Source organism: Salarias fasciatus (genome assembly GCF_902148845.1).
Source record: "Salarias fasciatus chromosome 23 unlocalized genomic scaffold, fSalaFa1.1 super_scaffold_20, whole genome shotgun sequence".
In the NCBI taxonomy this organism is placed as follows: Eukaryota; Metazoa; Chordata; class Actinopteri; order Blenniiformes; family Blenniidae; genus Salarias; species Salarias fasciatus.
In genome coordinates this window covers 8,976,126-9,258,412 of record NW_021941230.1, presented here as the reverse complement: position 1 = coordinate 9,258,412, position 282,287 = coordinate 8,976,126, and the positions used below count along the sequence as shown (strand labels likewise).

At 47.7% G+C, this 282,287-nt stretch overlaps 11 protein-coding genes, 2 long non-coding RNA genes and 3 other non-coding genes across 22 annotated transcripts; 8 read left to right on the top strand and 8 right to left on the bottom strand.

Moving 5' to 3' along the window:
• Positions 1-108,972: 108,972 nt before the first annotated feature.
• LOC115384121 (uncharacterized) lies at positions 108,973-133,487 on the bottom strand. The gene is made up of 3 exons (XR_003930801.1): positions 133,477-133,487; positions 131,481-131,487; positions 108,973-109,871 (listed from the first exon to the last, which is right to left on the bottom strand). It is a non-coding gene; the product is annotated as an uncharacterized LOC115384121 (long non-coding RNA).
• On the bottom strand, positions 111,197-125,943 carry LOC115384120 (transmembrane protein 47-like). The gene is made up of 3 exons (XM_030086451.1): positions 125,674-125,943; positions 114,041-114,181; positions 111,197-111,405 (listed from the first exon to the last, which is right to left on the bottom strand). Exons 1-3 carry the CDS (start codon positions 125,900-125,902, stop codon positions 111,227-111,229), a joined length of 549 nt encoding a protein of 182 aa, XP_029942311.1. The 5' UTR covers positions 125,903-125,943; the 3' UTR covers positions 111,197-111,226.
• Positions 133,488-135,097: 1,610 nt separating the features above from the next.
• Positions 135,098-171,917, bottom strand: LOC115383627 (cilia- and flagella-associated protein 47). The gene is given in 68 exon segments (XM_030085759.1): positions 135,098-135,259; positions 135,808-135,979; positions 136,409-136,570; positions 140,249-140,411; positions 140,923-141,119; positions 141,400-141,526; positions 141,914-141,994; positions 142,065-142,221; positions 142,974-143,078; positions 143,560-143,671; positions 145,583-145,690; positions 145,851-145,909; positions 145,911-146,001; positions 146,003-146,025; positions 146,325-146,422; positions 146,553-146,606; positions 146,826-146,937; positions 147,261-147,434; positions 149,284-149,427; positions 150,095-150,222; positions 151,261-151,394; positions 151,476-151,677; positions 151,783-151,888; positions 152,332-152,465; positions 152,565-152,608; positions 152,988-153,074; positions 153,172-153,260; positions 154,063-154,213; positions 155,302-155,396; positions 155,911-156,045; positions 156,220-156,328; positions 156,656-156,761; positions 157,083-157,260; positions 157,351-157,446; positions 157,560-157,641; positions 157,998-158,135; positions 158,351-158,422; positions 158,512-158,725; positions 158,817-158,948; positions 159,019-159,119; positions 159,205-159,305; positions 159,449-159,566; positions 160,070-160,295; positions 160,709-160,925; positions 161,119-161,195; positions 161,289-161,481; positions 161,845-161,924; positions 162,048-162,195; positions 163,960-164,037; positions 164,118-164,249; positions 164,331-164,453; positions 166,080-166,210; positions 166,301-166,545; positions 166,613-166,829; positions 166,950-167,046; positions 167,132-167,309; positions 167,491-167,643; positions 167,782-167,934; positions 168,165-168,283; positions 168,375-168,604; positions 168,677-168,766; positions 169,666-169,840; positions 169,941-170,081; positions 170,166-170,250; positions 170,609-170,624; positions 170,722-170,837; positions 170,946-171,103; positions 171,771-171,917. Coding segments are annotated over 68 exon segments (8,778 nt in total).
• On the top strand, positions 169,392-169,463 carry trnad-guc (transfer RNA aspartic acid (anticodon GUC)). The gene has a single exon. It is a non-coding gene; the product is annotated as a tRNA-Asp (tRNA).
• Positions 171,918-172,189: 272 nt separating the features above from the next.
• On the bottom strand, positions 172,190-175,332 carry nufip1 (nuclear FMR1 interacting protein 1). 2 transcript variants are annotated; one of them, XM_030086279.1, is made up of 10 exons: positions 174,889-175,332; positions 174,725-174,807; positions 174,538-174,639; positions 174,394-174,456; positions 174,228-174,304; positions 174,027-174,119; positions 173,731-173,912; positions 173,446-173,586; positions 173,108-173,340; positions 172,190-173,017 (listed from the first exon to the last, which is right to left on the bottom strand). In XM_030086279.1, exons 1-10 carry the CDS (start codon positions 175,112-175,114, stop codon positions 172,586-172,588), a joined length of 1,632 nt encoding a protein of 543 aa, XP_029942139.1. In that variant the 5' UTR covers positions 175,115-175,332; the 3' UTR covers positions 172,190-172,585. The 2 variants fall into 2 exon arrangements, with proteins under 2 accessions (XP_029942139.1, XP_029942138.1); XM_030086278.1 differs by having other exon boundaries at positions 174,538-174,642; positions 174,889-175,331.
• A 726-nt stretch (positions 175,333-176,058) lies between these two features.
• nop58 (NOP58 ribonucleoprotein homolog (yeast)) lies at positions 176,059-180,454 on the top strand. Its single transcript, XM_030086389.1, has 14 exons — positions 176,059-176,208; positions 177,127-177,203; positions 177,294-177,346; positions 177,504-177,628; positions 177,706-177,842; positions 178,047-178,111; positions 178,196-178,330; positions 178,444-178,589; positions 178,776-178,902; positions 179,098-179,261; positions 179,354-179,488; positions 179,601-179,662; positions 179,745-180,054; positions 180,139-180,454. The coding sequence occupies exons 1-14, from the start codon at positions 176,164-176,166 to the stop codon at positions 180,199-180,201; spliced, it is 1,644 nt and encodes a 547-aa protein (XP_029942249.1). The 5' UTR covers positions 176,059-176,163; the 3' UTR covers positions 180,202-180,454.
• LOC115384275 (small nucleolar RNA SNORD11B) lies at positions 178,629-178,713 on the top strand. Its single transcript, XR_003930869.1, has one exon. It is a non-coding gene; the product is annotated as a small nucleolar RNA SNORD11B (small nucleolar RNA).
• On the top strand, positions 178,943-179,027 carry LOC115384276 (small nucleolar RNA SNORD11B). The gene has a single exon (XR_003930870.1). It is a non-coding gene; the product is annotated as a small nucleolar RNA SNORD11B (small nucleolar RNA).
• Positions 180,455-181,758: 1,304 nt separating the features above from the next.
• On the top strand, positions 181,759-185,196 carry wdr12 (WD repeat domain 12). The gene is made up of 13 exons (XM_030086395.1): positions 181,759-181,925; positions 182,046-182,140; positions 182,566-182,660; positions 182,740-182,846; positions 182,997-183,112; positions 183,294-183,448; positions 183,525-183,570; positions 183,669-183,754; positions 183,839-183,979; positions 184,121-184,226; positions 184,309-184,441; positions 184,535-184,607; positions 184,710-185,196. Exons 1-13 carry the CDS (start codon positions 181,765-181,767, stop codon positions 184,785-184,787), a joined length of 1,392 nt encoding a protein of 463 aa, XP_029942255.1. The 5' UTR covers positions 181,759-181,764; the 3' UTR covers positions 184,788-185,196.
• Positions 185,197-185,575: 379 nt separating this feature from the next.
• Positions 185,576-195,369, top strand: ical1 (islet cell autoantigen 1-like). Of its 4 annotated transcripts, XM_030086392.1 has the most exons (16): positions 185,576-185,705; positions 186,151-186,178; positions 186,482-186,656; positions 188,059-188,131; positions 188,212-188,335; positions 188,415-188,613; positions 188,716-188,841; positions 189,025-189,123; positions 189,232-189,305; positions 189,677-189,720; positions 189,818-189,865; positions 190,404-190,562; positions 190,802-191,092; positions 191,183-191,278; positions 191,367-191,489; positions 195,330-195,369. In XM_030086392.1, exons 2-15 carry the CDS (start codon positions 186,171-186,173, stop codon positions 191,480-191,482), a joined length of 1,632 nt encoding a protein of 543 aa, XP_029942252.1. In that variant the 5' UTR covers positions 185,576-185,705; positions 186,151-186,170; the 3' UTR covers positions 191,483-191,489; positions 195,330-195,369. The 4 variants fall into 4 exon arrangements, with proteins under 4 accessions (XP_029942252.1, XP_029942253.1, XP_029942251.1 ...); XM_030086393.1 differs by lacking the exon at positions 195,330-195,369 and having other exon boundaries at positions 191,370-191,764; XM_030086391.1 differs by lacking the exon at positions 195,330-195,369 and having other exon boundaries at positions 191,367-191,764.
• fam117ba (family with sequence similarity 117 member Ba) lies at positions 194,164-198,550 on the bottom strand. Its single transcript, XM_030085758.1, has 8 exons — positions 197,954-198,550; positions 196,297-196,542; positions 196,117-196,200; positions 195,909-196,019; positions 195,678-195,821; positions 195,378-195,585; positions 195,141-195,261; positions 194,164-194,950 (listed from the first exon to the last, which is right to left on the bottom strand). Exons 1-8 carry the CDS (start codon positions 198,548-198,550, stop codon positions 194,725-194,727), a joined length of 1,737 nt encoding a protein of 578 aa, XP_029941618.1. The 3' UTR covers positions 194,164-194,724.
• A 1,627-nt stretch (positions 198,551-200,177) lies between these two features.
• bmpr2b (bone morphogenetic protein receptor, type II b (serine/threonine kinase)) lies at positions 200,178-229,718 on the bottom strand. The gene is made up of 13 exons (XM_030086388.1): positions 228,660-229,718; positions 216,388-216,573; positions 216,116-216,292; positions 212,051-212,158; positions 211,752-211,843; positions 208,469-208,699; positions 206,780-206,894; positions 205,805-205,965; positions 205,145-205,292; positions 204,882-205,018; positions 203,481-203,653; positions 202,034-203,382; positions 200,178-201,956 (listed from the first exon to the last, which is right to left on the bottom strand). Exons 1-13 carry the CDS (start codon positions 228,736-228,738, stop codon positions 201,715-201,717), a joined length of 3,198 nt encoding a protein of 1,065 aa, XP_029942248.1. The 5' UTR covers positions 228,739-229,718; the 3' UTR covers positions 200,178-201,714.
• Positions 212,173-216,107, bottom strand: LOC115384095 (uncharacterized). The gene is made up of 3 exons (XR_003930797.1): positions 212,734-216,107; positions 212,656-212,658; positions 212,173-212,380 (listed from the first exon to the last, which is right to left on the bottom strand). It is a non-coding gene; the product is annotated as an uncharacterized LOC115384095 (long non-coding RNA).
• Positions 229,719-242,468: 12,750 nt separating the features above from the next.
• Positions 242,469-266,738, top strand: LOC115383976 (dedicator of cytokinesis protein 9-like). The gene is given in 54 exon segments (XM_030086217.1): positions 242,469-242,670; positions 245,120-245,236; positions 247,455-247,544; positions 248,332-248,414; positions 249,075-249,144; positions 250,545-250,640; positions 250,811-250,945; positions 251,027-251,201; positions 251,381-251,436; positions 252,102-252,176; positions 252,266-252,406; positions 252,601-252,829; positions 252,832-252,950; positions 253,034-253,116; positions 253,618-253,740; positions 253,857-253,936; positions 254,025-254,212; positions 254,365-254,430; positions 254,565-254,657; positions 254,858-254,969; positions 255,061-255,179; positions 255,266-255,352; positions 255,433-255,522; positions 255,697-255,812; positions 256,459-256,528; positions 256,608-256,733; positions 257,384-257,455; positions 257,532-257,678; positions 257,771-257,854; positions 257,922-258,033; positions 258,109-258,287; positions 258,406-258,513; positions 258,632-258,743; positions 258,911-259,041; positions 259,640-259,748; positions 259,889-259,955; positions 260,379-260,426; positions 260,967-261,034; positions 261,752-261,867; positions 261,952-262,089; positions 262,217-262,399; positions 262,479-262,592; positions 262,726-262,941; positions 263,020-263,077; positions 263,766-263,872; positions 264,002-264,124; positions 264,221-264,334; positions 264,470-264,475; positions 264,605-264,751; positions 264,829-265,039; positions 265,130-265,320; positions 265,414-265,514; positions 265,687-265,825; positions 266,187-266,738. Coding segments are annotated over 54 exon segments (6,159 nt in total). The 5' UTR covers positions 242,469-242,553; the 3' UTR covers positions 266,289-266,738.
• stk24b (serine/threonine kinase 24b (STE20 homolog, yeast)) lies at positions 258,739-281,222 on the bottom strand. 3 transcript variants are annotated; one of them, XR_003930776.1, is made up of 13 exons: positions 280,536-281,222; positions 278,713-278,943; positions 278,559-278,615; positions 277,951-278,059; positions 277,577-277,734; positions 277,301-277,486; positions 277,068-277,216; positions 276,860-276,983; positions 276,686-276,754; positions 276,454-276,590; positions 275,906-276,369; positions 261,888-261,919; positions 258,739-258,754 (listed from the first exon to the last, which is right to left on the bottom strand). XR_003930776.1 is itself a non-coding variant. In XM_030086213.1 (11 exons), exons 1-11 carry the CDS (start codon positions 280,575-280,577, stop codon positions 276,327-276,329), a joined length of 1,305 nt encoding a protein of 434 aa, XP_029942073.1. In that variant the 5' UTR covers positions 280,578-281,222; the 3' UTR covers positions 274,668-276,326. The 3 variants fall into 3 exon arrangements, 2 of the variants coding, with proteins under 2 accessions (XP_029942073.1, XP_029942074.1); XM_030086213.1 differs by lacking the exons at positions 258,739-258,754; positions 261,888-261,919 and having other exon boundaries at positions 274,668-276,369; XM_030086214.1 differs by lacking the exons at positions 258,739-258,754; positions 261,888-261,919; positions 275,906-276,369 and having other exon boundaries at positions 276,450-276,590.
• LOC115383973 (solute carrier family 15 member 1-like) lies at positions 267,763-272,873 on the top strand. Its single transcript, XM_030086212.1, has 22 exons — positions 267,763-267,893; positions 267,970-268,054; positions 268,297-268,438; positions 268,546-268,665; positions 268,764-268,863; positions 269,150-269,240; positions 269,351-269,434; positions 269,632-269,714; positions 269,805-269,891; positions 269,983-270,072; positions 270,184-270,228; positions 270,310-270,342; positions 270,428-270,516; positions 270,615-270,696; positions 270,770-270,889; positions 270,975-271,115; positions 271,274-271,320; positions 271,671-271,778; positions 271,875-271,989; positions 272,068-272,205; positions 272,314-272,421; positions 272,506-272,873. Exons 2-22 carry the CDS (start codon positions 268,048-268,050, stop codon positions 272,749-272,751), a joined length of 2,076 nt encoding a protein of 691 aa, XP_029942072.1. The 5' UTR covers positions 267,763-267,893; positions 267,970-268,047; the 3' UTR covers positions 272,752-272,873.
• Positions 281,223-282,287: the final 1,065 nt, after the last annotated feature.

The window sequence follows — 282,287 nt, the reverse complement described above, 5'->3', positions numbered from 1 at the left end:
GAGGAAGGTCAAACGGCTCCTTCCATACCAAAATAAGACACCTTCTGATTTCATCTGGCGCCCCTTGGGATTCAAAACAACCCCCTGAAAGGCCCAAGGTGAAAAGATAGCTCATCTTTTTCCCTCTCTTCTCAATCCCAATGCAACCCAACTATTCCGATTCTGATAGATAGGAGAAAATGACAATGACATGAGGAAGGCACCCTCTAGTATGTGCCGGAGGCTGAGCTGTATGCTGACGACGTGATGGTTTTCAGCTCCGTTCAAACACCCGGCTGGTAGAGAGAGCACTCTCCCTCCACTCTCGGCTCTCGTGAGCGAGCTGCGGAATGTTCTCCTGCATTCCGAGTGGTTGAAGGTCAGAGTGGAAGAAAAGGGAAAGTGAGAGGTGTAAATGAAGCGTTGCCTGCGCTTTCAGAAACCCCAACAATCGCGCAAGGACAGAGGAGAGAGGAGAGGACGGACAAGAAGAAACATCCTTCTCTCTCTCTCTATCAGGGTTTCTATGGAGACAGGGAGAGAGGGTGGGACAGGTGGAGGCGTTGTCATGGGGACAGACGGGGCGTGCGTGCATGCGTGTGTTTGTGTGTGTGAGAGCGCGCACGTTACCTTGCTCGACCAGGGTCTGCGCCGTGCGAGTTGCCTCCTGGAGCTTCCGGTACTTCTCCGGCCGCTCTCGCTCTATCGCCTGGCGGGGGGGGGGGGGGGGGGGTTGGAGGCGAAACAACGGAGGCAGTTATTATTTATTTTGGAAGAAAGATTAACACTCTCTGAGAATCAATGTCCAATTCGCAGTGTGAGTGAGCAGCAGCGGGAGGTGGTGGTAGTGTGGCTTCATCAGCGTTCTGCTGACATTTACAGCTGTCGGCGCGCCGGAGCTCACTTTCTGCACCAGACAGATGATCAGGACGGAAACTCCTGCAGCTGTGGAGGAACTTCTGATTTCTTACGTGATGTTGGATCCACGCTGTCGGGGTTTTTTTTTTTTTTTTTTGCATTTGTGTTGAATCTTGCATGTTTGATTTGTGGGATTCATGTGGTTTTACATCTTTGTATCCACGTTGCTTTGCAGCATTTCAATTTGTCTTTTTGGGCGAAAACAGGGAAAAAAGTTTTAAATTGCATTGCTGTCTCTTATCTTGAGGAATCTACGTCACCTTTAGCGTTTGTATCGTGAATAACGCAGAGACCTTTAGTTTCTCAGCCCGGCGCCGTGGGACTCTGTGATGTGTGGCGTCTATAAGCAGTGGCAGAAAGCAGAAGTCATCACTTTTTATCATCCACTAAAGCGTATGGATCATTTGTATGAGTTGGCAGTTAATTTCGCCGCAAGCGGAGTTTAAAAGCTTCGCGCGCCGCTCATTGTTTATGAGGCTGAGCGGCCGATTTGTGCGTAATTCATTCATTAGGAATGATTGGTTGGCACATTTAGAAAATGCTGACTCACATTCACACCCGTTGGTGTTCATCTGATGAGAAGCTCGGCGCATGAGCTTCCAGAGAGCCACTCTGATCAATCTCTTCATCAGTGGGTCTAATTTCTTCTGAATGTTTTTCTCTGGGTGGATTTATCGCACTTATTTTAGGCCTTCTAATTGAAAGCTGGAGCATGAGGCACTCGTGCAAATCAAGAGCTAATGAAGAAGAGCAGAGCCATCCCACTGTTAGACTGTGATCATATGGATTCACAATAAAGCTTTAAGTCGTGTGACACAAATTGTGCCAATTAAAATCTTCCGTTTTTGACAGTTCGTGGTTGTTTTCTTTCCAAATTTTGAGTTTTCAGCGGAAAAGACGGGTGGTTTAAGCAATTATCAGTTGTTTTTCCCGCCCTGATCTAAGCGGCGCTGCTCTTTTTTCATACGGAGGTACGAAAAGCCTCCAGAGCGTGGAACATGAAGACGTCTAATCGCATTAGTCTGGTTTAGAAAAGGTCAAACATCTTTCTTCAGGGTGAGTTTTGCTCCTTCGCATTTAACATTTAGACGCTGAAGTGGTTTCAAAGTTCTCGTCTCCCTCTTGACAGGGATGTGAATCAGTGTTTTTTCCATGTAAAAGCAGTTATTTATCACAGGTTGCTTTTATGTCTCGGTTGTTTTTTTTTTTGTTTTTTTTTTTTGTTTCTTCACCTTTGGAGCAGTAACGTGCACCAGAAGTTTGAGAAGTCATGACGGAGACTTTTGCTGCGCCTCGTCCGGCACTGTGTGCATAATCACAGCTCAGACGGCGCCCCCAGGTGGGAAGCGCCGAGCGGAGGGGGCAAATTTATTTCTGATCCGACTGCGCGATGGAACCTTGTTATTTCTCCATGACGGGTTTCAGCAGATTAAGCTCTGCGGGGCGTCTCTGCTTCTTCCCCACCGTTTTCTAAAGTAATTTTTTTTTTTTCTTCGTACCTGGACTTTGTCGTGCAGCTCCTGGATGCTGCCGTCTTTGCGCGACACGGAGAACTCGGGGCTCTGCAGGATGGCCTCCCCCCGGGTCATGTAGCTGTGGACCTCGGTGAAGTCCACGTCGAACCTGACAACACACGGACATGCAGCATGAGCAAGCATGAGTCCGGTCGAAGGGAAATATTCGTCCCTTCATATCCGGACTGCCATTAAACATTTAATTTGCTAAACTAGCTTATCATGTTTTTTATTGGTCTTTTTTTTGAATAAACGTGAATAAATGAGGACAGTACCAGTTATTATCAATAGAGGGTAAAGGAAACACACACAATTCACTCTAATGAGATGTTGTTTCTCTCTTTTTCTTTCTGCTGGTATCTGTAGAACAGCTGTGAACACAATATGAAGGGGCTCCTTCCCATTTTGAACCTCGGCGTCTAATTAGTTTCACTTATAGATTGGCCTTATTATCGCATTCGGATAGGAAAGAAAAGCAGTCGGCGAATAAAGGACTGCCGGTACGAGGAGTGGATTTCCACGCCGCCTTTGTACGTCCAACCTCATAACTTGATTTGCAGAACATTAGGAGGGAACATTATTATTATTATTCTATTAAACGGCACAGATAATGGTGCACTGTGGGTAATCAAGTCAGTCTGAATGGACAGAACCCTCCTGTTAGTACCTGATCTGCACGGTTCTGAACGCCGCTCTTTGTATTTGCTGAATTTCATGTGTTTTTATGTCTTCAGTATTAATATTGACATGTTCCGGTCTGAGAAGATCCATTAACTTGTGCGCATCTGATCATAGTGTCAGTAAAAATAATTACATGAGTACTACCACTTCTAGAGACTCACTACAAGGACCGGGGATCTTCTGAATTCTCGACTTCACTACAGCTGTAGAAAACGGCATCGTCTCACAAACGTTTCACATTCAGGAGGTCAAATCGACACACGCGCAGAAAGGTTTTTTCTGAGATGGAGAGCGGTGAGAGACTTTGCCGTTTTCTCTTGGAAATGTCGTGTAGACGGGGAATCTGAGTGTCTGTAAGAGACGAGGAGCAGCGTTTCATCACCTACCTGCTGAGGAAGGACAGCAGAAAGGGGTGCATGAAACTGGACATTTCACACAAGTTAGAAAACACTTCAAACCTGTGAAAGAAGCTCGAAAACGGACCAATAAGTGTCGCCGTCTCACACACACACACCTTTTCCTCAGCTCTGAATCCACAACCACTTGTCTCTTCTTCTGCGGCGGCGGCGACTCTCGGGTCTGGCGGACGGCCGACACCTTCTCCCTGCTCATCGCCACCTTGGAGATGGTGGTGGTGGTGACGGAGTGGGTGAGCTCGGACTGCGGCGGCGGCGGCGGCGTCGAGCTGACGGACGACGACAGCTGAGGGCGCAGCAGGAGCAACAAAGTCAGGACGGAGGAAAGTGGACTTTTAATGGACCGACAGCACTTCCTTAATGTCTATTGATGACGCCCATCCCAGAATAGAGCATCCCAATTTCCCCCGATAACAGCTAAACTGCGAGCACAGCTCCTGGGGTTTCCTGGCTGCCATGGAAACCGGCGCTCGCAGCTGAAGAGCGTGCCTGCAGAGGTCAAGCTTCTAATTATGTGGCCGATGATAATGGACAAGTAATTGAGAGCGGGGAAGAAACAATGTGCACCAAGATGAAGATGTGCGAGCAACCAGTGGGTCTTCAGCACGACTCCCGGATCCGGCGGCAGAGATCCCTCAAGCGTCTGCTTATATTTATGGAGAAACTACGTGACAATCCGTGCCGTGAAACTTAACAGGTTCTTTTTTTTTCCCTGGTGAATAATTAACACCTGCCTCAATAAAACACTGGTTTTTACGATAAACCCCCATCGAGAATAAACACATCAAGCCCACTTTATGAAGCTGTAAAGATGGCGGCTGCCAGCAGATCCCAGGAGGTCCTGCTCCCATAGTGTCAGTTTGGGCGAGGCTGTGTCACTTTTCGTGGAGTTCCTGCGGCAAGCTGATGAGATTTTGTATATAAACTGCCAATACTTTTTACCACAATACTGCAGAAGTCCTTCATGTCTAAGTGGAATTCCTTTCAAACCCTTCGAGAACACAAGCAGCATGAATATTTTTATCAGCGCATTTGAACCCGCTCGGGTCCTTTGTCTTTATCTTAGCGGCTCTCGCCGAGCGTGTCATTTTGGAAAGCTTGGAGTGTGACAACAGAAAGGTGCAGATAAAGACGGTGAGGCGCTAGATGGGTCTGTGCAGAGGAGATACGGGCGGAGAGAACAGCGATTACTGTTACGCTGACAATGTGGAGATCGCCACGTCAAAAAGTCTCATGAAGAGGACTTTAAGACCTTATTTTTACATTTTGAATATTGAAATTCGACTCAGTGGACAAAAGACATGGTAAATGACGAGTGAAGATGGACTTAAAGGTACATTAACAAGAAGAAAGTGAGAGGGTTGTGAGAGGACTGCTCTCCAGATGTGATACTGAGTTGAATAGAAGATGGTATCATCGGCATACAGATGGATTTGGAAACTGCCAACAGCTTTGGCACATCATTAATGAAGATGGAGAACAATGATGGGCCCGAGGGGAATCCCGGATAGTTCTGCTCTGCATGTTTTAACATTTAGCAAGTTGCAAAACAAGGGCGATGCAAGAAAAAAAAATAAATAAAAGAGAGAGACCGCTCTGGCTCATTAGTTTCATCTGTCAGCCAGATGTGGAAGCGTCAGCAGACAGTGTGTGTGTGTGTGTGTGTGTGTGTGTGTGTGTGTGTGTGTGTCGTTTACCTGGGAGCTGCTGGTCTCCAGGCTCTGGATGAGGCGGTCCCAGCGCTGGGCGAAGCTGTCCAGGCGAGCCTCCAGCTTGTTGGCTACTTCTTTGTTCTTGACACTGGACAGGAGGTCCTGGCTCATGGAGCACAGCTTGTCCATGGTGGGACGCTTCACCTCCAGGTCCGCCTTGACCGTCTGAACACACACACACACACACACATTTCTGCTCGCAGTAGTCACAATAATCTTAACTTTCACTAGTAATGGCTTTTCCAATTGTTAAGTTACACTTTTTAGAGTTGTATCGACATAATGCAGTTTATACACCAGTGCTGCTTCAAAAGTCTTCTTCAGAAAACTTTTTTCATAATTCTGCATTTTGATCCAGACAAATAACTGAAATACATCATTGATCGTCAACCTGTAGCTTGAAAGACACTGCATTCTAACCACAGTGAAAAATAATCCATTTCTATTATTTGAAAAATGGAAAATAAATGTGAAATGCATGATGGCCTTATGATAAATTCATAAAGTTTTAATGGATTGACAGGAAGGAAAAAAAAAGGTTTGTCTGTTGAACTTGTTCTGACATTTTGTTCATTTAAAACTTATTAAATTATTGAATTCCATATACCAATGTCATGGCACTGTTTTATTTGAAATGGCCCAAATCATTATGTTAATTGCCACAGCTGCATTACTGGTGGCTGAACTGTTGTTACCGATAAACATTCTTTTGGAATCCAAAGAAAATAAAAAAACAACATTAGATTGTTTTAATTTAGAAAGTCTCCAAGTGTTGATCTAATATATATTGTATGTGCTTTCGCACTAAATACATTTTATAATTTGTATAAATTCAAGTTTCATTCAATTCATTTATTAAAAAAAAAAAAAAACGTGTTTAGAGATTAGAGAGCATGAAGCTAATTATATGTTTACAGAGCCAGGTAATTCTGATGTTGGGAAAATCAGATGTGACTGCGGGAGCCTGAAGCGTTGCCGTCGCTCGGCATGCTGGGAACTCACGGCCAGGCGGCGCACGCAGGCCGCTGTCTCCCCCGGATCCTTCAGGCTGGAGGTCCTGATGGAACGAACCAGCTCCTCCTTCTGAGTGAGCCAGGAGTCGAACAAACACTGAAGGGAACGAAAACACCTGGATTTACTCCCGACTGTCTTTATCTCCCACCTGTTCATACCCAATAAACTCCACATATTCTATCGACATCTTCGACTTTTTCCCTGCGTATTTTACCTATTCCCTCTATATCAACTCAACTCTATAATCTCTTTCTTCGACTTTCTGTCTGCTCCATCCATTTCCACTGTTTCTTTCTCTCTATATCTGCGCCCCCGCCGTCTCTCTGGCCATCCATCTATGACTCAAACCATTCATCGGAACAATGAAGGAGAAGCGAGAAAAGAAATGAGCGGCAGAGGCGAAAGAGGAGAAGAAAAGGGCGGGACGGCAGATGTGAAAGAGATGTGAATGAGGGGCAGATTGAGAAAAATGATTTGATTTAAATGAATCATCTCATTAATGTGATCCTTCTGGAGCAGCTTGGGGTTTTTACACGTCATCTCGTATTCCTGTCTATTTTCTCTGAGCAGTTTGCTCTGAGAAAACAGCGCAGCGCACAACTGTGGCCAACAGGGCGGCGATGTAACGCCAGGGTTTGGAGTCGAGGCTGTGCCTGTTAATCGTGTGTTAAATCCTGTGTTGTTATTTTAGCTGCCTGGGTTATTAATCAGAGGACACGAGTGAGTCGGATGTCGCGACACGTTTAATTTCCTTCCTCCGAGTCTGCTGTCGATGAAAATAGCAGCTCTGATGGAGCGCAGAAGACAAAATAAGAGAAGATCTAATTAATATTTCTCATCAGTGAAGTGTATATACTTAAAAAAAGAAAGAAAGAAAGAAAAAAAATCACCAGCAAGGCTTTGGAAGACATCGATTCATTGTGTGAGTTACGTTTAACTTTGTGCTTAAAGTCCAAAGAGTGGCTCGAAACTGAAGTCTGGAGTCCATAATTTCCCACATGTAGAAATATTTTGTGGGTTTTGTTGGGCTTTATCCAGATTGTGGTATACATCCACTAAATATTTCAATATGTTTAGATGTAAACAGAGGGAAAACACATTCAAGAAACTGAATTAAGAATGAATATTGTCTCCATGTAAATGACAGAAAAGGTTGGAAAAGAATTGAATAAAGCAGAAGAAAAAGTTAAACTAACATAACTTCTTTTATTAGTTAAACCCTTTTGCTTTGAGCAATTTGACCCTTGAATGGAACATATTCAAAAGTATGATGGAAAATAGCTTCACACACACACACACACACACACACACACACACACACACACACACACACACACGTACCTGTTCATTAGTAAAGTGCTGCCATTTCAGAAGAATCTCCTGCAGGAGGATCCAGCGCTCCTCTGTCCATCGACAAATGGCTGCCCAGCGGTCACCCAACACCTACACACACACACACACACACACACACACACACACACACACACACACACACACACACACACACACACACACATACACATTAACATCTACATTGGCACAGTTTTCTTTCAGCTCCTGGCCTCAGAAGCTAAACAGTCACAGAGGAGAGGATGTTCTTTAGAAAGTGTTTAAAAAAAAGCAGTCTGATTGTCGCTCCTTCCTCTCCCAGAGGGGTGGAGACAGGGGAGGAGTGGATGCAGTATTTATTGATAAGGTTGATCATTTCCGCTGCCCCAGCTGGACCGTTTTCTAAGCGGTGCTGCTGTAGGTTTGGACGCACAGCGTCCCTCCCTGCAGCGGTCTGTCTTCACTTCCTGGACACTGCGTCTCTCTTCTCTCCTCCGATTTTCACAAGGCAACATTTCAGACTCCTGCAGAGCGAAGCAGGCGGCGGCGGCGGCGGCGGCGGCGGCGGCGGCGGCGGCGGTGGCGGCGGCGGCGGCGGCGTCGAGGCCGGGTGTTCAAAGGAGCATCGACTTGAAGCAGAGGGAACCGTGTCGGAGTCGCAAGGGGCACGAACTTCATGAAAGAGCTGAAAGGCGTACAGCTGGCCGGCCTGGACGAGATGAGGGTCCTTCAGCATCTCGCAAAAAAGAGTCCAGAACAGTGTGAATGAGCACCACCTTCAACCTCTCAGACTGTATTCATCATGTTCCCTTCAGGGTCGAATGAACATTACTGTACAGGGACGCATACAGCTGGAAGAATTTAGAAGAGAAAACATAAAAAAAAAAATTCCTCTGCAACAATCAAGTGTATGTCACAGACAAATCAGTTTGAAATTCTTACTTTTAGCAAAAATTTGAGAATAATCCAACCTGACAAGACTTTCTATCTCGTGTGAAAAAGCCACTAGAGTTCCTCCACCTGGACGAGATACCAGAATCTGTCACTGGCAGACTGGAAACAGTCAATGGTGCAGATTTATGTCTCTGTTCGTGGAAGTGGGACATTGACAGTCAGGAGGAGGCCCGTCCGGGAAAGGCTCAAAGCAAAGCGGCTCATCAGGATTCAGCGGAAGTGGTTTGAGGCCCCATCCACACGAAGCCAAAACGCTCATAGTTCCAAAAGCGTTTGCCCGTGAAGACGGGAGTTGATTCAGTATTTATGACGATCAAAATGGCCGAAACATTGCAATAACATGCCAGGCCATTAGGTGGCGCTTCATTGACAACCGCTGGAAATACATGGCAATACCAGAGCGCCTCCATCTTTTTTGTTTCTTCAGAAAACAGGAAAAGAAGGACAGATTTTTTTTTTTATCATCAATTTACTAATCCTAAAATCAAAATTCTTTATTCATAAGCGCAAATACAGCAGGCAGAAGCCGTCATTTACCCACTTCAGAAATGTTGCACTCTCTGATATAAAAATGTTAAAAGACTCTGAAAACAAAAAGGCTGGGAAAACTTTCAGTATCTGTGAGAAATTTGAAGTGTTTGAAAGAAACTGCTCGCTTATTGTGTAACCCCTGGCATAATGTTTGCCATGTACATGTATATTTACAATTAAAAAAAAAAAAATTTTGATGAAGTATCGCGTTCTCCATGTTGATTTGTTGTATCCGGTGGTACTGAAGGAGTGAAATATTTTGCTGTAGAAGCGGCAAAAGGCTGGCAGTCTTCAGCAGGACGTCTGCTGCACTGCACAGTGCCATTGTTATTGTTGTTCACAGTGTTCTTGCGCATTTGTTACGACGTAGCGCGATGACGCAAGCCTATCAGGAAACGCTCCAAAACAGGAGTGAATACGGAGCCAATGGATTCAACAGTTTCCGGATCTGTTCACCCTGGGACCTGGTTTCAAAAATGTTCGGTTTCAGATCCACGGAATGCTGAATTTGTGTGGATGACAGGGTGAATTTGATCAAATATTTTTGCGTTTTGGCCTGGATTCGTCTTTGAGTGGATGGGACCTGAGTCCAGATCATCCTGTGAAGAGACACTGAGGGAATTATTCATCTCTGGCACTGACGAAGAGGCGGAAAAGTCCACAAGGTGAGCGGTGATCGACACCGAAACGTGGCGGAAGTTCACTCAGTCGCGTCAACGTTTCTGACGATCCTTCAAGATCTGAGCTCTAAACGGGGGGGTACTTTCCAGATCATCACGACAGGCGTCTGTCAACGCACGCGCTGAAGACGTCAGCGCTGGCGATCGATTATCCTTCACGCCACCGTCTGTGGGTATTGACAGAAAACACGGCGTTCGGCGAACAGGGTCGTCCTCGGAGGAAATGAAAAGACGGCGAGACGCGAGAGGGAAGCGAGAGACGAGCGGGGCGGCCACATCCAGACGTGGAGAGAGGCCCAGCGGGTTAATCTTAAGATGAATGGCCTGTAATTAATCAAGTGACAGTGCAACAGCGGGGAGGCACCTCCGATTTGCATTTTTTCTACATTCCAGCGCACGCCGCTCTTCCTCCTCTATTTATCTCTCTTATCTGGGATTCGGTAATAAACTGCACCGCGGGAAACGGCTCCAGTTGTTAAAGAGAAAGTCAAATAAGAAGTTGCGCCGGGGTTTCTAATGACATTAGGTGTGATTAGACTTTACGTTCAGCGCGGCCAATGTGCCCACCCTATTGTCGTGGTTTAATATGACACAGTGAGTAATCCGGGGACTGGCGGCGGCGTTCCGCCATCAATATATTTGCGCAAATGACCTTTTTTTTTTTTTTTTTTTTTTTTTTTTAAACAAAAACAAAGATTCTCATTTTCAGCTAATTTGCTTTCGGTGCAGAGGAGCTCACTTTTGTCCCAACCTTGTTCTCCCCGAGGAAGTTTCAGTCTCATCCAATTATCTCCCTTTTCTTCATTTCCTGTTTGTGGATGTCGCCGGCTCTCGCCGACAATCTGCCACGCTTAACTCGCCCGTGTTTTTCCCCGACGCGATAACGCAGTGGCTCCCAGCCTTTTTTTCTTTGTTCAGACTCCTGAGGTTGCTTGGGAAAAAAGGCCGCTACTAGGAGGTCCCAGCTAGAACTTGCAATCCAGGAAGCCTTTGTTGAAGCAGTACTTCCAGACTGCAGACTTCCTCCGATGATTGCCAGTGTCGTTTGGTGGTAGTCTTTCAAGTTTCAGTCACATTTTAGTCCAATTTTAATTGAAGAAAACAACAGGTTCGGACAGAAAACCACACAGAGCTTTGAAGCTCAACAGAAAACGCCGCGCGTCGTTCACAGTAAATGTCAGGGTCAGTCGGAGGAGCCGGTCTTCTTGTTCACCGGGTCTCCTTGGATACGTCCTGGAGACGGATGCCTTTCTTGGATAAAGACGGTAATTAGTGCGGCAGTGGGCTGCGGTTGATGTGGGAATCGGCTGTTTTAATAGATTCTGCTTTACTCTCCGCAGCGTTTAAAAACATCAACGCTAACAAGACCATCAGAGGCCAGGACGGGCCAGGAGAATGAACCGCACGGAAAGGCCTGGAGTCTGGCTGTCCGATGATGACTTACACACATACACACACACACACAAACATGCACACACACACACACACACACACACACACACACACAGCTCTGGTGGATCTTGCTTGCAGGGTCTAATTACTGCACAACACCAAAGACAAAACTATCTCCTGTTCAATCTTCTTTGTCTGCTGAGCTCGTGTGTGTGTGTGTGTGTGTGTGTGTGTGTGTGTGTGTGTGTGTGTGTGTGTGTGTGTGTGTGTGTGTGTGTGTGAGCGCACGTGTGTGTGTGTGTGTGTGTGTGCGTGTGTGTGTGTGTGTTTGCTTGCCTGCAGTTTGCTCTCCAGGGCCGCGGTGGCGCTGTCTCCGCTGTTTTCGTCCACGACCACCACCATGTGAGTGAGAGAGTTCACTCTCACCTGCTCCAGCTCCAGGTCCTCCTGCAGGAGCTGCATACCACACACACACACACACACAAACACACACACACACACACAATTGGGAATACATCTGAACACATGAATAAAACTGAAAGACACGAACTGAATGGCAGGATGCTGAAAGAGGCTCATAAACATGCATCATCTTTAGTTTTCAGTTCATTCAGTCATCTCCTAACCAGCATGTCTTGGGTTGTAATACTACTTTTCACCACAAGATGGTGCTGCAAGCCTTTTTCGATCCAACAGTTAATATAAACTCTGGAGTTTTCCCAGAGGAAAACAACGAATTGAAGGTTTTCTAACGACAGCTGAGATGAAAGCACTCGGTACTTTCAACTGCACCAGTTTCTACAATCCTGTACTTCCTCAAATTGGCCTAAATCCAAAAAGAGTTCTCTCCTTTGTGCAGAAGAAAGCTCAGTGTGTATTTGTGCGGCGGCGCTGTGACTTCCCAGCATGCTGTTTGGCGCGACTGTTCAGCAGTGTGATTGGTGCTAATTTATCCTCAGTCTGAACCCGCTTTTGTCTTCTCGTCACTCCGAACGAGCAGGAAAACACAACAGAGGCGAGAGAGAGAAGGTTCTGTCAGCGTTTGCGATTGTAGTGGTTTCTAATTGTCGGGAGCGTCTGCAGGTCTGCAGATCTGACGGAGTCTCTCACTGGACTGGTTTGTAATACGGCTAATTTGATGCTTTTTATTCCCACCCAGGAGGCGTGGGGGAAAAGAAAAGAAAAGAAAAGAAAACGTGCAGACTGAGCGTCGCTCTGCTGAACAAGCCACAATTAAAGCGACTCTGGACGGACGCTCGACCTTGGAGAGCAGAAACAAACCCATTCAGGAGCCGCGCTGCCGATACTGTCGCCCTCGCGAAGTGGCCAAGTTGTCATGGAAATGATGTTACGATTCCACCGCTAACATGAGACGATATTTGAAGGGCTCTTCGTGGAGTTTTTTTTTTTTTTCTAAACTTAATAAAAGAATTTCATTCTTCGTCCTTAAAGGACGGAACATAAATACGAGGAGTCTGACTGACACCGGTCTGCTTTCTGAGGCAAATGGAAACCTAAAGACAACCTTCTTTCTGTGCAGTGACTGAGTGATACGACGGGCGAGACGTCGGCTTCACCTTGTGCTCCTCCACTTGGTGCTTGACGTCCTCCAGGTCGGGCCCCAGCGGCTGGGCGCCCATCCTCTTGATGCGCGCCTCCGTCACGTCCAGCCAGTCGGTGAGCTGCTGCAGCTGCTGGTGCTGCAGCTCCATCAGGACCTCGTGGAGTCTGGGGGGGGGGGGGGCGACACGCCGTGCACAGAGCTGTCAGCTACGCACGCATCAAAGCGGCGCCGGAGGACCCATCTGGGTTCCGCGGGGTTCAGGAGGGCAGCAGACGGGCTGCTTAGACCCTCACAGACGCCACTTTAATTGGCAGAAACGGTGGGGAAAAAAAAAAAAAAAAAAGCAGCTTCTTTCTCTCTGACACTCACCACCGCTCTACAACAGATCCCCACTGTACCCTGCCAGCGCGGGAGTTGCTCGTCCGGGCCTCGTCTGTACGGCTCCGTGCTCGAATCCACGAGATTATCAAAGGAGATAGCTGAGCAGTTAATTAAATTTGGCTGGGTGTCAGCTATCATGGCGTTGGCTGTAATTAGAAAGGCCGCGCTGCTTTGTAGCCATGAATGCTGGCGGCCGAGGGGCTCGTCCCTCATTGTTCGGGAGGAGATGGAGTTTATTCGCTGGTCTAAATGAAGACAGGAATGTGGAGCCGGAGCCGGGTGACCGGTAGAGAACTTTTTTATTTCCCCTCTGTCTGTCTTCGCGGCCCTGATATCCCATCATACATCTGAAACTGTGACCGTCATTTGCACAGACTCAACTACCTGATCTGCAATTCTCACCGGACCCTTTAGAGATTTGATTCAGACTCACTTAGCAATTTAATTTTCTGCATTTCTGAAGATGTTTATTCGATGTAGAAGCATATTCTAACAGTAACAGTGCAGAAAATGTCCAAAAATATGACAGCAGAAAGCTCTTCATTTCTATTCGGTCGTAGTTAAAGAGTGTCCTGTGCTGGTTGTACCTGCTCTGTCTCTCCATGCTGGCCACTCTCAGGTGTTCCCACCGAGAGTTCAAGAGGTTCATCTGCTCCCGGATCTCCGAGTCCTCCTCGTCGCTCAGGTTCCCCTCCCCCAGCAGGGCGGCGCCGGCCCGGAGGACGCGGCCCACGCTGCCCTGGTGGGTGGTCAGCTCCACCATGTAGCCCTGGTGGCGGAAACAACAACAAGTTCACTGGCTTTGCTTCATCCACCCTCCCGAAGCTTCTGCTCTCATTCCAGGAAAACATTCCCACCTCCAAACTCAATGCTTATTCTATTCTCTCCAAGCACTTTGCTCCAGTACGATCCGTCCGCCCAGCAAAATGTCGGGCGTTAATTTCATTTTAAGAGCATGGAGGTCGATAGCGAGCCAGAGTTCCTGGAAGTCCTCATCCATCAGAGTTACACTTGAAGCTAAAGTTTGAAACAGATGCTTTAATAGCTCTTTAAAAGCCACACAACAACTCCCAATGATAAATCTTAGAAAAGATAATTGACCTGTGCTCTGTTGATACATGAAATATTAAAGGAGCAGCAGGAGATGTGGAAAAGAAAACAGCAACCATGACGCTATTTCATTGATCAATAAGGTAGACAGTTTAGTGTCTAGCACGTGGAGTCCCAGAGCACCAGACTAACACCAAAACTGAAAAATTCGGCTGGATTAAAGATAAACTTGTTATTTCAATGACTCACTGCAGCCTCTTAATGAATAAAAGTTACATTACATGGAAATTCCATCATGTACTAGAGTGACATTAGCTGAGGCTAACATGGACAATGATTTAAGCCTTCTGCAAGTAAAAAAAAAAGTAAAAATACTTGTAATGAATAAACACTACAGTGTCATCTGCATACACTATGAATGAAACCTACCATTCATTTGGGTTAAAAGCAAACAAGCCCTTCTTGTAATTTCTTCCCAGTGAAATATGTTTTTCCTGATACATTAAGGGTTAAAAAAAAGCATATACTGGTGTGGAAACAGTTCTCAAACTGTCTTTATGCTGAATTGCAGGAGTCTTTGGAACTGCTGGATCCTTCAAATCAGAAATTCTTGCAACGAATCGTGAAAAATGTTTTAGTGGTGTCCTGCTGCTATTTTCATGTTCTCCCTTCACACTCAACACTAAAGTCCTTTCAGAGAGGAGAGGAGCATCTCAGTCTTTCTCCAACAATGCAGTTTTTTGCAGTGGTGTACTTAGGGACTGATGGCGGCGATTACTTCAAACTGTTTGTCTAGTTTTTGTTGAGTGTTGCAGATGGAGGCTGCAGTTTGGTCCCCGATGCAGGACCCCGAGGATTTCCCATTTACCAGGATTGACCATTTAGGCAAGAAACAACATCCGTAAAAAGTGGCTTAATAAACGGTCAACTGACACAGATTGTGCTAAAAACAAAGTGAAAAACCCAGGAAGGATTGTGATACAGAAAACACTTTGAATTAAAGCGAGAAAATGAAAGTTGTGGCGGGCCAGCTGAGGAAACGTCTCTCCGTTGATGGTTGAGTTAATTTATTTTACTTTAGTTAGCATAGATTTATTCCAGTTTTTTGCTCGAATCTATTAAACACACCAAACAAGTCATATTCTTGAAAATAAAAGTGCTAAACCGTGCTAATTAGCGGATCGCATTTCTAATTGAATAAAAAACTAAATATAGGAATAAAAGTAACAACAGCTTTTTATGTTGAAAAATGGTTAAAGCAACCCAGTTCTACTTCTTGAAAGCTAAAAGAGTTAGCTTTATGGCGAGGAAGAAAACGGGATGAAGGTGTTTGCAGATTTTCAACAGATATCTGGAGCAGAAACGAGGATTAATGGAAACTTGTGAGCATAACATTCTGACAGTGGTTTCAATGTGTGGCGCTAATTCTACTTTTTCTACGAGTTGAAAACTTTCCTACCTCGTGAGTGTGGAACTGCTCCTTCACCTCCTCCACGTTGCTGGAGATGGGCGGCTGGGCCTGGAGGCCGTCTTCGGCGGACAGCAGCCACGTCAGCACCTTCGGGGCAGACGCACAATGTCAACATTCACTCTCTCACCTCCAGATCTCCACTGCCTCCCTCTCCGACCACGGCTTGGTCAAACAGCAGAAAATAGGCACATTCTACCGGGAAGATTAATGCACATTTACAGCTTTAGCTCAGTGGCTCCGAAGCCAAATTTAAAATGGATAAATTGCTGTAAAGTCCAACCTCGGAGACTTATAGTAATCCACGCTGCTTTTTCAATTGTAATAAAACACTGCTGAAGTAATTACACGCTTGGATATCATGTGTGAAATAGCATCCAATTAAAAATCCACTGATATTGTCAATGAAGGGGTACTTGAGTTCAGAGAGGTTTCTTTTTGGTTTTTTGGGGAGTTTTAGCTGCCGTCACTGCAAAATACACACTGCTGCAAACCAAATGTCAGGATTACTGCTTAAATTCGACTATCTATAGCAAAAGCAACAAAACAACCTTATTGGTTTGTTTTCTCTGCAGAGATTGATTTCAAGAATTTGTATGTAACTTTTTAATACATTTTATAATTGATAATTTAACAAAAGATAAATAACTTCAACTGTTTTTTCAACCTTTAGGACATATTTTAATTTTCCCAAAGCATGAATTTAATAGCTGATAAAAATATTTATTTGGATTCTTCGATTCTTTTTAGTCTTTTGAGGTCTAAAATCTGTCTAACACATAGAGAAGTGTGGTCAAACAACACAAAATTTCCATATCACAATGCTTTCGTTTGATAACTAAATCACCAAAATGACCTTTTTGGACTAATAAACAAAATAATTTCAAACAAAAATAATTTAAATTCAATGAGTCTATGAATCTGATCCAAATTTCAGAGTATTTTGAGATGATACCATTAGAATTATGTACATATGAAGTAAAACACATGATGTGAGTAGATTCTAGTATAACTAACGGAAGATGGTATAATTTCAATGCTTGAAAAAGAGGCGCTCATCCGGTCTCACCTCCTCCAGAGCAGCCTGGTAGCTCTCCAGACTGGTGGAGCCTGGAGGAAGAGGACTGAGGCCGCGCTGCAGCGCCTCCTGGCCGGGACTCAGGAACTGCAGCAGAAAGAGATGGAGGAAAGAAAGAAAGAGAAAGAAGCAGTGAGGGGAGAGGTTCATCCGTTCATTCTCCTCGGTGGTAAAAACCTCCAGGAATCATCGAGTTGGGTGTTCAGTTCCTGGGAGTTATGGGTAATCGTCACATTACAGTGGCTCAGGGGAAAAGAACCAAGAGTTTCCTCTAATCACGGGAACGGTGTGCATGATCAATCATTCGGTTTAAACCTGTCACGTTTCATTAGACGGACGGAGACTTCAGGTTGATAATACGACCAAAACGTCAGTTTTCCGTTTTGACGACCTTCACTTTGCCTAAGTTGCGACTTTGAAGTGACAGAAAGCGATTGAATCACAGAACAAGTCAAATTTAAAGTATCGCACAGAAACACCCCTGATCTCCAGCTGTCACTTTCACTACTGCTTACATTCTGGATGCGGAGAGTCGTTTAGACTTCAGTCTTTTTTTAAATGTGACTCGAACTCAAAGTGGAATTTTCCTCTTAAGTCATTTGAACAGTGTTAAGCCGTACTTTACACCTCTTGCCTGAAGTGTTCAGGCCTTTTTCACTGTTTTATCTTTGTTTGCATTTTTTTTAGCTGTTTTATCCCCCCTTTAGTCTTTTGTTTTTCTTAAAGAATGACCTTGTAATGACAGGAGAACTTCTGCGCCGTGTTGCTGTGTTCGCTCCACACGAAAGATCCCTGACAAGAGTTAATCTGACAAATTATCTCCCCTTCCTGTTGGGCTACGTCGAGCGAAGCTCCCCCGCTGCTGCCGCAGAGATCTGACGCCGTCTCTGAATGTAATTAGAGGCCACATTGGGTGCGACAGCTTTGAAAACCGATTTTAAGATGTCATGTTTTTTGGGAGAAAGAGAGAAGATTTTCGAAACGATATAATGATACCGGAGAATGTCTCAAGACTTTTAAACCGTCGTCAGCGTCACTTGAGATCCAGTTTGTTCGAAAATCCTTTTTAAGGGTGTCAGTGATTCATTATTATTTTCGCAGTGACGCAGACAAACGCAGACGGACGAAAAGACAGAAACGCACACACTTGTACACACAGTTCCTTCGTCCATCCAGGAGGACAGTCAGCGTGGAGCGTTAAGCACTGCGAGACACGGACCTGCTCAGTAAAACGCCTCCTCTTTTGCTCGGGCGACTTGACATACGCAGCCTGGGTGTAGGCACAGCTTTTATAGCGAGGCTGAGGGGACGGGCTCCGGACTCGCCCCTGAGCCACGCTCACTGTGATCTGAGAGAGAGACAGAGGGAGGGACAGGCCGGAGAATGCCAGGCAGACGGGGACAGATCCAGGAGACAAATTACAAAGCCGTGATGGGAGGATGAGGAGAAAAGAAGAAGAACAGAAAGAAGAAGAAGGAAGAAAAAAAAACATGAAAAGACACATGAATAATGTCACATTCGCTCTGTTTCCATCCAGAAAAAAAATTCTGAAATAAATAACCTGATTTTTGAAGTGTTGAGAAACACAAGAAATCCTGAAAACTAACATGTGCCATAGCTTTTAATGCTTTAACATGCTTCTGGGAGGAAAAACAGAAAGTGTGTAGCTGGGATTCTGTAGCTGTAACGAGTAAATTAAAATTAACCGGAACTATTTATAAGCTACATAAAAGAACATAAAAGTTGGATGTTTCAGTAGACTTTAAAAAAAACCATCTAAAGCTAGTTTCCTTAAATGACAACATTTTTTAATAAAAGGCACTCATCTGCTGTTAAAATAATAAAACTTTATTATTAACACAACTTTAAAATAAAATGACTAAAAGGTGCCAAAGAAGTGTTGGATGGGGATTTTCTGTCAGTGCCTGCAGTTTCCTAAAGTGAGGCTTTCGAGTTGACAGAGTAAAAGATTGGATGGAAACGCAGCTTCACATGCAAACACGAGACAGAGACGGGACACAGAGGCGCAGAGGAAGGTGGACAGAACTACGGCCACCAAAGCCGGAGCGGGCCCAGAACCACACCCTGATGCACTCCGCCAGGAGGATGGACTGCTTCAAACACAAACCACCGGCCGGAAAACAGCCTGCAGTGACTTTCAAGTTGTTTTTAAAAAAAAATCATTCAGCACACAGAAAACCACACACGCATTCACAATTAAGTATTTATATCCGAGCAATGAGCCGCGCGTGTGCACGCACGACGGAGAATCTCCTGATTGAAATCCGCGCGCTAACGAGTGAGTTACGCACAGTTTTGCCTCTCGGTCGGCGGGACGAGCGCATCGGAGCTTCCTGGTGTGTTTGTGTTTGTGTTTGTGTTTGTTGAGCTACGACATAACATGCTCCATCAAAGACGGAGGCCCATTAACATGAACACTTCATTAGCGGGCGGATGACTCACCCGCAACCAGCCAGATCTTAACGGTTTCCTCCAAATATTTGGAGTTTAATCTGCACTAACGTGCCTCTGCAGCAGCCTGCAGGCTTCCAACGTCACTTCGCGGAGTGAAATTAAAAAAAACACACAAAAAACCTTCTCATTTAGCGTGATTTCTGCGCTCGCTTCAGATCATTTCATCGTGGGGGTTTTTTCCCCGCCTCCTTCTCACCGAGTCTCAGGTGGCGGCAGGTTGATGGACGGAGGTGATGACAGGTGAGGGAGGCGGCGGATAATAACCGCTGTCACTAACTTTCCTCCTCCACCCCCACCGTCTCTGGCTCTACCGTCCTCGCATTTGTTCCTCGTTGTCTTTACACCTCTCCAGTTCCTCTATCTATATTACACATCTCTTGGTTGCTGTTTTTTTTTTGTGTCTTTTCAGGTTTACTCTACTCTGACTTCTGTGCTGCACAATTTTGAGTTCAAAATGACTCATTTTTCTTGTGGAATTGAGCATCCAAACCTCTATAAATGCACTGTTGTACCGTGTGTGTGTGTGTGTGTGTTTGTGTGTGTCCAACCTGCTGGGAGAAGCGCTGCTGGGTCTGGATCTGGTAGTGCTCCTCCGTGGTCACCCTGCTGATGCTGGGCGCTGCCGCCGCCGCCGCCGCCACCGCCCGCGGCAGCGTCTCCACCTCCTGGATGGCCTCCATGGAGACGCTCTGGGGAAGCACCTGGAAGAGCGACGTCACGTACATGATGATGCTCTTCTTGTCCGGGTGGGGGACGGCCACGTCTGAGGAGCAGGTGCACAAGAAAAAAAATAAATAAATATAAAAATCTTCTGCTAACGGTGCAGCAGGTGGATGAATCTTTTTGAATCTTTGTCATTTTCTAAACATCTGCTGCAAATTCCTTCCATACGAGACTGGAAAAAAAAGCCCAAATTAACTAAACATTTCGCATTGTTTTCTGCAAGAAATGTTTTAGCGATAGAGAGGGGCTTTAAAAGCAACCGCTTTTAAACCGCTCAGCGAAGATGATTGCAATTTTCAGCCATTATTCTACACGCTTAAACGTCTAAAAGTGGGAACACACTGTGTCATTTCAGGCCATTGAGGATAAAAGATTAGAAAATGCTACTTTTTTTCGATTTTCAAAGCCTGTTTTGACAAATTGTGACTCGTGGCAGGAAAAAAAAAAAAAAAATGTTACAAAATATATAATTTTCAGTTGGAATCAGACTGAATGGGTACTTTTACTATACCGCAAGGCCAGCTTACTTCTGCAGCACCATTCAGACACAAAGAAATCCACAGTGCTTTATGAGGACGGAACAGAAAGATATGAAAACAGGGCCAATAAAAAAAAAAAATGCTTTCAACAAGAAGAATGAATCAAGCTGAAGTTCCAATAAGATGAAGGTAAAAAAAAAACAAATTGAATCTGTTATTTAACGTTTTAAAGACATCAGAGTCAGCAGTCCTCAGATGACTTGAATAGGGTTAAGGTGAGAAAAAAAATGGCAAATTTTGCTAAGTTTACCTCAATATTCACTTAATAAAACTACACATTTCTTGCAGTTGCTTCTGGCCAGAATCTCTGCAGCAGATTTCACTTGAATCTTTACATCTTTCTTTTCCTAAAAGTGTATAAAAGGCTTTCAGAGTTCCACTCATTTGTGAGAGACAACGAAAACAGTGAAAAGGTTGGAAGATACATGTCAGAAGGGCGAAGCGCGGCCCCCCTCAGAGGAATCCATTACGTTTTGGACGGGCTCCCACTCACGAGACAAATCCACAAATTATTAACAGTCCTCATTAACATTGCCAGGTCGGTGGAACATCGTGCATCTTAAAATTTAGTGCCGGATCGTAAACCTTGACTGTGACAAAGCTGGAGGTTTTTAGAAATACGAGCCCATCGGTGGACACTTTAATTCATTCTGGGAGTTTTAGGAATTCACCCAGAGATTTATCACGGGTATAGATTTGGATATTGGCAGAGCGCGGACCACTGGCCTTCGTGGAAGGTTACGCTTCTCTTTCTTTGTTTCTCCAGGAGCCGTTCTGGCCCGTGTTCAACCCTTCCAGCCGAGAATCGAAGCCGTGAAAGGAACTCTGGTTATAGAGGCCTGTGGAGCTTAAACTTTAACGAGCAAAACTTTATATATACCAGAGTGTGTGGAAATTATACATTTCTCACACATTATGAAGCAATGAGAGTGAATTTCAGAGGGATTGATCCACTTCTGTTCCATTCAGTCGAGTTACTGCAGTGTCAAACTGTTGTGCACCAGTTATCTCTAGAAAAGCTGCGAACACGTGAATCCCTGGTTGATGGTTCCACCATGGACAGCCATGAGGGGGCGCTTGTCTCTCATCTTCTTCACATTCGGCTGATGTGTTGATTTCGAGCGGCGCCCTCTGGTGGACTGTAAACAAGCCGCTTGCAGTGAAGAGAGTTTCCCTGTTCTGCGGCGCTCCTGTTTCTGCTCGTTGTTATTTATGGTGTTGTTTGCTTCCCGCAGACAAACAATAACCCGTTCAGATTTCCCCGTGATAAATCAGCCGGTGCAGTGTGTGACCGGCGCCGGAGCTTTATCCATCTCTCTCACACACACACAGGCCTGACGAACACACACATCACTCCTGACACTCCGCCTCACTGTTTCACTTCCTCTCTCTTCTATATTCCCTTTCTAATAAAACTCATGACCGTTGTTTCATTAGCACACCGTCCCCGTCCTCCTCCTCCTCCTCATCTTGATCTTCGGCTCCGCCCTTCCCCCAGATCTCCTTCCGCTCGGCGCCTTGGAGCCCCTCGGTGATCCGTCTCTATTAGTTTTGCCCCGGGCTGACCGGACGGGCCGCAGGCTCCTCGGCCACCCTTCCTCAGACCGCTGCTCTTTTCTCCACCTGGTTCCTCAGACTTAATTTAGCTGCAGACAGGCTGACTGACGCGCAGTGATGCTGTGGGGAAATAAAAAAGCGGAGGAAACACTGGCCTCCAGTTATTCATGAGCAGGCAGAAGAATGGCTTCATCCGCTCTGGCAGGAGAAAGACGATCCGGCGCGTCGCCCTGCAGCTCTGACGAGGTCTTATTAGCTAACATCACAGATCATCACTCTCACTTTGCACATTCTGAACTCATTTCCATTCATTTCCAAAGCTCCACTTGAGATTCCTCGAAGATCTGTTGCCCGCTTTGTCCTTATTAAGATTTTATTTCCCCAAAACTGCTGGGATGCAGTGATGCATGAACTCCACAAGTACCACACCACCGTGTGAGCAGCAAATCCACGAGGTGCGACTTCCAGCCTCCGTGCATTATTCATCCGGCGCTTTCTCAGAGATGCACAAACGGCTCGAGAGCTGGACGATTTAAACCACCGGACGATCTGCGACCAGGACCAGGTATTATAGATTTTGGAACGGCAGTGTGGCTCATGTGACCGCGAGCTTCGCCGTGAAGGATGGAAGTGGATGCGCTGGTCTTCCTGGGTAATCTGACCCATCTGCAGCGCCGAGCAGGGATCGACTGAAGGCTTTCTGAAACCTGAGCCGGTAAAGCTCTTCTGCTGCAGACTCTGTGGGAGCCGGTCCGTCCGCAGCAGGATCCCCGCCTCGTTTTGAGGCGGAAAAGAGGTTTTCGCGTCTCCGACTGGACATGTGGGCTCACCGCTGCGCCGCTGAATGAATCTGACGGAATTACACCGCGGCTAAACGTCTGAGCCTGCACGCCGCCCCGGGCTAAACACCGACTTTCATTACGCATTCAGCAGTCGCGTCTGTCAGCAAGAAAAGAAAAGAAAAAAAAAAAAAGAAGAAGTTGAATGTGGTTTGAAGAATTGACAAAGCCAATTTGTTTACAGTTTTTCCCTGATAATCCCTCCTCTGAATATTCATGCCAACAAGCAGCGGAGCTGAACGAGGCTGGAGTTTGTACGAAGGCTCCGTCGCGTCCAACTTCCCAAGTTCACAACAGCTCGCCTCCGTGGAGGCGTGAGTCACAGAGAACCCTGAGCGAGATGTATTCTAACAGCTCCTACCCTCCCAGGTGGGAGGTTAGCGGCGTTTTCAAGACGTAGTGACAGAAGTTCACCTCGCTCGCTTCCAAAACGCTGATTGTTTATTGCGAGATCAATGGGAATTCATCTAGCGTGGCGTGTTGTTTCAAGGCTTAAGTGAGCGGCGAGGGATTACAGCGCTCCCCGTCGGGCTGGCTCTGAGCCCGAAGGCGGCGTGGGTACGTGTGAGTGTGTGTGTGTGTATGTGTGTGTTTGTGCTCAGTCACCCTCAGGATCCAGCAGCCTCTCGATGCCCAGGTGTTGCTCCGCCGTGGTGAAGGCGTGTTCCAGTCTGTCGGTGGCCGACGCCTTCTTCTCCACCGAGCTCCAGTCGAACAGCTCGGGCCTGCAGACAGGAAACGGCAGGCGGCTGGAGACGCGCAGCTTTATTCAAAAAAAAAAAAAACAAAACCTGACGCTGTACGCTCCCATCGCGTTCCTGCAGTGTCAACTCTACGTGAGGCAGAACACGCGGGAGGGATGTGTTCGCGGAGGAACCTGTGGCTGTGGATGAGGGCGTTGAAGGCCAGACCATCGTTCCAGCTGCTGGAGAAGTTCACCACATTCACCTGAGAACACAAAACACACATTTTAAAGGGTTTTCCTCCAATTTGAGCAATTTTCAGCTGTTCAGAGTATCTTGTTTTCGCCGAACTCACCTCGGGGTACTGACGCGTGTTCTGACGAACCCAACTCAGCAGAATCTTCTCGCTGTTGGTCTGCTGTAGGCCCGCCATCACATCCTTCATCACATCCTTTACCTGCACACCCAAACGTCACACCGGTCACGGCTCTGTCAATCCAGTCCTCTCTTTTTTTTATTCATATGCTGCAAAGGTTTCCCGCTGTGTCTGTAAAATCCAGCTCTGTTTGTTTGCAACAGAGCATTTTTAGCTTGTTAAAATGACATAATTAGCTTGGAAAATAGCCTAAAAGGTTGTGTTGTAATATTTCCATGGAGGGAACACACAGGCAGCTGCACTCCGCCACACACACACACACACACACACAAACATTTTTCATTGAGAAGAAATATTGAAATCCATGCTAATATGGTGCCAGTCGATGTGACATTAGCATAAAGAGACTTTTTTTTTTTTTTAAATGGCTGCTGCTTTCCAGCAAAACTTTCCAGGCGGTCTCTTTGCATATTCACATGCCTGCGCTGGATAAAGCGCGCACAGTCAAAGGGCGCTTTGTGTGCATGTGGTTTGCCCCCTCGCGGGGCTTCTGGCAGGTGTGAGTGACAGTTTTGGAGCGCTCGTTCAGGAGGAGGGAGACGTTCCACTTCTCGCTGCCCGCTTGTGCTTCGCGGCTGCATATCTTAAACTCGCCTTTCTTCCTTTTAACGTGTGCACAAACACACACGAAGGCGCTCCAACTTCACTCCTTTTCTTACACCACTCCACCAGTCGCCCTCCGACACACACACACACGCACACGCTCGTGCTCGGCTGGGTAAAAAGATTCCCGTCACTGTCCCAGCGTCAGATGGAATATTTATCAGGGTTTATTTTGAAGGAAGTTCAAGGCAACTCAAGACTGCAGAGTGACATTTTTCACAACCGCGTACAAACAAAAACCGGGACTGATCTGATCAGGTCGATATCTCGCCCGGCTCGTGCCGGGAGGAGGCGAGAGCAGCGGGAGGAGGGGGCGGAGCTTCCAGCAGACACACTCAAAACAGAGCGCGGAGAAACTTGGTGTGGCAGTTAAATCCCAGCAAGGGGACTCAAGAATATCTCTGATGCACGCGCACACACACACACACACACACACACACACACACACACACACACACACACACACACACACACACACACACACAGGTTTGTTAGTGGTTTCAAATGTGGCCTGCTGGGTAAAAAAAAAGAGACTCATTTGGGAGTAGGTCACTGCATGCATTTCCACTTTAATTGGAGGGATGTTTTGACAAAAGAGTGCACACACACGCACACGCTCACACGCGCGCGCGCGCACACACACACACACACACACACACACACACACACACACACTCACACACACACACACACACGCTCCCTGACTGGCACATGTGCCCACACGAGCAAACCTTAACCTCCTGGGTGCAGCAGCTTCTCTCTCAAACACACATCATGCTACACACACACACACACACACACACACACACACACACAACTCATTATACAGTTGTGTTTTGCTATTAATCGCGCCATTAAGCCTATGCTAAAAGCGCCTGGATTGAGACATTAGCTTCCATTCAGCTTAATGAGGAATGAAACACAATTAAAATGCATTGTGATGTCGGCTATTAAAAATAGAGACTTTACATGAAGTTGCTTTTAATCACTCCGTCCATCATAAAGCACGTTTGTAACTTTAAATACAGCTAAAAGGGGGGGGGCACAAAACAAAAAAAACATCAGGCATTGATGGAGGGTTCGCTGTGGTTCTGAGAACTGCAGCCAGATGAAAGGCAGCATAAGAAATGATGGAAAACAGAACATTAAAGGAGCCTTTGGAGCGCCGCACTGTGTCTGTACTCGCCGTAATGCGGCCGGCTGATACCAGCTAGCGTATTCGGGTCTGGGGAGAAACAGGAAGCTTGAATAAAACAACTGAAACGACCTGGCCAATAACAGAATTTAGGCCAAATTCTTTCAAACCACTTAAAAAAATTCAACAACGCTGATTTAATTCAATAGTTCCTAACCTAATCTGAATTTTGAAAGGTAAAACAATGTGTTTGTGGGGTTCCTCAAGGCTCTATTTAAAGACAACTGCAATTTCACTGATATCAGGGACTACTGTTTGCAGATGACACTAAATTCACGTTGTCAGATTACATCACGAGCAGAGCCGGACGCAGAGGCACCGTGTGTGTGCAGCTTTTCTTTCTGTGCTGTGGAACTAAAGCGCTGTAGTTTTCTAATCCGCAGACCAAAGCCTGTGTGATGATTGAGTTTGTGCTGCGAGAGGAAATGGCTCTTTCTTAAGTGCGGTAATTTCACTCACTGTAGCTTGTTTATATCGACTGCACGATGCAGTTCGGCTTTCTTAGCATGCCGCGCGGAACACCGCGTAATTACACAGTGGAAAGTCTATACATCCAATTAAAGCGTTGAGGAAAACTACTTTACTTCTGTTTTACGAGGACTCGGTCGGTCCTGAGCGTTCGCACCAACCTGCCAGTGGAGAATGATGCTCCAGATGAGCCCGAGAATCAGTTTGTGATTCCCATCAACGATGTCCGCTGCTCCGATATTCACCAGCTCAACCTGGAGGGGAGACACCAGCTCATGACGGTGGGAGGTGGGGGACTTTACAGAGCATGAAAACATTAATCGGTTGTAGAGATTACTTCCTGGACTCAAGAAGAGAAAACTTCCATTACGAGCAGGCAGCTGCGATGTGGAACTGTTGGGAAGCTAAATGTGTATAATAGCAAAACACATATTAAAGATGAAAAAGAGAAGTGGAAAGTGACTAATGTATTGTGAAGGGGAGAAAGCGAAAAGGGAGATTCATATTGAGTCTCACCACATTTTTATTTAATCTATACTGACGAATGTAACCCAGAAATACAAGTACAATCACTAAAGGAAACAGACTATGCGATTTTTTTGCAATGTGTTTTGACCTTAACACGATTTGCAGTTTGTTGGTTGTAGCCTGCAGTGGTGTTGAGTTAGAATGCATCGAATAGAGACATGTTTCTAATATTTTGACCCTCTTTAGATCTTTAGAAAAGGGTTAAAAACCACCTAATATTTCAAACAAGTTGTAAATACAGTTAAAGCTTCTCTGATGACTCTGAGTCAAATTTGAACAAAGTAAAAGGTGAATTAAGGATAAAGTTGTTGCACTGCTTTAGAAGAAAATGATGAATAAGATGAATACGATGATGAATAAATCATGTAGTTCACTAAACATTTAATCTAGCAGTGTCTGTGAAATATGTCATTGGCTTGATAAACTGCGACTATCTGAGTCATTTATGGACGAAAATTCACATATTTTGCATCATGCAGCATGCACCCATAAACAGCTTTAAAAACACATGTGATGGACAAAGTTTTGACTCTTAAAGGAATACTCCGAAGATTTTTGACCCACGCCCTTTCCCTATCATTGACAAAGTGAAATAAGCTCATAAATACCTTTTTTGTGTCTGCGGATCCAGTGGCCAGATCTCAGCTGTTAGCATCGTAGTTAGCTTAGCTCAATTGCTGGAGGTGAATAGGAGACAGAGCCGGACTGATGAAAGTGGACAAAATACTCCTTCCAGTGGTCCAGGGGGCGGCGTATTAGCATGTGAAGTAAATCCGAATGGTTATAAAACATTTTAAAAGACGTGTTTTCTTTTCGATCCGTTAAACTAACGTTTTTATCCGCACAGATCTGCACAAGCATAGTGCTCCACGGAAGGATATACCGGCGCACAGCGGCTGAGTCTATGGCTTCTACTGCTGCGCTCCGGTATATCCTTCCGCGGAGCACTGCGCATGCGCAGGTCTGTGTGGATCAAAACGTTATTTTAATGGATGGAAAAGAAAACACGTCTTTTAAAATGTTTTATAACCATTCGGATTTACTTCACGTGCTAATACGCCGTCCCCTGGACCACTGGAAGGAGTATTTTGTCCACTTTCGTCAGTCCGGCTCTGTCTCCTATTCACCTCCAGCAATTGAGCTAAGATAACTACGATGCTAACAGCTGGGATCCAGCCACTGGACAGAGAGACACAAAAAAGGTATTTATGAGCTTTTCTCACTTTGTCAATGATAGGGAAAGGGCATGGGTCCAAAATCTTCAGACTATTCCTTTTTAAGCAATGAGAGATTGTTTGTTACAGAATGGTGTGACTGAGTTTCATACTGACCCCTGCTGTTTGAACCCTGCTACTGCATGCAGTTTACTCCTTATGGACAAGTACATTGATATGAATTGAACTTCTGCGGAACAACAACATTACAACTCAGTGATCATACAGCTCATTAAATTAATATTTTAGCTCTGTAAAGACCTTTTTCATTAGAAGTGAAAGAGTCTAGTGATTTGAGGCGTTGGGCATGATAGATTGCAAAAGTATCAACGTGGAAAGGCTGCAACCATTGCATGATCATTTATATTGCTAAAACGCGCAGCACGATCGATGGATCTCTGGTGACACAGCGGAATCCATTAGCTGTAAAAATGCACAGGAGAGGATCCAGGTCCTCATCCAATATGGCGGCCAAAAGGACACTGTAAATCCAATACTGAAGTTCTAGAAACAAACACATGGAGTGTGTGTTTCAGCAGCTGAGCGGAGGAGATCTAATACTAGCTACTCAGTATCAGATGAGATAATAAATACTCTTTTTTTTTTAAATGACAAGAACACACGTTTACAGTTTGACCTGTGAAAGCGAACATCATCCAAAATAAACTCAGTTTAACCGTCTGAATAATTTTGAAGTTGTTTCATCAAACATACATTGTCAACATGGTTTATTTACCTCACCATAGTCGTAATCAAAAAGTATCCTAAGTTTTATAAACGATCAGCTCAGAAAGCTTCAGCCATGCTCAACATAAAGTAAAGCTGTTCTGTGTAGTCTGGCATGTGACTGGAGGCTGTCAGACGGTGCGTTCAACGATGCTTGTAATTCTTAAAATCATTGAAGAAAAATAGTGATAATAATAACAACAATTTCAAACAGAAAAAAAATATTCGGACACAAATTCTTAAAGATCAAGTTCTAACATTTTTGGACTAGTGGTGTTCAGGTCAAGGCAAGTCTCGAATCTGTGCTTGTAAAATCCAACTTGAGCTCAAGTCCTTCCAGATTTTTCCAAGTTGGGTCTGAAATCGTTAAATGTCTCCTGTTCCAAAACTGGGTTAACTAAGGTCCAGATTAGTGTGAGGGTGGAATTAGCTAAAGCTGAGAGCATTCAAGGATGAGTTTAAGTTAAAACTAGAATAAGATCAGAATTACTTTGGTTCACAATAAACCAAGATTTGAATCAAGCCTAGAACTAGAATTACAGAATTAGAATTAGTTCAAGATAAGACAAAGACAGGTTCAAATTAGGTAAGGTGAACGTTGAACAAAGGTTAATATGAGATCAAAGTCAAGGTTAGGTTGAAGTAATAGACTGAAGTTAGACTTAACTGAGGTTTAGATCAAGGTTACAGTTAATTTCTAATAAGACTAATGTTCAAGCTAGAATATAGAAGTCTAAATTTAATGTTAAATTGCAGTTAGAATTAGCTTAAGTGCAGTGTGAAGGTTAGACCAAGCTTCAAACATACAGTATACTCACATTGTTCTTCTGCAAGATCTGCAGAGCTCGGTTGACATTGTTGAGCGAGTGAACGCGCGTGAATCCCCTTTCCAACTTCACCTGCACAGTTTCAGTCAAAACAGACAGAAGTGATGATGGAGGAAGAGGGCAGGAGTCTGATTAACACGGCAGGCATCGTCTTCCTCTGTGTGTGTGTCTGTGTGTGTGTGTGTGTGTGTGTGTGTGTGTGTCTGTGTGTGTGTGTGTATGTGTGTGTGTGGCTTCCCGCTTCTTGTCTAACAACCTGTTTTGATAGTTAATCACTATGTCGCTTCCTCGGGTTTCACATCTTCGCGGTAAATGGCGCTGTGGGCTGGACCGAGGAAGAAAAGCCGGCTGCAGCCTGACTGAGTGACTCAGCTCAACAACTGAGAGCCAGCGCTACTAATAAGGAGTGAAATTAGTGCAGTGAGGAAAGTGGAGAGGCAACAGAACATGTGTTTACCGAGAGCACAGAAACTCCAGGAAGAAATTTGGACAGTCACACTCCTCTGCGAACCGCCCCAGTGCATGCTGCAGGTCCGGGTTTGACGGAGCCAACAGGACAACATCATCTGCAAAAAGCTAAGATGAAATCCTGTGGTCCCCAAACCGGACCCCCTCCGGTTGACTGTTGACTGTTGTCAACTGGGCCAATGTCGCTGACCATGTGGGCGTTAAAGTCCCCCAGTAGAACAATGGAGTCCCCAGTTGGAGCACCCCTCCCAGGGACTCCAAGAAGGCCGGGTACTCTGCACCGCTGCTCGGCCCACAAGCCACGACAACAGTGAGGCACCTGTTCCCGACCCGAAGGCGCAGGGATGCGACCCTCTCGATCACTGGGGAGAACAGCTCCTCAGATTGTCTGTACTGCCTCCCCGTGGACTGTATTTACAAACCTTTTTTAAAGAACTTTTGGACTGTCAAAAAGAGTCAAATGGCTCAGTTTCATTTTTTAAAAGAACACTTTCACTCTTGTCTTTGTGTTTTAAATTAATTCTACATTTTAGCATCTTTTTTGCATTTTAATTTTAAACCTGAATGTTGTCGTTTGTCTTCTAAATACAGTCTATCATGTTTTCTTCATTTCGATGCTTGTGTTTTTATTGATTATAACTGGCTGTGTGTGTGTGTGTGTGTGTGTGTGTGTGTGTGTGTGTGTGTGTGTGTGTGTGTGTGTTCTCGTATTTCTATCCTTGTTGGGGCCAAATGTCCCCACAAGGATAGCAAAACGTGAAACGACGTGCCTTGTGGGGACCTTTTTCTGGTCCTAAGTAGGAGAAACAGTGTTTTCTTGACCATGTTGTTGTTACTGAAAAAAGTAAAAGTGCAAAAACATTTCTTTAGGGTTAGGCTTTATTGTGGTGTGGGTTAGGGTTAGGGTAAGGGTCAGGGTTAGGGGCTAGACATGAATGGGAGTCAATGGACGGTCCCCACAAGGATAGAAATACAAGACTGAGCGTGTGTGTGTGTGTGTGTGTGTGTGTTCCCACCAGCTCATGTCCAGACAGTCCCTCCAGCAGCTCCAGCAGGCGTCGCCCATCACACAGGTCTGAGAACAAATCCTCCACAGGTGGTTTCCCTGTCTAACACACACACACACACACACACACACACACACACACACACACACACACACACACACACACACACACACACACACACACACACACACACACACAAAACATCCATTTTAACAACGGCGTGTGAGCGTTGCTCCTTCATTTTCCTGAAACAGCTCAACCTGTGCAGCAGAGGCCACACAGGGTCAGCACGCCAGCTCCGTCTAAAGGTCAGCGGTTCAATCCCCACACTGGAGACTCCGCTCTCCATAGAAACACATCAGTGGAGTCATCGCAGCCCGGCGCTGCGTCGAGACCCCGGGGCTTGTTCTTTATCAGTGAGGCAGGAGGAGGATTACGAGCCGGGGGTTTCTTCACGCTGAGCGCCGCCTCTGAGGCGCCAGAACGTTGATAACCGCTACGAGCACACAGTGGAGGTGAAACCCGTTTATATGCACGACACAAACCCGATCATTATCTCATTTCCGGAGCTGCCTGCGGATGAATCTGAAAACATTTAATGAAGAGGTGAACGGCGAGATCAAAGATAAAGAACATCGTGGATCCATTCATCCCTCAGAAATCCCGAACATGAAGATGGATGCAGACGTTGCTCCCTGAGATGAAAGACAAAGGTTGACAAGTGGCGCCCGGGATCCAAGAACTGTTTACTGAACAAATTAGCATAAAGAGAATAAAATGAAAAATTAAAACGGACACAAATAAACTGTGACAAACTGCATAACACACTTTTTGAATGCTTGTTCTAAAATGCTATTGTCTCTATGTGTTAATTACAGTCAGTGACACTTAGGCATCTTTACAAGAAGCTATGTAGCCCAACTACACTAACTGTTAGTGACTAAGTTTACATGCAGCTAATATCTGGGTTCAGGTCAATATCTGGGTTTCTGAAACATTAGGAACCTATGTACAAATTCACAACAAATGCAAAACAGTGTTGTCAACGCACCACACGCAACCAAGAACCATCCCAAACCCCAATCTAGACAACACCAAAACAGAGCCGACAACCAACACAAAAACTGACAGAACCATACATTTATATAATTTCTTTTTTTTTTTTTTTTTTTTTCCCCTGATGAACCATAGTAGTGAACAGACTAGTAACGAGTAGTAAACTCAGGGCGTGCATCAAGAGAGGGCTACTACAGATCACCATTATTCTAACCACCACAAGAAGACAAGGTAACCGAGTATGTGAAGAGTGATTAAAGATCAGCGTGATCGTGCAAATATGATGGTGATAGTGATCATGCATATATGACCTCTGACCCCTGAGAAGGCCAGAAGCAGGCCAGAGAGGCCCTCACACTGTAAAAAAAATTCTGCAGAATTTACGGTAAAATACTGGCAGCTGTGGTTGCCAGAAATTCCCCGTAAAAATTACGGCACCCATGTATATGACTTTACGGTATAGTGACTGTAAATTTTGCATTATAAAACTGTTATTTGTTTACATTAATCTCCTGTCAAAATTACAGTCTATCTCAGTAATAAACACAACACTTCAAAAGTTAATTGAATTTGTTCATTTCCCAAGCCACTTTGTCCTTTTCAGGGTCACAGGGGGCTAGAGCCAATCCCAGCTACTTCAGGCAAGGACAGGGTCACTGGACAGTTCACCAGTTTGGCACAGGGCTGACACACATTCCCTGGGGGTAATTAACCTGGGACTGCGGGAGGAAGCCAGAATACCCAGAGGGAACCCACACACACTGGGAGAACATGCAAACTCCACAAAGACCTCAAGCCCCTACTGGTATTTGAACCTGGGACCTTCTGGCTGTGAGGCAAGAGCGCTAACCACTGCGCCACCGTGCAGTTTATACCTGCAATCTGTTGGATGTAGGATATCCTCATGAATTGTATGCGCTCAACTTGCGCTCCAAACAGTCAATCGATAACATTAAACAACAACAGCTGATATTATGTCATTGTGGAATTTTGTTTTTCTTCAACTCAGCAATATATGGACCACATGTTGAACATGTTTTTTCTGTAGAAATGACAGTGTACATCAGTGGTCGAGATTTGGCTTCGGGCCACTGTTTTTTGGGCACTTGGAACACGGGCTGGGGGGGGTACGACTGGACTGGGTGCGTGTACGGTCGCGGGCCCGGGGGGTGCGTGCCTGCTTGCGTGTGCCCGTTGCAAACCAGTCGTGGGCCGGATTGGGCGGTTCGGCCCGCAGGCTGCCATTTGACTATCACTGGTGCCTAACAAGCTGAATGAACGGTTTTCTCCTGTAAATTTCAACGCACACATCTGTGGAATCTGTGATTTATCCTGAATAATACTGCAGATTATAGACTTATTATCCACTTTTGTCTTCATGATATTTCCTTATAAATTTTACAATTCTTTGAAAAGATCACAGTAAAATTGTCTGTCTTTTATATATTGGAAAATTACAGTTATGCACCGTATCTTGATTTACAGAAATTCAGTGTATTTACCACGGTGAAACACAATTTTGGAATTGACGGTGCTTTGCTGTTGCTGTTTGGCAGTTTTTTACCGTATTTTTTACAAACTTTTTTTACAGTGCAGAGCCCAGACAGCCGGCGGTCATCACAGAGCCCGGATCCAAGCCGCTCCCGCAGGCAGACGCCCACGCTCAGGTTCAGAAATGGGGCAGAGGAAAGGTCCCGGCGGTCCCGGGGCCCGGGCCCCGCTGCGCCACGACCGGCAGGAGCCGGTCCACCCCGGGCGCCGGACGCCCGGGGCGGGCAGAGCCAAGAGCCCAAGGCCCAAGAGCCCAAGAGCCGACCCCCCACACAGGCGGAGGGCCTGAAAAGGGTTATTGGCTGCATGTAAACGTACTGAGTGATAAACTTGTGAGATTAGATCATTTTGGATCACTTCAACTATTTTAACCACATCCTGAACACTCTGAATCAGAGATATGTGACACACTCCTCAAATGTTTATTATTAGCAGCACTTTAAAATCAGCTAGTTGTTTTGGCGATTAACTTTCTGGAAGAATGTGTTATTCTTTGTTTTTCACACACAAAATGCAGAGAAGCTGAAAATTCTGCTGCAAAATATGAGCTAAAATCAACCCATTACATTCATTTATTCTCATTTTTAGTTCGCTAAGCTGCAGTTAGAAAACACGCAGCACATTGCGTTTAAAAAAAAAAAAAAAAAAACATTTTGCAGCTGTATAATTCAGATTTTTGCAGACGTCCTTCAGGTAAAGAGGATCTGCTGCAGACGACCTCGACGGGCGCGTCGTGCTTCGGGGCCGCTACAGCAGATTTAAAATCGGCTAATCTGGACTAATTTTTCAGGTGACGCTTGATTTAGCGCGGCGAGCGTCGCAATTATATCACCGGGAGATTGAGAGACGGCCCGCCGAGGTAAGTAATTACCGAGGAACGGGCGGGAACGGCGGGACGGTGTTGGGGGGGGGGGGACGAAAAGCTTTTCTTGCTGCATGTTCAGACGGCAGCTACGTGTCCGGACGACGTCGTCAATCTTTCCCCCGCGTTATCAGCAAGCCTGGAATCGATCAGGTCTGTATTACCACCTCGTCTGCCGTGAGAGATGCATTATCGCCGGCGCGGAGACGGCTGGAAATGATCCACAACTTTGTAAAGGGAGAATAAACACAATCGAGGTCCTCGTGGAAAAAAAAAGAAAAGAGAAAAAGAAAATTCAGTTATCAATCTGATCAGTGTCTCGTTTCGCCTCGTTCCCCGCTTTTTCTGGGATCACAATTCATTCTCCTTCCAGTTCCAGTCTCATTTTCTCCTCCTTCCACTCTCCTCTTTTCCATCTCAAGCCTCTGAGACCCGTCCTTATTGACTCATAATGCGTGTGTGTGTGTGTGTTTTGTTCGACTGGAATATTGCGTGGGTAGATACAACAGACGATGGAAAACACGAGACGCTGCCGGTTCTCAATCTGGGGTTTGGGACCCTCTCGGAGGGTCGTCAGGGACTTCACCCCCCCTTTCTGAGGTTTTCAGGATCAGACAAAGAAAAGCAGAATTCAACACTTTTTAGGTCGTAGAATTGATGCAGCAGCGTCACTGCGATGTTTTGAGATTTACTAACCAGCATCATCACATTTCCTAAAAAATAGGCTGCAAACTGTTGGTATTTTTTTTTTATTTGCTCGCTTGCGTTCGACATGGATTGATAGGATGGGGCATTAAAACACAAAATACAATCAAACATATCTGGGTGTTACAACGAAAACATCTCCATTTATCTTGGAAGATAACACATAATCTGTCAGATGATCAGCTGTGAGAAAAACACAAACAAAACAAAAAAAAAAAGATTGCAAGAGCGAAGAAGAGGCGGGAGAGAAATGATCTTTAAAATTTCAGTACATCAGGCCTCTTATTTCCCAAATCGCGCAGTTTACCGGTTCACATTGTTAGCAACAGCACCGCCGCTGCTTTAAGCAGCTAAAAAAAAAAAAAACTGAAAAATACACACAATTTTCAGAATTTCCCTCGTTTCCCACGTGGCTTGGAGGCATTTCTCGCCAGCGAACCACCAATTTCAGAGCGAATCCGAGCGGCTCGGAGGGAAGAAAGGTTCCGTCCTGCCCACGCGCCCGCCCCCCCCACCCCCCGTTCAAAGTGCCTCTGCGGCCCGATTAGCGACGACCTCTTAATATTTCCGCCCTCTGATCATGAGAACAGTCCAGGATTGATGTTCTCGTAACGACGCCTCTCCATCCCCGCGTCCCGGTCTGTGCTTAAAACCAAAGAGTCATCAAAAGCACACACACACACACACACACACACACACACACACACACACACACACACACACACACACACACACACACACACACACACTTCCTCCTCTTCCCCAGCAGGTAGTTTTATAGATTCTCCAGAACGGTTCTTCGGGGTGCCGTGCAGTCAAAAGATTCAGCCGCTGCTCTCAGACGCGTCCAATTCTTCACTTAAAAAACATCAAAGCCCAGAGGGATTCCTCGTCCACAGCAGGTTATGCGCACCGTGAGAGGTTAAAAAAAAACTGTGAATGTACTTAAATGTTGGCAGGATTTTTAACAAAAAGAGCCAGAATTCAGTCCGCGCTGAAACATTTTCGACCCTCTGCTTATTTAAAGACAGTTATGAAGCAATTTCAAGCCATTAATATCCGACGAAGCCAGCTTTAAAGTGGAAAAACTGACAGATTTGACACTTTTTTTTCAACAATGAAATGTGTGAGAACCTGATCGCTGGTTAGCTCACAGAGCATCTGATTACATATACACATGAGATAATAGATATTTTTCTTAAAAGCCATTTCTATCGAATAAAAAAAAAAAAAAATGCCGATTTGCGGCTCAGGATCCACCGTCGAAGAGAGAAATAAAGCATTTGACATCCATTCAGACACAGACGGTGGCAGAAAGGCACAGCCGGGCCCCGCCGTGCCTATTTTCCTCTTAACTAAGCCGTATTTGTGATCATGAATCATGACAAACACTCAGGTGTGTTTTCATCTTCTGCAAACACCGATGGCAATGAGAACAATGACCTCCACCAGCAGTGTGAGCAGAATGCCAAGCGCCGCTGACTCATTTCTCCTGCTTTCCTTCGTGTGTGTGTGTGTGTGTGTGTGTGTGTGTGTGTATATGTGTGTGTGTGTGTGTCTGAGTGTTGGAACGGGTTACTGTCTGAATCGGACCGAGCTGAAGGCCACGACGAAGGCTGGCGACAAATCTGAACCAGTAATCTGCACCAGCGCTGAATCACGGCCAGAATCTGGAGCCGAGCATCCCGGATTGTGTCCTCCAGACTGGATTAGACCTCCAGCTTTCTTTACGAATGATCCTCAGCAGCAGCCTTTAATGCGCAAACCAGAAATATAGAAAATACAAAGGAAGTTAACCTTGTCATACCAAGGTCCGCCTCTAGGTGGAGGTAAATGTTCCTTAAAAATCAGGCCTAATCTGGACGATTTGTGCCGCCAAACAGGTGCTCCAGGTGTGCGTCCCTAACACATCCGTGAGGAAAAACAATCAAAGGAAGTTTTAAGTCGCTCCCACTAGCGGGGGAAGCGAAGGATGAATCCCAAAAGATGGAAGACGACACAAAAGATGCGACGTAGAGTCGCGCAACCATTACAGACCCTCACTGTCATGGCAAGAGAGCAAACCGACACCATCAGAATGGCTGCTTTGAGCCACTACTTTATTTTTTATACGCGACACGGGACATTAACTGCTGTCCAGAGGAAGTCGTTGACTTATTTTGTGCGCGGAAGTGAAGCGAGTCGCGTCAGGAATCACCCCCGGGATCCCCGAAGTCCCAGGTCCACATTTAATTCAATTAATTCAACATTAAATGAAATTGTCATAAGTTAATTGACACGACAGCCGGCGCAGGAGAGCCGCTCCGTCTCTGAGGCAAAATGCAATTAAGAGACCTGATGTGTTCTGTTTGGTGCTGCGTGCTTGATGGATACTTGGTAACAGAGCAGGGGTCACGACCCTGACGAAGAGCAAGCATCAAACCTGAGGTTTCCTGGTGAGTTATCGATTTATTAGTTTCTACCGACCAGACGATACAAAGGAAACATTCAATCAACATGTATCCAGGAACAAGCTGTGGGAGAATTGTGTACATCTCTGTACATCAGAAAAAGTTTTGCGCCTTGACACAAAGACGTTTCAGCATCAGGCTGCCGGATAATTTATCTTTACGAGCTGAATGCGAGACGATGGAGGGAGAGGGAAACAACGCTTAATTTATCAGCCTAAATCTGAAAAGCCTTCATAAAAAAACAGGTGCTGGAAGGTTGTTTTCTCCCATTTGTCTTGTGAAGGGATTCCGTCAGCAGCTGTTTCCCCCTCAAATTACTTTCAGATCTCCTCTTCTCCACACTTCTTTGACATCCACAACTATTTGAAGGTCTTTGGCAGCAGCGCATTCGCCACGTTTGGCTCTCGTGATTGACCAAACCGAGTGGACTGAAGAAAGGTCACCATGGCGCATCGCAGGACTTTCAGGAATTTAATATCAGTCGTTGCCCCAAACGTCCTTGATTGAGACAAAAACGTTTTGTTTGCTGACCTTTTTGTAGCAGTTCAATCATATATATATATATAAGTTCGTAAATAAAAGAATACCAAGCCTCGTGGACTTTCCAAACACTTGTGAAACTTGAGGCGTTGTCTTACTGAGACGTTTTCAGCAATTCTCTGCCTCCAACACTGTGGAAACGCTTTGAGAACGTCTCCTCCAATCCGATGTGTCCATAAAGCCTCCTGAATGTCTTCCTCACAAAACAACGCTGCGTTAAAAACAAGCAGGCCGTTAAACAATGTTCAGAAGAGCAGTTTTTATCCCTCGTGTTACCGAGCAGCTTTTTTTAATCGGCCGAACATATTCCCTCTGTCGAGATGTAAACGGAGATGATCTACAAAGGTGAGCAGAAACGCTATCAGCGAGTTTTGCGAGCTGGAAAAAAAAAAAAGCAGCGAAACGCCTCCACTTAATTCATATCTCCCAGCATTTTTCTGTGTCTTTCTCTCTGTGAGATACAAGGGCATGAGGATTAGCCAGGGAAACAAACATAAACACAGCCGTTCTCCAGACGGGGATATTAGTAATTGTCATCTCCAGACAGATTTTTCTCTCACTTTAAGCTGCAGCATATAGAACCGTGTCCAGTGTGTCCTTCAGACAAACACACTCTGATGCTCTTGTCACCTTCCAACAAGTGTTTTTTGCGGCAGATTAGGTGACGTGGAGGCTAACTCTCAAGATTTCACACAGATTTCACGCTTCTGTTGGAAGGAAAAAAAATCATGAAAATTTCCAACAATAGCGGCTTTTGTGCCAAAAAAAAGGAGGCTTGGCATCCAATTGCTCAACAAGCTCAGGGGGAATGTGCAAACGAACCACTGCTTCAATGTTCCAAAATGAAGGAAAAGCGGTGGTGGCACCAATCGGGAGTTGTTCATTTCCACCTCCCTGCTGCAGGACGTGACACCGCCGTGCACAGATCTGTTCACAGGTGAAGCCCGGAGAGTCCCTCCACCAAACTGGACTATAAATAGAAAGACGGATCCACCGCCGCCGCTGGTCCTGAATAAAGAAACAGCCGTGGCTGGTAAACACGGCCCAGATCAGCTTCCCGGCGACAGAGCCTCGTATATTCCAGGGACGCTTCTTTTCATGGTTTTTCTGGGAAGCGAATCACAGTAAAAAAAAAAAAAAAATCAGAGCGGCTCATTTTCAGCCCACAGATCATTCTGCTGCCATCCCTCGCCCGGCCTCCCCGCCCTCGCCCAGCTTCTTCTTCTTCTCTGCCTCCTTTTATTTCCTGGCCGGTGGTCCCATCTGCCGTCTCGCTGCCTCGCGCTCTCCGGAGACCCGGGGAAGACGTGCGCCCGGCTCGTCCATCCACTGTGGGCTACTCATTATTGTTCTGCTCGGTGCAGATGGTTGACGGCGTCTCTTTTCCTCTCCTGCCTGAATCCCTCCGTCTCTCAATCAGTCTCCTCGCCTCCCACTTTTAACTCTTTTCTTCTGTCCTCACTTCAGCCATGCTGGAAAGTAGCGACGAAGGGGAAAACGATAAACAGAAGGACTGGAAACTGTTGGAGGATATCACATAATATTGGAAGAGAGGAGAGTCAGGTGGGAAAAGAGACAGAAGAGGAAAGGGAAAAGAAGTTAAAGAAGAATAAAGACGTGAAAATAAAAGTAAAAGAAAAAGACAGGAACAATAGGGAATTGTGTAGAAAAATAAATGAAAAAGAGAGGAAAGAATTAACACAAAAAGGAGAAACAACAGAAAGAGATGAAAGAGAAGTGAAAAAGATTGAAAAGAGGAATGTGAAAGAATAAAATAATAACTGAGAAATAAAAGAAAGAACAGAAAAAGGACGACAGAAGTACAAAAAAAATAACAGAATTAGTCAAGAGAGAAAGAAGAGACAATAAAAAAGCAAAGAGACAGAGATACAAACAGAAAAATGAGGAAGAAGAAGAGAAAGGACAAAAAATGAGATGGAATAAAAGAATTTGGTACAAATAAGGAGAAGAGCAGAGATTAGAGAGAAAACAAAGAAAACTAACTGAAATGAAGCAAAGACGGAGAAGAACACACAAACACTTACAAATGAGCTACCACACACACACACACACACACACACACACACACACACACACACACACTGTATCCACACACCGTTACTTAAGTCTCTGTCACCATGGTAACGGCACACCTCTGGCACCCTTGTAATCAAGTTTGGAAAAAAAAAGGAGGAGTGTTGTGTTGGCACGCATATAATAAACACACACACACACACACACACACACACACACACACACACACACACACACACACACACACAAACACACACACAAGATTGCCATCAGAATCTCAATGGAAATCGGCATCTCAAACTCTGTGAGGGCAACGGGGCCACTGAACGTATGGGGCAACCGATCAAAAAGAAAAAGGGTGGAAATAAAAGGTGAAAAGTGCATTTTAGCAAGAGATGGCGCCACATACAGTGAGTAAATTATCCCGCCCTCAGGATCTGCTTCATCCCACCGTCACTCTTCCAGAAAGTGGAACCTTTCTGTGTTTGTTTGCCCGGAGCAGTCCAAGAAAATGACTCAGAAATCACCCGACTTGAATGGGACAGAAAACAGCGGAAGATGAAAGGAGGAAGACAAGAACAATGACAGCAACAAATCCTTTCTTCCCGCTCCTTGTTTCTTCTTTTCAAAGGAGGAGTAGGAGGAAATAATTGAAACACAACAGGGGAGGAGAGAGATGGAATTAAAGTGGCGAGAGTACAAACAGCCTGACACTGTGCCCTCCCTCAGAATAACTCTGCCCCTCGCATCACCGTTTAAACTCCGCTGAAGTGGCTCATATCAGTCACGCCAAGTGCCAAAGTTCTAAAAGTGAAGAGACAGCTTTACTTTGTTTGCGGAGAGAAGGTGAAACTCTCTTCATTTACTCTTTTCGAAGACAAAAAGAAAACAGCTGAAACAATCTGGGAAATACTGAAGTGTGTCGTCGGCATATTGTGATATGAGGTTTAGAAAAGTGGCTGTAAACTTTTTAACTCTGAAAGTCTGCAGACCCCACTTTTGATGTCAAATCCACCAAAACCCAAACACTCCAGGAAACACACACACGACAAACAAACAGACGCAGGAGCCTTCAAAGCAAAAGCAACTGGGACTTTTTCAAGTCTGCTCTCGGTTCAATAAAATGTCTTTATTTAATCTGCAAATGAAATGTTGGCAGCCTGAGAGCAAACGATGCTTCAGCGCCAAGGTTGGGAAACAGCGACCTGAAAGAAGTCTGACTCATGTTAGTTAACGTGAGTGTGTCCGAGTGAATCACAAGGGTGCCTGTTTTGTGTAGCGAGGAACTTGAGCCGTGGGGCGGCCATCTTGACCCACTCAGACGCAATGACGTGTCAGCGCATTCAATCAATTATACGGTAACTCCATAGATACTAAATTGATTTCCATGTGAGTTTTTATGTATTTCAGTATTCATAGTGGAATAAAGAGGAGTACAATATTGTGTTCAGTGATTATTTGATCTGTTTCAATACAAGCTATTTAGTGTTTTGGTATTGGTATTCAAACTAAAGTATGTTACTAAAAGTTCTTTGTGCTACATTATCATTTGTTTTCTTAATGTTGGGAAATGGTTTGGTTGCACTGAAGGAAAAGGAAAATTCACCTTTTTTTAATTACCGAATATCCATATTATCATGACAGACATCTTAGCTGAAACTAACCACAAACACTAAAGGAAAACAGCAAGGAAGATCAGTGCATGAAGCTGAAGCCCCAGCCTGCAGAGACCCAAGGTAACCCTGGCAGGAAGCCGTCTTACCTTAGCCAACTGTGAGTTTACCCATTTTGTGAAAGTCTTCTTCTGAACGTCTTCTCTTTCATCTGCGGAGAGAGAAAACACACACTCGGTGAGAAAGGAGAGCCGCCGTGTGATGTGAGTGTGTTTGCACTTCAATGGGGGAACAGGTCGCACATAAACAACACGGTGGCGCGACGTGACGCGGCGGATTAATGGCAGGCGGTGTGAATCCACCGCCGGTCGCTCTCCCTCTCAAATGCTGACACACAGCAGTGAAGTGGTGCTCGGCGTGATAAGAGCCTCTTTTAATCCGGCTCGGGGCTAATTGCATCCTCATCATATCAATCAGCGCGCCACTTCCCGGCCTCCGTCGCCTCCGCCGTCGCACGACAGACCCGACCGCCGTCGTTCCGACTTGTTGCTCTCGCGGAACGACTTAAAAATCATTAGCGTGATCACATCCGTCGCGGGGCTGTTTGCATATCGGTAGAGCTGAAAAAAAAAAAAAACCTGTCAGGAGCGTAAGAATTCCTGACGCGCTTTAATTCCGTGCTGCCAATCACTTAACGGCGAGTCGTCGTTATCCCAGCACTGTTTATTGCTCTGCGAAAAGAGCTAATAAGATATTTAAAAGTTCATAAATTGAAGCAGAAAGCCGAGAAAAAGGAAATAAAACTGCAGAATTTAGAGATAAGTCAGGCATCAATAAAACAAAGGGCGGCAATTAGAGGAAAGAAGAGCCAGGCGTTAGTATGGAGCAGCTTACCGAGCTCGTCAGTAACCTCGCAAGCATTATTCATCAGTCTGGAAAGTTTGTGGATGACCTTCTATTGTTTCTGCTCCATTTTTAATCAGATCCGCAGCACATTAAGAGAACGTCTACGTCTACTGGCTGCGCAGCCGGACTGTCGTCAGCTTTGACCTTGTCAGTCCGGAAAAAGAGGCGCTCAACTCAGCGGTGAGCGCCGAGCGAAGCCCCCCCCCCCCCCGACGGGTGAGCTCGGGGTCAAGGTCACTCTTTCGTAATGCCGGTGCTCAGACGTGCACTCCGCCAAGAAAAGATGCTCAAATACGAGGTTCCACACGTACGGCGATGTGCTTCTGGAAGAAGACCCGGAGTTGTTTCAAGCTACTGGGATTAGAACTACAGAAGTCCGTGAGGAGAAGGAGAACACAATACGGGGCAAATCTAAATTCAAAGGAAGCAAAAGCCTTAAAATGACCACAGAAGCTCATCAGAAGCAGCTGGCAGGCCATCAGAGATATGTCACTGGATCGCAGACCGATGCTCATCTGAGGAATCGGCAAACGAGGGTTCACTCCGCTCGACCCCCGGAAACAAAACGCAAAGGGGAATTCTGCAGGAAACGCTGAAAACTCACGCTCTTCTATCCCAAATGTCAACTTTCTCAGAAAAAAAGAAAGGAACAAAGAGAAACAGCCCCGCTTTTCACGGCCCGACAGCCGAGCATTCTCCACTTTAATTGCTTTTCAAAAGGCCCAAGGTTGCAGATGTGTTTTCTGCAGACTAACCCGAAAGCTTTTTTTTCTAACAAAAACAACAACAGCAAATAAATAAATAAATAACAGAGCAGTATTTCAATATAAGCAGAGGAACGTTTCATTTTTCACTTCATATTTTTTTTTTTTTTTTAATGCTGACTGAGCAGAAACGAGGGCGAAAGACGGCGTGATGGCTGGAAATGAGGCCACTTTCCATTAACACCAATAATAAATTACAGCCTCATCCTGAAACGGAACATCAGGTTAAATATTAGCACTAACACCGCTCCTGTGGGCGTGTGTGTGTGTGTGTGTGTGTGTGTGTGTGTGTGTGTGTGTGTGTGTGTGTGTGTGTGTGTGGGCGTGTGTTGACACTGGCCAGGCATTGACTAATGGAGCTGATAATGAAACTTCTCCTTTAATTAAAAGGTCCCACGTTGAGCACTGTACTGTAGTGAGACACTGGGTCACACACACACACACACACACATATATAGATAATGGCGCTGAAAGCAGTGGAGCGTGAATGAAACAATCCCATTGAGAGCAGGTAATCAATTCATCCTGATCCCCTCCTCCCCGCCGAGGCTCGGCGTCGCTCTGATTGCGCACGCATGTCGTACCAATGCATTGTCAGAGGTGCGCCCGGGTTCTGCGTGGCCGGGCGATTTAATGATTGATGATCTCCTCTCAGGATTATCGGAGGAGGAGGAGGAGGGGGAGGAGGAGGGGGAATATTAGAGAGCCGTGCATTCAGATCTCGCTGCGACTGTAACATTATCAGGATCGGGGAATGTGCAGAAGCGATTCCTTGGTATCGCCTCCTGCGTTACTTCTGCAGATATCACCCGTATCAGACCGTCACTGACTCTCACGCAGCGGAGGATGGAGACTCGCTGCCTTCTGGAACGACCTTTTCTCACCTGTTTCTTGCAGCAAACAAGTCCTATTTCTCCATTCTTATCCTACTCTGTGAAAAACGACGAGTCGCGTCACTTCCCCGACTTCCCTCCCCCAGTTCTCAGTTTTCTCCATTCTGCTGATTCACCCACAAAAAAAAAACAGCCGGCGCGCTGTTGCAGGTGCAGCCGCAACCCAGCAATCGCCTCTGCTCCTCTCGGCTGATGAGAGCTTTAATTCAGCCGACGCCGACGGCGGTATGAAAGGGCCGAACTGACGGACTGAAGCCGCACCAATATTGACGGGAAGTGTCACAACACATCAGTATGTTCACCGTCTCAACGCCGCGGCGACGGACCAACTATTTTTAGCCAGAAGTTATTCTGAGGAAAGAGCGGCTCGCCCGTCGATCAGAGACGTGTAAGTGACGGCGTCTCTTTGTGTTAGAGTGAATGTGTGGTTTGAACAACGGATAAATCCTTCATTTAATGAACGCTGTAACGCCTTAATTTATGAGTCCTGAATTACAACAAGAAGTTTAAATTTCCAAAACAAATCGCCGATGGACTTTCCTCGCGCGTTACCGTTCTCTGGGCTCCGACTTCAAGGACCATTACCCGAGGTCACATTTTCCCTATAAACAACCCAGAGTGTGTAAATGTTCACACCATTAACACGACATTAACATGCTCATTTTTTATTATATTTTCTTACTTTAAAAACCATTACAGCAGGCAGCTAGTTAGGCGGCCATATTTATCCCGCAGCATATTTATACATCTGTAGGCTCGTGACTGTAACAAAATGTCATTCTGTGTGTGTGTGTGTGTGTGTGTGTGTGTGTGTGTGTGTGTGTGTGTGTGTGTGTGCTGTCAGGCTGGTTGAGTAAATGTGGGAGAATTAGGGGAAGGGCAGGAAACAGGCACAATCAATAGTCCATTTAAGCCGCTGTTCTGCTACTGAAGCCTGCGACTGTTTCTCTCTCTCACACACACACACACACAAACACACACACAGTAAGACTTATGCATGGACACACACGGACGGACGCGCGGCGCATGTTTGCAGCCGCATGCATCTCATTAGAGCGACACCGGCGTTAATAGCTTCATCCTGGAGATGGAAAATGAGGAGGAGGAGGAGCGGCGGACACGAGGATGAAAGGAGGGGAAGAAGGAAAAGAAATCCTCAGAAGAAAGAAAGAAAGCCAAAGGAGTGGACAAGGTGCCAAACGGGAATGACAGGGAGAGGAAATGTAATGCAGAAATGACAGGAAGTGGGATGTCCAGCAGCTAACAGAGCGTTTCCACGCCGCCAGGCTGAAAACACAACGGCAAACACGCAATTAGGACTTGTTCGGCGGCGATCAAAGTGTTTTCTGTTTGCGCTGACCGGATTCGGGGGGTCGGCGTGTAAAAACAAAACGCACCGAGAATCGGCGCCGCTCTGGAAAGTGCGCGAGCCGGGGTTCAGGCAGAGCGACGCGTCGCCTCCTTTCATCTCTCCGTCGCGCCGTCACTTCAAAAGCCGGCGGGGAAACTGAGTCGCTCTTCAAAGTCTGAGATGGAAAACTTGATCAGAAGACAGAGGACAGCTTCTGACCAACTCCTTCTCTCTTTTTTTCAGTTTCATCACGTCAAACCAGATAAAACTTAACATTTTTAAGAGAGGAAAGAAAAAAAAACTTTATTTAATGGAAACTGATTTTCAGTCGGATCCAACTTGTAGGAAGAAGAAGTTGAGTCTTAACACTGGAGGTGGGGGGAGTGTCTCACTTCGGACGGTGTCAAAAGAATGGCCCGTGGCCCAAAACTGGTCCATGATTTTGACGTGAAAGTGAAAGTGAGCATTCTTATTGCTTCAGAAATGGAAAAAAAAATGGAGCCAAGATGTAGAATTTTGACTAAAATAAACGACTATTTCTGAGGGAAGTGTGCAATAAACGTATTGTCATCTTCAGAAAAACCGTCAGTCCTTGTTTCAAGTGAGAGTCGTGCCATTTTTTATGAGGCGAAAAAAAAAACTGTAAAAATAAGCAGTAAATCTTTGGCCTGAATGCTCTTGGGGCTCAAAAGTAATCGGCTGCATTAACTTGTGATGATCCGGCACTCTGCAGGAAGGAACAAAGGAAGATCTTTGGGAGTGTAAATGTCAAAAACGCCTCTGAGTAAAAGGCGCCACGAGCAAAAAAAAAAAAAGAAACACATTAGCGGGCATCACCTTGGAGGAGGAACCTATAAAATCCCGTTTCAGGAAAAACAAACTTCTTAAATAAACCGAAAGATTAAAGTTTTAAGCACTCGAGCAGCTTTAACTTCTCTTAATGGATTTTGCTGTGAAAGTGGGAAAAGGACAAAGGCAGCACTCTCCTGAGGAAGGAGACACAAATCCAGCTCCGCTCATTATGTCCCATTTACATTTCAGGCACTTAGCGGGAGCTCGTTTAAAGGGGAGCTCGCTGAAAGTGCAACAGGAAAGGAGGAGGCGAGTTTGGCCGCATCAGACGCAGGAAAAGAGAGACAAAGAAGAGAAAGTCCAATGTCTCTGAAATAATCCGGTATTATCAACAACGCTGGTCCCAGATAAGGACTGGAGCCGGACTGGGGAAGAGGAAACCCAAGAATCCCGGCGTCTGCGGGGCGGCGTTTGTCGCCCGAGCCCCGAAACCATCAAAGCGTGGCCTGGTTTGACAGTTTGTCAACTGGAATATAAATCACCTGCCCACTGACTTTTACTGCTGCTGATAAATGCTGAGTTTTTCGGAGAGCTAACTCTGGATAAATAACACCTCGTAAAAGAAAACACAGCTTCCTTCAACTTGGAAATGCTGATTTGTTTTCACTGCCGGCGATGCAGAGAGACCTGTTACTGTTAAGTAGAACGTGAAAAAAAAATGCTATAAAACTGCAAAAACAAGTAAAAGTGTTCAAAAATGCTAAATTTGTCAAAATGAACAACTGAAATGGTAAAAACTGCTAAAAATGTTAAAACAGATCTTAAATCGATTCAAGTTAAAATGATAAATATGAGATTTATCTTCAATTTTAAAGTTTCGCGGCTCCGTTTTCAACATTTTTTCGTCATAAAAGATCAGACCCTCCTGACTGACGACCACTCACACTTGATAAAAGTGCAGAAGAAGAAGAAGGTATCAATCTACGGTTGATTCCCAGTGACTTAAACACTTGCAATAAGCGGATTTTCAGGTCAGAGTTACTGCGGATCTCTACAACTCCACGACTCCACGACCCCGATCCCTTCAGTCGACTGTCATGAGAAAAACCACCAAACTCTCGGTTTTTCCATAAAAAAAAAAAATGCTCAAACAAAGGCCGACTCCAGCGCAGCTGGAAGCCGCGGAGAGTTTTTCTTCTGTTACACCTGATGATAACGCAGCCGAGTGGGAATTAAAGCAGCGATAGGGTGGAAATTAAAGGCCAGATCTTCATATGTACACTGCAGCAGATAGTGTAATCCTCCTCTGCCGTGCAAATGAATCTGACGCCACACAGGCGTCTTTATCTCCGACGGCTGCCGTGCGCTCCGGTTTTTTAATCTCCCGGCTATAAAATTCGCTGGAGCGTGGCGCTCGGCTCGCGGTGTTTCGCACTCAGGAGATTCGGCGGGCTTCCTCCCGACGCCCCGCACCCCCCCCGTTCGCACCCGAACGAAATGAGAATTAAGTGTCTCGGACGCCAAATGTCACTGATAAGTCAAACGGCTGCCTCTCCATTACACTTAGGGGCCTGAAAACGGCGTTCCTGACGGACTGGCACTTGAATGGAAGTCAGAACATCTATCCGATCAATCACCGGGGGCTTTGGCTGTCACCGAGGCCGACGGCGGCGGCGGCGGCGGCGGCGGCGGCGGCGGCGGCGGTGGCGGCCCGGTGGCGTGACTGCCATGTTTGTGGCTGTTTTGGCGCCTGCTGCCAGGCAACGATCGCGGCCATCAGCCACGGAAGGAACGCGAGACCAAATCCAATCAGATGGGGTCATTACCGAAAGATGAGGTGGGGGGGAGGGAGGAAGATAAAGGTGCAAACATCTGACGAGGGGCGAGCGAGGAAGAGCAGAGCGATTAGAGAGTGGGGAGACAAGTCACTGTCAATTAGCATCGCACACACACACACACACACACACACACACACACACACCCTCCAGTCTGTCGTTACATCAGTTTCCGTCTTATTATTTGCATTATTAGCACAACACGTCTCAAATATCGGCAATAATAACATAAAACACAGCGTAACGTCACCTAATGAAGCAGACCTCAGACATTCAGACACACTTCTTGCAGCTTCCGCCCTCCTATATTGGATTTTTTTCCATCGTCTGCCAATCACTGCAATTTACGCTGATTGTACTCCAAAAAGAAAAAAAAAAACTTTGCCAAGATATTCCCATTAAAAAATGTTGAAAACACTCGTCAAGAATTGCTTAAATTGGCCTCCTGTTCGTTCTTGTCAGAGCTGTCAATTAAAAGTCGGCAGAATTACTGAGCGGCGGAGAGTTCGGGCAAACTTTTATCTCATAAATTGAGGTATTTCTGGACACAGGTGAGTCAAAGACAAGAAACTGGAGCAGAGCTGATTGTCTGGCTTGTGCAGAGCAGGAAAAAGGAAAGGGGAAAAAAAAAATGAAGACACTGATGGAAATCCAGCGAGCAGGAGGCCATCAGCGGGAGGAAAGGGACGGACAGATCGGAGGAAATGATAGGAAACACTCAGGAGAGGAAATGACAGAAAAATCCAGGGGGAGAGACTACAATTACAGCCTCTCCACCCACCAATGAGCTCGCAGCACACATTAAACTCTCTCCACACTCACGCTGCTTCCGCAGATGGAAAACTTTGAAGAAATGCAATAAAAAAATTTAAAAAAAAAAACGGCTGCACGATGCATCACAACGCGCACAAAGAGGCAGAGACTGGCGGAGCTGCGATGAATCATGTTTTCATTTGCACGCTCTGCTGAGAAACAGGGAGAAAAGTAGATTTCATTCACAAAAAAAAATCGGGTTAATTAGTCCTAACACAATAAAATAAGCGTCTGACAACAGAGGAAAACAAGAAGTGGGAAGAAAAGCTGTCATTTGCACAAGGTTGTTTTTTTGTGTGTGTGTTTTTCACACGGCGGCAGCTCGTTCCGGATGGTTCCTCTAGAAATCTGCGTCAGATTTCAATAAGTGTTCAAAACGTGATCAGCTGGTGAGGCCGGGTTCCACGCGAGCGCCGAGCCAAGATCTGGAGACGACGATCGGCTCGTCCTCCCGGCTGCTAAAGCTCCGAGACGTTCATAAAACACATTAGCCGGAGTGTGAGAGAAGGTGTGTGTGTGTGTGTGTGTGTGTGTGTGTGTGTGTGTGTGTGTGTGAGCGAGTGTGTGACAGTGAATCATCTGCAGCCAAACGCTGTTAGCAGAGGAGATGTGACTTGAGAGCAGCAATATTTGATTTTGCAGCTATTTCTGTAAAAACATTTAAGTCAACAGACGCACACACACACACACACACACACACACACACACACAGCACCTGCTTAAGAAGCACAAGCACCTCCTCTCTCACTCAGAATCCAAATGAACTGCTGGTTTAACGGCACAGCGGTCACACTGAGAGGCCAACAAAGGGCTTTTTCAGTCTTCCGGTGAACAAAGCAGAACCAATAGCTTCCAAATCTCTTTTTTGAGAGATTAAACTGCGCTTACATACGATGTGACCCACACAGTTTCACGTGTCTTGAAGCTGAAAATCACTTTGCTGCAGAGAAAGTTCACGTTGGGGCATTAACGACTTCAGTTTTTTCTCAAGTCGACTTATCTGTCAATAAAGTCGAAGTCGAGTCGACAAGTCGCGATGACGCCATAAATGATAATATATTGACAATGTATGTGCTTCAATTTTTATAAACAGTCTGTCATAAAGAAGAAGACAAACAGTCTGGCGTGCCGAAAAAGCTTCTGGAGGATGCGTGGATCAGTGCGCCTGCACGGAACGCGCACAGCTGAGCTGAGAAATGTAGTATGGGAGAAACGGCGTGCAGCACGGCGGTGCGCCAACGCGAACAAGACACAAGCGTCAACAGTCCTCCTGACATTTTAACCCGAACAAAACAGAGGCTAACACCTGGAGTTTCTTTTAAATTTAACGGCACAACATAAAGTGCAATTAAGCGGCGGATGCGCGTCCGCATCACGTTTGGGAAAAAAAAAAAGAGGTCGTTGTCTTAAAGCTAGGGTCGACGATCTTGGAAAACTAGCATGTAGCACGAATGTAGCATCTCTCAAGGCTCCGCCCAGCTCCCACCCCATTGGAGGAGCTCCCGTTGGCAGCGAACGCACTGGACACGGAAGCGCTGCGCGCGCACACGCGGGAGCGCCACTCGCACAGAGTTTGTGATCGCCTCCAATGTTGTGAACCTTTCTGACTGCCCGCACACAACGCGCATAGGAGCGCAGCGCGCCCGCTCCGCTTCCTTCTATTTTTCACGCGAGCCGCGAGCGGCGAGAGCGCCTTGGTTGGCAACGCGCGCGCGCTCTGAACCAGGGCCAGTGCACGCCATTGAAATGTACGCGCAGGGGGCTGGTAGAACGGCGAAGGGATTTGATTGGTTCCTGAAGAGCGGTCCGCGCCTTCCGATTGGTCGGAGTTTTTACTGTCCTTTGGCCGCTACAGTGGTCAGATTTTTTCCGCACCCTTTTCCGTCCACATAATGTATTGACCTCTCCCAGAGGGCAAGGAGCATTTCACTCAGTATGACAACATCGTCTACCCTACCTTTAATGAAATAAAAAACAAAATAATCAAAACCCAATGCTGTCGAAATTGTAGTTCCTTACTGGTTTTGCTTGTATGGTTCACAGAACATTACTTAGACAACAGTTTTCAGCGTGAAAAAAAATGGAAATTTAAAAGCAGAACCGCAAATAGGCACCAATCAGTTTGAGTTTATTTATTGAGCACACATAAGGGGAAAAAAAAAAAAAAAAGACGCAAGGAGGGAACGAAGCCCAAAGGGCTCGTACAGAGGTTTCACCCTTTGAGCAAAGGGAATAATAGCCTGGTTTGAACCATTTATTTGTGTAATCCATTTTAGTTTCATTAAAACATGACTCAGGTTCAGTTTACCCTCTTTATTTGCAATGACTTATTCACTCAGATTCATCAGGCAGTAGAGAAAGCGACAGCCGGAGGTCAAACAAATAGTTTCTGTGTGACAGCTCATTCAAAACTCACATGTCGGCCTTCAGATCTTCAGCAGTTGGTTTTAGTTGGCCACTAATGTGAAGCGTATTTAAGAATATCTGATCCAGGGTGAAGTAAGGCGTCAAGCCTAAGGAGACAAAATGTTTCTGCACCTCCGGTTCTGCTCAGAATCCGTTGACTGTGCGAAGTTACTTTGCTGTGTCAAAGATTGAGATCTTTTCACTTGCAAAAAAAAAAAAAAAAAGAAAAGAAAAAGAAATCCACAGTAACAGCTTCGGGGCAAACGCACAGTCAGATTATGAGAACACGTGTCAAAATACAGTCAGAAGAACTTTCAGGTTAAATCCAAGAAAGGAAAAAAAAAAGATTTTTAAGCACATTTTGTTTAGAGGATTTTTTTAAAAAAATGTTATTTTCTACAGAGTTGATGAACGTTATTAAACACCTGCCCATGAAGAAAGCCACGAAAGCCCCTTTCTGTGTTTGTGTGTGTGTGTGTGTGTGTGTGTGTGTGCGTTCTTGTATTTCTATCCTTGTTGGGGCCAAATGTCCCCACAAGGATAGCAAAACGTGGAACGACGTGCCTTGTGGGGACCTTTTTTCGGTCCTAAGTAGGAGAAACAGTGTTTTCTTGACCATGTTGTTGTTACTGAAAAAAGTAAAAGTGCAAAAACATTTCTTTAGGGTTCGGCTTTGTTGTGGTGTGGGTTAGGGTTAGGGTAAGGGTCAGGGTTAGGGGCTAGACATGAATGGGAGTCAATGGACGGTCCCCACAAGGATAGAAATACAAGACTGTGCGTGTGTGTGTGTGTGTGTGTGTGTGTGTGTGTGTGTGTGTGTGTTCCACCTGTTCCAGATTAACCCACTACGCTCCTTTGCCAGGTAAGGATTAACCTCGCTACAAACGCAGATTAAGCACACGGGAAGCACTCGGGTTGAAACACACACACACACACACACACACACACACACACACACACACACACACACAGGAACTGGAAAATGTGCAGTACAAAGATACACACAGAAAGAAGAAGCAGAACAAATGAAGAGATAAACCCACACAAGCCGTTTCATGATAATTCCTATTGACAGATTATAGAGATTATCTCTCTCTCTGCTAATTAGTGCTGTGTAATGTAACCCGCACGGCTATCGCAATATCGCCACAGACTCGACGGAGCGGTCACAGCTAAAAATACAAAATGACAGAATGTTTAATAAGAAAAAAAAGTGTGATTAATCACAGTTCCTCAAAAAAAATGTGCAATGGCCTGAAATATAAATGGTAACTGTTGATACATATCAGCTTTAAACGCCACTGGATTTTGTTCTTTAGCCTTCAAAAAAAAACATTTTAACTCCCAGTTTTTGACTGATTTAAAAAATGTGACAACATATGAAGAGTTGTGATTCTTTCTGTGATCACAGTGACAACAAACCCACTGGCCGCCTGTTCTCATCATACTGTATACTGAACAGAACAGTGAAGCTTATCCCATTTAAATGTATTTCTTTAAACTCTAAATCATAAAATATGTGCATCTTTTACTGGCTTAATGTGTTTCCCGCAGAATTAATTCGCAAATAAATGGTGCATACAGTTAATTGGTGTACTTTTGTGTGTCGTGTAGAATTTGATAAAGGAAAGAGAATCAATCTAAGAAGCACAAACACATTAACATCATCAGCGTAAGTGTTTGTAATTCATCTGAAAACAGATTGCGATTTTCCAAAAGGATCACGATATGGAGCCGCCCTACTCCTCATGTATTTTCTCTTTCTCCAGTGCTTCCCTTCTCTGTCTCCCGTTTCTTTCATTGCAATTTGTCTCCATAAAAGCAGACTTTCTTGTAATTACCTCTGCTATAAAGAAAAGCCATCTCTTCCCCCCCCCCCTGCTGTGTTTTATTAGACAGGAAGCCTTGGAGGGCTTATTTCATTCCCAACACTTAATGCGGGGCTCTGTTGGCTCTCATTCCGAGGGGAAGTTTTTCCTTTGCGGATGAGTGAATGTCACCGTTTCCAAACTCGAGTGCGTCTTGACGGCACCTCGGGGGTCACGTGCGGAGCCCCGCCCCCTTTCCCAAGCACGTCCAGCCCGTCCTCGCGATCTGGAAAGTCAAGTTTGGAATCTGGCGAATTACGTTGCGCCTCCAGGTTATTCCATTCCTCCATCAGCGGACTCGCTTCGATTCCTCTCCCGTCGAATCTTTTTTTTTTTTTTTATCATGACGCGCGTGAGTTTCTCCTCCTTGTAATTGGAAAATTGATCAAATCTGCATTGAGGGGGGGATTACAGCACTGCCACCAGCTTTCAAGCCAATATCAGAGCAATGGAAAAAAGAAAAGAAGAAAAAAAAAAAAGGTATAATATGAGAAAACTGTCACAGTCCAAAAACTGACACCAGCTGCAATATCTGTATTATAATCAAACAAAATGACATGCAGAGTGTTTCCTGTGTGAGGCGTGGAGACCCATAACATGATCCGCAGAGCTCACACACACACACACACACACACACACACACACACACACACACACACACACCTGTTCACACAGCGCAATATGCAGAGGCAGAACCTCCAGCTTAATGGAGAGAGCCGGCCTAATTGAGTTTTCTCCTGTAGCCGACAATAACTTTCCATTGACCTTCACAGCTGCTCCGGCTTTATCTGCCGTCCAGCATGAAATTTTTAATGGGCTTTAAAAAAAAACACCTCCCGAAATAAGCGAAGAGTGCAAAGAGACGCGCGTGGACGCAGATGAGACACGCTTAAATCTGGGTGACGGTAATACTGAATCATTAACAAAACTAATTAATGATTAATGAAAAAAAAGGCGTATTTTAGGATCAGGCAGACACAGGGAGAACATGCAAATTCCACATCGGAATATTCTTCCAGTGTGGCAGCGGGGAAAAACCCCCGCTCTTTGTACCATCCTTAATCAAACAGCGATGAAATGAGCATCAATCTCGATATTCACCTCTTGATGAGAAAAGCCAAGAAGCGAAGAACCCAAAGTTTCCCATTAAACTTGGAGTGAGACGACATTTCACAGCTATTACAGCCAGAAGTGTCAATTACAGCACGACGGCCCATTAAATCTTTCTGCCCTCTTCCAGGAGCCTTCTTGAGTCAGTCGCTCCGGAGACATTATCATTACGGAGGTCTGATGAGAGCGACTCTAATGGGACCACAAGCAAACAACCCCAGTGCCCCGATGGAGAAGAACGCAGAGTTCAGCTGGAGCGGGTCGGTCCCCGTCCAAAGGGAGACTTACAGGAGTCAGGGGAAGGCCTTTTCCCACCAGAAAACTCAATAATCCTCGGAAAATTGACAGACTTTTCACAGAGTCGGACAATATATCACGATATTTATCGTTATCGCGATATCAACACTGGCGATACACCGATTCAAAATGAAAAAAAAAAGTACGAAATTAAACAACATCGATATCTTGCAGCCACCGTGATCGACCAATCGGCCAATCAAACCTTGCTGATTAGTCAAAAAACAATGACGTTTGCGTCCTTTGTTTTTCAGCAAAGTTTTGAGCTCAAGTTTTGAGAACAGCCAAATTGCAGGGTAGTGAAAGCCAGTTATAGTCTGTCAGGCTGTATTAACAGCGGCTGCATAAACGCGCCTCCCCCTCACCTTGACTCGCCTATAAATGCCTCCCGCTATTTGTTTTGGAGGAGTGAGGGGAAAATTGTAATGCAGTGCGATCGCCGTGTCTTCTGATGGTGTTTAGAAAGACTTGGGTGGGTGGGTGGGGGTGGATGGGGGGGGGGGGGGGGTGACAGGTGCAATTTGATTTGTGCGGACACTTGAGGCACAATTTATTCTTAAGTGTAAGAGCACAGCTGCTAAATCACAAGCCGACAGGTTGATATGAGGAGATACCTCATCCGATCTGCATGCATATATATATATATGACATATTATGAGCAGACAGGGGTGGCTGTCCCCTGCAGACGGAATCAGCCTTTCTTTATCACCAATAAAAGGAAAGACCGTCTCCCGCTTACAAATGGATCCCTGCTCCTTCCTAAAACACCCTGATTGCATTATTTGCATAGTCAGAGTGAACGAAAGCGGCCGTTTGGTTCCGCCATTCGGCCAGAAGTCAACAAGTGGCGGAGCCGTCTGTTGCTGCGGAACATGCGAGCCGGGGCTGATCTTAAATCGGGCTTAACTCCTGATTGCTCTGCTGGCGTTGTAAACAAGCCTAAGCCGCCGCGTTTTACACTTATCAGCTGCCCGAGCCCCGCGCAGTGCACACAAACACACACGCGGATCCAAGAGAGACGCTGCAGACGGAAACGGCGCGGCAGGAGATAATATATGTCTGGAATAAAGAGGGAAGTGTTCGCCGGTGAGGACCGAGCTGCTGCAGATACGGGGGGGGGGGGGGTCTTTCTCAGAGCCGCCAGCAGCTGCTAAAAATCCCCACAGACGCGTCTGCAAGCCAGCACAAAGCAGAAATATCAACCGACTCCATCAAATGTGTTTCTAAACCTCAGGCATCTTCCCCGGCGTCCCGGTGTCCACTCCCTGAAAAATGTATCAAACTTCACCGCTGCTGCACAAAACCGCCGGTTTGATTGCTGTAAAAACCGTGAATACACTGCAGTGTGCGCTATTTGCACCTCTTTTTCAATAATTTGACATACTTTCTCAGCCGTGTCGACCTGCGTCAAAGTCAAAATGCCAAGATTGTGTCGTCAAAGCGGCTTTTCCCCGGCCTGCAGACGAGGCTCCGCCCAGCCGGCTTCATCCTCTGAAGCTTCAACGGGCACCGATACCATTAATCATCTTTAATTTCCGATATGGTGCCTCGACTGCGCAAGCGGGTCGGGCATGAGGGGGACTCGAGTGTTTGAGAAGAAATGATTCTCGAACTGCATCAGTGTCCCCAGGACTCTCATTGGGAATGAAACCACTTCTTCTATAAGTGGCATTTAAAGAACGAGTGGGATTATTTGCATATATACTCTGTGTGTGTGAGTGTGTGTGTATGCGTTTCCATCTGACTGCTCTCCTGCGGTGGCTGTAGTACAACTCTGAAATCTGTTCTTGTTTTCTTTTCCGCTCCTCTTGCCTGCGTTGTGGTGCGAGGCGGGCGGCAGACGAGCCGAACGCAGACGATACGGCGGCGGCGCGTCGCCCGACATATGGGAGGAGGGGGGGCGAACACGCTCGCACACGGCGCGCTTGTCGAGTGTGGAAGCGAACGTGTGCGCATCTCGCTCGCGCGAAGACACAGCGCCGATCGATCCCCCCCCCCCAGCATCCTCCTCACCCCGCCCGACCATCCCTAAACTTTGCTTCTCCTCTTCCCCCCCCCCCAAGCTCTTCCTCCTCTGGAGAGATTAGCCAAAAGACCACTCTGCCTCCTGATTTTCACTTCTCTGCTCCCTAATTGGCTTGAGGGGATCTGAGGGGATTTTCAAAAGGGGCGGAGCTCCTTTGGAGACCAACTTGCGCCTCCGTCTTCTCTTCCAGGGCTGAAATCACAGCAGAGAACTGACTTAATAAAGTCTCCGATCTGTAAATGTAACCCCGTCACCCCATTACCGGCTTTGTTTACACTCCGCCTTATTGGATGGACGACTTTTGACCTCGGGGGAAGCGAGGAATCCAAACGAGTGATATTTTGGACACTTTTCTTTCATGCAGGCTCTTGGCCCGAGGTGCAGCTGATTCCATTTAGGCGACAGACTCAAATCCAAAACGCGTTTCCCTTCCTTCCACCGTGGATTCTCCTTCTTTTCCCTGTCATTTTCATCATACACAGCCGGAATTATCTTAAAAATGACTCCGACCGTCACCTAAACACATACGGAGCACTTCATGCAGAGACACTTCGGACCCAAACAGCATTTTTCTGAAACACTCCGACGCCGTTGGAGCTGATCGCAACCCAACATTATTAAATTCCCATCAACCACTGTTGCAGTCACAAGCCAGGAGAGAGCAGCTCGAGCAGAAAAAATAAATAATTTAGCTCTTGGTTAGCGAGCTTGACCACAAAAGCTGATTAATTTTAGTGTTTTAATAGAGCGGGGGGGGGGAGGCTGCAGCTTGATGGGAGCCAAGAAGACAAAGCTCCTTTCAAGTGGAAGTAAAACGGCAAAGAAAAACACAATATAACACACACGGCGAAAAAAGACCAGGCTCCCTGTGGGGGTCTTTCAAAACGTGAACGCATGTGCACTCAGAGGAAATAATACCGCTTAGAAGGTAAAATAGTGGTTTGCCACGGATTTTCCTTTAGTGTACTCGCGTTTTGAATTTTGTTCATTCATAAAGTAATGAAGAAGTTTAAAGGGTCGCCGTTTTCGTAACTGGCGAATAAAATCGCAGAGTTTTGTTTTCAGCCTGGAGTTGAGAGAAGACGCTGAGTGCGACACGACCGTTTCCCACCCAGCTTTTTTTTTGTGCGCATTTACAGAATTGCATATCAGACAAAACCGTGTGCTCTTCCTCGGCTCTCAATCCTCTGAACCCCGTGTCGTTGACGACTGGCTCCAACTCCGGGAAAACCAGCGAGCGAGACCAAGATCTGCCGTTCGCTTAATCCTATTTGTCACTATATACTTTACTGGGCCGGGTATTATTCAGAGGAAGGTCTTCCATACTGCGCCGTGGCTTCACGCTGCCAGAATACAAAAGACCGAGCTCCCTCTGGATAATAGATAATAGAAGGTCTTAATAATATTGTAGAGAAGGGATCTTATTCCAGTTTCATTACCATATCATACAATAGCGAACGGAGCCCCACTTGCAGGAGTAAATTGTTTTAATGCACAGTGTGTGATATGTGTCAGATTGATTAGCGGCTCCTTCTTACAGACGGATTGATAAATTGAGTTGTGAGGCAGAAACCAATCCTTCGGGTGTAAATAAAGGGTGAAATAAAAACCACAGCGGCGAAAACTAGAGCGCACTTTTGAACTGAAATTTAAATTCAAATCGCGAGAAAACTTTTAATCGATACAAAGTGGCGAAATCGTCCTTTTTTTTTTTTTTTTTGGTCGTGCGGAAGAAGAAAAAAAAAAACAGCCAGACGGAGCGAGTGCAGCGGGTCAGACCGTTACCCGAGCGGGAACAGTCTCTGCTCGGAGCGCCGTGTAGCGCCCCACTCTCTCCGTGCTCTGTTTGTCTGCCCGTACTCCTTCCTGCAGATGTATTTCACTCCGTGTTTCTGTGTCAGCGGTCGAGCCGAGAGGCCGGCCTGACATTTTGTTACTCTCCTAATCACATCATGTCGCTCTGAAGGAGCCCGTTTCAGTCGGCGGCGGCGGTGGCGGCGGCGGCGGCAGCGGCTGACGGATAGGCCGGCAGGAAATTACGCCCGTGCGATGCCATTTAACTCAGTGCGCCGCGATGTGCTTAGGTAGAACCGCAAATTAATCTTGCTTCCTACCTCCCCTTTCTCCAAAATGCCAGCGTGCACTTCCCCCCCCCCCCCCCCCCCTCTTTTGGCTAATGGCTAACAGAGCGAGCGGCCCGCGGGGCAGCGCGCCGCACTAAGAGGCCCGCTGATTGACGACCCGGTGAAGAGATCCGGGTCGCTGCGATCTGTCTTTTGTGTGCGCGCGGGAGCACTATTTCACAGCCGGCTCCGCAAAAAACCTGCAGACGTTCCGACACGGCTTGAAAGGTATTACCGCGAGGAACGGAGAGGGAAGCTGCATTTGAATCCTGGAGGAACCTCAAGCCCTTCACGTTGCGTCTCCGCCATGTCCAAAAACCTTCCCACGCCACAAGCAACCTGTGGCGTCCAGAAACGTCCAGAAAACACCGCTTAACTCTACATTTAAATCTTATTTTTAACTCCAAATGAATCCTTTTCAAAGAAAAATAACCGTTATGAGAGGCACCTGCTTCACGTCCAAACGCCGGGATAAAAATCAGCTTTTAAGGTAAAAGTCTGTGTAATTTGTGCTCGATTGAGGTGAAAATTGAGAGCTGTGATTTTCCTCTGTTCTGAGTGCCTCACATATCTTATTTCGCTCGGCGGGCTCATCTTAAAAAGTACACTCATTTCAGCACTTAAAGTACAACGCGAGGCTGAGAGACGAACAGCTTTTCTCATCTCTCTTCCAGCTGCCCGGCAGCTCACTTTGCTCTCTCTTTCTCTTTTTTATTTTTTTTTTTTTCCCAACCCTTCCTTTTGGATTTTCCGCGCACGCCCTCCGAGCCTCGCCGGCTTTCAGCCCCTCGCTGCGTCCCTCCATCTCGCCACTGTAACGGGCGCCTAAAAATACCAGCTCTCCTGCCAAGAGGGGAGAAAGACAAACAGCTACGAGTAACTTCAATGTGAAATATCTTCCCCACTTCAGCTGTCTGCACTCGCTCTGTCAAGCTCTTTATGAAGCCCATCTCTCTCTCTCTCTCTCTCTCTCTCTGGCTGCCCCACCCTCCTCAATACATCTTCTTATTCCCCTTTAGTTCCCTCACTACGTCTTTATCTCCCTCACAGTTGGTTTCACAATTTCTCTTCTTCCCTCCGGCCCGTCTATACGGAGGAACACCGAGGAGGAGGAGGAGGGAACAGTAAATATTGTTTCTCGTAGATAAGATGCACCTTCCCCGACCGAGGTAACAAATCCTCCTCCACTCTGTCGCTTTCCCGACTGTCATTAATCTAACCGGCTGTTGACGTGCCGTTTGAGGAATCCTTTGTGACAGTGCCAAATATATATATATATATATATATATATATATATATATATATATATATATATATATATATATAAAAAACATTTTCAGATGTCCCCTGCTTCGTTAAAGTTCTCCGTCATCAGATTTAGACGTGAGAATCTAAAGAATGACAGATGAGCTTTATTCTGAAATGTCGCTAAAAATGATTCCAATGTTTGTTTTGTTTTTGTTTTGTTGCCTCCCGACACAAACTTAACAAATTTGGTTGTCAAAAAAATGATGCATCACGACATTTTCTTCAAAAAAACAGCAAATAAGGACTGGAAGTATAGATGTAGGTGACTGTGTGAAGCATGAAAAAGATCTGCAGTCTGTAATCAGATCCGTCTGGAAAACAAACACAAGCGACGGGAAATATCCAGTCAACCAAATCAGGTTCCAGAAAGGAGGCTGTCACACTTTATTTCAGGGCAACGCGAAGTACGATCTTCACAGCTCGTCACATCGCAGCCCGCCTCCAAAACAGCGGCGTGAATCACGCTGTGTGAACGTGACGCCTTAAAATAAGTGATCAGACTGTAAATAGAGGCTTGTGCGAGCGCCGCTGCTACGCCTCAGCGACACTCCGCTTCACACGCTCACGCTGAGTCGAACTCGGGATTCTCCTGTGGGTAAACACTTGACAGGAGCCGCGAAGGCAGTGGAAACGCCGCCGGCCCCAGAGCGTCAGACGCCAGACGGCCGATCAGACGTCTGAACTCAGGCAGGACGCCCGGCTCGCACCTGACCACAATTAATACTGTAATTCAGATAAATGCAAACGCATGGAAGCATAATTCATTACACTGCACTCAGCAAAAAAATCTACAGCCTAATGAGCAGCAGCTCCTCCTCAGATCCTCGGGAATTAAGTGTAAAGTTTACTTTGAAAGTGGTTTTCTTGGCGATTTAGGATTTAGCAACATACAAGAGCAACCTTAAGATGTCATGCAAGGATATAAATCGCAGATATGTCACAATATCAACATGCACAATGCATGTATTGTGAAAATGTCAAAATGACCAAAATAAATAAAATAATTCACAAAAGATTGTCTGACTGACTCATGAAAAGTTTCCCTGGTGGCCACAGGGAAGACGCTGAAAGCCCACAAATCAAGAATGAAAGAAAGTTGACAACATGTGACATGTTTGCATTCGCAAATCATGAGGGGTGGGTTCTGAATTCGGTGCTTTTATAGATATATAGAAATCCGTTAGTACCACCGAGTACCGATTCACGCAAAACCAAACGGTACCATGTTTCAGTTCCTAAACGCATCTTTGTGACTGTGAGGGAGCGGAAGAGTAGGGAATTTTCCATGCCGGACCCGAATGCAGCATTTGCACACACAAGAGCGGAACGATGTCAGTGGCTCGCGCGTCAGCTAGCATGTTAGCACGCTAGCGTCCATCGGCGACTCGTCGTCTGCAGCCAGCAACAAATTAACACCTATTACCAAAGAAACACACACAAAACACCAAAAACGGGTATACTGCTGAGAACCAGTATTGATTCAGGTACTGGGGTGTCGGTTGAAATTTGAACGGTATCATCCATCCATAAAAATCACAACATCAACAATATCATCGCACAGGTTCAGCTGTTAACAACTTCAGCGTTGTCGTTTCGGCTGCACAGAGAGGTGCAAAACTTTAGTGATTTTTATACAGGAAAAAGGTCAATTTAATTCACATTCTCACACTGAATCGAAGTAAGACTCTTTAATCTCTTGACGTCTTTAAAGTTCATCCGAGCTCCGTCAGCCTCTCGAAACGGGCTGCTGGGATATTTCGCAGCTTTCTCCTGCTTCCTCAATCCCCCTCTCGCTTCCCCCCCCCCCCCCCCCCCCTTGTTGCTGTCGCTGCCAGCACAAATCACCTATACTGATGACAGCAGCTGATCAATAGCCTGCTAGTCCTGGTCACGCTTGTCAAGTCAATTTCCCACTAATGAATCCACTTCGACCGCAATCCGCTTTGATGAACTATCTGGAGTTGTTTATTGTGCACTTGCTGCATCATTGCCGTACCGCTGGAAATCGGTTATGCCGAGAAAACAGAGGAGGGGTTCGACAACTTCAACCAACAGACATAAAAACTCATGATGATGCATCTTTAACAATGTTTATGTGGCCATTTTTCTTCATTTCTGTGCTCATCCGATAGAACGCGCCGCAGCCCTACCTATCCAGATATTTACAGAAACCCGTTGATGCGGCTTGATAGCGCTTTTCTCAGCTTTTCAGCAGGCCGGAAAATCGCCGGTAAATGTCAGGGCTTCGCTGTCAAACCTCATGGAATCAAAGAGCAGGCACCACTTTGTGGAGTAATCATTTTGAGCTGATATTCAACACACACACACACACACACACACACACACACACACACACACACACACACACACACACACACACACACACACAAACAGGGAGAAATCCATCATTTAAAAAAGCAGAGGTAGTAACTTCTCCGCAGCACCTTGTCTCCAAGGACACCACCGTGCAGCCAAGGGCCAGGCGGAATGAAAAGGAGGAAGACTGTTGCTAAGTGAAGAACAGGGTAATTTTACCTCTTTGGCTTTTCTATTGCCATGTACTGATGATTTATTACCCAGCAGCGTATTGTTGAGGAGACAGGGTCATCTCTGCTAATGCTGATCAATCTGTTTAGGCCAAGACATTTCAGCGCTGATCAAAAAATAATCAGAATTGGGATTGAAACCAGCTGATTCCAAAGTGCGCTTGGCTAATACTGAATAATATAGCACCTCCTGAAAGAAACTATTGTATTATTTATTGCTTTATAATCATCATTTTCAACAACTCTGTGAGAGTGGTTGGAAATGTTCAATAAAGATCTCTGAAATGCAGTGAATTGAGCATTTCATATCTTGTCTTTAAGATATTTGTAATTGAATGAAAGGTTTAATTTATTTTCTCATCCTTATTTTTTTTCCTCTTAAATCCAAGGACTCCACTCTTATGGCTTCAGGGGTACAAGTCTCCATCTTAAATTTTGAAATAGTTTCAGTTTTACTTTTCCTGTGATTTTGACCATTTCTTTCTTTCTAATCCATTTCTTGACGCCTTATTCTGAAAATCTAGTGTGGATGGATGGATGGATGGATTCAAAGTGATTAGGTGAATTGGGGCCGGTCGATTAGTTGGTGGGTGTAATTGGAGTGCTTGGTTGGATGTTTGGCGGATGGGCGGGCGGGCGGTTGGTTGGTTAAATGCTTGGTTGGTTGGTGAGCTGGTTGTTTGGTTGGTTGGTCGGTTGGTTGGTTAGCTGGTTGGTGGATGGATGGTTGATTGGTTAGTGGATGGGCGGTTGGTTGGTTGGTTGGTTGGTCGGTTGGTCGGTTGGCTGGTGGGTCGGTGGGTCAGTTGGTTAGCTGGATGGTGGATGGGCGGTTGGTTGGATGGTTGGTTGGTTGGTTGGTTGGTTGGTTGGTCGGTTGACTGGTGGGTTGGTGGGTCAGTTGGTTAGCTGGATGGTGGATGGGCGGTTGGTTGGATGGTTGGTTAATGGGTGGGGATAGGTTAGTTGTGCTGCTATCAAACTCATATTAACCCTGATGGATGAGTGTATCGCTAATAGTTTCATAGAGCAGCGCTGGAATACAAGAACACACCAACGAAAAACAACTTTTGGGTCGTGTGAGTTTCTACTGAGGAAGAATAAACCGAGTTCTGTTATTTTTTTTTTAGTTTTTAGCTTCAGCTTTGTTTTCGTGAGCAAACTGTACACAGAGTATTACATCCAGATATCAGCAACAACTTGCAAACAGGAAGCTCTCTCCAGGGATAAAGAGCGAGATGACAGAGATGAAGCAGCCAGTTGGCGAGTCTGGACGGAGACCAAAGAGCATGAGAAGCATCGCCGGCTGCAGGAGGGGAAATCTGAGAGGATGTATCCAGGGAGGTGTTGATGAAGTGAAGATGTACGGAACAGTGGCGTCACCGTCACTCTCTCCCCTTCTCCGTGCTTCCACTTGTTCTGCCTTACAAACCAAGACAAACACTGCAGAGGTGTTTCCCAGTGGGAGAGTGACTATTGAGCACTCTTTTTATTTTTTTTTTTCCCTTTCCCCATCTCTCTCTCTCTCTCACACACACACACACAGGGGCAATCTCCATTGGCTAACCTATGATTGAACTCTCCTCTGGACCTCTTCCTCGCTCTCACACTCCTGCCGCAACCTTATAATGATCTTCCTCACTGTGCCACACAAACACGAACACGCACGTGCCCACAAAGGACACACACACACACACACACACACACACACACACACACACACACACACACATACACGGGCACACACACACACACACACTGAGGCTCCGTAAATTCCCACTCCGGCTCTGTAATGATCTGCCAGGCACTCCATGCTCTGAATCTTTTAACAGTCCACTCCTCCACTTGGTCTCAATGGAGCGAACCGTGTGTGTGTTTGTGTGTGTGTGTGTGTGTGTGTGTGTGTGTGAGGCTTGTAGATGTTTTTGAGTATTTCATTCTACTCCGAAAACTTCTACACATTGAGGAAGAAAGAGAGCTGAATTTTCACGGGAGTGTGTGTCTGTTACCCGTGCTTCAACACATATCTGGCTTGCGGAGTGTGTGGACAGCCCCCATTTTTTTTTTCCAAATGACGGTTGAATGAATGGATACTTCCGTGCACGCTTTCGCACGCACGCGCGCACACACGCGCGCACACACTGGCATGCATGCGCAAACACATACAAAGGAGACTTGACAGTGACCGAGCACAATTCCCCCAAGATTGACTCCAAACTCCGCCATAACCCGGAGCTCTGCAACCTTTAAACTGTGGGTTTTGCCACTTCACACTAATAAAATCTAACCTTTAAAATAAAAGTAACACAGCCTATAAAGATTAGCATATATTATGAAACAATTATTTCCTAAGAATTAGGACAAATCTTAATCTTCGGTTTTAGCACTTTTTTGTTTTTTGCTTTTTTTCCACTCTTCCTGACATTTTGTCTGCTTTGATTCTTTTCAGATCTGATCTGATCTGTTCTGGCCTCAGAAAGCAGCTGTGCACCTCTCACCTGACCTCACGTGTTCATTTTCAGTGAGCACAGGACAAACACTCGCCGGGGTAATGGGGAAAGCGTCACAGCTCTCCGTTCTCTCAAGGTCCTCTCCAGTTATTCATCAACACGTCTGAGCGGCTCTGATTGTGTCTGATAGCATCTGTTTCAATCTGTGTGTGTCTTATAAAATACTCGTGCATCATTTTTGGGAAAGAGGCCTTCAGAGTGATGCTGGGTGCAGGTTGAGGCGCTTGAGAAGGGATGTTTACAACAGGCCAACAGGTGAGCTGAACCCAAATGCACCTTTTAGCCTTTAAAAGGTCGACACGTATGAACCCATTTGTTTATGAAAGGGCCACGTGATTGTTGGGCGTCGTTATGCTTGGTGTGTGTGTGTGTGTGTGTGTGTGTGTGTGTGTGTGTGTGTGTGTGTGTGTGGAGAGAGAGATGCTTCAGAACGGTGCTGAGGCAGCCCCGCCGAGAGTCCCAGGCATTCCCTGGACATCTCTAAGTGGTTTTCTTTGAGAGCCACAGCCAGGCAGCCAGACCCCTATTACTGATACAGACACAATGTAATAAAGCAGATATGCCCACACGCTAGCAGACACTGGCACACATACACACACACACACACACTCAGACAAAGGGAGTGTATCTTTGCCATCGGGAAGACATAACAAGCAATCTGCACGGAAGGAAACAACCTTTGTGTGGGCTGAGGCACCGCACATGGGATCAGGTGTAGACAAATGTAGGACACAACGCAAGCGTTCAGAGGGGCGTTCGCACTACGGAGTCTGGAAAATGTCATCTCTTCCTCTCTGGTCCTCGAAGGTGAACGGCTGCGATGGCGAACTTCTGACTCGTTCGGTGATGGATACACACGGGTAATCCAGAGAGAACACACACACACACAGATCGCTATCTCACTGCAGATTGGGCCCGTTACAGGAAATGAAGATGTGACTCAGGCTATCGTGAAACGCGGAGGCACGTGGGAGTGGGGGAGGAGGCGTGCTCGGCCGTATCGGCGTCTCCCGGGATCGTCACGTGACCGAGCAGGCAGGAAGCGGGGTTTGCCCGCGTAAATGTCAGGTCAAAGGTCACTGAGGAGGAGTGTGGACAATCAAGCGAACGATGGATATCTGCAAGATGGACCGCGATGGCCATGAAAGAGAAAAAAAAAATATCCTAAAATACCTCCACAACCTCCATGATAGCGATCCAACATGAGATTTATTGACACCCTTTGTCATTCAGACGTAATTTTGAAGGTGAAACGTGTCCATCATTTCGTATTTGGAGCGGATAAACTGTAAGACAGGAAGTAGGAGCGGCAGGAAGCCATGATGTCTGATTACTGAAGATCAACTGCTCGCGGTGCGGAACGCCGCCGCCGTAAATCTCCAGCTTAAAAATGGAGACTCGACAGCTGCGTCGTGTCGGATGAGAGGTGCCTCGACGCTTTGACCAGGGAGGGTGCGTATCTGTTTCCCAGCGTTGAGAGAATCTGCCAGATGTCTGCTGGAGCTGAAGGAGAATTTCTCCTCAGGCGTGTCGTTCTGTTTTTTTTTTTGGTTTGTTTGTTTGCTTCCACTCTAGAATCTGTCCAAGAGATGTCTCACAGGTGCCCAAAGAGGAAGCTCTGCCAGCAGATGGAACCAATTGCCATTTTCTTTTTTCTGTCATTAATTAATTTGTCGAGGGCCACTGTGCCTTCCGATAAAAATTTATAACGACGGCGAGAATCTGTCGCCGCCCGAGGCAATATAACCTCCCCTTAAATCGCCTCAAACGGGCAGCCGTCGAACCGAATCAATAAGCGGAGGGAAAGATGTGGAGCTCACTGGAGCTCGCGTGTGAAATTTGACTCGGGCATCTGGACGCCCGTCACCGGAACTGGTCAAAAAGGTACCGAGAGGAGACGAAGGGCAGGCCGTCTGGGTTAGCAGGAAGGGGGGAAGTGGGGGTGGAGGTGACGACTTCATAAAATAAAATGATGCGCGCATAAACGAGACGTACACATTGATTTCCCCAGACAGCGGCGGAGGCAGGACCACCCAGACACGGCTCAATGAGGCCGTTAGGGCGACGATAAACCTTCCGCGGCGGGAGACGGGCCAGCCAAAAAGCACGTCCCGCGCACACACACACACACTCCTTCATCGTTCGCCAGTCCTGGGGTTGTCGGTTCAATGGCCCATCTTGAAATTAACCATCTGTCACGGTACCTACGGGAACGAGCCGGCACTCACATGAAAGGAAAAAAAAAAAAAGAATAACTCCCTTCAAGGGATCATTCCCTACTCTGAAAGTATGAACACACACACACAACAACCAAAATCACAACAAAATGACAATGGAGCTCTCCTGTCGATCGACCGGTCAAGGCAGAAATCAATAAGCAATCACATTGAATCATGAGGATTGCGTGTAACGTGGAAATTCTGTTCAGGGCCGAGAGGCAATCACACCCAAATAATCTTCAACAGCTCACCCCCCTCGCGACGGCCCCGCCCCCTCCCTCGCCTCCATCTTTTATTTACCGCCGACTCGTCTCGTCTCAAAAAAAAAAAATTCCACCCGAAAGCGGACGAGGCGGGTCCGGGCTAATCTCTGGAGAGCATCTGCTCGCAATGAGGTTTTCGTTCCGCGCCATCGGGTCTGCGGCGAGCCCCCGGTCCAGCTCAGGAATGGAGAAAAAAAAAAAAAAAGCCATGAGAGACGGACTGAGGTGTAATCTCTACATCTGTTTGTGCCGAACGCCGGCTGAAGGGCATCACATTTACAGTGTATCGCCGTCGTCGTCGTCGTTCACGTCGTGTCGCCGACGCTCGGAGAAGCGGCTCGCAAAAAGATCTGAATGCAACTCACAAAAAAAAAAAAAAAAAAAAAAAAAGACTTTGAAAGTCTTGCCATTTACATTTCACCTTTTTTCTTTGATTGCGTGTGTAAGACAGAGATGTGAAAACAAATGGGAGTCATGCTACAAGCTGGAACAGAAGGCGCTCCATCCATCAGTCCTCTCGAGATGAATCCAGCGTTATCGGGCACTTCACTTCCACCAAATCAAACACATTTCAAAGAAGGCGCACGCTGGAAGGGTTCTCTTTGTAGTCGGGTTGTGATCATGCTAACGACACCTATTACAGCCGTAATGGATGCTCCTCGTTCCATATTCAGGCTGATGGGGAAACAATCTGATCGGAGCGGCGAGCGCCAATCTCAAGACGTCAGGCGATTTCTCAAGAGATGCTTGTCAGTTTTCAGGGTTGTATTCACCACGTGTGTGTGTGTGTGTGTGTGTGTGTGTGTGTGTGTGTGTATGTGTGTGTGTGTATTTGTATGTGTGTCCTATCTTAGAGTCTTCAGGGAACACAAGGCAATTTGGGCAGCCTGTGACAGCCCAGATTTTGAAGTTTTCTCCCCATTCATCCCACGTCGGCTCTTTTGTGCGCTCTCCTCTTCTTCTTCCCGTTCCTCCTGCTTCTCATCTGCTTCTGTCGCCTCCGCCGCCGCTCTGGACACGCTTTGATAAACTTTGCTTTCAGAGCACTTTGTTTAACACAAGAGTTCGTGACACACAGCCCCAACACTCCCTCTCTCTCTCCCTGTCTCCACCCTCTGTTTTGCTCCGAGCCTGTCCCTCTAAGGGTCCATCTCTATCACTCACTCCGCCACGCTCACACACACACGGACTTAAAAATTCCGTCCACGGTCCACCACTTACGGACACAAAGGAGCATTGCTAGCGCTGGCCCGGGGGGCTAAAAGCGTCCTCTTTGATAGGAAAAAGCAATATGGATGGTGCTGAATGACGCACATGGGGCTACTTCTGTACTCCGCACACAGCATCAAACACACACACATACACACATACACAAGCGGCCGGACACAAAACCATTCACACACAAACCTAGGCAAATATTAACCAAGAAGTGGTCTGGCATCGCTAATGGCCGACCCTCAAGCTGGCAGAATTTACACTGAGATACGATACATAAGTAAATGCTGTTATTCGGCCACACACTACCTGCTCGCGCTCTAAAAGCCTCCAGCACATGATGAGACACTCCAGTTTTCTTCAGTCACAGCAGCTGGAAGAGCCACAGGGGATTAAAAAGGTGTCGTCTAGCCCGAGGCAGTCCGTTTCAGACTTATTACTTCGTGTGTTACGGTGACAAACACCCAGCTGTTGGTGGGAGATTTGCTTAGTTGCTTATTTGTTTCGCTCTCGATGCAACACATCCCGTCTCCATCGGCGTTATCCTTCCTTTAGCGCTGAGCTCTTAACAGAAAGTCACGGCACGCCACTCAAAATCCAATTTCCCCCATCAGGAGGCTGGAGTGAGAAATCCCACGCACGCACGGACCTTCTTCTGATTTGTGTAATATTGGGAAGATTTATCTTCTTTCGCCTCTTTCAGTTCCCTCCATCCATCTTTCTTGTATATCTATTTGATCCTCTCGGAGATCACCGATGGCCGCCATGCCCTCGACAAGTCGCCAATTTATCCACTTTATCGCAGCTGATGGACTCATTATCCATCCATTCATCTTGTGTATCTATGAAATCAGCGCAGCAATAGCAGCCGTCTGAACAATATTCCAGCTAGCATGCCATCGTTAGGCAAGACGGCAGAGAGCGACGATGGACACATTGCTGGGCTGTATACACTTCAGCATGATTGATTACTGCATTGCTCAAAGCTGATTATGTCCATCCGTCCATCCACATACCCCATTAAATCAACGCTAAGGTAGCATGCGCCGGGCAACGCACTAATCCATCCATGTTAAATTGGCTGAACTTTAAATACGCTGAATGATCCACTTCCTTAAGTCCTCATAGCCGATACGGTCGTTTATTTCCCGGGATTCCCTGCTGCCTTTACACTCCTCCACTCCTTCCTGGGGGGACTTTTGGGGAAATCCCAAATCGACCGGGAGATAATCTCTCCAGTAATTCCCGAGCCGACCTCGAACCCACGACAAAAATCAAAGTGAAGTCAACTGGCTCCTCACAATAGAAATGCAACGTGGCTCTTTTCTGGGTTTCTTGCATGTATCGGAACTGTCCAGCGCTAATTTTGGCTGTTTATAACTGAAATCTTGTTTTTTTTTGTTATAAAATTCCTAGATAGTAGAGGGACTACTGCATTTTCCTCTAAACAACTGGGGAACCAACATGTTTATTAAAAAGTAATAAAAATATGTGCTGTTGATTTAAAAGTTTAATTTTTTTTTTAGAGCAGAACTTTAGAAAGCCTGAGTCCGCGGGCTTCTCTTGTCTCAGACAAAACTCTGGAAAAAAACAAAAAAAAACAATCCATCACTCTCAGACTTCCCGAGAACCCGAGGCAGTTTTCACTTTCTGATTCAGACAAAAGTTTGGGGGAAAAAAAAAAGTACAAATCAACCACAAAACCAGTGTGCCTCTGAACTCTCTAACTTATTTACACACATTTAGGCAATTCATTGCGGTTTCCTGTTGATAACCTGATAAATAACAAAGTTTTTCATTCCTGTCGACTGAGCCTTGAAACTGTCTGAGAGAATGTGGCCCGCCCTCCAAGTTCAAATCCTTTTCTTTAAATAACTCAACAGATTCATAAAAGTGTTCATTGTAGGTCGGATCACATCGTATGGGTTGGTGGTTTACAAGCTGTGGTTCGGGACACTGTTGGGTGGCCGAGAAATCTCAGAGAACAGAAAAGTAATAGAAAAGAAGAATCATTTCTCCTTTATTTGTGGCATTATAGTCAAAATGATGCAGTAGCCAAGAAGTAAATCTATTCCTTGCGTAATCGAACTATGTTGTCCGTTTTTGACCCTAAGCTAACTGGAGCTTCTCACGATGCGTGAAAACTGAAAAAAGACTGAATAAAACCGTATTTATCTGTCGTCGAGCACCAATTTTTGATCTATTTTCACTCTTTCGAATGGTCTTGACGCGTATGGCGGGGATTGGAAATTGCAGCTGAAGCAGGTGTACAAGTGTACGAGCGTGTGCGTGTTTGTGTTTGTGTGTGTGTGTGTGTGTGTGTGTGTTGTGCAAACAGTGGACAGAGGTTACCGTGTCAGGCGAGGCAGATGGATTTGACTCGCTGCGTAATGGAGGAAAGCTGCTGAAGTGTCCGCGGCCACATGAGGAAAGTGTCTGGCGGCTCGGGTCGAGTGGAAGGTTCGCTGAAAGGCAGCGTCCGGGGGTCAGGAAAGTTTAAGTCAGTGAGCATGCAGAGCGGAGCAGGAGAGCTGGAGGCAGTTGAAGCGCCGCGGACTGCTGTGCTTATCTGCGCCCGGCTTTAATGTGCCACTTGTGTCCACGTTTTGTACGGAGGAAATGGTTCATTCCGTCAAAGAAATCCTACTTCGGACAACACATCTGAAGCCAATTATAGTAAAAAAAAAAAAAGAAAAAAAAAAGGAATTATTGCAAGGACTTTATCTCAGTATGAAGTTTACAAAAATCCTGAAGTGTGTTTAACTGCATGCTCACCCAAATGGATTACAATAGTAATAGATTACAGTATTGAATGTTGGTGGAGGAAGTGCGGTGCACCTGTCAAACGGTAACGCAGGAGTCCTAAGACGAGCTCAGGGAGGACAGAAACCTCCCGTAGAGCAGAAGGGCAAAAGCTCGCTTGATCTTGATTTTCAGTATGAGTACAGACCGTGAAAGCGGGGGCCACACGATCCTTCTGACTTTTTGGGTTTTAAGCAGGAGGTGTCAGAAAAGTTACCACAGGAGTAACTGGCTTGTGGCGGCCAAGCGTTCATAGCGACGTCGCTTTTTGATCCATTGTGAAGCAGAATTCACCAAGCGTTGGATTGTTCACCCACTAATATTGAACGAGTGCTGGGATTAGACCGTCGTGAGACAGGTCAGTTTTACCCTACTGATGATGTGTGGTTGCAATAGTCATCCTGCGCTTGCAAATAATTAAGAATTTGAGTAAAGAAAAATATAGAACGGAGGGTGATTGTGGGGCCAGTCCGATTGACATCTGATAATAAAGTCCACAAATGAAAGTCGAGGTGGGCCAGCTGTGGAAATGTCTCTCTCTAAGATAACAACAGATACAATCAAATTCTCAATTTTACCACAAGGCAGATCACCTAATTGTAATCAATCACTCTGTTGTCTGGTCTGCCCTCAATAAAACAGGAAACAGAAAAGCAAAATGAACCAGCATCAGTTTCAACAACTTCCACCATAGATCGAGTGTGAATTTACTAGTGCTGTCAGTTTTAATCGCATTGATCGCAATTTAATCGCATTGATCGCAATTAATCGTGATTAATTCATGGAGAACTGTCAACAATTAACTTTTTTAAAGTTGAGATTAATTGCAATGAAGAATCTAATCCTCATAAATCAGTCCCAATGTCAGGAAAAAACACTATTATCCTCTAGTTCTTTTCTTTGACCCAATTGGCAGACCTCAATGGATTAATCGCGATTAAAATTGACAGCACTAGAATTTACAAATGAACATGTTGAAAACTTGCTCGCAGTGCAGTCGTCACACAGCTGTTCTCTCGCGTTCTGCTAATTTAGGTTGTTTTGAAGCCACGAGACCAAAAAAAGGAGCTACAGCTCCGTTGACTGCATGCAGCCATGTTGCCATGTTTACCCAGCTCTCAAAGGATTCATTCAACAGCAACAAGCAATTAAAAGGCTTTTTTTTTTTTTTTTTTTCTTTGCAAGATACCAGGCAAACTGAATGAAAACAAGACTTGTGCAGCCAAAGCAAAAAGCACCTGCCTGCATTCATCATCACAGGCCTGAATTCAACCCTGACTCCAACTCCTGAGAGCAAAAAAGCTCCGCACAAAACCGCAGAGAGGAATGGGGGGGGGAAGAAAAAAACGTTTCAGCAGAGCCTTGGCTTTGATCTGGAAGGGAAAACCTATTTAAAAAATAACCACAAACAGGCAGGAAGCCTTTCAACTCGCCTTCGCCTGGCCGTCTGTCCTCCAAACTGTCCCCACTAACCGGGGCGGGCTGGGAGACGCTTCAGGCGGCGCTCAGGTCTGCTGATCCCAGCAGGACACGGGAACGCCGTGTCTTAACTCAACCGACCTGTTTTTGCAGGACAATCACTCTGATCTCTTCACGTCTTGCGTTTCCTCATTTTCAAAACCCGATCTACTGGCAAATAAAAACCACACTGAATGATTTTAGGCTTTCCGAATCTGGAATGTCTTTCAGCAAACGGAGAATTTCGCCTGACAGCGAGTCTGCAGCCGTTCAAAATGAAGCGACTTTGAGCATCGCGGCGACACATCGGGTCTCGCCAAGCTGCGACACGGCGAAGAAAATGAGACGAACACAGCAAGAATCCCAAAATGAGGCAACTCTTTGCAACTGATTAGCCGGCGGCTAACGTTTCTGCAAATCCGTCACTCCTCGGGCAGCAGAAACGGCGATGCAGTGGAGAATGTTTCATCCAGCAGCCCGGGAGAGCTGCGAATCCCTGGTAAGGAACGATGACACACCTTTGATGCACGGGCTTTCTAGGAAGGCTGCGCAATACATACAACGCCAAAGAAGTGTGTGTGTCTATTCAGGATGCTTCCTGTCTTTGCACATTGTTATCTGTGACCCTAACCTGGACAAAGCCGTACAAAAGCAGGACGGACTCGAGGATGGATGCTCTGTTATCCACATGAGCGGCTCTTTTAAAGCCGGATCTCTTTCCCTATAAGTGCCGCCTGGTGATAAATTACATCTGGATTCGGCGGCTACGGAGATGACGCGCGCTGCTTCTCGGCTGCGGAGGTTTGTCAAGTCACCCCCCCCCCTTTGTTTCTGTATCGCCATCAATTCTGTGAAGACAGACAAATAAGTTTGGCCCTCCGAGGTGGAGAGAACATCACAGGTCATTTGAAACCGTCGGCCTGAAACTAGTTTTTTTTTCCCCCGAATCAAAGCAGCCGGAGGGAAGCCAAACGAAGACGGGACGACGGGGTGCGGGATCACAGAAAACGCCGGCGAGGTCGACTTGTTAAAACTCCGGGCGCATTTTGAAGTCGTCTCTTCTTGACGGACGACGACTGTAGTGCCTTTTCTTTTGTGCCGAGTGATTTGTCTGCAGCCCGGATCTCATTTATATAAGACGGCAAGTTCCAAAGACTTCTCTCCGCTGTTTAGTGGCCCCAGTCTCTATTCACACCGACCTTGATGAGAAGAAAACTGAAGAAAAGAGACGAAGACAGAGCGTTGGGGGTATTGTTAAGTCAAGGTTTTTTAATTTATGCTCCTTGCCTGATGAACACACACACTGCGGGAGCTTTTGAACCCTGTCCTCTCTCGTCTTATAGACTAAAGCATTATGAACTCATACGCTGTAAAATCGATCCGGGTCCCCCCAAAGAGTGCGAAGTACAATAGGCCGTATAAATGCAGAGCGCAGCAAAGGCCGTCCGGGCTCTGCCTCCGTCGTCTCAATAATGAATGAATCACTTCAGCCATCGCGCCGTCAGGACTGCAGAGAGAGGAGCAGGAGAAATGTGGCCACCGCGGTCCAGAAGTCATGTACGCCATCATTTTGGTGTAAATGCCGACAGTTTAAGGGGAGGAAGCTGCCAAAAGTGTCCGGTATTAGCATTTACAGTTTATTGAAGGCAGTTAAGTGGAAAGAATGGAGACCTTGCGGCTTCCGTTTTCGACAGACTTTCACTCTGAGCGGTGCGTTTCTTGGTGCCATAGGCATCAATCGGCCGTAACAAAATAACCAACGGCCAGCTCTTCTGTGAGTTTAATTCCAAAGAAATCGACGACACATCAAGGAACTTACTTCCAACAGACGTGTGGAAGCGTACAGGTGCCACATACATTCCATTATAAATAGATGATTCTGTATCATTGTCAATAAGTCCTTGAAACTTTAGTGTTAGGATGACGCCAAAACTATGAAAACAATTTTACATTTTCCAGTGGTGTCCAATCCTCTCTCCTTGGAGGCCCGGTAGATTGCCTCCATAAAAGGCTCCAGACCGCCTCCCATTGCCAAAACATCCGAGTGAAGCCAAACTTTCTCCTGAATGTGCCAAACAAGAAACCTCCAATTTAAAAAAAAAAAAAACCTCAGGTCTGATCTATATTCTAGTAAGTGCCTCGTTGTGGCTCTTCTTTGTCAACATGTGGAAATCTAATTTTGACAGCCTCAGAGGATGAAAAGCCTCGACCTCTGACGTTATCTCCGGTTTCCTCCCAGAGTCCAGAACAAGAAAAAAAAAAAGGTAGGTAGGAAATCAACGGAGCAATCTCAGAGGGCAGGAACTCAATATCTGATCACACTGCCGTCATTTCATCATGTTTATCTCATCAAGAGGGAGGACAACAATTTAGTTTCATTACAGGCTGTTAAAATAAACATTTTCCTCATCTAATTTGGTATTTATATTTATCACAGGACAAACATGACGGTATGTTCAGCCGATACCGGGCAGACCCGTCTCTTCTAATTTATTCCAGAGACGTCCAGTATTCTCTCCGTGCTGCAGTTGGAGGTGTGCACACTCATTTATCTGATCAAATGGGATTTTCTGTGACAGGCCAACTTTTGCCTTCTGTTGCTGGTGTTGAATTATGGGGCATTTCTCGCCATCATTCTCCCCTCACGGCTTTTATTCCTCTATTTATCCATCTTTTTCAACCCTCGCCTTGCCTCCATCTGTCCATTACACACACACACACGGGGATAGAAGGGGTGTCTGTGGGCAGGTAACGTGTGTGTGTGTGTGTGTGTGTGTGTGTGCGTGTCACGTGAGTACGGCTGGGCTGATTTATCGAGGACCGCGGAGACGTGACAATAAGCTAGTTGTCAATACAATCATCCCCTCTGCCAGCAAATCACACACATTTACGGGCAACTGCTAAGCTATTCATGGCTCTATCTCTTTCCACTGCTGGCGAGACACACACACACACACACACACACACACCCATCTGCTTTTCATGGCTCCATTCAGCCGGTCAGGCCCGGTCAGCCGTCCAGCAACTCCAAAACAACTTCTTCTCCTCCACCCTATTTTTTTCCACGCATTTCATTCACACACTGCGACCAGTTGTCATATTTTTTTTCACACTTAGCTCGGAGTGGAGGGTCGTCCCGTCTCTCTCAGATACGGCTGCTGAGCTTTAACGCGGACGACTCCCCCTGCCGGCACACTCTAATGCGATCAGGACAAAACGCCGGCTCTTCCGTTCGGAGTTCACGTCACTCCAGCGAGGAGCAAGACTCTCATATAAATCACATTTTCACGCGAAACACACGGCAGCCGCGCCGCCGCTCCGGCTCTCGTTCCTTCCCGTAAGTTTTCCATCCAGCTGCTGCTGTGACAAACTGCGAGTTTGTGATTTGACAGAGGCTGAAGAGAAAATGCACACGGCAGCGCCCGCGCGCAGCCGAGTCTAATTGCAGCGTGGCTGCCTTGAACATTTCCGCGGCAGGCGATATTTTAAAAACGCGACGATCGCATTCAGCTTCACGCCGAATGTTTCTCTGCGCCTGAGAAAGTTCTTTTATAGCTAAGAGTGTGGCGAAAGAAAACAATTCAGTTTCAGGAAAAAAAACAAAACATCAACCGTGTTTTTTTTTTTTTGGGGGGGGTGTAGGTCAAAGTTTTGCTGATCCCTCATCCACCCCGCCCTCCTCCTGCTGATTCTGCTGCTCTTCTGAGTCAGGCAACCTACGACAAGGAAACAACTTTGTTGGGTTTTTGTTGTTGTTTTTTTTCCATTTGTTGGGATTGACACCGTTTGATGCGGAAGCCTGCTGGGGGCAAAGACATGAAGGGAAACTAAAAAAGGTTTGACATACAAACGTGTTTTCACTGTGCGAACGCAGATCTGAAACCTCCCAAACACTGATGACTGTTGGCTTTAATCCGCTTTTGTCTGCACGTCGAATGAATTTCCTGGAAGGTTTACTGTTTTCTTTTGCGCAATAAGGAAACTCATTCATCCGCCAGAGGAAACACCTCATGTGCATTTCTGACTTAATATATTGCTCTTTACTGCTCATATTCATCTGCTGGGATATTATGTGAAAGGATGGATGGCTTTTTCTCTTTTGTCTTTGCGCCACAGAACAAGGAGACACACACTGATTGGCCCTCGGGGAAGCCTGCATCAGTTCTGGTGGTATGACAGCTTTATAGCGACATTTATTTTTTTTTTCCTTTTCTTTTCCTTTTTCCCCCTCCCGACGACACCCCAAAAGCTGTGATTCACATCTTTCTGTAAAGTCAATTTTATTTCAAATTTATTCGATCTGTTTCGTCACTCCCTCGGCGACAACATCCCAGATCAGAGGTCTGAAACCTTTCAGACTGAAAGACTTTCCATCAAGGAAAACTCATCTGGAGCCACAAACACATTTAAAACGAAGATAATTCCACTCAGAGTTTTATATATATATATTTTTTGCTGTAAAAACAAAATGAGTATCTTACACTGCAGTTGCTCTTTCAAGTAGTTTTCACCATTTTTTTCCTGTTGTCAGCCGTTCTTGCCGTTTTAGCGCTTCATTTTTCACACAGTTTCTCTGCACATCTGAAAGCTCCAGGTAAAGCAGCACACTGTCTGTGGATGTAAATGTTTGTGTCAATCACTGACACTGAATGAAACTCTACCTCTCCTCTGAGACTCTTCTTTCTTTTGGATCTAACCACGTTTCGCGTGTGAAACAATTTGACAACCTATTGAAGTTTCCGACTGTTTAAGCATCACTTTGAACTGAAATGAACATTTTTTTTTGTTCCTGTGTGAATTTCGAGAAAGTTTCAGAAAGCCGCTCTGGAGCTGCTGCGGAGCCACTTGTGGCCGTTCTGGCTTCGTCCAGGCCCTCATAAGACGCGACGCGGGCGGATTAGGAGGTGAGAGGCGGGCCGCCGAGGGCGACGCAAGAAGAATCACGCGCCGCAGTTTAACGGACGGCGACGCTTCCCCGCCATGACAACCCCCCGCCGCCTCCACCTGCGTCACCGAGAGCCACCCTCGCCCGGGCGACCGAGTGTGACGAGCGCGCCAATGAATTCACCGGCGGCGGGGAGAGGTGAGAGGAGGACGAAAAGGCGGCAGAGAGAGGAAAAACTGAAACCTGCGAGGGGACGCAAAATAAACGAAGGAGAGGGGAGTAAAGGAAAGAGATGATGCAAGGGTGAGACAGAGGATGGAGAGAGGGGGGGGGGGGGGGCGAAGGGGAAGAAACAGAGAAGGAGATTATGTCCGTCCTTGTCCAAAGAGGATAATGAGGTGAGAGGAGCTGAGCCGACCCGCTTGAGGCAAATCCCAGCGTGCACCTGGTGCCTGGGAAGCGACGCACAGGACAAATACACACACACACACACACACACACACACACACACACACACACTGACACACATTTCGCTGAGGATTGAGGATTGTCCACTCCAGCTGTCCGTGCAACGCACAAGCCAGAGGAGCTCTGGGCGAACAACGGCAGGGCTGCACAACGTTACATATTCAGTGATGCTGCTGAGAAAACAAACACTTATGCAGATGATGTTCACGTCTCTGCGCTCGGAAATTCCTTCCTCTCTTTTTCTCTGTGTGAATGAATCTGTCAGCTTTGAATTAGTCGCAAGTAGTTTCGATTCTCTGTCATATTTATTGAAAGCATTGGGGGAAAAAAAACGAATTATAAAACACTCAAACTTCAAATGCTGGTGAAACCGAGCACGTGTCAATCACAGGAAGTCAGTAAAAAGTCAGATCTATACTGGCTCTCACCAACACACCAATCAACTGAGTTCTGAAATACATGAGGCACCCAGCGTCCAGTACGCCTTCAAAGGGGTCCTGGACCCTCGGATGGGAACTGCTGTCACTGGGCTTTTCATGTGATTTCACCAATCTTTTTCAATCTCTTTTAGATAAACAGATTTTTCTCTCGAAAGCTTCGAATCTTGCTAAGAAAACAGTCGGAACGTGTTATTCGGGGAACTCCGCGGCGTCCCGGTGGTTTTGGAAATGAGGCTGCACAAACTGAGTGAAGAGAATTCGAAGTGGCTGCTGGGGTAATCAGGTCAGTGTGCCACCTGCTCCCCTGAGTTTCTGCAACACCAACTCATCGGATAAGAAAAAAAAAAAAAAAAAAAAATCGCCTTTCGGCGCCTGATTGGCGCTCAGTGTGCCAGATACCTTTATGGTTTCATGCTAGAGAGGCCGTGGTCCCAATAGCTAATTTTTACCTGCACGATAAACGCTGAGCTGAAATGTCACATTTATCTAATGGGGAAAGTGCAGGATGGTCCAACTGCTGCTCCCGGAACAAACAAACGCACAGGGTTAATCAGCTAATGGCTTCAACGAGCTCCCATTCACACAACTCTTTATGCCAGGAAAAAAAAAAAAAATCACACACACACACACGCACGCACGCAAGCACGCATGCACGCATGCACGCATGCACGCAATTGTGTTTTCAAGGTATCTGGGTACACCGTCGCCCCCAACACTTCATTTACGCCTCAAGATTTATGGCTGCTCCATTTATGCAAAGAGCGCTGATTTCCTGAGCTTTGACCCGTTACAACCACTCAAACAATTAGAGGCCAAACACAGGAGGCTGTATTTCTGTGCTCTGAACAGCATTGAACTGAATAACATTATGAGCCTGCAGACTGACTGAACTTAATCACCATTTGCATAAAATCGACGTTCGGCCAACTTTAAACTGCGTTTTCAACTCAAGATTCAATGTTTGTCCTTCTGGGACTTGATTTGTTATTTGCTAGCTTTATTATGACAGCAAAAATAACTGGATCCACGGAGAAACAATGTTTACAGACATTTTATTACATTTTTTTGTTGTGTTTATTGGGTTTGACTGTTGCAGGGAAACTTTGTCTTTTTCTTTTTTTCCATGTTTCTAGCTAACTTAGCTGCTTTGCTTGGCTAATCATGTTGGTTCTTTTACCTTTTTAAGAATGTTCTAGGCATTTCTAGCAACTTTAATGAGTTTTATGTAGTTTAGCTGTTTAAACTGGGTAGTTTTACCATTTTAAGCCTTCTGAACTTTTTGAAGCATCTTTAAAATTGAACTTATGTACAAATAAAATAAAAACAAGATCAAACTGTTGCAATATTCAATTCTTTTAAGACTTGAGGTACTAAGGTGTGTGATTTTATTCCAATCTGAAGCTTTGCATTTGACAGTAAATCATGTTTGGATGTCTGCTGGGGAAATTATGATGCAGACTCGCTCCATTTACCTCTTTCCTCTGCCCGCCGAACTGCAATCTTGATCTGAATCTGACCTTTAAACATGTCAGCCGTGCAGAGGAACCCATGAGGATGAAAGACAAGAAGCACGCACTCTTCTGATTCGCCTCCAGACGGTTCTGATTTGGGTTTGCGGAGGAACTCAAGGCGTTTGGCTTCGTGACGCGACTCCCGGCCGCTCCCTTCCCATCGCAGCTCGCTCGATCCGTCGCTCCGGGATGTTGTCGTCACCAGGAGCGTGAAAGAGATCTCGCATCTCTGCGCCCGGCCCGGACGACCCGCACGCTAATAGGCCTCACCTGCAAAGGACTGTGGAGCCTCCGCTGATCTGTCGGCTCGGGGGAGGAGGGGGGGGAGGTTGGGGAGGAGGCTCCAAACAGAGAGGAAGCGAGGGCTGTTTGTTTACCGGTCACGTCTGGCTCGCGGCCACGGGGGCTCCCGAGGAGGAGGACTGCCTCGGCTGCCCGGGCTGCCAAGCGAACAAGGCCTCTCAGTCAGCCGACGAGCGGCCGCCTCCAAACGGACGGCGAGGCAGCTCCTCCGCTACCGCGAGGGAAAGAGAGCGAGTCCGCCGACGACCGTCTTCTGCGAACACCGGACCGCTCCGAAGTGCACCGACAAGCTCAAACAGACTCACCCAGCTGGGTTTCTGAGCTTCGTCGGACGAGAAACACTGATTTTCACATCTTTCTGCCTCTTAAAAAAAAAAAGGTTTTTCCAACCTTGAGGCGCTCTACAAGGTCTAATGCTCGAGCATTTAAGGTGACGCGGCGCAATTTATCAAAAATACAATGAAAAACAAATCACAGGATCAACAGCGTTTGACTGAACTGTGATGAATTAGTTCTCCATTGCATTCATGTTCTGAAAGTTCCAAAACGACTGAATTTCAGAGTGACGAATTCACAAAAACTCCGCAACGGACTGGTTTTTAAAACGACGAAATCAAACTGTTCAGCTTGTGAAACGCTGCTGCTTTCAGGTGCAAAAACACATCCGGCCACAGCGGGTGGGAATTTAAGGGTCGAGATAAAGAGCACCGCTATCTAGAAAGAACTGATCTCGAAGCATAAATTATGATTGTATCGTAACTCCGAACAAGATGACTGCATGTTCACCTGTAACGGGCCTAATTTAAAACAAGGTGCAGTGTCAATACACTTCAATATTTCACATTTTTTCTCTTTTTTTAGAATTTCTGTCATTTTGAATTTGCAGAGCAATAATCCACCACGCATGGAAACTCGGTTCATCACAGTTCAGTCAGTCTTGTGCGATTTATTGTGCAGGAATAAAGTTTTTTTTTTTTTTACTGGCATTAGCATCACTTCAGCTTACAAATGCATGTTGCATTAGTTTCGGAGGAAGAGCACGAGCCAGGCTCCCTGATCTTTAACACTACGTCTGATTTATCAGCCAGACTTTATGGCTTCGCAGCCAATCTTTGAGTCTGAGGAGTGCGCAGTACAAATCTAAAGCCTCCTGGCCGCGATAAAATATACTGCAGGAATAATTCTGAGTTATCTTCTTCAGCCTACAGACACTTAACAGTCTCACGGTCACCTCAGAGTTGACATTTCTTGCTCTGATTATGAGAAGAGTGTTCTTATAGGGACTCCAGGCTGTGATGATAACTCCCTTTCCTGTTTATCTAATGGTGCCACACACCGAGAGCTTCCCGGTCTTTCTACTTTCTGTCATTTAGTCTATTTGATGTACACTATAAGCATATTTTCAGCGACATCTAAAAAAAATAAATAAATAAAAAATCTGCTCTGGTCTTGAGAGAATTTACGTGATCAAGCATCATTTGTGCTATTTTTCATCTCCCTGAGGGATCTCCAGAACAATCCCTCTGATATAGCTGCTGCATTTTTATCAGGAACGGTGACAAGATTTGGTTTTAATTGGCTGTCAGTGTGAGGATTAAAGAAACCAGCTTTCGTTGGAGATTTAATTTAAAGAAAGATCCAGCTACTCCTTGTGTTTTCAGGGTGTTGGAGGAAAAGACAGTTTTTTGTTGTTGTTGTTGGGAAGTTTATTTTTATTAAATCCTGTTCATTGTGTATTTATGAAGGCTTTACTTTGTGTCAAGGATAAACAAAACACAAGACTCAAAATGAAAGGTGGGGGTGCTTATGCTATGACTGAAAGTACCCCCCCCCCCCCCCCCCCCACACACACACACACACACACACACACACTACATCAGCCTTTAAATTCAATTACTGTTTATGTGGAATCCCGCAGATCCTCTCGTGCACAATCAATGTACGTCCCATCACTGCATTAACACACGACTTGCAGTCGCCCCTTTGCGATCGCGCACGCTCGCGCCTGCACGCACGCACGCACTTCGCACGCCCGCTGAGGAATGTCACATCTCCCGCACGCCTCGCGTGCGTGCGTGCGTGCCGCCGCGGTGCCAGCCTGTTGTCACACGGAGTTTTATTCCACAACAATGCGGAGAAGACTGACAGCCGCGTGACACGCAGGACTTTTTTTTTTTTTTTTTTTTTTTTTCCCCAGGTTGAGCGCAAAACCTGCACGAGATGCCACTTTCAAAAGCACCGCTGTGCGCAGTTCACCAGCGTGATAGCGGACTCTCTCTCACCTGTGCGCGTGCCATCCTACCCCCGCAGCGTGCACTTAATCCGATCCGAGCCGAACAGGTGAAAGCCGCAGGTGCTCTCCAAAAAAATAAATAATAAAAAAAAATATATATATATATCCCCCTCCACACGCGCGCGCGCCCGCACGGACGAGCCGTGCGTAAACGCGGGCTTTTGATTATCCGGGTGAGGTAAGCTGCGCGGTCTGCTCCGGTGCGTGCGAGCACGCGGGCGCTCCGGGCAGGTTCTCCAGTGCAGCCCCCGGTGATGTCCCCGGTGTTCGAGAGCCTCCCGGTGCCGCTGATCGAGCGGCCGAGACTCCTCCTCCTCCTCCTCCTCCACCTCCACCTCCTCCTCCTCCGGCGGCGGCGCTCTCACCGTCTGGCGAGGTCCGGAACACCACAAGCAAAGTCTCTCTCTCTCTCCTCCTCCCTCCCTCTCTCTCTCCCTCTCTCTCTCTCGGTGAGGCGCTTCTCTCCGGCAGATGTGCCAAAAGTCCTCTTTATTCAACTAGAATTACAAATATATCTGCGTAAAAATGCAACAAATGTACCGATTCAGCTCAATTCTCTCCAGTGAAGTAAAAAAAAAAAAAAAAAAAAAAAAAGCAGCTGCGCAATTAAACCAATGCAAATGAGCAGACAATGCTAATCTGTGACATTTAGTCAATATTGAATAAAAGCTATAACCCTGATCAGCGATCCATTATTTGCGCAACACGTGCAGTACATTGTTATTTGCATTTGTCAGCACTGATAAACCAACTTGATCATTTATAGTGAAATTTTGGTTCCCTGATACTTTAGGAAATCTAATTTAAGTGACTCTTTGACAATTTGCCAATAGACAGTTGTATTGTGTGGACAATCTTTTTGGAAATCCAGTGATTTTCTTTTTTTTTTTTTGGTTGAATTTTTAAGGGAGAAAGGGTTCAATAATATAAATATGGGTAATTTTGCTGAATCAGCTTTTTTTTAAGTTATTATCATTACAGTGAAATATGTGTCTCATTGTGTCAGAAGCCAATTTATTGCCTTGTTAAAAAAGCAGGTTTCACCTGACCTCTTGTAAGGCACCATAAACTAAAACTTGAAACGGGAAGTCTTGGAAGCATTATTAATACATCTTAGATCCATCACCTTTTTTAGTGTTGGTCTTTTTACGATAGCTCTGAAACTTCATATTTAAAGAAGGAAGAAAACAACTTTAGGAAACTAACTACAGATATTTGCAATTAATAAAGTAATATTCGATTAAAATAATTACACCTTTAGAATCGACTAAAGTAGAAATAGGCAACTTTACTTCCCATGTCGAGGGATATGGATGAAACGGAGAAAAAGTTTTAATATTTCATCAAATTTGGCCAGTTCTATCAAGTATTTAGCCACTTGGCAGTCTGGTGATTCCTCGCGGTCGTGAGCTGATATAAACCAAACTGACAAAAAGAGAGCAGCTTCTTTGTTCTCCACTTCTCAACAAATGAAATCCAAAACATGTTGAAAATGAGGAAAAAAACAGCTTTAAAATCTTATATACGCTTCGCTACATATACAGAATCTGTATCTTGGGGGTGGGTTCCATCAAACAGAAATAAAGAGCTTTCGTAGCTTCTTTAGCCATTTCAAGTCGCTTTAGTCATTTATGGTGCGTTTAACCATTTATATTAGTTATTTGAGCTTCATGAGCTGTTTTGCTGTTTTACAGTTTTCGAGATTTTGGGTTTTTTTTCTTTCAGTTTTTGACTTTTTCTCTGGTTTTTAGCCATTTTAGAGAACACGTCAGTATCGACTATAATCTGGGAACAGATATTCTCCGTGTCGGCGAAAGTGATCGGCGTTAGCGGCAGGGAACGGGAGAGCGACTCCGCCGCGCAGGCTTCCATTCATCACTCAGCCTCCGGACGGAATCGCTTCTGAATAAAAAAACATTCCAAATGTTGACCATCAGCTTGACTGGCGGCCATTAACTTTAATGAAAAATGTAATTCTTTGCGCGCCCTCCCTCTCCATTCCGGCCCGCTTACTCGGTGGCCTCATGTCGTGATGGATGGCGCTCACTTCTCTGCATTACCGTAAGTGTTGTATTTAGTAAAGAATGGCCTGAGCGCCGCTGATGGCTTTCATCAGCTCCTCAGTGGACGCCCTATCGACACGACCGGCCCCCATTTGGAAATCAAGTTGACAAGCCGCTGATTTATTCCCCCCGCCGTGGACTTTTAACCGTGTCCGACTGCTTCCAGCCCGCTGAAACATTCATCAAAAACCCCAACAGTCGGAGAGAATATTATTCCACGCAAGCGAGTTTGATTTTAGAAATATCCCGACGAGATGAAACTTAAATGAGGGACAATTATTGAGCATGAGGACGGGAGCCGGGGCGACTCCATCTCCGCGCCGATCCGCCGAGTGTGTTTTACTCCTCATGAATAGAACATCAGCTCATTTCCTGGGTCATCTGACGCCCGGGTAATTGGCTGGAGGGCCGAGGGCAACGTCGAACACATCCAGGGAGGAGGGCGGCGAGAAAGACGGCGTGGAAGGCTTCGCCGCGCGACGGGAATAAAGCGATCACTCACATGAAACTAGTTCTGTCAAGTGCAGCCTATATCTATCAGGGATTAAAGCCAGCTGATGGGAGACGGCTTGAGCGTGGCGTCCGGCGTCCCCCCAGGTGAGTCCCGCAGTGGGGGAAAGTCCCACGCCTCGGACACGCTCTCACACCTGGGATTTTCCCACTGTTCTGCTCAAGGTTATGGTTATTCTGACCTATTAGAACAGTAAACGGTCCGGTTATTAAAGTGTTTTCTACTTCCAGTGAACAAAAGCAACAGTGGTGGGCACAGCTAACCAGAAAGTTAGCTTCGATAACCGTTCTTCCGCGAACTGAAAAGTTAGCTTCGATAACGCTAAACCGATAAACTGCTAAAAGATTTAGCTGAAGCTAACAATAACCGCTAACCGCAAACTTTTATGATATGAGTGACTTGTAGACTCCGTCTATGGACTCAGTGAACTGACGAGTTAGCGCTCAGGACTCCATTGACGAGCCTCAGCGTCAAATGCACACGTGCGACATTTGTTGACGTCGCGCCATGACGCAAGCAAGTACGCTAGTCGTTCAAATAGTCCCAGAATTTTGAGTTCCAGGGCTTTCTAACAGTTTTTGAATCATTTCAATCAGACAAACGGATCGGGAGTTATATGCATTACAAAATCCATGTTTTTTCGAAACAATTTTCGGCGTTTTTTTAACCACAGAAAAGAGACTTTTTATTACTTTGCATAGGGAAGCACGTACGAGAGGCGTTCAAGTACCCTCGGAAAATAGAGTCGGCCTACATTGGTTCCAAGAGCTACCACTACGCTAATGTGTAAATTTAGCGGAAGCTAATTAGTCCGATAATGTTTTTCAAAGTTAGCCGAACAGCTAATCCGCTAATGAAAATGTTAGCTCCGCTAATTAGCGGTTAGCTGATTAGCGGACTGCGCCCACCACTGAAAAAGAACTAGAAAAAACTCCTAAACACAGATTTATTGATAATCTGGAGCTTTCTGGACGTTTTCTTCCTGTCATTTCTTTAAATAAACCAACAAAATGAGGATTTTTTTTCCACACGGTTGGTCCTCTTCATGGAAGAGGAACCCTCTTTGTGGGTTCGTTTGACTAAATATGAACTAAAATATATATATTATTTTACTAGGAAGTCTTTTAAAATTAAATCAATCAAAGTCCTTGTAAATATAGACTTCTGTGTATTTCTTGTTCATTATTGTGATTTTTCTCAAGGGTCTGATGAACAATATTACAATAGATATGGAAATTGATCGTCGGAGCAGCTCCACGCTGCACAAAGACAACAAAGAAATACACGCTTCCAGAAAATTAAAGCTTGCAGACAATAGGAATCTGCAATATCAATACGCACAGCAGATTTACAACGTAATGAACAAACTCCTCGAAGGGGAATACAAATGTTGACAATGGTATTGGAAAGGATACAAAATTAGAATTAGCAGCATCTATTTCCTGTTTTGCTTTCTTTGACCTCAGTTGAAACTGTATGTGAAGTCTGTGCTTAAAAATCAATCGAAATGAGCTAAAAAGGATCAAATTAACAAGAAAAACTGACAGAAAATGATGATATTTATCTGTGGACTCATTATTTAACGCTATTTCTGCCTTTCATGAGCCTGAAGACTAATGAACTATCCTTATACGGCGACTTTTCTTGGCCAGAAATGGTTCTTTTTAGCATCCGTGACTCTGAAAACCCTGAAAACCATCCGTCTTTAAATGAAGTGGAGACAGAGAGGAAGAGACAGAGGAGGGAGGATGAACTTTAATAACACCCACAGGGACACAAAAGTTCACAAGTGGTGGAATTAGTTCCCGGAAAAGTGGAAGTGTGATTTCACTGCCTGATTAACTGAGTGAATGTGAAGGATTGGAGGCGACTGTGCTTCCTCAGCAACCATTAAAACCACCAGCACTCCTACTACAACTGGAATTAACCACCCAAAGAGCCCCGAGGGGAAAATATTACTTGTTAAGACCCCGTTGAACCCTTGGGAAGATACTTCTTCCAATATAAAGCAGTCTCTTGAATCTATAATCATCAATTATTGAACTGCGAATCAATTAAAGTGCAAAATTTCAACCGTTTTGTATCTTTTCTGGGGACTTCTTAAAAAAAAAAAAAAAACATTTCGTGAAATATATTTAATCAAGAAAACGATCTCTCCATGATGTACACATATCCATTCAATGGCATTTGGAGTTTGCTATCTGTTGGGAGGTTCCTGTGATTTCCTGCCAACACTGTAAACACTGAAGCTGACTCGAGGGCTGCTGGGAGTCTCAGGCCGCTGGGAATTTGCCCAGCTTTTTCCCCAACTGCAGTTGATAATAGAAATGCCAAGTTTGGTCACACGCAGTATAGCTCCATTTTAAAGCTAACCAGCTGAGCTCGTCTGACCTTGAGACGGAGCTCCAACGCTTCCCGCAGTTTCCAAATTTCTGAAAGTCGCTCGACACGGTGAAGGATTGAGACTGATCTTACGCCTCCATCCTCTCTTTCACTTTCTCCGTATGATACATTTCATCCCATTCCATTCAGTTACGGAGAAAAACACCATGAAAGAAACTGAAATGACCCAGAGATGGAAGAAAGGACGAGCCAGCACTGATCAATAATGCTCAAGTGAGGCATAAAACACACACAACAGCTAAAAGAGCTCACAAAGAACACGCAGCGTTCATGAAATCTTCAGAATTTACAAATCACCGATGGCTTTAACGCAGTTTTACTGAATAGGAGTGGTTTTAAGCATAGATCTCTTGGTTGCGCAGCTCAAAAACGAAAAATGTATTGCAGTACCTTGGTTTGAACATGAATGCTGTTGGGCGAGTCCAGCAAAAGAGATCTCGCCACATGTGAATTATGCATTAGTTTCACCGCTTCCGTCAGGAAACAGCTGTATGACCAAAAGTCAAGTTTTACGCAGATGATGTGGTTCAAACAGTGACGGCGCCTTCATGAATTATTCAAATGAAAATCCTTTCTATATGCAACTCTCCTGTCACTGAGAGCCCACACCGTGTGACCAGGACGGCATGTGTGTGTGTATGTGTGTGGACACGGTTTTGCTGTGACAGAACAGCATATGGTCGGTTGTGATTTGTGGAAAACAAAAACCCAAGGGACGATGTGCTTTTGGGATATTGACAGCATCCAGCAGCGAATGCACTCAGTCTGCAGCCTGCTCAGGCAGTTTTCCAGCTTTGAACACACACTTCATGTCAGCGTGTCTCAATCCGTCCTCCTCCTCATGGTCTCACCTGCTGAAATGAGAAAGGATCGCTGTCTGTGTCCATCGATCCCCGCCAATACCGTTTGGGCTGTAATTTCCAACCTGAAAACATGTTTCGGGTATTTACAGATGTTGCAGAGGAGCAGACGTTTGCTCGTCCATTAAATCCTTTTTCCTGCGACTTTTGACCTGCGGAGAAAACTAAAGCCTTTCCCGTCTGAGACGGTATGAAACAGAAAGAAAACAACCTCCAAAGACTTTCCTGCTTCTTCTATCTGTAGAAAAGCTTTGAACACTTTCATGACTGATGTTGATGCAGTCTGGCAAAAAATGTGTGAAAATACTCCAAAAAAAAAAAAAAAATCCCCCAAAAAGCTAATTCAGAGTAAATCTTGAGTCTGATAAGACCTCTTAATCTCTTTACAAACCCTGCGGGTCTGCTTTGCAATTATCACTGGAATCAAGAGGATGAAGACAAAGAAAAGACACATAAAAGAAATAAAGTTGTCACAGATTGTGCACGGCGCTCGTTCGTATTCAAGGCGTCTGTCCTTTAAAAGCATCTGGCTGTTGGATGCAGACTTCCAGACTCTTGGACTTCGATGGTTGAGTCTGTTTACTCGGAGGCTGCCGTCGATCAGCCCTGTTATCCTCCTGCGGAGCTTCCTGGACTTCATGTTTGGCTCAGCTGTGAACCTGAATCAAACTTTTAGAAGTTGTTCTGGGAACTTTGTGCAATTCGTTCAAATTTGGAATTTGATCCACAGAATCCACAAAATGTTCAACTTTTAAACACGAGCGGACTGAGGAAGACGGTCTTGCAGGAGCGTTTCTGTCCAGCTTGGCCTAATCTTCCCAGATCTGCTCGGCGTTCATTAAAAGTAAGCTTTGAGCTTAATCCTTAACACTGTTCAGAAAAGCCTCCAACGGGTGTGAATCAAGGGTTATTCAACTGCTGGCATCGCCAGGGGAAAACAGTTTCCCTCTCCGACGGCCAGCACGCGACAGCTAACAGCTAATCAGTCCAAACCCAAACACAAACAGACTTCAGACTCAAACACGGAGAAGGAAGGCAGGCCAGGAGTCGTAACAGTGACAGGATGGGCCGAGGAACCAGCCAGGCTCAGGTTTCATCCGTCACACTTCAACCCCTGATGCCGTTTCTTTTTTTTTCCTGGACCTCGACGTGAAGCGGTACAGTTGCCGCTGGAATCAAACACGTTTCCCCGAGCTGTTCTCATTTTGTGCCTCTGCAGAGCTGGGAGTATCGTCCTTCTATTCTGGGCAGGCTCTGCTTCTGCCAGCTCCACGGCTGCCAAACCTGTACGAGCAAAAACAAAATCCTACAACGCGGCGCCCCGTCCCCGGCAGCTGAGCAAGCCCGCCGACACGACACACAGACCGCCGAGCTGGCGCGTCGTCGCCCCGCGAACATATGCCTTTATTTACAGCAATCACGAGCGCCATTAGGCGCCGCCGTTAGCCAGCCAGCGCAGGAAATGGCACGGATCCCGCTTGCTCATTGGCTGAGGGACCTCCTTAAGGGGTACTGATTGGTTTGACGATGACCTCCCTGTGTGCGTGTGTCTGTGTGTGTGTGTGTGTGTGTGTGTGTGTGTGTGTGTGTGTGTGTGTGTGTGTGTGTGTGTGTTGGCGGGGGTGACAGATAGGAACACAGCCGGACCAGCTGGCTGAAAATCACCACAATCTGCTGCCTACTTCAGTTGGCACGAGTAGACACACACACACACACACACACACACACACACACACGCACACACACATACGTTTGCTAAAGACTTAAATACGCTTCATTATTTACGGCATGTTGTACGTTCAGAGTGCCGAGTGTGTTCCTGGGTTGAGGGGGTGAGAAGAATCATTATAAAACTATAATATTAAGCGATAATATTTGCATAATGAATATAAAGCGGCAGGATCATAAACGGCTGTGAAACGCCAGTTATCAGGCAGGAAACGGACTGATTTGTGGATTCTGGTTGGTTCTGAGAGGACAGGTCTCCTGCTCTGTCCCCCGATGAGACCGCCAGTGTAGGTGTGTTTGTGTGTGTGTGTGTGTGTGTCCTCTCGCTTTCTGGCTCCGTCGGCGGAGGAGCGCAGACATTTGCAGCTCATTAAAATAATTTATTACAATTCTCAATATTCTCTTAATTAAAATTCACTTATCTCAGCTGGGGACCTGAGAGGAGCGCCATTATGGAGACGGTTCTGTCCAATGTATGTATAGGATGGCTCTCTGTGTGTGTGTGCGTGTGTGCGCCTGTGGAGCAGCGTGTGTGTGTGTGTGTGTGTGTCCACACACACACACACTAACCAGAATCTGTGCTGTTAATCACAGATTTTCTTGATTAAACGTACCGCGATGCAGTTTTCTTGCAGCGTACTGCGGCTTGAATTCGTGGTCTTTTAACTCTTCTGTCACCAAACAAGTGGAAAACATTTTATCTTCATTAAAGAAAATAAAAAAATGAAAAATTTAAATCCTCCAGGCCTTAAAGAAGAGGAGCTATAGAGGCGGTTTATCCATCAATGAGAGATCTGATCAATTACAGTTACTTCCAATTAGCCAGAATGCTCTCTTGGGCATTGATATTTCCATTTCTATAGACTCATCATATTTGTTGAAATTAGCTGGATGTTGGGACAGTTGAACGGATTCCTCTGATGCGTTTGTGTGTGTGTGTGTGTGTGTGCGTGTGTGTGTGTGTGTATCCTCTGCTCGTTCAGCATTTGTTTGAAGGCGCTGATCTGAAATGATCCTCTGGCTTTGTATCGGTTGTACTGCAGCCACACGGGAATGTTCGTTTCATTCACAAGATCAGATTCGATGCGTAAAGCGGAGCATCAAAGGAGACGCATCGATAAACCTGATCAGGGTAAAAAAAAAAATCCTACATTCTTTATATGTTCTCATTTAAGAGAGAAAGGCCGTTTTAAGGTAAATCGTTTCTAAAATAACCTCAAGATGTCCAACTGTCGCCTTTCCAACAGTAGCAGCTTTTATTCACTTCTAGTCTCAGCAGCGCCCCCTTGTGGCTCAGTCAGTCAGTGCAGGTTCAGGAAAACTGTCCATATCCATATGTAGCATGATGCAGAAAGTACTTTAACTCATGGTTTGTTGTCAAATTTTCTTTCAGAACAAAAAAAGTCTTGTTTTTGTTGTTTTTGCCGGATGCCACCTTGAGGAGACAGAAATGTTTTTTTCCACAGACTCCGATGAGGATGAAGAGTCCACCGCAGCACGGCGTGGCTCGCAGGGCGTGTACCGCCGCCGCCGCCGCCGCCGTGTGTCCGCTCCAGCTGCCTGCAGGCTCCCCGGGACTCTTCTGGGGAGATGCCCGGGTTGCCAAGGACCCCCCCCCCCCCCCCCCCCCGCCGACTTTGCCCCGCTGTACGGCTTCCCGGCTGCGGTTGCCATGGCATCTGCATTGTTGCGCTGCCAGCGGCGATAAATGTATGCATGTTTCCCGCCGAGAGCGTTCCCGCCGAGGGCGGAGTCATTAGCTTAACGAGCGCCGCTCGAACCGAAGTACAGAACCGCAGATGGAGACACACGTGTCGGGGTGAATGGAAATACTCAGACACGTATTTGCACACCGCTATGCTGTAATTACCGGCTCTTTCCTCCTGACAGCGCGATAAAAAGTCAGCCAGAGCGGTTTTTTTTTTTTTTTTTTTTTTGTCTATTTATTCCCTGATGATTCGCCTCAGCTTGTCCCATCGTGTCCCTGACAAACACGGCGTCAGGCGTGCAGCATTGACCCCCGAGCAGCCAAAAAGAAACAAATAAAACAAGATCCTAGCGATAGCTTGGAAAAGATGATTCTGTTTCTTTGAGCACTTTATCCTGGAAGATCATGATCCAGGAAGCGTTTCTCTGCTTAGCTCTGAAATGCCACGGAGCGCGGGGGTCCGGGGTGCCGGAGGAGACGCAACCTCTGGAATCGGAGGATGGCGGCCGAGTTCAAGGTCAGAGACCCCGGCCGAGTGTTGCCGAAGCGCGCGCCGGCGCGCTCGGCCTGACCTGAGCCCGCTCCGTGATCGGAGCAATCCGAGGCGAAGCACGTCTGCGATTAAATAAAGCGCAGAACAGCCGCTTTGAGCTGCACGCTGAAACCGCCATGGAGCGTTTCGTCTCAGCAGCGAAGACATCTGGTCATTTTTTTTTAAGGTTTCCAGCTTCATCAGTGCATTTCAAGCTTTTCCTTTTATCTTTATTGGACAAAAACAAACTAATGCTAATGCTAATATAGCGTTTGGCTTCACTGTAATCAATCAGAGATGAAGACAGGTATGAAACCTTTCTTCTGTGTGTTTGTGTGTGCGTACTTCTGCTGCAAATAAAGTGTAAGACCAGCGCAGATGAAATCCAATCCCTGGCTCCGTTAACTTAGCAAAGTTTCAACGCCCTGCCCTAAGTGGAAATAATTCAATTGTGTGTTTTGTTTATTTATTAAGAGCGTTTTTCGGTCCTGGAATGGCGGCGTCCTGTCGTCTGGCGAGCAAAGTAATTAACCTGTCTGATGCTCATGTGACAGCCTCGAGTCTGGATCATTTCCACCATCTTGCATGTCCGCGAGACCATTTGGAAAACATTAACCGACGCCTTCTGCTTCCGCGCGATACGTGGAATTATCCTTATTAGTGTTCGCGTTATTATGATGAGAGGAAACAGAGCGCCGATCGTCCCTCTGTGATTTAATTAGTTTGATTAGAATGCACCTCGACGGAGTCCGATCGGCGGAAACGGAGGATTTCTCTCCAAAGGACACCTGAAAATGAAGAGGGGATAAAATGCCTGTTTAGACAGCTGGGCCTGCTTCCCCTCGCTTAGAGATACGGTATCGTTATAAAGTCTATTCCATTCAGGCAAAGCTTTTCATTTAAAGCGAGTGGAAATGAGCAATTTAAAAAAAAAAAGAAAAAAAAAACAGAGAGAGACCATTTCCCAGAGTCTCTCTGCGGCTTGCACGAACAAAAAAAAAAAAAAAAGTCCTGGGATAGCTTTGTATCAGCAACAGTGCGAGAGATGTAACAGTAAATCAACTGCGTTTTTAACCTGCACGGCAACAAAAAGGACTGAATTAGAGCTGAGCGATAAAAACAAGAGTAAAGTCACAACGAGGCTGTAAAAGTCATCCAGAGGCCGACGTAAACACGGAGCAAGCTCATCTTATGCTGCTGTTGATGCTACTTTCTCTAAAAATGGCTAAAATAGCGGGGGGGGGGGGGGAATTGGGTAAAAATAGACACAAATGGATAAAACACCTAAAATAATGAAACATTAAAAACGGGCAAAACTCATAAAACTGCAAAAAAAGACCGGATTGAGGATGGTATTGTATCGTCAAAGCCTCCAACAGGTCGCCCTTACTGTCACCAGTTGTTGCCATGGAAACGAAGCTTTCCCAGCAAAATTTCGTTTTTGGGGGAACCTTGGGGTCTGCAAACCGCCAGGCTCCCTGCAGCTTTCAGCTTTTCACCCCGGAAAACCAAACTGGAGCGGGAAAAAAAAAAAAAAAAGCGAACACTAGAAACGCAAACAAACCTTCGAATCAACCGCCGAAGAAGTGAACGCTGAAATTTCTGGAATTAAGTTTTGTAATTCCAGGCTGGCACGTCGCATACTAGCCGTGCCGCTCGGCGCCGAGGGCGAGAATCTGTCTGGAAGATTCAAATTCAGGCACCGGGACGCCACTGACGATGGAAGAACTCAGGCATACTGGAAAAAAAAAAGCAGCACTTCACCCTAAATTCAACCCCTCCTCTGCATAAACTGTTTGGGGATGCTAAATGCTAAACGCTCACCCCACAGTGAGGCGAGCAACAGCCGGCATTAGACACCCAGCACGGCTGCTGCAGGATTTCAGATGGCTGCTAATAACCAGGATGTATTTCAAGGACGGCGTTTCGGACATTTCACCATAAATGATGCTAAATTTGGACTCTTTTCAAAGCGCTTTACTTTATTAAATGGATGCTTTTCATCGAGTCTCCAGGAACGTCTCGACTAACGCGAGTGTCCCGCTGGAATTTCGTTCGGCTCGTTGTTATTTTAAAGTCCGTTGACGGAACACAACAGATGGAGGCTGTGGCTCATAAAGTCTGACTGCCGTCACGCCGTCCAGACAGAAAGCCTGGTAAAACCTCCTTTTATCAAAGAAGGTGTGCCGCATGGATCACCTGGATCAATCTATTGTTGATACATACTGACCACCGCAGACAACAAACAGGAGCTGCAATATTTGGAATCAACTCAAACTTTTTTATGTTTGTTTGTTTTTCAGCTCAGTAACTCCAGAGACAAAAATGTTCATTTTCTGCCTCAGATGACTCAGTAGCCCGTCCTGCGAAAACCACTAATTAACTCTCTATTATGGCAACTTGATTTGGTGTTTTGACACGATTTAGCCAAAATATACTTTACTTGCGAAACAAACGTCAAAAATACGTCCCAAGTTAATTAGCAGCAATTCTGCTTTTCTTGTCTGTCTGACACTTCTGTCCTGCTGTTGCTGCAAACGGTCTAACAATTCAGCAAAGCGACTAATTTACCTTTTGGTTGCTTGAGGAGCAGCTAAAGTTAAAGTCTGGGTGTGATGTCGGGATCATGGGAAGCGGCGCCGGTGGTATCTAACATCGGCGGTCTTGTGTTACAAGGCAGGAAAAACAAAAAAAAAACAAAAAAAAAAAAAAAGCTGTAAAGGGAGCAAAGACGTCAAGCAAGCGCATAAAATCAGAGAGCAGAAGAATCGTTAAATACATCCAAACACGGCGTGATCCATCATCCCGCTCCCCGCGTGCTTCGGAGGTGTGGAGGTTTTGAAATATAATCTGTTTGCTAATTATAAACCAAGGCTAAAGCGTGCGCCGGCCGTCGCTCCACTGAGCGCGGGGCGAGAGTGTACCCACAGGCTTCGTGGGTGGGTGGGGTGGGGTGGGGGGGGGGGGGGGGGGGGGGGGTGGAATTAGCATCGTTGGCGTGCACGTGCACGTGCACACACACGGCCTTGGAGTGATTAGATCCGCCCTGGATGTGAACAGCAATTAGCTGCAATCAGAGCCGTGTCCCCGTCCTCCCTGCACTCGCTGTCCTCCCACCTGCTCTCCTCTGCACGCCAGCCCCCCCGCCGCTCGCCGCTCTTCCTCTGCGTCTTTTTCTTATTTTAAAGAGGGATCCCATGACGCTCGCCGTTTTTGCTGGAATTCTCAAAAAAACTTCAGCACGTCGTCGGCGTACGCGTTTGTTTTTAGTGTGATCTAAAACTTGTCCGTAACGCCTGTTTGTTCGAGGCTTACAAAAGAGCCGAAAAACAGCAAATTCAAGCAGGGACGGCCTTTTTCAACACATTGTCAAATAATTGCAAAAAATAAAGAGGCTTTTTTAAAAAGTTGTTCATATTGGCTTCATCGTTCGTGTCTTTTTCTGCAGAAATGCGCTCGTTTTCCAAAAAGTAAAAGAAGAATTCGCACCATTTGCGCGCAATCAGGACAACATTATGTTATTAATACTATTGAAAATATACAAATTTGAAAGAGTTGATGCATAAATGACAGGACGATGGCGTTTTTACGTATGTGGCTGTTTATGAGCAGGAGCAGCAGCTGCCTCTGCTCTGGTCGTCACGTTGCATTGTGTTGCGGACTGTGAAGCCGGTGTGGACGCACCTGGTGCATCCTTGAGCTTTTTTTTTTTTTTTTGCTGAAAGGACGCGGCGGAATGTGCAGAACGAGCTCGGATCCTTGAGGAAAAGACTCAAACTTCAAGAACGCCGTGCTGGTCGGAGCGAGCTCCGCTGGAGCCGGTGGAACTTCTGGGGTTTTAATTTCCTCTTCGGTCATGTTTCTCCCCGTGTTCGCTGGGATATCGTCATGTTCCGGCGGCTCTGATCTGCAGGCTCCTTGTAATTCTGCTGATGAGAGCCGGGGCTTATTCTGACGTAACGTGCTGTCAGGGGCTGAGAACACCCAGAGATTCATGGGAGGGGGTGAGGGATGAGGTTTTAGAACTGGACACGCGCTTCCTGCACTCATCTGCCAAAACAGCCCACAGCTTTTTTAATGGATCTCTGGAACATTAGGCCGCCGCTACGGGAAACTGTGGCCGGCGGCAGCAACGGCGCCGAGAGGAGAGATTTCAGCGCGAGATCCGTCCGGGGAAGAATCTACAGAGACTGCTAATCTTCTCCTTAGCTGCATATTTGATAGCAAAGACGGTAAGTAATAAATAAACAGCTTGACTTAATCTCCTCCTGATCCCAGGTGGAGCGGCGCAATCCCCATCTGGAGAGCGACACACCGCAAAAGAACAACCACGAATTATGTTTCCATTGAGCTGCTCATGTTCTCCAGAGTCAGAACGACACTGAGAGAAAAGTGTGAATTATGAAAAAGACGATCCATAGAAGAAATATGAAAGAATAATAACTACTAAAATATTAAAAAGACGATGGAGAACATAGGACTTTGCAATAAATGACACATAGAAAATGGGAATACAAACATATTAAAGGTATTTTGATTGAGGGAGCGCGTGTAGTTATGTTGGACCGGTGGTGTTTGTTTTCTTTCACTCATTCTAGTATTAGAAATAAATTTCAAACCTGTTGAGCTGACAAGCTTGCCACTAATAAACATTCCATTAAATTGTAAAGTTTTATTGCAGGGTGTGAACGACCTGTGGCAAAGCTCCTTCTTGAATCACAAATATCATGATTAGCTAAGGACTGACAGGATTATTTATTTCATTTTCCCCAGAAACAAAAATCAAAGAAAGCCCACTAAAAACAACAAAGTGATGAATGAATGAATGTTTTTCTTTCATTTTTGAGCTTCAACACCAGAAATGTGATTATTATCATTAAAGTTAGAGTTCCCCCTCAGATTAAAAGCGTCCCTTCAAGCAATTGTTGGAAATCCACGATTTTAATGAGCTTTAATTTTAATCTGACCTACTTTGTGTCTTTCAAGAGTGAGGTTTGAATTTATTCAAACATAGCTACTGGAGTACAATTTTAAAAACACATGTAAATGATATGTTAATTTGTGCAACCGTGTTGGGAAAAGCAGTCACACTTGTCAGTCTCGTGCTTCACAAACAGTCAAAATTGGAGAAAAGGTGCAAACTTGGGGAGAACACAGCGTGGACGTTGGCAGAGAGAAAGAGCACCGTGATGAACTTTAGACACAAAGACGTTGACATCGTCTGCGTAAGTGTTTGTACTGGTCGTGTTTTCGCCCGATGCCGACACAACGATCAAGTCCCAGGCCGGCTAACGAAGGCGGATATTTAGCAGAAGGCCAATTAAGGTCCCGTCACTTCAAGCCGGCGGTGGAAAGCTGGAAAGGACGCGTGTGTAAAATCACTCCAGGTGAATTACTTCAGTCGGATACTGCGCCTGTTCATTTGCGCTCTCTTTTCATCATTGGATCGTCCGTCCGCCGGCGTGATTTTTCCTTCTGAGTACCGGTCCAGGCAGGTGGGTTTAAAAAAAAAAAAAAAAAAAAAAACTGCCTTGCTGCCCTTCCCACCTTCTCCAGCCTGCACCTCATCAAAAACCCTGGGGTGGCCCTCCGTGACCCCGCTCTTCTTCTCATCCTCATCCCTCCATCCTTTCCTCCTTCCAATCATCCTTTCAACCTTGCAACCCGACCTGCCCTCTGACCATCTGTCTCCATTTACCAGGACACCTTCCTCATCTGTGTTTCCTTACCCCCCCCAACACCTCCACCCCCCCTCCCCATCCGCCTAACGCTCCCGTCTTTGCTTTTCATCAACCTGAAGACGACATATCAAGGAGCGAAAAATGAAAAGAACATCGCTGACGGTGTGTTTTTTTTAAAGCGGATAAAGAGAGAGAGAGAAGTGCGAGCGTATGACTGTATGCATGAGAGAGAGAGAGAGAGAGAGAAAATAACTGAGAATGAATACATGAAAACAGAAGGGAAAATCAAGAAGGATGGAGACAGACAGCGGCGCCGGAGCAGAGAATACAGATCAGAAAAGAGCAGAGATGTCGACGAACTGCGAGAGCAAACATGATGACGGACGGGGAACAAATACGGCGGTCGAAGGTCGGAGTAGAAAGCACTCACACACAGGACCACGCTCATCCACCGAGTGTGAGCAAATATCGTGCACATCCGGGTAAATACGCTCACGGACGCTCCTGCACTTCACCTGGAAATCAAAAAAACAACACTGTGCAAAAGAGGTTTTCATCTACGTGCCGCCAAGTATCTCAGCATCTCGGAGTCTCTGTCGGAGACGAGCCTGTAAATAAAACATCTGTGGATCCAGTTGAAGACATCACCCCGGGCTCAGAGAGTCCGTGACGGGTGTTTTCCCTGCGTTCTGACACTTTATGGATTAACTGACAATGGAAATCTCATTAGCTGCGGCCGGCTGGAGAGGAAGGTCTCCATCGCGGCAGAGTCGCCCGGTTTTTCTCCACCTTACAAACGGACAACGTCTCCTACTGGATGCGCTTATGCATAAAACGCTGTCGCTCCCTAGCAGCAGTTATTAAGATGATGGCGGCTCGCTGACAATGGAAATGCTTTCAGGAGCTGGCAGGTCTGAAAGTGAGCGAGAGCCAAACGCTGAAAGACGCTCTTGGATAGGAGTCAGACGGGAGCTGGTATCAGTCTCTTAAATTAAACTTTTCCCTCTTCTCTGAATTTTTATGCCATCTCCCGCCATTTCCTATCATGCGTATAACTTATTCTAACCTCCTCGCCGTTGGGATGCGTGGTGTGAAGTGAGAGCTGCTGAAGAGAGACGCAGCAAAAGATGGCGGGAATAAATTCTCAGCAACAGTGATCGGATAATAATTCATGGAATCTTTACAACAAATCACTGCATGTTCACAAAAAGTATAAAAATCTGAAGTAATTCCTAAACTATCATCCCACCTTGACACATCTATCAGATTGGAGGGTTTTTTTTATGTTTTCTTTTTCTCAACTTGAAGGTCAGAACTGATTAAATGCAGTGTGCACACACACACACACACTCATGGATTCGAACAGATCTTGCTATTGATCGAACAGATAATCTGTTTTTTCCAAATCATCTCTGCTGATTTGCCGGGACTCCTTTGCGATGCTCCTCAGACTCGATCCGCCGTCCTCTTTGTTTGCCTTAAAGTTCCCCTCCAACTATCGATCCGCACTTTGACAAGTTGCAAATCCTCGTTTAATCCCGACCCGGCGGGGATTCTGATCCAGAACCCCTAGATGTTTGTGTTCAAGATTTTGGGGATTCACACTGCAATCTCTGCCCAGCCAACATGTCAGCCGGCGTTGACGTGGCGCCACGGCGGCGGCCGCCGGTGATCATGGAGGGCTTGATGTATCAATAAAACAGCATTACTTCCCGTCCCTGGCGCCTCTGCTCGCTTCCTGCTCTGAAACGACCCAGAAGCTCCATCTGGGTCAGATCGTCCCTTCGCTCGGCCTCGGCCGACTGTTGACATCCATCAGCAGCTCCTCATTCATTCCGCCACCCATCTATTTTTCAGTTTCCCCTCAAGAAAAGAGCAGCCGCCTTCCTCCTGCAGCTCATTTTTCTTGTCTGGTGTTTGTTTTCCCCTCCCTTCTCTCTCTCTCTCTCCCTCCCTCTCTCTCCCTCTCTCAGTTTCTCACTCTCTGCTCCTATCAGCCCACCCTATCTGTTTCTCGTACACAGCCAGACTCAAATCTCCCGAGAACAGGCGGATTCGTTCCCTCGCATTCATCTCCTGTGCCAGCATCGAACCGGCCAGCCGCCTCCTCTGCTGCCATCTCCTGCCCGGACGTCGCACGGCGCCGCCCAGATGGAGCCCAGCTTCCAGAAACACCGCTCTGAGCCCATGTCTGTGTGTGTCTATGCACATTTCAGCTGTTTCCTGAATGCTGACCCTTCCTTGAAAATGTCTGTTTGCTTTTTCTTCTCCAGTTGTTTCGACTTCTGCTCACATGTTCATTCCAGTCAGGCCCGTTTCAATCGAGCATCCCGGCGATCTGAGAACTTAATTTCCCCGAACGGCACACATCAGTCAGGCTTGGAAAACTGAGCTCCATTCAGCAGGGCCCGGAACACGGCGGGGTACTGTCTGCAGACTTCACCGTTCGCTCAGCTGCTTCACCTCCCAGCTGTTGGTTTGCTGCGTGAGAAAGTCTTCTTTTTTTTTTTTTTTTTTTGTTTTCTCTCCTTGCCTGGAAAAAGCAAAGTGAGGACCACAGACGCTAAAAATACTCACGACTCTCAAGTTTTGCGTGCAGCAGTTTGATCATGTTCGCACAGATCAGTGAGTCAAAACTCGGCTTCCGGGATGCATTAATGAAGTGATAACGATGTGTGAACCGTTAACACTTCTGAGCTACAAGGACCCATTTTTAAAAGAAAAGCTTGAAAAAAATACAAAAGTTTTAATTTAATTCATCATAGATTAATGGAATTTTGCTGTTTCGAACCCGTTTTGTCAACATTTGACGGGACTTTTTATACAAATCGCAGAAATCACAGCAAAGTACAGCGCAGGTTTGATGGAGGCTTTTCTTCGGTGTTAAAATCTATATTAGAAAGTAGGTCTGTGGCCTTGGGGTGCGGGTGGGGATGGGTGTGTGTGTGTGTGTTTCTTTTTTTTTGGGGGGGGGAGGCGTTTCCAGGAAAAAGGTTAGGAGCCACTGGTCTATGTAATTAATGGGGAAGAAGTAAATGTCAGGGTGAGTAAACTGACCGCAAGAGTCCTCGGAGGACGGGTTTTGTGAGGGGTCCACTTTGCTGTAAATTACAAAGAAGTCCCCGGTGTGTGTTTGTTGTTCACGTTATGAGAGACGCCCACGGCGAGTTCGTCTCGGGGTGAGGCCGATCGGCAGGTTCGCGCTCAAGTTTACGGCCCGCGCTCACCCGGAAGAACGACTGAAAGATGAAAACGGTGCGAAAATCCATTCCGAGAGAAATCGGAAGTCAAAACGATCTTTAAGATGACAAATGGCTGCACGGTGCAGACTGTGTGTGTGTGTGTGTGTGTGTTGTGTAACAGTCTAGCAGCAGCAGGCCTGCTGGGTCAGGGGGTCCGAGTGCAGACATGCACACTCGTCCTGCTCGTCCTCGCCGACGGGACGCCGGCGGACAGATTTAGGCCGCTCTGCTCCGGAGACGCATTTCACATGCTTTAGCTCACATGCTATATGTTCCGTCTGTCCGGGGGGTGGGGGGAGCAGGAGGCTTTGTCCGGGTTTAGGTGACAGTAAAGACGGCATCCAGTGATGTGACTCCAGACTCCTGACCCCGAGAGTCAATTAGCTTTAGCATCGGCTCCTTTCTAAAGAAAACTCTGCACTCTCAAACAGGAAGCCGTCGGCAGAATTTCACAGCAGCGCGGCGTAAATTAAACGAGAACGAGGCCTGAAAATAGACGCCAGGTGAGTCAAATGTGTGTGCGGGGGGGGGGGGGTTTGGATGGCAGAGAGGAGGATGCATGTGAAGAGAAAAGATGCTAAAAGGAAAATAGAGGAGGGGAAAGCAGAGCGAGAGGAAGCGTGGCGACCTCCCAACGCCGCTATCCGACACCGTGCAGCAGCCGTCCGTCAGGCCAGCTGAACGCTATTTAAAGCCTGAGACGGAGCAGCAGCTGGAGCTTCAGGGAGGTGGCGGGCGAGAGAGAGAGAGAGAGAGAGAGAGAGAGAGAGAGAGAGAGAGGAGAAAGTGGGGGGGAGGGGGGAGTTATTCATATCAGTTTTATTGAAGAGGTCACTCAAGGAAAAAGGTTACCGCCCACCAGGAGAACACCCGTCTGTCCCCATCCGTCAGTTTTTGTTGATTTTTTGACACTGGCATTCCATCAGGCCTGTTTGATCTGTTTCCAGAATGTCAAACACGTCTGTTTTTAAAACAATTTGATTTCCTAGAAGCATTAGTGCTTCATAATAAGTTGCTTAAAAGTTTCTCTGTAGACACTTTTGCTTCAGTTTTTCTGTAATATATATATATATATTTTTAAATGTCTCTTTCTGTTTTCCTTGGTCAATAGCATTTCAACTTTAAACAACTTTTTTTTAACAAATGCTATAATCATTCCAATTAAAAGCTTTAAAATTCTTGAAAAGTTTTGTTTATGCGCATACTAAGTGTTAAAGTTTTCAACTTTGGATTCAAGTTTGTTGTATTTTGTGCTAAATAACTTAAGTGAAGCACTGTGTAGAAGAAAATGCATGTTGGATTATTTTATTTTCTCATGAAGTACGGCAGTAAAGGTCAAGTAACATAAGTTTTGCTTAATTGTTTTTTTTTTTGCCACATATTCTGAAAAAAAAAGATTTTGATCAGTTTGAAACTTTAATTTTAATACTCCATAATGAACTAAAATAAGATTTTTTTCTGACTTTTAAAAGTCATTAATAGTAAAACATCCACCGCAATGTCAAAGTATACAGTACAACAAGTTTAAGGACCAGATATGAAGAAACATGCAAACTCCACACAGAAAAGTCGTGTGTCTCACGCTGTGTGTCCGCCAGTGCAAACCACTGCACCACCGTGACACTTCAATAGCTTAAAGAATGGAAACTGCAGCAGGACATTCCATAAATGTCATGATAAATATAAACACCAAGATGTCCACACTTTATTAATGAGCACCGTGTGATCCGGCAACAACAACCAAATCCATCCCCACTGCCGAAAAGACAAAATATGAAGAATTCACAGTATGTTTGATTTTAATCCACATACATGTCTTTTTGGAATAAACTGGTTTAAATGTGGATAAAATGTGTGATGTATGAATTTAAAAGATGATGCACACGTCTGGTGTGGCTAAATTCAACAGTTTTTTTTTTTAAGTAACAGAAAATGGGACACTTGAACCACTTTTCAGTGATTCTTGTTGCGCTGTTTTGGCACAGAGGAGGGGGGACAGATGGCACTTTCATATTTACATACACCAGCATCTGGGGTTTCTGTATAACCACACGCACGCGGGCACGCACGCATGCATGCACTCTTGGCTCTCCTACCAGATCTACACTTGATGATCTCTCCAAACTCGTCCTCCACCGGCTCGTCGCAGTAGTCCTCGGGGCGCACACCCTCCGCCATCGAAAACTGGGTGTAAAAAAGTTACTTGAAGTGGGGCTTTTTGATCGAAGTCGCCGTTAAATCCACAAGGAGGAGAAGAGGAGGTGGGGATCAAGGATGAAAATCCAGGAGGACCCGTCTAAAGACGCGCGCACGGTGTTTCCACACAAGATCCGAGAGGGCGAAGGCTGGAGGAAGAGGCGCACCGGCCGGGGCGGAGGCTGTCACGCAGGGGGGGGAAGACGGAGAGGAGCAGGTGCGGGAGGAAGGCCGTGGTGCGGGGTGGGCGTCAGAGCATTCCCACCTCGAAATAGTTAGGGTGTTAGGGGAGGTGGCGCGCCGCGGGCCCCCCTCCCCAACCCATCCTGTGTGGCGGACGCCGTGCGTAAAACCCGACACCGAGCGGACGCATCAGCGCGCGGATATTTGGGACGGGTGATGTCGCCGCGAGGCCTCAAGGTGAGTCATCCGAGCTGTCAACTTCGACCCTGTTTCACGTGAGAGTCGGAATCAGTCTTGAGGAAAAGAAAAAAATTACAAAAAAAACAGTGACGCGTCGACATTTGTCGTCTAACCTCGATGTGAGGAGCAGAACGAGCTCAGTGGGTCAGAATCCACCAGAAGTCACATGACTCCCAGAAATGCCCCCAGCGGGGTGGGATCGGGGCACTAATATTAGCGCTGCCGATGAACTCGACACTCCGGATTTCCAGACGGGACTTTGGAACTTTACAGTGTCCGGGGCTCCATTACCCATTACGCATTACGCACGGCGCGCTGCGAATTCATGGCAGCTGCTATAATTAGAAAGTCTGTTGATATGATGGAGCCGCCCGGGACATGTTGCCAGGTTGGAGGGGGGGGTTCTGCTTTCATGCTGACATTTATTTAAGTCCGGGGTTGGGAAGTAACTGATTACATAAGAGTAATTGTATTCCGTTATCATGTGTAGTTCAGGACCATGGACAGTGCAGACTTCAGTCCTTCGTGCTTCACCTGTCTGGTTTCAATGCGGCTGCTGCTTTGATGAAGTTATAATAAATATTTCATGAGTAATACAGTTGTATTTGGCATTAGTTAATAATAGACAAATTTACAGATATTTTACATGATGTGAGCGATAACACATGTTAAAGGTGTGTCTTGAGATTCTGCTGTTTGAGAACCACTGTGCTAGACGAATCCGAAGTGAGGTAAAAGTAATCCAAAAGTATTGAGAATGCATTACTTCACTTGAGCAATCCAAGGGAGTACGTTACAGATTACATTTTAGAACATGTAATCAGTAATCTGTAGGAGAATACACTTTAAAAGCAACCCTCCCAACACTGAAAGTGGCCTCAGGTCAGATTTTCTTACCTTTTCCTGTCCTCCGGTTTGTCCACCAGTCTCTCTCTCTCCTTCTTCCAGTCCTTGTCTTCTTTCTTTTCATCCTCCTCCTTGTCTTCCTGGTTTCAGCATTGTCCATCTTCACCTCCTTCTAACTTCTTCACCTCCTTCTCCCCCTCCTCAACTCTAAAAATCTCCCCTTCTATTATTTTCCTTTTTCTGTTCTACATCCTGTCTTTTTGTCTTTTCAGTTGAAAAATCACTCAGTTTTCTTACTTTTTTTCTCCCCAAAAAACTCCAGTTGTTGTAAACTGAAAGCGATATTATCAACAATGCCTCGTTAGAGTCGAAAGTAGCCGCCAGGAGGCAGCAAAAACAAACTCCACGGAGGAAAAACCTCAAGTAAAATTCCTCAATAACAAGAGAGGACGAGAGAAAAGTCTTGAAACAACAAACTAAATTCAGTGTCCACGGACTGATGAGTTAATGAGCTGCAGGTGTGGCGAGAACACCGGAAGTAACCGGTGCACGGTATCTGGCTACAAAGAGAGATAAAAAAATAAATAAATTAAATAAAAAATTAAACAGTTGATTGTCACAAAAATCCATGGAAGGAAAGTTTTTTCAAATGTTTACTATGTTAATAATATAGAGTATCAAATATAGAAATTACAGAAAAGGAACATTTAATAAATGAATGAATCTGGTTATTCAAATTCCACAAATATATTACTGGAATGGAACACCTAATGTATTATTATTTGCGTTTGTGCATGTATTACGCTAAAAATACATGTACAAATAAGCCAAAAAAAATATGTGTTTACTATTGATTAGTTTATTTTAAAGAACTTAATATGGGTTATAAATTTTTTTTTTTTCTATTCTCTTATTGATATTCATGATGAACCAATTAGTAAGTACTACTTGCAGTAACTACTTGTGGCCAGCAGAGGTCAGAAAAAGCCCTGATGTGTTTATGTCCAATACTCGCTGTCTCTGTTTGATCTTTGTGTTGCACACATCCAGGCTAAATTTAACAATATTGGGTGATAGAGATGACCAAGTAGACACAAAACAAGCAATTACATCCTTACAGTGTTGTATAAATATATCGTAGTGGTATATATTAATAATATATATTAAAATAATGGGGTTGTGAGTCTGAAAAATTCTTATAGACATTGTTTAGCCCTCTGAAATACTTTTTTTTAATTATGTGGAAAAATTTCCACACAAAATCTTTGTTTGCTGCATCTCACCTGCACTCTGCAGAGTCGGGAGTTGTTACACGGTGTGGCCAGCAGGGGGCGGTGCGGCCCCAGGCTGTGGAGCTCAGTGTGACAGTGCAGTAAAGTAGGCCAGGATGGCTCTGGGATGATGTTCAGAGAGGGACCCTGAGGGCTCAGTCAACAATACAGGAGCTGGAGGAAGAGTGAGCGACGGGAACAAATGTTAATGATGACGAAGGAGTTGATTTTGTGGCGGTGATGGAGGCTCCAGCTGTGATCTCCCAGCTCTCCTGCAGCCTCACAGCTTCTCAGTTTATTGCACCAAATTAAGAGAGTGCAGGTGGAGGACTGAAGTTGTGTATCTTTACGAGATCCTCCCTCTCCTGCTGTGTTTTCCTTGTTTCCCGTCACAGCCGCACTCGTAAACCTCTTTACCTCCAACTCTTCTTCTTTTTTCTTTTTTTTATGTGTGGGACTCGGCTTACCTGGAAGGGACGGGGCCGTTCATGATGGACTCACTTCCAAGAACGAGACGGGAGACGTTCTGCTCAGTGCTTTAATGTGCCAACGTACAAAGAGATAAATGCTGATTACTGACATCTCTACAGTGGCATCTAAAACATGCCAACACACATGCGCATACACACACACACTCGATCTCACACACATCTCTGCCGTCACACACACACACACACACACCCTAAATCCCTATGCACATCATTAGACAGTGTTTTTCTCTCCAGCCTACTGGGAGACGATGCATAAAACAGAGCTGTCTCTGTTTATGAGCCTCTACGTTTTCATCAGTTAAATTAATAACCAAACAAATGCTAATAGCTACGAGTCAGACCTGGGAGAAAACATACGAGGAGGAGGAGGCAGCAGGGGTCAGGAGATCCAGGAGTTTCCCCCACAGAAAGGACGCCGAGGGGCCCGACGGAAATAACCCCGTCCACATGGCGCCATGGCGACGGGATTCATTAAAGAGAAGAAATCAAAGCATGTGGGTCATTTTTCCCCACTGCTACAAACATATTTGCATTGTCATTTAGCATCAGAGGCTCCTAATGATGACTGATGTAGCGCTCCTAATTAAAAAATAATTCTAGTAGGCAGCACAATCTACTTGTGGAGTGCCTTTTTTTTTGACATTTTGCACATTTTAAAATGTATAATTATCACTTTGAATCGGAGATGCACTGCAGTTCTGATGTAGTTATATGTGAAATGACAATGTAAGTCGACATTTTCTGCTAATTCCAATGGTCTGATTTGCTACGTGGCATTCACAGTGGAGACCAGTGCATATTCACTTTGAGAGTGCAAAATCAAAACATATAAAAAGCGTTGCACTGAGCTTTAGGTTTGACGCACAGTGCTGGTCAGTATCCTTGTAAGTTTTAGCCCAGGTCTGTTCCGGTGTTAGTGCCTACGGTTCCGCTACGCCACCAAAGCACGGCCACATTTCTAGGTAGCAAAAAAAAAAAAAAAAAAAAAACACCCTCGCTACGAAATGATCAAACCACAGTAAATACAGCATGGAGCGCACGGCAGTTCCAGCTCCTTCCCACTGTTTCAAAGGTCTGCCTGTGTGTCGGAGCGAACCTGCTGACTTTCATTAGATTAGACGGCGATCGAGTCAGATTGAGGGTTTTCCATTAGCTGATGAGCTCCCGACTCCATCCTATAATACACACTGTGAATTTACATTATGAGGCTGGTAAGTAAAGTGGCGTCACTCTTTGCTGCATCCTAAATCCTTTGAGATTCCAGTCCCACGTTTATGGTCCATTCATTCAACAGTTCAGATGCGTCGTAATTTCATACATGTTTTTGTTGTTGTTGTTTTTTTGGCCAGATACGGTACAGTGCGGTTATTTGACTGACAGAACAGAATAGTTAAAGCTTTCTGAAGACATCTGGTGATATTTTTTGCCTATTTCAAGACATTCCTAATGTTAGGCAGGGAAGTAATATGGATTTAAATTGATTTTTTTTTTTCCATATAAATAACAATAATCCGTGTTTTTAAGATTGACTTGAATAGGTCCCTTAGTTTGGGAAACATTCGCGCACATCTCAGTGATATTGAAATCTGTTCAGAAAACAGAACAGGCGAATCTAATGTCCCTCTTTGTGAGTGTTGGTGGCCCACAGAGCTCCAGAACCCAGGATTTGGAACGATGAAACATTTACAAAGCCAAAACCGTCTTGTTTGTCTCCGTGCTCGCTGACTCGACAGAAAAAAAAAAAAAAAAAAAAAAAAAAAGCAGGTCGGAGGGTGAATGACGGGAGGGAGACAGAGAAGAGCTTCGTCACCCGAATCTGAAGTGTAAAATCTCATTTAAATGTCGAACGTTATGCATCAGATCCAGGGAAATCCTCCAAATACTGATTGGAGACGAGCCCTCGGGGTGGGGAATCAGCACAAATAGATAAACACTGATTAAGTCAGCCTCTTGAGACGTGAAAACAGCAATAATCAGATCATCTCCTCTGTGAGATATTGAAAGCGTCGACAGATTATACAACCCAATTTCTGTCTATAAGCAGCACAGTTTTTTTTTTTGTTTTATTAATTGTGACATTCAGTTCTGGCTGATATTGACATTTCTCTCCCTGAACCAACAGATGTGTGCCAGCCAGGCTTGTTTTCCATCCAAAAACCTCTCAGTGTGGGCGCAGCGCTGATCTCTGACATTTACTGTAGACAAAGAGGCGGCTAATGAAACGTGGCCCGAACTTATCAGCAGACGCCGCCTGCGAAAAAAAATCTGCTTCAGTGGCTCTGTTTACATGCACACAGTGCCGCACTTGTCACTGTGATCGCTCACGACTTTGTCTTTTTTAATAAAAACTGCATTATTTCTGATGATCGCAGCTGGAACTTTTACCACATGCCAATTTTTCTAATGCAAAAACGTTAACCAAATTCTTGCTGCATTTGATAACCGAGCTTGAAACTGCTCATTTTAAACCCTTTTGTCCGTGATGTATTCGCATTACGATTAAACTTCATCAGCACTGCGCCAGAGTTGGTTCAGAGAATTGCTTTTTCGGCATCCATCAGGGTTCTGAGGGCAGCGTTCATCACGTTAACGCTGCAGGTTTAATTTTAACACGACCCAAATGAAAATGGAGGCTCGTGAAACAATAACCTGAATGCGGGCACTATGGAGTACCTCAGGGTTCAATGTTTGGTCCCCAGACTTTTATCTCTGAAAGTTTTTAACCAGGAAAAGAGGCTGCGGTTTTCATGGCTACAATATGAACTCCACAAGGATCACAGTTGATGCATGATGGCGAGCTAATAGGAATTCGGCTGATTTACGAAAGAATACATGATCGGTTTGAAAAAGGCAAGGCGGTGATGGAAGGTAAACTTTCAGACAGACAGATTTAAAATGTGTCGTAAGTAGTAACTGATTAGATCGGTATGATGTGTGCTTGATGTTAAAGCCAGGAGCTTGACTTCAATATGTTCCGGCAGAGGTACATCTGGGTACCGGTGCCCTGCTGCTGAACCTGCCCGTCTCCGCATGAGTTGACCCGGAATGAAAAAAAGCTGTGCGCGCATAAAAGCATTCAAAGCAGAAATCCCACTGCCGCTGTGCATGTAAACGTGGCCACTGCGAGGCTGCGGCGGTCTGCGGCGTGCGGGGCGGACGCTCGCATCCACACAGGACGATGATGATGACGACGCAGCGAAGCGGGGAAGTGGAGGTCGGGAGGATGCCTCGACTGTCACGCTGCTCGATGGGCAATCGAAATTTAGCAGGACCCCTCAGAGGCGGCTGAGCGGCGTCCGTCTCACACCTCCGACCGCGGCTAATCAATCACGACAGCTGCATGTGCGCACCCTGTGGGTTGCCGCAGCAACAGACACGTGGGTCGATAACAGAATATTGAGTAGGTGTCTTGATTTCACTCTTGGCGTCCCCCGCGAGAGGAATCTATCCGTCTTAAGGAAAGTTATGAGGTGCGACCGGAACGTCGGATCTGAATCCTCGTCCTTGTGGAAGTTCGAGAGCTTCGAACAACTACGGAAAACAAACGGCGCTGCTGTTAATGAAGCAGTGGTGGCGGTGGCGATGTAGCTGTGGACCGGGGACAAGGATCTGGAAAACAATCACCCCGAGGGTTTGTACAGGTGAAGATACACGTGCCTCTGCATGTGCATGCATGTAGAAGTCTCCCAGTCGGACGGCCCGTTTTCCCGGCGACGGCGTTGATCGCTGGAGTTTGTCGCAACACGGTAACGGCAGTTCGGGATGGAGGCTCTGTCATCTCAGATCTCCTCCGTGCCTTCTTACTGCAGGCTCATCGGTTCTCAAAAGACTGCGTCACAATTCGGTCAGACCCCCCCCCCCCCCCGCCCCCCATCCCCCAGCGGTCAGTCCCAGGTGACGCTCGGGCCGTCACATCAAATACAAATCAGGCCCGGCGCTCGCTTGTCCTTCAAAACCGAGGCAGGAAAAGTCAACCGCCGGCCACCGGAGTCTGTTCTGAGGAATGGAGCGTTGAACCAACACCCCGTCCCTCCCTGTCCCCCCCACCCACCCCCGCCGCCGCTGGCCCGTTCACCTCCCCGACGCGCCCGCCGCACGAATCTCGGCTAGTAGTACTCCTCGTAGTTCTTGGGGTTGAGGCAGTACAGGATCCCCCCGCCGAAGGAGAAGATGGTGCCCCCCCAGGCCAGGCCGTACCCCCAGTTGAACTCGTGGTAGATCCTCAGGTTGATGCTCTCGATGAACTTGATGGGGTAGAGGACCAGGCTGCAGGCCTGCAGGACAACTGGAGGAGACAAGCGGACGTTACTGACAGGACAGGGCTAACTTTTCAGAGCATCCTCATTCTGTGCAGGACTAGTTAGAGACTTTGTGTGGGGGGGGGGGGGGGGGGGGGGGGGGGGGGTAAAGGAATGTCTGGTGTTTTAGGGTGGTATATTTACAGGCCGGTCCCCCTGCTGAGATCTTCAGCGACGTTACCATCGGCCTCTTGGAGCGTCTTCAAGCTGTTTCCAGACTCGGCGTTAAAGACGAGGCTGCTGCTGCTGCTGCTGCTCACACAGCAACCGGTCCAAACTTCCACTCCTCGCTGGCTTCCGAAAAAAAAGTTTCTCATCACTTTGCTGATGAGTTTGGCACCGGTTTAAAGTCTCAGTGTGAGGCTTTGTGAGGCCGATGGAGTCGGGATGAAAAGTGCGGGCATTTTCCGCAGATGGTCCTTTTTATGACGCCGCGTCACGATTATCGACCCTCCATCGATCTGAACCTCTTGCTCTCTGTCCGTTTGAGGCCAGCCAGCATTTATTTGGAGGAGTCACAAGTCACTGCGCTCCTCTACTTCTTGACCTGGGCGCCATTTATCTCCTGCAAGGCTCCGGCGGTCTGCCGAAACATCGCAGCAGCAGCAGCAGAAAGAGGAACCGGGAGACCAGCCTGCAGCTGAAACACAGTTTTATCATCAAGATCTTCTGTCATTTAGCTGGAATAAGCAGCACCTTCAGCAGAGCAGAACCAGGAGCTTGAGTTTGTGCTCAAGTTAAAAAAAAAAAAGAAAAAGAAGACTGTCGACTGAGGAATTTGCTTTGGGGGTTTGGCTTCAGTCTCTCAAAATCTGAAGGAATTCAACATTAAAGCCTCGATGTCATGAAACTGAAAACAACTGGAGACAGAAATGTGAGAAAATCTGCACATTTACAGCAGCTTGCACTTGGAATTGAACTGAATTGGACATTATTAATGTTTTTTTGTTTTTTTTTTTCCGGTGAAGTATTATGAGTTTAGAGTTGGAGGGATTCGCTCTCTGACACATCCAGGGGACCGCCCCGCGCCTTCAGCGGCGCCGTTTCCGACTCCTTTAGTTCATTTAGCGCGTTTTAGACAAACGAGATCAGTCGAGATCAATCAAGCTCGATCGGATGAAGAAGGAACGAAGAGAGAGGGCGCCATGGCGGGGCAGGGAGGAGGGACTCAAGGAGCGAGGATGAAAAGGGTCACAGAAAACAGGGTGATTTTAGAGAGAGATGAAGGGATGAGGGCGGGCGGGGAGATGAAGAGAGAGCGAGAGAGAGAGAGATGTAAAAAATGGGGGTGGATGGCAGCAGAACAAAGGGGAAGGCATCAATCGTTATTCCCTCAAAGGGAATTCATCTTGTGGGAGCATAAACAAGCCCTGGCACTTTCCTGGAAAAAGGGAAAAAAAAAACAAAACAAAAAAAAAAAAAACCCCAACAGAATTAAAAAAAAAAAAAGGCAGAATGCATAATGTCCAAAAAACATGCAAATATGACGAGAAGACAGATGGTGTGGAAAAACAAGCCTTAAAGAGGTGGATAGGAGCTGTGATCTGTGTCGTTCTGAGGGAGAGCCTTGAACGCTCCAGAGACGCCTCACCGAGGAAACCTTCAGAGATCCGTATTTCCATCTCCAAAAACGATAGAATCCAGCAGGACGTTTGACGGATATTCATCATGGTACGCTGCCACTAGGGGGCGCAACGCTGGGAAAATGTTGGATTCCAGCTCAGACGAATAATTTTGGTTGGACTGGTCAGGCGCCCTATAAACATATATGTAAAAATATAAAGGAAAAAAACCGCCATTTTCCAGTTCAGATGTCTTGAGAAAAGCTGTGAAACGCTGAAGAATCCGGCCTCACTTCGAGCAGGAGACGTCAGCTCGGCTGAGGCCAAACAGAGAAAAGCTTCTCTTCGGCGCCAGTGTGCACGACGACTGTCTGAGGGGCGGTGGGGGGGGGGGAGTCAACTGTCAATCCAGACATTATGAGAGTGCTTAATTCAAATCCTTTGATGATGAATTTCCACCCTTCATGCCTGCTTTGAAATAATTTGTCATCGCAAAAAAATAAAGTCTTCCAGTTCGGCACTGCGGCTTCTTCTTACTGTCAGTTTAAGAAGATTTCCACTCATTTCTGCAGACTGCAAAAAATTTTAACATTTTATGCTTTTTTTTTTTCTTAAATGCAATTTTCCAATTATTTCTGGAGGTGAGGAAATGCGGAAAGTTGGTGGTTGTCCAAGCTGAGATTAGGGACAAGCCGGAGGAAATTAAACGGACAGGCATGACACGGGGCTCCCGCCCTGCTGGGCCCCAATCATAAAAAATAGGATTTTCTCTAAATGAGTTTGAGATAGAGAAGAATTGTGCACGAGTGTGTGTGTGTGTGTGTGTGTGTGTGTGTGTGTGTGTGTGTGTGTGTGTGTGTGCACTCTCTTTAATAAGTCAGTCAGGTTTATCATTTGAATGCACGTCAGTTTTCAGTGTGATTACACTCCAGCCTTCCTGCTACCTCCTCTAAATTGGCTAATTAGCTCATCTTATTGTGTGTGTGTGTGTTTGGTGCACGGTGCGCGTGTGACCTTCGACCTTGGACTGCGTGTGTGTGCGTGCGTGTGGGTTATTAACCTGCGGCGAAGAGCATGAGGGCGACGGGCGCGTAGAACCGCCGCCTCGTGCCGATGCACACGGCCACCAGGGCGACCAGGAAGGACATCAGCACCAGGGCCCCGCCCCCTAGCAACAGGGCCAGCGTAGCAACCTGCCAGTCTGGGAGAGAGGAAGACAAGAAGGACAGGGAGAGTGTGTGTGTGAGAAAACACAACCGGGGCACAAAGTCACTGGAGAAGGAAGGGAAGAAGTTAGAGAAGAGGAAGAAGATGAAAATGAGGAAGGTGGAAGATGAAGATGGGGAAAAATGAGGAGGAAAAAACAAAGGAGGAAGAAAAGAGGGATGAGGATGAAGAGGGGAGAGGGGAACAGTGGTACAAGGACGTAGAGGGCAGCATGAAAAGACAGGCGAGCCGAGCGCAGGGTGGGGTAAGGCGAGGGCGTTAAGGGGGGGGGGGGGGGGAGTCAGAGAGGAGCCGAGAGCGAAAGTCATAAAGAGCGAGAGAGAGAGAGAGAGAGAGAGAGAGCACTTAGTCTACCTGAGCTGACAAAAAGCCTTGGCTAAAAAGCTTTGCTGGCATGCCATCAAAAAAGAAAAAAGAAAAAAGAAAAGAAAAAACTGCTCACGTTTCTATACAGGGAGCATCCTGCACTGAACAACCACACACACACACACACACACACACACACATATAGAGACACACCCTTCCACAATTAAAAACACCACAAATCATATTTCGCTCCCACACAGGGACGCTGGGATGCATCAGGACGTGGATTCAGAAGCTGCTTTCGCTTGGTCCCGGAGGCTGCCTGAGGTGAGGAGCAGACACACACACACACACACACACACACACACACACACACACACACACACACACACACACACACACACACACACACACACACACACACACACACCGAGAGGAGCTGCTGCTGCCGCCGCCCTGAGCAGCGATCGATCGCAGGCCCAGACGCCGTCTCGCTCGCCAGCTCACGGCTAAAAACTGCTGTGTGTGTCGCACATACGCAAGTTCCAGCGGTCGAAGCCGAAACGTTCCACCGCCCGGCTGGATACATTCAAGTTTACACACACGCCTCAGTCAAACCAGGAACTTTTAACCACAAAGTGAAAAATATAGTTTTCCTCAGTTTTCCTAAAATTAATCTTCACAATAAAGCTCTGCTGGTATTTCCTCATGTGAAGAAGGTTGCGATAGAACTTAGACAGTCCCAGCGTTTTATATGTCTGATTCCAGTATTTAACATCTAATAAAGACTGATCTGATCGTCGGTAAAAGGAAAATAGTGGCCTAGCCTAGCATTAATATGGAACCACTCTACATTCCCAGCATGCCTTGTTTCTTGAGATTTCTTTACATGAATTTATGGCGAAAAATGGATAAATATGTTTATCAATGTCATTAAAAGAAATCAGGACCGTAAAACAGGCTTTCAAAGAGTGTCAAGATTCTAAAAATCAACTGTTAATGTTATTTTTTGTTGTTTTGTTTTGTTTTTTTTCAATGCAGAAGGATTCCAAAAGCTGTCTTAAAGGTGCTGTGGGCAGGATTTTGCTAGTCAGTGCTAATTTTTCTGTGTTTTCTTTGGATTAAATGTTAGAGTATCCATTGATAATCCTTTAGGAGTGTAGCATAATTGCACTACCGCGAGGGCGCAGTGTTTCCATCTGTCTCTGTTCTGAGCTGAAAAGGAATCTCGACAGCTCCAGGTATCTTTGACCAATCAGAAGAGCCCCTGAGGCTCTTTACCGTGATTGGTCGAGGGACGTTCGTCGCATTTTCTTGTGGGAGGGGCTTAACTTGCGTAAGGGCGTGATGTCAGAGAAAACAGGACATGATTGGCTGTGCTGGGTTTCAAATCGCCATCTTAGATGGGTCAAATGCGGAATCCTGCCTACAGCACCTTTAAATATTTTTCTGAAAATTCCTGAGAAAGGCCAACGTACAGCACGGAGACAGATTCGCCAAATCAAACCCGCTGTGTGGTCCATCGCTGAGCAGTGAGGAGGTTTACGTTAACTTAGCACTTTCGGTCTTGGGATGTACGAGGCTCCAAATACAGGATTCACCTGAGGAACCTTGGAAAAGGTGATCTGTGAGTGACACCAACTCATTGGTTCTCTGACCTGTTCCCAGAGCTTTCCCTTCTTTTCACGAAGGGAGCGCCGAAGGTGTTGAGTGGATCTGTTGGCTTCTCGTAACGTCGCTCTGACAGGAGAGCGTCATCTGTCAAAAACCTAACATCTGAGAACAAAGTGGACTCAAAATGCTTGACGCGGCCACACACACTCCGACAAACATCTCCTGGGAAGATTTCCTGCAGAACAAATCCCATCAGCGTGACTCCCTACATGAAGAGCCTCGCCATTTGTTCCAGAGTGTGTTGTGATCCTCCTCAGGTAAACCTCGGGGAAAAAAAACAACTATAACTGTGTCCGTTCTCTGGAATGTGAGTCTCACGGAGGTTAATGGTGAGAATTTGCAACTACAAACACGTACAGGCTGAACTGGACACGGGAATGTCTTGTGGACGGCCCCCGACAGCTGTAACAAGATGGGAGGAATGGATTTCTCGTTCTCAACGCGATTTCCCTTTTTTCCATGCTGGTGTGACAGGAGACACACATTCCTACACACACACACACACACACACACGCTGTTATTTAGTCCATCTGGATGCTGATGGGGAAAAAAAGAGAGCGATTGTGACCATCTTCTCTAACCTGTTATTCTACCTGTCTGCCGTCTCGCTGTGATCAGACGTGACGCCGTCAGATCGGGCCGGCGCTCGAAAAAAAAAAAAACCTATTTCTGTACGACGGCGCTAATCCTGGAAGTGCTGTATTACAAAATAGATCCATAAATAAATAAAATAATCTGTGCACCTTGAGGACATCCTCAGGATCTTAAAAGGGAAAACTTCAAACTTGAAAGTCCTGGAGAAAACATCAAGGAAAATGTAGCTGTCGGTGGAGATGCAGCGTCGATGCACTGCAGCTGGCTATAAAGGCGCAGCGATTTGGGTTTGAGAGTTTTTTTTTCTTTTTTTTTTTTTTCCTTCTTTTTTCCCGGGCTACGTGAGTGGTGTCACTGCGAGTGACTCCTGAATTTACTGCTCCGGCGCGGCAAAAAAGCTCATGAAAGATGGATGGTGGAGCAGAGCGATAAGGAAAGATGAGAGATTTAGAGGCGGAGGGAGGCAGAGATGGAGATGGAGGTGAAAGATGAGACGCAGGGGTGGACGGTGGGGAGGCGGCGAGGGAGGAAATTAAAGATGAGGGGGGGGGGGGAGAAAGCGAGGAGGAACCGAAACAGCAAGTGGGACATGAGTTTAAATATACATGGAACAGGGAAAAGTGAGACCGGATAAAACTGTCTTTTTCAAAGACATCTGGACCAAATTCTCCTTGATCGGATGTGAAACATGGCCCGAGGCAACACAGGTAAACACACAAATACAAAATAACACACAAAACCCACAATTTATATCCTTTTCTTTTAGTCTGGTCATCAAAAGTGCATGAGACCGCATGAGCTTTAACACGCCTAAAAGTAGTCTTTTCTCCTCAAATCGACGGTATTATCCAGACTTTATGCGACGGCTGAGTGGGTCATCTTCCAAAAGGTATGCGGTTTGATCCCCCATCTTGCCTTCTCCGTGTGTTGAAGTGCCATTGAGCAAGACACTGACGCCCCCTGGCTGAACCCAGCAGTGTGCCAGCATGTTGCGTGTCAGCTAGTTGTGCGAAGCGGATCGTATTTTGATTCATATGTTCGCATGTTGAGATTATTCAAGTGGTAAAAAGTGAAATATAAGCGAAAGTTCATTCATCATTTAAAATGTTAGATATAAGATAAGGATGTTCCCGTTAGCTGAATGAATTTTTCAATAAATAAAGGAAGAAAGTAGTGAGGAAAAACACGATAAGATCATGTCCTCCTCCATGATCAACACCTCCTCCATCCTTATATTTGATTCCTTTGGCTTAAATCTGCCATATTTGACTTCTTTCGGGATGTAAAGAATAGTTAGACCTGCAAAGAAAAAGAAAAAAAAAAAAAAAAAAAAAAAAAGCAGTACGATAAATAAAAACTATTATTCATGCGCTCTCTTTCTGCGACGGACCACCCGGCAATTTCCCGCTCTGACACACACACAAAACGGGAGACTTAACTGTAAAACCCTCTTTCTCTGTTTTATCTTTCACACACACACAGTACGCAAAGCATCAAACAAACACACACATACACACACACACACACACACACACACGCACACGAAAACAACTGTAGGATTTCTCTCCTCACCACAGGCCCCCAGCTTGACGTGTGGAACTTGCAAATTATCAGTTTCTCTCTCTCTGTCTCTCTCTCTCTCTCTCTCTCTCTCACACACACACACACACACACACACACACACACACACACACACTGCTGTACTGTGACTGTTGGCCATGTGACAGGATTACCGCACCGCGCTGTCGCATTCTCCCCTCTTTACTGTGAAAGCCGCTGGAGCCGTCACGCTGATCGACTGACTCTGGGTCTCTGCATCCCAAACGCCAGCCAAACAAGTGTCCAATCAAGAGCTCTCTCTCTTTCACACACACACACACACACACACACACACAGGGAAAGGTTGACGCGATGGATAAACAGGAAGGGCTCTTAAAAAAACCTCTGCATCTTGTTTTGACACAAAAAAAGTGTTTTAGTGTCACTCAGGTTCAGTTCAGTGTAAAGTGTGTTTCGCTGCTGGGCCGAGGGGATCATGGGAGACATTTCTCTTCAGGTCTTTATCTAAGAAAAGCTGCTAATTCTTCAATCGTCCCAGCGGTCATTGTCTCTGGTTTAAAATCCACTCTCCGGGAGCAGATGTGTGTAAACGGCTCCAGTACAGAGCTGTGAATAAAGGTCTTGATTTAAAGCCTCCAGAGCGGCGCCTGCAGTTCTTTAAAACTGTATTTCCAGCAGGAACGATAGCTTCTGTTTTAAAAAATAACGCAGCACTTGGTGTATTAAGATTAACTCTTCACAGGTAGAAAAAATCCACTCTGGATGTGGCGGCGCTGCTTTAAAAGACACTTATCTGATGCTGTTGGGCTTTAATCACCAGACGGGGGGGGGGGCCAACGTGTTACTCCCCACGGAGAAGGGGGATGAAAATGTATCTGAAGGGTCTTATCTCTAGAAATGCACCTTCTGAAGGTAGGTTTTTATCAGAACGACACAGAGCAAAAATTCAACCGTTCCACAGTGACACACTTTCACCAATTCAGTCGAGAAAACGGAAAAAAAAAAAACATCCTTAAAGGTAGAAATGTGTCGCGAGTGGTGATCCTCAGGCCAGCTGATTTTAATTTTTGTGAATGAATAGTAAAAAGCGATCAACTCTTCTCTGATGTGTATAATCATCTTTTACCTTTCTTTACAGGATGCAGAAACACACACCCCTTTCCGTACACACTGCTTAATCTCATGAAAGGTGGAATTCAAGCGAACATGCGGGTTTAACGAGCGCAGCAGCAGAATCGGGAGTAAATTCACCTGATTTTCAATAAACGGTGTGTTGGGAAGCCGCCACCGGAGGAATAACTGTCTTTAAGTCATTGATATCCGTGGATGATTAAATGATTTATTTGAACGTGGGCTTGTGATGCGCCGCCACATGCTGCTCCTGCTGCTGCGATACTGTAAACGCTTTGAGGGAGGCCGGATTTGCATCTGCCAATTGGATCGTGACTGTTTCAGCACATGCACATGTTTTTTTTTTTTTTTTTTTCACAATCGTGCCCCCCAAGAGTGCAGCTCCTCTGGGCGAGCCAGGCTCGGTTATTCCCCCATCTGTCTGTCTGTCTGCCTGCCAGAGACGCGAACGCCACGTCGTTTCCCCACTCCTCCTGCAGCCACTACAAACAGAACGGGAGTCTCTGGGGTGGAGGTGGAGGTGGAGGGGGGTAGGGGGTGGGGGGGCTCATTGAAAAGGTTGACCCCGGAGAAAATGGAGAAGAGAAAGAGAGACGGTGGAAGGTGGCCGGTGAAATTACAAAAGGGGAAATGATTAACATTAGAAATGTAAGAGTGAAGCCCTCGGGGAGGAGCGAGGGATCGGAGGAGGGAAGGCGTGGGGGGGGCGCACAGACTGAACAAAAAGAAGGAGAGAAGGGGAGGAAATTGAGAAAAAAGACGATTCATCTGAGCGCGCGCATGATAAAGGTCGGAAGGCGAGGACGGGATCGATGTGGCTGATGGAGAAGGATGAGGAGCCGCCGAGGCCAGGAGGAAACGCGTCTGGAGGGTATTCAGGTCTTCGCTGGCGGCTGAGCGCGAGCCACATCTGGAGCCGCAAACACCAGCGAATGTAGGTCAGAACGCAACCGATCTGGCTTCTGGTTAACCGGCACTTAAGACCCTGGATTGATGACAACAGAAATCAGAAAATGGGTCCATCTCAGTGAGCTCAGGAAGTCTCCCAAGGTCAGCTCAATGACAAACAACCGGAAAGACCGTCCTGAAGTGAAAAAGTAGCGAATAAAATTCAAAGAAAACATCAATTTATCAATATAACAAGCCCAAGACGCGAGATCAAGTAGTTTTCTCACTTTTTTGTTATGTTGTGGAAATGGAGCAGTGAGCTCTGGAAGTTTTTTCTCAAGGTCGGCTAAATGAAGCCACTGATGGCAGAAGGTTGTTCATTTCCATGTAAATTGAAAGTAAATCAAAACAATCTCCACCCTTTGATACACTGGCAGTAAAATAGTGCATCCAGGGTTCTGCTACCCTCAAATTTATAACCAAATTCATAACCACTTCAGTGACATTATTCTGAAGGAATTCAATATGATGGAGAGTCTGGAAGTTTGAGAATTCCAGGGGAAAATGTGGCTTTTGTCTCTTTTAGCCAGGAAGGTACTCAAGGTCGGCTGAATGACAAAACACACTGGTAGTAACACTTAAGTTTTCATGAATTCCAGCATGAAGAGTGAATCGAGAGCTCGGCGGCGTGACGCACTTCCACTGATCCACAGGGAGTGAATTAAACCACACCATCGCGAGGCGGGGAGGGTCGCAACAAGAAACAACTCGCAGCCGGTTAGAATCAAGGAGACGTCAGTTAAGTTTCCACGAGTCTCTTCAAGGTCAACCGAATGACAAAGCTGCCTCTTGTTTGTGGATTTCTGCATCGAGGGTGAAACGTGAGGCGAGGGAAAAAAAAAAAAAAAAAGAGGATAACAAGATGAGAGGGTGGAGGAGGAGAAGAAGAGGAGGAAGTTCGTCTGACAGGAGGATGTGAGGAGCAGAGAGAGGAGTGACCGTGAGGCAGAGAGAGAAGAAAGAGGAGGAGAGACGCCTGGCTTCCAGGTGAAACTTCTAAAGGTTCAAAAAAAAAAAAAACCTTTCAGAAAAGTGTCAAATCCGTGTGTGTATGTGTGTGTGTGGAAGTGTGTGTGACTGACAGGTAGAAGTTGCTGCGATATCTGCCTTTAAGGCAATACACCCACTATCATTTTAGGCTTTTTTTTTTCTTTTTCTTTTTTCTTTTTTTTTTTTATCTGGCGTCGTGTCCCATTTGCCGACTGTTACAGAATTCAAATGCGGGGTTTCTGCTCGGAGCTGATCCTTTTTCCACAGACTGGAGCTGGTTTGCTGTCACACAGCTTACTGTCACGCAAAAAAAAAAAAAAAAAAAAAAAAAATTATTCACACATGACAAGGCGTTTGTCAAAAAGTCACAAACACATAAAGTAAAGCTACAACTTCACGGCAAAACTCGTCTCTTTCATTCTTGACACTTTGTTATATCGTTCGAGACTTTAAGGCCTGTAAATCCTCTCATAGGTTTTGATGTCAAAGTGTGAAAAACATAAAGCAGACTGAGGTGTAAAACCACACTCTTTTTGAATAATCCAAAAGTGTAATAATTTTTCCTTTTTTCATAACATGAGTTGAATGGGATTAGCTGTTGTCTCAAGTAATCAGAATAACTAAGATGAATAAATGTGAAAGTTCAGAATAAGCAGTGGAGTTGACGTCTGGCGGGTGATGAGTTCTGAAACAGCGGCAAGGAAAAACCTGCACAGACTGTTATATGGAACATAGAGAGGTTGAAGATTGGTGGTTGTGGAGTTTGTAACAGTCTGTATGTGAAAAAATGAAAGAAAGAGTCGGGTGTAGCCATAACAGTAGATATTTAAACTGCTCGACTGGTTTTTGAAATGGCCATTAAAAAGGATTGTTTTGATTGAGAAGTAGTTTATTTGTTTGAAGCCATAATTGTTTGGAAGTTACGATGAAGAAAATGCTGAATATCAGGAATATTATATTTAAAACTGCATATAACTGTATCATCCGCATCAAGTTGAAATTTGCAGTCTGTCCAGGTGAGAGGAAGAGCTTTGATAAAGATTGAGAATAAAAGAGGCTCAAGTGGAGAACCCTGAGGCACTCCTCTACCTGTGGTTTGAAAATCAGTAATGGCTGGAAACATAGTGCTGATGCTGATGGAGATATGTATTTTCTAATATCAGACCGAAATGGAGACAGACGATTGTTGATGGAAAGATAATCAGATAGTTTGTTTATACACAATTTTCTTGAAAACTTTGACAACGTTGATAATTGATATTGGTCTATCGATGTTGTGAGGCTCTACGTCAACTTTACAAGCAGTCAATCATAAAAGGCAAAAGTTTCAGTATTTGATAGAAAGTGTCAATAACATCTTGGGATCATGTTGATGTGGGTCAGAGAAAATGGCATATGACAGGACAGACCCTCCGCAGGTCACCAGATCTTCAGAGAGTCTGACCAAAACCAAGTCACGGCACTTCAACTACAGCCAATTCACAACCACGTGCCGTCCGTTGGAGGTCTGACCATGACATGCTGCTTTCTGCCACTTTCCGGTGATCCAATGATCGAATCAGCTCATTTCAGGGATTTCACGGATTTCCTTGTCCGGAGACGAGTTCTCTGGACCCAAAGAGCCTCCAGTCAGCATCGAGTTTTCACCGGAGCACAGACTGTTTAGATGACACCCACACACAAGTCCAGACAGACGCAAATGAGCTGCAGCTCAGCTGATTACGGATTCACACCATGAAGAAATAAGAAACTTCTCCAAATTGACCTGTTAATCACTCCCCAGGTTCAAAGACTCCCACCCTCTGGAGCATCCGTATTCCCGTCTCTCAAGCAGCAGTGCCTTTGTGTTGTGTATGAGCTGAAAAGGTGTAAGAGTATTTCCCAACGGCAATCGGTTCAGTTTTGCACGACGACGAGAAAAAGATCATCACTATAGAGGAGTAAGACGAGCTAAATTACCAGAAACTGTGCTGCGACGAGCCGAGACAGTTGGCACGAACAGGGAGTGATTTATTTTTAAAGATCAATGTGTGTGCGTCGGGACGACACACACAGGCACAGGCACACACACACACACACACACACACACACACACACACACACACACACACACACTGCTGCGAGAGACTTCTAATTAGAGAGGCTTGGTCTGGAGTGTGTGTAGGTATGTGTGAGAAGCAGTGAAGGAAGAGAAAGGACTGCAGAAAGTTATGGTCACAAAGTGTGTCAGCGAGCGCGGGTGCGTGTGCATGCGTGTGTGTGCGTGTGTGTGCTTTTTCAATGTCCTGGGAGGGAGGGAGGGAGGGAGGGAGGGAGGGAGCGGAGATGCAACAACAGAGAAATCAGAGTGTGACATGAAATATTCAGCTGGGTTTCAGAGGAGAATGTCCAGAAATAGGTCAGCTCAACATGGTAGGCCCTCCGACACACACACACACACACACACACACACACACACACACACACACACACACACACACACACACACAGACCAGACACACTAATTTACACACTGACAAGCAGACACTTGGGCTCCCCTACTATCACACAGTTCAATATGAGCTCAAATTACACACACATGAAAACAATTATGACCCCCCCCCATAGAGATAACATCCATCAATCAATAGATCAATCCATCCATAGCAAGATCGGCTCAAATGCTCCCTCAAAACCCAGGGTGCGTTTTCCCAGACAACAAAGGAGAAAGAGGAAGCTATCGACTGAAACTAAGTGAAAACGTGAGCCGCTCCTTGTTTTTCTTCCTGTGGAGCCCACACCCTCTCTGCACCGCCGCCGTCCTCCGGCAGCGCTCAGAATTCATCAGTCGGAGGTAAATGGCAACACCCCAGAGAGTCGGTGCTCTTTTATCCAGCGTGAGGACTGGGCCTGCTCTGCAAAGTTATAAATCACGACGGAGGCTGTTGCATCTGATTAAAGGGAAGCTGAAGACTAGGTGTGGATTTTACAGTTTAGATTTTAAGTAAATTAAATGTGAAATGGGACAAAACAACTGCCCTGATGTCAAATCACTGGCAGATAGCTACACCTTTCATCTTGCAGTACAAATTTGCACCACATGATGGTGTAGTGAGGCACAGTTGATCTAACTGCAGCTTTGTTGTTGTCCAGCGATAAATGAAAACTTAACACACGTTTATCGTTATCGGGATGCCCTGCATAGTGGAAATATCGAAAAGATTGATAAATTATGTTTCCATGCGCTGTGCGTTAATGCTCTGCAAATTCGAAAAATATAGAGGAAAAGTGCAATTAACTGTGAGGAAGTGCTGTGAAGTAGTGGGAAATCCAGCACTGCTATTTGGAGGAACAAACCTCAAAGCACAAAGACAATAACATCGTCTGCATAAGTGTTTGTACTCAGGGTAACAACTAATACTGTATAAATGAACAGTACATAGAGATATAATTTTGTTCTATATATTTAGCTAATATATATAAATATATAAAGCTAATATATTGTGTAAAGGACTGAAGAGTAACATTAATACGTCATGGTATGCGTTAAAAGTGAAGGTTTTTTCCATAAGCGGGCAAATATTATGGTAGATAAAAGTGGAAAAGGTTAATGAGTAAAGATCTAGACTACTGGCAGTTTCTAACATAAATCCTGGAAATCCTGCATTATATCTATTTTTTTCTGTAAATAGGAAAAACAGCTGATGAAATCACTAAAATCATGCGATTAGTTGAAACAGAATGTTATCTGTTAGCAGCTCTGATTGTTTCCTACCTGGTGAAGATGGAAAAAATGAGTAAAAATAACCAAAAACAACAAACTGCTTCTGTTCTGAAACTTCCCCAAACAGAAGAAAAAAGAAAAACAAAGCTCAACCATTCCTGGTGCAAATTAAAGGGCAAGAAAAAGAGCAATGGAGCGTGGAATAAGAAATCTCAAAAATATGATATTATTATATTAGATTTCTAAACAAGATCTCATGTTTACCTCGTTATTATTACCCCCCACCAGCAGACTAGTGCAGGTAACACCTGTGACAGTTAAACAACCCTCCTAACCAATCCCTCCTGATGCTGCAGCCTGATCCTGATCTGGCGGAGTCACAGGTGAGCTTTGTTCTGGTTGGATGGACATGATGAGGAGCCACGGGGCTCTGAGATTGCCCTTCCGGAGGCGATGGAGCATGTCTTCATCAGCACCGTCAGTCTCAGCCGCTCTTTTGTTCCCTGAAACGGGATGTTTGGAGTGTCGGACACCCCCCCCCCCCCCCCCCGCCCCCGTACCTGAGCCCAGCGTGCTGCTGCACTGCCAGTTCTCCGTGCTCGCCGGCTTCCAGCAGGACTCCCACAGGGACAGGTAGTACTGGTCGTCGGCGGTCACCCACGCCGGGCTCATCACGGCTCCCACGTCCAGGCAGAGCGCCAGGAAGACGCACACCAGCCCCACCAGCTTGAGCGGCGTCAGCGGGGAGCTGCGCGCAGACTCCTCCGTCTCCGTGACAGCAGAGGACATGGCGAGCCGGGGGGAGAAGGGGAATGGAAGGGAAGGGACGGGAAAGGAAAGGGAGGGGGGGGGGGGCGGCTTGCCGGGCAGAATCCCTGTCTGGGTGACGGAGTTTCCAGCCTCTGTTGCTTCCCGCTGGCGATGGAGGAGCCGCCGCCGCCGCCTGCTCTGCGCGCTGCACGGACGCTGCGCCTGTGGCACCGCCGCCGCCGCCGCCGCGCACCGGAGACCTCCGCCGCTCACTGACGTCAAAGAGAGAGAGAGAGAGAGAGAGAGAGAGAGAGAGGGAGAGACACACACTCGTCTCCTCCTTGAATCCACTCCCTCGCCTCTTCTTTAACCACACTTCAGCCAGCTGGCGGCGTCACATTCATTTCCCTCCAGCAGCAAAACGTGTCAATATTGTTCACTCATTATAGATCGGATCACTCAGCTCTGCTTTATTCAAATTAAAAACAGCTACAGTCGAACCGAAGTGTTGAAAATAAACAGATAAAAAATGATTAAAATGGAAATAATAGAAACAGCAGCACTGGATCCTATGAAGCTGTGTTATGCTGACCAAAAGCGTACATTTAGTTACAAGTTACTTTCATTAATTTAATTGCTTTGGGCATTTTGTAGGTGAGTTCAATTTTAGCTACTGTTTCCTGGTTTACCGAATCAACAGCTTGTTTGTTTTGGGTAGTTTCGTCAAGTATTTTAGGCGATTTGCAGATTGTGTTGTGCATTTTACCAAGAAATCAGCACGAAATGGTCACAATTTCTCAACTGTGCACATTTTGTTGAATTCGCAGAGATGTAAAATCATGTTAAGATTGATTTTTTTGCAACCTATGGTGTCAAATCTTTTGGTTCAGCGGTCAACATATGCCACAATTTAAACACAACTGATCAGATAAATTATTGGAGAAAAACATACCACTTCCAAATAAGTATGGGGATAAGCTGGAGCAACTTGGGAGGGAACTGTTATTGTGTGTCTGTTATGCTGATGAGAAGAATCCGGAGAAGCAGGGGGGAGGCAGAGGTGAGCCGGTTCACGGAGTCAGGGGACATCCGTGTGTTTATTTAAGCGGAAAGAAAGGAGAGCCGGAGAGGCTGATGGAGAGGAGAGATGGCCTTGTTTACTCTCCACGAGGGCAATAATGAGTGGTGATGAGAGGCAGCATGGGGGGGGGGAGGAGGCAGGGAGATAGAGGTGAACGGAGTCCTGAAGAATCAACACTACCAACTCCGTTTCACTTAAAATCACACAGGTACACAATGGAGGCAGTTACACATATTGAAAGCATGTTCCGCAAGATTAAATTCACCGGGACGTTTTTTTAATCTTTGCCTCGCGTGTCCCCCTGGCTGACGGATGGTTGGAGGGATAACAAGCGCGGCCGACAAATTGTATTTACGTTCTTTATGAGGCGACGGATCCTGTTTGTGCAGGATGGAAACGAAGTGTGGTCTTCTGCTGATTGAAGCAAGATTGGGAAAAAAAAAAAGGAGAGCGGAAAACCTCCAGGGACTCTCAAAATGAAGTTTTCATTATAATTTACATACAGTCCATCAAATCTTAAAGTCCCTGAGCTCAGAAAAAAATGCTGACTTCTAAGGTTTTTCTTCTCCTTTTTTTAAACCTAAGACAGAACAACTGCACAGCGGGGAGGCAATAACCGAATAAGAAAGAATATTAAAATGAGGTGAATATTTGAAATGAATTCCTTTTCTCTATAGAAAACCCTGAAAGAAGTCCAGTGCGGTGAAGGTCTCCCAGCAGTCTAAAACTAAAGCAGCTTCACTAGAAAATGGTCCACTGAAGCATGTATTTCTGAATTTGTGGCTTTCAAATCATGAGCTCTTGCTCCTACTTTGCCCCGTTTGCTGGTTTTTTTCTTTGGTATTTCTGATTTTTGCATTTGTACCTTATTCGGTGTCTCGTTGGATTCATCTGCTGGTCTTTTTTTTCTTCACATTACAACTCAAGCGTCTGTTTGCTTGCAACATTTAGATCTGCCTCCTCACTCCTGATGGATAATGAGAATTTAAAAAAAAAAAAAAACCTCCTTTTTCTGCTGAACGCCAGATGCTTTATGTGAGCCTGAACCCTAAACGCATCGCCACATTACCTTACCCCGAGTGACGAAATATTTACCATCTGTTGCGGCTGAAACTGGATGTGCTTTTGTCGATTTCTGCTGCGGCGTTTAGGGGGGAAATTTACAGGGAAGAGAGGAATTCAGCAGAGGATTGTGTGAAGAAACATCTGGATGCAAGAGTGACCACTGTGGAGCTTCCCCGACAAGCGCCCACGGTAAAAACGACACGTGGAGAAGAAGGGGGATCCGATCCACAGGCAGAGGGAGCTCCTTCCTGTTAGCATGACGCACCGTAACAATGTGAGTTTACTGCCCGTGAGTGTTGTCTGATCATTATTGCCACTTTAATGACCCGTTGTTAACGGACCAGATGGCTGTCTTGATGGTGCAGCGGGGTAATAAATGACCCCAGCATCAAAATGACGGCGCGGATCGCAGAAACGCTAACACGCTTTGGAATTTTTCAAAACTTTCGTCCCGCTGTCCCGAGCTAAACTCGTTTTTCTTCATTAGATCACCATGAAGGCGTTGCGAGCTGCAGATGGTCTCCACTCGCAGCGTTTTGCTGATGTGTTCAAATTTCAGGACCAGATGGGGAAAAACAGAAGCAGGGAGTAGAAAAAAACTCGTCCCTCCTCCTGCAGGTTACCTGCACTCTCCGGCGCCCGGAGCCCGGCTTCTCCCGCGGAGCCGCTCGGGGGTAAACAGCGGACAGATTGTTGTCACACCTGGCCGCGTCCGGGTCTGAGCGCAGGTGAGTGTGTGATTGTGTGGAGGCTTTAAGTAGTAAATCTTCCGTGAGTCAATAAAGGTGAAAAAAGGGGCAGCGAACAATGAACTGCGCAGCCCTGCATCGACGGATACACAGAAGGATCAACGTTCCAGCTATTCAGGTTATTCACACATCTGAAAAATGTGCTACTGAAAATAAAGCTACATTTATTAGGTTTGCTGCGTAATCGAAACTTTTATGCTGAAACCTTTTATTAAGGCTGATTTTTTTTTTAAGGTTGAAAACAAACTTGAAATCGTGAATGTGTGAAGGCCAAATAGGCAAGTTTAAAAACTTCTTTGAAGAAAGATGAAGAAATGGGGAAAAAAAAACTTGTAAGGATGGCAGAGCCCTTTTATCTAAGTGAAAAACCAGAAACGTGAGAAGCAAAAATTCACTCTTGGAAGTGTCTTTCTTTGTTTTTGAACAGTTTAAAGCAGATTCAGGAAGAGTTGTCAGCACAGAAAAGTAACTAAGCATCTTAGAAATATCAATAAAGTCATTATTGGCTCACTTTTTTCTGAGGCTTTAACACTACAGGAAGACGTTCCCCCCACCCCCCATTAGATCGTTTCAGTTTCCAAAACAAGGTCAGAAAAATGACAAAATCCCCTGCAAAGTTTATTAGCTCATTAGCATATTTCATATCCTGCTGCCGAGTCGGCGGCTCCGTATCTGTCTCCATCTGCAGCCACAGGTGCGGCAGGGTTTACCGGGGACAGCGAACGCAACACGCCGACGCACGTAAACATCGTTCGGCAAACACACGAGCAAGAGAGAGAGAGAGAGAGAGGCCATCACTCAGGCCTGCGAGGCTACACACACACACACACACACACACACACACACACACGCACAGCTACATGTCACCCACACTCCAATCTGTCAGCGCATCAAAGACACACAACTTCCAGCAGCACGACAAACACATGCTCGCTGTCCTTCACACACAAGTGCCGCTCTGTCAAACACCGGGGTGTACACAGAACCATCATGCCCACAATCATCAGTGGCATGAAATATGTAACACACACACACACACACACACACGCTTCTGTGTGCCAGAGCTCAATTGTCAGGCAGTAAAAGAGGAGAAGAAGATGAAAGCAGGGTTGAGCTGCTTGTTCTTTCTCCTCGTCTCCACTGTCATGTTCACCAGAGGGAGTTTTGATAGGTGTGTGTGTATGTGTGTGTGTGTGTGTGTGTGCGCGCGCTCACACACACACACACACACACACACAGACGCGCGCGTGCACACGGCATTTGGTGAAGAAGTGCCGCAGCAATAATTAGATTTCACTTCAAAGAAGCAGCCAGTAGTTTCAGTTCAGAAACAGAACTCGGGGCCTGATTGGCTCGTCAAACTTTCAGGTGAGGGACTGAGAGCTTCTCTCTGCCGCTCCACTGCGGGCTGAATATCAGTCCGGATCGCTTCAAGGAGTTTGCGTGTCCTCCTCGCGCATCTTCAGGTGAATTGACGACTGTGAAAATGTATGCGTCGTCCTGCGCAGAAGCAGCTCATTCAGCCTCACAGATTGCTCAGTTTTCATTGGAGGATTGATGTCTCGATTCCCAAATTGAACGTTGATAACTTGTGGCGACTTGATATTTGTCAAACCGGAGTTGTTGGAGCTCGAGTGGCGATAATAAATTAACACAGGCGCGTCTTTGTGTGCTTGCGTTGTGCATGAGACAAGCTAATATTTACTGCCAATCTACACACACGCAGACGCAGACGCACACACACACACACACACACACACACACACACACTCTTCTCCCGGCAGCCTGTCAAATAAGCGTGTGTGCGTTTCAGGGAGAAGCGGCCCCCTGCTTAATTACTGCCGTGCTAATTGAATCCCAGTGTGAGTGATGTATGGGGATCGGACTCGCTGCGACAGAATGAAAATGAAACAGTATTAAGCAGCCGAGTTAGATAATCCATTTAGGAATGTCTGGGAAACGGGAAGGATTAGTTGATGCAGCGCCATATGGCTCGCCTGTCAGGAGGCGTCAAAGTTGTTTGAAATCTAAAATGTTTTCATCCTCGGCCGCTCGCTCTCCGCCGTAATCCTCGCATCTCCCAACGTCTCGCTAAACGAACCCCTCCGCCTCGCCGTTGTTCCTCAGGTGAGGCCGATTTTGCAGTTTACTGGAGCTTTTACAAGGCGAACCCAAAGGAGAGAAACCCTTACAAAAAAACAAATCCAATCCAACTGTTGCTAGAACTCTGATTCTTCATTTTCTGCCTAAAACTTTCTAAATTATCAAACTTTAAAACACGTCTTGTTTGATAGCTTATAATTTGTCCGCCTTTGTGATCTTGCTTCCACTTAAAACACAAATTTTCCAAACGGTTTCCTTTGATTCCTTCTGGAAACGGCCAGAACCCGGGTACGATGGAGCTGAAGACGAAGCAGGTGTTTGATTTAGAAGGATGCAAAAAGTGATGTTTATACTCCTCTCATTTAGTCCGATATGAATAAAATATGAGCTTGAAGAGAGAAACAGTTTGCTTGTGAGTTTACTGAAAGGTTTCAGGATTCAACCCTACTCATTAAAGTACTCAGAAAGTGGAAAATAATTAGAAAAAAAAACCTAAAATCCAGTCATGATATAAACATCATTGTATATTTGTTTACTATTAATTAACTAATTGAAGCTTTTTTTATATCAATAAATTCAGTTAGCTGCGAGGCTTGGCCCTCTTTTCTGCCTCAGGTACTGGACAACTATGGATTCCGCATAAAACCAAAGAGCATTTGCAGGTAATTGGCTCAAAGCATGACTGAAATCGCAAGTTCTTCTGTTAAAAAAAGAGAATTCGTGCCGCTATTATGCAAATGCGTAAAACGGTAAATGCGGTTGTTGCTATTTATGTGACGCTCCGGCGGAAGACGGATGCTAAGTGCTTGTGAAACCTGAGCGTTATTCCAGTGCCTTGCGACTCCGCCGTCTCCCTTGCATTATCGACGCAGGTGAAAAGAGCGACGGCCGCTCTCAAGGAAGCCTGGCGGGAGATAAACTTTCCAACACATCATCGATCCTGCGCGCTCTAAAACAATCGCACAAGAGTTGTTCAGGTAAAAAAAAAAAAAAAAAAAAAAAAGAACGCCCAAAGCGTGATCTGGCCACTCCACTCCAATGTAAGGCGAGCACAGGAACGTATTTTCTGTTTTTGTGGCCGGTTGAAACACAAAACGAGACGTACCTCTGCGATCACACAGCTGGGAGTGCAGAGAGCCGTTCCACTGGATGAAAAGGAAGAGGCAACGAACACGACTGAATTCTGACCAGCCGATCGGTGTGCATTTTCATGCGTCTCGTTGGATTCAGTCAGTGATCAATCCCATCGTACTTTGCACGTCGTAAACGGTTTGTGCCATTCAGTCGAATTAGGACACTGTTTTAATCGGATTTGAGTTTAATCTGATTACTCCTCGCGGCTGAGGCCGACTGCGTCGAGATGCCGCAGTTGGCGACACGCTGGCGGTGAGTTTGAGTCAACATGTAAAGAAACGGCACGATCAATGGCAGACTTTTTTTCTTCTTTGAAACAGGTCTCTGTCTAGGTCTCTGAGTGAAAGTGAATTTAATTATAGTGGTTTACATGGATACAAAAGACATTTTGTCGAATACTTTTGATTCATTTTTTGATAAAAATGCTGTAAATTCAGGGGTGCCCTGTGACGTCTGAGCAGAAATGTATAAATGACACCGAGCGTCTAAAAGCCGCACATCTCGCATCGTGAGCATTAATACTTCGGTCTGTGTCTGTCAGGATCAACAATTTATCACCATGCTTCTCTGCTTTCTGGCAGGAATCCACTTTCTCACCGAGAGCTGGGGTGAGAAGATCGTAAATCTCTCTCAGCCTCACTCTGGAGATACGAATGCTTCAGGCGCCAGTTTGAGTAGGAGCGCGACGACTCCACCCAGGGATTCTGGGATAATACCCAGAGTTTTACTTCTTGAAATCCGGTGGGCTTACGCCGGGCCTGTTGAACAAAGCCGCAGATCTGCCGCAAACATATTGTGGATTGTTGGTGCGGAGCTCGACAGGAGCCGGTGAAATGCCTCGACATGACAGTGCGGCTGTCGAGCGGCAGCGCCGACGGACTGCGGCGGGGGAGTTCGGCCCTGGGAGCGCCGTCTCGCCTGGAGGTCGGCCGATCCGCTTTGCTCGGCTCGGGCCCGGCGCGTCGGCGCTTTGGCGGCTCCTCGTTAATGATTTCATTATCGCCGGCCCGACTTCGGCGCGATCTCCCGTCCGCCGCGAGGCAGGCGGCACAAACAGACACGCCGCCAATTACTGCCGGGCTTGGCTCATCTGTTGCCGTGGCAACGCTCCGGCGGAGGCAGGCGAGCGGGCCGGGGAAGCTCATCTCTGCAGGTAATGTATGGACGGAAATCAACAACACCGAAAAAAACAGTCGCACACACCTTCTCTTTACTTCTCTTCGTGACGGGAAGCACAACACGCAGCCCCCCCCCCCCCCCCCCCCCCCCCAACCTGCAGCCCTCCTTTTACCGTCGACTCCCTTCCTTTTCTGCTCCTTTGCGCCACGTTTCTCACGTTTCCCCATCCATCTCCCTCCTCTCCACCCCGCCTCCCGTCCCATCCTCGCCTCCTTCCTCCGTTCTTACCCCGGCAGGCTGCAGATGGTGCTTAATGGACGCATAACTGAGCGTAACTGCCTCGTGAATAATTCCACAGGCACAAGGTGAGCCGTAGGACAGCTCCACATTGTCGAAACGCTCGCACACGCACTCACACACACACACACACACACTAACACATGTGCGACTTTCTTCTTTTTTATCTCCACAGTTAATATTTTATTTACACCCGACTCTTATGACGGGGTGCTGCAGTGATACAGCCATTTGGTTTTTCTATTATATTTGCTTCTTTGAGATTGTTCCCACAGGATCTTGTGCGCATGAAAACACACCAAAGACTTGGAGACATCAGATATAAACACACAGCATGAACCTAAAGTGTTAGATAACATAGAACGGTCCTAATATGCGTATTTTGTCTTGCTGGAGAACGAATCTTCACCTCTTCTCATGCAGGCCGCACGGCGACGTCCTCCAGGATTCCCCCCGGGTTTCGCTTCAATCGCTTCCCTCCCTGCTCTCAGAAGAGCGTCTTCGTGGCACGGGTGCGGCTGGGAAGCGGGCTTCGCGCTCAGTTCGGAGGCAAAAACGGGAACATTCGGCCTCGCCGGGTGACACTGATCGCCTCCCGAGGTGATGCGAGTAATCAGACTACTGCTCCTCCACCTCCCTGTGGTCAAGAACTGTGCGACTGCAGCCGATCATCCGAAGCACGTTTTAATGCCCAAAAGTAGAAATGAGTTCTTCTCCGGCGCTATAAATATATGTAATTCGGGAGTAAATTAAGCTGTGATTTGAGAAGTGCACTGAAAGGCGGCATTAAAAATTCCTGGCAAGAAGCGTGCGGCTGTAGATACAGTCGATCCTGACAGCTAATGGCTGCCGTGCGAGCCAGATTTGCATGCGGGCGGGCGGGCTCCACCTGACAGCCTCCTCGGGCTCGTGAGGCTCGATTTATTAAATGGGAGACGGTGGAAGGTTTTCAGAAAGTTGGGCGTGGATTCCAAGGTTGTCCCGGTTACTGTGATGTAACGTGAGGTGGGAATAGAGAGCGGAGCGGTCGTCTGAGGTGGATCTAATTTATCGCTCCGCCGTCTGAGGCGGCGTGAGAGAAGAGAGGAAGGAGACCGGGTTCCGAACATTTTGACTGGGAGCGAACTCTCAGGTCTAACGGGGACATTTAGCACAATGGAATAAATGTCACCGTAAAAGTTTTAGCAGGAAACAGAAGCAAGCAAGTGAGCGCGGGGCCCCGCTCCGCAGACGCTGCTGCAAACACAAATTAAAAAGTTTTCGGGGACATTATGTGAGAAAAGGAATAAGGCTCGCGCGCCCCGAGGCAGACTGGAACACCTCTGTATTGGCAGAGAAATTACTCATTAGAACTGCTGATGAGAAACACTAATGGGACTAAAGTGAAGCGTTTTCAGGCGACGCGGCGGAGAACTGTGAAACCCGTCGCCGTCAGCGCGGCGCTGTTCTCTCCCGACCGACACCTTGTGTTGAAAAATATATCAGACTGAAGGTGACACTGAGATTAATATTTAAAATGAAAACACGACGGTGTGGCTGTGGGTAGAGCTCGTTTCTTGCTGGGGAGTTTTCATGTTCTCGTGCAAAAAAAAAACAACAGAAAAACAGGTGAAAGGAGGACGCGATCTGCAGTGTGTGAGTGTGTTTCTTTTCAGGTTTATCTGAAGACTCTGAGAGGGGGAGGCGTTAGCCAGGGAGCTGCAGGTCGCGGAGCACCGAGTTCTTCTGCTGGTCTTCGGATGGGCCTCCGGCGCCGCCCTCGGTGGATGAGTCGCGCGGTGGCAGCGGCGGCGGCGAGTCCTGGCGGCTCGTCGCCGTCACTTCGTACGTCCATCGCGTGTCCGCCGCCTGCGACAGGACGAATCGGGTGTTTAGGCTCGACGGACCGATATGCCGTTTGAGCAGATTCATGTTCTGACAGCACGATGGGAATGAGTGCGAGCGATTGCTGAGGAGAGACTGGGGAGCGAGCTGAGAGAGAGAGAGAGATCGCGCCGATCAGACGGTATAAACGCCTCATCAGCGAATGATCGGTCATCAATCACGTGTGAAGCGCAGTGAAGACAACTTTCTCCATGAACAGTTCCTGATTAAGAGTGAGCCTGACGCCGAGAAGCACAAACTGATAATGACTCATTACTTTGGTGGTAATTAGAGTTGTTGTTGTGTCTGTGTGTGTGTGTGTGTGTGTGTGTGTGTGTGTGTGTGTGTGTGTGTGTGTGTGCTCAATTATTACACAGAGCAGTATCAGTCATGATATTGCTTTTTTTCCAAAAACTATTTTATATTCGAGGTTTCTTCGATGACCAGAATGTGAATATCGGGATATGAACACAGTCTGCTGATGGAAATTTTAACTTGATATTCTGGGATGGTTGTAACCACGGCGACGGTACCTGGACGGAGAGCACGGCCCGGTGCCTGTTGCGGGAGGCGGCGGCGGGCGTGAAGGACACGGTGAGCAGCGCGCCGGTCGAGCCGGCGGGAGGCAGCGTCCCGGAGGGCGGGGTCACCGTGAACTCCCCGCTGCCGCCCGGGAGCAGAGTCGCCGTGAATGCCTCGCTCCTCCTGGAAGCAGCGCCACAGATTCACCACACACGCAGACAAGGAAACGACTGTCAGCGATTCTACGACAAAGGACAAGAGCGCACTCTTAAAGAGGCATTTTGGGAGAGTGGAGGAGCTGACTGTGAAGTTTGGGCGGTCGGGCTGCTCTCTGGACACTAACGCAGCATCAAATTTTAAGATCGGTCTTAAAACTTTTACGGCCGGTCTTTAGACCTCGTTCAAAGCGCGGCTTTAGTTCGCGGTTGTCTCAACGGCTCGTTGAGAAAACAGTAAATAATCCAGGGAGCACGAGGTGAGAATTGAGATTCCAGGTGAATTTTACGCTGAGCTCCTTTTCTAAAATCGCTGCAGGAGGACGATCCGGGTTCCAGTCACTTCCGGGGTCAATTTTTTGAACACCTGGAGTGAATAAAAACCAACGACGCTCACCCGGTGGTGCTGGTCAGGCGGAAGCCCACCGCTGAGGTCTGGCCTAACTTGGTGGTTTCTATGAAGATGACGTCGTCCACCTGAGGCTGTGTTGCCACGAGGGAAATGGGGAATTTCCAGATCTTGCCGGAGGCCGATTGAACTGCGAGCAGCGCCGAGCTCCTGGACGAACAAGACAAACAATACAGCGCATCATGTGATCGACAATAATATTTAAATCCGTACAGTGTAAGTGTCAATTTGTTGAATTTAAATTCGAAAATAAAAACATAACAAGGAAAATGAGGTGATATGAAAAAACCTGACATGCATTCTCACACTGTAAGCATGTTTATTGATAAGAGGTATCCATGAATAGGTGGATCAATAGATAAATGGATCGATCGTTCTTCTCCGACTGCAAAAAACTTTGGAGAATCACGACTCTCAGCGGGATGTGTCCTCGCTGCAACGGGGCCGTAATATTTCACTTGAACGCCAGAGAAATGAAATGCGGCGCCTGAGGGAAAGTCAAAAAAATCATCAAAAAGTCATTACAATGAATCTTCTAAGGATCTGGAAGATAAATTCTGGAGATAGAAAAGTGATTAACATCCATCTTTTTGGGATTATTAACATCTGGCAGATAAGATTTCACGCAGTGATCCTTCCGTTTGTTCCAGTCTGGATCGACAAAGGAGAGCCGCTGCGCCGCGACGGCGCCGCAGACAGGGGAAGTGTTTACTGATGAAACGGCGCGCCAGCTGATTTTTTTGCAATAAAGAAACTAACAAGCGAGTTTCTTGTGGGTTTCAACGGGGAGGGACGACGTGTGCAGTCGGCTCCCTGTGGTTCACGGACGAACGCCTTTCGATTTACAGTCTGCATTCCGCGCGTCTGTTTCCCTCACATCGGTCCTCCACTCTAATCCGTCTTGAAAAGCCTAACTTCGGTATTCCTATTCATCCCGGCAGACATAATTCACTAAAGCGGTCTTTAATATTCTTGCTTTGCGCTGATGATCCTCGACCTCCGCGTCTAACCGCTCACGGTGGGAGAAATAACATGTGGATAATGGAAGGGCCTATTAGCGGCGCCCCCCCCCCCCCCCCCCCCCCCGTCATTTCCTCCTGGAGGAGTCATTAGCTCTCCGAGGTATTGATTCGACCGGGGGAACGCCTCATTAATGGACTCTCCGGATGGAGACGGGAGCTGATGAATGAATGCGCTCCTCGCACAGCGGGATGTCGCCGCCGACGTACAGTGGAGAAAAAGCTCGCCTGTGATTGAACGGAGTTGTTTTCATTAGACGCGAGCTGGAAGTAAATGAAGTTGAGTCCGGTTTTCAGACAAATACGTAACGTTCGTGCTTCCGCGCCGGTCCGGTGTCGCACGGGTGAAAGGGAAACCTGCAATGCACCAAAAAAACAACTGAACATGAATATTCACGTCGCAGGAGTGTATAAAGTCTTTAAAAAAAAAAAAAAAAATAAATCAGTTTTGCAAATGTTTAATGAGTGAGGATGTGCACAGCGTGTTCCGGCGAGTCTCCGCCGAATGTAAACAGAGAACTTCTGTTTGTTTCCCCTGCAGAGTCCACAGGGCAGCACTGAGCTCGCTGTGGAACGGCGCCAGCGTGGGCTGCAGCGTGCAGGGGGGAAAAAACAAAAAAAAAAAAACAAAAAACAAAAACGAGACGAGCTGCTGGTGGCGCACAAGAGAAGACCTTCATTCAAAGAGGCTGCTGCACAAGAAATGAACGTCAAAAGATCTGCACGCTGCGAAGGGTCCACCGTCCGAGCAGAGACTACCAACTTGTTCAAATATTGATCCCGGGAATAGTTTAATAATGGATTTTTACCGAGTCGCGAGGGACCTTTTTACTCCTGCTGTAGGTGGAAAGAGAGAAAGTGAAGGAAGAGGAAGACGTGACGCGCTGTTCTATTAATCAGCAACGCTGTGGGAACGCAATTATTTTGTGCGTTTACGTTGTTTGGCTGACAACTCAACACGCTGTGGACTGCATTTCGGCAGTTTTGCAATTATTAGAAGTAGAATTTGAAAAGAAAAAAAAAAAAAAAAGCCGTTGCCGTTTACTGCGTCAATAAGAGAAATCCAATCAAAGCTCTCATCAGTGTCATTCATAACGCGGAGCTGCTGGACGATTACAAAGGCCTCTCCGCGCTACATGACGGCGAGACGTTGGGCCGAGGCTCATTTGAAGCTCCGACGGATATTCATCATTTCAGTCAGGCACTTCAAAAGCAACCCAGAACTATCAGGGAGCAGAGACGATTTCCTTCTCGCCCGCACCAAAACATAAAAGCTTTCGATTGTCTGATCTGACACGACAAAAATCTGTTTTGCTTTTTTTTTTTTCCCAGCAACTTGAAGAGGTGAATCAAAGTGCCAAGAGATCCAAGTCGACACAGACCTCATTTCCTGCTGAAATGTGAACACAGGGGCATGTTTCTGTCCTCTCCTTCTCATAATGAACATAAACTCTGAATACATGCTATTATTCTATAGCGTGTGTGGGAAAATACAGTTTGAAATTCTTTGAGGATGGCTTGCATAGCGTCCTGAGAGTCTCCGAGGTGCCAGTTGGCCCTTTTTTTCTGAGCGGAGTTGACACTTCAGCACCGGACCCCCGCTGCTGGTTCACCTTTTTGGGATCTCTACCCTGCGGCGGTGGTAGCGGGGGGAAACCCTCCCCCCGAATACTGACCAGTGCTGCAGCTGAACTCTGCTGACGGCAGAGAACAATTGTATTTGATGGGTATCGTACAGGCCGTGCAGTTTGTTTTGGGTTCTTCTTGCGTCCGTTCTCAACACGGTATCCAACCTTATTCCAGGGAAGCGTCGTAATCACATGCATCTTGATCACGGAATCCATAAAATCCCGTTTTCGGGTCCCACCCACGCTAATGCGCGGCCTTCGGGGATGTGACCGAACATGCAGAGGCCGGTGGGGAAACACGGGCAGAGCTAATGAGCTGAACTCCTTCTTCTGCCTCCACTGGAGCGCGGCGGCCTCCGAGCCGGAAACATCCAGACTCAGCACATGCAGACAGTAACAGATGAATGCAGAAGCCACACCCACTTCAGAGGGGGGAGGGGGGTGGGGGGGGGGGGGGGGGGGGGGGGGGTGAAGACGGGAGGAAAAGTGAGGAGGACAGTAGATAAATGAATGCAGTGTTTACTCGTGTGTTTGTGTTATCTGTACTTTACGCAGACTGCTGTTCACACGCCTTCCTTCCTGATGTGCGACCGTGTTTCATCCGTGTGTGTGTGTGTGCGTGTGTGCAGGAGCCAGCCGGTGCTGTGTGTAGCTGTTTTGTTTGTCTTATTATTAGCCTCCTTGCCCCCCCCCCACCCCCATCCCCCCACGCAGAGGAGGTGTGCATATTTGTTTCTCTGAGTGTGTGCAGTTTGGTGAGGCTTTTTAACTTCAGAGGCGTGTGTGTTCCTCTCTGAGAGTCTGACGCCGGCTGTGTGTGTGTGTGTGTGTGTGTGTGTGTGTGTGTGTGTGTGTGTGTGTGTGTGTGTGTGTGTGTGTGTGTGTGTGTGTGTGTGTGGGTTCGTCTCGCTTTCTCTCATAATGAGAGTCGGTCTCTAAGTCTCGGGATGTGCAGGCGAGCGCTCGTTTGTTTGTGTGCTTTGGTGTTTAATGTGTCTGGGGTTTGGCTCCTCTGTAGTGTGTGTGTGTGCACAAAGCTTCTCCCTCACTGTATTGTGCTTGCGTGAGATGTGCGTGTGTGAACTTAAAATGGAATATTTCCACCAAAAAGACAAGATTCTTCCTCCTACTGCCTAAATATAGCTCTATGTGTTTAGTGAATGTGTGTGTAGAGGAGTAACCTGCTTGCTCTGAGAGGAGCGAAGACTATCTTGAGGCCGAGCGTGACGACGCCGTTCTCAGGGTCCCTCCTTGCTGCTCCGACCGAGGCGGCGAGGCAGTCCCCCGCCTCGCCGTCCGGCAGCACCTCGCACCGGAAGTCTCCCATCGCCGCCGCCCGGTCAACTGTCATTCAGATCAACACACGATGGAAGAGCTGAAGGATCAGGACTGATAATAGCTGTTCTCACTGCGGACGTCTCCCTCACGCTCTGCCCAGTGAAATAAACTGAAATGAAGGCGCCGTCTCCCTGACCTCCGACATACCAAGCTCTGAATTGTCAGCGTGCATATTTGAAGTTTTTTTTTCTCTCTTTCAACATTTTTCTGTAAATGTCACATAATTCAGTTTGAAAGGAGAAAACAGCGTTTCATGCTTTTTTTCCTTCTTTCTTTGTTGCATTCCTCTCTGGAGGTGTGTGAAGGATTAACACACCGCGGTACTACGCTGTATTATCTGACTAGACATGTGAACGCACATTGTATTGATCAGGATAATAGTGAGTAGAAAACTGTTTTCGCTGTTACACACTTGTGTCCCTGAGGGTGAGAAGCTGATCCTGACTCAAATCCTTCAAAATCTCCCGTTAGTGTGACACCGTTCGGGCATCGCGGAAGTGTGAAAGGAAACAATCACCTCCCTGCCCTTTCCGCTCTTCGTTCCCTGGTACGTGTCCAGTGAGCCGTACGTCCACCTCCTTCACCAGCTGGCGGCCCGCTTCGCACCGGAGCTCGCCAAGTTCGCAGTCCTCGGCAGCCGCCGCCGCCGCCGCCTCCACGGGAATCCCGCGGAGGGGGTAAGTCCAGCAGATGGTGGACGGCTCCGGCTCTGACCTGAAGTGTTGCACACGGAGCGCTCAAGAATCCAGAATGAACACTGCTGACTTTAAACGGTGCCACAAAGTGGCCTTTTCTTTAGAGTTAACTTGTTTTTTGTTTTTTTTTACTGTCGATTTGTGAATCTCAACTTGCACAGTCAGAGTTCCCCTCCAGGTATAAGTGTGTGTGTGTGTGTGTGTGTGTGTGTGTGTGTGTCCTGGATTCAACCCATCTCTTACTAATGATACGACCGATAAGGCTCGATAACAAGGGAGGCTCGGGAAAACACACACACCTCGCGCCGGAGTCCAGGCGTCTGATTGGCTTCATGGCGACGCAGAGCCAGGCCTGCTGCGGCTCCACGGATTTGGGGGCGAACACGACCGGCACATCCACCGTGCCGCCGTCGCCGATCAGCACACCTGCAGCGGGAAACAGCAGACTCAGGACGCCACGTGTGGACCGATTCACACTGAAGGCAAACAGACGAGGTCCGGCTTGGTCTTTGCAGGGTTTTTACCTCACTTCTGATTCACCGAGGCTGCTTTTGAACACCTGCTAAAAACGCCTCGCAGTTTTCGCTGCTAATTTAAAGTTACTTACTCGGGAGTCTGCAGGCTTTCGTGGCATCAAAGCACGTTTCATAAACTTTATAGTTGGCGCGTTTCGCGCACCGTGCCAAATCCACTCCAGACGTAGCGTGTGCAGCATGAGAACAGATCCCGGCTACTTGGTGGGGCTTCCAGATTATTGACTGTGATTTGCTTCAAAGCGTAACTGGATGCACTGAAAACGCGCCGCTGAATCACCTTCAGTGTGGCTCAGAGGTACAGAGAAGACGTCCTCTCCTCGGACCGGGCGCTTGTTCGGGGCTCCACTTGGGTCCTCAGCTGTAACGTGAAGAAAACACACGCGGCGTTAGCGCGCGAAGGGAGAAGAGACGGGCGGCCGAGCGCGGACCTGTGAGCGTGAAGCTGAGCGCGGCCGGGAGCTCTGTGGGGTTCGTGAAGGGGATGGCGACCGAGGCGGTGGAGCCCACGGCCGACGAGATGCTCAGGGGCTCCGCGCTCTGCGGCGCCAGGCCGCGGCCGCTCAGGAGCACGCTCCGTTCCTGCAGCTGGACGGCGACAGAGACAGATGAACGCGGAGAGAGGTCGCCCGAGGGAGAGTGATGAAGTGAAAACAAGAAAGCTTTGAGGGAAAAACACAGAGGCGGGGAAAACATAGAGAAGGCCGGGTCGAAAAATGAAGCCATGAAGAACACTGCAGCGCTCTGCTGGATTGATCAGGACCGGTTAGAAAATCTTGTTATAATTTGATCGAAGGTGACCATTCATTCATTCATTCATTCATTCATTCATTCATTCGACTAAGGAGGGAAAAACTTGAGCGTTTAAGTCAACATGATGAATTTCAACAGGTAAACAGAGTTTTCTCGTTCTGGTGTTGACGTGATGCAGAATCAGCTGGACTCCTGTTCATAGATCAGGATGTGAATCTCCCGACTCTCCGCACCCCAACGATGAACCCAAACCCTGATCTTACTTTCAAATCTGGACATCCATCATGCTGTACAGTAAAGTGAAGGTCAGAGGGAAGCAGGGTGGGGTTCTCTCTGTATTACGCGGCGCCGGGGCCGATGTGAAGCTTTACGGGCCGATCCCACCGCTCCGGGTTTTATGTGGACAAGTGAGAGTGATGAGACACTAAATTAAATGAGAGCGCCGGCTTACACCAATTTAAGGGGGAAAAGATGTGACGTATCCCTGTGTGAGTGTGTGTGACGTGGCGGGGGATTGTGATTGATGTGATCCACTTTCTCAGTCTGTGTGTGTGTGTGTGTGTGTGTTTGTGTGTTTGTGTGCACACCTGAGGGCAGGTGAACGTGATCTTTGCTTTGTGGTTTCCCTCTCCGATGGCTGAGGGGCTGAAGCGAACACCGAGCTGGGAGGAGGACTGGGGCTCCACGGTAAGCTGGAACACACACACACACACACATTTGGCCCCAACAAGGATAGAAATACGAGAACGCACACACACACACACACACACACACACACACACACACACACAAAGAGCTTTCAAGGGGACAGTAAGAATGGATTACCACACCGGTAGAAACACTTTAAATCAGGCTGCAGTATAACTCTCAGCTTTCATCCAGTTATACACTCAGTCCTTTCCCTTTAATGCCGCCGACACACACTCTGTTCTTGGGCGCGTGTAAAGAAGACAACCTCCTGTGTTATGGGCCTTTTATGTGATGAAATCTAAAGCCAATCAAATATCCGACGAAGAACAAACGGCGTCCGCTTCCCGAGGGGGAGGGAACAAAGTGGCTTCAAATGTGGGGTTGAAATTGATTCAACATTTATTGTGAACAATGGATGATTAAAAAAACAAGGAAAAAAAACAAGAGACAGTGGCACAAAGGTGGGAGTGTGTGTGTACTGACAGGGCTTCCTGAGTCCATCTCCAGTGTGAAGTTCCTGGGGTTGCTGTTGACGACGGTCAGCTGCAGGGTCTCTGCTGTGGGGTTGACCAGGGGAATGGTCAGTCTGGTCCACCTGACACACACACACACACACACACACACACACATACACACAGAATACACATTTAAATGACACAGCCATGGAAAGAGTAAGGGAAGCTCCACCTGACCCAGATAATATGTTTACAATTTCCTCAGCTAATTACAGCGAGTGCAAATAACATGCAGCTCTGTTCGTCACTCATTAGTCTGGTGGCGTCTCTGAGCTTGTTAATCTGGGATAAAACTCCGTGAATCACATGTTTCTGGAGAAGTTTCTTTCTTTTTTTTTTTTGTTTTTTCCAATGCCAACATAATTATTGCTCTGCTGAAAAATGTACCTGCTGCTCTTTTTTTTTTTTTTTTTTTTTTACAGGGATAAAACAATGTTTCAGCTTGTATCAGATGGTGGATAAACACCCGTCTTCGTCTGCTCCTTTCAAGATTCCAGGCTGCATGTTCTACCAAGGAGGGCGTCTTTTTTATTCATCTTACCTGCTCTTCTGCATCCCTCTGGGGTTAATTCGTTTTCAAAGCAGGCTTTTACATGCCAGGGCGTTCCTCCTCTGTCAATACCAATTAGTTTTGCTCTCCAGAGTTTCTCCTGCTCTCATGGCTTAAAAAAAAAACATAAAATTCTTAAGATTTCAAGAAGGAGGACCTTTAAAAGTTGGTAAGGATTCGAAGGTTGAATTTAAAGTGCAGAAAGAGACAACTTTTCTCAAGTGGGAGGATGGGAAAAAAAAAAAAAGCCTCATTTGTGTTCCAAGGTTATCGCCTCTTGGTCTCTTTTCTTACTTTTCCTGTCTCCTCGCTGTGTGTGGCTGTGATATGGAGGGACTGTTCGATCCCACTGACTGATGACTTCCTGATCTGCGCTGCTCAGGTGCATCTTTCTCTCTGTCGCGCTGCTTCTGTCACGCCACACATTCCCACTGCTCCAACAAACAGGGATTTGCAGAACGAGGAAAAACCGTCCCGTCGTCGTCTTTTGGGAGCTCATTGAGGAAAAGTGTCACGCGCGGGTGAACGCGTTGACAAATGCACAAGACCCCGTGCCTCAAAATAGATTAAGGCACTTCGGGGAGGTGAGGACAAAGGTGCTGCCACCCCGTGCTGCCTGCTTTGTTATTTTCCCTTTCTGCTATTTTCATCCACTTGGCGTTGTTGTGACGCTCAGAAACACAACAGCCATTCTTCCCTCGTCAGGTTCAGAGCTGACCGTGGCTGCTGATGAGACCGAATCCGAAACCGGGAAAGTTGCTCCCATCGACGCGTTGAGAAAAACCCAAAGCCGCTGACGTTCTAGGAAGATCAGACCGTGTGTGGAGGACAGGCCGAGCGCAGCATCAATCAGGGAGGTAAAGCCACAACAGGGAAGAAAACCAACGCAGCCTGCTATCGGTAGCATCGAAGCCACACCGCCAGGGTGCTGAAGGCTGAGGAGCCCAAGGCCTTTTTTTCCCCACAGTTAGCCAGGAGAGAAACCCTGTGGCAGCGGCGCATTTCAGGTGTCTGGCTCGTTTGTTTTACGTTTTCATTAAGAGCAGCTGCCTGTTGCCCCTCGATTCAAATTTGCTTAATTGCACGAGAGGGCCGGCGGCGTCTCGATCAGTTGCGGGCTGATCCAGAATTTAGTGCGAAATCGATCTGTTTATTTACATCACTTCAGGTTCGCGAAAACTACATTAAATACTCTTATTCTGATTTTCTAGAGGAGAGACGTCCTCTTTAATGTTTCAACGGACCTGCAGGGGCTTGTTAACATGCTCAGAGAGAGACGGATTAAATATTTTCTTCTGGGTCCACTGTACTTCATAATTTCATAATCATCCGCTACACACATCAAAGAGCACTGATGTAATCTCATCCCTTCCTTGCCAGTAATCCTGCAGAGGCAGGAGTGCGGCTGTGTGTGTGTGTGTGTGTGTGTGTGTGTGCCTACTTTCCCAGCTGACAGCAGGTCTGAGGCTCGGCGCTGACGGGAGGAGGGAGGGAGCAGAGCTGCAGCTGGTACCAGAACTCGCCCACCGCCTCCGACTGGAACACCACACTGGCAGAGAGCACAAGCCCCCCCACCCCCCACCAAAAAAAATTAAAGACAAATTAAAGTCTTAATAACAATTACTACAATGTTAAGATCTGTTTGTTTTCTGTGAAGGAGTCGTGAGCAGCGAGTCTGTCATGTATGGAGTGGGGCTGAGCGCTCTCACCTGCCCGTCCACGTCCCGACTCTCCTCGGAGAGAAGGAGGCTTTGCAGACGACGGCCTCTCCGGGGGGGGACTGAAACCTGTGTGGCCCCGCTCAGGCTCTCCCCCTCCACGCGCACGTCCAGCGTCAGCCGCTCTCCTCCCGGGTTATGACGGGATCTCTATGGCAACCGAGCTCTGAGAGCGGGGAAATTATTCAAAGGCAACATCCGTTTTTTTTTTGTTTTGTTTTTTTCAATTTATCTTCATCCAATGTTGCAGGCTCACTGCGAATAGTTTATGTATTCATCATGGAAACAGTATAGGGATGTTTCAGACTATTATATGTTTTGTTTTGCACATTTGACACACCGCATCACAGACTTCTGACTTGGAAAAGCAGAGTTAGATTGACTCTGACCACACGCTCTCTCTTTCTGTGAACATTCGAATCGGTCAAAGGGACGTGCTGGCTTAGCGCGCTTCGCTCCACGCACCATGCTAACACACTGCACGTCGACGACCTTGATGGGCGCCGCTGGCTCGCAGATGATCTCCAGGGAGAAGTGTGCTTCGTAGCTCACCGGTGCCTTCCCTGAATGACAAGCAAACACAGCCATGAGTATGTGTCCACAAACTCCACGGCGGAGTGCAGGGGGGGGTGGGGGGGAAGTGTTTTTCTGAGTGGCTCGTTGAGACTGCAGGGTACAAAAATCACAGATTACCTTGATTCTCTTTGACCTCGAGCGTCGCGTCGCTTTCTACAAAGGACACGCGGCCTGAAAGGGGAGTTTGAGAAACGTCGTCGTTTGGTCACGTGCCAGCGCGCGCGCATGTGGTCGACAAGTATCAGAGGTGGAGGAACAAATTCAGAAATGCAAAAGCGTGGAGGTGTTTTTAACCTTAAGGCAGCTGGTGTTGTTATTTAGACGCGTGATGTGAAGATGCACGCGAACGCTCACACACATATACACACACAATCCTTCAATGTGAAAGACCTGTCTGTTTTCCCCGTTTCCATGGCGACACGGTCAGCGTATATGGAGCACTGTGACCAGGTTCGATCTCACAGCAAGGGGGGCCACTAACAATGGAGAGGTCTGTCACCACCTGTGAACACACACACACACACACACACGCACACATACATCATGTGATTCATGCTTGTTGTGCATGATTCTTATAAAGCTTCTTTCCTTCAGCAAAGATGAAAACATCTTTTTATTAACGGTCAGACGAGCAGCACCTGGATGCCGCTAACGCTCCGTTTGCTCTTCCCTGCTTTTCAGGGTTGATGCAAAAAATCAATAGCTGTGAAATAAACAATCAGCTCTAATACACTGTTCATTTTCGGTACCCGAAGCCAAAACGTGCGTTAATCCGTGTTGAGCCGCAGTGTGTGTGCAGCTGTTGTTCGGTGCCTGTGCTCACACCTTCAGACGGAGTCTGTCCCGGCTGTAGTTGGGGACGTCCAGCTGGGCGTGAGTGGTCCGTCCGACGGGGCAGTGCAGCAGCACGTGGTCCACAGGCGGGGGGCGCTCTCCCACTCCTCGGAGGGTGAACGCCTGCTTGGTGCCGTTGTAGTCATTATGTAGGGACAGCAGGCCCTGTGGGGGGGGGGGGGGGGGGGGCAAATGTCAAACGGCCAAAAGAAATGCAGCTTCGAATTAGGGCTGTCGCGGTAAACCGGTTATTGACGATAATCGTGGCAATAAAAATGAAATTTCAATATCGTGCTCAAAATGCGCACATGATAATATCGTAAAGAGGATCTAGTGCCACTTGAAACGTGTGTTTTCAAAATCCGCTCCTGTTTTTCCGCCATGCTTCGTCTCCCTCCTGCAGCCCCCCCCCCACATGTAAACACAGCAGAGCAGCGGTAGCGGCACGGCTCCTAGCTAGCTTGGCTCCCAGTTAGCGAGCGTCACGAGTGAACTAAACATGTCGGCGGTGGCCGACAACGACAGCGAGACGCTCCATTCCTAACCGAAAAAAGTGTGTTTAGCAACACTGACTGCACGTTGAAGCTAGCTGGGTAGTAGTGGGGCCCAATTAGGTAGGTTCCAGACCTGTCATTGTAATGTGTCCGGGGGTTTTCAAGTTGTGTCGCTGATATCCGCCGTCTTCTCCGCCGGCCCCCTTCCAGCAACTAACCGGTGAGTACTCGGAAAGGGCCCCATGTGGGGGATTTTCGACACGTTGTCGTTGCAGCGTCTAGTGTAGCGCCTTAAATCTGTCATTGAAATTGACTGATGTCAGCCGTCCCTCGGGGCCCCCTTCAGCTCGGGGCCGAGCCAGTAGCAGCGCCTCTGGTGGAGAGAAGCAGCTGCTGCTCATTCCGCCTCCGATTTAAACAAACAAACAAACAAAGTTCTCGGCAGTGTTGTGGTGGTACAGGATTTCACCCCTACAGGGCCGTGGGTTTTCATAACCCACCAACCCTATGTAAATTATGCCTCTGCTGTGGATCCTCTGTTAATCAGTTCATCAGATTAGTTGAGTGTAACTCCACTTTTTGTGTGCAGTTTGTACAGTCACTGTTCTCATATTGTTTCAACACCTCATTTGACAGGTATTCTGAATGTAATTCATCTGGGAAAAGAGAGAAAACAAACAAAAATAAAATTAAAGATGAATCTAAATGTTTGTACCATTATCAGTTAAATTTTTGCTGATATCGTGATAATATCGTTATCGTGATATTTTTTGCCCACGATAATCGTGAAGAGAAAATTTGATATTGTGACAGCCCTACTTCGAATCCCAGTGGAGGTCAAGTGAAACGACCTGAAGTCACTGGAAGGACTTCAATTTTAAGAATTAACTGCACTGAATTTTCACATCGGTTCAATACTGATATAAACTCTGGAGCATTTTAGACATTTTAGTCAGAAATTCATTTTATTCTCGCCGCCGATGCAACTTTGGAAGCAGAGCGAGACCTGTTGGAGGTGTCTGCCACTTGAACTAAAATGTGAGATCCTGAGAACCTGCAGCGAGGCGCTGCAGCGGGAGGGCAGCTAACCCTCCGCACCGAGGGAAAGTTTATCCACACACTGCGTCTTACAGGCAGTGTGTGTGCTGCTGCGCGTCTGAGAAAGTTTTGGAAGATGCAGCCGGCAGCGGCGCGGGCTTGAATTCCCAGATATCATTTTAAACGCCCACGCAAGGCCAGACAGTGCGCTGCTGTTCGAGGCCTGGAAGATAAGTGGTGCTGCTTGAGCCAAAGGTTCCCCGTGCGGATGGAACGGAGAAGCTAATGAGCGGAGAGGCCAAAGACGAGGGCTTGCTGGATGAGCCCCGGCGCCGGGGGGATTTTTTATAAAGTGGGCTTTCTTGAAAATTACTGCTTATTTGTGGAACGCTGCTGAACACACACACACCGACTCAAACGGACGCTCGCAGACGCGAAAAAGTGATAGAGCAGAGACGAAATAACAGAGACGGAGGCTGTACCGTGACGGCGTGCTGAGCGGCGGGGTGAAAGGTCAGAGGGTAGCAGGCTCTGGTCCCTGCGGGCACGGCCAAAACGCTCGGCCCGGAGAATCCTTCGCCGCGCAATCCGGCCCGCACTCTCCAATCCTGCCGCGTCTCGTTGTGCTGAAATAAGACGAGTGGCCGTCAGATATTCTGCTGAAGCGGGTGCTGCAGGCACCGCCGTGAGCCGCGTCGCGTCAAAACAACGCGCACCCTCGCCGTGTCAGATGTCAGGGAGAAGTTCACAAAAGCAGGGAAAAATATCCCAGTTTAACCTGATTACTATTCAGATTTATGCAGTAAATCTCTAAAGTTCATCAGATCCTCCACTCCATAAAAGCCACCTGTGGTGTGTGAGGTTTTCTCTCTGTCTTGTTCTTGAGTTATTTTTCAGCTTCTTGCAAAACAAGTCAATTAGCCTGGTAATTATCACAGACCTTTTCATGCCAACATCTGCATCTATTACACATTTACTGTCACTTTGAGTTTTGTCGTTTGGAATTCTTGCAATGCGGAATCTCTAATTCCACAAAAAGTGGCTGTGATGAAGCACAGAGGTTGATTGAAAACATGTTTACGACTCCGATGATCTGATGTTCTGGAGCGTGCTTCGATGGAAAGTTATGCCATCTGTTTTTTTTCACCAGTGGTATGAGCTGCGTCACAGAGCGGCGAGCGGCTGAAGTGAAGTCCAAACGGACGGGTTCCTCCTCCTGTCGTCACAAAAGGGGATATTTAAGAACGTGTGAACGCGATGCTTGCCGCGCTCTTCAATCCGGTCCTCGTGTACCTGTGAATTCACCGCCGCCTCCACTGCGTAGACCCTGGTGTCGCACCGAGACCTCAGCGCCACCTGGCATCTGTATTCCCCCACCGCGTCCGCCCGGAACTGGAGCGGGATTTCCACACAGCCGCAGTCTTGTCGTACAAGAGAGGAGAGCGGATTCAGAGCGAAGGAGGAGGACGGCCAGGAGCCGAAATATCGACGGTGATTGAAGGAAATGCCGAGAGTGAGGCTATTAGAGGGTTTTCAATCACGGGGATTTCAACCTGAGGGAGCAAAAAAAAAAAAAAAAGTCTGAAACTTGAGGGGGATTTCAAAGCGGAATGGCCGGGGTCTAAATTTTACTCCTGGACAATAACTCCAGGTGTCAGAAAAAAAAGACATTTCTCCAAGGGGAGCACTTTCCAGCAGTTCAGCATCTTTTCAGACGAACTGAACTTTAGATCAGACGCCGGCGCTGCGGTTGCTATAGAGTCAGGAATTAAGAACTTATTGAGAGGTCAGGCCCTTTAATAACACATGTTCCTATTTGGTGAAAAACATTATTACATTCTGGATAGAGGCTAATTTCAGCTCCGACTCCACAGCTTTAATGTCAGCGTTCAGTTCAGGAGCTGGCGGGAAGAGAAAGTAGAACTGAAAGCAAAGATGAGCACTAATTGAGAAAATTACATTTCCTGATTGTTACATTCTGTGATTTTATCTCTTCATTACATCGACTCACAAATCACTGGCTCAGCAGGTACTGCTCTTGTTTTTTTGTTTTTTTATTTCTGTGCTTTCCTGTGTGTTAAAAATAACTCCTAATCAGCCCCATTACTTTGAATCTGCGATCAGTGCGACTCAAGTCATCTGTTGGAGGGAATTCCATTTCACACTTGAGCTAAAACGAGGCTGGATGGCATTAGATTACTGTGGTTATCATTGATTTATCTGTATGTGGCACTTTGAGATCACTTTTTGAAATGGAAAGTGCAATGTAAATAAAACGTATTGTCATTATTATTATTTGGTTTCACCAAAAATCAAAGTGTCAAGTGACTCAACAATGACACAGAGACACAGGAGGAACAACACCATACAGGTCTTATTTTTTGTTTGTTTGTATGTTTTGTTTGTATTATGTCCGTGTGTGTGTGTGTGTGTGTGTGTGTGTGTGTGTGCGTGTGTACCTGCAGGGTTCTCCCATGGTATATTGGTGTCTTCCTTCACAGGTATTGTAACGGTGGGGGGCAGAGTGAAGTATTGAGGCAAGGAAACCTCCACAGTGTATTCCACTTCTTCACCCTGAACACCAGCATGGATCCTAAGTACAGCATGCATCACGGACAGACTGTGTGTGTGTATGTGTGTGTGTGTGTGTGTGTGTGTGTGTGTGTTTACCAGCTGTCCGCAGAGCTTCCGTGCGGCCGCGCCTGCCCTCGCAGTGCTGCTGTGCAAAGTGTGTGTCAGCGTCCGCCTCCTGCGCTCGCGGCCGCTCATGCAGAGCTGAGCCCAGACGGCCAGCGCCTGCTCCCACTGCATGTTGACCCTGGGCAGCCGCAGCGCCTCCTCGCACAGCCGCCCCGGCGTGCACTGAAGCCTCAGCACTGACACGCACGCAGCTGTAGTGAAATGAAGTAGTCAGTGAAGAGACGCTGCGTGCGACGCTTGATATTTTAACTGTGATGTCGCTGATAATTTGTGATCTGCACCTGAGCTCTGGGGAGCAGGCGTGACGTTGGCACTGGGCCTGGCAGTCAGAGGGGAGGGCAGAGGAAGCCCTGATGTGGCCTTCACCATATACACCATATCTCCCGCCTGGAAGGACACAGCTCGATAAACAAACTGCGGCTTCAGGCAGAGGTGCTTGTGTTCTTTCATCAGTTGTTCTCGTTTCTAGAAGATTCGACTTGCCCTAAACTCTAAATGTTTACCTTCATTCAACATATATAGAAAATGTGTTTCTGCAGCCAAGTAGAATGCGTGAAAGGTTTGGCGGCGTGAGATTTCGGGATGCTGGTGTGTGATTTCCATTTTTAATGTGTTGTCTCAGTTATTGATTGGAGAGCAAGAAAAGCAATTCAATTCTAATTTATTTAAACTTATTGCTGTCATCTTGTTCCAGGCCGTCTGAGGAATTAGAAACTAGGGTAATCTCCGTCGGCACTCAGAGCTGTCTGCAGTCATTCGAGACAGGAAACCAATGTTTTCTGGGAGGAAACGCAAGGCACTGAAAGGCGCAGCCGCTCGCGCTGACTGACCTGCGAGGTGAGCAGCACGGAGCAGTGCTTGGCGCCGGGGCAGAAGGGCAGGTAGTGGATTCTCAGAGTGGCGGCTTGGCCTGGCTTCAGATTAACGTCCCTCACTGCGCTCAGGAACTCGCCGCCTTCACTGTCTGCATGCAGAATGAGACGCATCAGCGGCGGTTACACTGAAGTGATGATCAGAGCAATAAACCCTGAGCGGACATTAGTGCTGCTCGGACTCGCCTTACCTTCTATCTGCTCAGCACAGACCTGGTGTGAAGGTTTCTCCGCACTGAAACAGGGAGGAAAGAACGTCACAGGATATCAAGCTACGCGGCGCGATCGGGGTAAACCGCAGATGACCCCAGCTCTTCAGATCGCTGATGAGCAGGAGGAGCAGGGAAGTCTGCGTTTGAAGCCGTCGGAGACGGAGGAAGATGCATACTAACCAGCTGCCCTCAGTGCTCCTCTGACAGGCGGCAGCAACATGGACACCAGATATTTAGGTTTTCTAAATTAAGTTTGTGACATCCATTCTTTTTTTTTTTTGACTCCAAATAAGAACAAAAATGTTCACAAGTTTGGAGCTTTGAGCCGCTTCTTGCCTTTGTGGAGATTTGTCAATGAACACACACGTTACTGATGCAGCGGGTGAGTCGTGTGTGTCTTACTGGACTCTGGATGGAGGCTGCTGAAGCAGACTGTCTGCTGCGGTTTCAGGCTCCAGTGGGTTGAACTCTGACTCCACCAGCACCACCCTAAAACAAACACACACATTCAGAAACCTGCCTTTCCAAAGGAATCACAACCAATATTGTTACCCAAATCTGATTCTGGTTCTTCTGAATCGCCCACCTGAACTTCGCCTCTTTACTAAACGTGTTTGCGAGCGGCACTTGGATCACTTCCAGCTGGTAGCACGGAGACTCACACCTGATGGTTTTCTGAGGAGACAAAGTGTCTTAGTGTCATGTCTGCACTAAGCTGTGACTCCACGCTCCCTAAAGGCCCGTCCATGCTTCACATGTCCGCGTGGGTGCGCGTTGCGCGTTGGTCCGCGTGACGTAAAAATCGTCATGAATTCCTGTCCGCTAGGGTCCGCGCGGACCGATCCGCGGACGTCCGCGCAGCAGCCAGAAATTGAGACCGCGTTGCGCATTGCGCGCAGGTCGCGGAAGTGTGCGCCTGCGCCAGAGCGCCATAGCAAACAAAACATGACGGTAAAAGTGAAAGTAGACGGAGCTCCAGCCTTATGGCTCCACTTAAAGACACCGAAAGAGTGAAAAACTCGTGGAAAGAGAGAGAGACTGTCTGGAGGGAGGAGAAGGTCTGCAGACAGAAGTGAAAAAGTAACTAATCGCTCCGGTGCCGCCCCCGCGATTCAGAAACAGAAAAAAAAAAGGCTAAATAAACTTTAATACTTAAAGATAATGGACTGACAATGTATGTGCTTAATTTTCTCTAAATAAACCGCAATAAAGGAGCAGATAAACAGTCTGTGGAGCCGGAAAAGCTTCTCGAGGCTGCGTGGATCACCGCGCCTGCATGAGACGCGCACAGCTGAGCTCAAAATGTAGCATGGGAGAAAGCGCGTCCGCATCGGTGGTGCGCGGACCTTCCAAAGCGGACGCGGAAACGCGGACATGTGAAGCATGGACGGGCCTTAACGTTCCTGACGCGCTCCTGAAACGGGTCGGCGAGCGACGCTCGGGGACGGCCGCGGCCGTCGGTGCGAATCTGACTCACCGCCGGTGTGATGTGAGTGACGCGAGTCTTCAGAGCGAAGGTGAGAGCGGCGCGGCCGGGGCCGGACGCGGGGCTGGGAGTGAGCATGAGGGCCGCTTCCATCGGCTGCAGGAAGGAGCAGCTGAAGCGCACGGTCACTTCTTTACTCGACCTGTGAGAAACAACAGGGGTCGTTTGACAAGAAACAACGGCATGATCTTTTGTTTTCTCCAGGTCTGCCCAGGACAGGCACAGATGCAAAGGCTGCACTAATGATACAAGTTTTATTGAAGTATTAATTGTTTCTGCAGATTGCAAAGGAACGCACAATGTTTCATAATTAAAATCTTATTGCACAAGACTGCTAACTTTTTCCTCAATTATTTATGCCTCACCCTAGAAAAACATGGCTGTAAACACATCATTAGACTCTGTGTGTGTGTGTGGTCTGAGCAGATTGTGCTCAGCAAACTGCAAACACATTTTAGATTAAACGGAACGTTCGATTAGTCTCCCGAGGTAAGGTGACTTCCGTCTGGGTGCGTCGCGGTCGGTCCTGAGCCCAAAGTCAAACAGACGAGCAGGACTTCCAACAAGTAGTGGGAGACGTGGCGTAAAACATGGTGGAGTTCATGTTTTGATGGACACTTTGTGTGTACGTGTGTGTGTGTGTGTGTGTGTGTGTGTGTGTGTGTGTGTGGACACAGCTCTACTTCTACTTTCTGTTGGTTTTCTAATTTTCCAGATGTCATAAGCAGTCTAGGAGGGATGGTTATGAGAAGTATGCATGCAAGGTTTTTTAGATTGGTTAATTCACCTTTTGTCGCTGCGCGTTGACAAGTGTGATTACTGGCAAAAGAAAAAAAAAAAAAAAGCTGAATATCTGAGAAAAATAGAGAATTGGGAAAAGATCGAAGAATCTCATCAAGTATCATGACATGTTGTGAATACAACGGCGCTTAAGAGGACCGAGAACGAACCAGGAATGAATATGAATGTGTTGATCTGCTGTCGAGCGGACGATTCTCAACCTGCGCACGTTTTATGAACTCATAACATTTCGTCTTAATATTAAACAGGCGACAACAGGTGTGGAATAAACGGGAAACATTTGCCTTTGAAATATAAAGCAGCGTGTAAAAAGAAACACCTCGTTGTGGTTTTTAAGAACATTTACAGGCAGGGCTTTGAGGGATCTCAAGTCAAAATGATCATGGGCTTTAATTTTGCGAGCAAACACGTACTGAGAGGAATGATGACCGCAGATCCGTCGGAAGAGAGAAGAGAGGCGCGTCCTCTCCCAACAGGAGAGCTGAGTATCGGACAGACTGGGAGGATGGGTTTTTTAGACGCACCTGTACACACACACAGACACACACACACACACACACACACACACACACACACACCACACACACACACACACACACTCAGATTAATCTTGCTTAGCTTTACAAACTTAAACATATTCCCACTCAGGTTGTAATGTGGCTTAACCTGACTGTTTGGATCATTATCCAGATGTATATTTGTCAGTGTTTCTAATCCTGTTAGTGGATGTTGACGGGGGCCTATAATCCTATTCATGCCGGTCTTTGTAGCCCTGTTGTTGTGTGTCTGTGTGCGATCAGAGTTGGTGAGCATGTGTGCGTCTGCAGGGGGGGTGGATTATCTAGCTGTCCAGGTTCTTTCCCGAGCTATTTTCAGTCTCCCTGTGCCTCATTTATTTGATTCGCAAGTCATGCAGTCAAATCTTCCTTTCAGTGTCTCCGCAATAAAGTGAATGCCGTGTGTGTGTGTGTGTGTGTGTGTGTGTGTGTGTGTGTGTGTGTGTGTGTGTGTGTGTGTGTGTGTGTGTGTGTGCATAACCTGCTTGCTGAAGGTGCTGTGCAGGCCTCCTGACAGAGTAATGGTTTGTACGGGCACACACTGAGGCAGCTTCTCGTACAGGTGAACACACAGCATTAGCATCTGCACCGGGTTGGGATCTGACAGGTCTGTGGGCTGAGCACGTCACACAAGACACACACGCAGATACACGGACACACACATACACACACAATGCGGGATGTTGTGCAATCACCGATGTTACAATTGGTTGACGTCAAAATTAGCCAATAAATCAGACTGTAGACGGCGACTGACACATCTGGCTCTCCCCTGTCTTCCGGTGTTTACCTGAACATTGATGTTGAGGCCAAGTGCAGTTAAAGCCTGAACCACAATGATGTTGTTGTGGAGGATCTGCTCCAGGCTGCTGGGTGTGGTGTACATCCTCCGGAAGTGGCTCGAGGTCTGTTCAGGAACACAAACTTCAACATGGATTATCAGTCAATAAAGCCTGTCGACACGATCGTTTTTTTCCTTGATATCAAGAAAAGAAAAGAAAAAAAAAACACTCTGCATGTGTGCACCTCTGTCTACACACACACACAAAACGGTGCTTAGCATGATAAGAGGCCCCCCTTAATCTTGTTCAAGACTAATTGCATCCTCATCACATCAATCACACTGCCGCTTACAGGTATTAACAACCATCTCTCACTCTAAACACCCGACCCACGCGCTGAAGACGACCTGCAGAGATTATACACACACACACATACACACACACACACGGACCAGGTAAGGGCAGTACGCAGCAAGCAGAGCAGCGAGCACCAGTCCATCTGTCAAGTCCAAGTCAAAGTTCACGATCCAGCGTGCTGATGGGACTCCGCCTGCAAATCAATACCAAGCACAGCCTGTCAATCAGCGATACCTGTGAATCTGTAACACACACACACTGAGGTATCCATACAGAGAGCGGCCGCTAGTGTTTAAAACCTGCAGATTTTATAAAGAGTGCATGAAATGAGAACATTTTGATACATTTGTATTTCTTGCATCAAAGCACAGGTAAAAATGTGCTGACTTGCTGTTGATTCAAGGGTTGATTATTATTCTTATGGTCGACTTAAGATCGACATGCCTCAACATTCTGCACAGGAACAACAGTTTAACTTGAATTTGAAGAAATAAAGAAGTAATCTTCCTCGTACCTGTGCCCCACACTTCCCCCCTCATGCTGTGGTAGTGCGTGTTGAGCCACGAGAGCAGCTGCAGCTCCCGGGATGAGTAGACGTTACTGGCTGAGCCGACTGTGAGGACTTCGTCTGGGCGCGTGCGGTCCGGCGTTGCCTTCGTGTCCCTCTCTGACACACGGCACAACACCAGCACCTGTGTGGAGGAAGGTCTTCTTATGGTTGTACTTTAAAGAGACGCTGGATCACAGTGTGAGCTGAAGATACAATGTAGGTGGAGTGGGACCTTGTATGTCTGCAGCAGCACATCGGTCCACGAGCGTTTGCTGAGAGATTCGTAGTCGACGTCGGTGTAGCTCAGACTCTGCTCCGTGTCGTTTGACTGAGAGGAAAAGAGGCAGATTTAAATACAGTCACAATGCTCTGAAAATTCAAGCAAAAGACACATAATTGGCCTGAGTGATCAAACTGTGGTGGAGGCGCATGTTTCCACACCTGCTGGGAGCACCAGTGTTTAAACTCCTGCACATCGAGCAGGTAGTGTGGTCTGATGTGACGGAGGCTGGCTCCCTGCGCCCTGAACACACAGTCAGACGTCGAGGCAAGAAAAACACTCGTCACATGGGTTGGGAAATGAAATGACATTGGACAGCGGCACTAGTTTTGGATTTCAGTCATTCTTTAACAAAACCTTTTTTTATAATTACATCTCACTGTGACTTTTGTTGAACATGTGTTTACTCAGCTGCTGTGTCTATAGAAATAGGCATAAAAAGTAAGGAGATCTTTTCTGTGAAAGTCTGTTTTAAACGTTCCCACGTCTGTGCACTGCTCCAACCAGGAGTTTGCCTGTTCGAATCCCACTGCTGGCGGGTCGCCAGTCTGTATCTGGCCAGCATCAGCGGGGGTGTGTGTCGTGCAAACGAGGCCCACCTCAAAAAATCCAGCATGGCTTCGTGCTGCTGGAGCAGCTGATGAGTCCGCCGCTCGATATCGCCAGAGAGAGCCTGACAGCGAGGGATACCTGGAATCTGTCCGCCTGTCAGGTGATGGAGCATGTCCGCCACGGACCTGGACACGCGGAGAGACAGCTGAACGCGTGTACGCATCACCACATGAGTGTCCACTCCGCTGTGAAATCAAATCCCTGCAGGCTTTCGGTGCAAGACTTCCTCCAAATGCATTTAGATTTTGAAAAAAGGCAACAAATACTGTTCACTGTGTGAAGGACTAAATCTAGATTACAGATATGTGAACATACTAAACAACATACTGACATCACAAACCTTGAGTCTTTATTTTGAAAGACACGATGAGCTTTTGCTTTGGACCAGTCTGTGTCAATGTTTGCGTTGACTCTGAAAGAGGAAAAGAGATCAGACAGAATGTATCGAGCCGGCAGATGTGGCCTGTGAGTGCGGTTTGTCGGGCGTCTGGGGGTTTCCACCTCCTGAGCGTGAGCGGGACAGTAACGGGGTGCGCTCCGCCGGGCCATCCGAACAGGCTGAACCACCTCTCCGCGGCTAATAACACATTTTGGTGGTAGAGTCCCTCCTCGGTGCTGGCGGCGGGGAATTCTGGGACGCCGAGGCTGGCTGAGGACTCTCTGTGAGCGGGGTCGTCTGTGTCCCTGCTGGCTGCTCCGCTCGCGCTGTCGCTGTCTGGAAATGAATCTGAGGAGGGAAAGGACGTGCACCGTGCGCAAGCGGCTCCCCGCGTGAAGCGACGTGCACAGCGCTCACTGCCAAGTACGCATCCTTGACTGACCTGAATACTTGTTTGTCGAGCTGTTGTGATCAAATGAAGAGGCTGAAGATGAAGTCGGGCCCGAGGCGGGACTTGGTGAGCGATAACTCTGCAGGATCGCCTCGACAGCTGTGGAACCTGCACACAGTGTGAATCCTGCAGGACTGTTTGGTTGCACATATATCAATGTTCTGCTTTCCCATCGTACCTGATTTGAGAACGATCTGCTGTTCGGAGTGGTGCAGAGCCATGTAGGGCCACACTGTCAACAGACAGTTGTCAGTGGTCGCATAGAGTCGCACCCGAAACCTACAGAAAGACAGAAAGATGTAAGATCAGGTCAGGTTTTAGACAGCGAGCCTTCGTTTTTCTAAAAATGAAAACGAGGTTATACCTGTTGTGCAGGTGGTCAGAGAAGGTGATGGCCGTGCAGAGAGAGAGAGGGAAGGCGGAGCTGAACTCCACGGTGCACGTCAGAGAGCGGGCGCCGGCGTCCTGCTGGCGCCAGGCAGATTCAGACAGATTAGAGTGCTGGCCGTGTTTCCGCCGTGCCACCCGCAGGTGGCACTGCAGGGAAACATCTGCACAAATTTCACTTTGGCTCACGCCACAGACGAGCTCCGGCTCCAGGGCCGTACCTGGCCACGGTCCTCGGCAGGGATGGCGTGACCCTCAGGGAAGATGACGGAGACAGGACGTATCTCCGTGCCGTCTTCCGTTTTTACCTCGTCCACTACAGCTGATATGCTTGCGCCCCTGCAGACGTCAAACCAAGCAGACGAACAGTCAAACTAACTCATCTCACTTTCTTAGGCTGCAGGTTATTTTTTAACAAGAAAACTGGTGAAGACGATCTCTGGTAAACCAGGAGGTCTGGAAAAACTCCTGAAGAGTGAATGAGAGTGATCACACATGATCGAATTCCCCCTAATGGGTGTTTTTTTAAGCATCTTCAAGCATTTTTTTTGTCCATCTGACAAATCTGAAAACAACGTAAACCACTGAGAGAAGTGGATTAGCATTTTGGCTTACGATACAACCTCACATCCAACATGGCTGCAGAGCTGGAAGTTAATGAGCGCTCGGCCGACACAGAACGCTGACAGCTAGTTGTACAACAGTGATCGCAATGCACGCCGCATGTGGCGCAACTGAGAACGATGGAGGCACCCGGTGAGACTCAGGAAGACCTGTGTGTTTGCTTATGCGTGTACGTGCAGTAGAAAGCAGCTGGTGTGTGTGTGTCTGTGTGTGCTAACCTTGGGTATCCGTCAGCCAGCAAGGTCAGCGTGGCCTGTGCGCGGCCCCTCAGTGGGACCGGCTGCAGGAGGATCTGCGGGGGACGGATGGTGATCGTCGGGACCTGGAGGCTAATCGTGATTGACAGCTCTCTGTACGGCGCTCGCCCCTCATCTCCTCTTATCTCCTCGCCTCTCGCGTCTCCCAGGTAAAGAGGGAGGGACAGGCGGAGCGCTCTTTCAGCGCCTGGGAAACAATTGGGAAAACGAAGAGACGAACTTCATGATAAGTTGAAACGAAAGCCCTCATCTGACGACGGCTGAGCATGCCGTTCGGCTGCAGCATGCCGTTGTATTCCGTCTTTAATAAGATTATTGAACAAGTTAAATGTCCCTGCTTTCAATGCAACACAAAAAAAAAACCTTGCTGCTAAATTTATTTCACCCTGACAGGCGCCGTTGTGATGAAATAAGCCTCTGATGTGGATGAGTGTAAATTTTGGTGATGTGAAGGATGCTGTGCATAAAAAAAAGAAGGTATTTACAGCTAGACGTGTGTGTGTGTGTGTGTGTGTGTGTGTGTGTGAGAGAGAGAGAGGGCACAGCGGAGGGAAATGAAGCCATCCGTCATACGAACGTCTGGTTCCAGTCGGTGTTCACCTGCTGTGACGGCCTCAGGCTGGACGCTGACCCTCAAACACGCGGACTCGCCCGGCCCCAGACTTCCCGACGGCGGCGACACCGCGCACGGCGCCCCCCCGCTCCCGCTTTCTGCCGGTGCCGCTTTGGCGCTGCAGTCAAACCACCAGCGCACGCGGTCCCCGGCGAGGGCGCGCCAACACACGCTGCCGTCACGAGCCGCTCTCAGCTCCACGTTCTGCAGAAGGGAGGGGGGCGAGGAGCAGAAAGAGCTGCCGCCGAGTCAGAGAAGTACAAACGGAATGGCGAGAACAAGAAGAGAAGTCTGGAGGGAGTTCACAGATGTCATTAAATACATGAGAATCCAGGTGATAGCTGCGTTGGAGAAGCGAAATATGAAAGTACTGAGCATGATGAACATACGGCGATACCTGAGTGTGACCGTCAGACTGCGGCTCCGCTTCAAACTGTAAACTGCAGGGCGACATTTCCAGCGGGGCGCACAGCGCTGGGCGGATTTACACAAAGTGACAGAAAGAAAAACACATTTTTACCACGCGAACCTTGACGCATAAATCCCGCTCCGCGCGACGGATCCCACCTGTGGCCTGTACCCGCGGACACAGTTTTGTTGCCGTGGCGACGGAGCGACACGGCGGCTTGGCCGTGCGCTTCCTGCTGCCGGCAAAGGAGGAGGCGGACGAGGACGCGGCGGTGGTTGGAGGTGACGTCGAGGCAGACGGCCACCTCATGCCGTTGACCATGACTGGCAGGTCGAAGTCGTAGCCGGACAACTGGAAAAAGACCATTTATCCACCGCTCATCTTCTACTTTTATACCAATATGCTGAATGTGAAAAAGAAAACATGATCGATGAGCTGACAATGCTCCATTTCTCCTTCAGTTTATTCCTTTCACTTGTTGCTTTGTAATACTGGGTATTAGGAAGGCAACACAATCACCACATTTCAGCCTGAATGCCGCCTGCATCCTTAATGCGCTCTGATTTGGAGGGAGCACAGAGCTTGACAGGTGTGCCGAGTTTCCAAACAGAGTCGGTTCGCAGATGCTTCATGAGCACTTCAGCTCGGTCTACTCCATCATCATTATCCTGTTTGTGTTGCATGCGTTGTGAGCAATGTTTTCCTCGGTCATACCTGACTGGGTGAGAATGCCAGGGAACAGTCCAGCGTCTGAAAGGCCTGCACGTCCACAACACTCACACCTGGCAGCCTCTCTGCAAGCAAAAAAAAAAAAAAGGCAAATCAAAATCTAATATTGACATAATTCCACAATTCTAATTCATTACAAAGCCACTTCAACACATCAGCTGGTTGTATTGTCCTGATCGAGAGCGCACTTGCTGAGGGATGAGGGAGCCTGACGGAGAACTCTTTATGTTCAGACAGGTCGAAGGTCACACGGGCGACAGCTGGCGATCGGTTTGTCAGAAGGAACGGGACGGCTCTCTGAGAGCCGGCGTACACCCCGTAGAACTCGAAATGGGACTGTGGACACACACAGAAAGAATTATTACAAGAAGATAAAGGCAGACAAGACAGAACCTGCCTCATCAATGAAATCAATATGTGGCATAAAAGTTTCCTTGACGGGACATCTAATCATCTAATATGCCATTTCAGTGGCGGGCGGTCAAAAAAATATGAAAATCTCCAGACTGAAATTGGTTTTGATTATGCTTTCAAAAAGTCCAGAGATTAAAAATTGTCTAATTTCTTTCTCGTCTTTGAAGTCTGAGAGAGAAAAGTTGGCCGGTAACTCTTCCTGAAGTTCCAGAGAGTTACTGAAGAATCGTGTCCTGCCACGAGGAAGCGAGTTCAGCACCTCCACAGGTAAAAAAAACGAAGGAGAGAGAATCACTTCTTCATTTCAAAGAGAAGAAATGTACAGAAGCAGATTTTCCTTGACTCTGTTCCTTTCAAAAAGAAAACCTCCTGCTGATTTTTAATGTACACACACACACACACACACACACACACACACACACACACACACACACACACACACACACATTCACAATGACTGGAAGGCAAGGTGTAAAGGCTTTCTGTCTCTATGAAGCACCATGTTTTACCTTCCTGCTGTTCTTTATTTGAAGAATCAGCCCGGTCGTTATCATAACTCTGGAGACTGATGGTGATCAGACTCGTGCAGAACAGGAATAACATACTTTTTGGGAAATTTTCATGGGCAGAACATTCTTGAATGGAGAAATACCAAAAAAAAAAAAAAAAAAAAGGTATTTTGAAAACGCAACATAAATGGATGGATGGATGGATGGACAGATAATAAATAGGTGATGGATACATGGATTGTCAGATGGATGAATGAATGGATGGACAGGAGAATAGATGGATGGATGATTGATGAATGGATCAATAGATGGATGGAAGGATGGATGGAAGAGTAGATGGACTCATGATGGATGGAATAACACTTTAATTACTTTTACTTTGGACTTTGGAGAACTGAGCTCTGTCATCCGGTGAATTCCTTCATCATGATGAATTCATCATTGATCATGTCAGAAGTCACTAATGGAATCGATAAAACAGGTCTCCATGGAATGTAAATCTACTGAACTCGACGAAGAAAAGAACGACTGACTCACTTCAACTTAATAAAATAAACTGTAGACGGTCACAGAGAAGAAACAGTCTGACATATTCGTGTTTATTATGAGCTGCGCTGTAAACAGAGTGGCTTTGAAAAGGTTTGACAACGTATGAAAAGCTCGGCCTCCTAATCCTCGTGCAGGATAATGAGAAGGCAGTCTGACTGGTCCCTCGGCCAAACACACTGTCACTTTGTGAGAACATCCTAATTTGTAACCTGCTCCTGATTTCAATGCCTTGCCTGAGAAGCATTATGTTACTGGAATGATGCGTCATTCATAAACCTGGCGAGGTGTCCTAAGACCGCTTCGGCTGTGGCTGACAACACTCATTTTGTGAGCGCAGGTTATATATCAAACGGCGGGTGTGGAGTTTGTTCAGCAGAAGTGTGTAAATAGGACTTTAAGTTCGATTTATTGCGTGAATTTGTTTCAATCCTCTGAGGAAAACGGCATGAAAAAGACAGATTAGAGCTGTTTGTGGATGAAGATCAAGTTTGATATCATGATAACGAATGGACTTTTGGATGGATGGATGAATCTTTTTTCACCATGACTGGGATTTCGTTTGCGATGCTTTGTTCTCTGCCCGTTCTGACTGCTGTCGTTTTAACCATTCCCACACACAGACACTCACCACGCTGATGTCTACATTTGGAGGCTCCACTGATCCACCCACTCTCATCTCAACGGACTTCATGTTCCTCAGAGCGATCTGCAACACACCAGCAGGCTCACTACTCTGTCTTCTTCCCTGCACACTCCTGTCGCTCTCTCTCTCTCTGTCTCTCTCACCTCCACTGTGGCGTCGAACCTGACCACGCAGTCTGGGTTAAAGTTGATCTGGAGTGCGGCCCGCCCCCTGCTCGGCACTGTGCCTTCGGATGGACTCACCGCCATGCCTGGCACTGGGCACACGTCTAACACCTGCCTCGGATAAAACACACACACACACACGATGAGACAGGTGTGCGAGATTACGCATGTGTGCGTGTGTGTGTGTGGCACCTGGAAGTAGGCATGGTTCTGGCCGGTGTTGTGTAAAACCGCAGTCCTGGTTGAAGGCGTGTTGAGAGGCACTGATCCGAACGTGACCCGCTTCTCTGCCAGCTGAACACTGGCGGCTCCGACCTGAGGGGAAAAAGGAAAACTCTCCCCGTCACATTCGAGGCACGGCGGCGCCGGGCTCATTCGTATGTAGGACGCCCGCTCGCCAATAACCCGCTACGGCTGATTAGTCATTTTTCCAACTCCTCTAAAAGTGACGGGCCCGGCCGCATGTAAATTAGGAAGGCAAGTAGCAACTTTTAAAACAGAACGAGAGGCTGCGGAAGAAGAGTTTGTGCACTCCAAATTTCATATATTTAAAAAAAATTAAATAAAACCCAAAAGACTGACTCAAAACGCAGCACATCTTGTTGTTAAATTGTTCTCTGCTCTCCTGAGGCTGCTGTCAGAACAGAAATCCATATCTGGCTCTGTGAGAGATTTGCCCTCATATAGCTGTTGAACACCAGGAGGAAAAAAATGACTCCACAAACAGGCTTCTTCTACTTGATCATTCATTACATACCATTTATCCGTCAGGCTTTAAATGGTAGTTTATATATATATATATATATATATATATATATATATATATATATATATATATATATATATATAAAACTTATCCTAATTGTGTTTTCTTTGGGGGGGGGGGGGGTCACATCAAGGTGACACGTCATTTCTGTTTGCGTATCTTTCCACTAGAAAGAGGAAAAACCGCCAAGCAATGCACAGAAGATGCTTTCTGCCTGGGCTGGAAGTGAAATGAAGCTTGAGTGGGCTGAGAGAGCAGCTTTATTGATGCCTTGGTGCCGCGCTGCTGCATACCTCTGGGATCCAATGCAGCCTTCGCCGATTGAAAGTGACAAGACTACAAGTCCTGCGTTTGATTCTCAAATGAAACGTTGTAAAGTGGCTTCTGCACACAGACTTGGGACGTTTTGCTATAGTAGAAAACAAGGCGGAGTCGTGTTGTGTGCACCGACTGCTAACATGTTGATGAACCACCTCAAGCTGGTTCATTCCTTCTGCTGTGTTTTTTGTAAGTGGTAGCAAACATTAGGTTTTGGGACACAAAATGCACGCAATCAATAAGATGTGTAACCATCGGTCCAGAACATGGTGCTAATCTGTGCAGGGTCGACTGCCAGACCGCCGAGATTTTATCTGATGAACGACAGACAACCGAGCTGCATGTCCCCAAGGCCTGCCAGTCCCTTCTGAAAGCATCGCGAAGAAAAAAAGAAAAGAAAAGGCAGACGGATGAAAAATGTCCAAATAAAAGGAACATTTTTCTTTCTTCCTGACAACGAGCTCACATAATTTCTACCAACCACAAGAAAAAAAAAAAAAAAACTAGGAACAGGAGGGCTTGGAACTGTCAGTCATAATCTTATGCTGTGACTAAACAATCAGGCATAAATCCTATTAGATGGTGAATTTAATTTTCTGCTCTCTTCACTTGAGAATTACAAAAAAAAGTTTACTAAATCGCATAAGAATACAAAGCTTCAGCTGTGACGTGGCACTGACACCAGAAATTTAGTCTGAAATTGCAGCTGCTTGAAGAGGGATTTGCAGAACTCAATTAAATCTGATAACAATTTACAGAAAATTAGCGAGAAATATTCCCATTTACACATATTTTCGAGCCATGAACCATGAAATTTGTGCAGGTTTGGCTCGTTTTTTGACGGTGCGGCGACGGACCTTGGCGACGCAGTGCAGACGCTGCGTGCCGCCCTCATGGACGCAGAGGTCAAAGTCTCCCTGAGAGGGGGAGGTGAAGGACGGATGCCACACCACCTCGCAGTCCAGCTCCTTGTGCGGCTCCACCACACCTGCAGAGGAGAGGAGGAGACTCGACCAATCAGCTTCGGCCCAACCGGGCGCGTCCAGAGCAGACGGCAGTGACTGGGCTCTCGTGGCACCTGTGGCTGGTCGAACGGAGAACAGGATGCCGCGCTCTGTGACCACCGGGCGCCACGTGAACTCGGCGGCGCGGTTGCGCCGGTTGACCAGCGTCACCGAGCTGCGGTATCCCGAGGCGGCGAGCAGCCCGGGGGTGGGGTGGATCACCAGCAGGGTGGTGGAGAGCTCCAGAGCCAAGGGGACGACCTGGGCCCGGACCAGGACCTGTCCAGGGTGCTGCCGGTTCACGGAGTAGGAAACCGGACTAGAAGATAAAGTAGATCGCGTTCAAAGTGGATTTGGGAATCGGAATTGAGCCGTGTGTCTCGTACCTGTAGAAAGGGCCCAGCGTGTTGCTCAGGAACGTGAGCGGCAGGCTGCTGTGGGAGCGCGGTGGCAGCACATGGGACAGGGGAGAGGAGCCCTGAAGCTCGGGGGAGTCCGCTTCCAGCTGGATCCAGACGTGCGCCGGCAGGTTATTAACCAGGTCCAGCGTCTGAACACACACCGAGCGCACACACACTTCGCCGAAGTCCACTGACAGAGGGCCTGACGGGGAGGGAATGAGATTTTTACCTTCCGCCAAACACTTCCAAATCTGAAAGGAGGCCACTGTGTATTTTTTTTTTTTTTTTTTTTTTACAGGTTTTAAAAAAGTGAAAATCGAACCTATAACAACTTGGCAGAGCTCCTGAGCAGACAGAGTCCTGTTACAGTCTGCCACCTCCTGGCTGCTGGTGGGAACTGCATTCAGAGCCACAGGAACCTGAAGAGTGCGTCACAAAGAAAAAGTTCAGGGAATTTAAAGAAGTTTCTGTTAAAACGCTCAACCTGGACATCAAGATGTTGACCTGATCGGCAACCCGCTGGGTGACGGATGCTGTCTTCGGCTGACTGCCTCCTGCGGAACTGCAGTTTGACTCTGGGACCTCGCCGTCCATCAGGTCACTGATGCGGAGTGAAGGGGGAACAAGTCCTTGGGCGGGAACGATCCCGATATCAACGTCATGCTCCGGCTTCTCTTGCTGTCTGAAAGCAAAAGCGGACAGACTTCAGAGCGCGCTCACCAACACTCCACTTCAAAAGCAGCTGCAGTCATCAGTCCTTCACTCAGATGTGAGTTATAGAGAGTGGCTCATACTTTCGGACAAGAAAAGAGCCTCGGATGAGTGTTTATCTCAGCGGTCAGGACGCTCATAAGGAAGCTCACCTTTCCTTGATCCTCCGGAGTCGTGTTCGTCTGAGCTGGTTGATGAAGTCTGTATAAATCTGGCGATGCCGCTGCCTCTGCTCTTCCTCATCCTCGGTGAAGGCGTAGTCGGTGTCCACGTAGCGATAGCGGGGAAGACCAGTGAAGATCGTCCTGAGGGAAAACAACCAGTCACGGTCTGTGCAGCCTGTGTGTGAGTTTTTAACTCACTGACCATTTTTTTTAAAATGCAAAGCAACATGAATTTTTTTACTCAACTTGTGAGCTTACTGAGCAAATGAATGTCTTCACCTGTACTGCCTGTTAGGAGAGGCTGGCCTGATGCTGGAGGCTCGGTCATTAGGGAAGGCCAGGAACGCCTCTTCTTCTGTGGTGGCGCTCCCCTCCCTGCTGTGTTGGTGCAGTCGTGTTTTGTCAGCGCTGAGGACGGCGGCCCGTAGCATTCTGCGGCAAAGAGCGAGCTCATTGCGCTTCACGTGAAGCGGAGATGCGATCGAACCGGACACTGTTGCAGAGAAAGGCAATCAAGGCCATCAGTCACGGAGACTCACGTTACTCATCATTTTTATGAGTGACACTCACGAGGATTCGCTTTCAGCGTCGCACGTCGTGTCTCATTGTGGCAAACTGCAGAAAAATGTAGTGTGATAGTGTGGAAGCTGCAGCGCTCAAGCTCAGTGCTGTCCTCCGCCTTGCCCTCGTCCTTCTTACAAACGACATAACCCAAGACGTCGAGTTTCTGATGCACCTGGAAGCTCCCTTGCTGCCGAGCATTGAAAGACAAGACTACATCCTGCGAGTCAGAGTAAAGACGACAAAGTTTCCACATTACTGCCCTGCCTGAGTTCATGGATCGGTCAGTGCATCAGCGGAACTTCAGTCACCTGGCTCTGCCCGGGGCCGATGGTGCCAGAGGACGGCTCGGTGCTGAAGTGTGCCACTTTGCGGAAGCGGAAGCTGACGGGGAGCTGGGGACAGAGGTTCTGCAGTACACACAGGAGATCGACGTTTTGGCCTGTCACGCAGCTGAGGAAATCAAACCGGTCGGAGGGACTGGGCACCAGAGACACCGGCAGCCCGGAGCCTGTCGCTGCCAGCTCTGCACTGCTGTCCGCTGCACAGACAAAGAAAAGCAACAGCGTCACTGTCAGCCCAGAGCAAGCCCTCTGACCACCGCTGACATTACCATGATGGTGAGTGAAGCCATGCTTGCTCCCCACAGACTCAAAGAGCAGGAACAGACAATAGTCCTGCCTGCTGGGTGAAGAACCACGCCGCTTGTCTCCAGTCACACTGAAACAGACATCAGGCTGCATGTCAAGCTGTTATGGATAAAAGAGCAACAGTCGCTGCTTCCGTCAACCAGCTCTGAGTCAACTGTTAGAGAACATTCCATCCATTTAAAGATAACAAAATGCAGTAGATGCGTGGATTGCCACCATTGCTTGATAAACTGTAAATCTGTAGGTTTACAGTGGCCGGTTGTGAACAAACAGCGCCGTCAGGTCATAGTGGTTGAAAATATATTACACCCACAGTCAGGCTGGTGTTCGATTCACAGACAGTGCAACATGGTTTTAATTTTTTCCTTCTTCTTTTTGTGGCTGGGTGGAAGTAAGTGACAGTCTTATGCAGAATTTCTTCTTTTTCATAAACTTGTGAAAATGCACCGTCTTCAACTCTTTCATGTTTCAGTGTATTTGGCAGGCTTTGTCCTTGCCATGGCTGAAAAAAACTGCAACTAAATCCTCTTCCTCCACGTTTATATCAGCTTTTTTGAATACATCATGGCTGCGAACAGTGGCAGTTTCTCAGTGGCCAAAAATATTCCAGGAATGACTGAGAACAACCATGGAAAATGAAAGAATGTGTTCTGTTGATTACATCATTCCTTCACCAGCTCCTCGTTAGTATAGTGGTGAGTATCCCCGCCTGTCACGCGGGAGACCGGGGTTCGATTCCCCGACGGGGAGTAACACTTTTCATTTTTTCCCTTTGACTGGGTGTTTTAATGCAACAAATAGATATATCTGAAGAAAAACAGCTCACAATAACTCACTATGTAACAATTATAGTTTAAATAAGTGTTTTCACTGTGAGGTGTGATCTATTTTTAAATGTGCCCTCATAACAGGGAGATTTCCTGCTTTTGCACATAGAAAATAAAAAAAATAAAGTACCTTTTGCTGACGGGGCTGAAGCGTACTGCCACTGTGGTTCTGCCATATGGACCCAGTTTACCCTGCTTTGGAAAACACGCCAGGATCTGGGAGACGTCAGGGCTGGCGGGGCTGCAGTTCTTCATCCTCCCCAGCAGGGTGGCATCTGTGCTCCTCTGGAGGTCCGTCCCCTGCACAGGAAGCACAGTTGCTGCTGTGTCTCAGTCATAGTCGTGACATCTTTGCTCTCGGTTCCATCCACATGCTGTGACTCCTGGGAGATTCACTCACCACCTCGGTTCCAGCAGCGCCGCTCTGGATCAGGCACACCCAGTCGCACGGTTCGGGTGAACTGTTCCTCAAAACCACATGTTCCACGCCGGAGGTCCCGAAGTAGACCGGGCCGAACCACAGGCAGGAGAGCGGAGTCCCCTGTGCCATGACACACACTCAGATACGTTCACAGCAGCTTCTGCGTGAACATGGCTTTAGGTGAGGTTTGGAGTTTAGAGCTACCTGCAAGTCGAAGATCTCCAGGTGTTCGTCCGTCACATCAGCTCTGATGGTGAGAACTACAGCAGAGCGATTCTGGAGCTTCACTCTGCAGCAGAAAGATTTTATCACTCAAAAACTCACACTCTTGTAAAAGTAAAGTCGATCCTGGTTAAATAAAAGGCTGAATAAAAATAAAAATCCATGTCAGAACATGTAAATTAGGTTTTTTTAATCAGAAAGGGCATCTCTGGGCAGGATGCCAAATTCCAACCAGACATCCACATATATTTCACCATATCAATCATTGCTGAGCATAACCTGTATATAATCAGAACACATACTCAGCATGGTCAATAATGCGCCTCGGTCTGTCTGCGCGCAGTTCCACTTTCAGCCACTGGATGGCGCCAGGAGCCACAACTCCACTGCAAGGTGAGAGGCTGAGACAGGAGTCTCCACTGTACTGCACCTGAAACACACCTGTAACATCGCGCGCACACACACGCACTGGTCAGGAGCTGTCATCCTGAACTTATCAACACATTAAATCCTCAAATGGTCCACGTGTTTTCCTCACCTGGAGCTGATCCTCCATTGGTGATCGGATGATGTTTTCTGACCAGCTGACTGCTGGCAGCAATACAGCCAAAGTCGACTTCTGCATCCATGAAGAGGGAGCAAGTCCTGGGAATCCTGGAGCAGTTTGAACATGATAATCAATTGTGGATGAGTGTATATGTTTGAATGCTTTATTACACACATGTCCCTGATGGGTTTGTGTTGCATTTCTTGTGTGCTTACCCCAGGAGGGGAACTTTTAAGGTGTGTTCATCGTTGACATGGATGAGGAGACTATCTCTGGCCTCCACCTCTTCCTCTGGAGTGAACTCTAACACACCACTCACAGACAAACCAGGAGCCAGAGCCACAGCTGGAGCTGAAACTGCAAACCTGAAAAACTTCAGCAAAAATGAACAGTACCTGAATGACAGCCTGGAGAACAGAAAAACTGCTTCTGCTGACCAATTTATGAGAATATTTTTAAACAGAATATTTAGCAAGAAGATTAATTCTCTTGAACAGGTATTTATAATAACCTAGATACTGATCATGTAATTAAATAGTGAACAGGAACCAATTTACGGAACACACTGTGATTGTGTTACATTAACAAGTCAGACTTTGGTTGCTTTTATTATCATTATTATTATTTTTAGCATTACATTTGTATTTTCTACGGACTTCAAGAAATTACTACTGAAAAATAACTTAAAAATGTGGCCAATGTACTTCATGGACACAAATTACAAACACATGATGATACGAAATACTATTTTGTGGCACGTTTTCAGAAGTCGTATCTGAAATTTAGAATAAAGACCAACTATATTACTAATAAAATATAATATATAACACAGTATAAAGAAATACATGTAGTTGCAAGAAATATTCCAAAAAAAAAAAAATACAGAGCACGTGTTGGCAGTTTAGCTAGCTATCAAAATGTCGAAAAAGCGAACATTAGCTAACGCTGCCGATAGCAGTCGCTTCCCCGAGTTAAGAAAAAGTCATAGCAGCGCGTCTAACGTTGCATATTGGGACAGAAACAAACTTGTGCGACATTACCTTTGTTGCGGGCTTCTGGATAATTATCTTTCTGGACGTTTTTCCCGCATTGGTCACGGTAACGGTCCTCCGGTACACCTGACCCGCGCTCACATCGCTGAACTCAACACACGGGGGCTCCACGCGGACACAAAGATCACCAGACATCGCAGCGACTTCTCTACTTACACGTTGAATGTCTCTATATATATTTATAGTTTTAAAAGTATTTATCAATGCGTTATAAACTCCCAAACTGCGCCGTCCAGTCGACTCGGTGTCTCGCATACCGATAGACAAACTTTTCCGTTGCCAGGTGGTTGCTGGGCGACGACTCCGTTAGGTGCGCTCGTTTTATGACCTTACACAGTTCAAGTGGAAAAGAGACGGCGGGGGCTGAACTCCAAAAACTCATTTATTACTTCTGTGCTGTTTATTATTTGGCAATAATAAAATTTGAATTAAAAAAAACCTTTTTCACACAATTTGTGACTTTAAACATCCCATTTTCTAAGTTTTTAATTTTAACACCTCCTGTGGATGAACGCAATTTGACACTCCCATACACAAATCAATCCAACACATTTACTCCTTTACGCCTTGTCACTACAAAATTGTACAAATTCACACCGTCAACACTTTCAGCTGAAAACAAATTTATAAATCGTCAAATATGTACAAATGTGTACAAATATGGAAAAATGTTAATATATAGATTTGTTTCTACTTTTCTGCTGGACTCTTTTACTTATAAGAAAATAATAATCAGCAGAAATGTTAACATATGTTCAAAGTTAGATTTTACAGTGAAAAAAAAAACAACTGAATGGAATCATTCAGAAAATATCAGCAGAACTCTCCCAGATTTCATCCTCATGCATATTGAAAGTAGGGGTGATCATGTTAGAGTCTGTTTCTGTGGTTTCCTCAGTCTTTTTGTTGATTTCTCCTTCAACATCTTGACTTGTTTTCACAGAATCACTCATGACTTGCTGAATCTGACCAACTACATCAGCTGCGATCGCGCCTGTGCTGCTCTGAGCTGATCGCCCCTCTCCGCTCATCAGCGCAGTGTGCTGAGGAACAGTCCTGGATGTCCCAGGTGTCTCTTCCTGCTTGTCGTCATGCTCTCTGACTGCTGAACCTCTGTTTTTGATCTTGTCCTGGTTCTGGGGTTCGATCTCCAGCCCAAAGAAGCGGTTTCGAACGACGTAGCGGACACACTGCAGGAGAACGTTCCTCTCGTGGCGGATGTCAGGTGCCAGCAACTAAACAGAGACGGAGAAATGAAGAAGGCAATCAAAAGGTGATGGAAAGTACTCAGTGGTTTGTGGGTAAGATCTTTTAATTCTCCACACCATCTCGAGTAAAGTGGGACGACGTCTCTGCGGTGTGTCTTGATGTCTTCCTCTCCTTCCCCCTCTGCCCCTTCTGCTGGTCTGGTTGTGAGAGCCAGCCTTGCCCGGTGTTCCTGGATGATCTGAACTGGATCCAGACCCCCTAAAGCCCTCCCTGTCCTGAGTGCCTGGCGGTATTCTGCTTTGAAGAGCCTGGCTTTCCTGCACCAACTCCACTCTTTGGATGGGGGCAGCTGAGAAATTAAAACACACACATTACAAAGAAAACATAAAATATGGGTAGGTATTTGTCTCTTTTCTCCACATAAGCTTGGCTGGTAGGAAGCTGGTAAACCCACCTTCTGGTTCCTGGTCACTCTCGCTCTCGCTCACGGAACCGTAGCTGGCCATCAGGGAGCCCAGAGCTGAGCTCATCTGTTTCGGAGCCACAACCAGACTGTTGGTCTTGGAATCGGCAGCCCGATCGTCCGGGTCAGAATCTGTGAATACATAGAAAACAAGCCGACTTTAAAGCAAATCTTATTTGGTACTAATCACTGTTCCATGTATCATTAATTTACATGATTCCAAAATATCCCTTTTTCCTCTTGGGACTCGTGGCCTGTGACTTGATGTGAACTCACCGCAGTCATTGTGGGCCAGAGCTCCCAGTGGGTCCCCGTCTCTGCTGGGCTGTGGGGGGGGTCTCGGCGTGTCTGCGGATCTCCTGTCTGACTGGTGATGAGGGGCATGTGGGTGTCGTCCTCCGTGACCCCGCCAGTGACCTCGACCCCGGCCTCGACCTCTTCCTCTGCCTCTCATCCGCCTGTCAAAGACAAGTTTAGTGCTCTGAATCTGAAAACATATAAAATTTAAATCACTGAACACTTGAAGTTATTTTTTTTTCCATTAATGACGTTCTTATTTTAGCATGACTTACCCAAACTGAGCAGTTTCGAGGATGCCTCCTGTCTCCTGACGCATCTCCATGACCTTCCTCTTTCTCTCAATATTCTCAAGAGTTGGATAGTTTCTGGAAAAAAAACCAAAACAAGTGAAACCTCTTCTTTTAACATGATCTCAACTATCACTTCTTTGATATTTCAACACACACGTCTACAATATTTCTGTGTTCACTGACTTGCGCCTCTCCTCTCTCCACTTAGCAATCTCCTCCGGCGTGTCCAGCTTGATCCTTTTAGCTCCCGGCGCGTGATTCTACAATTAGAAATCAAGATAAATCTCCAAAGCGGAGGGAAAACACAGCGATTTCATGCATCAGACTGTACACAAGTGGGTTTACGTACGTTTTTCCAGTGTATGCTGACTATTTTCTCATGAGCCGTGAAGCTGCAGTCTGGCACTGAACACTAGGGAGAGGTTTGGATGGATTATTGTGACGAGCCTTAGTAGGAAGAAAACAACCACAATTCACTGAACCGGTCACAAACCTTAACATGCTGGGAGATGTGTTCATTGTACTTGTCCTGGTGTTTGAAACCTCGATCACACGTGTCGCAGTAGTGGGAGTATTCTGGCTCTTTTGTGTTTTTCTGCTGCGGATCACATTGGAAGTCACATATCTGCGCACCTTTGATTCACAGAAGCAAAGTAAATTGGAGTGATCCCGGCTGTCACCTTTTTTCCATGATGGAAGGGCCCGTTGTTGTGTCTTCCATATGGATTTCCACCGTGGTGACGCTGGTGGCCAAAGTTTTGACCTGATGATAATAATAGTCTTCAATAGTTATACAAAATCAAAAAATGAAAACAACTTTCTGCATGGAACTGTATGTACGAACCGAATGAATAATGTTGATTTCCAGATCCAGCAGAACCAGCCGCTGCCCCCTGATACCAGCCCGGATTGAAGCCCCAGGTGGCCTCGGAGGGGGTCTCAGCCCAGCTCCACATGCTGGGGTGGAAGCTGCCGCAGCGGGGAGGCTGCTGCTGCTGCTGCTGCTGCTGGACGGAGGCCGGAGGGGGACAGCTGAAGTCCGGCGGAGGATACCGACCCGGTTCGGTCATGGTGCCGTGCAGAAAAACAGATTCCCCTCAGGGCCACAGGAAAGTCGCTTCAGCTCGGACTCAAATCTCCACGCAGGTCTCACATGTGCGTGTTTTGCTTCCATTCAACCGACGTCACTTCCGCTATAGGAGAAGTGACGTCAGGACGCAGTCAAAATTTGTTTACATTACCCACATTATTTTTTTTAAGTTATAACTAGAACAATGGACTGCAATCGTGTAGTATCCATGATTTTCAGTGAATGTACTTTTTTTAAATCAATTTATAGAAAGCCGGCACGTTTTTTTCACAATTTCTCGCGAGATTTAAGATGCTGTTGTGTTGCCAGAAAAAGTGCAAGAATAAAATGTACAGAGATGTGTGATAGAAAACCTGATTTAAATTAACGTAAAGATCAAAACTGGCCTGATTAAACTTGAAAGATAAGCCAAAATTATTCACTGAGTTTCTAAAATATTTAAAATACAGGAATGCCCACAAATGAATGCTGTTGTCACACAGTTGAGCCACTAAACTTTAGCCAGTTTATCCTGTACAGGGTCACTGGTGCAAATTCCAGCCATAGGCGAGGACAGGGTACACACAAAAACAGACACCCACACACACTCACATTCACACCAAGGGGCAATTTAATGTAATTTCCCAGACACTCAAGAGGAGAACATGCACAGCAGGAAAGCCTGGCTGTTTGAAGGCCGAACCAGAGCGTCCCAAAAGCAGAGATAAGAACAAGACAAAAGAAAATGCAAATATGTGTACAAGTTACCAAAAAAAAAAGAGACCTTTCCGAGAAATTCTTAATTTGTTTGACTTGTGACTATCTTTTGGTTCCCAATTCTTGGTAAATAATTGAAGTCGTGAGACCTCGTATGGAAGTGGGGGATGTCACCCCCGGCTGATCGGACCTGGCAACCCTCGGCGCACCGTGCTTTCCAATGAGAGGCAGGCGGCAGCAGAGCAGTAACGTGGTAACTTCAGGAGCAGAACCTCAACTTTCTTATCCGTGAGCGCAGCTAAAGTGTTCCCAGCGAACAAAGCTGCCGCCACGATGCTTGTTTTGTTTGAAACCGCAGCTGGATATGCCATCTTCAAGGTAAAACAGTCGCCCGTTGGTCATTGTCACATTAAAAATGTACCTTTTTTACGCTCCGGCTGCTTTAGTTAGCTTTAGTTAGCCGCACAGCTAGCCAGCACCCGGCGCTCAATCACAGTGCGGCTGTTAAGTAACGTGACTAGCAGAGAAATAAAAGGATTTTGTTATATGAGTTTCCCTTGTAATTGCGTTTTATAACACAGGCAGAAAGCTCTGCAGCGAAGTCGCTGCTAATTCGTTAAGCTAACGTGTAGCTCTGTGAGGGCCTGCGACCACGTGTACGAACCGTGCCCTCCAACTCAGCACATGTGCTCCAGTTTCCTGCTAAATCTGCACACAGACAAACAGAAGAACTTGTTCCGATCGTAGTTTCTTAGTCTAGTTGGTACAGATCTCTGCATGTGCAACTAAAATTATCGGAATATAATCTTGATCCTTGAGAGCTTCTGTCGAATAAGTTTCAGATCTCTACCTGCTTTCTCTATGTATGAATGTGGTGATTATGATAGCACCGAGCTCAGAAGAAGGCTCCTCATTGCAATCAAATGTTTTGCATCGGAGAGACACTTTAAACATGCAGCATCAGAGCCAGCTGTAGACTTTTTTTTTTTATGTTTCCACCACAAACTTATATGCCTTGCTTTGTGGGGTGGCTTAAAAATGTGCACTTTTAGACACTCACCTTCTGTACAAAGGCATAATTATTATCAGAAATCTTTATTGAGGTTTGAGTGTGCAGCATCAATTGAAATAGTCACAAGACGTGTGCGATGCACTTAAAATCATGGAAATTACTGCTCTGCTATTTTAAAAGTTCCTTAAAGCTGCCCCGCCTCATTTCCAGGGTAGCTTTAATCTCAAAATTCATGGTTCTGTCTGCATTTTGGAGTATAATATGTAACATCTGTTTTGTTTCAGGTCCTCGATGAATCCAAACTGCAGCAGGTCGACAGCCTCTACAAGGAGTTTGAAACTCCTGAGAAAGCCAATAAAGTGTACGTAACAACCGAGCGTCCTCTTCTGCAGCCGCCGCGTGCTCCACGTGTGAATAATCTTACCTCCCTGTTTGATTTTGCTCCTCGCAGTGTGAAGCTGAAGCACTTTGAGAAGTTCCAGGACACGACCGATGCCTTAGCAGGTAGGCGCATGTTGCTGTGTGCTCGTATATGGTCTGTGATGCATCTCTGTGTCCGATTCCAGTGTGAGGTATTCCACAGTATTCGTCACTGCTGACGGCGAGTCCAGACTGCTGCCTATCGTTTGTGGAGTCTGACATGTTTTGGGTTCCGTTTCAGCTGCCACCGCCCTCGTGGAGGGAAAAATCGGCAAGAGTTTGAAGAAAGTCTTGAAGAAAGTTGTTGCCAAGGAAGCACACGAGCAGCTGGCGATCAGCGACGCCAAACTGGGCGGAGTTATCAAAGTATGTCCCGCGTTCTCGCAGTTTGCTTCAAGGAAGAAATTCTCCGCAGTCGATTTAAAGGCGCGCTCGTTCTCCAGGATAAGCTGGACCTGAACTGCGTGCACAGTCCCGCCGTGGCCGAGCTGATGCGATGCATCAGGAGTCAGATCGAGAGCCTGGTCACCGGCCTGCCCCCCAAGGAGATGAGCGCCATGTCTCTGGGTCTGGCTCACAGGTTGGTCAGAGCTCAGCTCGCCTCACTCCTCGCTCTTTTGACTCCCTGCCGCCTGTGATTACACCCGCTGTCTGAACTGATTGTGTGGATTCTCCTCAGCATTCGTCACTACCACTGAGGCGGCGCCTCTCTCGGGTTACAGCTACTCCAGTCACTTTAATCAATATGGGAATAAACAAATCGTCCCCTCTCTTCTGTTTCCAGTTTGTCGCGCTACAAGCTGAAGTTCAGTCCGGACAAGGTGGACACGATGATCGTTCAGGCCATCTGTAAGTCTCCCTGTTCTCCATGTGCCGTCGGTGAACTCCCCAGTCCTTTTCAGACCCCGGTTTAAATCACGGTTTCCCCCTCAGCGCTCCTCGACGACCTTGACAAGGAGCTCAACAACTACATCATGCGCTGCAGAGAGTGGTACGGCTGGCACTTCCCCGAGCTGGGCAAGGTGGTCACAGACAACCTGGCCTACTGCAAAACCGTCCGCAAAATAGGTCAGGAGAACACGACTCTGATGATTTTCTGTGACGGAGAAAGTAGGAATCATATTTCAGAAAGTCTGCGAGCTGAAGGATTCCCGTGCTCATCTCGGCCGTGCGTTTCCCAGGTGACCGGACGAACGTGGCGGGCTCTGACCTGTCGGACATCCTGCCAGAGGAGATCGAGGCCGAGGTCAAGCTGGCGGCCGAGATCTCCATGGGAACGGAGGTGTCCGAGGAGGACATCGGCAACATCAGGCACCTGTGCGACCAGGTAGGCGCGGGGCCGGCGCTCGCACCGGAGCCGCCGGAGCGACTGTGGTGATGATGACGACTCTAGTCTTCGCCCTGAAAGCGTACCGTGTGGGCCTTCAGTCACTACCTCATCTGAACAGTCCGGACTCGCCGCTCCGCTCCCAGGATCACATCCGCTGAGTCACATGCAGGCTGTCCTCCTCAGGTCGTGGAGATCACCGAGTACCGCGCTCAGCTCTACGACTACCTGAAGAACCGCATGATGGCGATCGCCCCCAACCTGACGGTCATGGTGGGCGAGCTGGTCGGCGCCCGGCTCATCTCGCACGCCGGTAAGTGGCAGCCGAGAAGCGAGGGCGGCGCGTGAACCCAGGCGAGCGGTGATGATGCTCGACAGTCTGTCGTTTTTCCTGATGTCAACTGACGGTTTTAAGTCACTACCTCATCTGAGCTCGAGGTCGGAGCGCCACGCTCGCGGCTCCTTGTCAGACCGCCGCCTTCACCCCGGATGTGGTTTGTCCCTCAAGGTTCTCTTCTGAACCTGGCCAAGCATCCAGCCTCCACGGTGCAGATCCTCGGAGCAGAGAAGGCTCTGTTCAGGGCGCTGAAGACCCGCAAGGACACGCCCAAGTACGGCCTCATATACCACGCCTCCCTGGTGGGCCAGACCACCGCCAAGAACAAGGGCAAGGTGAGTCCAGGACCGACGGCGGCTGACGGCTGAACCCCGCCGGCGCGTCAGGAATTGAACACAGGCGTGTGTGTGTGTGTGTGCGCGCGCAGATCTCCAGAATGCTCGCCGCCAAAACGTCCCTGGCTATCCGCTACGACGCCCTCGGAGAAGACACCAACGCAGAGATGGGAGCGGAGAACCGAGCCAAGCTGGAGGCCAGGCTGCGCATGCTGGAGGACAAAGGAGTGAGTCTGGAAACCAATGTTTCCTGAGCTGTGTGGAAGCAAATTGCACCTAAATCTTGACTAAACCTATTATTATTTAATGTTTTTTTTTTTTTTCTTTTTTTTTTCTCAGATCCGAAAAATCAGTGGTTCAGGCAAAGCTATGGCAAGAGCCGACAAATACCAGCACAAGAGGTGAGCCCTCACCCCTTTTTTTATATTTAAATATTTAATTTTTTTTAAGGGTTGAATCCTAAACCCTGGTTGTGTTCGACAGCGAGGTGAAGATGTACGACCCGTCTGGGGACTCCACCATCCCCTCCACGTCAAAGAAGAGGAAGTTCGAGGAGGTGGAGGAGGAGGAGGAGGCCGGAGAGGAGCCCGTCACGCCGGCCGTCAAAGCCAAGAAGCCCAAGAAGGAGCCCGGAGTGGCAGAAGAGGCAGAGGCAGCGGAGGAGACGCCCAAGAAGAAGAAGAAGAAGAAGAAGGACAAGTCCGCCGAGGCCGAACAGGAGGAGCCGGCGGTGAAGGAGGAAGTGAAGGAGGAAGAGGAGGAGGAGGCGGTGGCCTCACAGCCGGCAGCTGAGGTGAGGCTCAGGACCGTTTGGAGAAAATCCAACGGAAATGTGAGATGATGAGTTCAATAAATTAATCGGCTCTTTTCTTTCCAGTCCTCGGAGAAGAAGAAAAAGAAGAAAAAAAAGAAGGTGAAGGAGGAGGAAGAAGATGAATGAACGAAAGGGGAACGACCTGTATATATTTTCTATTTTACTTTTTATGTCTTCAGAGGTCTTCGGGAGTCAAACGGACTGATTTATATCTGCAGCGAAATCTGAAAATTGTGCTCTAAGTTTGTAGCTCTATTACAAAGTTGTGTTGACTTTTCAATTTTTCCAGCTTTTTTTTTGAGACCGTCGGTTTCATTCTGAGACATCAACACACCGCTCGCATATTTACATGTGCTCCCGAACAATAAATGTTTTCGTTGTCAAACCGTGTTGGGGTGATTTTTATGATCAGAATGTTTGTTTTTTTTTTCTGAATGAAATGTCACTGTCACAAAATACTGCATTTATTGAAATTAAACATGATGATCAATGGGACATTTTTAGCCCCTAACACAACTGTAAACTCTCAACATGTCATTTGTTTTCACATGTCTTTTTCGGTAAATGAGCCAATAATTTCAGCACAAACAGGTCCTAGTAATATGTACATTCATCAGGAATTACAAGAAATGAGGGAACTTGGTAAATCTAAGAAAGCACAAAGACACTGAAAATAATGACAAACCATTGGAGAGAACTTCTTTCTCTCCACAACATTTTTAATTCTGATATGACATTTTCCACGTGTTCTGTATTCTTTCTTTGTCACGTGAATACATTTGTCGATCAGATGATTATTCAGGCTCTTTTATCTTTAATAGAATAATCTACATTCTTCTATTTACATGTTAAATCTCAATGTAATCACATCAAGGTGTATGTTGCCATTTGAATATTTATGTCCACATGTCCAAGTGAAATTGACTGAAAATGTTTTATAAATTAATTGACTGACCAAATTTAATTCCTTAATTTTAAGGGTTTTTTTTTTTTTATCACAAAGGTGATAAAATGGCTTAACAATGTGAAATATCTAGAATCTTAAAGAAAAGAACATCAATATGGTTGGGGAAAAAAAGCATGCAAAGCTGCTTAAAAGGAGGTAAAATGTTTAAAACAGATAAAATGTAAAAATTGTCAGCCAAAAAAAAAAAAAACTTAAAAATAGGAGCGAAACTGTTAAAATCAAGTACAGATATAGATTAAATTTATCATGAAATATTCACTATTGTCAACCATAACTTCATAAATGCATCAAAACTGTATATGAAACTTCAGAAGCTGCATTAGCTTAATTTTAAAGGTAAAATATGCTTTGCAGTTCCAGACCAACTTGGCCCTGATCTAGGCATAACTATATTCTAAGACACTGGATTCAAGAAAATAGATTTTCAATACTATTATAAAAAAAAATAAAAAATCAACCTTGAGAAACGTACCTTGGTTATTTCCCTGACAGAAATTGCATATTTTCAGCAAATTTATGAAAATCAAACAATGAATGAAGCAAATGAGAAAGAGATTGAAAAAAATTGAATCATTTTTTTTATTATAAATGTATTTTGATAAAATCAATCAATTAATTTAAAATTGAAAATTAAAAGAAACAAAAAAAAAAGCGACATTTTTCTGTTATGCTGTCATTGCGACACTGTTAATAAAGTTCGATTCAAACGGGCTCCGGAGCGCATGCTGCAGTCACGTGTGTGTGTGTGTTTGTGTGTGAGGGAGCGACACGGGGAGCACATTAGCCGTAGTTTAAGATCACAGGAGTTTGTAGTTAGTTTGACACACGTTCAGTTTGGAGAAATGTCGCAGCTGCAGGCGAGATTCTTCACGGAGAACAAAAAGTGAGCCCGGGCTTCTCTCCGCAGCTAAACCGGAGCAGCATGCTAAAGCTAAGCTAGCCAAACTGGGACGTCGCTGCATCTTTGACCTGTTTCCAATAATGAACCCTTCCTTTTTTGCAGGTATGCTGTGGATGATGTGCCCTTCTCCATCCCAGCCTCCTCTGAAGTGCAGGATCTCAGTAATGTCATCAACAAGCTGCTGGAGGCCAAAAATGGTAAGAGAGAGAAAAAAAACACGTGTGTTATGGTTTAGATTTCGCCTATTTGACCACGTTTTGAAGCTTATAGAGAGAAGCACATGAGACATCATCATTTTTATTAGTGCTTCAGCAGTGATTTATCAGAATCAGAGGCATTAGCCCCACAGACTCTCCCATACAGCATCCTGAGGGTAATAATGTTGTAAAAGGCAAAAACACACACAATGACTTGTATCTTTAATTTTTCTGTTTCAGTGATACATTTATATTATCTATTACTTCGGTGGTGACTGCTGGAAAAGATCCGCACAGTCTTATACCCCTTTTTGGGCTGGAAGCGCCAACTTTGTCAGATCCCATGTAGGCTTGACTTTCTCAGGAGTGATGGAGGAAAAAAAGTTTCACGTTGAATTGTGAAAACCCTCTGTTGTTCCTCTCAGCATCTCACAGCAAAGTGGAGTTCGACTTCCTGGTCAGGGGTCAGTTCCTGCGAGCGCCGCTGTCCGCCCACATGGAGACGGAGGGGATATCCACGGTACGCCTGATCCTTCCTGCGCTGAGAAAATCAAGTGACGCGAAGAGAACGCCTCCACATGTTATTGCGTGGGTTTCAGGAAGAGGTGGTGGAGATCGAGTACGTGGAGCGGATCACAGCCCCCGAGCCCCAGGAGTGTATGATGCACGATGACTGGATCAGCTCTGTCCACGCCGACAACGAATGGTGAGATGATGGTGTCAGTGAAGCATATGGCGTAACAGGGCATCTGCACCGCATCCTGATGACTCATGTGACATTGTCGGTTCTTAATTGAATAAAAATTGTAAATTTTTAACCTTTGCGGTCTTCATGGACGTCTGTCTGTCTGTGCAGGATCCTGACAGGCTCGTACGATAAGACAGCCAGGATCTGGTCCGTCGAGGGGAAAGCTGTGACGACGGTGGCCGGACACACGGACGTGGTCAAAGACGTGGCCTGGGTCAAACGAGGTGAGCGCGAGACAGAATCCGGTGACGCCTGCAGCCTGGTTTCCACTGCGCCGGCTTGGTACAAGCACGGGTAGGCTGAAGCGTAACTCCAGCTGGTGGAAACGAGGCTTCAGAGTGTGGCAGAGCGCCGTCGCCCCGCCCGGTGAGAACCCCGGTTTAAAGATGGATGCTCTGCACGCAGACGGCCTGACCTCGCTCCTCCTGACCGCCTCTCTGGACCAGACGGTGCTGCTGTGGGAGTGGAACTCGGAGAGGAACACGGTGAAAGCCCGGCACTGCTGCCGGGGCCACACGGGCAGCGTGGACACGGTCTGCGCAGACCCCACCGGCACCAAGGTAAGAAGCGGGTCGGAAGAGCCGCAGGAAGGGCTTTTGGCTTGTTTCTCAACCCGTCTGCGTTTCCCTCGTTTAGTTCTGCAGCGGCTCGTGGGACAAGATGCTGAAAATCTGGTCAGCAGGTACGTGCAATATTCCAGCTGCGTTTGACTGTTCCTCAGTGTCATTCTGTTGTTTTCGCTTAAAATGCTGATGCTCAGATGTCTGCTGTCCCCGTCAGTTCTCACGGACGAGGCCGACGAAGTGGAGGAGCCCGGCGACAGACCGAGGAAGAAGCAGAAGACGCAGCAGATGGGCCTGACCAGGGTGAGCTCAGAGCCGCGTCCGGCAGCAGTTCGCGCTTTGGTCTCGGTGAAATAAAAACCTCTCGTCTCTCACCGCCGGGCGCAGACGCCGTCGATGACTCTGTCCGGACACAACGAGGCGGTGTCCTCGGTCCTGTGGTGCGACAGCGAGGAGTTGTGCAGCGCCTCCTGGGACCACACCATCCACGTGTGGGACGTGGAGACCGGAGCGATGAAGACGACTCTGGTAAAAGGACTCAAACTGAAACTAGTCCTGGATCCTTCACCTGCTGTCATTCTCGCGTTCATTAAAAATGTTGGTTTTGCTTCACTTTCTCGTCTCTAGTCGTGCTTTAGAGTAAATTAGACTCCTCTGTCTCGTCCACAGACGGGCAGTAAAGTGTTCAACTGCATTTCTTACTCGCCTCTGTGTCGACGGCTGGCCTCAGGCAGCACCGACAGACACATCCGGCTCTGGGACCCACGCACCAAAGGTACCACTGACCTCTGAGCACCGCAGACCTCTTCTTTCTCCTCTTCATTCTCGTGCGCTGCGTCCCGCCTCTCCTCTCTCAGATGGGTCTCTGGTGCAGCTCTCTCTGACCTCCCACACCGGCTGGGTCACCGCCGTCAAGTGGGCGCCGTCGCACGAGCACCAGCTGGCCTCGGGGTCGCTCGACAACCTGGTGAAGCTTTGGGACACCAGAAGGTCGGTGAAGCGACGTTTTTGCAGCCTTTCGTTAAAGAATAAAGCTGCGTATCTTCATGCGATGTGACGTTTCTCCCCCCCACCACCCCCCAGCTGTAAGGCTCCTCTCTACGACCTGGCGGCGCACGAGGACAAAGTATTCTGTGTGGACTGGACGGAGAGCGGGGTGAGACGCCTCCACGTTTCAAACCGCTGACGGACGCCCCCCCCCCGTCCACGGCGACGACTCCTCCTCCTCCGTCCAACACGTTCTCTCTGTGTTTTGCAGCTGATGCTGAGCGGAGGAGCGGACAACAAGCTGTACACCTACAGACACTCGGCCTGTCAGACGGACGCCGGGGCGTGAGAAACGAGACTAAGACGAAAAGGACCGCACAGAATTCTTCCGACTTTGTTTGCTCTCCTGGTTATTTCTACTCTCCTCAGCACACATATTTTCTTATCGATTGTATTTGTTCCTGTTCAAACCAGCAGAGTATAAATTAATATTGTACCATATAAAATGTCGTCTCTTCTTTCTTCTGCACCGTTTGTGTTGCACAACGTTTTTCTGACATCTGATGAGAAATTTATCCCATTTAAGTAACTCTCCAAGCCTTGAATTGAGAAATGTGAGATTTTATTCAGTTTTTCCAATTCCTAGTTCCCTGTCCCATGACGGAGTATTTATTTCCACTGCCTTCAAAAAAGTCACCAAAGTTAAACATACATGGTTACAAAGAGCGTCAAATGTATGCATTGTCTTACCTGAGTGCAGTGTTTATTTCACAATGTTTCCGAGAAGGAAGAAGTCTAATTTTATCAAAAAAAAAAAAAAGTCAAGTTTTTCCTCCCCACTAAACCTGTTTGTCCATAGATATCACATTAATAACGAGTAGTCACTCCGCATGTTTGTTATACCCTCAATTTATGCGTCGGAAAAACAAAGCCTCTTTTTCTTTGGGATGAGAATAGTTATTATTAAGCATAATGTTTTATTTCAATGCATTTAACTCGTTTTAGTTCCGTTTTTGTTTTGTTTTTTTCACATTTAGAGGATAGTTCAGGTTCGTATCGATGCGTCGGCTCTTCGTGATAGACGATCATTGTGATGATCTTTTGCCGCCGCCGACGCAGCGCCCCCTGGTGTCTGCGCCGCGCCGCTGCCGTTCAGCAGCATAATATCCTGTTTCAGTGAGTCGGATGAAGATGTCTGTCTGGAGAGGAGCATCTAGCCGAGCATAGATGCTTCTGACTGCGAGAAGAAACGGACAGCGGCACACCGGTACGGCCTGCTCTTTAAACCCCCCGTTCTAGGACGAGAAAGAAAGAATAATAACGGTCTGTCGTCGCTTCGTTGGTCGTACTGCGCGCGAGCAGCGACACCTGCTAGTAGCCGCACAGCTGCTAACACACAACGGATCCTTTTCCCGACTTCCTCCGCGTTTTCCCCCTTTATTTACTTCATCCTGAAGTGTTCAGAACGTGTCAGACTGACAGTCGGCGCTCCCACCCCGGGTAAGAAAGACAGACTTTGCTGTAACCGAACACCTGTTCGTGGAGCAGGTGAGATTAGCTTGGTTAGCCTATTTAGTTAGCACTGCTGTGAGTTAAGATCATCCAGATTACACGAAACGACAACAACAACAACAGAGCACTTTATGGTCATATCCAACAACAAAACTCACGGGTTTTGTTGATTTTTTTTGTTTGCTTGTTTTCCCTGACAGAAAAAAGCTGATATCCAGTGATGGACAGGTATGTGTGACTACAGACTCAAAGCATCTTCATCCATTCATATATACTGGACAGATAATTATGAATGAATCAGACAGAAACATCACCACACACACACACACACACACACACACAGAATATTCAGCTCTAATCTTGATTTATGCAAGATAAGGTATGTATGACTCAGGATTATTAGAGTCACTCATTTTATGAACAGGAAATAGGATTATCTTTTCTTTTCTGTCCATTTCTCTTATCACAAAATGATAAAAAAGCTGCAGATCACCCCCTGATTTCCTCCTTTTTTTTTGACATTTCTTGCAGGTTCACAGAGGACATGCTGAACAGCGGCCGGGCCATGCTGGGCGAGGACAGCTCAGTGATGGCCCGCATGCAGAAGAAGTTCTGGAAGACCAAGCAGGTGCTCATCAAGGCCACGGGCAAGAAGGAGGACGAGTACGTGGTGGCGTCGGACGCCGACCTGGACGCCAAGCTGGAGGTAGGAGACGTGTTTTGATTCACTGATGGATGAGTTTTTGGTCTGAATGGCTTCCTGAGTGAAAACGAACAAAGCTACACTCTGCAGCTGTAGTTCTGTGCATGTTTATTGCAGCTTGTGCCCCTAAAACTGGTGATTAGAGTGTAGATGATTCCATCAAGATGGAACTCCCCTCATCTGATCACTGTGGGAAGCAGTTAAAAAAAAAATCCACTTTTTTTCTCCTAACCTCATTTTTATGTAAAAACCCGACCATGTAATGTGTGTGTTTGTATAAAAGCAGCTCTTTTCCCGTCGTGCTGCTGTGACTCATCCCGAGCAGTCGAACGCACACACACACACACACAGTGACTCAACCAGTGTGGCCCGCTGTGCTGCGTGCGCCGTCAGGTGTTTGTGAACGCTCAGACTGTTTGCCGTACAGTTAATGAGTAACCGTGCTCGCCAGCACGTCACGTCCTCCCCGCCCGAAGGTAACAGTCTTTAAATCCGACCGGCTTGAGTGGAGGACAGCCACACGCTTTCATGTCTGTTTGTTTAGCAGCACAAAATGTTCACCTGCGGTGAGGACTGGCCGCAACAGCATCGAACACACCTGTTACCTTCGGGTTGCAACATCTCGACGCTGCAGGCTGCGCGATAACACGCCTTAATCTACAAAACCTGCGGCCGACGAATGCGCGCTTTGTGAGCCGAAAGAGGGAAATATTGCGTTTGTCACGTTTCATTTGACTCCCGAGTGAGTCACGAAATCCGTTAAATATATCTGGTGCCTACAGCGCCAAATAAAAGTACTTCTAAATGTCCCTGACCCACATGTAATCGCATAAACGCATCTGTTTTCATCTCATTTCGCCTGCCTTCTCTTTGCAGCGCTCCACCAGCTCAACTGCTGGATCCACTTATCGCTCCGCTGCAGGGAGGAAAGCACTTACTGCTGGAGATCAGGCCTCTGCAGCCTCTCCCAATCAGAAGCGCCGATTTATGGTTTACCATTAAACATTTTTTGCCTTTGCAATTTTTGCAGTTTTAGCTTTTTGAATTTTTTTTAGTTTTTTTTTTGCCAGGTGTGCAAGTAAATGCAATTAAAAGATAATACCAGAATATTTTCAGTACAGAGGAGCTCCATGGAGCAGCAGAACCCTCGCCGCGATCTCTGTGATAAACACTCTGACCATCTGGGATGAATATTAATGTAAATGCAGATATTTCTGCGAGCCTTTCCGAGCCGCGCTGCCCCGCTCGCCATCCGCCAGCCGGTTTGAAACGTCACCGCGATCCTTTCCTTCGGGAGCCGTCGCGTCTGTTCCAGATGGCAGGAGGAAAATATACCGTCGTGCTCCGGAAAGCCGTCTTGCGGCGTGTGTGTGTGTGTCATTCCAAGTTGTGTTTGTGTGTGCAGTTCTTCCGCTCGGTTCAGTTCACCTGCACGGAGCTGCTGAAGGTCATCGAGAAGTACCAGCACAGGATCACACGTGAGTCCCCGACGCGTCTCCCGCCGTCCGCTCGCCCGCCGCACGCGCAGACCTGAAACCTGTGAGCTCTCCCCCGTCAGGACTGTCTCAAGAGGAGAACGAGCTGGGGCTGTTCCTGCGCTTCCAGGCCGAGCACGACCGCACCAAGGCCGGCAACATGATGGACGCCACCAGCAAGGCGCTGTGCGCCTCGGCCAAGCAGAGGTGAGAGGAGGAGGAGGAGGCGGCGGGCGGGCGGCCGGAAGGGCGGCGGAGCGCTGAGCTTCTGTCGGTTTGCTTCCAGGATGGCGCTGTGCCCGCCGCTGCAGCGCCTGCACCAGGAGGTTGAGACGTTCCGGCGGCGCGCCATCGCCGACACGCTGCTGACGGTGGGCCGCATGGAGAAGGCCCGCACCGAGTACCGCGGAGCGCTGCTGTGGATGAAGGACGTCTCCCAGGAGCTGGACCCGGACACCTACAAGCAGCTGGAGAAGTTCCGCAAGGCAGGGCCGCCCTCTCTCTGTTTTAGATCGCATGAGAGAGAGAGAGAGTGTGTGTGTGTGTGTGTGGGTGTGTGTTCTGATGTGTGTGTTTTCTGGGACCAGGTCCAGACTCAGGTCAGAGGGACGAAGGGTCAATTCGAGAAGCTGAAGAACGACGTGTGTCAGAAGGTGGACATGCTGGGAGCGAGTCGCTGCAACATGCTGTCACACTCCCTCTGCACCTACCAGGTACACACACACACACACACACACACACACACACACACACACACACACGCTGCTCGATGGGAGACCAAGAAGAAAGCTTACCCCGCAGCCGTGGAAAGACAGCCTCAAAACCAGTCATTTATTTCAGTTATTCCTCTTTTATACGCTTATAACGGTGTGTCGATGTTCATGCGTCCCTTTCAGACCACGCTGCTTCAGTTCTGGGAGAAAACGGCTCACGCCATGTCGGGCATCCACGAGGCCTTCCAGGGACACGTCCCGTACCAGTTCACCACGCTCAAGGTGGGTCACGCTGCGCACACACACACACACACACACACACACACACACACACACACACACACACACTGTGTATGATCGCTGCTTTAACACACCCTCTCCCTGCTGCAGGACCTGCGAGATCCTCTGGAGCAAATATCCGACTCCCAGAAGCAGGAGGAAGATCTGCAGCGCAACACAGACAAGTGAGACCACACACACACACACAACCACACACTCCAGCGTCGGCCTCGGCAAGTGTGAAACACACACACACACAGACTCTGTTTTCACCCCCTGTGTGCCTTTTTCTCTTGATTATCACACCCCCACGTCAGCTACATCTTCATTAAGCATGAAGCCAGTGCCATGCCCATGTTCACTCATGAGTGAGTACGCAGACTGCGGCGCTGCCGCCGCCCCTCCCCGGTAGTTTCAGAGGCAGCGCATCCAAATCTAATAGAGGCCTCTGCAGCGGCTATAAATAGACCCTCCAGGCCCCAGCAGCCAGTTCAGGCACTTTCTCATTTTTCTTTTTTTTTCTTTTTTTCTCTCTTTTCTCCCTCTCCTCCCTCAGTCTGGTGTCCTTGGATGACGACAAGCCGTCAGGAAGCCATGCAGGTAAGGTGCTGCCCCCTGGCTTCAGAGAGCTGAGCAGTTTAGTCAAGTTCTTCATATATTCACACGAAACTGAAAGTGGAATGTGAATCCTGTGCAGACCCCCCCCCACCCAGCGGTGATGGACAGAGCCTCACCGGTGACACTGGTAGGTGTGTGTGTGTGTGTGTGTGTGTGTGTGTGTGTGTGTGTGTGTGTGTGTGTGTGTGTGTGTGTGTGTGTGTGTGTGTGTGTGTGTGTGTGTGTGTGTGTGTGTGTGTGTGTGTGTGTGTGTGTGTGTGTGTGTGTGTGTGTGTGTGTGTGTGTGTGTGTGTGTGTGTGTGTGTGTGTGCATGCGTTCTCGTATTTCTATCCTTGTCGGGGCCAAATGTCCCCACAAGGATAGCAAAACGTGGAACGACGTGCCTTGTGGGGACCTTTTTCCGGTCCTAAGTAGGAGAAACAGTGTTTTCTTGACCATGTTGTTGTTACTGAAAAAAGTAAAAGTGCAAAAACATTTCTTTAGGGTTCGGCTTTGTGGTGTGGGTTAGGGTTAGGGTAAGGGTCAGGGTTAGGGGCTAGACATGAATGGGAGTCAATGGACGGTCCCCACAAGGATAGAAATACAAGACTGTGCGTGAGCGCGTGTGTGTGTGTGTGTGTGTTATGACCCTCTCATGGCAGTTGCCTCGCCCCCCCTCCTGCAGCTCTGAGGGGGCCGCCGGTGGTCCCTGACGACGATCTCCTGCTCATGGCCTGCGACGAGCTGCTGGCCCCGCCCCCTCCGAACGCCCCGCCCCCTCTGCTGCCTCCTCCCCCGCAGGCCGGACGCCCTCAGATCGGCCCCTGGCAGCAGCCCGTCTCCGGTAACCCCGGCTGGCTGTCCTGAAACGCTCACTTCCCCCCCCTAGACTTCCCTGGGTGGAGGGCTGCTTCCCTTCCTTCTCTTTCACTCCAGGAAATGCGCTGGCCTGAGTTTTTGCGCTTCTTCTACTTTCCCTCTGCTCAATAGTCGGTCTTCCTCTTCTTTATCTTCGTCTGCGTCCTCCCTCTCGGCTCTGGCCTGACCTCTGACCCCCCCCCCCCCCCCCCCCGCACCCTCCAGGTAGTGTGTCCGCCCCCGCCGCCACCAGCCTGAGACCGGAGGACGAGGAAGGCGAGCGCAGCGACATGGCGTTCCTGAAAGACCTCCTGAGCCCGGGTCCAGGCTCCTGTGACGAGTTCAGCAGAGAGTGGCAGGATGCGTTCGGGATGTTCGACCCTCAGCCGCCCGGCGGGGGGGCGCCACCACCGCCGCCGCCGCCCACAGCTGCAGCAGCGCGGCCTCCGTCCAACCCCCCCAGCCCCACCGGGTTCCTGCCCTCCCAGCTGCTGGACCACAGCCTGAGCTCCACAGGTCTGCTGCTCCGCCCCGCCCCGCCCCCTGCTGGACAGACCGGCTCACTGCAGGCTCACCTTCTCCTGCTTTCTTGTCTTGTGCTCCAAGGCTGGGCGACGCCCCCCATGTTCCAGGCTCCGCCCATGCAGCCCCCGCCCGGGCCCAGCCAGTCCGCCCAGCCGGCCGCCAGCTCAGTCGCTCATGGTGAGCCCCTCGTTCTTTTTTTATCCTCTAACTGTAACTCTGTCCTGTTCTGATGTGTGTGTGTGTGTGTCTGCATGTGTGTGCGCAGCAGCTCCGGGAGGCTCCAAAGACATGTCAGCCTGGTTCAACCTGTTTGCAGACCTGGACCCCCTCTCCAACCCGGACGCCATCGGACGCTCGGCAGACGAGCTGCTCAACGCCTGAGGCCCCGTCTGTGTGTACGTGTGTGTGCGCGCGTGAGAAAGAGTGTGTGCGCATATGCTCTACAAGCGTCAGGATCTGTGCAACTTATAACGTCGTCGACCAAGTAAACAAACTGTGAACAACACACGCATCGTGCACTCACACACACACACACACACACACACACACACATCTCTGCGATCAGGAGAAAACGGTGAAAACACACACACTCGAATGCACCGCCCGTCTCTTTCCACTGGAAATCAGCTCTTCTCCCGTTAAAAAAAAAAAAAAAAAAAAAAAGCCCGCTGAAGCTACAGGCGTCTGCGTCCGGCGAAGCTCATGCCGCTGCGCGATTTGCTCCTTCGTGCATTTTCGTTCATTTTTCTCTGCGTTCGTGGAGTTTGCGGCGCGCCTCGCACGTCGTTACAAACAGCTGTTTGCTGCTGCCGGGCGTTCACGGCAGGATCACGATTGTTACATTCGAAGGAAGGATGTTTAGATTTCTAACAGGAAAGGCAGAAAAGCTCTCCAGATCTCACATTATCCCAAAGGCTGGAGGTTATTTATTTTTCGGTGGAAACTTTTTATTGTTTCGGGTGTTTATAGACGCATCCAGATGTATTTATTTCCTCAAACTATCACTACCACTGTCTGCAAGAAGAGCTGTTTTTTTTTTGTTTGTTTTTTTTAATTTGCTTTGTGCAGTGTACTGTAAAGATGAGAGAAACGCTACGAAGAAACACTGTAAAAACAAAACAAAAAAAGAAAACTTATTTTTAGCTGTGTGGTGTCGGTTTTCTGGATCTTTCTAAGGGGAAAACTGCAGCCTGGTCGGATACGTCGAACCAAATCCTGTTGTTCTTTGTGTGCCTCGGATAAAAACTCCTGTTTTCGTTGCTTTTCTTACGTCACAGCTTTTTCTGTCGCGATGCATCGCCGGGAGCTTAAAAAAAAAACAGCCGTTCCGGTCTCGAGCGAGCTCCATGTTTCTGTCTGCTCTCGATTTTTTTTTTTTGTCTGTTTTTCACACGTCCAACAATAAAAAGAATGTATTTCTTAAGTCAAGCACAGCGGCATGCCTGGTTTAATTCAACTACGCCTTTTTATTTGTCTCTGGGGGAGGGAGGGGGGGGGGGGTGTGTGTGTGTGTGTGGGGGGGGTTCACAGATGAAAACCTGGCAGTTCTGGTTCCAACAGACCGGACGCTTGGTCTCATTCCAAAATGCTCTTTATCCACTTTGGAAAAAGAAGAACTTCCACATGTATGAATCTGGCTTCTTTTTTTTTTTCTTTTTCTTTTTCTTTTTTTTTTTTTGTAAACAGACATCAAGAAAAAAAAAAAAGACAAACGGAACACCTCGTCGCTGTTGGTGTGATTGTTTTTCAGCAAGTAGATTTGAGATTTTTTGTTGGAACAAGCGGTCCACCGTTGGGTGTTGGATGATCCGTGTGTGTTCAGGTGACTTGAAGGAATGACTCCCGCTCGTCCTCTGCTACAGGTCTGGATCCCTGCGGATCTGCGCCGTGTTGGAGGGGGGCGGGGGGGCGGGGGCTACATCGATCGGTCGGTCGGTCGCAGCTGAGACGTCGGTTAAAAATTGTTAACTCTCCTGTTCGCTACAACCTGAGACGGAGCGCGTGATCTAAAATTCTGAAGACCCCCCCCCCCCCCCCCCCGCAAGTCACTCCCCTCCGTCCGATAAATAAATACATTATTATTCACAATATTGAGACGTGTAGTAATTCACAGTAGTCAGCGGAGGAGGAGGAGGAGGAAGAGGAGGAGGGGTGAGGAAGGGGGGGGCGGGGTTTATATGTTACACATGTTGACTCGTTCAGATACATATCTCTGTCAGTCGATTATACAAACACTGTTGAGCCTCAGATAGATATTTACAGATCCAGTACATTCCTATTCCACCGTTAGCAGGCACAGTCGAGTAGTAACCACGTACACGGGAGGACGGGGGGGGGGGGGGGGCTGGGCCGGGGGAGGAGGAGGAAGGTGACGTCAACACTGCTGTCCATGCATTCCGACCTGGAACATTTAGAACTATGGAGGGACGTACGTCGCCAAAATGCATCAGTTTTGTGTTAAAATGGAAGCTCCGCGTGTTACTTGTGACTATGGGGGATTGCCGTTGGTCTGAAACGTGATCATTACCGGCGTGGCGGCTACGGACGAGGAAAAACCTTCGTTTGATCGCAGAGATTAAGGCTACTGGATTCTGGTTCAGGGCCAATATGTACGTCGAGGGGGTCTGTTTGCACTGTGGGGGTATCTCTACAGAGGAAAATGACGTTCACCCCACCCCCCCTCCACGCTCAGGACCCCGCTTGCCGGAAGGGGGCGCCCGTCCCGCCAGGGCGCCACCCTTCAGGACGCATTTCAACAACAGCACAAGCCGAGCAAGACGGGAGGAGAATCAGGGAAGAACAGCGGCACAGTGAAGGAAAAAAAATGAAAGGAGGGATGCTGTGAGCAAAGACCGGCGCTTTCAGGAAGGAGGGGCACGCAGACACGTTGGGGGGGGGGGGGGACATGCTGCACATATAGCCCTGGCCTGCGTTTCCCATAGATACACACCTGCCAACCCCCTGTGTGTATCTATCGCCGCCACGGCGCAAAGATCCCCGAGATCAGAGCGCCGCGGCGGGTTTTGGGGGAAACGAGTCGGTCTCGAGTGATCAGGCACAATTTTAACTTTTCCTTCTCATCAAGCTTTCTTCAAGTTTTGCTACGATAAATCTGGCAGCACCAAGAGTTCGCCTCCGTGGTCAATCTGGCGGTCGCTATGGAAACCAGCCGCCCTTATTTTGTTTTTGCTTTTTTTTTTTTTTTCTTAAACAATGGAAGGCATATTCTATATATCAAGAGAAACAAGTATAAGTTAGAAAAAAGAGATATGTCCGTGGAAAGGCGCCATGGTATCATACGATGAAAAAACAAAACAAAACAAAAAAAGTCTGTCCTTGACCCTTGACCTCTCAAAAAAAAAAAAAACCAGCACTGAAGGAAAGCGATGAAATGTTCACGCTGCAGTCGTCTGAGGAGGAGAGGCAGTGGGAAGCGCTTTTTCAACAAGATAAAGACATCAGAGAGAGCTGAGCTGGCATGCTGAAGGCATTTCTTACTTCTTTTTTTTTTTTAACTTCCTTCTTTTTGGAGCAGATTTTGTTTCATCAAAATGTTTTGTGATTCTGTCAGACGGTGGGGGGTGGGGTGGGGTGGGGGCGCTGTGGACTTTCACTCAAGGCTGTCAGAAGCTCTCCGGCTCCTCCAGGAGGCAGGGCTGGGTGGACAGAGGCACCAGGGACGGGGACAGGCTCCGGAGGCCCACCCCGGGGCGGAAGCTGAGGTCCGGGGCGGGCAGCAGGGGCTTGAGGATGCTGACCAGGCAGAAGGCGGAGCCGCTGTTGGGGATGAAGTTGACCTTGTTGCGGTCAGGACACAGGAAGGGGGGGATCTCCTGCAGGGGCTTGGGCCTGGAGACAGGAAGACCGACACCGTTATTTACAGAGCTATTCATGTGAAGACGCGTGTAAGTAATTCCCCTCTTTGACCACCAGGTGTCAGCGTTTTAATCCAGACTCAGGAAGTGAAACAGGAAGTGAGGTTTTCATTCCCCTCATGTTTCACTGACTTTATTCTCTTTTCCCTCTTTCCTGGACTCACATGGACTCCTCGAACACTTTGACCTTCTCGCAGCCCTCTGGAGGTTCCCTCTTGAACATGTAGCTGTTGTTGGGTCGGGGAGAGGCGGCGTACTTGGGCAGCGGAGAGCAGGGGCCCAGCTCTGATGGAAAGAGGGGGGGGGCAGGGATGGGTTAGAACCACACAATACTCACAAACACTCCTCCCTGCTGTGTGTGTGTGTGTGTGTGTGTGTGTGTGTGTGTGTGTGCTGGTCACCTTTGTCCTCGTACGGACTGCCTCCGCCCGTGTCGTTGAGGACGGTGAGGTAGGAGGGCGAGATGGAGTCGGGGCGGCTGCTGCAGTTGCTATGGTTACCGCTCAGCCCGCCCCCCGAGGGCGTCTGCGTGTCGATGCTGCGGGTGCTGCTGCTGCGCTGCGGGGGCACGGGCGGGGGGGCGCGGTGCCCGTCCGGGACATCCTGTGGCTGTCACGCACGAGAATAACACGACGACACTCCATCAGCATCGGGTGGCCGTAATTTGACACCGCGCGTATAAGGAAGGGACGTCCACTCACGACAATGACCTCCTCCTTCTCGGGGGTGTCTCGGATGATGATGCGCTCGATCTCCTGATTGAGGCCCTCCACGCTGTTGCGGAAGCGAGGGGCCGAGGACTTGGATATCGGGATGGGGATCAGAATGGTCTTGGGCATCGGCGACTGCGGGAGAAGCCAGAGAAGTGAGTGGATAAAAGCGTGTCCGCCCGTCGCCCCGGCGTAAAAGCCCGGGTCAAACGTCAGTCTCACCTGCGACTGGATGATGGTGTGGCTGCCATTGAAGGGGGACTTGCGATCCTTGTCCCTCCGATGGCGGCTGCTGCGTTTGCTGCGCTGGAGCTGCTGACGCAATTTGGCGATCTGGGGAGATTTCAGACAGTTAGTGACGGCGGGAAGAGAGAGAGAGAGAGAGAGAGAGCGAGCGAGCATTCGGATTCAAGGCGGGGTGAACACAGACCTCCTTGAGCTGGTCGGTGCTCCCGCAGGAGGCCGAGCGTTTGTGAGAGCCCCTCCTCCTCTCATCTGCCCAGGCCCTGGGCGTCTGAAGACACGAGCACACCGGGTGAACATTCTGAGTTTTTTTTTGGTTTTTTTGTGTGTTTGTCGTTGTTGTTGTTGTTGTTGTTGTTGTACTCACCTGCGTGGCTTTGTCCCTCATGTAGGGAACGTGTTGTTGCTGGCTGTCGTCCTGAGGCCAGGGACCTGTCAGGTGAGCGCCAGCGACCGCGCCCTGTAGGGGCCACAGCTGGACGCGATGGCGGGAGCCCGAGAGGAGAATGAGGACGCAGAGCGCTCGGAGAGAGGGGGGCCCGGGGGCGGGCGGAAGCGGGGGCGGGGGCGGCCACCGCAGTGAGGGCTGTGAGTTTAAGGCCACGGGTGCGGTCTGAGGTGGGAAGAGGATGGTAAACACATCAACACATCAACAGGCACACAGCTGGTCTGCGGGATAAGCCCCCCCCCCCCCCCCCCCCCCCCCGACTGGCCTGCTCTGTCTGTCTCAGCAGATTGATGCTAATCCGTCCCGTGCCAGGGGAGCGGATGCCCCCCACCCCCCCCGGCTAAGACTCACAACCCTTCGCTTAATGACATTAATACAGCTTAGAGCGGTGGGGGTGGGTTTGGGGCACCGAGGGCAGGTAGCTGCTGCCCGACTGACCCGGATTCTGCAGCATGTTTTGCACCAGAGACCCATCCAATATGGCGGCGATGGTAGCTGCCGTGTTGAAAATAAAACCCTAAGTAAACAGCTTTAGCTCTCATAATGAGTAAAACAACAAAGAATAAGAGGCTAAATTTTTATTTCGTGATATATCTGTGGACTATTCAAGCTACTTGTAGCTATAAATAAAAAAAAATAAATAAAAGAACAATTGTTTGATATACATAGATACAATCTACAAAATGCAGTCAAATTTAGCTGTTTTTTGTGTGAAAAAATGTGGCTTACATCAAAATACAGCAAAAGTGTGTGTGAGTGTTTTCTCTAACACAAATCCTCATCTATAAAAAACATATATATATATATATATATATATATATATATATATATATATATATATATATATTCACACACACACACACACACACACACACACTGTCTGCGGGAGGCACAGAAGAGGAGAAAACACATCTATTTGTATTTCTGAGGCGGCGCTGCTGTTTTTGCAGAGGGAATTGAACGCAGCATGCACTCATTGACTGGCTCTGGGGGTCCTGGAGCTAAATTTGGCGGGGGGTGGGGGGGCTTGACCAGTGCACATCGCTGTTGCTAGGCAACGGGGTGCCGACTGATCTCCATTGACACACACAGCAGCTTCGAGGGCGAGTAAACAGGCTCGTGCATCGGCGGCCTGATGTTTTTCTTTTTTTTTTTTAAATACAATGTGCCTCAGGGTTTTTTTTTTTTTGTATATATTGATATTTGACGTTGTCTAACATATGGCACGCGGGTCAAGCCTGGGTCCAGGGTCAAATTGGGCACAAAGGATGCAAGTATATTAAAAAAAAAAAAAAAATACAAAGACTAATTTTCAATTAGTATCTGCTATCTTAAATAGGGGTACAAATTAATCGAATCCATGTATTTGAGGGTTAAACATCACATACAAATATGCATTTCTTTCGAAAAAAAATGTGAGGATGTGTGAAATGCATGATGTAATGCATGTTTAAAAAACCGCGTGTGTGCTCCGCGTGCACAGCACGACGGAGGCCAGATTCTGTTTACAGCCAGGCTGCGTCCACACAGGAGTATAAACGGATGGTATTAACCGGAGACCGGAGAGCGTGCTCACCTGCGGGAGGAGGTCTATGCGCGCTGCATGCACGGCGGCAGCAGCACCGAGATCCCCAGCAGCTGAAGAAGAAAAAGGCGGACGCAGCGGAGACCGGTCGGGCTGCAGGCTGCGGGTGAGGAAAGCCCTCTCAGATACAAACAGGCTGGCATCGAAAAAGATGGAGAGGAAAAAAATCGCCACGGAGGATTTACAGTAGTGATAGAGAAGGTGTAGGAATGGGCGTCGCTGCGCTCGAACCTCCTCCTCCTCCTCCTCCTCCTCGTCGTCGTGGATGGATGTTTTTCTCTTCCCGGTTGATGCGACACGACAGCCCCGCGCGGCTACCGAGGCGATGTGCGATCGGAGAAAAGGAGAGAAAAGACCGAGACGGACGCGCCGAGCATCTGTCGAAGACGAAAAATGGCGGGGATATGAAATAAATAGAGGGAAATAAAAAAATCCAGGAGGGAGAGACAGAGCAAGGCGGTGATGCTGGGTTAGCCTCGGCTGACACGACGGAGGACCAGAGTGAAGGCGGAGGACATGGCGACGGCCGCTTCCGCTTGATTCTTTCAAAATAAAACACCCGCGGATCCGAGCGAAAGCAGCGTTCATCTGTCAATCAGTGAAGCTCAATTAATTATTTTTAGGTCTGGAATGTTAAATTTGTCACTGGCCACAAATTACATAAGTAATATAGAAAAATGCTTGAAAAAACTTTTATTCATAAATAAAAATCATAAATTACTATAGACTGTTTTTGAAAATTACATACTTTCCAAAGCAAACTGGTATAAAATATACTTTACATTTTAATACTCAACTATTCTTTTTATTTACATCTATCCAATAACTTCCATGAATTGAACTAGAATGAAAGCAACTTACAAAAAAGTTAAATCCCTTTTTATCCTCAGTCTTAATTGGAACTCCTAATGAATGTACTTAAGGAAGAAAAACTTTTGAAATATAATTGAAAAGCTTGTTTTGTCAGTTATTTTTACTCTCACAAAGCCTGACATAACAAGCATAACAAGAAGGCCAATGACAAAAACACAATTTTCATTTTAATATTTCAATATCTTTTTTTCCCCCACAGATTTTTGTGAAATATTTAATGCACCCTTTTGATGACCTTTATCCAATTGTTTTCTGATTTTCACATGCATGACTTACAAGCAGTGTTGACGTTACTTTTCTGGTGCACACTATAGTTTCATGTTATATTCACACTTTTAAAAGTTTATTACATCAATCAATCAATCAAGTTGTCTGACTAAAGACATGTTACCTCCAGTTTTATAATGTTGTCCTGATTGTTCTTCATTTATTGTATGTTATTTTGTAAATTCTTTAACATTTCAAAGTTCTCAGACATGCAGCGATTCACCTCGTTTTGTTTTGTGGGCAGGCAGGCAGACTTCCGGCGCCGCTCGCGGTTGCCTTCGTCGCCTTGACGTCGCCTCGCTGACGCCGTGACGTCAAGGCGACGCGGCACGGCTCGCGCTGATGCTGCAGTTGCTATGGCGCGTGGAGCAGACAGAGTAGAAGGTAAACAAGGCGGGGAGACGAAATGTCTCCCTCAAGTGTACGTTTTTCACTCTTTAGACGCACAAAACAAACATTTATTTATTGGTTTAAAACATATTGAAATAATAAAACTGCGCTACTCCTGTAAAACCTCGAATAAAGGTAAGTGAGGCCGAAACGCCCGCATGGTGTCTGTCGATATTAGTAGTCTTCTCTAAATGTATAGACCTATGGAGATATATAGTGATAATAAACCATCAAATATTAGTGAAGATTTGCTAATGTTTGAATCAATTACTTAAGGCCTAAATTGTTCATTTTGAAAGAATGGTGCCACAAACTTCTAGCAATTATCTGAGAAACTGACATCTTATTTCTTATTTAAGTCTAAAATTTCCAACAGACGTCTTCCAAAAGCTTTTATGTCCCCTTATATCGGTGGTAGTAATATCTGGCAGAATTTTCTTTTTTTAAACAGAAATGTATTACATAATGATTATTTCAAATCAGTGAAGTTTTCGAGAAATGAGGCAGAGCTGGAAGTGATCAAAAAGGGTTAATGATACTGAGTGGGCATGAAAATGCTCAACATGGAGAAAGCTGAACCGGATATTTGCCATTATTTCACAATAAATCATGCGACAGCCAAACGAGACACTCCCTTTTACATGTATATATATACCCAACAATGGTTTCATACATTTATTGAGACTTTTCTTCCATATTGACTTGAAAATGTTTACAGAAACTGTACCAAGCAGACGCATAGCAATGGAATCAAAGGCCATGTCCATTGAATGCAAACAGAATTCCATAAAAACGATGCAAATATTAATGCAATACACATACATGAGTGTTTTTTTTTTATCTCATACAAATTACAGATTACAAAAACATAAATGAGATTTTTTTTTTCATATGCCCTGAAGCAGCGCTGAAACCAAAATAAAATGAGTACGAAGACATTTCAGCACGCCTGTACAGCGCTTATAGGCCCCGACCACTCGGAAAGGAAGATGACACATGCACTCTCTCTCTCTCTCTCACACACACACACACACACACACACACACACGCGCGCGCGCGCACACACACACACACACACACGGATCAATCGTTCCAGTATTGAGGGATGAGACGAAGGAGAAGCAGAAATAATATCCAGCGTGCTTCAGAGGGGGTTTGGTGGTTTTGTATTTTTAATCTTTTTTTGTCTTCAAAGAGCAGAGTCTGGGCTTTCTTAGTTGTGTTTCTGGTTCAGTCTCACACACATACGCGCACACACACTCCCATCAGTCCACAGTGAGGTCAGCGCGTGCAGCGGTCAAGTTGGGTCCCTCCGCGGGTTCGATTCCGGAGGGTTTGGAGTCAGTGGCTTCAACGGCCCACGAACGAAGGAGAACAAGAGGATTGTCGTATATGTTGTGGTGGTGGTGGTAGTGGTAGGGGGGGTTTTGGGAAGGGCTGGGGGTGCGTGTGGGATTGCTCACATTAAAAAAAAAAGAAAATAAAAATGATTGTGACTACTCGTAAGTGCAACAGAGAATAACATAAAAACAAAACCGATGGAAGCAGTAAAAACAAAGCGACTAACAGCTACATCCTATTGCACAATTAAAAAGTATGATACAAAAACATGGATACAGTCAAAAGAAGGATTGGTATTGCATACAAATCAAGGAAATAAAAAAAAAAAAAAAAAAAGTAGTTTGTTCTTGTCTTTAAGACCGATTATTCTTTGACACGCTCGCCTGATACAGCAAAGTGTGAGTCAAGAAAAAGCTCCAAGTGTTGATTGTTTCTCACCGCCTCTATTTTTTTTCTTCTTCTTCTTCTAAAGTTTAGAGACCACTTTTAGTCGACAGGACTCAGAAAACACTGATTTGAATCGGTTCAAAGTGCAAGTAGAAAACAAAAATAAAAACAAAGGGTTTCTTTCTTCTTCTTTTTTTTTTTTCGTTGTCATTCCAAACAAATGCTATGCTCATGAGGAACGAGGGTTAAGAACGCGGGAAGAGAAGCCGTGGAGAACGCTGCATAGCCGGTTTTCCGTTTAAAGCAGGACACACAGGAGCGAGCTACTGTACACCGTCACACTCCACACACACTCCATAGCTTCCTCGGGCTGATTCACAGCAGAGAAGCCTCTGCTTTCTTTTTTCTTTTTTTTTTTCCAGTCTTATCAGAGGAGAGAAAGGGGGGGGGGGGGGGGGGGAGGGGTGTGTGTGTGGGGAGGGGGGGGTTTGAGTTCAAACGTGTGTGTCGCTGGGCTCGCTGGCCAGGCTGCCCCCCCGCAGGTAGATGGCCGAGCTGGACTTGGGCCGGCTCTGGCCGTGGCCCTGGCCCCGGGCCGAGCCGTTGTTGTTGACCTCGGGCCCCCGCGGGTCCGTGATGACCCAGGTGGTGGGCCGCCACTTCTTCAGGGAGTACGGCGTCTTGACGCGCTTCTTGATCTTCTCCCCCGTGCCCGGGGCGCCGTCTGGGCCCTCCCCTGGAAAACAAGCGCAGGGATCAGCCCAAGCATGAACCACGTTCCCGCTGAGCCGCGAGCGGAAGACGGGCGCTTACCGAAGGAGGCGAGGTCCTGGGTGGTGAAGGACAGGTCCAGGGAGTTGGGCCTCTCGGGCCGCCGGGCTCGGGGCTGCCTGAGCAGGGCCTCGCCTCTCATGGTGACCGAGGAGCCCCCCTGGGACTCCGCGGCGGCGGACCCCGACGTCGAGCCCTCCCCCGGCGGCCCCGCGGCGTCCCTGCTCCCCCCCTCGGCGCTGCCCTCGTCCTCGCCGCCGTCGCTCTCCCCGCCGCTCTCGCCGTCGCCCTGGCCGTGGCCTGTGTTGCTGTTGTTGTTGTTGGTGTTGGGCCGGGCGGAGCGCAGCGCGGCCACGCCGGACGGCGCCCCCCGGGGGTCCGGCTGCTCCTGCTCGCGGCTCAGGAGCGGCTCGTGCTCGTCGGGGCTGGCGGTGATGACGCCCAGGCTGAGCCGGCTGTCGTCCGACCTCATGCCCCCGGACCCGTTCTGGGCGATGCCCGGTCCTCCGAAACCCGTCGCTCCCCCTGCGACCATCGACGAGAGCCCGGCGCCGGCGTGACCGTTGATGGCGCCGTTGGCGCTCCCGTTGGCGTGTGCGTCTCGCAGGGCGGGGATGTTGTTTGTGCCTGTGCCCCGGTGGGCCTCCGCCGCCATGTTTGTGCTCGTCGCCGCGCCAATGTTCATCTTTGTCCCCTCCACCTGCCGCAGGTTGGACTTCCCCGAGCGGCCGAACTTGAACCGGAGCGAAGACGACGACGACTCCTTCTTGGGGGCCTTGTTGCGGAGCGGCAGGCTGGACGGTCTCTTGGGCAGGTTCTGCTGTTTGGGCAGGGGGAAGATGGTGGTGGGGATGGCGGCGGCGGCGGCGGCGGGGTCAGAGGCCCCCGAGGCTTCGCTGGCCATCTTGATGAGGGGGTAAAGCAGGCTGGAGCTGCCGGGACTCAGGGGGTCCGGCGAGCAGAACTGCTTCTGCGAGTGCTCCATCAGGTTCTCGTCCGAGCTCTCCTTCAGGTTCTTGTCCACCTCCTTCGGGTCCAGCTTGGTGGTCTCCAGGTCCTCCTGGGTCAGGTGTAGGCAGACGGGGACTGTGGCGGCCCCCGCCGGTCCCTCGGACTCGGAGATGATGGTGGTGGTGGTGGTGGAGGCCGAGGGGCTTCCCCGCATCCCCATGCTGGTGCTGCTGCCCTCCGGGCTGGGCAGGCGGGCGTTGGCCTGCTGCTGGCGCTCCTGGTTGATGGAGTTCCTGTTCCTTTCCCCAGTGCCTGCCCCCGGTCGGCCCGTCACAGAGCCGTTGGTCTCCGCCTGAGTGTTCTTCGCGACGCCCTCGTGCTCCTCGATGTACGAGGAGGGGTGGTCCGTGTAGGGGCCGGACTTTGGCGTCATGCGGTTTCTGGTTGAGGAAGGAAAAAGATGTTAGAAGGGATCAATCTGAACGGCGTCCAGAGACAGACTGGTGTGAGTTGAAGATATGTGTGTGTGTGTGCTTGCCTCTCGTTGTGCAGGGTGGTGGACATGGGGTTGAGGGTGGGGCTCACGGACTTGGAGCGGTCCCATATGAGCAGCAGCTCCGCCAGCCGCTCTTCGGCGCACTGAGCCGTGAGACGGGCCTCGGCGTCCTGGTCCCAGCAGTCCTCCATCGTCTCCTTCAGCGACCGAACCGCCTGCAGGACGCACACACATCCGAGTGTTCAACAGCTCTGACATTTTCCAGGGATCAATCAGGAATCAATGATTCCTATATGCTGCCTGTAGGAAAGGTCAGACGATATGCAGATGACACATTGTTATTTATCAGTGTCTCCTCGTGTATTTCAGACATTAAATTTTGGATTTTAAACTTTAAAGATGAATTTTTTAAAGAATATTCAAGGCTGGACTCAACATGTGAGGTATTTTATAACAAAAAGGGAGTTATAATTTTTCTTTTGAGCCCCTCTTGTGTCCCCCCCATTCTAAATACATGAATATTTCAGAGTTTTAGGTTTAGTTTTGAAGCAGTTTTAACTCTCTTGCTAAAGTTTAAAGCATTTATTTCCGTTTTAATTTCTGTAGTTTTGTCAAAACTGTGTAATAAATGAAGCCTTCTGCTCACATTTCTCAAGATGACATTTAACTTTTAATACTTGGCAGCTGTTCAAGATCACAGTCAGAAAGCAGAGCTCTATTTCTCTACGTACTTTTTTTTTTAAAACATCACAAACCATCTAGGAGATATAGTTAGAAGTATGCCTGCCAAATACTGCCAGAAGTTGTTTAAAAAAAAAAAAAGCTGTGCGATAAATGGGCGTCTTGGAGCACACAATGTGGCTGAAAACAGTCTATTTGTTGTACAGAGTGCAAAATAGTTTGGCGTGAGCCAAAACAAACCCGTGTTACATTCTGCCCCGGCCTCTGAGAGACGGTCGCCAGCTTCCCATGGAGTCGTAAAGGATTTATTAGGATTTTTTTCCTCTCACTCCTCAGACTTCAGGAAGAAGACAGGAGGAGGCTAACAACGGTCACGTCGGATACGACATCTTAAACTGCTGAAATAGATCAAACCAGACAAGATAAAAGACCTAAAATAGTTAAAATTCACAAACAAGGGCCTGGGCTGCAGGGAAGAAGCTCTGTCCTTCAGATACCATAGCTATGACTGTAGAACTGGACTGAACTGGTTTTAAACGTATGCTGCATTTTGTGGTCTGTGTTTACATCCTGTTTGGGACATATGGTGGCGAGCCGGTCCAAAATAAAGCGGAGGGGTGAAAACAATCACACAAGTGCCAAGAAAGGGAGAAAAACGCTGCAAAGCGACAGGTTTTTAATGTGATTGCGAACATTCTTCGATGAGTCACACTGAAATCCACACACACACACACACACACACACACACACACACACACTTACCAGACTGTTCTCTTTCCAGGCTTCGGGGAATTTGGGCCGCTGCTTCTCCCTGGACACCAGGACCTGCATGTCCTCGAACGTTGGGTGGTTCCCTGCCTCCGCCTGGAAGGCCATCTGGTACTCTGGCACCGACTCTCCTGGAGGAAGGCGAGGAGAGGAAGGATGTGACGGGGGGCGGCCGTATTCATCAGGCCTGTCGGGGGCGGGGGGGGGAAGCTCCCGCTCCGCAGGAAAACGAGGCTGCGTTTCTGCCCGGGTCTCACCGGGGAAGAGGTCGGTGCATCTCATGAAGGTCTCCCAGTAGACCAGGCCCAGGGCGTACATGTCCACTTGCTTCAGCGCCGACTCGCAGTCCCTCAGGTTGACCGCGCCCTCCAGCACCTCCGGGGCCATGTAACGGATGGTCCCCACCTGCAGGGCGGGCCCCGACACCAAACACATCGTCAGTCGGCCGGAGCAGACAGTGCATTTATTCTACTACGAGTAGAGCGGCGATCTCAAGGCCGCAGAACGTGGTCAGTCTGGAGGACGAGTGTGAAGCGAAGGGTTAAAGGACAGACAGACAGAAGTGTGGAAAAAGCCAGGAATGTGAGGTCGCTGATGTGTGTGTGTGTGTGTGAGCGCGCGTTGAAGAAATGTCAGCCCTGAGCCGTGCAGATGACAGAGATAATGTCGAGGTGACACATGTCATCCCGATTACACAGACGAGCTGCGGGGAGGAGAGGAGTGTGAGAGCGATCGCTCTCTCCACGCCGTTTCTCACTCATCACAGTCGCCTTTTTTTTTTTTTTTTTTTTAAAACAACTACTGAAATGCAATATGACACACGTCTGGGCTCTGCTTGAAAAACGATTCTTCTGACGCCAGAGCGGCAATATTCCGCCTGTTCCGCCGGTGAAGGAAGTCACGTCTGAAGCGCTCACCTCGCTGATGGCGGCGTTCTCCTCCTCCCCGTGACGCGCCGGCCGGTTTCCCGTCAGCTTCATGGACAGCCCGAAATCGATGATGACACACGTGCCGTCGGCCTTGACCAGGATGTTCCGGCTGTTCAGGTCCCTGTGGGAAACCGCCGGCTTGTACAAGTCTTCGAAAAAGGAGCGGAGAGAAAGGGGGGATGAGTGGAGGACGGAACATTCAGACGCTCCCTAAACTGTTCGCCTCGCTCGCTAATGAACAACATGATCCGGAGGATCCCGTATTGTTCGGCAGAGCAAGCTGCTCCGTCAACAGACAGCTCAACCCTTCTAATCTAATCTACAACAATGAGATTAGGGAGCATATCAGAGAGCGGCCTCCGCCCGCAGTCCCGGCCGGCTCCAGCAGGAGGCGCGGCGAGCCAGGCGGCAGAGGGGAGCGGTGGGGGGAGGATGAAGGAGGGAGCAAAGCCCCAGAGAGCTCAGCGCTCAGCTCCTCCTCCCCCTCCTTCTGCGCCCACTTTTACTCCCAACTTCTGCACTTCTGAGGCTGTTCTGATGTGAATCTGAGCGGATGAAGAGGAAGGAGGGGGGAGGAGGAGGAGGAGGAGGAGGAGGAGGAGGGACGTCAGACCGGGTTCAGTCGTGCCTCTGGAGACTGATTTCATGGAGCTGCAGGGATCTTCGCGTGCCGTCTCAGTCCCCGTCCCGCCTCCCTTCCCCGCTCGTCTCCGGGGCTGCAGGCCGCTCTATAAATACCCCCGGCACGGCGTGTGTGTGTGTGTGTGTTGAAGCGCAGGGGGATGCAGAGCCGTCCAAGACAAACGCGGCGCGTAAAGACGGCTCAAGCTCCACAAACACACACACACACACACACGTGTACGCGAGCCTTTTAAAACAATCTAAAGTGAGCGGATCACCCGGACCGCCGTGCTTCAGTGTGTGTGTGTGTGTGTGTGTGTGTGTGTGTGTGTGAAGCGTCACCTCCTTTGAAGAGCTCGGTGTGCAGGTAGGCCAGGCCGCGGGTGACGGAGTGGGCCAGCCGGCAGCTGCTCACCCAGTCGTTGGTCTGGACGCTCAGATAGCGACTCAGGGAGCCCTGAGGAAGGACAGACGGACAAACAAATGTCACTTTAATCTCCCTTCACTTATCTCCATCTTTTTAATGCCGTTTTCCAGATAGAAACCAGACTCGGACTTGAATGTTTTATGTGCCCATCAAGTGAGGGGACTGGTGCGTGGCGGTGGATGAACCCGACGTAGAAGAAGGAGGAGTGGATCCACGTAATTGTCCGTGCCGACAAACGCGCACTTCATCTCTCCTCCCCGGATCAATCAGCAGGCAATCCTCACATCCGTTACTACGCGGAACGACATTAGATCTGTTCAATTTCAATAAGCCCCCCATTATCATTTACTCGAATGCATTAGGTGTCCCGGGCTCCTGTCCCGGCCCGGCCCCGCACTATGTTTCCATGACGACGCGGTCGGTAATGGCCCGTCCTCATTGGCTGGCAGAGGGGGAAGTCAGCTGACTGACTGCGAGCAATTAGCGGCAGGTTTGCATCGCGAGCGCAGTCAGCTTTTAGGTACGTCCGCATTAATATTGAAGAGTTCCTCGTAGTGCCTTTTAGCAGCCTGTGTGCTTTTCTTTTCTTTTTTTTTTTTTTTGCGGTTCGCAACACAAGCTGCATGTTAATTGGTCTGCGGAAAAAAAAAAGATGGGCGATGGCTGGAATAATTAAAAACTTTTTTTTTTTTTTTTTTAACAACGGCTCCATTCTGTCCATGCTCGCTGCTCTCATGCTCCAGCAAGCACACACACACACACACACACACACACACACACAGGCGGCGGCACACAGCACGCTCTAATGTGTGATTTGTAGTCCCGAGAAGATCAGATAATTCCTTATAATCTTTTTTTTTATTTAAACGAGCTGTTTGCTGCCTTCTTTTTTTGATTTATGGTGTAAAACTCCGCTGTCACGTGAAGCTCTGAGCCAAGAATGGAGACTTTTTTTTCCCATTCTGACCAGACATTTTATCGACTTAGCTGTCTTTAAAAAAAGAAAAAAAAAAGCAGGAGACAGATTAATGGACAATAAGTAGTTGGCCGAAGTCAAGAGTTCTTTGCACGTTTCTCTCTTTATCTCCACTCTCTCTTCCTCTGGAAACTAAAGCGACCACTGGGTCAAATTAAGCTGATTAAATTACCTAAATTTTGGGGCTCCAGGAATCTTACTGTCGCTTTAATTTCAGTCACAGCAGTGTCATTAGCGGTCACTTAACTTCACCTAAGCAGCCTCTGGAATCGAAGTTGTTAGTCCTGCTGTTGGATTAAAAGCGATGACTAATATTAGATTTACGAGAAACAACCGGATCCAATGTTGTTGTTGGAAATTGGTTCCCACTGACGGGATCGGCGTGACTGGGTTTTTTTTCAGACGGGGCTACTGGTGCCAGTGCTCGTCCTCGGAGGTAATTTAATCTAAAAATGAGAATCGGTGCATTATTAATACATTAATTAAGGAACAAAAAGCTCAATAAACCACTTTTTAGATCCGGTAGTCAGTTTTCAAAGCAGTCAGGAAAAGTTCCTCGCTTCTACCACAAGATGGTGCGTTGAGTCGTTCTGACTGAACTCCTCCGGGGCGTAGAACCTGCACTCACGTGTGGGTAGTAGTCCATGACCAGCAGGTACTCGCTGCGTCCCTCGGGGCCCGTCCGCTCGTCGGCGGCCACGAACCGGGCGATGTTGTCGTGCTCCAGCAGCGGCAGCCGGTAGATGGAGCACTCGTTGAGGAAGTTCTGGCGGTTGGCGGCGGTGAACACCTTCACGGCGACGGGCCGCTCGTCCAGAGAGCCGCAGTACACGGCGCCGTACCTGCCGCGGCCAATCAGCTGGAAGACAAGCAAAAGGGGGGGGGGAGGGGCAAATTAAAAGACTATTAATAGACTCCCTTGACACTCTCGACCTTCATGCACGAGTCTGCCTCAAAAGAAGGTGCTGAATGATTTAGCTTTGTGCCGCTTTGAAACGCCTCGCCGCTGCAAATCCTGACGAGAAGCCGCACGGAGCCACTTAGAGAGAAAAGTCCGAGCACAGGCAGGCGGGAGAGAGATAGGGAATAAAGTAAATTACAGGCAAACAGCAGGGTTAAACAGCTGAAATGGCCTTAAGTCAGTCCCCAAATCATTCAATTAGCCAGAGCACAGCATGCCATTAAGGAGCAAAACCAGTCTGAAAAGGTCTCCGCAGGAAAAGACTTCAAGCATTTATTTCTGTGTAGCTTCCACCTTCAAACATGAAGCATCTCTGCAGAAAACAATGGAGGCTGTTTAGTCTGCGGCTGGACTCTCCACCCCACCCGCCCCCCCCCCCCCTCCCGAAAAGCAACAAGTTTAACATGGAAGAGAAAAAAAGAACCAAACAAAGCCAAAGTGCCTGCTTGCTTTTGATAAGGTTCAAGGACAGACTGCGCGAAGAAATGTCACCATCTCCTGCTCTCTTTTCTTTCTCGCACCGAACAGATGTCGGGGGGGGGGGGGGGCGGGCGGGCGAGAAACACGTCTGCCTGCACCTGCGTGGCCGGATCGTTACGTTCCCCCCGCCGGCCGGTTAGGTTCGCTCAGCGGAGACTTCTTTTTTTTGGTGAGACTCGGCGGCTCGCGGTTTCACACACCCGACGCTCAATCCACAAATTTATTCCACTTAAAAAAAATAAATAAAATGAAACAAAATCAGAGCTTTCGCGATCTCAGCCCGCCGTGAGGCCGAACTCTCGGGCTTTGTCGAGGAGAACATTACGACCGCAGCGGCTCCGATAAGAATCTGCGTCGGCCGTGAGCGGCGAGGCATGTCGGATGTGTGTGACGGCTGCACGGTGACTCACAGCACTTGGCTGTAAACAAGAGAAGTGGGGGGGAAAAAAAGAAATGTACATAAGCCACGGTGGTGTCATCCGTCTGCACCACTCGGTGGGCGTCAAGTCACGTCGCGCGGTCGCCGGCTTCCCTTTCAAGTTCCGACACGGCGAGCTCCAGATCGCCATCAGCGAGCGTGCCTCACTTCGTCATCCCGTTTCGGCTCGGCGGACGCAGATTGAAGCTAATTCTTTCTTTATCTCGCAGCTGCTTTTCACCTCCGACGACCAAAACCGGACGAGCAGAAAAGGGCCTCCGTCGCCTCTCCTCCGCCGGAGGAGTAAAAGCCGATGACACAAAACAAACGACTCCCAGTCTGTTTATTTGGAAATGTTTGTAAGTGTTGCTGTAAATTTGGAGTCCGCAGTCTGTTAGATGTTCCCGCGAATGTAACGGGCGTGTGGGCGGCCTTTTGTGTACGTTGGGGGGGGGAGAAGGCTCGTCTTTATCGGCGAGAGCGTCCGAGTGGAGGTTAGAGAGTGAAAGCCGACCCTGTGGCTGATTGTTTAGTGCGACTATAAAGCGATCAAATCACTTTCTCCGTCATAAACAGCTGTAAATGCTAATTTTGACCGAAGATAATGCGGCAGTTTGCCACCACGGTGGAATCCATTGAAATGATTCGGTCCCATCGGCCCAGGGGAGAGAGAGAGAGAGAGAGAGAGAGAGAGAGAGAGAGAGCTCATTTCGTACCATTCATACGCAGAAGAGACGATTCTGGAAACAAGGATTGAAAAACTATCGCTGCTTTCCTTTTTAGAATTGATCTCAAATTCATTAACAAGCCTCCGAAATTCTCTATTTAGATTTCAAATGCGTCTCATTGCCGAAAAAAAAAAGTGACCTTGTGCGAGATATTCATGCCAGTTATGAAAGTAAAAGTGTGCTTAAAAGCTTTTGCAGATGAAACCCTATCGTCTCCTTGATTTGAATTTATTCATATCAGCCTCCACATTGGTTTCCTCCTTTCAGTTACGGCGGCTGAGCATCATCCAAACTCCACTTCCTATGACAATATGAGCTCTCCTTCTTCAGTATCAGCTTTTTTTTTCCTCCCGGATCCTCTGTGTCAGGGTAAGCAAATTCCTATTTTTGTCGCTGGATGCGTCCTGCCGTGATCGGATGATAAAAGTCACATTGAAGCGACAGATGTAACCGTAAACCTTGATGTATTCCGGGTGTATTTTCGACTCGCTCGCCTTCGGTTTCTCCTTTTCTCTTCCGAGCTCTTGTTCCCCCCCCCCTCCCTTCCCTGAGAAGCGGAGACTTTTGGGAGACTGACGATACGAGCTTTCATCTTCTATAAACAGGGCCGGTATAAATCCACAGGATTTGGGGGAGTGTAAGATGTAGTACAAGGGATTTAATTCATAAAAACCATCACGCTGTTTTTTTTTTGTTTGTTTTTTTTTTTTTTACATACATCAGCACCGGTATCATAAAGAATTAAAATAATGTGCTTGCTGTCGAGCTGCGGCGGTAATCTGGCTAAATCTTGATTAGTCAAATTGCTGTAGGATTCATTTGCTGCGCCGGCTCCCCATTGGCTGCTTTGTTTTTTTTTTTTTTTTGCGGAGAGCGCCGTCGTGCTGGCTCTCTGCTCGGCTACACTAAATGCTCTGGCTCCGCTCCGGGCCAGAAAACCGAGCGGACTGAGGAACAGATGAGCTCAAAATTCAAACCGGCATCGCAGGCCAAAGTCGTATGGCGCCTGAACCCGGCGCGACGCGGGTCCAAGACCACGCCCCCCCCCCCCCCCCGACGCAAATCGCCATGAACGCTCATGCAAGTGGAACACAGAAGAAGAAGACGGATGGATAAAAGAATAATTTGCACATCACTACAGTTTGTTTTTGTTGACTCAGGCTCTGATAGTTCTTCCCGGAACAACAGCAGCGTTTCGGTATTGATTGGATCTGGCTGCAGTGTGTTTTGCGTTTCGGGAGCGGTTCCGGTGCATGCTGGGAGAGGAGCAAAAAAAGTGAACGTCGAAGCCCGGAGACAAGAGACGCCGATGTGGGGCACTGACCTCGAGCAGCTTCAGATTGTCTAGATCCAGCGAGCTCTCCGAGCCTGCTGCCTCCATCATGTTCAGGTTGTGGAGGCCTCGCTTTCCATCTCCTGTGGACACACACACACACACACGCACACGCACACACACATATGAGTTCACACTGAAAGCTAAACATGCAGATGCATTCAAACAAAAGATCAGCTTCACTTCCCCGTACTAAATTAATTAAATGTCTGCCAAAAAAAACATTTAAACAGCCTTGAATAATGAATGTTCCCTGCTCTTCCTCACAGCGTGGTGCCATGGTAACTCACCGTGCATCATGCGGCAACCAAAGAAGGCTGCCACGGCGACCACGGCCAGCACGGAGACTGTTGCCAGGGCGATAATTACCGTCTCCTCGTGGCTCAGTGTGCGATCATCTACGAACGGGTAAAAAAAAAAAGGACACACAACAACAAAAAAACAACAAAAAAAGTACACATCAGAGTCCTTGCCGTGGCGAGCCGACCTTTGATTTGTGAGCTGGAGACAGAAGGAGGGCCGGCTGATGCTATCTATACCGAGTCAATCTAACGGGCGACGATGGCTCAATGTGATGCAACGCAACGTAGAACCTGCGCAACGCATTGGCGTTCCTTCAGCTTCACCCCCCCCCCCCCCCCCCCCCACCCCCCCCCCCACTGTCTATAGGACCACCGTTAATATTCATGAGCGTTGGGAGAAAGCTGCTCCGAGTTACGGGAGACGACGAGCGGCACTCCAAATCAATCGCGCAGTTCAAAGATTTCGCCGGCGTAATCACACAACAGAGGGGCAATTGGCCAATTAAGATGCGGGCCGACGGCAGAGCGCCGCTCCGTGTTTACATTACGTGATTTATCCTTTTTTGCCGCCGCGCAGCCGGGGTGGCCGCAACCCCCTCCGAGAGACTTTTCACCGGCCGCGTTTCGTCCTCCAGCTTTCACGCCAGTACAGCGTGATCTCGGTGACTCACACAGAAACAACCGATTCAAACTGAAAGTACACATCTGGATCTGCGCTTTTACAGCAAATCCATGTTAAAGTTTTTGTCACAAATTGTTTTGTGACGGCATTGTGCCGAGAGGGGTCTGTCATATTCCGGCTTCCGTAAAAGAAATTACTTCAAGAAAAATCTGACAAGACGTCGAAAAACAAGAATAAAATGAGACGACAAAACGGGAATGTTGAAGCTGATGAAAAACAAACAAGATAATGGTGAAAATGTAATTAAAAACAAACAAAAAAAAAGAAATAAAAGGGAAAGTAAAAATAGCCAGTTGAACACAGACGAGCCAAACGGAGCAAAAATAACAAAAGCCAGAATAAAACGTCGACTTTTCACTAAATATCAACAAATCTATGTTGCTAAATCACCTAACTGTCAGTTAGTTTCATTATCCGCAGCATAAAGAAAAACCTCCTCATTAGCCTGGTCTGAACGGGGGATTCTGCTCTGCAGCCGTCCGGCTCCTGAACGTGACGTTTAAAAGCCCCCTGTGGAGACTTTGCCTGCTAGCAGCCCTGTTTTTACCAGTGTTTTTTTTTTTTTTTTTTTACGAGCGCGCTGCACATGTGTACGCAAGGCCGTGCGCGCTGAGCCCCGTGCACGATGAGGCTTTTCGGTTGGAGAAAAATGGGCTCTGCGCTGGGGGGGGGGCTGCAGGTGGGGCATTAGGATTCGTCTCCAGCGTGAGTGCGCAGTCTGTGAGCAAGGACCACGCTAAGTTGTAATTCTCCCTTCCCAAATTACAGGCGGCGCAGACACACACAAACATTTAAATGTCATGGCGTTGGAGTGTGTGTGTGTGTGTGTGTGTGTGTGTGGACAATCGGGCATGCCATGAAGTGAATGACGGGAAGAAAACATCTATTAAGCCCAAAGAGCCATTTGGAGGAGAATGAAGCGAGCCCCGGCGCCGTGCTGAGCCGAGATAGAGCGGAGGTCCACGCTCTCCCGCATCAGTCAACATGGCGGTGCCGCCGCCGCCGCCGCCACCGAGAGACACCAGCTTTATCAATAATTGATGGCTCCGAGAGCCTCCGGGCGGCTTTGACTGACATCCTAGCATGAGCGTGGCACGCACACACACGGCCTGACAGTCACCCCCCCCCCCCCACCTCAAACACCAAGGTCAGCAGGTTCACTGTCAACAAGGAGGCTGAGCAGGAAGTCATCTGACACACACACACACAGGACGACACCTACTGACTTCACACTACAAAGTCTCACCACATACCGAGTCTGCGAGTAACGACTCGGCACATCGCACCGTTTTTCCATTTCCAGCTCAAACTCCGTCAGTTGTTTTTACCGGTGACAGTAATCGCATTACTTATCAATAATCATCAATCTAATTCCAGGGACGATCAAAGTTGGAGGAAATGCTCCAAACGAATAACAGATAAACAGATAAAGTAAAATACGTGATTCAGTGTTTCTTCAGTTGCTGGGACTGTAGCGAGCCATCATTTACATCTTTAATAGGAATATTGGTCCAATTTTTTCCTGTTTTTGGGTTTTGGGAGCGTTTCTATTGGCGGTGACGGCCCTCTACAGGCTGATTTAACCCGGCGCAGTTTCATAATGAACCTTGAAGGCCTTTTTTTTGCTCCTTTTTCAACTGGCATAAACACTATTATCTTGGCTCATTGCATTGACAAAGCGTCTTTCTACTCCCAGCTAACGCACCACTGCACAAGATTGATGGGCTTAATTTAAAAAAAAAAAAACCCACTATTTCCTCGTTCGCCTACACTCCAGAGAGCGCGCGAGCGAGGATCACCTGCTCCCTTCCTTTCCTAAATCACCTGGCGCTGTGTCGTCACCCCCGGAGCTCTGGCGTCGGATCACTCGCCGAGCGTGCTTCCTCCTCCTAATAATACTTGCCATACATCTGCCCAGACACGTCGAGAATTAACTTGCTCGGGGAAAACGCAAACAGGATTTACAGTTATGAGACACCCCGGACTTGAATTTCACTAATTACTCCCGACATCCTATTAGCACCCGGCGCTTAATTCTCCTCGCAGCGCTGCGCCGTCTTTTGCGTCTTTGTCTCCCCTGTCTGTCTGCTGTCTGCAGTCGCGGGCGCGCCCGCAGACGAGAGCAGACGCCGTGTAATCCGAGGAATGCGGCGAGACCACGTCGGATGGCGGCGTGCGTGCGCGCGCGCGCGTGTGTGTGTGTGTGTTTAAAGTGCAGGCAGGGAGGGATGATGATGATGATGAGCTGGCGTCGCCGCCGCCGCCGCACGCGCCGCTTTCATTCACCGCCAAACAATTAACAATACATCTGTTTGCTTTGTTTGACGCCTCATTGAGCGTCGGAAAAAGAAAAAAAAAAAGAAGAAATAAATAAAAACACGAGCAAAACGTTTCCGTTAATTAAAGCAAAATGATGTTGAAACGCCTCAGTTCACTAATGTGAAGGTTTCTAATAGGTGCTGGAGCTCAGCTGTGGCTGCTCGTGGCTGAATGATGCAGCAGAGGAGGAGGAGGTGGAGGAGGCGGCATGGGTATGACAGCTCCGATCGTATCAAACATCCCTTTATTCTCTTCTCCTGATAGCTTTGCGCTCCTAAGCTGTGGAGGCCCGCGTTCTTCTTCCGCCGTACTTTCCTTTGTTAGTCATTTTCCTTCTTCGGCTCACTCACTCCTCCATCCTGCTTGAAACTGTGACCATAAACAAAACGCTCAATATCGCTTCACAGAGGCAAAGAGTTGAGTTGAGTGAACGAATAAAGTTTCTGGTGTGTGATCCTGAAAATTGTTCAATGGGCGAAAAGAGGAAAAAAAAAAAAAAAAAATCGCCAAACCCATGAAAAATAGCTAAAAAAATCATTAAAGCAGGTGCAGAAAAAGGGGTGAAACGTGTTGATGGATAATGCTACTAAAGCGTCTGAGGCGGACGGCGTTAAGTGCTCAAAGTGGCTAAACGGGGTAAACAGCAGAAACAGCTGAAAACTACTCAAACGGCGAACCACGATAACAACTACTAAAGCAGCTTAACAGGCAAAAAAAAAAAAAAAAAAAGAAATCAAATGTCAAATTCGGGTACAGTTTCGGGAAAATGTACAAAAACGGCAATCCCGGTTTATGAGCCGAGTTTATCCTCCCGATGTGAAGATGTCTCTTTTTAAGCCAACGGCTCGGCCTTGAATGAAATGTCTTCCACGCCGGAAGATTCCTTCCTGAAAAGGTCAGCACATCATTCAATACTAAAACCGTAAAAGCAGACGAGATTTTTAAGCCTCCTGATCTAATCTCTTGGATCGGATAACTAAACTGTGACCGCTCTGAGGTTAAACTTGGTGCAAAATAGGTGTGTGTGTGTGTGTGTGTGTGTGCGTGCTTACAGATGGGCGCGGTGGTGGGGCTCGGCGGCGGGAAATCCTCGGTGAAGTTGACGTTGCACATGTCGCTGCTGCAGCAGCAGAAGTGGTACGTCCCGTTCTGGATCTGCGGGGGCAGGTTGGTGACCACGCAGCGGTCGTCGCGGCAGGCCTGGTTGTCACCCAGGTGAGTCCAGCAACCTTGTTGACGGAGGAGAGGGGGGGAGAGAGGAGGGTGAGAAATGCTTCGATCTGACAGCAGAGGCCGTGATCGGTGCACGTCGGCGTCGTCGTACCTTGCTTGACCAGCCGCACTTCCCCCGGGAGGCTCTTCTCCCACAGGCCGAAGCAGTGGCTGCCCTTGGAGCATCGGATGGTGGTGTTCTCCGGGGACACCCGGCCCTCGCCCAGGCCCACCCGCTCCACGTCCCACTGCTGCTGCTGGTCCGTGAAGGCGCACTCCCGCTCCTCGCCCTGCGCCGCTGCGGACACACAGGAAGCCCGGCGGCGGGGCGCAGCGTAAACGGGCGGACGACAGGAAGTTTGAGTCAATGATCGCGACTTTCGGCTCACTTTTAATGGGAGGAAACACACACATTTCATACATATGGACACGTCTCTTTCAGCGGCTATAGGGGCAGACTGATGCCGCCGCCGCCGCCGCTGCGTCCGTCAATACAGGAATCCACAGATGAAAAGTAGCCGTCTGCCAGAGAAGACTGCAGCCTCTCATAAGCTCACAGATCAATAGAAATACCAATTTAAACTCTAGCCCGGAGCAAGTAGCACAGGGAGAGGAGTGGAGGGAAAGCAGACGCCGGGGTCCTAATTAAAAACATCAACGGAGAAGTGACCATTAAAACTGTGAGCGCTGGAGAATGAAATGTCAGAAAATGAGAGAGAGAGAGAGAGAGAGAGAGAGCGGGAGATGTGCGTGCTGGATAAATGCGGCCGATCTGTCGCGGCGGTGTCACGAGGCCCGGGAGCCGCCGAAGCTCTGGTGAGAAAGAGCTACAGTGTTTGTGTACGCAGGCTCTGCGGTGGGTCGCTTCAGATAAAGGAAACGCGATGTGCCACTTTGTTTCCCTTCAATCCCGGCTCCTCCCTTCCCTCCATCCGGCAGAGGGGGCTGGAGGGAGCTTGGGGGAGGTGGTGGGGGTGGGGGGGCGCTGTGCCCTGCCCAAGGTCGAGCTGGCCTGTGTGGGCAGAGGGCAGCGGCGCGATGGAAGCGGTAGCTGCGCCGGGCTGGGAGCCAGCCAGCTCCCCTCCTCTGCTCCCGTGATGGAGCTATCGGCCCGGGCCCTCTGCTGCCCTCACCCCGCAGGCATGCTCCGCGTTCGGCGGGGGGGGGGGGGGGGGGGGGGGGGGGGGGGGGGGGCGGCGCGGCGAGCCGCGCACGTGCAGGGACGCGCAGAGGAAGCTCGGACCGAGGGTTAAATACGCGGAGGAATCATCGTTTCGATAAGGGAAGCGAATTTCAAGACAATGTCAGGTTGAGAAATACGAAATCACATCCAAAAGCCCCCCCCCCCTCCCCGGGGTCGAAGTGACCGACCAATGGCAGCGTGGAGTTACATTACCCACTACGACATGCTAAACATGCTCTAAAACACACACACACACACAGCGGTAACCCTACGCCGAGGAAGAAATATGCCGAAGAAATGGCGAGCAGATGAAAACAGAAAGGCAGTCTTCTGTCACAGCTGTGTTTTCCTTCCAGCCCACACACACACACACACACACACACACACACACACACACACCACAGTCCAGCTATTTACTTGGGAGATGTGAAAAAAAATAACTGATCTCAGAGAAACGCGATCTGCCCTGACATGAAAGCGAGCGCCGAGCATCACATGGCTGATTTTATATTCCTTTATGTTAAAACACAGGGTTAAAAACTCACGATCAAGGTTTAGAAGATGAAAGATTTTTTTTTAGAAGGATATGTAAAGAAAAAGTCTTCATTCATTCAATCTTCCGTTTAAAAAAAAAAAAAAAAATGATAAAAGAAATCAATGCGATGTGAATTTTTCTCTTTGGTGCTTCGTGTGGTTGGTGCCGGGGTTGTTTGTGGCAGGAAAAAAGTATCTCCTTTACGCTGTCATAAAAACGCTGCTTTGTGAAGAAACGTATCTCAAAGCACACGCCGTCTCTTCCAGAAAAAGCTACAAATTCTAAGAGTTTTGAATTTAGCTTGTGCGAATGTACCGAGATCTGTGAAACCACGTCTGCCACAGTGTTTCACTTCAGATTAATACTCTCCAGGAAAGGGGGTATCTTCTGTTGGGAGTCTTGTTTGCTTTCTCTATTAGTATTAATGTCTTTGTAACCTTGTGTGACTCGTTACTGAGGGCGTTTGCTGCTCGTTTCCTCTGAAATCGATTTGTTTCCATTGCCTGCTGACTTGTAAAGAACGATATCTTGCTTCCTCCTGCAGGACGGCGCGTTACAGAAGACGCGTGTCGCTTTAATGCAGGCAGTACAAGAAAAAAGAAGAATCGGTTCGCTATCCGTTGTAAAAGAGAGTACTTTGAGCCGCCCGCGCTTACAGACACATGCCACGTTGTCCCGCCGCTATTGTTTTGCAGCCGAATAGTTTTTTTGTCACATGTAGCGGGTCGGAATTCGAGCGCAGCTTGGAGAGTTGAGCCCCCAGGACAGACGGGCAGAAACAACTCGTTCCCGTTGATTCAGAATGAAAAACTGAACAAAAAAAGGACACACACACTGTTGCAGATGTTAAACTTTCGCACTGCGAGATGGACATGTTTCTTACAGTAAAATCATCTCTTTTTTTGAATTCCTTGAATGCCTCCCCCTCCCATGCGCCACAGCCACACAGGGGAGTAGTAGCTGGAAGTGAGGACATGAGCTGTGCCGAAGGAACTCCGGCATAAAGAGGAGAAACATAAAGCAACAATGGCAGGAGGACAATGGAAGGAAGTGCAGAGCCTGTGACAACACCCACAGACAGTTGGACAAACACACACTGACCCTGTGTGCCACAGTTGGTAAGAAGAGTTTCTCTCATCTCTCTCTCTCAGAACTGGTCAGATACTGCACGCCGGCATTAATTATTAACGTTTTTCACTCCAGTTCAAGGCTACGAAATGAATCTCTGTAATGATGCTGTGCAGAAAAAGAAGGTGAAACATGTGAGAAAAGCTCTGAAGATTTCCAAGAAGTGGATTTCAAGTTCGTCACAGGTGAAATTGATTGTTAGAATTCACCACCTTGGAGACAAAACACACCTAGAGTGCACTTTTGCCACGTTAATCCGAAGCTGAAAAGCAATTCCTCCCAGTAAACACTCCTCGGTAAGCAGGGGGGATATTAAGCACCGGCACCATAATGTAAACTAAAGACCTCTGTGGCGGTTTTTAACCCTCATCCTGCCCAACAAAAACAGCCCCGCCGTCCCCTCCGCCTCCTCCCGCCCGGCCCGACGGCAACCCGTGACCGGCTGTCTGACTGAAATAACATTATGACACACAGCATGTTAAATAGTTTCATTGAGCAAAGGAGGGGGCTGCTCATGAAAAAAAAAAAAAAAAAGCCAGATAAAAGGATCACACGGCAGCTTCTTTAAGTCCCACTTCCTCCCGACTCGCGCGCCACGCCGCGTTTGTTGCTCTTGATATGCGCGCTTCATATCCAGCTGAAGCTCAGATGAGGACGGGCTTTAACGTTATCGCTCTGCCTCTGATTGAATCAAATCACGCAACCGCTAGAATCACAGGGACGTTCATTCTAATGAACGCTCAATTAAAGTGCATCACTGTCAATTTGAGATGAAACACTCGTGTTGGGACTATGTGGTTTTGATTAGGACATTTCATGGGACTAATTAGATTAGCTGTATGAGCAGTCATTCTCTTTTTAGCTCCTCCATGAACTCCAGTCGCAAATTTATTTTCTTTTTTTATTGCAGTCATGTTGTCTTTACGCCACAAATAAAACCCGCTATGGCTTTATCGCGGGGGGGGGGGGGGCTGAAAATCAACTAATTGGCTCATGTCAGCAGCAAAACATTTCCGCCGTCGGTCTTTTTTCCAAGAGTTTCTCCGGGATAAAACGAGCACTTTTGTTCACTCTGTGAGAAACGCGCACGATGGTTACACACAGGATGTCAGCGAGTGCTGCCAACCGGAATTTTTATCCGACTTAAATCTTAAAATTCACTCTAATGTCAAAGGGAATTGACGTTTGAGTAACAATATCCCGGTTTGGGTCCAGGTGTATTGGCCTTAACGTGCGGGGGGGGGGGGGGTTTACATGTTCTCCCTGTGCATCCAAGGCTTTGACTTCGCCGTCGGATGCCGGACTCTGTACCTGGTTGTGCTCCACGGAGCTCGCCGTGTAATCTTGGCTCCGGCGGCAGCGTTGGGATTGTGGGTCAGAGTATGCGAGCAAGGCCAAACGAAGCGAGGCGGGGAGAGGGAGGAGAGAGAAGAGGGGTAGTCATATCAAAAGCCCTCGGAGTAGTTTTTCTGCTCCGAGCCTCTTCATTGGATGATGGCGGGCGCTGCTGAGTGTTTACCCATGGCCCAGTTATTTGCTAATCTCTCCCTCCCTTTCCTCCCCCCCCCTTCTGGCCTTCGGTACACCCTCCCACCGCCGCCACCACCACCCCCGTGGACTACCCCGTTCCCCTCAGCCTCACCACTGAAAAACAACAGCGATCTAATCTGGCTCTCTCCCCTCTCTCTCTCTCTCTCTCTCTCTCTCTCTCTCTCCTCTCCCTGCCGCCAAGGCCCAGAGGAGAGACGCAAGACGCTGCAGCCGGGGACTTGATTAAAAGTCACCCAGTGCACCCAAAGTGTTGGCGCTCTTCTCTCCAAGTTCACATCCAAGATTACAGACAGAAACAGAGGAATGGAGGGAGGAGGGGAAGGGGAAAAAAAAATAAAGACTTTTCTTCACTGAAGGCATCATCTCCTCTACAGAGATGCATGCACCGTCCACACATCTTGATTAGCTTTTCATAAAACGCCGTTTAGCTCTGACAACACCGCTTTTTGCCTGTTTTTTTTTGCTTTAGACGCAACCAGGCTTATCCGTGCCTCGGTGCTCGATGTCCCCCCCCCCCCCAACACTAAAAGCTCGTCGATAGCCATCGCAGGCATGCGCCTCTGAGCCGTACCTGCTGCGGCTGTTTGGGTGCACCGCTTGTTGCTGAGGTTAGGGCGGATAGGATTCACGGGGTATTTGCTGACACCCCCAATTTTCCAACTCCCCCGGTTGAATTTAAACATGTCGACAGGGTGGGGTGGTTGGGATGCTGCACTGGTGGATGAGCAGGGTCTTAATCTGTCCCATCTGTTGCCCCGGGACTGCCCAGTCCACCAGTCCTCCCCCCCCCTTACCTCAAAAACACCACCGCCACCACCAGTGCTCAGTCTGTGGCTGTCTGGGTCTGGTACAGTTATGCTAATCCAGGGCTTAAACTCCCCTCAAAGCTTAGGGGCCTCCATTATTGACCACCATGCATTTAGACCAAAAATCCAACCCCCTCCACTGCCCCTTCTCTCTGTATACCTTAACTTTCCCAAATATGTCATGAAAACACGGATGATGACGAGGCCACCAAAGTGGTGTTTGCTGTCAAGTCCGCGAGGGATAATCCAGATTATTCATGAACAAGCTAAAGTCCGGTTTTAGGCCGTGCCTGAATTTAGTCTTCATCATTCTTGTGTGGAATAAATGAACACGAGCGGTGCTGCGGGGCCGAGGCCATCCGGGATGAAGAGGTTTTTTAACCTGTTCTGTTGCAGCTACCGGCAGCGGCGATACCATCAGATAACCACAGACGCCATAACTGCAGCATTTAGCTAATTTACCAATACTCACCCCCCGAAAGATAAAAAAATAACACAAGAAAAAGGAAGTACTTCTCAAATTACAGACCAGTGAAACGTCACATCACATCTAAAGGATTGTCACATGACTCATTTAAATGCTGACTCAATTCAGAAACTCCAAGCAACTCTAAATAAACAGTGCTGGAACCAGTTTTACTCAGTCACGACATTCCTTAAGGCTCTCATCATTGTTTGGAGTAAATTGGGGAGCATTTCTCAGCTTCGTTTAGGAGTGGTTTTAAATTAACGTACAGGGATCCTTAAGGTCTTGATTCAGGACCTTTTCCATAAACCGTGGAGTTCCTCAAGGTTTGGTTTTGGGGCCACTTTGGTTAATCTCTGTAGTTCCTCGTGGCTTTCATCAAACTGTGGCATTCCACGTGGGTTTGTTTGTCACCAGTTTTACGGTACCTTTATGTAATTTTACTTGAATATATCATTCAAAAATACAATGCAAACTACAAGTGGAGCTGCATCTCCCAGAAAATCTCTCCAAAAGCTGAACAGACAATGAGTCGGTCTGAGAAATTTCAATGAAATTCATCCTGTTGTTCAGTTCTCTCTTGGCTCGGGAACAGTGGATGTTAGCCATGTTGTCAAAATTAAGTGTACTTGTCGATTTGAAGCTGCTTTTAACCATTATTGATAGAAGTAAAGACATAGCACTTGAAAAAAAGAATAGTTTAGTTGTTTTAGATTTCTACTCGCTGCTCTTGTGTTGACGCTTTGCTTTGAAGACTTTTCTCATTATCTTTACAGCTCTGGAAGACATGGCCACAGAATATTTATGTGAACTGCCGTCTCCATCCTGGTCACAAACGGAGGTCCTCAGGCAGTGACCTGATGACTAGATCCTCTGCACGTAAAAAACCAAAGAGAGAATTTTGCTGTTAGAGAACGGCAGCCATGAAACATTCTGCCTAAGGAGAGTCGCTTCCTGGAATTCACTTTTGACAAAAAGCCTTCTTAGAACTTTTCTCCAACGACAAGATCAACTGTGTAGCACTCTTTTTAATAATGTGTTTTGATTTAGCTCAGCTCTGAAACGTTCTCGTAGCATGACATTCTTAATTTGTATCTTTCTCTCCCTGAGGTCATGACAGATACTTCAAACTACCGACTGTTCTTGGGATAATTCCTCTATTTCTTGCTTTCAGCTCATTCCTTGCCGCGCAGCCCTTTTTTTAAACTCGACTGCAACATAAATGCATTTTTAAAGAAGAGATGCCACAAATTTCCTGCTTCTTCCCACTTCTGAAATGTGTAAACTTGGTGCATTAGTCAAGCAATCCAGACCTTTAATCAGCGATGTGTGGACGAATCAATCATTTACGACCTCGTGTACTGCAACCCCGGAGGCCCGCCGGGTCCAATTCGACCCCCATAGTGGCGAAGCAAGCGGCAAGATTTTTATTCAAATGTATTTTTAATACGTTTTCAAACTACAGCTGCAGTAGAGCATCTCTATCAGAGTTACATACAATGGCTGGAAAGGGCTGCAACTCTTGCTTTTTGTGAGAAATTGATGGCTGTGGTTATTCTGTGAAAGTGTATTGAATCCGTAAGAGTAATAGCTGCATTCAGTTCTTATCATTTAATTGACTTCTGTATAAATATGATGTTCCACTGTCACCCAGCAACTTTCATGAGACTTATTTCTCTTTGATAAATGCAACTGATTTCGACGATGAGTCGCACAAAGGACATTACTTGTTGAAAGTTTGAGAGCGACTGTGGAATACAAAAGCCGATCTCACCGAATGTCTGGCCGTACAAAAGGACACATGCCGCAATAGTTTCCTCAGTTTTATAAAATTGCCTTTTTAAAATCAACTCCACAAAGCATCACTTAAAGGATTAAATTATTATTCAGATATATAGCATGCGGTTATATTCTTCAACTAACCTAAGATAACGATGATGATGGTGATGGGATAATAACTCAAAAGGTCCGCTTTTATTTAGTGCAAAAAATAGGAATTTAATATGAAAAAGACAACCAATTTAACATTTCTTTATGAAACCCGAATTTTATAAACATTTTTTAACTATGGCTCCTAACATAATACAGTTAATTGAATTATTAAAATCAATTTCTGATCAAGAAACTTGAAGATATGTGACACTCTTTTCAGAGATATGAGATCCGCTTGGAACACTGACTTTTTTTTTTTTTTGCTCACATTGTTGGGTTATTTCAGTCTTCACCCTTCTAACATGTCACACATACTCCTGTTCGATACTGCACATGTCGTGATGACTTTTCTCGATTCCAAGTCTCAGCATCAACAGGGACGTCAATAATCCCGCCTCGCTTCCGACCTTGCAGTTGCTCAGACGCCCTAAACCTTCGGCTACCGGGACCAGGGGGGGAAACACACCTTATTCTGCTGCTGCAGCCGCTGTATAAGCTGACGTGTGCACGAACAGCAAGGATTAAGCCATAAAGCCTATGCAGGGGGGAAATATAGAAGCAGGAGCAGCGATATCCATGGAAACTGAAGTTACCAGGGAAAATAATAACAGGACCTTGATCACTTTTAAACCCTTTCACTTGCAACTGAACAAAACTTTTTTTTTTTTCTTTTAAGTTCGTGTCCATAAAAATCAGATTAAAAGCCAGCTTAACTGCTCGATCCATAGTCTCAGCAACATTTTTGGCGTGCTCCAGACTTATTGTCTCTGCTGGTCAAGGAGAACGCTTCGTGGTAATCACAGGCTGTCACTCCGAGTTACCATCTCAAGGCTGCACCTTTTGTTTCCTAAAACATCCGCTAATTTCTCTCTCTTTTTTTTTTTTTTTGGCCAAAGCAGAAGGTTGGTTGAACACTGTGCTATTGTATCTCTGGTTACTTTTTTTTTTTTTAAACCTCAACTTGGATCTCAAAGCAAAGGTACTAAGAGAGACAGGCATTGATTTTTTTTTTTTTTTTTCCATCTAATAGAGTACAACACAGGCTGTATTAGAGCGAATGGCCTCCCACCTCCCCCTGCAGTCCAGCATTCATTGGTCTGTTTCTAGCTGCAGTCGGTGTCATCCCTTCTCACGAAATAATGATGTGGACTGAGTGCAAAATATTATGGAATCAAAGAGGGCGTAGTGCTTTCACATCCTCCAGCTTTGGCAACCACTTCCCACTCCCCTCCAGTCGAAACTGCACAGTTCGACTCTTGTTAACACCAATAGAAAATCGCTTGTTCCGAGTCGGCACGCATTCACTTCTTCAAGTACACCATTTCTGTTTTTTGTTATTATTTCCTTTTTTTGTTCTTCACCTGTACTTGTGCACTACAATAGCCTCCGGAAATCAGCAAGCTCAGCAGGGTGCTTTCACAGGCTGGAGCAGTTCCATCACGTTACAGTGTCACGGGGCCATACTAAGTCCAGGAAAGTGTCGGACGGGGTAAACGCATGTCTCGGCGAGTCATCTGGACAGACGGTTTAGGATTCACACTGGTAAAAGGGAATCCTTACACGTATTTTTTAACTTCTTCGACAAGAAAGCCGAGGCTTTATATAGCTGTAAACTGGGGATGTGGAGACAACGGGTCGAGTAATTGATGAGGCTGGTGTCAAATTACAGGCGATCGCGTCAGCTACTCTGAAAGCTGAACGCAGTTTAAGGACAATCGAATCATCAGGAAAAGGTTGATCGAGGCAGAAGCAGACAGACAAGAAGTGAGGATTTCTTCCTGAAATATAAATCAGTAAAACTGACTGGAGTGGAGCTGCAGAGTTATAAAAACAACCTTCAAAATGAGCACAAAAGATCACCTTTGGCATGCAGATATTTGTCGTCATCAGTAATTGAAGCACTTGATCGCTCAAGGATATAAAACCATTCTTTTCTCAATGTTGCTCATCACCAAGCAAATCGCTCAATCTGTGTGAGGAACATTCTGATTTTTTTTTTTTTGTTTGCTTTTCTTAAAAATATTCACTTTTATATTTCCTCCAATCAAGCGTGCCATTAACAGCCACCGATCTGACGCAGCTCTTTACCTGCCTTTGCTGAAATCCCCAACAACGTCGGCTGAGGAGCGGCGGCGGGCGAGCTCGCCACCGCTCAACACCAGCCGTGTAATCTGGAGCTGCTTTCTGTTGAGCTGCTGATGTGACAGCAGAGTTGACAGCCCACAGATCCCCCCACATCCACCCCTCCCCTGTTGCCCTGGGAGGCTGATGGGGCTAGAACAGGGTTTTTTGGAGGGGGGTAACAGTAGGTCTGTCAGTTCCATAGACACAGTGGCGGAGTTCAGACAGGCACCGTGAATGAGGCAGAAAACTCCCGACTCTAATCACGTTTGGAAACCGAAATCTCCGTTTTAGCTGGAGCTGCACAGCTGCCGAGAATTTCAAGCCGCAATGCCACGGCTCACGCGAAAAGAAAAGCAAAAGTCCCCATCGCCGCGTGAGAATATCCAAACTTTTGAGAACCCAACTTGAGACAAAGAGCCAGAAAGTGTGCCAGAGCCATATGTTAGGGGGATAAAAATGCTACAGGTTAGAAAGATTTCCGAGTCGAGCGAAGCCCAGAGCGGACGCCAGCATTCGGGAAACACCTGTGGTCGTGCCGCAGGTAGCGTCTGCAAGGCTTCCTTGCCGTCATCGCAACGCTCTCCAACTCCACATGCCGATTAGTCACCGGGGAAAAGGCAAGCGGCACAGGACGACCCCGAGCCCAGCTGCAAACAGGTTAAACACACGGCGGGCGGAGGGGAAATTAATGGTGATTGGAGAGGGAAATAAAAGGGCGGGGGGGGGGGGGGGGGGGGGGGGGGGGGGGGGGGGAGAAACAAGGTGGGGAAAACAATGGGGGACAACGGCGGGTCACGCTGAAGAATCCTCTGCCTCCTCTCATCACCGCCGGCGCGCAGGCACGGCTCTGCTTTGCATTCGAGAAACGGCAGCACCTCAGAGGAGGCGTCCTGTCCCCCGTCTCTTTACAGTCATTATGCCAACCGAGTCTGACTGCCGCCCTAATTAATTTTACACAGAACAACGATTTGGATTTATCGGCTGTTTACACGACGCGCATAAGCATCCATTAATCGTCCCCGTGCTGAATGCCGAGTGACTGTATCTTTTTTTTTTTTTTTTTGAAATGGTTTTGAGCTCCTGGACTTAGCTCAACACAGCAAAAAAAAAAATTGTCCGAGTTCATGCGAAGCTGTGTCATCACGTTTTAGATTTTGCTGATGTCAAATTACGTCCCAAATTTTTTGGCACGTCCACCCCCCCCCCCCCTCTTCCCCCTTAACTGTCTGAACAACAGTCCAACGTCATGACCTGACAGCTCATCTCTTCAGCACACGTTTCATCTGCTGAATCATCTCCGCTTCCTTCCCTAACTCATCTGACTTTCAAGGTTCGAGAAGACGCTTATTGCTCATTTTGAGGCTGTTTGCGGACTTATCTCAGATCTCACTTCAAGAAAAGTCATTTTCATAACTTGTTCAGATTTACTGACATCTCAGTCCTGTCAGAACCTTCTCAAACTAATCCACACGCAGCATTTGATGGCTTGTAATTTCACACCGGCCTCATCCTTCTGACTGCTGCTCCTCCCTCAAAATGAGTTTTGCTCCAAATGGAGAGCCGTGGGAGGGAATTCCATGACGAGATAATGCCAACCTCAGAAAAAAATAAGCGAGTGCGACACACTCTTTGTAGTTTAACACCAGCTTCATCGTCTTGCTGGAGCAGCTTGTATTTTTTTCGACAGTTTGTCTTCGAAGCCCTAAAAGATGGCTCACGGTGCACAGCACTCCACTCATTCACGTACAGCCCGACCAGCTCAACTCCACTGCTTCACACTCACGGAATGAAAAAAAATAAATACTCAGCCTGCCACTTGTGTTGCATTCAAATGTGGAAGCAAACAGGGTCAAGTCCTGCGAGCACGAGCAGCTCAGGCTCAGTGTGTATTCATAAACTTCCCCCTGCAGCAGCAGCAGCATCTCACAGCTCCCCTCGTCTATGAATGGACCGAGGAGCCTGGCAATAACACACTCAGAGAAATGATAATACATTATTAAGCCGTTTTTACACACAAACACACCCACACACACACACACACACACACACACAGTAGCACCAGCCCTGCATTGAGATGGGACCACCTATTTTCTGCCTGGCCAACAGGGCCGCTTGAACTTCCAAAGCAACCCTAAATTACCCATCTTGTAAAATACTTTTTTCCTGTCTTCCCACACATTCCTCCTCCCATCTCTCAGCAGCCCTCGCTCCTATCTTATCACCCTCAAGGTCTCACAGAAGCCTGGCTTCAGCCCAAAGTCTTGAACGGGGGGGCACGACTTGGCAGACAAGGACTGCGGTATGTTTGGCAGTGTTTTTCCAGGCCTTTGTACACCGAGTGATAAAATAAAGGGAAAAAAAAGGAGCCCTTTGCTGCTCTGGTCACGAGCAGATCTGTGGAAGCTTGTGCACATCAAGTCCAGAAAATGAGGCGTGCAGGAGAGGAGATGGAACAAGAGATAGGAGATGCAGACACATAAACACTCAGGGAATGGGTTCGGAACACTGTGTATTTTGTGGACGAGTTACAGCAAGCACAAAATCTACAAAAAACAACAAATCCAGAATGAGGATCGATTTAGTCCAACATCTGCACGCAAGCGGCAGAGAGCATGAAACATTAATGAGACGCTTACTAATCTGCTAATAAGCCACTCACCGGCTACAGAAGTCAGGAGAATCGCCAGGCAAAAGCCAAATTTAGCCAGGGATTTGATGGCGATCCGGCCCGCTGCCATGATGACACCGTGCGGGGGAACTGACTGTGGTGGTGGTGGTGGTGGTCGTGGCGGCGCGGTGCGTCCGGTGGTCGGCGTCCTCTTCTCCCCGCAGCTCCCACTTTGTTTTTTTTTTTTTTTGTTTTTTTTTTTCACGTCAGCTCCACAACTTGAACCGCTCTCTCAGGCTTGGAACAGCACATGGAGGGGGGGATGATGCGGAAAACAGGCGCCCTCCTGCCGCTGTCACCCGCATCGGGCGCCGGGGTAAAAGTTGAGTTGTTTTTTTTTTTTTTTTTTTTTTTTTTTACTCCTGCGAGCCGGAGCGATGACCCGGGAAACTAACTCGCTCGGCGGATCTGCCGTCTGCAACGTCCATATCTGCTAGCTAGCATGCTAGCTCGCCGACTGTCTGGGACTACGAAACTTAGGAAAAACAGCCTCAAAATCGTCAAAAATCCCCCGACCGCAACTCGATTCGCTTAAATAAAAACCATCCTCGGTTGTGTGCGGGGGGGAAAAGTGCCCAAATCCGGCCGAGAATTCGGTCAAGAATCCCGAGCTAATTAGCTCGGGGAGGGCTGCGAAGCTAGCCGCCGCGAGCCTCGGAGCTAACCAGTTTTAGTTCTCCGCGTCCCGTCTCTCGGTCCACGATTCCTGCGTGGAGGAGGGGGGGGAGGAAGGAGGAGGAATCTTCACCGGCCGTCGGCGCCTTCCAGGGGCTTCTCCGCTGTGCGGTACGCGGAGATCATTCCTGCGACGGCGGCTGGGGGGGGAGGCGGGGGGGAAGGAGATGCGTATCTGTCGGTGTGATCGCGGCGGCTGGGAACGCCTCGTTTGCAGGCTTGTCTGGACCGCTCGTCTCCGGTATCAGGTTGCTGCTGTGGGTTGGCGTTGGGGGTGGAGGACGGTGCTCCACAGCCGGAGGAGGAGGAGGAGGGAGGCGGAGGAGCAGCGCCGCTGTGCCGCAGACTGGGGAAACGACAGCCTGGGAAAGGGCGCTGCAAACGGGCTCCCGGGACGCCGCGCCGCGCCGCGCCGCGCCTCTCCCCCCGGTGTAGATTCCGGTAAAGTGCGCGAAGCCCTGCGGAAACAACACAGCACTGCAAAGAACCCCAGACTTTAATGATCCAGGAAATACAACCAATTTAGAGACACAAGTTGTTTATTTATCTTATTGCGGATCCATTATTTGCGCAATCATTTTATCAGAAAATCCCCCAAAAGCACCGCATATGTATTAAACCATAATGTGATTTATTAATATCCAATAGGTCTGTATTATTCTGCTTATTATATTTATTTTTACACCATCCTGGAATGGCTGTGCGTACGTAATAGCAATTAGTAGAGTAAAAGATACAGTATATGAGCTTCACAATTATGTTATGTGTATTCAGAATAACACATTTCTGACCATATATGTCAAACTATTTTACACTTTAATGGACAGATGATTATATTTTGCTGTATTTCATGATGATTATTATTATTAGTATTAGTATTGGTATAAGTATTAGTATTATTATTATTATTCCTGCTGTTGTTGTTGTATTGTATTATTATTACTTGGTAAAAGTCTTTTTTGAAATGGTCAAACCTTTTTTATAATACCTGACTTTAAAACATTACAGAATTTTGAATAATTGTTTAATTATCCTTGAACAACACAAGTTTATTTTTAAAGTATTTCATTGTGGACTGGAAAAAAAGGTGAAAGTTGTCCAATACACGGCTCGTGGACCAAATGCGGACCACTAAAGACCTCACACTGAGTGAAAATGAAATCACTTGTAAAAAAATACGAGATTACAGCATGTCGCATTATTTTTGCAAGTGTGTGAGAATAACATCACAAAGCAATATGACTCAGAAGTGAACAACAGATGAATGAATATGGATGGATGAAGTATTACATTTTGATTGGTTTAAAATTTAAGTGCATTGATTTGCACAGAGTTAAAATTAAACTGAATTCCAAGTCAGATAGGATATGTAACACCACCGGAAGCTGTGAAAACGGATTTATATGACATCTTAAATAAGAACAAACTCAGGAAAACAACACAAATCATTAAGCTCAACATGCTGGAAACTTTCTCAATAGTATAAACAAGAACTGACTCACATACAATTATCAATGTTACTTTACTGCCCCTGTGTGGCAAATCACTGTAGATATAGTTTAACCCTTTGGCACCATAATTAGTAACTTTTAATGTTTTTTTTTTCTGTTTCGGTCACAATAAATTCAGAAAAATACCAAAATGCACGAAGGAAATGTGAACATTACTGAAATTAATGTTACTTTTCAAGTGTTCACTTTGATTCAGTAACGAATCTCATAATCCAAACAAGTGCACCTGCTTGATCTAAAAAGAAAGAAAAAGGCGCCCAGCATTGAATTGTAAGTGACAGCATTTATATTTTAAATGACTTTTTAAAGTATAAACTGTGAAATTTGTGTCAGCGTTAAGGCGCTTTGCCAGAAATGTGATTGTAAAATTGGAATATGGTGGTGTTAATGGTCTTGAAGTGCAGCTATATCCTTAACCAAAACATTGGGGTGAAAAAAAAATAAAACAACTTTGGTTTCGCACATATTTTCATGAAATGTGGATTTAATACAAAAACACCAATAGATGGTGAGTTAGTATACAAATATTTTCCAGCAGGAGGCGCTATGAGTCTGTGTCTGTGGCAGGGCAGTGAGCGTTTTGCAGTTATATAACCTTTAAAAACAGAATTTGTTGCCGCTTCAATACTGAAAACGCCTTTTACATGCACATTACTGATATGTTTTAATACAAACTCTGTACGGATTCTCGTTATTTTTAACGCGTTCTGCTCTGGAAGCATAACTACGACCTCAGACGTGATAAGACGACACCGTGAAGTGAGATTTATTTGACTGATTAATGTGATAAACAAGAGTGCATGATGCCGATGTGACGGATGAATGACTGCTGCCTGTCCCGGAGGAGGAGGAGGAGGAGGAGGGAGGAGGGAGGAGGGAGGAGGGGGCGTGCCAGCGCGCGCAGAAGGAGCTCCTCTGATGGGACAGTACGCTCGGAGCAGGCAGTAGTGGATGTCTCTCTCTCTCCACCGTTTGCTGCGTTTCAGAGGGAGTTCTCATCCGGTACAGTCCGTTATGACCACGCTGAAGTTGACCGGAGGCGCCATGGCGGGATAAAGAAGTGCGCCAGCGGTGCGTTTTTTTTTAACGCACAGAGCGGAGCGCGGCGCGGCGCGGCGCTCGCCAGGAAAGCGCGGCCCCGGCTGTCCCGTCTGCACCTGGCTGCCCGATGAAAACCTCGGGGGAAACCATGGCGGCTTCTGCTCCTCCACCCGAGGCGAGGAAGTTCACCCGGGGGCTCAACAAACCGGGCACCGCCGCGGAGCTGCGGCAGAGCGTCTCCGAGGCTGTCAGGACCTCCGTGCTGATGGTGAGGGGCACAAACTCACACAACGCACCAGTGTGCACTCCTTTAAGCTTTCTGATTCAAAAACATATGCGACCTGCACCCCGGTTTGTGCGGTGGAGCTGAATCCTGTCGCCACACGCGCAACCACTCCTCGCTTTTCATACATTTCCATTTACGCAGTCACACTCCTGCCTGTTGGTGCGTATTCCCCGCGTTTGACTCCTGTTGCAACTTTCTCAAAGAGGTTGCCAGGTAACTGAAATATACACCGGCAGCCCTGCAGGGACGGACGGTCACGCACGCACGCACACGCCTGAATGCATGCATGGCAGCATACACACTTCTTTGCTGTTATTTGACCCCCCCCCCCCCCCCCCCCCCCCCCCCCCCCCCCCCCCCCCCCCTCTAAGGTGCACCGTGCAACCTGATAGGTTTGCTAGAAAACGGCCAGGTTGTGTGTGCAGACAAGATGATGATGATGATGATGAGGTGTGTTGCTTTGAGTTGTTCAGTTCACATTCCTGACTGATCATGCCTCCATCTATTTGCTTTTGCAGCCAATTACAATCTGCGCGTCCGTGTGCGCGTGCGCTCGCTGATCTGGTTAGAAAGTCGCGGTGGAGGAGATCCGTTTATCCTCAGCTGTTATGAGACCTGACAGCCGAGGATTGTTTCGTTTTCGATGACCCGCACTGACGGTTCACACCTGAGCTCTGACGCCAGAAGTCAGTTGCAGCTGTCATCCGCTGAAAGTCACTGGTTTATTCGGATTTTCTAAAAAATACACTGTCAGGTTTGTAGAAATTCATCTAAAAGGGTTTGATGCTGAACTCCGACCAAGGTAAAAATAAAACTGTATTTTTCTAAACCCTTTTCATGCATAAATCAGGTTAAAACACAATTTCTGTCCTTATTTCAGATTTCAACTTATTTAAATGTTTACTCTAAGCATGTCTGGAAGCTGGATGTTTAAAGCCTCTGAGACCTTCATTCCCTCTTTCTTGTTGTCTCCTGAACACTAATGTATAAAAGAAAGGTAAAAAAAAAAAAAAAGGAATCAAATTAAAGGGTGCAGTGAATCTCTGATGCAACGCCATGAAATTTAAGGGATTTGCCAGGAAATGTTTGGTTACAGGAGCTGGAGAAGAAGGCAGAAGACATGCTTATCATCAGTTGAAAGTACAGCTCTCTCCGTCTGTCTTATTATTTCTTGATTCCCTGACTTAAACTTGCTTTTGTTTCGTGAATTTCACTTTTATTCACACTCACCTGTTTTTCTTTCAACACCAAACACTTCCACGTTTACACCAACTGACTTTAGAGGAACAGACATCACGTAGAAAAAAAGCTGGTGATTATTTGTGTTTCTACGTCTATATTAATATCCTAATGAGGTTGAATGAAGTTGCCGACGAGTGTAAATACAAGCTTGTTTTCATGAAATTTCTGCCACATCACATTGTGTTCTTTAGTTGAACTAGTTTTGGGTGAGAACGGACTCACTATTGCTCTGATACAAGCTACTTTAAGGGTACATTGTGTAATATTTACAATTATCTTAGTGTTTTGTGCAAAGAGATTTATCACATTAAACCAACTGACCAGCGAGCACCAGCCCTGTTTGTCTAGTAATACCATTTTGCACCAGAAGGTGGTACAGTGAGTCGGCCGCAGGAGATTCGGGGGACTCGCTGCTGCCACCTAGAGCACGGCAGTGGCACTACTTAAAGCCTGACGTATGGCGCCTTCTCAGACGGGATGAAGCTTGTTCTGGCCTATTTCTGTCTGACCCGGAGCTGACATGCTGGAATGGAAAAAAAAAAAAAAGCAGATATATATTTATATCCGGAGTATTCTGGACATCAAAGAGTTTGCTCCTCCAGTTTCACCCAGCGATGTGGACCACGATGATGGACAATCATCGCAGCGGATTTGCAGTTCTCAGCTGAGGATGAGCTTTTATTCAGTTTCATATCTATCTGGAAAATAGCCTAAGCAGTTTATTTGTCTTCGTTATGTCAGGGCAGCTTATTAAGCCTGTCCCAGCCCCACAGTGTGCCGACTCGGAGTGGCATAATGGATGCCAGATCGGGTCTCTGGGTCGTGTTTAATAATGGATGAGATGATGGTAGGTGTCCGGGCTATTTTTAAACCCGCCCTCTTTCCTCCTCCATAACTTGGTGTCGCACCAAGCTTCTCAAGGGCTCCATCAATTATGAATACCTGCAAATGCAAGGAAAAAAAAAAAGGATCTACATTGCAGCGGGTGCACATGCCACAGTGTGTGCAGGCGTGGCTTCCCTCCGTCAGCTACACCTTCGTAAACACAGAGGAAGCCAAGCAGCAGAGCGGTGAAGAGAGCTCCTGCAGTTTTAATAATCACTTCCAACTGTGGGGAAATGCTGGCTTCAAGGTTTTCAAACCTCCCTCTGCCCTCTCCCTGCCTCTCTCTGTTGCTCGAATTTTCTCTCGAAGTCGATCTTCTTACTCCTCTCACCTCCACCTTGAAATTTGCGCTGCCACCTTAATCCCCAACCTCCCATTTTTAGTTAGTTTGATCGGCGGGCCTCCACTTAACTTCGACTCCTCTCTCCAGAGGATTTGGTGTGATTAGAGCTTAAAAAAAAAAAAAAAAAAAAAGGAAAAAAAAAAAACCTGGCTGAGATAATCTGCAGCTTTGTAGATGCTTTAGCACTGCTGACCTATATCAGTGTCATGATACAGGAACTCGGCGGTGGCTTGTCTGCACTGGGTGTGTTTTTTGTTTTTTTGTTTTTTTTCCCTGATGTGCCACCGCCAGGCTGAGGCGAGGGCTTTTCTGCCCATGTGGTTTCCTTTTCGATCTTTATTTAGGCTACCTCACGCTCTGTGTCATTACCACGCTCACTCTCCCGCCAGCCTGCCCCCCCGTGTGTGTCTGCCTGTTTCCATAAGGCTAACATGTTAGCTGCGGCCGTCTCATTTCAAAGATTTATTTTACACAGAAGAAAATCTTTTAAATCATTTCTTACCTTGCCAAATTCATTTGGTTTTTCAACCAAAATATGCACGGGACACCTTTGCATTTCATTGCAAGTTATAATTTGTAAGATATAAAGTTTTCAGCCCCATTGTGTGGTAATCTAACGATGAGTTGAAAGCAAAAAAAAAAAACTGCAAATAATGGTTAAAAAAAGTTGGAAAGTCATGCTAAAAGTGAGAAAGTTGCTCAAATGGCTCTTTTAGTCATGAAGTTTGAGGTTGACGCTTTAATTTCTCCTCCTGCACCGAGTGACAACAGGACGGTTCCGGCAGATTGAAAAAAAATTCCCGCCTCATGACATGGTTCTGACATGTTTGCTCCGAGGTCACTGTGTTTGCTGCCAGGCTGCCAGCCTGTTTTCTTGAAGCGTGGTTGCAGCATGCGCTCTTTTCATTTCTGCACTGTTGATTCAAGCGAGTTGCGTGTTCGGGTTTCAACTTATTGCCACATCTGTGCTGTTTTGAGGTTTCTGCCTCAGGTTTGGTGTAAAAAAAAAAAAAAGAGAGATTTGCTTCGAATATCCTGAGCTCACGCAATGCTTAAACCTCTTTTTTTGTAAATTACTGCATAAAACCCACCAACTTTTTTCATGATTTCATCACTAAAATATCACAAATGTAGCACATTTCCTTGTTGTGGAAATGATGAACTACTGATTTCCCAGTATTAAAAAAGCTCGAAGCCTTCGCTTTACTTGCCACAACCACAAATATCAGCCTCATTGTTGATGCCGGGGAAAGTTGGGGGGGGGATTCCCAAAGTCACACGGCTTCGTCCCTCTTTTCTCACCACCAGTGTCTGCTTCAAGTTTTTATTACAGCTGGAGAAATATTTTGGTTTCAGTCAAATGACCATGAGGCGAACAACGCCGTCCATAGAGACAGAGTTACGAGAAGCCGAGCTTCGCACGATCACGCCGTGTCACACTGTTTATACATGAAAGCATCGGGCCTTAAGTGTCTGGACATGGAGGCAATCCTTCTAAACGGTTAAGAAGCAGATCCCTGGATGTCAATGGCGACCCTCCGCCGCTCCAGACCTTCAGAAATCACGATGCAGGAGAGCCGACGAGAACTTTCCGTGCACGAAACAGTCGCGATTTCAATCATCGGGAGCGCGGCAAAGCCCCGTCTGCAAGTGAAAAAATGTTCAGTGACCATAAAAAATTTCCTCTGACCCAGTTGACACAAATGCACATGCAGAGCTGCAGTGTGTGTGTGTGTAAAAATAGGCCTTTAGTGTGGAAAAAAACATTCCTTCCATCACAAGGTTAGGCAGAAAAAAAAGGTGGAATTAAGAGTTGTTCTTTTAAAGGTTGGCGAACGCAGCCCAAATCCTTGCCCGGGTCTTTATTTCCTCTCCCAGTCTGCCAGAATACCTGCGGGCCCTTCATGAGAAACACTCAATACCCAAATTGCATGAGCGTAACCCAGATTCACCCATGTTCATTAGTGTTCGCCTAAATTTAGGTCCCTGATCAAACTGTGGGCGCATTCGCCGGAAAAACAATGAGATCATGAGATCTGCACCTCAAATATCTTCCGTATCCTCGTGCGGTTTTTGCAGCACACGCCACGCAAAAAAAAAAACAAAAAAAAAAAAAAAACATGGAAATGAAAGATTCTCAAGGATATTTCTAGACTGTTTACTTGAGAAAAAAGATCATATAGAAATCTGTTAACCAGAGTAAAATCTGTTTTGTCCGTTTTAGATTGTTTTTTATCTGTTTCTGGGTCTCATTTTTACCCTTTCTTGCAATTGTATTCTCGGCCTCACACTCTGTCAAAACATTACAGGATGTGTTGGCCAAAATTCTTGTGATTACGTGCTTCTAGCTTTTGGCTATGTTTTTATTCTCTCTCTTTTTTTTGCCCAGGCTTGCAGAGGTTTGCTCGGTGTCATCTTTGTTTGCATGTGAAAGGAGGTTTTTTTTTTTGCAGGAAGACGAGGCTGTTTTTTTCCAGGGAGTCGGTGTGGCTGCAGTGTCGGGAGCGGCCTGAAGGTGGCAGCAGAGATGCATGATTTCTGACGCTGAAGCCCTGAGGAATAATCAGCATCATGTTGGAAGAATTGTAGCGTGTTCAGACAAAGATGTGGGCTGGTTTTTAAAGACGTGGGGAAGATGTTATCAAGTGCCTGGTTGTGTTTATTCCAGTCATTCATTTATTTATTTTTTTTGTGTCATGCCTTAATTTACCTCAATTTTTGCTTGAAACAAAATATCTGTTGACCCATTATCATTCAAATTGACCAGATTTAAGTCAACTTTTGGATTTTCCCCTGTTTTTTTTTCAAACAAATTCCTACTGTATGATTATATATAGTTGGGCCTTGGCACGCAGTAGTGGTCACATAGTGTTTCACAGGATTTTTCTTGCAAGAATTTTTTTTCAGTTCAGTGCATCCTAACCGATTTCATTATACAGTTTTGGCATAAAAATACATTTATTCATACTTTGCTGTTTCATAGACAGATATAGAACACTTTAATCCCACCCTTGCCTCATAAAATGATTCTCTGTCACTGAAATCCTGTTAAAAATAAAAAAACAAGCAGCTTTTTGTAATCATTCAATGCAGAAAATGTCCAGTTTACCATCATAGAATGCCAGCTTTTGGTGTCAAACTGACAACTTGTGACTGACAGAGTTGTTTCTCAGACGCCTGTGTGAGAATTTGCTACTTTGCAGTATCAAGTTTGACTTGGTTAATTTACAAATGATGCTACTAAAGCACTCAAACCTTCTAAAAAAAAAGAAGGAAACTGAAGTCAGGGAGCATCTTCAGACTCAGTCAGATTGTTTGCTACTGTATTGGGTTTACTAGCGTACAAAAACAGATTGGGACAGCAGGATAGTCTGCATCATAAAGCATCAACTCTTCTCAAGCAGCTTTAACTCATTCCCACAATCTGCTTTTTTTCCTTTTTATTATGATTCTTCCTCCCCGTTGCCCGTTTTGCTGCATCATCCACTTAAAAGTAGGTGAGTGTGTCAGCAGCTGATGAAATATTTACACCAACCACCAGCGAGAATCTGAGGAATTAGTTTGCTCGAAGCATTCATCCTGCATAAACAAGCCGGTGCGTCTCAGCTCCGTGCTTCTGGGACGAGTTAATCAAGTAACGGCGTCCGCCAGGTTTGTCCTGCCTTGTCCGATGACGCACGACGTGTTAATGGACCGGGTCAAGGGACGAGGAGGGATCGTTCATTTTTATGCATCCGAATGAGCTCAGAAAGATGACTGCATCGGCTGTAATCTCAGGGTGAGAGAGAGAGAGAGAGAGAGAGAGGGGGAGAGGGGGAGTGAAGCAGTGTGTGGGTGAGTGTGTGCGTCTTTGTCGGTCGCAGTCCGCTCCCACTGTTGACAAAGCATGCCGAGTCAGAGAAATGACTAAGCTGTGCGAGCGAGGGGGGAGGGAGGGAAGGAGGGAGCGAGGGGAGACGTGAAAGTGAGAGATGGCAAAGCTGAGAGAGAGAGAGAGAGAGAGAGGGAGGAGGAAGCAGGCAAGAGCATCATCCTCATCCTCCAGCGGAGTGAGGAAGGAAGGAGGCTGGGAGTCGACGCCCTGCTCGAGCTGAGCCGTCAGCTCTCCGCTTCACGCGCTCATCCTCCCTCATCCCTGCATCCCCGCTGAGGATATCTGTCAGCGGCTCCCCTGCATGTGCGCTCGGAGGTCGAAGTTGGACCGCTGCACCTGCCTGGAGCTGGGAGCGCGCTCGTCCCGGCGGCGCCATGGGATGCACCACCAGCGTGGTGCTGCTGGAAAGTCTGCGCTCCATCCTGGAGAGGAACTGTGTCTATGTGAAGGGGCCGGTGGAGCTGGGAGTCCTGGAGGAGGACGAGGAAACGCTGAGTCTGAGGGGGTCGCAGCTCTGGATGCCCACAACAGCTCTGGTAAAAAAAAAAAAAAAAAAAAAAGAAGATTTTCATTTTCACTGCATCATTTCTCCATCTGTGCCAATCACTCGGTTGGCGCTCCAAGTTGTGGCTTGCTGTGAATGAGTTTAGATCCGGCAGCATGTGTGTGTGTGTGTGTGTGTGTGTGTGTGTGTGTGTGTGTGTGTGTGTGTGTGTGCGCGTGCTGGCTACATTTTGAATTCTCACTTCCTTCTACAGCCCTCATTGAGTGTTTTTTTTTTGTGACGGGAAGAAAATATGAATAATTTAAATATATACGGGAGAGTTTAACCGTGCAGATCAGCAGAGTTTGGATCTAATAATCTCACTAATAGACTCCCCTGAGCAACGGGATTTTCCAGCAGATATTTCAGTTTCATCCAGATTACCATCAGAAAGTGAAACATTTTTCCGTTCAACCAGCCGGAGTTGTTTTTCCTGCCGCTTTGCTGCATTAAGCTACTTCCATCGTGTTGGCTCCATTATCCGGCAGCCCGCTTTGTGTTCAGGTCAAGCAGGTTTAATGGACTATCAATGGAGGGGGCTGGCGGCGTAAGAAGTCAAGGACGCTCACTGTAATGTTTTCCCTCACGGCCATTAAGATGGGAATGGCTTCTGGCAACCATTACCATAAAGGCAACCACGGTCCAGGAATATCCTCCATGAACGTGGAAGTATTTATAGAGCAGTTCATGTTTTTACATGTGGAACGTGGATCATTGTCAAAATGGCCACCTAAAAGTGACATTTCTGTCTTATATTAGCCCATCTGTGATCATCTGAATCATGCTCTTAACATGTGCAGAAGTTGGTGCTGCCTCTGGGATATCTGGACTTTAAAAACTCGCATCTCCGGCACCACCTTTAACGCGGCCCACATGTTCACCGCCTGTGCAGCCGTCTGTTGAACGCACGGCGGGTGTGCGACACATGTAGCGACTCTCTACGCCAAGGGCTTCCTAGCATGTGCGGGGGGGGGGGGGGGAAACACCCTCACACTTTCCGCCCCTGGTGAGGGTCTGCTCCCAAACGTTACGTCACCCCCACTTGTGCAATCCTCCCCAGGTCTCTCTCCGTACGCCTGAACGCCTCATGGGAAGGGTGTGGAAGGTTCGCGTGTCCTAATTGCTTCAGGCTGACAACAACCTTTTCGCCTCAACGTTTTTCTGAGCGCTCCACTCCGCCGCAGACGGCCCTGAAAACCCGACTTCGTACTACGTCCTCGCGGCGTGTCCGGCGAGGCACCAGCGACGGCTCCCCGCCGAGCGTGACGGTGGCGTGAGCGGGATGACCTCAGTGCAGGGCCTCGAGTCCCTGACAAGAGGCTGATTATCACGCTGAGCTGGTGACGCTGTCACTGAGGCCTACGCTGCCCTGCTCTGCTCTGCAGCGACGACACACACACTCAGCACGCCATCAGGGAGCCCGAGGCTTTGAACGGACTGACTTCACTTACTCACTACCACCGCTAAATTCTAACAAAATAACAAAATTCTGACTTTAATACGTGGGACAAGGGGAATTTTTTGATTTCGAGTGTGTAGATTATGGCAGTGGTTAGTCTCTTTTTAGTAGGACAGCAGAATATATCATGGATTTATCATATCTTGATATCTATTCTCAATATTGCAAATATCGACTGAACTACGATCGTTTACGTCAGCGTGCAAATTCGATAAATCTGCAGACATCGTGTCGTCAAATACCGTGTTTTCCAGATTATTAGTTGCACTTTTTAAGTCCGTTAGCTTGTCATGAGACGCCTATGAGAAAGTGACGTGTGCGCACCACAGGAGACCACTAGATGTCGCTGTATGACAGCAGAATGCTGCTGCGGTTCCACAGAAAAAACTTCAATTTTTACTATATTTGGCTGAAAAAACAAGGAAAATGTTCAAATTTGATTGAATTTGCATCGTCCGCCTGTGTGGCGCTTTTCTTTCGGGAATCCTCCCGTACTTGCACAATTAAGAAATGAACCAATAAGTATAAATCTTGACTTTTTAGTTGTGAATTTCATAAAATATCTGAGCACAGTAATTTGGTGACTTTATAAAACTGAGGCGGGTTTCAGTATTTCTTGCAGTGCTTCTGTTTTCCACGTACCCTCAGAAGATCCATAAAATTGGCACGTATTTCCTGAAATTCATCCACTATTAACCACCCGGGCTACGCCGTGTTTTTCAAACGGATGTGAGGTGAACGGCACATCTCAGCAAGTCTTTTTGAAGCGAAAAGAGCTGATGCCTAAGGACCGGCCGACCCTGCACAGGCTGCAGTCCTGCACACACTCCATACACACACACACACACGCACACACACACACACACACACACACACTCCATGGTTAGATAATTGGGTTGAGTGCTGCTTGAGTCTGAAAGCCTGTGGCTTGTCAACATCAGTATGATTTAGGGTTGGAGAAGGGGAATTAGAAAAAAAAAATAAAAAATCCTCTTCAAAATAAAAGGATTTGCATAAATTTATTCCGAGTAATTCTTCCGGAAAAAAAAAAAAAAAAAAAAAAAAGAAAAACTTGAAATGTCATCGTTGTGAAACACGCGCTCCGATGGGAAACAGCTGAGCCGAGGCGCCTGCATGCGTTACTCGGGGATTAAAGACGAGCGATTGTCCTGGAGGAGAGTGTGTGTGTGTGCGCGCTGCATCAAGAGTGCCGGATAAAAGGGGGTGGGGGGAGTGTGTTTCCACAGCGGATGCAGTTCAAAGCCAGAGCGCGAGAGCAGCGGGTTGCTCCGCTCTATCAACACAGATCAAGTTTAAACACGGTTACAGTCGCTGGAGCCAGTTTGGAATCTGCTGATCTGTGTTTACGTCTGTTAAGAAAAGACCTATTCAAAAAAACATGGCAACCAGGTTTAGTGTCAGTTCTTATCAATAGTTATTAATGTGCATTTTTGGCACATTTTTAGCTTGATAAGCATGCAGTGTGATAGACTGTAAATATCTCGATATGCACTTCTAGGTTTGCATGCACAAGTTGTTTTTTTTGTGGGCTTCTGAATTCTCATATAGTGAGTAATTAGCAAGGTTTTTAAAGGCGTTTTAGCCTCTTAATAGTTATATACAGAATGTTTAAGGTGCAGATTTCCAGCTCTGATCTCATTCGTCTCCTCAGCTGCTTTCTATTTCTGTCGTACGTACAAAAGGCAGGTGGGGCCGTCCCACGACGACGTGATCTCTGGGACCAGTCCAACTTTTTTAATGGGGGAGTGGTAGAGTTCCTCTCTCCTCCTACACACACAAATCACATACTGTACATCCACACACACACACAGCTGCACAGCTGTGAGAGTGGGAGGGGCAGAGAGAGAGAGAGAGAGAGAGAGAGAGAGAGAGCTGGAGAGAGAGGCTGGTCTGACGAGGGGATCTCACAGAGCCGTCGCAGCTCCCACAGACTGACGGCGGCGGCGTGCCGTGCGGCGTCCCACCTGGCCGTGAGCTGTAGCTTGGAGCGGGACCAGGAGCAGGATGCAGGGCCGGGCCGGCAAAGCCCCCAAGAGGGAGATGGTGATCGAGTCCCCGCAGCAGTACAAGAGCCTGGCGGAGATCGAGGCGGAGGTGGAGGCTGGGTCACAGGTGGCAGCGGTGAGTCCGAGCGGGGCCATCCTCTGAGAGAAACCTGGCCTCACGAGTTCCCCGCTAAACGGACCCGAGGTGACCGGATTGTTTAAACAAGCCCCGTATCTCCGAGATTCTCTTTCAAGATCGTCTTTGAAGATTTTTTTTTTTTAAAGGAGGTTGGACGGAAATGGGAAATAGCAGCTCGAGGGTACACCTCTCCAGGGGGCTGAATGTTGATCTTTTTTTAGGAAGTGGAGCACTTGTGGCTGCTTTTGTTCGTTAACTCTTCCTGTGCCTGAAAGTCGGAGAGTTTGACAAGTTGTCTGAATATTAAGAGTGTTTTATTTTACCATAAAATCAGGATGAAGCAGGATGTTGTAGATGTGAACACTCGTGCATCTTGCCACTAATTTGCACGGCAATTACATGGAAGTCACACAGTTCACAGCTGCTCGTTGTTATCTTGCGTCTTACTGGCAAACATCCAGTCTGAAATCAGTGATTTTTCACCCTATCTGATGACCTTTGACCTCCAGAAGGCGAGATAGAGATACAGAGCGATGTCGGTCCGACGTCATCGGGGAAAAACCAGCCGCACGAAACAAAACGTGTGTCTGCGGCGGGACGTCTGGTTAATTGGCCTCAGTTTGTTGTGTGTTCGTTGGACTCGAACCAGGAGGCTGAGTCCAGTAATGTGGTTCACATGAGAGCCATGTGACCGCAGCATTCCCTAAAAACATGTAGCGGTTCAGAAACGTGGACGGACGGACGGCGTCGATCTGTCCATCACTTTGTCTCGTCAGCGGGTCTTTGAACGAATCCCTCTCTGATGTTCAGATATATCAGACGTTCCCGCTCTCCAGAGGATAATTCGACTGGCCCTTTCACTTGTTCACACATTCGGAGGATGAATCGGCTCAGGTCGACTGTCTCTCTCTGTCTCTCTCTCTCTCTCTCTCTCTCTCTCTCTCTCTCACAATAGGCAGAGGAGTCTGAACACGAGCCAGAAGCGGTTTCTAAACATTTGTTCAGACGTTCAGTGTCTCCGCGGGATGATTCGGCTGACTTTGTTTGTCTTTCACTTGGCCCCAGTCGCTCCTCGATTTCCCAATTTTTCTTTTTTTTTTTTTTTTTTGGGGGGGGGGGTCGAAATCTGAACGTGTTCAGAATTTCTTCATACATCTGCGTTCTCCAGAGAATGTGCACGTTCCTCCTGATTGTTCTCTTAATTCGGCTCGATCTGCTGTGTGAGTGCAGAAATCTGTGGTCTCCAGAACCTTGAATTCTACGTGTTTGTCGCTGTATTTCTGGTCGCGACAAGAAGAATCTCACACAATAACAAGAAGAATCCTTCCAACATCTGTTGGACTAGAAAGTTTTTCATGGTATTTGGTCTCCAGAGGACAAAATACGTATTTTTGTTTGTCTTTTTTTTCTTTTCCAGTGTTGCTACTCGAAAGCCCAGGTCTTTACATTTTGATTAGGAACATTTAACTCGTATTTTGATGTGTGGACCCAAACATTTGTGCAGGTTTCACGGTCTGCAGATCAGAAAACTCCAAGCGATACTGTTTATTTTTCTTACCGTTGACATGGTGAATCCATTATATTGCATGGTCTCCTGAGATTTTTGCTCACTTTCATACCAAAAAAAAAAAAAAAAAACCCACCAAAAACAAACAAACAAATTGGTCTGACCGTTTATGGAAGCGCCAAATAGTGAAAGCGCTCTTAAATCTTCAATCTGGTGTCATTATGCGGTTGTCGGCTGAGCTTTAAATAGATACAAAGCCTCGTTTATTTCTTTGAAATGCTAATAGGGAGAGCCAGTAACACATGTGTCACATGTGAACCATCTTATTTTGTGAAGTCGCAGGCAGGCTTTTCAAAGCAGGACACACTGCAGGAATCCCGCGGGTCTCCTCGGTGGAATGTTACAGCTGACGTCTGGGGAGTTTAATCTCAGGAACTACACTCTGCTATCTCACTTATACTGTCAAGCAACCGCCGGCTGCAAACTCCTGCCTCTCTTACGATGTAGCGTGCGGATCCGCTTCGGCCGTATATCTTCCAGCAAGGAGGCTGGAGAAAAAGCTGCAATTGAAGGCCTATCTGGTTCAGGTTTTGAGCGTGAGCTCATGACGCTGTGACTGGTACAACAGCACACACGGGCTCTGGCTCAGCCATTCATCCCTTCCCTCAGCCGCTCGCCCAGCATCTCCGCCGCTCTCGACCCCACGTTCACTGGCTGCGCTTGTTCCCGCGTCTGCGGCCCGCCGTCATCCTCCGAGGGGGGGGGGGGGGGACAATGGCAATTTGTTGTTCGGGCAGCGTGAATAACGCGCATTTCCCTCTGTAATTCGTCACAGAATCTACTCGGATTGTTTGGTAACCTGCACAGCTCTGAGAGAAAACACTTTGTGGTTATTAAGCCGTTATAAACCGGACTGACGTCGTCTTTCTCTTCCTGTAGGTGAAGCCGAAGATCATCGAGCCTCTGGACTACGAGAACGTGCTGGTCCAGAGGAAAACTCAGATCATCAGCGACGTTCTGCGGGACATGCTGCAGTTTCCCACCGACGACTTTGAGGTGAGAAAAGAAAGGGAAAAAAAACCTCAATTTGTCATTTTAGAGGTGAGTTTCAACTGCATCGCAGGCATAGGCGACAGTGTGACGGTATTTAGGAAGAAGGATCGCCACAGGCGGAGGCGGCACCAGTCGGCGGTTTGAGGATAGAGCACATGAGATAGCGAGCTAATCCACGCGCTTGCAGGTAGCTCACTGACTTCCAGCTCCACTCTCGGAGCTCCTGCAGAAAGGTAATATCCCGCCTTTCCTCCTTTTTTTATTCGGCCGGTGTGAGAAACGGTTTGCGGACACACATTCGTATCAAAAGTTCCCAGTCGCAGCAAGCCCGATCTGCTTCCAGACGATTTCACAATCAGGAGATGATGATGGGTGGGGTTCATAACAAGGCTGTCTGCAGTGTATGCACTGTATGTGTGTGTGTGTGTGTGTGTGTGTGTGCCGGCCCAGCCCATGTCCATCCGTCTAACCCACCATATGTTTCACATCAGTGGGCTCAGGGACGGGAAAGAAGGAGGAAGAGGGGGGGGGGGGGGGGGGGGGGGGGGGGGGGGGGCGGCGGTGCTCCAGCTCAAAGCACACGTGCTGCACATACACATAGACCAGAGTCAAGGTGGAGGGAGGTGAAGCGCTGCCGAGAAGAGTCCCGTCTCGTGTTTGATAAGGCTTCTCGGTCCCACGCGGTCCTCCTCTCCCTCGCCGCTTCGGCCGGAGTGTTTTAACGCCCGCCCGGCGTCGCGGCCTGTGGGAACGTGCTCTCCTCCTGACCCAGTGGAAGCCATCAAAGCCCGGCTTTAATGGCCGTGAAGGAATGCTGGTTAATTGGCGGCAAGCGGTTCCTGTTCACAGCTGACAGGCAGCGACGTGGCTGAAGGGAGCGTGGCGGTGTGTGTGTGTGCCTGTCGTCAGCGACCTGAAGCACCTCCGGCAGCTCATACTCATAAAGTATCCGTAGGAGCTGTCAGACAGGTCTCTATGCGTTGATATCGACTCTAGTTTGTGTTTCTGCATTGGTTTGTGGTTCGTTTCTATTCTGACTGAATGTTTTCATGGTACTCTTACATTTGTAGTCATTTTTTTGTCTTTTCTCGGAGGGTTTTTCAGTCAGTGGCTGTTTCGTTTGTCTTTTTGGTCACTCGTAGTCTGTTTAGGGTGGCTTTATGTGTATTTGTGGTTGTTTTAGTTTCTTCGTGGTCACTTTGAGCTTGTTTGCATGGGTTTCTAGACTCCTAATGGTTGCTTTCCTTTGGGTTTCTGGTCATTTTGACTCTCTGTGTGGTTGTTTACTATGTATTTGCGCTTGTTTTAGTTTTGTTCAAGAGTAAAATGAGACTTTATCGTATCCAGCCTTGCATTTCCCCAAGTGTGACATGAGTTCCTGCTCTCACTGAACACATCCACACAAAGAAAACTAAATACTGAGAAACTCAGCTCAGAGTTTTTGTCCCGTCAACCTGAATGAAAGATATTTTCCACCGATTCATCATATTTCTAGGAACTTTATGTGACCTGTGCGCAGATCAGCCAGAAGACAAAAGCCGAAGCCCAGTTTGGGTTTTTTGATAGACGGTTGGATCGCTTCTTTAAAGACCCGATTCGTCGAATCAGGCCAGACGTTCATGAACTGCGGACTCGGATGAGCGTAAGAATAAAAGCTTTAAGACCGAAGTAGGTCATTGTACCACTGTTTCCTATACTCATCTTTGTGGCTTGAGTGGAAAAGCAGAGCGCTAAGTGGTCGCAGTGGCAGCGAAAAGCATCCAGTAGCTGTGAAGACTTGCCAGCCCAGCAGTGTTTATGCCCTGAGGCGCCTTTTTGCTCCTCAGCGACGGATCCTCGCTCCGCTGCCACGGCTGTATCCGTCTAATAAGGCTGGCAGGGGAAAGAATTAGGACTTGGAGGAGGAGGACGCAGAGTTAATTCTCTTTTTTCCCTTTGAAACCTCGCCTAGTCCCTTCGCTCATTATTACAATAGCAATTCCAAAGCGTGAGTATCTTTACATCTAAAACTGAACGGGAGCAGCTCGAGCGGACTGATTTCACACCAGCATAGCTGCGCCGTTCCCGTTTGAGAAGGCGAGCGTGCGTCCTCAGACACGGTTTGAAGGAGAGCACAAAGAGGAGTTTCGTCTCCTCGCAGGCGAAGCGGCCGTGTTGTGTATAAACGTCGCAGCTGGACGGTCTGTTTTGTTCATGCCTCGCTCCCTGTGTCTCCGCTCAGATCTCCACCCTGCGGCGCCAAGGCCGGACCCTCTTCTCCACCGTGCCAGAGACTGCCGAGAAAGAAGCTCACTCCCTGTTTGTCCAGGAGGTAAAAACCAACACGAGGCCGGTTTTTTTTTTTTGTCCTCTGCGTGTCTTGACCGAAGCCCGCCTCCTTCCTTTTGGCTTGGAGCGCGGCCATGTTTGATCTCCCTTCAGGTGCTTCGTCTCCGTCCGCCAGACCCCCGGAGCTTCGCTCGGGATTTGTTTGTGGCGTTTTGCGGAGCTGATTAGATTCCGTAGACAGCGAGGCAAACATGAGCTAACCGCTCACGTGATTCTGTAACCAAGGGAACCCGATACACCCAAACTGATGCAGTTGGCCTTTAAATGAACTTCCACCGGCGGCCCCCGCCCTCGGCCGGCCGGCCTGCAGATGGAGCGGTTCAGCGTTGCTCGGGCCAGGGGTGGGGTCTGATCCAGACTGATAGGTGATAGTCCCCCTCGGGTCCAGCCAGGACTTACGTCAGAACTTCATCTGGAAGCAGCTGGGATGTTCGCCGCCTGAATTATTTTTTTTTTCCCTCTTTTTTTCTGGTGACCCCCTCCACTCCCCTAATGCGTCTCCTCTGGATTCACATGAGCGCATGTTGAAATGAACGATTCTGCCGCTGCTTGCTTTAGCTGTTTCAGATGTTTATCTTCAGATGAGCGGCCCTCCGAACTTCCTCAGCTCTGAACAGCACAAAACTGAAACTTGGTTGGACTTTTTTTTTTTTAAAGCCTCAGTTATCAGAGACGGCACAAAGCTTCAGCTCACAGCTTCAGGTTTTTTTTTTAAACTCTTCTCTGTTTTGGAGAAAATACATAAATGCTCTCATTCTCTGCACCTTCAGTGTATCAAAACCTACAAGTCGGACTGGCACGTGGTCAACTACAAGTATGAGGAGTATTCTGGAGACCTCCGCCAACTCCCAAAGTGAGTATGAAGAGGTCAAAACATATGTTCAATGTAGCTGCATGAAACTGATTCATTTGCTGTCTTTATGTGTTTTTTTTCTGTCTTTATTCTGTCTTGGAAATTAAAAAATTGAAAAGCCACGGACATGAACTGATCCGCCCTCCACGGCCCCGCCGTAAATCTCACTCGGCACGGTGACACTCGGCTTTGTTACGGTGAAGCGTTTAGCCCAGAACTCCTCCAAGTCCGCCTGAAAGGCTTCGAGGATCCCCCCAGCCGAACAATGGAAGACTTCCTATGTTTTTCCTACCGAGGATTAAGCAGCTCTATTCTGGGACGGCCGCTGGCTCCCCTCGTTAAAATGAAAAAGGAAAATCCTCACAATGCTCGGAGCGTCCTTGGACCGGCCGCTTTCCTTGAGGACAGGAACGAGCTCCGCAGATGGCTCGCTTCGAGACGCCGTCCAGTCAAAACGGCTTCGGTCTTGGCCTTGAGACTGTTTATCCAAAGACGTTTCCCCCAGAGCGAGCGAGCGGGGGGGCGCTCTTGAAAGGTCAAAGGTCAAACCGTCCGTTCGGGGATTGAGCCGCTCTCAGAGAAAAGCAGCTGCTGATGATAAACCTGTGACTGTTATGTGGATAATTTGGCGATTCGCTGACCGTCTCCTTGTCCTTCCAGTAAGGTGGTGCGGCCGGACAAGCTGGCGCCTCACCTGTTCGAAGTGGACGAAGACGTGGAGAAAGACGAGGTAAGGTCGCGACCTCCAGGTTCACAGTCCTGCTCAAGTGAGGACAGATCAGCAAGTTATAGACAAACTGAGGTGTTTTTTTTATTAATTGAAATCGTCATTGAGGGATATTCGAGTGTAAACATTCAGATTACTCGTGTTTAACCTTCAAATGAGGACACTCAGCTCACACTGTTTCATAAATACGCTTAAAGTGTATCTTAGGTCACAGTTATTAAGGTTTTTTTTTATTTTTACTTACTATAAACTTCTCGTTTTTCCTTTTACAGTTTTTAAAGCTTTCGAACTATTTTAGATATTCGACTTTTTTGTAAACACTTTTAGCTTTTTCAGTAATTTTAACGTTTTTGGACAGTTTTCTCATTTGCAGCAGTTATATCCACTTTTCATACTTTTTTTTCCGTTTTATAATGTTTTCAGCTGTTTTTGCTATTTTACCCGTTGAAGCCATTTCTGCCCGTTTTGCCTCCTTCAGCAAACTGTTGCAGATTCAGCTGTCTCGGTAAATTTTGATTCTTTTTCCACACAGCTTTTACCTATTTGAATGTTTTTTTTTTCAGTTTTTACTTGTCTTAGCAGTTTTGTCTGTGTTTATTCTCTCTTAGTTTTAACATTTCTTGAGAGACTACACACTCCTGAATACAAAAAAGTACAACACAATGTTATTTTATTTACAACGGAGAGTGCTGAATATGAAAATTAGATTTATTGGTCGTGTTTTTGAAAATTAATGATGTGACTTGTAGTTTCTGGTGCATTGTGGATATTTTAAATATAAAAAAAACTGTTAAAATGATATATTTTCCCCAATATTCTGGCATTTCTTTCAATTTACCCATGTTGAATATTCCTTTATTAAGTGTCTGATCTTAACTTATCTTGTCGTTTTTAGTGGAAAAGAGAGGCAGAAGTTACAAAACTTTGATTAAAAATGACTGTGCAGATAAGCAGGCAGTTCTTGCCCCCCCTTGCCGCCCGGGCGAACTCCGTCCGAACAACAACTCGATTACAGACTTTCGCGTTTCATTCATTTATTTCATTTCGGCCGTCTTTTTACGAGCCGTCCTCCGGCTCTGTTCTCGGCCCGCTCCGGTTCCAAGAATAGCCCGTGTTCTCGTGACGTTAGCGGAGCTTAAAGAGCAACATCCCTCTGCAACAATTACCTCACTTCAGGCGCCCGTCGAACTGAAGGTCGGTGACCTTTAATGGACGCACCGCCACGGCTGAAAGCCCCCCTCCTGTTGATTGCAAGGTGGACTTAATTAAGAGCATTCTTCCTCCTCCTGTTGATCTCTAAGCAAAAGTGCGCAGATGAACGTGTGCGTGCGTTCAACACGTGCGTTCACTCAGATGTGTTTCTGATGCAGCTGTGTTGTGTGCGCCCCGCCTCGCCCCTGCAGGACACGGCCTCGCTGGGATCTCAGAAGGGAGGAGTGTCCAAACACGGCTGGCTGTACAAAGGCAACATGAACAGCGCGATCAGCGTGACCATGCGGGTGGGTTGCAGCGCAGGGAACCTTTGCAGGTTATTAAATGTACCTGTGGGGGGGGGGGACGTCCTCCCGCGTTCTTCTCTGCTCTGAAATGCCGAATGTCGCATTCCTCAGCATGAAAACAAAAGCGATGCATTATAAAGTGCGTTTTGACTTCCGGTTTCTGACTGCAGTCCTTCAAGAGGAGGTACTTCCACCTGGCTCAGCTGGGCGACGGATCCTACAACCTCAACTTCTACAAAGACGAGAACACCTCCAAGGAGCCCAAAGGGACCATCTTCCTGGACTCCTGCATGGGGGTCGTCCAGGTAAAAACCCACACATGCCGGAGACACTTCAACTGCGGACTCGTCCAAATTGAACTTGCGCCGCTTTTCGCCCTTTTCCAGAACGGCAAAGTGCGCCGGTTCGCCTTCGAGCTGAAGATGCAGGACAAGAGCACGTTCCTGCTGGCGGCCGACGGCGAGGCGGAGATGGAGGAGTGGATCTCCACCCTCAACAAGATCCTGCACAGCAGCTTCGAGCAGGCCATGCAGGAGAAGAGGAACGGGGACCTGCACGACGGTGACTGCTGCATTTCTTCGTGTTTTCCCACCTCGTGGGATAACATCCCAGCGGGAGGTTTCTTCGTGCACTCTCGACGAACAACATCATTATCAATATTTTTCCTTCTCTTCTGAGAAAGACTGTCGTTTTAATCGCACAGCCGCGGCTAACAAAGCTCCTGCTAATCTCTCCAACAGATGAGGAGCACGGAAAAACAGACCTTTCCTCCGGAAGTTTTCAAGACACCTTCCAGGTAGCCTGTTTTTCCATCTAGCACCGGCACACCCGAGCAATGTTTGCCCTCCTGCTGCTGGGGCTTTTGAGGTCCCGTGAGTTCACTTGGAAGCCGTCTGAAACAGAGCTGAAACAGAGCTTGCGGCTCTGCTCCGTTGTGGAACGGCTCAGCAGATGTGTCTCTTGCAAACCAGGTCCACGCGTCTTCCTCTCGATGCTCACCAAAAAAAAACAAAAAAAAAAAATACATCTGGTTCGGAGCGTTTGATCCGCAAATGTCGAACACTTGTGCGGCAGCGTTACGTGGCAGCCTGAAAACAAACTTTGAGTAAACAACGTCGTGCGTTTAGCCTGGATTTAAGTTTAGAGCTGCAAAAAAATGTGCTTTTGACACACCTATCACATGTTTGCGACAAAACAATGAGATCTTTGTTCTTCAGCAACCCCAATATTGGTACAATCTTGTGGAAAAAAATGTCTCAGCACATGTTGTGAGACAAATCATTTGTGGTTTATTAGTTGTCTTTCATGTTCTTTGAGCGGGAGCTGATTCTCCTTCAGGCTGAAACCTCTCCAGTGTGGAGCAACTGCAACATAACATTTGAAAATTCTCAGAAGACATGACAAAACATAGTCATTTCTAACACTTTTGCTTGGGTTTTTTTTTTTGTTTTTGTTCAATAGACTGCGAGGGATATCGAGTCTAAAATGCGGAGTGAAGCCCGACTCAAGCTGTTCAGTCTGGACCCGGACACACAGGTGACGGAAGCAACACACGCTTCCCGCTGTGACGAGTGGTTTGTGAAACTGAAACCTGTTGACGGCGGCGGCGGCGTCTGCTTCCGCAGAAGCTGGACTTCTCCGGCATCGAGCCGGACGTGCGGCAGTTCGAGGAGAAGTTCGGGAAGAGGGTCCTGGTCAGCTGCAACGACCTGTCCTTCAACCTGCAGGGCTGCGTGGCCGAGAACGAGGAGGGGCCGACCACCAACGTACGGGCCTCCCAGCATGCATTAGCTCCAGTGCGATCCACTGGCTTCCTGCCTCCTCGAGCGTAAAACCGCAGCTGTTAGCTTCTGTTAGCGCTGCGTAATGGAGAGAGCTAAACGCTCCGGATGGAAAATGAGAAGTGCATTACAGGACGCTCTCCTCCTCCCTCGCTCTCTCTCTCTCTCTCTCTCTAAAGGTGGAGCCTTTCTACGTGGTCCTGTCGCTCTTCGACGTCCAGAACGGCAGGAAGATCTCGGCGGACTTCCACGTGGATCTCAATCACCCGCTGGTGCGACAGATGACGTCCGGTCACGGCAGCAAGCCGGAGCTGCAGATCAACGGCGGCGGCGGCAGTGACGGGCCCTTCAGGGGCCGCCTGGCGGCCAACGGGCTCCCGGAGGGGGCGATCCAGTACCCCAGGCAGGGGTGTTCTCCGTCACCTGCCCGCATCCGGAGATCTTCCTGGTGGCGAGGATCGAGAAGGTCCTCCAGGGCGGGATCACGCACTGCACCGAGCCCTACACGAAGAGCTCCGACTCAGCCAAGGTGCCGAACTCATCAGACACGAGGCCAGCACGCCGTGCACGTCGTCTCAGACGGTTTAAATCAGCGACGTCTTTCCCGTCTAGATCGCTCAAAAGGTGCTGAAGAACGCCAAGACGGCCTGCAGCAGACTGGGACAGTACCGGATGCCGTTCGCCTGGGCCGCCAGGTAGCATCTGTCTTCTGTTCTGGAGAAACACGAGTCCAACACGCCCCTGACCTTTGTCTTTTATCAGACTTGAGTGTCACCCTGTGACTGCGGCTGTGATGAATTATGCACAGAGGGCGGACGTGACCGCATGTCGCTGAACCGTCATACTGAACGTCTGCATGTTGTAATGAATCAGGAAAGGTCGAATCTCACAGGCGAAATTCCCTCTAAATGTGCCGACAATGTTGACTCCTTTCCAATATTCAATCAGCAACAATCAGATCAGGGAAACATGTTCAATTCCTGCAAAAATAGGCTCCTGCTGTAGCTTCCTGCAGTTGAGGGAATAGTGAAGAAATGTCTGAAAAAGCTGAGTGGAATCTGGAAAAAGAGAGGACTGCCTATAGGGACACGTCTGAAAACTCATGGCGGAGGAGTGGATTGTGCTCAATCTTCAGCAAAGTCACTCTTTTCTTCTTTTTTTTCTGTTTTTTTTTTTTTTTTTTGTGCTCTCCGCAGGCCTGTTTTCAAAGACGCGTCAGGCGTTCTGGACAAAAGCGCTCGCTTCTCGGCTCTCTACCGGCAGGACAGCAGCAAGCTGTCAGACGAGGACATGTTCAAACTGCTCACCGACTTCAGAAAGTACGCCGTTTGTCCCCCTCTCTCTCTCTCTCGCCGCATACGACTTGCTTTGATATGTCTCCTCTCATACAAATTGCATATCGCTTCTTTTGTGTGTCCCCCCCCCCCACCAACAGGCCGGAGAAAATGGCCAAACTCCCCGTGCTGCTGGGGAACTTGGACGTTACTATCGACAGCGTGGCTCCGGATGTAACCAGTAAATCCTGCGAATATTTACAAACAAGACTCCCAAACGGCTATTTTTAACCACGGGGTTAAAAGAGCGCGCTCTTCCTGCTGTGCAGATTGCGTCACCCCCTCCTACATCCCGGTGCGGGGCTTCGAGGGGAACGGGCCGGGCGGCGCCCTGCTGGAGGTGGAGGAGTTCGTGCCCTGCATCGCCAAGTGCTCCCAGCCGTTCACCATTTACAAAAACCACCTGTACGTGTACCCCCGACACCTCAAGTACGACGGGCAGAAGTCTTTCGCGAAGGTAAATTGAGCTGATGTGAATCCAAGTGACTGATTCAACCTCGATTTTTTTCCAGTTTCAGCTCCATATAAAACGAGCTCTCGCGTTTCCATTATAACCTACTTGTGCTTCTTTTAAAAAAAAAAAAAAAACCTCTCGTCTGCTCTGCTCAGGCGAGGAACATCGCCGTCTGCATCGAGTTCAAGGACTCCGACGAAGACGAGGCTCAGCCGCTGAAGGTGCGTTACCACGCCGCAGGAAACACCGACGTTTGGATGTTTTCCTCCTGCATTAAATGAGAAAATCACCTTCCCCCACCCCCCCTGTTATGATTAATTATTGGTTTAATCTTAATGTTTTGATTGTGCTGCAGTGCATCTACGGGCGTCCGGGAGGGCCTCTGTTCACCAAGCAGGCGTACGCGGCCGTGCTGCACCACCAGCAGAACCCCGAGTTCTACGACGAGGTATTTTTCACCCGGAGTTTAATTAAAGTAATGGCCGTGGCCGCCGATTTCATTAACGACTGCAGAGCCGGCTCAGTCATGCAGCGAGTGACAGATTTAAACTTTCCAGCGAATTCCCAGTGGAAATCCTCTGCAGCTTTTCTCTTTTTTTTTTGGAGCAAAGGTATTCTCAGTTTGTTATCGCCTCTCCTCGCCCCCAGATAAAGCTGGAGCTGCCGACGCAGCTGCACGAGAAGCACCACCTGCTTTTCACCTTCTACCACGTCAGCTGCGACAGCAACAGCAAGAAGAAGGACCTGGTGGAGGCTCCAGGTGGGGCTCCGAGCCGTTTTGTTTTATGTGTCCTGCAAACCGCAGAGAAAAAAAATAAATAAACCGCTGTGCGCTTGTCGTGCGTCCTCAGTGGGTTCGGCCTGGCTGCCTCTGCTCAGAGACGGCAGAGTCATCATGAGCGAGCAGCAGCTCGCCGTGGCCGCCAACCTGCCCGCCGGCTACCTCAGCTCGCAGGACGGCGTCGGCAAGGTATGTTATGAACCACGTATCAATGGCTGCAAATGTGTTTTTTTTTTGTTTTTTTTTTTGGAGGAGACTGATTCATGTCCCCGCAGCACTCGGGACCGGAGGTCAAATGGGTCGACGGAGGGAAGCCCCTCTTCAAAGTCTCCACTCACCTTGTTTCGACGGTTTACACTCAGGTAGGCGCACGCCGCAGCCAGTCCTTCGCGCCGCGGCGGCGTGCCTCGGCCTCAGCGTCTTATCCACACGTCCGTTTTAGGATCAGCACTTGCACAACTTCTTCCACCACTGCCAGAGCATGGAGGTGTCGGCTCAGGCGTCAGAGGGCGAGCTGGTGAAATACCTGAAGGTACGCAAAAGCCGTGTTTATCTCCCGACGCCCCGGGGGGGGGGGGGACGGGGACACACACGCCCCGTCCTACATGCCCCGTCAGATACGACGACCTTTTTCAATCCTGGCACGCCGAGGAACACGAGAATTCACTCACGCGCCGCGTTTTCACCTCCCTCGCTCCGTCCCCAGAGCCTCCACGCCATGGAAGGTCACGTGATGGTCAACTTCCTCCCCACCGTCCTCAACCAGCTGTTCTGCGTCCTGACCAGAGCCACGCACGAGGACGTGGCCGTCAATGTGACCAGGTCAGACACACACGCGAACTTTAAATAAGCGCGTTCTATAAAAGTCTGTATTTATTTGAATATATTTTCAGCAAAGCCTGAAAGTGAGTTGATTTCTTAATTTTTGAGGACGATTGCTTTCCGTTACATTCTCATTCCTTGTCCTAGAATGGAGCTACCGGCGGGCCGGTTTTGGGCCGCAGGCCACCTGTTTGCCCCCCCCTTTATCTAACATCAGTCATAATAAGTAAATGCCTCGCTCTGGCCTCGACTTTCACCTACTAGTAATCTTGAATATTTCAGGGATTTTGGTGGGAGTGGAGCATGCAAATGTTTAATCCCACGGAGGCAGTAACACACACACGCGCACACACACACACACACATACGAAGCTCCCGGTTTCCAGCAGTCGAAAGATTTCCACAGACTTCCTATGAATAAAATGTGAATAGCAGCTTCTCTTTTTAATTCATTTCTCGCTCTCATTTGAAAGTCTGTTTAATGGCCCCAGTCCTTCACCTGCAGCTGTGTGTGTGTGTGTGTGTGTGTGTGCGCGTGTGTGGGTGTGTGTTTTATAGCTCAAGCCGTGTGCGAGATGAGTCTTTGAAGCTCTGCGGGCAGCGTGTGAATGAGGACGAATCCGTCTGACTCTGCTCCTCCTCCGCAGGGTGATGGTCCACGTGGTGGCGCAGTGCCACGAGGAGGGACTCGAACATTACCTGAGGTCGTACGTCAAGGTGCGGTCCGCCGTGGCGCCCGTCCTCGCCGGCCAGGCGGAGGAGGACTGACAGACCGCCCTCTGTTGTCTCCGCGCAGTTTGTGCTGAAGCCCGAGACGTACTCGTCCGCGGCGGTGAAGACGGTCCACGAGGAGCTGGCCAAAGCCATGACGGCCATCTTGAAACCCTCCACCGACTTCCTGACCAGCAACAAGCTGCTGAAGGTACCGCGCGCCGGGCTGTGACTCTAAATCCATAGAATTTAGAATTATTGTCTTGTTTTGTGGTTAATTTTTGTCTTTTCGTCGTTTTTGTGAATTTGCATTTATCTTGTTCTGTCAGTTTTATGTTGTCTCTTTGTTAGTTTTCTGTCTTATTTCATACTTTTGTATGTTTTTTTTTTATAATAGATGTGATTTTTGTCATTGTTTTGTGTGCTTTTGTGGTTGTCTCTGTCTTTCTGGCACTATTTTATGCCTTTGTGGTAGATTTGTGTTTTTTTGTGAGCTTTATGTGTTTTTATAGTCATTTTGTGTCTTTGTTGTGATCTCTTTGTGGTCATTTTGTGTGTCTTTGTGGGACTTTAATGTGCCTTTGTGGTAGTTTTGAGTGTTTTTACAGTAGTTTTGTGTCTTTCTGTGATCTTTTCGTGTCTTTGTGATCATTTTGATTGTCTTTTAGCATTTTTCTGCATCTCTGTGTTACTTTTTTTGTGTGTTTGTGGTATAGCTTTTTGTTTCCTTTGCTGTAGTTGTGTGCTTTTGTGGTCGTTTATATGTCTTCTCGTCTTTGTGGTGATTTTCTCCCTGCTGTAGCGACCTCAGGAGGAATGTTTTTGTTGGTTTTGTGTGCGGTGACTGTGTTTGTGTCGCAGCACTCGTGGTACTTCTTCGAGGCGCTGGTGAAGTCCATGGCTCATTACCTGATGGAGACCGGGAAGGTGAAGGTAGGCTCTGCCTCCCCCTCCGCCGAATCCGTCTCTTCTTCAGCCTTGTCTTTACTTCCCCGCCGTCTGTGCGCAGCTCTCCCGGAACCAGCGGTTCTGCGCCTCCTTCTACCACGCCGTGGAGACCCTGGTCAACATGCTGATGCCGCACATCACGCAGAAGTACAAAGACAACCTGGACGCCGCTCGCAACGCCAACCACAGCCTGGCTGTGTTCGTCAAGGTCGGTCCCGGGACGTTAACTTGTGACCCGGCGTGGAAATATCGCAAAGTAATACGTTCCTTCGCTGTTTTTTTTTTTTTTTTCCCCCACAGCGCTGCTTCACCTTCATGGACAGAGGCTTCGTGTTCAAGCAGATCAACAACTACATGAACTGTTTCATTCCCGGAGACCCAAAGGTGACGAGATTTCTTCTGTTGAAACGCTATTCTGAAGCTAACAGGAAGTTTCTTGTTTTTGTTGCAGACTTTGTACGAGTTCAAGTTCGAGTTCCTGCGAGTTGTCTGCAACCACGAGCACTACGTCCCCCTCAACCTGCCCATGCCCTTCGGAAAAGGCAGAATACAGAGGTTCCAAGGTTGGCGTCGCGCATCGTCCAGTTCGTACCCTGCGAATCCCGCGAACGCGAACTTGAACGCTCGATCTGCCGCAGACCTGCAGCTGGATTACTCTCTGACCGACGACTTCTGCCGAAACCACTTCCTGGTGGGCCTGCTCCTGAGGGAGGTGGGCGGAGCCCTGCAGGAGTACAGGGAGATCCGTCTGATCGCCATCCAGGTGCTGAAGGGCCTGATGATCAAGCACACGTTCGACGACCGCTACGCCGCCAAAGTAAGACTCCGCAGCTCTCTGAACGCGCTCTGTGTTTTTATTAATGGAACGGCACCAACGCCGTCTCCTCCTCCTCATGCATATGTTCGTGTCTGTATCGAAAAATGTGCCCCTCCAGAGCCAGCAGGCCCGCCTGGCCACCCTCTACCTCCCTCTGTTCGGCCTGCTTCAGGAGAACGTGTACAGACTGGACACCAAAGAGCCCGCTCCCCTCAGCAGCCACGGCGTAAGCCTGCCGCCTCGTGGTGGAAACGGCGAACTGCGCTCAGACGGTGTCGTCCTGTGTTTTGTTTTGTTTTTTTTTGTTTTTTTTCGTATTGAGGATGTTCCTGTTTGTCCCCCAGAACTTGAGGGAGGACTCTCTGGCACCCGCCTCCATGGTGACGCCTCAGAAACCCGGGAGCTGCATCGAGAACGCTCTCCACAAGGACGTGTTCGGAGTCATCTCCGGAACAGGTGAGTCTTTTCTCCTCGGGTTCTCTCTCGGATTACCTCATTAAAGATTAAAACTGCGCTTCAGATTCGCGAGAGACGTTCGAATCGTCCCGTTAATTAGCCCGCTGATTAGGATCTCTGGAGATTCGACTGTTTTTTTTTTGTGAGCTGCTCTGTTGTCCCCGCAGCCTCGCCTCACAGCTCCACTCCCAACGTCAGCTCGGTCAACCACGCCGACTCCAGAGGGTCTCTGATCTCCACCGACTCCGGAAACAGCCTGCCGGACAAGAGCCTCGACAAAACCAACTCCCTGGAAAAGGTATAGCGGAGCGGCTCGCGCGCAGCGTCCGTTAAATGTTCACTAAAATGAGTAACGTCGTCCACACCCTTCCACGTCTTGTGCGCCGAGCCTCCTAATGACAGAAGCACCTTCGTGGTTGTTGGACGTCCTCCTCTCTCCAGAGCTCCCAAAGCCCCGCCCCCTGCCCTGTAAGCTCCTGCCAGAAGGAGAGGTTTGCCAGAAGGCACTCGGTCAACGTGCCGCCTCTCCCCCTGGTCCCCGAGGAGCCCGCCGCCACTGGCCGGGCGGCCAAGCGGGCGACGGTGGACTTCTCGGTGCTCACCGTGCCGCAGGACGGCGACAGTGTGGCCGACGGAGCGGCGGCGGCGGCGGCGGGCAGGGAAAACGTACCTTTTTACAAGTACTCAGTGTTGTTTGAGCGTCTGTTCCTCCTCCGCCTGCTGCTCTGGTTCCGAGCTCTGTCCAGACGTCTGGACGACACCGTTTCAACCTTTAGAGTGTCCCACCGGAGGGAGTGCGCGTGCTTCTACCTCCAGCTCGTTTCTGAGTGATCGGACTGATCTGTGTTTGATCGTTTTTTTTTCTAAACTCCGCTTTTTCCATCCCTTCCCTTCAGAATCAGTGTGCGGCGGGGAACACGGTGCTGCGCTGCGACAAGCTGGACCGCGACGAGATCAGAAACCTGCTCATGTGCTTCCTGCACATCCTGAAGAGCATGTCTGAAGGTAGGACGCCCCCCCCCGCTTGCCCCCCCCCCCCCCCCCCCCCCCCCCCCCCCCCCCCCCCCCCCCCCCCGCTTGCCCCCGCCGCTCCGGCACGCCTGGGCGTCTGACCACAGCTGCGTCCTGCTTCTGTCTCCCTCCAGAGGCTCTGTTTGCCTACTGGAACAAGGCGGCGCCGTCCGAGCTCACGGACTTCTTCACATTAATCGAGTGAGTAAAACGGCCTCACGTTACGCTTCGGCCGAAGAGCTCAGAAACTCAAAAGAGCGGAGTCCAATGAAGCCCCTCTGGAGCCGGGCTAACGGGCGGCCGACCATCTGCCTGAACAGAAGAGAGCAGAAAATAGCAGCAAAGCGAGGAGCAGACAAATGAGCATAGACTGTGGCCTCTCAGGAGGAGTCGAGCAAGAAAGTACGGGCAAACAACAGACGTAAAAGTAGAAAAAAAGTAGAAATCATTTACATAATCGAAAGTATATAGTGTGCCTTCTGTCACAATGCTAGATTTGTATAATTGTGATCACTGCCTACTGCGCTTTGTTTTCATTCGATTTATTTTTGCTGAGACGTCTCTCTGCTGTGTGTTTTACGTGCTCTCTCTCTCTCTCTCTCTCTCTCTCTCTCCCTCCTGCAGGCTCTGCCTCCATCAGTTCAGATACATGGGGAAGAGATTCATCGCCAGGTAGAGCCGGCCTCCCTCTGCGCTCCACTAACCGATTCCTGAACTGACCTGTGTTTTAACGTGACTGGCTTCCACTCGGAAACCTGCAGATCTGCTTCCTCTCTGACTCTTTTAACCTTTTTTTTTTTTTTTTTTTTTTTTTCCTCTTGATTTGTTCTCTCGTTTGTGAACGCTGCCGCCAAGTTATTTTTTTTTGTGCTTAACGCTGCGGCCTCGGGCCCCTCCCGCGTGGGTAAGACATCACTGTCTCATGCTCTTTGCCTAATTCAATGCACGCTGCTATGGTTTGTCTCTGTCGGTGTGTAAATTGAGTTAAACTCCCACGAGTCGCGCGTCTTTCGGATTTGTCTGCTGCTCCTTTCTTATAAATACACAAGCTCTTCACCGGGAACAGAGAGCTTATGTATTTAATTTGTGTCTCTTCCTCTCGGTTTACCCATCAGTAACATCTTTCCGCTGTCTCGCCAACAGGAGCCAGGAGGGGGCGGGGCCTGTGGCGGCAGACAGGAAGTCTCTGACTCTGCCCGTGTCTCGAAACAGGGCGGGGATCCTGCACGCCCGCCTGCAGCAGCTGGGGAGTCTGGAGAACGCACACACCTTCAACAACAGTAAGAGCCGGCGCCCGCTACGACTGCACATGAACGAAATGGGAAGGTTTAGGCATATCCTTAGTTTTTATTGTATTCATTTTATGTTAATATATACTTTTTGTTTACTAATTTCTTGTTTGATGTTTATTAGCGACGTAACAGCGTTCGGAAAATTATGAAATTTTAGTTTACTGTTTGTTTCCTCATCTTTTCTCTGACATAATAGTTCACATCTTTTAAATTTAAACTCCACAGAAAGTTATTTATTCGTTTGCTTTGTTCCTACCCCTTTCCACTGACTTCACAGCTAATGTGAAATGTGCACCGTTTCATTCTTTGATTCATTCACTCATTTAGTTTAGTTTTCTTTATTTCATGTGACGTTTTTTCCTGTTTTGTTTGTCTTGTTTTTGTTCTTTCTTTTCTTATTTGCATTTTGTTTATGGATTTTTTTATTTTTTTCACAGTTGTGAATTACTTTTCTTTGTATTTGTTTATGTTTACAGTTAATAACATGTCCTTAATTTTCTTTTTTCTTATTCACACTCAAATATGACATTTTTTATCCGATTTAATGAAGTGGCTTGCCTGCCCCCTACTGGTGGATAGTAGCAACAGCAATGACACAAGTCTGACAGAATGGCCGAAGATCTGAAAATCAGAGAAGCGATCAAAGTGGTTTTGCGTATTTGACTTGTGAGATTCCTCTGACGGCGTCTGGTCCGCCCGGCGCAGTGTACTCCCACACGGAGGCGGACGTGATCAGCCAGTGCCTGCTGGAGGCCAACGTGTCCACGGAGGTCTGCCTGACCGTGCTGGACACGCTCAGCATCTTCATCATGGGATTCAAGGTATGAACGGGCCCTGATACACACACACACACACACACACACACACACACGCCTGCAGAGGCCTGATCGATCGTCTGCTTTCAGACGCAGCTGAACTCCGACCTGGGACACAACCCGCTCATGAAGAAGGTTTTCCAGGTGCACCTGTGCTTCCTGCAGATCCACCAGTCTGAGGCTGCCCTCAAACAGGTCTTCACTTCCCTCAGGACCTTCATCTACAAGGTGAAACATCCCCTCAGCACTGCTCTCTCTTCCAAATATATGATGGAATGCTTTGCATTGTATTTTTGCAATTTTGTGCAATTTTTTTTCGCTTTTCTGTGTTTGCGACGGTGTATAAAAAACACAGTTCCCGTGCACGTTCTTCGACGGCCGGGCCGACATGTGCGCCTCTCTGTGCTACGAGATCCTCAAGTGCTGCAACTCCAAGCTGAGCTCCATCCGCAGCGACGCCGCCCACCTCCTCTACTTCCTCATGAAGAGCAACTTCGACTACACCGGCCGCAAGTCCTTCGTGCGAACGCACCTGCAGGCGCGTTGCGGATCCGCAGGCCCGTTTCTTCTGTCTTGCGGGCCGATCTGACTCCTCCTCCTCCTCCGCTCTCGCCCAGGTGGTCATCGCCGTCAGCCAGCTGATCGCGGACGTCATCGGCATCGGGGGGACCCGCTTCCAGCAGTCGCTCTCCATCATCAACAACTGTGCCAACAGCGACAAGAGCATCAAGGTGAGGACAGAAACACACTCCGTCACGGCTGAAAATCCAAGAAAATGTAGATGCAGATTAGAATAAAGCACACAAGATTAGATTTTTCCCAGATCCTTCAGTTCTTCGCCGCATATTTTCAACTGTACCGCAGCACACGGCGTTCCCCTCCGACGTGAAGGACCTGACCAAGCGGATCAGGACGGTGCTGATGGCCACGGAGCAGATGAAGGAGCACGAGAACGACCCGGAGATGCTGGTGGACCTCCAGTACAGCCTGGCCAAGTCCTACACCAGCACCCCCGAGCTGCGCAAGACCTGGCTGGACAGCATGGCCCGCATCCACCACAAGAACGGAGACCTGTCGGAGGTGCCGGACCGTCCAGCTCGGCTCAGACCCCCCTACACCCAACCCCCCTCTGACGGATGTCTTCTTCTCCGCCCGCAGGCCGCCATGTGTTACGTGCACGTCGCCGCTCTGGTGTCGGAGTACCTTTGGAGGAAAGGTGAGGCGACGATAGAGAAGCGACGCTCCTTGCAAAAAACACACGCGATGCGATTAGTGGAGCAATAAAATGAGTCCGCGGTAAAAGTTCCCACACCTATTGATCAATAGACGCAGTAAAATAGACGCGGTGCATCCTGGGAGTTCATCCGAGAGATAACGCCACTGTTATGAAACAGGTTCAAATGTTTAATGGGACACTGCGAATAAATAAAATTGATAGCGTAAAGATGAAAAAAGCAAAAGAATTTGCGTCGTCCACGTCGCCCAGCTTGGCCTGCCAGCTGAGCTCCGGTCCAAAGTCGCCGCTCGCTGTCGTTGAAAACGCTCCAACACAGCAGTCCACACTGCAATATAATGATGTTGTATAAAGTGACCGATAAACAGCTGATTGCAGGGTCAGAGTTTGACTCATGCTGAAAAATTTGTAGGTCGAAAATCCAGGTCAGCTATTTATTGATTTATTATCATCATTATTATTATTATTTTTATATTATAATATAATATTGAATTATATTACAGGTTTACAGTCATTTATAGATCTGACAGGTGAATTAATGTTAATGCTAAAACGAAGTAATGTTGTATAGAATATATATAAATAACACGCAGTTTGTCACTTTCAAGTCAAATCCAAGGTTTTGCGCGTGGGCTGTTGGGAGCATTCCCTCCTCTGTCTGGGGTTTCAGGAATGTTCCGGCAGGGCTGCTCGGCTTTCCGCGTCGTCACCCCGAACATCGACGAGGAGGCGGCCATGATGGAGGACGTGGGGATGCAGGACGTCCACTTCAACGAGGTTCCTTTATTTTTCTTCAGACTTTCAGCAGAGCCCTGGAAGCTGTCACCTAAGATAAAACAGCAACATGCGTGTGTGTGTGTGTGTGTGTGTGTGTGTGTGTGTGTGTTTGTGTGTGTGTGTGTCTAGGAGGTGCTGATGGAGCTGCTGGAGGAGTGCGGAGAAGGCCTGTGGAAGGCGGAGCGCTACGAACTCATCGCCGACGTCTACAGGCTGATCATCCCCATCTACGAGCAGCGCAGAGACTTCGAGGTGCCGTCCGCGAGACCGGGGGGGGAGGGGGGGCGAAAAAAAATCATTTTTTAAAAAATATAATAAATAAGCGTGAGTGTCTTTGCTGCGAGGCAGAAGCTGACGCGCCTGTACGAGACGCTGCACCGCGCCTACACCAAAGTGATGGAGGTCATGCACTCGGGCAAGAGGCTGCTGGGAACGTACTTCAGAGTGGCTTTCTTCGGACAGGTGCTGACGTCTTGTTGCTTCGCGCAGCGCAGAAACACACACACTCTCACACACACACACACGCACGTGCGGCCTTTGCAGGTGTAATGTCTTGAATTAACTGAGGTTTTCTCCCTCTCTGCCTCCCGCTGTCAGGCTGCGGTAAGTCCGGCGAGATAATGTCAAGTTTTTTTTCTCCGCGCATCCGTACATTTCTCAGAACCGCCGATGGATTAATTGTGCTTCTGCGGAGCGCTGTGTTCTGAGTTTGATTCCTCTTCGGGGCTGCAGGGTTTCTTCGAGGACGAGGACGGGAAGGAGTACATTTACAAGGAGCCCAAGTTCACGCCGCTCTCCGAGATCTCCCAGAGGCTCCTCAAGCTGTACTCCGACAAGTTTGGCCAGGAGAACGTCAAGATCATCCAGGACTCTGGCAAGGTGGGGCCGCGGACGAGTGGAAAGACCGTTCGTCTGTGCGATGACGTGGCTTCTCACGATGCTCGTTCTGCCCGCAGGTCAACCCCAAGGACCTGGACTCCAAGTACGCCTACATCCAGGTGACCCACGTGACGCCCCACCTGGACGACAAGGAGCTGGAGGAGCGCAAGACCGACTTCGAGAAGAGCCACAACATCCGGCGCTTCGTGTTCGAGACGCCGTTCACCGTGTCGGGCAAGAAGCAGGGCGGCGTGGAGGAGCAGTGCAAGCGGCGCACCATCCTCACCAGTAGGCCGTCCGCTCAAGCCCCGACGGGAGCCGGCGCCCGTTTCAGACGAGCCCGACCGCGACGAGTCACCTGCCGTCTCTGTCCCGCAGCCACGCACTGCTTCCCCTACGTGAAGAAGCGGATCGCCGTCATGTACCAGCACCAGAGCGACCTGAGCCCCATCGAGGTGGCCATCGACCAGATGAGCGCCAAGGTGGCCGAGCTGCGCCTGCTCTGCTCCGCCGCCGAGGTGGACATGATCCGGCTGCAGCTCAAGCTGCAGGGCAGCATCAGCGTGCAGGTTTGACCCCGCTTCACCTCTGAAAACGCCGTGATGGAAGAGTTGAAACAAGCAAAAAAAAAAAAAAGCACTGAAGCCTTCTGGGTCTTCCAGGTGAACGCCGGTCCTCTCGCTTACGCCCGAGCCTTCCTGGACGACAGCAGTGCCAAAAAATACCCCGACAACAAAGTCAAGCAGCTCAAAGAGGTCTTCAGGTAAACATCAGGGACTCACTGTGTTTATTTGGTGGATGAACGGGGGGGGAAAAGTGCTTCTTGCACGCGTGTGTGAAGGCGGAATAGCAGAGCTGCTCTTATCAGCGCAGATTGCCTGCTTTTGCTGCGCGTCGCCTGAATCGCGCCCGTGCCACCTCCTCCTTTCCCGCAGGCAGTTTGTGGACGCCTGCGGTCAGGGCCTGGGGGTGAACGAGCGGCTGATCAAGGAGGACCAGCAGGAGTACCACGACGAGATGAAGGCCAACTACAGGGACCTGACCAGGGAGCTGTCCAGCATCATGCACGAGCAGGTACAGGCGAGCGCAAATGTGCGAATCTGATTACTTTCGACTTATTTTACTCAAAAAAAAAAAAAAGTGTCCCAGACTTTCCTCACGTGCACTTTCACACGGGTGGTGGGCCCCCGTTTTTTTTTTCTGGTTTTTTTTCCCCCGACTTTTATGATTGTTGTTATGCAACGTGGTTCTCGCGGCTCTTTAACTCACGCTCATGATTTGCTAACCGTGCCTCTTATCTCCGCTCTCTTTCTGCTGGCCCGAGCAGATCGGATGGTAATGCAGCATTTTTTTTTTTTTTTTTTTACTTCCTTGTTTAACACTGTGCTTCACTGAAATGTAGCTTTATTGCAGACATTTATTAATTCCCCCGCAGATCCACCCCGTGGAGGACGGCTCCAGGAGCGCCCTGTCGGACTCCGTGGGCATCTTCCACGCCATCAGCGGCACGCCGGGCGGCTCCGGGAGCGTCCTCTGACGCCCGCCGGCCGACTCCCCCCTGCTCCGCCTTTGTTTCCTATGGAGACCCCCCCCCCCCCCTCTGGCAGGACTGCGGTCGGATTTCTCGGTCCGGCCCCTCTTTTAAAACAGGAACGCTGCTGCTGTAGCCTGGCACACACACACACACACACACACTCCCATGCAGTATTTTTTACGCTCCTCTTTTGTACTCCCCTCCCGCGGCTCAGCTACAGCAGACGTGTTCTTCGCTCTCTCTCCCCTCTATCCCAGGCCAACGGACGTGTATAAAATCTGTCTGAAGCCAAGCGAAGCGTAATGTTTGAACCTATTTTCTGTAAGAAAAACCAAAAAGAAAAAACAAGAAAGTGTGCAATTTTTTTTTTCTATTAAGGCTACCTACTGCACAGATACCCCCCTCCTCCTCCTCCTCCTCCTCCTCCTCCACCCTTCTTGCCAAAGACACTAATAAGAAGACTGTGCAATGCAAGACGAGGGCGGGACGGTTTGTAATCTCCCCCTTTGTTTCTCTTTCTGTCAGCATTTTATTATCTGTGAGGTCCAATTTTAGTGACTGACAAATAAACCTGTGATAATCCCATTTCCTTAGTTTCATTGCGTTAAAGATGATGACTGGTGTGATTTTCTTTGCTTTTTTTTTCTGTTTTTTTTTTTTTTTGCAATGCTTAAAAAAAAAAAAAAAAAAAAAAAAAAAAACTCCCTTTAAAAGCTTAAAAGCTGTGTCACAAATCCGGTCTGAGATTTCATCATGTGAGGAAATGTGTGAGTCAGGTTGTGTGTTACAGAAAAGGACAACGAAGCAGAGAGTTTATCGAGAGTGGTTTCTTCTCGGTAAGTGAACAAAATATCGTTTATGTTGCGTTATTACGGACGCCGCGGTTCATATTCAGTGTTTTTTTTTTAACAAAAGAATCAAGTGTGACAAGTTTTTAAAACGGAAAGCGTGTTTTAGTGATTGTCTCGGCCTCAACAGACGGGAATCGATTAACCAGCAAAAAGTCTTTGCTGTTTATTTTTTAAGTTTATTAATTTAATAGTTTGTACGCTCGTCGTTATCATTAAATTACATAATGATGAGTATTAAAACCTTTGCTCAAAAACAAAAGCGGGGATGGTGTTATCGGCTGCTTAAACTGTTTATTGCCTCCTTGGCAAACCCTCTGATTGCCCCTGACTACCATGTACCATAAAACACACACACACACACACACACACACACACAAACACACATACATGCGCGTGTGTGTGTGATAAGAGCGAGGAGGACATGCTGAGGTGTTGGAATGATGCCCATTCGCCCGCCGGCTCCGCAGTCCCGCCTCAGGGGGCCGTTTCGTTCAGTGGCGATGGCGGGAGGTTATTTAAGGGTCTGCCGGGCCTCCGCTCGCTCTTACTGTGCATCCCAGGTGGAATCGCTGCTTTCTGTCTGCGTATCTCTGGAAACATCCCATCTGTTAGAGCTCGGGACGCACGGCAGCGATGGCAGGTGAGAGAGCAGGCCGAGAATGAACGCCACATTTTAGACTCTCGGGCTTTTTTTTCATGAACGGTGTGACTTATTTCTGCAGAAAAAGGAGAATTTGAGAAACCCAAGAAGAAATCCGTGAGTACCTTTCTTTTTTTGTGAAAAAAAAAGTGCGTCCGGCCAAATCTTGACGGTGTTCTTCCTCCGCTGACAGGCCTCCATCTTTGGTTACCCCATAAGCATCTTCTTCATTGTGGTCAATGAGTTCTGCGAGCGTTTCTCTTACTATGGCATGCGAGGTGAGCCTTTATCTGTCTGCTTCACTCGATTTGTGCACGTCTACTTCACTGTCAAGGTACCCAGATGGTGGGATTTAGCAGATCAGTATATAAAAACTGGCAGTTTTTACGGGGAAAAAGTGAATCAAGTGGAAAAACAAGAATTCAACTCGCACTTTCTGAATGCAACAATAGTTCTTTTTAACTTTATTTTACGATTGTGGTGTCTTTGTAACATGAACAGTATTCTTCTGTGTCTGCAGCCGTGCTGGTTCTGTACTTCAAGTACTTCCTGGGATGGGACGACGACTTCGCCACCACCATCTACCACACCTTCGCCGCCCTCTGCTACCTGACGCCCATCCTGGGAGCCATCGTGGCCGACTCGTGGCTCGGCAAGTTCAAGTGAGTTCCGAGTCTGTTTGGGGAATTTCCCGACTGGGCCGTTTCGAAAACGTTGTGAGCGAGCGGGAAGAGTCCCGGCCGCCTGTCTGAGCCTCCCGTCTGCGCAGGACCATCATCTACCTGTCCATCGTCTACGCGGCGGGACAGGTGATCCTGGCGGTGAGCGCCATCCACGACATCACGGACACGGACAGGGACGGCACGCCGGACAACATGACCTTCCACATGTGAGTGGAACACACGCCAGACTCAACAGAAACACACACACACACACACACACACACACGTGCTGACCCACACTCTGTGTGTGTGTTGTCGTCGCCAGATCTCTGTCCATGGTGGGTTTGCTGCTCATCGCTTTGGGAACGGGAGGCATCAAACCCTGCGTGGCTGCTTTTGGTGGAGACCAGTTTCAGGACCATCAGGTTAGATGATCATTCACCGAACACACACACACACACACACACTGAAGCGAGGAAAATAGGAAGACAGTGACCTTTCTCCTCGGTACACGATGTACAGAACGCAGCGGTGGAAGCGCCGCTATCACCTGCATCTGCTCAGCACTTCTTCTATCAGGGTTTCATCTTCGCTTGGCTGTTCATTAACTTAGAACCACAGCTTGCCTCCGTCAAGGCCGGAGGAGGGGGGGGGGCAAAGGTGACTCTACAGCTAATCGCTTCGATTTGCGTGTCTTGATTTGTCTGACAGGAGAAGCAGAGGGGAACCTTCTTCTCCATCTTCTACCTGTCCATCAACGCCGGCAGCCTGCTGTCCACCATCATCACCCCTGTGCTCAGAGGTAGACCCCAACACCCCCAAAAAAACACAGTCACATCACAGAACACACACCTGAGCAGCTGAATCAACTCTTTTATGTGTGTGTGTGTGTGTGTGTGTGTGTGTGTCCAGCTCAGGAGTGTGGCATCCACAAACAGAGGGAGTGTTACCCGCTGGCCTTTGGGGTCCCCGCCGCTCTCATGGTGGTCGCTCTGAGTAAGAATGTCATTTCAAGCATCTCCCAAATCGAGCACATTCAGGGCAGTGGTGGATAAGCTTTGGTCACCTGTGTTTCACTTTTATTTATGCTCTCAAAATGTGCTTTTCAAAGATAAGAAACAATTTGAGGACAGAATATTTGCTGCTCTGCTGCGGTGTCGTTTAATACTGGTGAATCTCTGCCGTGTCTGCAGTCGTCTTCATCGTCGGAAGTGGGATGTACACTAAAACCGCCCCTCAGGGCAACATCATGGTGAAGTTCTGCAGATGCGTCGGGGTAAGGAGGTCTCCGGAGGAGATTTTCGCTGCAGAAAAGCTTCCGTGTGAGCTTTTATTCTCACGCTGGTCTTTGCCTGTTTTTTTACAGTTTGCCATCAAGAACCGCTTCAGGCATCGCAGCTCCGCCTACCCCAAGAGGGAGCACTGGATGGACTGGGCTGAGGAGAAATACGATGTGGGTAGTTCATACAGCCATTAAAAACTAACCAAAAAAACAAAAAAGACATCCAGGGATGTTAATTACCGCTCATGTTTGTGTTGTTTAGAAACTCCTGATTGCTCAGGTGAAGATGGTGCTGAAGGTGCTGTTCCTCTACATCCCTCTGCCCATGTTCTGGGCTCTGTTCGACCAGCAGGTAGGACCGGCAGGGGGTCACCACACCTCTGTTAGAAGTCCCTGAAACAGAAAATAACAAGTGATCAGTGAATTAGTAAATAACTGATACCCCCCCCTCCCCCGAATCCAGGGCTCCAGATGGACCCTCCAGGCCACGACCATGAACGGAGACTTTGTAAGCGATCAATGCCGTCACTGTCACGCCTCGCAAATTCAAGCATTTCTCTTTAAAGCAGGTCTGTTTTTCCTTCTTCAGGGGCTTCTGACAATCCAGCCCGATCAGATGCAGGTGAGACTCCGGCGCTGATCGCACTCTGCCGCCGGCGCGATCCGTCATCCGCACCGTCACAGTGACTGATCTGTCTCCTCTCCAGACCATCAACCCCATCCTGATCCTGGTTCTGGTGCCCATCATGGACAGTCTCATCTACCCTCTGATCGCCAAGTGCAACTTAAACTTCACGTGAGTTCTGGAATCCGTCGGATTCACCGCATTCCGTGTTCATCGTGTTTCTGTCGGATCGGATCAGTCCAGTCCGGTGACGCCGTTTTTCCCTGCAGTGCACTGAAGAGGATGACCGTGGGCATGTTCCTCGCCGCCCTGGCGTTCGTCTGCGCCGGCCTGATCCAGCTGCAGATCGATGTAAGTGGGGCCGTGTGGATTTCTTTTTAACATTTTTTTCATGAATCTCCTAACATGAATCCTCCTCCTGCAGGAAACGCTGCCGAAGTTCCCCTCCGGCGCCGAGGCCCAGGTGAAGTTCATCAACATGATCGAGGGAGAGGCGATCAGCGTCAACGCCGGCGGCCACGTGTACGAGCTGAAACCCTTCGACGTGCGTGAAACACACACAGACACACACGCTCAGGTCTGCGCTCGCGGGTTTGAAAAAGGCGGTGAACCCCAGTCTGCTCCCACAGGCCTCCGCCGACTACCTGACCTTCGCCGAACCCTTCAACCTGTCTGTGGGCGGCGGCGCTCCTTACCTCCAGGATTTACCCGACGCCAGCAGGAACACCATCATCTTCCGGAAGGACGGCGGAAACCCGCGGCCTCAGAGGGTGAGACGAGGCTGCAGCACCCTGCTTTTGTCAGCATAATTTAAATGTCGAGCCTGTTTTTTTTTTCCAGTTTGAAAACAAACTTCACGTGATGCTGAATCTCTTATCAGCTTTCGGAGCGAAACGTGTGAGATAATCTTGCGTTTTTCTGTGTTTAGTTCTCAGACATCACAGCAAAGCCTGAGAAAGGGGCGAATTCCATCAGGTGAGTGTTCCCTTATAAAGATAGAAGGAGACTTTAATCTCCTTTAAAAACACAAACCAGCAGGAAAACACGACATCGGACTGACTTTAACCTCCCTTCACCCTTCTCACGCGCACTGGTGTGATCAGATCTTTGGCTATCAGTCATAATTCCTCGAGGAAGGAGTGAGTTTTCCGCAGCGCTAACAGGCGTCAGGACGGCTCATAAAGTTCCCCGATAAGCAGCTCTAATCAAAAAAGAGATAATCGCCAAGCAGAACACGCCCGAGTTGAACTCTTGAGAGGTTTTTACTGCCTCCTGCCTCTCTGCACATGATCAGAAGCTGACTCCCCGCATTCTTCTTCTCCCAGGTTCCTGAATGGCTGGACGTCAAAGCTGAATGTGACGGTGGGGGAGTCCAGCTTCGGGGACATCGTCGCCAACAACATGTCTGTCTACGTTAGCGTAGGTCAAGGAGAGTAAGTCTGACCCCCCCCACCCCCCAGCATCGGTGTGAAGCCAGCAGCAGAGGGCGCCTTCAGCGCTGACCGCCCCTCTTTCGTTTCTACCCCCAGACCTCAGTTTAAGATCATGGATGCGTCCGGAAACGAGTGCGTTTTCACTCAAAGCCTGGGCTTCGGCAGCTCCTACACCAACGTCATCCCGCCCACCTTCGCCTTTGGAGAAAATGTAACCTCACGGTCCTCACCGAGCTGATATCTTAACAGCGCCGTCCTCCTCGATTCTAACCCGTCTTGTGTGCCTCAGTGTGCAGCGAGCATCCGCCCCATCATGGACATCAGTCCCAACTCCGTCCACATGGCGCTGCAGATCCCGCAGTACTTCCTCATGACCGCAGGGGAGGTGGTCTTCTCCGTCACCGGCCTGGAGTTCGCCTACTCACAGGTCCAGAGCAAAGCAATTCCCACAAGGCTTTTGTGATTTATCGTGAAAAGCACCTTTAAACATTTCTGTGTGTGTGTGTGTGTGTGTGTGTGTGTGTGTGTCGTCCAGGCGCCCAGCAACATGAAGTCGGTGCTGCAGGCTGGTTGGCTGCTCACCGTCGCCTTCGGCAACATCATCGTGCTGATCGTGGCCGAGGCCGCCACGCTGGAGGAACAGGTGAGGGAATGGTGGAAATTTTTTGGGTGGAAAGTGGGCGTGTCCACAGCTCCAACGGCTCTCCTCTGTGTCGGTTTGCCTCAGTGGGCCGAGTACATCCTGTTCGCCTCCCTGCTGGTGGTGGTGTGCGTCATCTTCTCCGTCATGGCCTACTTCTACACCTACATTGACCCGATGAAGATCGAGGCCCAGTTTGCGCACCCCGACTCCGACGAGCTGAAGAGGAAGGGGAGTTTCGACAAGAACAAAGTCCACGATCCTCACGGGAAGCAGAGAAAGGACTCGGACTCCAGCCGGGAAGGAGACAGAGCCGCCGAAACTAAGATGTAAAGCTTGTACAGTTGTTGTTATTTTGCGTTGAAATTCAGTGCATCCGGCTGCACGCGCAGTGGTTCGAGCAGGCGTTAGCCCCTCTGGAGCGGCTCCTTGTTTAAGCTTCTATTTTGCCTAAAAGGCTGAGAGGAACTAAAATTCCTTCACTTCCAAAAATGACTTTAAAAGGTAAAACAGCAAAAATGATTCAAATAGATTGGAAAAATGGCTGAGACCCTGACAAAATGTAAAGGCAGAAAGAATCAAAATGTCTGAAACAGTGAAAACAGCCACAACTGAACCAGTTAAATCCTTCAAAGATGTCTACAAGAAATAAAACAACAGCTGAAGTGTCAACTGTGCCATTTTCTTTTTAAAGGTTCAACGTGTTTTGAAAAAGACAAGAGTATCTCTTTTGCTCATCCAGGTTGCAGATCTGAGACGGACGGAGCCAACTTTTGGTTTCCGTAGTGAAGCAGTGTTAGAAAAACTTCTTGATCATATTGTTTTTAGAAGTTACTCACCTATTCAATCATTCAACCCTTTGTGTATCATCATTAGTGTTTTATTTTGTTTGTATGATCTCAGAAACAATCTAATCTTTTTGTAGTGCAATGATTACCAGTGTTTCTATTTATTTCCATGCACAGTCTTGTATTGTAATGTATTTTGTATGTACGCGTGACGATCCAACTTTTCCAGGAGGGAATCTTCAACAAATGTTTCCACTGTATGGCCAAGAATTGCAATAAAGAACCGACACACAGTGGTGTGACTCCTGCATAACAGTATCTATTCCCTCAGTATCTCACTGCTTTATTATTTATGTTCTCCCAAAAACACTCAGTTGGATTCGGATGTGAAAATCCTGGAGAGACTTGCCATCTCCCCCAGTGTTGCAAAGTACAAACTGCTGTTTTAAATTGTGAATATCAAAATAATGATAGGAATTCCGAGCGCCTGTGAACACACCATGTGACGTCATCCAATCAAGGGGCCAGGTGCGGACTTCACTGAACAACCCGACTTCAGGGGGAGCGTGAGGAAGTTTTCCGAGGTGAGCGGTGAGAAAATTTATTGAAATATTTTAGCTAATAAATCGTGTGAAGCCCGTGGACAGGATAGAACGGAGGGAGATGAAAAAAACTTCGAACTTGGTGAGATATTGCTACTCTTGGAACTCTCGGAAAGCTCAGTAAGCACACAAAAACACTTTTTTTCCCTGTTGAAATGGGTTAAAAGTGCATTAATTTTAACGAGAGAAGCATTATGAGGAGCCATTGCAGGAATTTAATGGACTTTTTTTTATGTACAATCTATGACAACAATATAACTTATATAATTAAAACAGCTGTATGATTAACTGCATATTAAAAAAGATAAACATTGATAAATTTATCATAGATAAACATGTCAATATTTAAATATACTAGCAGTTAAATGTATGAACTGATTAAAATGGCAATAAACCACAAATTAATGTATGATGACAGAATATCAGTGGCAGGATAAACCATTGTACAAGCAAAAATTAATTTTTAAAGTTTTATCGAATTATCTCCACCTGATTCCCGTCACAAAATGAGTAACTTCTTACTTTAAACATTATTGCAGTATTAATTTAGCCCAGATCCATAAATGTTATTTGTAACCTATGAAAGACGTTTATTGTGACAATGCATCTTAAGCAATAAATCAATATTTCAGTGTTTCTATGGATGAAAAAATCAAAAGCTTACTCATTTCCTGCATGAATTCAGTGCTTTGTTTGGATTTTTCTCTTCAGTTAATGAAAGTCACATTAACTTCCTAAAACTGTAAACCCCTTTGAAATATAATGCAGTGCATTTAGAGCGTGTTGAGAATGTGTGTCTTCCTGATGATTTCCAGTTCACACACACACACACACACACACACACACACACAGTAGTCAGTTAGCATTAGATCTTTATTTCTCATGTCACTTTGAAAGCTTACAAGGAGCTTACATTGAACTCGGGAATTCTCAAATGACACAAGCAAAGATTATATACAGTACTATAAACTGTCAGCTATGATAAAGAAGACCAAATGTACACATCTTGTAGTTATTTCCATAGCATGTTTTTTTTTTCTGTAAGGTATAGATATTTTTTTCTTCTTTTTTTTTTTGCCATATCCATAAAGCATTCCATATTTTCCATATGTAACTCTTTGCAGTTATAAAAATATCAGATATTTCTTAATTTCTCTCCATTCCCTGTGTTGATAAGTGCGTCTTGATGCAACTCCTCAACATTATTGCTGCATTAGCACAGTAGTAAATTCTGGAACTCTTAAGTAAACATATATAGTAAAACATGGCTATTAGCGACTTGTAACGGTTTGTTGTTGTTGTTGGTGGTTGTTGTTTTTTTGTTTTTTTCCTCCTCGTACGGGCTTCTTTAAATACTTGACACTTTCAAAGTGCAAAAAAAAAAAAAAAAAAGGATCTGAAAATTAGAAAAAACTAAATAACAAAAAAAAAAAGGTGCAAATCATACTACAAATATGTGGTGAGAGCGTAAAAGAGGACATGGCACTTCTAGAGCAGGTGGTGGTGATTCGTCCTGTTTGGCCACGTCTCGCCATGTGATTGCCGTTCCCCCCCTCCCCCTCCCCTTGTTTCCACGTTCTACTGAGGACGGCGGCGGCGGCGGTGGAGAACACGATCCGCCGCCTGACCCCTCCCTAAACTTCATCCTACACGACCTGACGCACTACGAGAAGAAAAGGTCAAGCCCCTACAGAGCTTTAGTTATGGGTTAGTCGCACCGTTCAGCAGGTGATTGAAATGAGAGGTTCGGCGCCGGGGGGGGGGGGTGGCGTCCGCCGGAAAACACTGACGAGTGTCGAAGCAAAAACCGAGAAGGAGGAGGAGGAGAAGAAGAAGAACCGCAGCGTGTGCACGTGGAGAAGAAGGCATCTTCTGTTTCCGTCCGTCCCTCGAACTCCAAACTCCCGTCGGTATCTACAAAATGCGCGTGACCATTTTGTACACAGTGATTCTCTCCTGCTCTCATGTACAGCATGGCGACGACCCCCCCCCCCCCCCCCACTGCCTCCAAGGACAAAGTCCACTTAAAGCACTTTACCTGAGGTTTCATTAAGAATGCTGCAGTTTGCCTAAACGGGGAGTCTTCCACTCACACACACACACATACACACACAGACGCGGCGTCCCTGCAGGTTCATCAAGCATGCTGTCAGAGGTTGTGGGGATATGCAGCCTGCAGTGAAGGGTGAGGGGTGGGGGGGGGACTGGAGTCTTGTTGTGGATTCAGGGGGCGATTTTGGAGGAGCGAGGCAAGTCCGCAGTCTGATGAGCCAGTCCGCTGCCTCGCCCTCTTCCTCCTCACTGGAGCTCTGCAGAGTTCCTCCTCGGTGGAGTTCAGTCATTTGTACAGGCGAGCGATAGCAGCCCCCCCCTCCCCTCCTCCCCTCCTCCACACGGGAGTCTAAAAATGCAGTCAGCTGGTATTGAAAGACGTCCGACTCGCCGCCGTCTGCCCAGGCGTCGGCGGGGCGAGGGCCTGGGGGGAGCCGGGGCCGGGGCCACGGAGCGGAGCACAGCTCTACGGGAAGGAGGAGGAGGACGACGTCCGGCCCGTGGAGAAGCTGCAAGAGGCACAGACAGCCGTGATCTGCCTCCGCTCCTCCGCGCCGCCGCTCGTCGCGCCGGGGGGAGACGCGAGGCCTTACCTCTGCAGCCTGTGCACCATGTGAGCCACCAGCGAGTCGGAGATGCCGGGGTACGCCTCCTCGGCCAGCAGGATGGCCTCCCGCAGCTCGTCCAGGACCATGGGGTTCCCGTTCACCTGCTCCTGTCGCGCCTTCAGCTGCCGGAGGAGAAGGCGCGAGAAACACAGTCAGACTGGGGAAAACAATGTGAAGAAGACGGTGTAGCCGCGGTGTGTGTGTGTGTGTGTGTTACCTCAGCGAGTGCAGGAGAGATGACTGTGGCCAGGCTCTGTGAATAAGGCCTCTTTGGAATGTCTTTTGTCTGAAACACAACGCAGGAGGAAGCGAGAGCTTTCAGAGTTTTGGTCGGATTTGCTTTAAAAAAAAAAAAAAAAAAAAAAAAAGCCGCCGACTCGAGTGATCGGACCTGGTCTGAAGCCCCCGACTGCCCCTCCCCGTTCTGCAGCTTCTTGGGATCTTTCTCCCGGATGGTGAAGATCCAGTCGTCGCTGCCGAAGTCGTTCCCGCCCGACGCCTGGCCGTCCTGCTCCCTAATTGTAACAACACAGAGGATTTGGACACACTCGTTGAGCTCGGGGTGAGAATAAAGGAGGCGGGGCCTCTCTTGGACTTACGAGTCGGACTCGTCGGAGCTGGACTCGGTGGTCCTGGACTGCTCCGCCTTCCACCGCTTGTACTTGTCCACCAGCTCCGTCAGGTAGGACGTCTTCTTGGCGTGTCGGACGATGAGTTTATGCTTGAGCAGCTCTTTGGCGGTGGGCCGCTGCGGAGCGGCGGGGAGAGAGAGCGAGAGGGTGAGCGGGCGATCGGAGCGGCGGGGGGACACTCGGCAGAGGCCGGCACTCACAAAACTGGGCTCCTTGTTGAGGCAGGCCTCCACGAACTCCTTCAGCGGCTTGCTGTAGTTGCCTTCAAGCGTGGGCGGGTTGTTCTTTGGGATGAGGAATAACACCTTCATGGGGTGGAGCTCCGAGTGCGGCGGCTCGCCTTTCGCCAGCTCGATCGCCGTGATGCCCAGAGACCAGATATCGGCCTGCGCAGCGCCAGAGATGAACCCAGATTAAAGAGGCGGAGTCGGATCGTCGGATCGTCGGCGGCAGCCCCAGTACCGCTTTGAACCCACCTTGGAGTCGTAGGCCGACTGTTTGATGACCTCGGGCGCCATCCAGAACGGCGTGCCCACAAAGGTGTTGCGTTTGATCTGGGTGTCGGTGAGCTGGCCGGCCACGCCGAAGTCCGCCAGCTTCACCTCTCCCTGCTCGGACAGCAGCACGTTGGCAGCTGCGGGGGAAACGGAGGGAGGAATCAAAGCAGCCGTCATTTATCTGCGTCTCCAGCCGATTTAATAAAGAGGGAGCGACTGTCAGAATCCTTTTAGGCGTTCACCCCCCCCCGTGCCCGGCTGAAATACAAACTACATAATGAATCAAACGGCGAGTGGATGTCAATACCATTAACCCGCCACGTGATCTCGGAGTGTGGGAGTCCGCCCGATACCTTTAATGTCCCTGTGGATCTTCTTCTCGGAGTGCAGATACTCCAAACCCTTCAGGATCTCTCTCAGGATGGTGGCGATCTGGGTTTCGTCGAGAGCGCCGGGCTCCATCTTTGAGAGGAAAACAAACAGCGAGCGCAAGCTGCGGCCATTAATCACTCCACAGGAAGGCCGGGACACATTTATCATCCTGTTGGAATATATATATGAGCTTCTCCAGGTGGCTCCCGAGTCCGTTTCATTCGGATTTCATCTGACGGTGTAAAATTCCGCCGTGAGATTTCTGGAGCTTCACTGACGCAGGACATCCTCGCTTTGTGTTCACTCTCTACGCTCCCAACTCCACTGTTTGATTCAGGAAGTAGGAGTGTGTGGGAGTCCTTTTTAACACATTTTTTGAAACTTGTTGCTGTGGAAACTAAACTGTGTCTGAAAGCTTCACGTCTGCACCCATTCAAAATGAAAACCGGCACGGGGAAAAAGTAAAAATAGAAGTTCCCCCAATGGACAGAAAAAGTCCACAACACTGCTCCAGGCTGAAAATATCATGCATCTCCACAAATGCATCCTGCAATTTTAAGAGTTTAGTCTTTGTTAGTGTATCACTCACCAGATCTAAGGCCGAGCCTCCACCTAGGTACTCCATGATGATCCATAGTTTTGTGTCCTGGAGCGGGCGAGACAGAAGAAGCAGTTTCTGAGGACCACCTCAGTGTCTGGACTCATTTAATTCTCGACTGTGGAAGGAACATTGATTCACCCACCTTCAGGTAGGAGCCGTAGTACTTGGTGACAAAGGGGCTGTCGCACTGACTCAGCACCGTGATCTCCTGCTGGATGTCCTCAATCTCGTCCTCCGCCTCCTCCAGGTCGATGATCTTGATGGCCACCACTTTCTGCGTGCGATTGTCGATGCCTTTGAACACCTCGCCGAAAGAGCCCTTGCCGATGCGCTCCAACTTGGTGAACAGCTCCTCCGGGTCCACTCTGGCGTTCTGGGCGTTTGGACCGGGCGAGGGAACAAAGCAGGGGAGGAGAGGGAAGGCGGATTAAAAAAAAAACAAAACAAAAAAAAAAAAAAGGAAAAAAAAGGAAAGCAAAAACAAAACAGAAAGCCGAAACAAAAAGGAAAAAGGAGCGTTTGAAAAGAACTGAATGCTGGGGAGTAAATAGGAAACACCAGCAGGGTGCCATTCTTACAGGATACATTAATTCACTCATTGCAACACCTTGTGTTTGTGTACACAGAAAGAGAGACACAGGAGAATGAAAGGGAAAGAGTGTAACAATTGGATAACATGCAGGTTAAAAAAGCATCCAAATCAAAGTCAGATTCCAGGATTCTGCTCCAGCGTCAACCAGCTTCTCTCTATTGATCACAAACTTTTTTTCTGAAAATGATCGGTGCACTAATAGAGGAGAAAAAGGAACATTTTCAGCTTTAACAGCAAGAAATAAAACTACTTTGACTCTCAGCACAGCCCATCACTGCAGCTACACTCAATCTGCATTTTCTGAAGAAAAATAAGCAGAAATTGATCAACACTGTTCAATCCAATGACTTGATGTGTGTTTGGGGTGTTTTTTAGATGAGATGGGGCCACCAGGCAGACTCTGTTATCAATGACAGGCCACCAATGATTCTTCCATGTCGATGGTAAAATGTGACACGGAACCAAACTTAGGAAGCTACATAAAGCAAAATTTAACGCTTAATAGCTGAATAATAACCATTAGATCAGATGTTCTCCACATGCAGCGGAAATCAGACCACATGGAAATCTGCACGATCGGTTTAAAGACATCACAAAAGTCGTTCAGATGCACGCGATATGAAAGTCTTGATGAAGATGCGGTCTGCTCTTGTTGCAGCACACCTGGTTAAAAAATAAAAGCATTAAAACAGTGTTTGGGAGACGTGCTGTCATTCACATCAAAGGTGTTTTGTCATCCCAGCTTCTCTGAGGCAGCACGCAAACATGTGTAGCTAAATGTGGAAAGAGAAATAAAAAGAGCTGCAGGAAGCTCACTAAAGTGACTTTACTCTCCAGAGACTGTTACGTGGGAAACGCTGACAAAAACAACTTCCGTTTAGAGCCAAGAAATGTGTCAGAGGGTCCGTTTGGAGATGAAGCAGCAGTCGTGAGGCTGCAGATGACAAAACACTGGTAAATATTCAGTCTGGACTGGAAACTGTGCAGTATAACTTCTCATCAGGGTCTGCAGCTGCTGCTGAATATGATGTGGAGTGTGAGGCAATTTACATCAGGAACAGTTATCTCCCCATCAGTTATCCCTGTTGGGACAGTCCTAAAGATAGCAGGCTGCAGTGTGCAAGAAATATGGAAGATCAGTGCATCCTGGCATGCCAATAGCTAACAGCACAGCGGGGGTTTAAAGAGCTGATGCCACTCTTCCTGCGTGTCTTTCTTGTTTGGCTTTGCACTTTGGGGCTGTTTAATGCACAGTGTGCATGTGCAGATGTGGAGGGCGCAGAGTGATCGAGGCTGCCTCGCAGCAGGAGCTCACCAAAAGAGTGTACATTTTGTTCAGACAGTGTGTGTGTGTGTGTCTCCTCATGTCTCACCTGCATCCCCGGCAGGTTCCCCTGGACGGGAGAGTGGGCCATGGCGAAGCAGCCGGGGGGGGCGGGGGGTGTCCGCACAGACCAGTCCGCCTCGCACCTGGCCGCCCAGGTGTGCCGACAGCCGCCTCAGGTACGTGCACGCGGAGGGTAGACAGTCCGGTCCCGAACCCACCCCCTCCCGAAAAACAGCTGAGCCAGCTAACGGGCGTCTGCTAATGCTAACACACGAGAAATCCGCAATGTTAGCCTGCTAGCTAAGCTCGAGCCGCTGTTTGGAGTCCGGATGTCCCGCAGGGCGTCCAACTGCTGCAACGAGCCGCAGCTCCCCCACAAAAAAAAAATAATAATAACAAGTCACTAAGGAGCAACGACTGTTAACACGTAGGTGTCCCGAGCTGTCACTTTCTGGAAGTCCGTCCACTCAGCTAGCTAGCATGGCTAGCGTGCTAGCTTAGCCAGCGCAGACGACCTGACGAAGGTTCCGTTAGCAGCAGCTCGAGGCTCCGCGCCTCCCCGCACCGTCCCGCACCGGGCCGGGCCGCCGAGTCCCGCGCCGGGCCGCCGCCGAGTCCCGCCTCCGGTGGGGTGTTTACCGCAGGGCTGCGCTCGCCACTGTTTTTGTTTGCTCCCTCACTTTCGTCCCGTACTCTCGGCCATCTTGTCGGTGCTGCTGTGACGCCTGGCTGGGCGGATCCGGATCCGGATCAGCGGGGACGTCCCGACTCGGTGCCCACCCACACACCCACCGACTGGCCTACCTGGGCCAGGGGAGGGAAGTGGGGAAGGGGCTCTGCAGAACCACCGGGCCACCGGGCAGTCCTCACATCACAACACTAGGTCGCGATGCTTGCGCGATCGATCAATCTCATCAATGGTTGCGCGATTGATCGATATGTGCGCCAATTAGGAGACCACTGTATGCACAGATCATTTACTTTATTACATTACTTGTTATTCATGTTACATTAATGGTTTCTAAAGTGTTTTTGGAATTGCATTAAAATCAGTTTTACACGTTACTTGACATCGGAGCAAAATACACAATAATTAATGGAAACAAGTTGACTACATGGTGAAGATAATTTTTTTCTCAAACTTTAATGTCTGTATTGAATTAGCAATATAATAGCAAATGATACAAATAAAAAATATTTTACTGTTTTATTGATTCATTATAAAATGCCCTCCAAATATTGCTTATAAGCGTTACTTTATTTGAGCCCTTCCCTGAAAGTGTAAGCAAAATATTATTATTTGTATTTTGTTATTTTTGACCAGATAATTAATGACTTGATTTTTCAAAACTGGGCAGACGCTTTAAATACGAATTGAGTTGACACAGTCACACAAAAAAGTATTTTTTTTCACAAAATTTCACAACAAGCAGCATCATTTCTTCCCCTCAATAGAATAGATTATTTACACATTACTTTAAGAGACTGCATGACAGTGGATGGAGTAACAGGTATTAGTGCAGTAAAGTGTGTCAGACAAGTTCTACAACACCTCACGTCATTCCTCTGCAAATAATCAGATTCTGCACCAAATTTAGCTGAAAAGTGTTGATGTAACCATTACCCGCATCTACTGTACCACAGCAATTTGCTCAAGTGTCATTTCTGCTCTGGATATCTGCAGAAAAACTTCCCTGGACTGATTCTCTGTTGCAATCCAGGCAATTTTCTTTTTTCACAGACTTGTTACATGTCTTTGTCATCAAAATTCAAGATAAAAATGTTAGATGGGGCCTGG

What these genes read in the sequence shown, in the direction of transcription:
- LOC115384120 (XM_030086451.1), bottom strand. Translation starts at nt 125,902, where the DNA reads ATGTCCTCTGCTGTCACGGAGACGGAGGAGTCTGCGCGCAGCTCCCCG. An exon ending in CAGCAGCACGCTGGGCTCAG is followed by an intron (nt 114,182 to 125,673) that starts GTACGGGGGCGG and finishes CCTCTCTCCCAG; the next exon opens with ACTGGCAGGTTGCTACGCTG. An exon ending in CCTCATGCTCTTCGCCGCAG is followed by an intron (nt 111,406 to 114,040) that starts GTTAATAACCCA and finishes TGTCTCCTCCAG; the next exon opens with TTGTCCTGCAGGCCTGCAGC.
- nufip1 (XM_030086278.1), bottom strand. Translation starts at nt 175,114, where the DNA reads ATGACCGAACCGGGTCGGTATCCTCCGCCGGACTTCAGCTGTCCCCCT. An exon ending in AAATCAACATTATTCATTCG is followed by an intron (nt 174,808 to 174,888) that starts GTTCGTACATAC and finishes TATTATCATCAG; the next exon opens with GTCAAAACTTTGGCCACCAG. An exon ending in GTCCCACTTTACTCGAGATG is followed by an intron (nt 173,018 to 173,107) that starts GTGTGGAGAATT and finishes GTCTCTGTTTAG; the next exon opens with TTGCTGGCACCTGACATCCG.
- nop58 (XM_030086389.1), top strand. Translation starts at nt 176,164, where the DNA reads ATGCTTGTTTTGTTTGAAACCGCAGCTGGATATGCCATCTTCAAG. An exon ending in TCAGGCACCTGTGCGACCAG is followed by an intron (nt 178,590 to 178,775) that starts GTAGGCGCGGGG and finishes TGTCCTCCTCAG; the next exon opens with GTCGTGGAGATCACCGAGTA. An exon ending in CCGGCTCATCTCGCACGCCG is followed by an intron (nt 178,903 to 179,097) that starts GTAAGTGGCAGC and finishes TTGTCCCTCAAG; the next exon opens with GTTCTCTTCTGAACCTGGCC.
- wdr12 (XM_030086395.1), top strand. Translation starts at nt 181,765, where the DNA reads ATGCTGCAGTCACGTGTGTGTGTGTGTTTGTGTGTGAGGGAGCGACAC. An exon ending in CAGACCCCACCGGCACCAAG is followed by an intron (nt 183,449 to 183,524) that starts GTAAGAAGCGGG and finishes TCCCTCGTTTAG; the next exon opens with TTCTGCAGCGGCTCGTGGGA. An exon ending in GCTGAAAATCTGGTCAGCAG is followed by an intron (nt 183,571 to 183,668) that starts GTACGTGCAATA and finishes TGTCCCCGTCAG; the next exon opens with TTCTCACGGACGAGGCCGAC.
- ical1 (XM_030086392.1), top strand. An exon ending in GCCGTCAGGAAGCCATGCAG is followed by an intron (nt 189,721 to 189,817) that starts GTAAGGTGCTGC and finishes AATCCTGTGCAG; the next exon opens with ACCCCCCCCCACCCAGCGGT. An exon ending in CGCCAGCTCAGTCGCTCATG is followed by an intron (nt 191,279 to 191,366) that starts GTGAGCCCCTCG and finishes GTGTGTGCGCAG; the next exon opens with CAGCTCCGGGAGGCTCCAAA.
- fam117ba (XM_030085758.1), bottom strand. Translation starts at nt 198,550, where the DNA reads ATGAACGCTGCTTTCGCTCGGATCCGCGGGTGTTTTATTTTGAAAGAA. An exon ending in GCATAGACCTCCTCCCGCAG is followed by an intron (nt 196,543 to 197,953) that starts GTGAGCACGCTC and finishes TTCCCACCTCAG; the next exon opens with ACCGCACCCGTGGCCTTAAA. An exon ending in ACACCATCATCCAGTCGCAG is followed by an intron (nt 195,822 to 195,908) that starts GTGAGACTGACG and finishes CTTCTCCCGCAG; the next exon opens with TCGCCGATGCCCAAGACCAT.
- bmpr2b (XM_030086388.1), bottom strand. Translation starts at nt 228,738, where the DNA reads ATGGCAGCGGGCCGGATCGCCATCAAATCCCTGGCTAAATTTGGCTTT. An exon ending in AGAACGCCGCCATCAGCGAG is followed by an intron (nt 205,293 to 205,804) that starts GTGAGCGCTTCA and finishes CCCGCCCTGCAG; the next exon opens with GTGGGGACCATCCGTTACAT. An exon ending in CCAGGACCTCGCCTCCTTCG is followed by an intron (nt 201,957 to 202,033) that starts GTAAGCGCCCGT and finishes CTTGTTTTCCAG; the next exon opens with GGGAGGGCCCAGACGGCGCC.
- LOC115383973 (XM_030086212.1), top strand. An exon ending in GACAACATGACCTTCCACAT is followed by an intron (nt 268,666 to 268,763) that starts GTGAGTGGAACA and finishes TGTCGTCGCCAG; the next exon opens with ATCTCTGTCCATGGTGGGTT. An exon ending in CCGCCACGCTGGAGGAACAG is followed by an intron (nt 272,422 to 272,505) that starts GTGAGGGAATGG and finishes GGTTTGCCTCAG; the next exon opens with TGGGCCGAGTACATCCTGTT.
- stk24b (XM_030086213.1), bottom strand. Translation starts at nt 280,577, where the DNA reads ATGGCCCACTCTCCCGTCCAGGGGAACCTGCCGGGGATGCAG. An exon ending in ACTACGGCTCCTACCTGAAG is followed by an intron (nt 278,616 to 278,712) that starts GTGGGTGAATCA and finishes CGCCCGCTCCAG; the next exon opens with GACACAAAACTATGGATCAT. An exon ending in TCAACAAGGAGCCCAGTTTT is followed by an intron (nt 277,217 to 277,300) that starts GTGAGTGCCGGC and finishes GCCGCTCCGCAG; the next exon opens with CGGCCCACCGCCAAAGAGCT.